This window comes from Tachypleus tridentatus, chromosome 6, assembly GCF_004210375.1.
Source record: "Tachypleus tridentatus isolate NWPU-2018 chromosome 6, ASM421037v1, whole genome shotgun sequence".
Lineage (NCBI taxonomy): Eukaryota > Metazoa > Arthropoda > Merostomata > Xiphosura > Limulidae > Tachypleus > Tachypleus tridentatus.
Genome location: NC_134830.1, coordinates 3,536,328 through 3,824,685, shown reverse-complemented (window position 1 = coordinate 3,824,685; position 288,358 = coordinate 3,536,328). Strand labels below are relative to the sequence as shown.

Here is a 288,358-nt window from a genome sequence, read left to right as displayed (position 1 = left end):
CGTTATTCTAATTAAATGAATGTTCTAGATCTTTTATCTACTTTGGTATGGCTGTAAATGTTACCTTAGATTAACAAATATGAAAGTAATTCTTACTTCTCTCTTGTATTAAAGACAATATTAGTAATACCCAAACCTGTTTGTTTTAAAAACCAGTAGAACAAGTAATGAAGGGAAACTTGCAACAAAGATAAAGCTATGTATTTACTTGTAGAATACAAAAGTTAATCAGATGTAATAATTTTACAAACTATTATGGTTTCTGGTATTTGTATATGGCTCTTTTTATATGCATTGTAATATTATAACTTTTACAATGAATTGTAAGAGAAACCCAAATATGTATACAGTTTTTGACATTTAATAATTTTATTATAGTGTTATATTTCATGGAACTTGTGTTCCTAGTAAAGATAAGTAACTAAGATAGTGTGAGTGTATAAAATGTGTTCTTGACTTAGAAACTCTGTTAAAGTGCTCTTCATAATTTCAATTTATTTCAGTTTTGAGAACAAACTGTTAATATTATATAATATTTAAACATGGACAGAACAGTAGTATTGTTATCGCATTTTGTTAATCATCGAAGCTGGAAAGTTGATTTAGTAGACAACTGCCTAATACCATGCTGTGTAATTGATTAAATGTCAGTCATTTGAATGTAAAATTTAATTTTTGTACAAATTATATTACTACCTTTGTTGATGTTGAATGAAACTCATCAGTACAAAATAGGCAACCCTGGAGTATGAACACAAGTGTCAATATAGCAGAGGTTAGTGGGTTTTAAAACCAGGAAGGAAACAAAATCACAGAAGACAAACTTAAATACAGTTAAATAACCAGTGACTTAAATGAATGCCCATTTTAAGACAAAAAGTTTTATATATCATTTGAACAACAAGACTCAAACAACTGACAGTGTTTATAAGAAACATTTGATACACTGATTTTTTATAAATACTTTTCGTACAAATGTTTATATGAAAAACATAAGATGGCCTTACTGCTTCATTCCCCTCAAAGATTTAATAAACCTTATAAAAACATAATGGAATCCCCCAACCAGATGTAAAATGTAGTGAAAAAATGAATTACACCAAAACAAAAAAAGCCTTCACACCCACAGGCATTCTGAACTTTGTCCTGTTACCTGTGGAAAATGTTCTTCACTCATTCTTGAGCCAAAGATAACCATAACTGTGCTAGGCTCTCTTCTTTGCTTTCCATGTTTTTGCATCATAGTTGTAGACCAAAGTCAAATTATCTGTACATCAATTGTTTGGCTCTGCACTGTGTCAACTGATATATTACTTCCATTGTTCTCTGGTCAAAGCAGAGGTTTCATGCCAGGACAGGCCATGGTGGTTACAATGGTGGTCATCCCTCTGTGAGGGTTTAAACATCATAGAGAAACATTCTTCAGACTGACAGTGATGGTGTAACATTTGTCCACACATTAAAATGGTTACTAAAAACATTACTATAAACCATTATCATTAGGCCAGGACTAATATTGGTGAGGACCCATAGCTAGATAACTTCCAACAGAGATTTTATGGTCACGTGATGTTGGCGAGGACCTATAGTTAGATAACTTCTAACACTGTATGGACACATGATGTTGGTGAGGACTAGGATAACTTCCAACAGATTGTATGGTCATTTGATGTTGGTGAGGACCCATATTTAAATAACTTCCAACAGAGATTTTATGGTCATGTGATGTTGGTGAGGACCTATAGTTAGATAACTTCCAACAGATTGTATGGTCACATGATGTTGGTAAGGACCCATAGTTAGATAGCTTCCAACAAATTGTATGGTTGTATGCTGTTGATGAGGACTAGGATAACTACCAACAGAGATTGTATGATCATGTGATGTTTAAATCTCACTAAATTTAGTATACATTGTACATATTAAATCAATTCATTGTACTATAAATGGACTGTTATGGACACCAAGGACAAGTGGACCAATAAAAAGGGGTTTTGGATCACATTGATCTAAACTGTCCACTTGTATGTGAATTTGACAGAATTTTCTGTTAAAAAATGTTAAAAGGTAAAAGTAAACAACTCAAAATTCCATGTCACAAACACTGGTTTTTGTTTTATAGAACTCCAGATCTGTATTTTTGGAAACAAGTTTGAAATTTAAAAATCATAGAAAATCAAGATTATTTGCGTTAGTTAAATTTTATATAGAATATTGTCCTTAGGATCTTTTTGTGCACTAGTCTATTCATAATTAGTGTTAAAATTGTAGTATTCCAAAAATGTATAAAAAGTACAAACTTGGTGTTTCTACATCAAACCTCAGTGAATATTGTGTTTGTTTCCTTGAAGTTTCTTTGTTAGAAGTGTGCCTCATCAGTGTATATTTGCTGAGAGTAAGTTTGTGTACAGAGAATTGACAATGTGAAATTTGAATTTGCATGTATGTGTATGGAGAAGTTAAAAATGAAATTGGCCAGGATTGGAACCTGTGATTCAACTAACCAGCTAGATACTTTAACCAACTTAGTTACTGATGTTTGTCAAATGCCACAAATCTTAAATTTCATTTCAATATACATTGGTGTTAAATACTGCAAGATATGAGCATTGTAAAGAATGAATTCATTTCTTGTCATTTTGTTAACTTATTTCTTGATTGGATGTTGGAGTCTCAGGTGATAGAAAGTTTTAATTCTGTTACTTAGTTCTGTACGAGTTAATTTTATGTGTATGCTATCAGTTGGTTGGAATGAACTGAATCTATCTCATAACTTTCATTTCTAGTCAAGATTTGTACAGAGTAATTTGTGTATATGTATATACACTCAACATTGGTTCATTTTTAGCTCAATATTATTTTCTGTTATTAAAGTTTTGTGATATTTGTATCTTCACTGTTTGTTTATTGTTTGGGATATGTAGGATAGGATACTTTACATTAATATGTATGTCAGAATGATATTATAGTTAATGAGTATGATTGTGTAGCCGTCAATATAAGTTATTTTACTTTCAGATGTGACTTACAGTACCGTATTCCACTCATTTAATTTTTAATATCAAGCTCTTAGAGAATGTGTATAGATTTTTTTATGATTTTCTAATTTCACTCAATAAAGTGTCATTTGTATCTACTTGTAGACTTTCAAGAAACACTTGTCATTTGTAGTTAACTCGTGTAGGTGATTTTATGTAATTTGTAATTAATTCATGTACATGTCATTTGTGGATAACCATTGTAGGTAATTTTATTTCATTTATAGTTATAAAGATTATTTAATGAAATATAAAAGATTTTGTGCTGTACACAAAAAACATATATCTGTGAAAACAAATTATTGAATTTAATAATAATATATTCCAAATTGTTGTAAGAATCAAGTCTGTATTTGTCTGGATGAGTTTTGTTTTTTTATAATTAACAAAGAATTGTCTATTATTATTGCAGACTTCAGTATTAACATCTTAAAGGAGAGGTTAAAGTGGAAAAATAATTTATAGGTATCACCAAATACAGACAGGAAGAAATGATAATTTATGGACATGCATCTATTAACAGAAATATATTCTCAATAATTGTTATTGTTCTTTGAAATGTTAATATGTTTGAGAATTATTATGCAAATTGTTCAGTTTTCTGAAATGGTTTTCATTTAAATTGATGGAGACTTTATATTGATAGAGGCTGTATAACAAATTGTAAGTGAACTATGCTTGTTGAATGTGTTTCTTTGTTTTTGCAAAACTGTGTAGGTGTTTTTAATATTAAAGAATGGTTTTATTATTTTGCCACGTGTTAAAACTGAGCTCCAAACTGGTCATCTAAATTGTTGCTCACCATCAAAAATCTTGTGTGTCCATTAAAGATGCACTGACTGACCAACATGTAGGATCCCCACTCACATTTTTAGAACACTATGCTTATTTGTATATAGAAAAAAGGATAAACGTGTTAAATTAATGTTTGAGACATATTAATGGGGATATTTTGTTTTGTTCTGCTTTGTCTGCAACACAACTAATAACATTTGCTTATCCAATTCATGTGGCCATCAAAATGGTGCTCAAGTATCATGATTAAACACCTTCCAAAAATATGGTTCCCCTGGTGGACAAGTAATAAGGTTATAGACTTACCACTTTAAAATTCAAGGTTCATTTCCCTGTGGTGGATACTGCAGGTAGTTCAATAGACATTGCTCTAACAAAAACAATTTAAAATTGCCATTCTGAATTATTACTGTTATTGTGCTTGTCTTGGCTTATTTTTGTCCCCTCCAGTGAAAAGTGGTAAGTTTATGGTTTTATACCACTAAAACCTGGGGTTTGATTCTATACTGTAAACTTGGTGCAAAGCTCGGTGTGGTTTTGCTCTAAAAACAAATTCGAGAACACGCGACATAAGAGTTTATAAACAGTGTCAATCAAAAGGAAATATGTTTACAATAAGGAAGAAAATTCAGTAGTCTGTAACAAGAGTGAATCTGTACTTCAGTTGCCAGCAGTGAAGAGTGACCACCAAATTTTAGATTACTTCCATGAAGAGTGACCACCAAATTTTGGATTACTTCCATTTCTTTTGTCAAATCCACACAAGTTTTTGAAATCCAATGAGAAAATCTGTATCCAAAGATAAAATACTTGACCAGTGTCTGCTTTAGTGTTTGCACTAAACTAAACTTGATATGTGATGCTCCCTTTAACTGGGTGGTTGATGAACAACCAAAAATCACAAGATATCTGAAAACATCAAGATATACACACTCCCTGAAGTTCAGTAGCTTACAGTTGAAGAAGATCAACATTGAGGTACACTTTCACCAGTTGACCCAACAAAATGTGAAAAGGGTCATTTTGTTGGACTTCATCTTGTATTGGAGAAAGAAGGTTGACTAAAATTTCAAATTGACATCATCTCTACACCAAAATTAGGAAGATTTTAGTAAAAGCCTGTTGTACAAAGACAAAGTATATGTTACAAAAGTGTTTGTAACATTTATAATTTCAGTGAGTTTACAATATCAGTCTGTCTCAAGACTCTGACAAGATGTAGTGCAAGGCAATGTCCATGAGAAAAGGAAAATATTTGCTCACTGTGCAAACTGTGTTTATGTATTCTGTAGAACCTGCAAAATGCATATATACAGTTTGTATGTTTTCAGTATCTCTGTATTTATCATAGTATTTACCATGAACTGTTACACAACTAAATCAACATTGTAGGGTAAAATGAATAGTTGACAACTCTGATATCAAATACATAATACCATACCACCTTAACAGTGATGATGTGAAAGGTCATGGCATCCATACTTTGACCCACAACCATGCACATGGGGCTCATGTTGCATTCCTTTTCCATTGGTTTATAATTATGTAGAATATACATTATTCTTTTATTGGACATTATTTGTAGGTGTGAAATGATTGAAATGGAGCCAAAATTGGACCTAGGCCTAATGAATACTCGACTATTATCCTACGATATACTTTTATTAACCAAAATTCACTGAACAAACATGGTTGTCACAATACATACAAATTCCAACATGTATCACTTTCTTTTACAATCAGACAAAATTATAGTAGTATAATCTATTCACTAATAACTTTTTATAGTTTAATGATTGATCTTTAATTTACTCTTTTGGAAACTGATTTAAACAAGTATTGGCTCATCATTTGTAAACGTGTATGTAGTATGTATCTAAATATATCATTAAATGGCTAATTCTTATATTAACTGGTCTGTAATTTTGATCAAGATACAAGTTATTGACAAATATCAGATGCTTACTTGCCACCCTAGCAGTAAATATGGTGAAAACCTAATGCTACAAAATCACCTAATATGTGCCAGAGATCACACAGACCCCCTAGTCTTTGCTATCTTCAACCCTGGAATAGCTAATTTACTTTAAATGTGGTCAGGATTCAAATATCTCCCACCTGTATACCCATTAAAAAGATGTCACTGTAACTATATATTTCATTTTAACAAATGGTCAAAATTATAACAGTCATGTAATATGGCCTGATGAATTGTACCACTCTTTCTGTACAGATGGTAGAAGAAATAACAGTTCAAGGGGGTGAAGAGTTCCCTTACAAAAATATTTTGTTTTGTTTAGAGGGGTTAATAAGACCTAGAATATATCTTTAGGATAAACTTTAATGTTGTAATCTGCAAAATAAAACTCTTCCTACATCATGTTAATCAATTACTGTCCACACTTCACAAATGTATTACAACCATCTGGTATCTGATGCTATACACATTACAGTCTGTTACCACTTAGTTGGCATGTTGTGAACCTTGAAATTCTAATAATGCAGTTTTGAGTAATAGTATTACAAAAACTTAATGTTTAGAGACAACAAAAGATCTATTGGCCCATCTTGGCTATCACATCCTCTAAACTGTTGCAAATTAAAAAAAAAAACTTGAAGCCAACCCTTATCATTCATATACAGTTGCCCAAAAGTAGATATACAGTTGATAATTGACAGTTTATTTAACAGCACTTTACACATGATAGAATTATGGGAGAATAATCCCAATAGTCTCAGCACGTTCTGATTTCCAATAAAATTTCAGCACCCACTTCCATTGGTCATTAGTCAAGTTTCAAACTATTATCCTCTTATCACTTAAAAACAATTCAATAGTTTCAACATATACAAAACTACTTGTGGGCCACTTTGTAGTTCTCAAGTTTTGTCTTAAACTTACTTAAATTTATTGACTCCACAACAACCAACCACCCTGTTAGAAAAATAAAACTTATCTTACTATGACATGCACCTTGCTAGAATTTATATATGTCTCCTAATTCTGCTGTTCTATCCATACCGTTCTTTCCATACCATTCTTTCCATACCGTTCTATCCATACTGTTCTTTCCATACCGTTCTATCCATACTGTTCTTGCCATACCGTTCTATCCATACTGTTCTACTCATACTGTTCTTGCCATACCGTTCTACTCATACTGTTCTTGCCATACCGTTCTACTCATACTGTTCTTGCCATACCGTTCTACTCATACTGTTCTTGCCATACCATTCTATCCATACTGTTCTTGCCATACCATTCTACTCATACTGTTCTTGCCATACCGTTCTACTCATACTGTTCTTGCCATACCGTTCTATCCATACTGTTCTTGCCATACCGTTCTATCCATACTGTTCTACCCATACCGTTCTATCCATACTGTTCTTGCCATACCATTCTATCCATACTGTTCTTCATATCTCAGATGATATTCTAGTAACTCTTCTGTGAACTCCTTTTTTTTTCCAAGAGTTCAATGTCTTTCCTCAGACAAGGACCCCAGGACTGAACATTCAATGTCTTTCCTCAGACAAGGACCCCAAGACTGAACAAAACATTCCAAGTGTGGCCAAACCTGTGACCTGTACAATGAAATTATAACCTTTTTAAAATCCCATTTGCCCTACCACTAGCAACAGCATACTGTTTAGATGGCTTTAGATACTGACCGACTATTATACAGATACCTTTGTTTCATGACATTTTTATGGTTAATCCCATCTAAATTATACTTATAATTCAAATTATGATAAACCACATGCAGTTTCTTGAACTTGTTATAATTAAAACCCATCTGCCATTTTTTTGCCCAACTTGCTAAATGATGTAAATCCTTTTATAAATCAACAGCATTCTCTTCACAGCAACACCCAAGATCTCTATAGGTTTGGTTTGAATTCTATATTAAGTTACATGAAGGTTCTCAGCTCTAGCCATCACTAATCTAGTAATAAAAGAGTAAAAGGAAGGCAGATACTCATCATCATTCACAGCCAAAGCTTTGGCAACTTTTTATCATCAAATAGTGGGATTCACCATTCCATAATAATGACTACAGCTGAAGTGGCAAGTCTTTAATACAATCAACAAGTTTAATTCACTGACCATTCATGTCACTGATGCAAATAAAAAAGATAACGATAACTATTAGAACATTGAATCATAAAGATATGTGTCAGATAATAACTATTAGAACATTGAATCATAAAGATATGTGTCAGATAATAACTATTAGAACATTGAATCACAAAGATATGTCAGATAATAACTATTAGAACATTGAATCACAAAGATATGTGTCAGATAATAACTATTAGAACATTGAATCACAAAGATATGTGTCAGATAATAACTATTAGAACATTGAATCACAAAGATATGTGTCAGATAAGAACTATTAGAACATTGAATCACAAAGATATGTGTCAGATAATAACTATTAGAACATTGAATCACAAATATATAAGTGTCGGATAATAACTATTAGAACATTGAATCACAAATATATAAGTGTCGGATAATAACTATTAGAACATTGAATCACAAAGATATGTGTCAGATAATAACTAGAACATTGAATCACAAAGATATGTCAGATAATAACTATTAGAACATTGAATCACAAAGATATGTGTCAGATAATAACTATTAGAACATTGAATCACAAAGATATGTGTCAGATAATAACTATTAGAACATTGAATCACAAAGATATGTGTCAGATAATAACTATTAGAACATTGAATCACAAAGATATGTGTCAGATAATAACTATTAGAACATTGAATCACAAAGATATGTGTCAGATAATAACTATTAGAACATTGAATCACAAAGATATGTGTCAGATAATAACTATTAGAACATTGAATCACAAAGATATGTGTCAGATAATAACTATTAGAACATTGAATCACAAAGATATGTCAGATAATAACTATTAGAACATTGAATCACAAAGATATGTCAGATAATAACTATTAGAACATTGAATCACAAAGATATGTGTCAGATAATAACTATTAGAACATTGAATCACAAAGATATGTGTCAGATAATAACTATTAGAACATTGAATCACAAATATATAAGTGTCAGACAACTAGTTGAACATTACATCACAAATATATAAGTATCAGATAATAACAATTTCCTTGAATTGTTCAAGATTCCTCAAATATCCTGACGAATTTTCACTTATTACTAAAATATCAAAACTCTGCAATACCATTTCTCATATATATATAAAAAATAAAATATTCATGCCAACCAAATAACATATAAATAAATCCAATTTGTTTCATACAGACAAGTCAAAATAATTTAATAACAAGGATAATTATGTTATAATGGCAGGTAATGATTGATGTATACATAACATGGACAACTGAACTGACATAGGTGGTTTCAATACTAAGAAAACTGTTAAAAGAAGAAATTAAAAACTACACAAACTGAGTTATTTGAAATTATAAAAAATTTATCTTCTTTGGTAAGTCACTGTCAGTTTGGTATTCTTTTTGGTACAAATAGGAACAATTTGAAACCCAGAAGTTGGCATTCTGTAAAAGAAGTAAAACAATAAACTTTGCCTTCTTTTTTTTATATATACACTGTAAAAGCCACTTGAATGAAAATGTGTTCAACTACTAAAATGCTGATTCACTCCACAAACTGGTAGCTTTATAAGTAGGGATATCCCATCTGTCAGTCAGAACCCAAACTGATTCAGTGAACCCTCATGGAAAAGGATTAAAAAAAATTCAAATAGAAGTATCATGGTAGAGTATATAGTACTATTCAATACCTTACAATTATATTTAGTTATACTATCCAATATTTTTGTAGTTTTATTTAATATGTTTTTCGTAAGTGTGGAGGTTCGAAGATTAATTAGTAGAAATATTAGTGGGTGGCTTCATTATATTCCTTCTTTAATGTATTTAAGGGTAGCTATAGACAGTGAAATACAATAGATGCTGATACGTTGTGAGTGTAAACACTCAGATTCAACCCTTATTTAATATTTTTTATGATTTTCCATGGAAGCTGACTAAAATGACATTTATATTTGGATTTTACTGATAGATGGGTTATCCCTAATGCCAGTGGGTGCTTTTACTGCAGGTATTATCATTATGACAATAAATTATCAACCTGGACAGATAATGGAAATGAGAAATTTAATTGATTATTGTTTTATAGTGCTGATTTAGTCATCTATTAATAATTAATATAATCAGTAGATTGTTAATTATATATATACATTTATATATATAATTTATATATATATTAATTTATATATGCAACAATGTAAATATCTAGAGAATAATGTAATTCATTCACTTTTATTATAATATATAAGTTATTATATAAATGCATGCATATGTATGGAATTTAGTAGACAACAGGCATTAATAACTATAACACACACCTCCGAATTTAAGCCAATAAAAGTTTCACTTTGTGGAAAGGACAAAATGTTCCAGGAATTGTTTTTGTTTTTTTTAATAAGTTGGATAAAAAAGGTCTTACTTACATCAAATTATTATTTTGCTTTCCACAATTAACATTTTTATTGTTATGTATGTTGACGAAACATCTTCCTTGTTTTTCTCTAAAAGCACCAAAAGTTTCAGGGAAATAGTCAATTTGTTAGAGTAAGAAATAAACTTCCAAGCTCATATTACAACTCAGATCTTTGTATTTGTTGAGAATACTGTCTTAATTTGGGTTCTTGTTGTTTCCTAAAAATGTGTTCATCTGAAGTCATATTCCTAATCTGAACCCAAACAAAATCATTCATTCAGTTCCATTTCTGAAAGAGCTGAAAATTACCTATATAGGTTCTTGAAGCTGTCGCCTTCTTTGTCTAAGGCCTTTACAAACTGCTCCATCAAGCCCAGTTTTATATGAAGTGGAGGTTAAAGTTCCTTCTTCGTGTCATCCAAACTTTCATGTTGAATGTTTACCAATCCAGGTATCAGACTGACTCTGTGCAACCATTGCTTTTATATTCAGTGATGATTTCGTGTTCTACTGTTCCATTTACATAACAAACATGGTAACTTTGTGTAACTTGGTTCTTGACCCAACAACATATAAAGGCTGGGTTTATTTTGTTTTGAATTTCGAGCAAAAGGCTATCTGTGCTAGCCATCCCTAACTTAGCAGTTTAAAACTAGAGGGAAGGCAGCTAGTCATCACCATCCACTGCCAACTCTTGAGCTACTCTTTTACCAAAGAATATTGGGATTGACTATTACATTATAATGCTCCATGGCTGAAAGGGCAAGCATGTTTGGTGTGATGGGGATTTGAACCTGCAACCTTCAGATTACGAGCCAAGTGCCTTAACCACCTGGCCATGCTGGGACTTTTAAGTCTCCACAAGGTAACCAACCTTTGTATTGACCTGATTAAGAATAAGGTTGAGATTTCCTTGAAGTGAACCGAATCAGTAATAGGAACAGATGTATATATGTTAAAGAACAAATTTTAGGCTTATTATGGAAGAATCAATGAAAAATCACATGGTTCATAAGTTATAGTTCATAGCATTGGTATAAATTAAACATTATTGTTGCAATAAACCAGTGAACATTCTTGAAAAAGGTGTGGTATAAATACTTTTTTTAGTTTTTTGTACAGTAATATGATGTCCCTGGAGAAAGTAAGTTCTTAACCCTACTTCTGACCAAAATAATATCTGATAAATACTTTGAAAGATCCAGATCTCTGACTAACTCATTAAGTTCACCTTATGTGGAAAGTTGTGGTTCACCAAACGTTTGAGATTGAAAACAATTTTTTTCGTCATTTCTATTGACTTCAGAATCAGATGAAACTGTACCAAGAGTCTTCAGTGGAGTACGTACATCACGTCTAATGGCAATAGCTCATATGGCAGACTGAATATTTCGAGAAATGTTTAATTTAGAATGTCCATAAAAAAGTGGTTTTTCAATGAACAGTTATGACTCATTTGTGTCTCTTACTGAGGTTTGTTTCTCATAAATTACATTAAATAAAGAAAAACACACTACCTGGAAGGATGATTCCAGATCTATAATAAAAACCATGGGGGAAAGGCTGATTAAAATAAGAACAAACTCTTTTCTCCATCACTTATATATTTCACACAAAACATCATATGTACTTTTACATAAGTGAATCATTATCATTGAAATTGTGTCACATTTCGTTACACTTACAGTATTGAGAACCACTGGCTATAGATTTGTTTAGACCAATTACAATTTGAGAATCTTATAGATTGTTCCAGAACCCACAAGAAATGCATCACTAGTTAATTAATAAACTCTTAACAGACTGCATGAAGTCTCATTTCTGGATAGTATTTTTGTTTGTGCGTACACTGACATTATTTTATTTTAAAAAATTATTTACTTCTCGTCATGGCAATAAGAGGTTGTGTAAGTGACCTAGACATATTGTGTTGTGTTTGTGCTAAATTAATTCTAAAGAAACAATGGCAAAAGATCACAAAATTTGCCAAGAAAGTTTATTACACATGTTTTGGAATGAAAATTGGGGAACAAAACAAATCATGGGCTCTCAACTTGATGTGCCTCATTTGTGTGTAAGAGGTGAGACAGTGAACTATGGCTCTTTGCCTTTTGAAACTCCTACGGTCTGGTGTCAACGTAGAAACTATGGAGATGACCAGTATTTTGGTTTATGTAACATGGCAAGCCGATATAAAAAGGAAACTTCTTATTCAAACCTTCATAACACCATTACTTATTGATGTGATGCACCTACTCCACTGGAGAAAAACCTTCATAACACCATTACTTATTGATGTGATGTACCTACTCCACTGGAGACTCTTGATACAGAGTCATCTAATTCTGAGTCAGATGACAACAGAATTGTTTAAAATCTGAAATGTCACCTGAACTACAACTTTTCATATAAGATGAAATTTGGGTCTTCCAAAGGATTCCTCAGAGATTTTGACATCCAGAATGGCTGATTACTGATGGTTATTGAACTCCAGATGCAATACGTCTTTTTGTTTACAATTTCACACAAAGCTTTAAGAGGTCTCTATGTACTAGTGTCCGTAATTTAGCAGTTAAAGACTAAAATTAAAGCAGCTAGTCATAACCTCCCACAGTCACCTCTTGTGTTACTCTTTTACCAACAAATAGTGGAATTGACCATCCCATAATGGTATCCGCATGGCTGAAAGAGTGTACACGTTTGATGTGATGGGGATTCAAATCAGCAACCCACATGTTGCGAGTTCAGCACTGTAATAATCTGACCATGCCAAGACTCTCAGATTTCACAAAAGAATGAGGATAAATGAGGATGCATGTTTGTCTCACATCAGTGATCTTCCATTTTCTTCCGTTTGTTCGTATTTTTGTTGACAAACATAATAAAAAATGTTCATTGTGGTAAACAAAATAATAATTTGATCTAAGTAAGAGTTTTGTTTCCTTTCAATTTGTAAAAATATCCTTATACAATAGAAAAATTGGATATTATTTAAATATATATAAAGATGAATTTATTAGCAAAATAGGAAAAACTATTTGTACCCTTGCACTTAATAGATGCCACAAATCTTCAGAAAAATAGCAAATATTTATTAAAGCAGTTTCACCTTGTTAATGATGTAACATTTTATCAAAACATTAAATGTTTATTTCCGTTTGTGGGTTTATTGAATACCCAATACATTATTACTCTTGGGGAAAACTGACAAACACAATCTGTTAACTTTCTTGTTCTAGAGCAATGCTGGCTGTCATAAACAACTTCATGTAACACATTTCAACATATATTTGGGGATATTTGGTTTTTACTGTATTAATAACATTTTATTGCATCTCTGGTTGACATTCTAAAAGATCGTAAAGGTTCCACCCATTTGCCAGTTCAATGAAAGGATGCTGTGTGAAAAAAATAATAAAAAACATCTGTTTAATGAAAGTGATTATTCTACATCATACACATTATGTTAAATTAGTCTCTGTAAACAGTAATGTGTAAAAATGTTAGGACAAGGGAATACTCTGTCATTCTTTACATTTTATGAGTCCAAGTTTGAAATATTTCATTCAAAATGTGTGTTGTATGTCAGGCAGAAGAAAGGTGAAAACTACTTATCTCACCACACAGCAACTACTATGAAGCGTGGGAGAGTTAGTGTGATAGTTTGGGGTGTGTTTATGGTGAGATGACGGGAAATATTTCAAAATACATTGAACAATAGACCAGCACAAGTATTGATCCATCACAGAGTATCCAGTGGTTTACATATTCGTAACTGATTCTACTACCAAGAAGATAATGACCTCAAAACCCCATCCAACCTCTGCAGAAATTACGTAGCTAAGAAATAAGCTGCTAGAGTCATTCAAATAACACAGAGCCCCTATCTCAACCTAACTGAGCAGGTCTGGGATATGACAGATTAAAAACTTTACAAATCAAAAGTTACTTCCAAAGACACTTTATGGCAGTGTATGAAGGCCACATGGAGCAAACTCCCATAGGATACTTTGATTAAATATCTTGTAACAATACATGAAAGACTGTGGAACACACAAAATATTAAGTGTTTACTAAACTCAAGCATCTCCACTGAGTTTGTTCTACTAAATATAAAGATTAATATACCTGAGGTTTCACTTTTCATTGTTCTCTTCATGGAACCTGAAATCTAATTTTTTAAGTTTATTCTAACACTTTTCTACAGTACTGTAATATAAGTTTAATATTTTTAAAGGTATCACATTCTAAAGACATGCTGACAACTGAAGATTAAGTAATTCCACATGTTAAACTACAACTCTTTAACATGATTTTGTAAACAAGTTGAAATCAAGTGTTCAGTAAATTATACAAATATTCTAGAAGAACATATAACAAACATCTAAAAAAGTACTCCAAACCATGGTATGATGTTGTATCTTTATCATATTGATATTTATATAGATTTGTATGAATGGTCTTTCTTTATAAGGATTTACATAACCCTCTAACATGACTCTTATTATAATTTTTGTTAATTCCCTGACACCTCAGATATGTCATTTCTTTCTCTTTCAGAGCTTGGAATTAGGGCTTAACCTGGACTAAATTTTTCTGTAGCCAGGCTATTAGCCAAATGATTTTTTTGGTAGCCAATTTTAGCCAGAGTTTTAGCCAAATAGGTTTGATCCTTATCCAACCCTCCAGCCAGTCACATACGATAAGACAGTCAAAGAATAAATGACAACCAAGTTCTTATCATACATTTTATTTCAATGAATTTATCATTCATCAAATTTATTATAAAACAACAGTTACAAAGTCCAATGTTTTTCACACACAAATCATTACAATAATGACATGGAAGACGAGTCACTAAATTAAAAGTAACATACTGCTAAACAGGGGTCTCTCTAGACTTGCAAACCAGGGAGAAATTTTGCTCTAATTTTACAAAATTATGGAAAAGTTTACAGTCAATAGCATTCTTTTCTTCTATAATATAATCTGTATAAGATTACTTTTCCTTGAGCTTACGAAGGGTGAGGTTTGGTCTGTTTTGGGAGACCACTTCTCCCAAGTCTCTCTAGTGAGAGCCCTGCTTAATAAAATATATATCATCACAAAACTAAACTTGACAAGTTTCAGTAACATTCATGCTGAAAATCTGAACACAAATTCATGACAAAATAAAAAATATATCCATACCTTGAAGCATGTCATTTTGTTGTGCCTCATTTACAGTTATAACTGGTGCCTTTGTTTCAATAATTACATTAGAATACATCTGTTCTTTTTTGTACTCCAGATCTTAAAGACACGTTTAAAATCAAAATTTCCAGTGTTTGGACCATCTGTTGACAGACACATGATATTTTCCAGGTTTCTAGTTCTCATTGAATTCCTCAGACACGTTTTTATCAAATTCTGCTTACTAAAACCTCTCACAATCAGCTGTTGAAACTGGAGCTACCAGCAGTCTCTCTGCCAGTTCTACACTTGCAGGAAAGGACTCTCTGTATTTTACTGTAGAAACTTTTAATGTCTGTTACAGACTTGCTTCCACTATCAAAAGTAGATCTAGCAAATTTTGAAAATGATTTCAATTCTTGTTTTGTTCCCTCATGGTCAAAGATTGACAAATAATCATTGATGGTGTCAATGTCTGTGTCTTTGAGCAGTGGGTTGAAGAAATTTGTGAGGGAAGTCAAAATATCTGCATCATCATTACCTGAAAACCTGTCATTCAGACTTCTTATCATATTTTCTGTGAACTTATCACAGATGTTTTCTGCCTCAGACATTTGAACTGCACTGTCTCTTATGGTATGCCCACCAAACTGAAAAGTGTACAGTCCATCTGAATCTAACTGAGGCTCAGCTGTCACCTCGTTCAGAAATTTTGACAGCATTTCACCAGATTTCAGTGATGTTGAGAAAACCCACTTGTAGAGAAATATTTTACATAGAAGAGCGAACAACGTTTCAAAGGTCGAAACGTTGTTCGCTCTTCTATGTAAAATATTTTCTCAACCCAAACGAGCCGTTTTGCATATATATTTTACCAGATTTGTTTTGTTTCATATCCTCCAGACACTCAATAGTTGAAGCAAGCAGTGGGTGAACTTCAGAGAAATTAAGATTTTTCCTCTGAAATGTTTTTGACAAAATGGCTTCAAACAATCAGCCAAGTAATGTGACACATACAGAAATTTGAATGAAGTGATGGGTTTATACAAGCTAAGAGCTTTACCAGAGGTCTCTTCCATGAATACAGACACAAGGCTGGAGTAGTTGGAAAGCAGTGCATCTACTGCACCTTCAGAACTTAACCACCTGGTGTGAAAGATCTTTTCTTCTACATTGATGATGTTCTGCACTGCAGTCAAAGTTGATAATGCTCTGCACTGCAGTCAAAGTTGCCATATTTTTTGGTGAGTACCTAACAAACTTAAAGATGGAATTCATAATATCCTGGTACTTGACAAGATATGGTATGCTGTCAGCTCCTGTGGCACAACTCAAAGCTAGTGTGTGTGCGATACAGTGTGTGGCTAGGACACCTGGTACAAATTGATTTAGTCTAGTAACTACCCCAGACTTTGACCCAACCATCACAGCAGCACCATCAGTGCTGACACTACATAACTTTTTCACTTCAATACCCTTCTCTGATAACATACTAATGACTTTTGTAAAAATGTTCTCAGCATTAGCTTTGTAAAGTTCACAGATTCCAAGGAAATAGGTCTGTGGTGTCACTATACCGAACTGATCCATCTCTGGTACACGGATGTAGCTGACAAGGTTCTGCTTTACTGAAATGTCTGTACTTTCATCAGTCATGATGCTGAATTTTCCATTTTTGGGTAGTTTGTTTTTTAAATTTTCTCTCAACACTATTGCTATACAATCTTGGAAGTCACTAATACTAGTGTTGTGTTCATAAGTAGTATGTTGGTCTACTACCAGATGCTGGAGCTGTGTTGGAATTAAAACAAAAAGAATAAATACATAAATAAATAATTTGTGGGAGTAGTAACTCCAGAACATGAATACACAAATCAGTAACAAATTTCATCAAGAACAATGGAGAAATTCCACTTGTAAAACATTAGCTGATAATCCTTCACCAATTTAAGAACATAAAAACTGTATTATATACATAATAAATAATTTGTGAGATTAGTAATTGTGGAACATGAATACGTAAATCAGTAACTATAACAAATTTTTCATTAAGAACAACAAATAAAATCCACTTGTAACAAGAACAGAAAAACTGTATTGTATACGTAATAACTTACCTGCATCATACGTAGTTTGTTTAGATCTGGAATTAGGGAACTTGGTAGGTCATGCTTTGCTGCAAAGTAAACATTGTGCACTGCAGCTATGATGACAGTCTCACTTTTGTTTGTGGCTGAGACTGTGGCCTTAGTTATCACTGTAGACAGCTTGGACGCCTTCATTGCATCTCTGTGGTCTGAAATACATGATAATAAAATAAATTACCTCATGCATCACAACATCTTTTTAATGTAATAACACTGCTAAAGTATTAGGAAATAAATTGACATGGGCATATTTTTTTTATTATATTTAATAATTTTATAAGTTTAACTATCCAAATAAGTCTCAACATTTACTCAGTCAATAAATACCTTTTGTTTTCTGATGTTTGGTTAGGTTGTCTTTTTTCATCACTGCACAACCAGTTGTGAAAGTGTTTGAGTCCTGTACTTTAATGCACAATGTGCAAAACATTTGCTTTGTAGAGGCTTCATATTTGAACCAGTTAAATTCATTCAACCATATTTCTTGGAATGATCGTGAACTGTCAGTTTCAGATTTGGATTTTTTTGATGGAGGCATTAGACAATTTTCACTGTCTAAGGAGCATTTGGCCTGCGAAGAAGCCATTCTGAGATCTGATGAATTTGCTGCATATTGGCTCAATTTATAGAGAATCTTTCCACTAATTAACATTTAGTTTTTTACAAGTGCGTGTTTATTATGGTACTAATCCAGTAACTGCTTTTAATTAAACTTACCGGCCAAGCCATGCGCCATTAGATAATGTAATTACACGTGTGAAAGCCATCACAATCTTCATGGTCGTCCTTTAATTATTGCGCCGCTAATCAACCACATATAAATGAGTTATTCGTGTCAAGCCGTTAGGTCCCTGTTGATTGAACAATTTTTCACATGTTTGTCGACCATGACTTTGCATGAATGCAGACGAGTTATTGATCTGGTTACCGCAAACTTGCATTAAAAAAAACGTTGATGTAGTGAACCAGTCTAGCATTTTGTAAACAAACAGTGTTTTGCTGGTATATTCCCCAATTACAATTTTTCTTCACCAAAAAACAAAAATAATAGGCATTAGAGAATATGGCGAGCGACAGCGTGAACCCTGTTGGAAGGCTCAGTCATATAACATGATTGATTAATTGGTAACGTTCTGGTATAACTTCCTCTTCAAGAGTTACATGGTACATTTCATTCCTAGCACCACTAACTGACAATTGGTTTTTGATACAGTAGATCTAAAATCCCTCACGATATACTTATTTTATAAATATTAGATATTTGAGATTATGAAGCTACACACTGTTGTAATGGCTAGTGGAAAAATTTGTGGAAATACAACAAACAGACAAGTAACTCTTACTAGGGAAAAACAAATTGTACTTTATTAAATATATCATATAATGGTTATTAATATTTTTATAGAATGGAACAGTTGTTTTCTATAACTAGTGTACAATGTACACCATGTTTATGTATGAATAAGGACAAGGGTAAATACAAACAATGTCACAATTTTTTGTCATTAAATATAAATAGAGAACTCGCTCTTAGATAAACCACACAAAATATTATAAAAACCAGGTGTGTTTTTTAATGAATAATAAACACATTAAAATTCAAAGTATCTGAATATAAGATCCAACAACATTTTGAGTTTTATTATCTCAAAAATTATATCACAGGAACATTGCTATGAAGTACAACCACTTTCACCAGTTAGAGATCAACTGAAGTGAAGGTAAATGGATGGACTTAAATATAATAATAAGTTTTACAAAGTAAAAATATTCACCTTAAAGTTGGTCAATTTTTCAATTGTGGGGAATTATGGATATTACAAAATAAACAAATATGAAACTGTGAGTAATTTATTCCACATCTTTAAGAGTTCAGAGGCAGTGTAGCTTTTAGTTATGTCCACTTCTAAACATTTATTCAAAAAATCTTATAAAACTGGGGATAGGTTATATTTATTTTCAATGTATGGCTTCCCATTTGTTAGTATTAAGTTATATATCTGAAAAGTAGTGTTAACTTGATGACTAAATCAATAACTTAACAACAGAAAATAATTCTGATAATAAAAATATTTAAGTATACATAATGAAAAATTATAACCAATACTGTTAGTTACATTAGCATTACAGAGACAGAATATGCCTTGCTTATAAAACACAAAAATACTATCTGCTTCATGGACTATTACAGAAACAGAATAAACCTTACTTATAAAACACAAAAATACTATCTCCTTCATGGACTATTACAGAATCCTCATTACTTGACAACCATGACATCACCATGTACAACTTTTTGGATAATTCCTCCCTAATAATATCTAAATAGCTCCAAAAGTATATCACAATGGGTGAATTACCTAAACTGTTACTGTTTTATTACAGTGGCTTCAGAAGATGATTGTAATACTATGGCCAAAAACACTAAAATATAACAAGTTACAAAACAACAACAACATGCACATTCAATAATTACTTGTTAATGGTTGTTCATACTTGTTATAATCATTATATTCAATACAACTATATGTATGAATAATGTGCAAAGACTTCTTTTTGTCCTTATTACATCTATTCCCTGTAGTAGGTGAAAGACAGTCTGTACAAAACATACAGTTGTGTTTTATAGTACAAAAGTGTAGCTTTTAAGAATTTGGGTATTGTGAAACAATGGTAATTTGGTAATTAACTTTATTAGAGAAACATTTATGTTTAACTAAAGCAAACCATTAATGCACTCAAATTATTTAAAGATCATGAAACTGTTAATGAAATACTTCAATTTTATTCACTGGAAGGTTCTCTTAGATCTATTAAAATAAAATTTTATATTGTCATTCTACCAAAGTCTTTAATTTTCTATCTGATTCAACCTCAGGTTCATACATTTTCTCTGTTATTATTTCTGGAGCCATCCATTGAAGAGTGCCAACCACTAATGTTTGTTTATTTTGTTCTTGGGATAATTTGGCACATAACCCAAAATCAGCTGTGTGATGGAGAAAACTGAAAATAAAGTTTTCATGTGAGAGAAAATGAAAACAGAAAGAAGTTGTACAGAATATCTAGTTAGCCTTACAAAATCAACTTAAGGTGTATTAATAATTGTTACAGGTTTGTAGTCATTTCATCAGGTTTAACATAGCTAACAAAAGTTAAAGATTTTTGAAACTACTTTAACCTTATCCAGCTAAGTGTATTATATCCTTTTTTATAAGGGCACATGACAACATCAAGTTCAAATTATTTTTGTTCCATCTTCTTTTGTCAAATCAACTATATATCAAAACTGTTTTAAATGTTAGACTTGATAACAAAATAAAATTATATTGTCATTTGTTTCAAATAAGTTAATAAAAAATATTCAATTGGTTAACTATAATTTCAATTTATTCTGGTCCTATTGATAATATTGATTGTAAAATAGAAATATTTAAACATCCGAATATACAAATGAAACTTGTCAACATACAAATCTACTTAGTTCCAGAACAAATAGTTTGAAATAAAATATTTATTTTTGAAATTACTAGTGTTAAGAAATGTAAAATATAATTAAATAACAAAAAATCATGAGTTAAACATGGAAAATTAACAAAATATTTAAAACCAACTGGCTTAAAACTGATTATAAAAACAAGTGTTGGTGTTGTTTTCACATTGTTCTTAGTTTCTCCATTGTGGCTTAGAATCAAAAGTGTGTGAGAAACAGTATTTCAAATCTATCTTTTGTATCCTACAAATCAGAGCCAAACAAGCTTTTCATTCAATATTAGAACTCATCAGTTTGGTTAGATGGTGAGACACAAAAGTTTCTATGAAACACTATTTATACATGTGGTATAAAACATTAAATATTTCAATATAAATAGTGTAAATACTGAAATATTGTACAAGTTAAAAGTTATTATAAAACAAGTTAACTGTAGACGTATTTCATTGTTTATATTCCTCTTAACTTGTCTATTGTGGTTCAAGATTACAGGTGTATAAAAGATAAAAAAAAGTAAACACATCTGTAGTTGATTTATTTTATAATAATAAAAACTTGAAATATTAAACTTCAGACAAACAGGTTTTAAAAAACAATGTTTTAGTTTTTGTTTGCTATTTGTATATTACTGGCAATAGTACTTTGAGACAAATGTTACTTTCCATTAATATATACATATAATTTATAATAAGGTCTTCACATAAGACTGCTTTTTTGATAAATAAACTATCAGATTAATATTAGTTTCAAACTGACAAATAGTAACTCAAACTCTTGTTTTAATTAAACTAATGTGTTGTCAGTAGGTCAAGTAATCTATGATAAAAAGTGTTAGAAACAAGTTAAAGTACTTAGGACTACACATGTTCACAAAGTCATTATATGTCTAAAAACTGACCTAGTTTTATACTGCAGTCCCTTCCAAGTAAAATGTTACCACTTTCAATGTCTCTGTGAATTATGTTATTAATATGTAGAAACTCTATTCCTTTGAGAACCTACATGAAATATGAATTTGTTTTAAATATATTAAAATATCAGTATAATTTTAATGTGTTTGTTGTATTCAATACTTTATATATAATGATATTTGGATACAACAAAACAAACATGAAATAGAACAAAAAAATATTAAAGCGTGTTTATACTGTTAACTACCACAAGTACACGGCTTTGATTGGGTTATTAGGTTAATATATTAGTTATTTCACCATCTGCTGTCATGAGTAAATAGTAGACTTTGCAGGTTGAGACAAACAACTTTGAGTTACTGCTCCTTGGCAATTTTAAACCTAAATCATTTCTGAATTAAAGTATTTTTTATATATTTCATTTGTACTTTCAATACATGTACTAACAATAACATTATACTATACTTTTGTTACTAATCAACATGACATAACAGGAGTGGTTGTAAAACACTATTATTATAACCCATTGTTAATCCTATACATTATATGTTTTTGTATAAACGAGAGTATCCATTTTGTGTGTCACACCAACAATAGCCAATTTTTCATTGGCGACAGGTGGGGGTGATCTCTCATTGGATTGAAATGTGGATATTTGCCGAGATACTGGTTGTTACATGGATCAACCATCTTCTATTGAATTTGAACCACTACATCAAGAACATGTGAAATCTATCCAGTCTGACAAATATCTCAATAACTTTCTGACACCCATATTTTGCAATTTCTTCCTGTGTCCCCATCAGTGGAACCAGCTAGGCCTCGTATGGTCTTTTTGTACATGATTCTATGGAACCAGCTAGGCCTTGTATGGCCTTTCTGTACATGATTCTATGGTTTGTGATATTTTATCCCTCTCCCAATTTCCCACGATCTCTGTTCTTCTGTTTTGCTCAATATTTCTTCTTCTCCTTATTTAGTCTTCTCACCTTCCCAGTAAGAGAGTTCTGGTGGAACATTTTGCTTTCCAATTGGTTGAGGATGCCAGCATGTCGCACTTGACATGGTCTATCATCAATTTGCTTTAAGATACCATCAAGCTGATTGTTCTCAACATTTGAGAAGTATTATGTTAATATGGTGGCACTATGTAATTTTCTGCTGCGTTTAAACCATGCCCAGTTTCACATCTTTCTTCTACTCTTTTTGTCTGCCATCTAACATGTTCTCTAGGCTATGTGTTGAAGTTTTGAGAGTTTATTGAGGGACAGCCTCTCCCTTACTATTTTCACAATGGCTCATTCATCATCCTTTTTATCTTGCCTTACACACTTCGTTCCTTTGCTGTTGATATCTTCTGGGTCTCCATGTGGTCTTGTCCCAGGTTTGTTTAACAACACTTCTCTCAAAGAATTAAGTATTGCATCCTTTCTTTATTGGTATGTATAAACCATGTTACTGATACTTTGCAATCATGTATGGAATCCTTTACTATTTCTTTACTGATAGATTGTTTGTTGCAGTCTAAGCCACGGCAAACTCCTATTCCATTTTCCTGTCCTAGTCATTCTCAAACCTAACCTGTTCCTTCTTCTTGGGGTTCTATATTGCATTATTTTCTTTGAGGATCAATGTGTTTATCAGGTTCTATCAGATGGACTTTTACTACAATTTTTTCCTTGCCTTCTTTATCACAGGTCCCCATTTCCTTCTCCCTCTCTCAGGATCCTGTTACCAGTCAACACCAGTCAAAAGTAGTTCAAGCTTATCATAACAGGCCATCAGACATGTGACTTATGTTTCTCTCAGTTTGTATTACAGGCTTTTTATGGTCACCCCCCCCAAAAAAAAAAACTGTAGACTGACAGTTAGTTACTCATAAAAATTTCCCAATTCAGTAGATTTCGTAATCTCCTTTGTCTTACTATGGACTTTTTCTTTGCCTTCAGGTGAGTTTTTTTGCAGATTATGGATGGCCAAGTTGGGTGTCACGAATGTTAATTTACATATCCTGATAGTTCTGCAGTTATGATCATATCTTTGGTATATCCATCAATGGGAAGGTAACTCCTACTTTTAACCCATGTGCCTTTCTTCCATTTCTTACCTTTATCCTATGTCTGTTCTGGAAAATCTTACATGTCCTGTATGTGCTTTTCAATGTTATATTGTCTACATGGTTTCCAACTATGGTGTTCATTCCTGCCTCTTTACCACTCGAAAACCATCCTCCGTTCATAATATTTCTCCTTCAACCCACTCCAATTAGGTTTAGGATCTTGATTTGATTGGCTTATTCCTCTCTTTTTGTCTTCCCATATTTTGTTTAGAATGTAATCTCATTAAACTTGACACCTTATCTTCTCTCTGGCATCACATCTTTATCATTCACTGGAAGAATTTCTTGAATTGACCATTAGGGCTACACCTAATACATTCATATTTCATCATTTCCATAGTATTCTTCTTTGAGTTATCATCTTCCTCGTGTAGCCACTCTTCAAATTTCTGCATGACTTTGGTAAGTTATATCATATTCTTCTTTATTTTTTTTTTCAAGGATCTTTTTCCATTTTGATGGTAATTACCCATTGTTTGGATCCCACTTTGTGGCAAATTGTGCATGACCATGTACACTTTAACTTTTGAATTCTGCACTTGTTAACCATCTTGATTTGCTTGTTATATTCCATGGCTACGCATTGTATACTGTATTGAAGGGGTATTTAACAAGATCATTTGAAGGTTTTCCTGAAGGTGGAATTTCTTTATAAATATACTCGTACTGGACTATACCACTTATGGACTACATGGATAAAGAAGAAAGATATATCTACCCATTCTTGCTATCCTTTGTATTAAATAAATCGGTATGGTCTGTTTTTAAAATAGGGTTTTGTGGTCACCCATTGTACTGTTTCAAGTGTTTTCGTGTCTCCAGACTCTCTATGAGGTTTAATACTCTTTCTGTTTTAGTGGAGTCTGTGGACCGTTAATACTCTCCAGTTCTATATTGCTTGTGTAAGTACTGTAAGGGCAACATCCTTAATTATATAATAAAATCCATTCAGTGTAGAGTGGGGTTGTCGTGTTGTGCTGGTGTAGACGACATGAAATCCTCCACATTAAATCACACAAAAACAAGAGTAAGACGTCATATTGTAGTTCATCTCTTAAATTGGGATCAATTATCCTACCCTTATGTAGATATCAATTGCCACAGTTTGAATACTGAATTGAGAGTGGAATCAATGAGCATAAATCTTGACACACAAATTATAAATGTCTGTCTTCCTCCCTCGATTATACTCCATCTGTGTTGGGGTTCACGATGGAGATACTTGGGATTGTTACAGTTCTTTCCCTTCTGCTCTCCCTAGAAGTATCTTATTCCAAAAATTTTAGTGCACCTGCATAGGTTCTGGTCACTTTCACTGCTTAGGAATTTGATACTATACCTTTCTCAGATGGGTGAATAGTATATGCTATCTCACACCAGTTCTTCGGATCTGACTCTCTTGTCTCCAGGTGCATCCTTTGGATGTTTCTTTTTTACTCTAGCACTAGTCTGTCCACCAATCAAATGTACAAAAGGTACTTACCTCCTTTCACACATTTCATACTCATTTAAATTGATGTTTCTAATTTTAGACAAAGCTCCAAGTGTCAGTCTGGTAGAATTGGATAGAGGAAGTCTGATGCATAACGATGATGTGTGAAATTCTCAATGGTGGAAAGGTTCGCATAATAATGTACTTTAAAGACACATATAGGGGGCAGCACTGAATGAAAATAGTTATTTGTGTGAAAGGAGGAAGTGCCTATTGGAATTACATTTTCAGTACAGAAGAGTAGAACTTTAATAACATTATTACAGTATGTGGGATACAGAAGGAAAATATATATGCTGGTTAACCAACCTATAGAATGGTATTCCTGATGTACTGAAAATATGATTTAAATTATAAAATATAGAAACGTTCAATATTACGACATCTTACCCTTTTCTGAATTATCAAAGAAACAAAAAACGTAGAGTAACAAGTGGTCAATCTGATTCACCTCACACAAATGTAAGTATTTCATTTTACACCAACAAAAGTTTGTATTCAAAAATAACTGTTTTAATCACGGCAAAAATAGTTGCATACTTCAGAAAGTGTTGAAAAATTGAAACTAAATAATTGTACATTTTCATTTAAAGGGGAAGTTAGACAAATTATTAAGAACAAAATAACAGTATAGAACAACATTGTTGCCATGTCAATGTTTAAAGTACATATGATCACATACAAGGTTTATTCATCAAAATAATCCATACTGTTATTAATATTGGTATGCTTTAAAGCAAACCTTTACTACAATGGATTAATTCATGTGTGTAAGCTAACCTTGATTGTAACAGCAGAATACACTTCCAAATGGTAATTAATGTAATTTGAAGGAGCGATGCTTACTTGAATGAATATAATCTATCATTTATTTTTAATCAGTATATTAGAATCGTGTTCATATAATAACAAACATTAAATTGTCAATTTTGTAATTACACCATGATAAACTAAGCATACAGTTTTTAACCTTATAGAAATATAATATTAGAAACATCTGATAATCTATTATGATTTTAAAAGGTAGAATAATTTTATTAGTAGCATGGTATAATATGTTCATGTACTAGCACATTACTCAGCTCACATAGTTTATATGTGGTTGTAGAAATTATTGTATTAAATGTAGCATTACTTATAAAACTGTAAACTTTGTGTGAAATACAATAAATATTAACTTAGAAGTTTTTTACATCAAATACAATCTGAATTATTTTGTTTATAAATGTTGGATATAAGATAACATCATTAGTAACTAATATATAAAACAATGCACATTTAAAAAAATATACAACATCTTTTGTGGTAAAAAATAAAAATTGTAAATAGATAAAACTACTAAAGAAGTTGAAAAGTGGTCACTCTTTATTAACACTCTTGAAATTGAATTTGTAATTTTTTTCTATGAACCACACGTCTTTCTAGATAATAAAAATCTAAATATTAAAGAATGTTTAAGAACTGTTGTTACTTTAGTTCCTACCTCATGAACAATTGTTTGTAAAACTTTTCTATTTTTATTTGATATATGATTTTGTCTCATTATTATGTATAATTTTAGTAAATAATCAAATGTATGTGTAGGTAATAATGGAATATATGGAAGGTGGCTGTTTGACTGACATTGTCAACAAAACTTGTCTCTGTGAAAATGAAATATCAGGGACTCCGGCTCTTCACCGGGGCTTTCCGCTCTCATCCAGTCCAGATCTTATACACAGTCTCATGAACATCCGCTACACTTCTGCTGTTTGCAACTGTTTTTACTATATGCCTCAAACCTTCAATCCTTACCACAGCATCCCACTTGGGATTGTGTTTTCCTTCCCCGGTGGGCCATGCTTTATCGTAATAGATGATCTGCAATTGTTCCTTTTAGCTTTCACATCCACGTGCATTTGGATGAAATGGGTCTGTCCTTGCCTAACATTGCTGTATCCACTGGCAACCCATCCCACCATGGCTTATTACAATTTCCAAATGTGACCCTTCTGTCAGTCATCTGAGAAAAGCAGATACTTTCGATTGGAAGTATTATTTGTTATTTGCTGAACATCTTTCAATTCCTATTTATATGGATGGTTCTAAATCAGTAGACTCTGTAGGCTCTGCCATGGTTTGTTGTGGTCCAGTGGTTGCATACAGAATTTCCTCTAAGATTCTGTGTTCACTGCTGAACTGTATGCCATTTCTCTTGCCCTGGATCACATAGAAGTTATGCAGTACATGAATTGTACTGTTTATACTGACTCGCTTAGTTCCATACTAACCCTAGAATTGCTTCACGTTAATTCACACCCTGTTCTCGCCGATATTCAAAACCAACTGGCCCATTTCTCTTTAACATCTACTACTATCCAGTTTTTCTGGATATCAGGCCACATTGGTATTTGAGGGAAAGGGCTCGCTGACACTGCAGCTAAATCTGTCTCCTCTGGCTCAATCACTGATGTTTCTCTTCCATACATATACTATGGTCCTGTATTCAAGGCTCGGCTGCGTGCCAGTTGGTAGTCAACTTGGAGTGAGCAACACAAAAACAAGCTTTTCCAAATAAAACTCTCTATTGAACTTTGGCCGTCTTGCTTCCATAAGGATTGGAAAGAGGAAGTTGTCCTAACTAGACTACGCATTGATCAGTTTTTAACTCATCCTTTACTTTTATCTGGGACTGATGCACCAGTGTGTTATCTGTGTAACACTTAGGTCATAATAAGCCACATTTTACTGTCTTGCTGTTGTTATTAATCTCAACAACAGTACCATTTTAAACATGTTCTGTCCCAAGCTTTATCCGTAACGTTAAACAGTGTTATTGGTGTTGGTGACACTGTCCACCTTGGTGATGTTTTTAGTTTTTTAAAGGCTATTAATCTTTTTTATGCCTTTTAAGTTTTTAAGTTATAAATTAGACCTTTTTTAATGTGATTCCCTTTTAAGAATTAAAGTATGTCTAGTTCTATTTCAAATTAGAAAATAGCCACGACATCAACTACCTTGAAACTGGGACTGGAAAACATCACGTGTCTAATGCTGATGTTTGAACTTACCTGTTAGTTATCCTGGTGAGTTATGATAATTACAGTTATGTTACAGAAAGTTCTTTACAACTTGTAATAGTGTAGTTTTTATCTTACCACTGAAGACTAGATCTGATTTAATGTTATTTATGTTTTTAAATCAAATATTCAACTTTGTTTTACCTTAATTTACTTTTATGAACTTTAATAATTTTACTTTAATTTTAACTTTTTACCAGATGTTTGGTGCAGATAGCCTAGTTCCTTAGCACCATAAAACACCAAACCAAGCACCCAACTAACCAATTGAATATTTTTTATTAGTTTATGTACAAGAAATGACAATACAATTTATTTTAAGGCAAATTATAAGTCTGACATTTAAAATATAGTTTTCATATAAATGTGATTTGACAAAAAAGATTGAACAAAAATAATTTGAACTTAATGTTGTCATGTGCCCCTATAAAAAAGGATATAATTACCCAACTGGATAAGGTTAAAGTGGTTTTAATTATTTTTTTTTCCTAGCTACAGCAGCTTAATTAGATAGAGAGTAGGACTCTTCCTTCCAGTTATTTTTCACATAAGACTGTAGAATTCGTCCATCTATTTACATCTCACTCAGAGTGCAGGACACTTCATTCTAGCTACTTCTTACTTAGACTGTAGAGCATTTATTTCTCACTCAGAATGTAGAATTCTTCCTTCCAGCTACTTCTTACTAACAGTGTAAAACTCTTCCTTCCAGTTAATTCCTACTGATAGTGTAGAAATCCATCCTTCCAGTTACTTCTTAATAATAGTGTAGAAATCAGTCCTTCTAGTTACTTCTTAATGATAGTGTAGAACTCTTCCTTCCAGTTACTTCTTACTGATACTGTAGAACTCTTCCTTCCACCTACTTCTTACTGATAGTGTAGAAATCTTCTTTCTAGTTGCTTCATACTGATAGTGTAGAACTCTTCCATCTAGTTACTTCATACTGATAGTGTAGAATTCTTCCTTCTAGTTACTTCACACTGATAGTGTAGAAATCTTCTTTCTAGTTGCTTCATACTGATAGTATAGAATTCTTCCTTCTAGTTACTTGATAGTGATAGTGTAGGACTCTTCCTTCTAGTAATTTCTTATTTAGAGTGTAGGTCTCTTCCTTCTAGTTACTTCTTACTGATAGTGTAGAACTCTTCTTTCCAGTTACTTCATACTGATAGTGTAGAACTCTTCCTTCCAGTTACTTCATACGGATAGTGTGGAACTCTTCCTTCTAGTTACTTCACACTAATAGTGCAGAAATCTTCCCTCTAGTTACTTCTTACTGATAGTGTAGAACTCTTCCTTCTAGTTACTTCATACTGATAGTGTAAAATTCTTCCTTCCAGTTACTTCTTAATGATAGTGTAGAACTCTTCCTTCTCGCTACTTCTTATTGATAGTGTAGGACTCTTCCTTCTAGTTACTTCATACTTATAGTGTAGAATTCTTCCTTCTAGTTACTTCATACTGATAGTGTAGGACTCTTCCTTCCAGTTACTTCTTATTTAGAGTGTAGAACTCTTCCTTCTAGTTACTTCTTACTGATAGTGTAGAACTCTTCCTTCTAGTTACTTCACACTAATAGTGTAGAACTCTTCCTTCTAGTTACTTCTTACTGATAGTGTAGAACTCTTCCTTCTTGTTACTTCATACTTATAGTGTAGAATTCTTCCTTCTAGTTACTTCATACTGATAGTGTAGGACTCTTCCCTCCAGTTACTTCTTACTGATAGTGTTGGTCTCTTCCTTCTAGTTACTTCATACTGATTGTATGGAACTCTTCTTTCTAGTTACTTCACACTAATAGTGCAGAAATCTTCCCTCTAGTTACTTCTTACTGATAATGTAGAACTCTTCCTTCCAGTTACTTCTTACTGATAGTGTAGAACTCTTCCTTTTAGTTACTTCTTACTGATAGTGTGGAACTCTTCTTTCTAGTTACTTCACACTAATATTGCAGAAATCTTCCCTCTAGTTACTTCTTACTGATAGTCAAGAACTCTTCCTTCCAGTTACTTCTTACTGATAGTGTAGAACCATTCCTTCTAGTTACTTCATACTGAGAGTGAAGAACTCTTCCTTCTAGTTACTTCACACTAATAGTGCAGAAATCTTCCCTCTAGTTACTTCTTACTGATAGTGTAGAACTCTTCCTTCTTGTTACTTCATACTGATAGTGTAGTATTCTTCCTTCTAGTTACTTCATACTGATAGTGTAGGACTCTTCCTTCTAGTTACTTCTTACTGATAGTATAGACTCCTTCCTTATAGTTGCTTCATACTGATAGTGTAGGACTCTTCCTTGTAGTATCTTCTTATTTAAAGTGTAGGGCTCTTCCTTCTAGTAACTTCTTATTTAGAGTGTAGGACTCTTCCTTCTAGTAACTTCTTATTTAGAGTGTAGGACTTTTCCTTGTAGTATCTTCTTATTTAAAGTGTAGGACTCTTCCTTCTAATAACTTCTTATTTAGAGTGTAGGACTCTTCCTTCAAGTAACTTCTTATTTAGAGTGTAGAACTCTTCCTTCCAGTTACTTCTTATTGATAGTGTAGGACTCTTCCTTCCAGTTACTTCTTATTGATAGTGTAGAACTCTTCCTTCTAGTTACTTCTTACTGATAGTGTAGAACTCTTCCTTCTAGTTACTTCTTACTGATAGTGTAGAACCATTCCTTCTAGTTACTTCACACTAATAGTGTAGAACTCTTTCTTCTAGTTACTTCTTACTGATAGTGTAGAACCATTCCTTCTAGTTAGTTCACACTAATAGTGTAGAACTCTTTCTTCTAGTTACTTCTTACTGATAGTGTAGAATTCTTCCTTGCAGTTACTTCTTAATGATAGTGTAGAACTCTTCCTTGTAGTATCTTCTTATTTAAAGTGTAGGGCTCTTCCTTCTAGTAACTTCTTATTTAGAGTGTAGGACTCTTCCTTCTAGTAACTTCTTATTTAGAGTGTAGGACTTTTCCTTGTAGTATCTTCTTATTTAAAGTGTAGGACTCTTCCTTCTAATAACTTCTTATTTAGAGTGTAGGACTCTTCCTTCAAGTAACTTCTTATTTAGAGTGTAGAACTCTTCCTTCCAGTTACTTCTTATTGATAGTGTAGGGCTCTTCCTTCCAGTTACTTCTTATTTAGAGTGTAGGTCTCTTCCTTCTAGTTACTTCATACTGATAGTGTAGAACTCTTTCTTCTAGTTACTTCTTACTGATAGTGTAGAACTCTTCCTTCTAGTTAGTTCACACTAATAGTGTAGGTCTCTTCCTTCTAGTTACTTCATACTGATAGTGTAGAACTCTTCCTTCTAGTTACTTCTTACTGATAGTGTAGAACTCTTCCTTCTAGTTACTTCACACTAATAGTGTAGAACTCTTTCTTCTAGTTACTTCTTACTGATAGTGTAGAATTCTTCCTTGCAGTTACTTCTTACTGATAGTGTAGAACCATTCCTTCTAGTTACTTCACACTAATAGTGTAGAACTCTTTCTTCTAGTTACTTCTTACTGATAGTGTAGAATTCTTCCTTGCAGTTACTTCTTAATGATAGTGTAGAACTCTTCCTTCCAGTTACTTCTTACTGCTAGTGTAAAACTCTTCCTTCGAGCTACTTCTTATTGATAGTGTAGTACTCTTCCTTCCAGTTACTTCTTACTGATAGTGTAGAACTCTTCCTTCGAGCTACTTCTTATTGATAGTGTAGTACTCTTCCTTCCAGTTACTTCTTATTGATAGTGTAGGACTCTTCCTTCCAGTTACTTCTTATTTAGAGTGTAGGTCTCTTCCTTCTAGTTACTACATACTGATAGTGTAGAACTCTTCCTTCTAGTTACTTCACACTAATAGTGCAGAAATCTTCCCTCTAGTTACTTGTTACTGATAGTGTAGAACTCTTCCTTCTAGTTACTTCTTACTGATAGTATAGACTCCTTCCTTCTAGTTGCTTCATACTGATAGTGTAGGACTCTTCCTTCTAGTAACTTCTTATTTAGAGTGTAGGACTTTTCCTTGTAGTATCTTCTTATTTAAAGTGTAGGGCTCTTCCTTCTAGTTACTTCTTACTGATAGTATAGACTCCTTCCTTCTAGTTGCTTCATACTGATAGTGTAGGACTCTTCCTTCTAGTAACTTCTTATTTAGAGTGTAGAACCCTTCCTTCTAGTTACTTCACACTAATAGTGTAGAACTCTTTCTTCTAGTTACTTCTTAATGATAGTGTAGAACTCTTCCTTCCAGTTACTTCTTACTGATAGTGTAGAACTCTTCCTTCGAGCTACTTCTTATTGATAGTGTAGTACTCTTCCTTCCAGTTACTTCTTATTTAGAGTGTAGGTCTCTTCCTTCTAGTTACTACATACTGATAGTGTAGAACTCTTCCTTCTAGTTACTTCACACTAATAGTGCAGAAATCTTCCCTCTAGTTACTTGTTACTGATAGTGTAGAACTCTTCCTTCTAGTTACTTCTTACTGATAGTATAGACTCCTTCCTTCTAGTTGCTTCATACTGATAGTGTAGGACTCTTCCTTCTAGTAACTTCTTATTTAGAGTGTAGGACTCTTCCTTCTAGTAACTTCTTATTTAGAGTGTAGGACTTTTCCTTGTAGCATCTTCTTATTTAAAGTGTAGGGCTCTTCCTTCTAGTAACTTCTTATTTAGAGTGTAGGACTCTTCCTTCTAGTAACTTCTTATTTAGAGTGTAGGACTTTTCCTTGTAGTATCTTCTTATTTAAAGTGTAGGACTCTTCCTTCTAGTTACTTCTTACTGATAGTATAGACTCCTTCCTTCTAGTTGCTTCATACTGATAGTGTAGGACTCTTCCTTCTAGTAACTTCTTATTTAGAGTGTAGGACTCTTCCTTGTAGTAGCTTCTTATTTAAAGCGTAGGGCTCTTCCTTCTAGTAACTTCTTATTTAGAGTGTAGGACTCTTCCTTCTAGGAACTTCTTATTTAGAGTGTAGGACTGTTCCTTGTAGTATCTTCTTATTTAAAGTGTAGGACTCTTCCTTCTAGTAACTTCTTATTTAGAGTGTAGAACTCTTCCTTCCTCTAACTTCTTATTTAGAGTGTAGAACTCTTCCTTCCAGTTACTTCTTATTGATAGTGTAGGACTCTTCCTTCCAGTTACTTCTTATTGATAGTGTAGAACTCTTCCTTCTAGTTACTTCTTACTGATAGTGTAGAACTCTTCCTTCTAGTTACTTCTTACTGATAGTGTAGAACTCTTCCTTCTAGTTACTTCTTACTGATAGTGTAGAACCATTCCTTCTAGTTACTTCACACTAATAGTGTAGAACTCTTTCTTCTAGTTACTTCTTACTGATAGTGTAGAATTCTTCCTTCTAGTTACTTCTTACTGATAGTGTAGAACTCTTCCTTCTAGTTACTTCTTACTGATAGTGTAGAACCATTCCTTCTAGTTACTTCACACTAATAGTGTAGAACTCTTTCTTCTAGTTACTTCTTACTGATAGTGTAGAACCATTCCTTCTAGTTAGTTCACACTAATAGTGTAGAACTCTTTCTTCTAGTTACTTCTTACTGATAGTGTAGAATTCTTCCTTGCAGTTACTTCTTAATGATAGTGTAGAACTCTTCCTTGTAGTATCTTCTTATTTAAAGTGTAGGGCTCTTCCTTCTAGTAACTTCTTATTTAGAGTGTAGGACTCTTCCTTCTAGTAACTTCTTATTTAGAGTGTAGGACTTTTCCTTGTAGTATCTTCTTATTTAAAGTGTAGGACTCTTCCTTCTAATAACTTCTTATTTAGAGTGTAGGACTCTTCCTTCAAGTAACTTCTTATTTAGAGTGTAGAACTCTTCCTTCCAGTTACTTCTTATTGATAGTGTAGGACTCTTCCTTCCAGTTACTTCTTATTTAGAGTGTAGGTCTCTTCCTTCTAGTTACTTCATACTGATAGTGTAGAACTCTTTCTTCTAGTTACTTCTTACTGATAGTGTAGAACTCTTCCTTCTAGTTAGTTCACACTAATAGTGTAGGTCTCTTCCTTCTAGTTACTTCATACTGATAGTGTAGAACTCTTCCTTCTAGTTACTTCTTACTGATAGTGTAGAACTCTTCCTTCTAGTTACTTCACACTAATAGTGTAGAACTCTTTCTTCTAGTTACTTCTTACTGATAGTGTAGAATTCTTCCTTGCAGTTACTTCTTACTGATAGTGTAGAACCATTCCTTCTAGTTACTTCACACTAATAGTGTAGAACTCTTTCTTCTAGTTACTTCTTACTGATAGTGTAGAATTCTTCCTTGCAGTTACTTCTTAATGATAGTGTAGAACTCTTCCTTCCAGTTACTTCTTACTGCTAGTGTAAAACTCTTCCTTCGAGCTACTTCTTATTGATAGTGTAGTACTCTTCCTTCCAGTTACTTCTTACTGATAGTGTAGAACTCTTCCTTCGAGCTACTTCTTATTGATAGTGTAGTACTCTTCCTTCCAGTTACTTCTTATTGATAGTGTAGGACTCTTCCTTCCAGTTACTTCTTATTTAGAGTGTAGGTCTCTTCCTTCTAGTTACTACATACTGATAGTGTAGAACTCTTCCTTCTAGTTACTTCACACTAATAGTGCAGAAATCTTCCCTCTAGTTACTTGTTACTGATAGTGTAGAACTCTTCCTTCTAGTTACTTCTTACTGATAGTATAGACTCCTTCCTTCTAGTTGCTTCATACTGATAGTGTAGGACTCTTCCTTCTAGTAACTTCTTATTTAGAGTGTAGGACTTTTCCTTGTAGTATCTTCTTATTTAAAGTGTAGGGCTCTTCCTTCTAGTTACTTCTTACTGATAGTATAGACTCCTTCCTTCTAGTTGCTTCATACTGATAGTGTAGGACTCTTCCTTCTAGTAACTTCTTATTTAGAGTGTAGAACCCTTCCTTCTAGTTACTTCACACTAATAGTGTAGAACTCTTTCTTCTAGTTACTTCTTAATGATAGTGTAGAACTCTTCCTTCCAGTTACTTCTTACTGATAGTGTAGAACTCTTCCTTCGAGCTACTTCTTATTGATAGTGTAGTACTCTTCCTTCCAGTTACTTCTTATTTAGAGTGTAGGTCTCTTCCTTCTAGTTACTACATACTGATAGTGTAGAACTCTTCCTTCTAGTTACTTCACACTAATAGTGCAGAAATCTTCCCTCTAGTTACTTGTTACTGATAGTGTAGAACTCTTCCTTCTAGTTACTTCTTACTGATAGTATAGACTCCTTCCTTCTAGTTGCTTCATACTGATAGTGTAGGACTCTTCCTTCTAGTAACTTCTTATTTAGAGTGTAGGACTCTTCCTTCTAGTAACTTCTTATTTAGAGTGTAGGACTTTTCCTTGTAGCATCTTCTTATTTAAAGTGTAGGGCTCTTCCTTCTAGTAACTTCTTATTTAGAGTGTAGGACTCTTCCTTCTAGTAACTTCTTATTTAGAGTGTAGGACTTTTCCTTGTAGTATCTTCTTATTTAAAGTGTAGGACTCTTCCTTCTAGTTACTTCTTACTGATAGTATAGACTCCTTCCTTCTAGTTGCTTCATACTGATAGTGTAGGACTCTTCCTTCTAGTAACTTCTTATTTAGAGTGTAGGACTCTTCCTTGTAGTAGCTTCTTATTTAAAGCGTAGGGCTCTTCCTTCTAGTAACTTCTTATTTAGAGTGTAGGACTCTTCCTTCTAGGAACTTCTTATTTAGAGTGTAGGACTGTTCCTTGTAGTATCTTCTTATTTAAAGTGTAGGACTCTTCCTTCTAGTAACTTCTTATTTAGAGTGTAGAACTCTTCCTTCCTCTAACTTCTTATTTAGAGTGTAGGACTCTTCCTTCCAGTTACTTCTTACTTTGATGTTAAGACTCTTCTTTCTACTTTTTCTAACTGAAATTGTAGGGCTCTTTGTTCTTGTTATTTCTCACTTAAAATGTCGGACTCATCCGTCCAGGTACTTCTTATTTAGAGTGTAGGACTCATCCGTCCAGGTACGTCTTATTTAGAGTGTAGGACTCATCCATCCAGGTACTTTTTATTTAGAGTGTAGGACTCGTCCGTCCAGTTACTTTTTATTTATAGTGTAGGACTCATCCGTCCAGGTACTTCTTATTTATAGTGTAGGACTCATCCGTCCAGGTACTTCTTATTTAGAGTGTAGGACTCGTCCGTCCAGTTACTTTTTATTTATAGTGTAGGACTCATCCGTCCAGGTACTTCTTATTTAGAGTGTAGGACTCATCCGTCCAGGTACTTCTTATTTAGAGTGTAGGACTCATCCCTCTAGGTACTTCTTATTTAGAGTGTAGGACTCATCCGTCCAGGTACTTCTTATTTAGAGTGTAGGACTCGTCCGTCCAGTTACTTTTTATTTATAGTGTAGGACTCATCCGTCCAGGTACTTCTTATTTAGAGTGTAGGACTCATCCGTCCAGGTACTTCTTATTTAGAGTGTAGGACTCATCCGTCCAGGTACTTCTTATTTAGAGTGTAGGACTCATCCGTCCAGGTACGTCTTATTTAGAGTGTAGGACTCATCCATCCAGGTACTTTTTATTTAGAGTGTAGGACTCGTCCGTCCAGTTACTTTTTATTTATAGTGTAGGACTCATCCGTCCAGGTACTTCTTATTTATAGTGTAGGACTCATCCGTCCAGGTACTTCTTATTTAGAGTGTAGGACTCGTCCGTCCAGTTACTTTTTATTTATAGTGTAGGACTCATCCGTCCAGGTACTTCTTATTTAGAGTGTAGGACTCATCCGTCCAGGTACTTCTTATTTAGAGTGTAGGACTCGTCCGTCCAGGTACTTCTTATTTAGAGTGTAGGACTCATCCGTCTAGGTACTTCTTATTTAGAGTGTAGGACTCATCCGTCCGGGTACTTCTTATTTAGAGTGTAGGACTCATCCGTCCGGGTACTTCTTATTTAGAGTGTAGGACTCATCCGTCTAGGTACTTCTTATTTAGAGTGTAGGACTCATCCGTCCAGGTACTTCTTATTTAGAGTGTAGGACTCATCCGTCCAGGTACTTCTTATTTAGAGTGTAGGACTCATCCGTCCAGGTACTTCTTATTTAGAGTGTAGGACTCATCCGTCCAGGTACTTTTTATTTATAGTGTAGGAATCTTTCTTCCCGTTGCTTCTCATTCAGAGTGGAGTACTCTTCCTTCTAATTACTTGTCACTCAGAGTTTAGGACACTTCCTTCCAGTTACTTCTCACTCAGATTGCAAGAATCTACTTTTTAGTTACTTCTCACTCTTAATGTAAGTCTCTTCCTACCAGTTACTTCTTAGTTACAGTGTATGGATCTTCCTTCCAATTTTTTTTATTTTTTTTTTCAGAATGTAGGGCTCTTCCTTGCAATTACTTCTCACTGATAGTGTCGGGTTCTTCCTTCTAGTAACTTCTTGCATAGAGTATTGGACACTTGAGTCCAATTAATTCCACATATATTTCACAGTGAAATACTTCTAATATGAGATAATGAAGCAATTGTTTTACTTATAAAAGTGTAAAAACTTATTTTGTGAAATCATATGATTTACCCGAAATCTGTATATTTCTTGTTCATAACTGAGATGAGAAAGTGAAGTGTGCCCCAATTAGTAAAATTGTAGCGGATTGGGAAAATATCACTAGCTTGATGGCTTTTGACAAATGTTTTATAATGGAATTTGATCTATTAAGTGTTAAATAAATTGAAGCTAACAGTACTTAAATACCACAAAGTAGAGAAACGTTTCGAGTGGTAGCGATTTTTCCATCCGCTGAGAGTAGACCAAAATTATACGAAAACACAAAACAACTCCATTTGCTATGGAACTTGTTTATAATGTCTTTGATGGTTTTCTGTGGAACTGGTTTCTAAGGTTTTACTCTTTGCAAGACAATGTGTCTACAATATCAGATAGATAATTGTTGTTATGAGAAAATAAATTGTTGCACTTTTCATTTAAATGTTTTGATACAAGTTTAGAAAAACGACCTTACATTCCAGATAAATATAAGATAATATATTTTTTAAACTATGTTTCGCCTTTGCGGCTTCTTTACGGTTAATATACATAATTGATGTTAAAATATTCGTTAAATTATAAAACTGTTTGTAATGATCGATTTCTCGAGTCTTCCGTGACGTGCGTTTAACAATGTGTAAAATATTGTTGTTGTTCTAACTAATTACGTAGCTATACAAACACGTCACATATATTACTTTAATAATTTATATACAATAAAGATTACCTGTTTCTTTTGACGATTCATTGAGACTAAAACAGATATAAAATCTTTTACACCAAATGCCACATCGTTGGTATTTGTTTTTAAGGATTCCAAACTGAACGTCGAAGCTAACAAATCGCGTTCATTTTACTCTTATTTTAAAATAGTTTGGTACATAGTTCAGTACCGGTTGTTAGCTTATAATTTCATAGACTTATCGCTGAGGCATTTTAAATAATCCAAAAATGGAGGCTATTTTAATAAAATAATAAAAAGTAATTCATGAGCAAACTGAAAGGTAATAAATATTTTCCTTTAGACTAAAACGTTAGTATTTGGTATGTAAGTGTTTGTCTCTGTTACAATAAAAATAAGTTTTTGTTTGTTTCGAAAATGTACCTTCACCTACTATCTATATGCGCATGCGTACAAACCAACGTGAGAATACTTTATTATACATTTTAGACAGCCATGTGCTAAAAACACTTAGAAGTGGAACTGCATATTACGGTGTCTAGGAGTATGTTACAAATCCTCTGTTTCAAAAAGTATTATCGCAGTGAAGAGACTAATTTTACCGTAAATGTTTAAAGAATATTTGCTGTTATATATATTTATGTTTTACTGTTATCAATTGGCGTACATTTGATGTAGCAAAATATTGTTATATTTGAAATTTATTACTATCCTAATTAATTTTATTTCGTATTCTTAAAAGTATATTAGTTTATATTTATAAATGATCTTTTTAAAGTGTGAAGGCATCGGGTTATCCTGAAGATGATGACTTTAGAAAGTCGAAACGTTGTTCTCTACTTTATTAGTAAAAATTTTAATACCCATACTAGCTGTTCTTAGATACATTATTAGAAATATCAGTTTTCTCTATCCGATTCACTCAGACAAGGTCATGTAATATTACGACAAGCGGTGAATCATAGTAGTAAGTAACATTTACACCCTAATATACCTTAAGGAGTTCATGTTATATTACGTGAATCGCTAATTCAAGTAACTGGTTAACATTTGTACTTTAATAAATACTGAGATTTAAAGTCTCTAGTAACGCCATATAGTTTGAGAACCTAAACACACACTCATGCTTCTTGTTAAATAAATTGGTAGTTTTCAATTAGGCCTACTTTGGTCATTTTTAAATACGCCCACAAGGTACATTTTTTTATCGTGAGAATACTGAACTTATCACATAGCTTGAAGTGTATCTGAAGGTGATATAATGATAATGGATAATTATTAACCAATTAGAGTGACGATTTTAGTATTGGCCAACAATTATGATAAGGTAAGACGACTGTAGGCATGTCTTGTACAAAAATTAAAACTATCTAACGTGTATGTGTGTAAATACATATATATTACTTTGTTATAACTCAAAAACAAATTAAACAAAAACGATGCATCAACTGGAAAGATCCCAGGTTACAAGCTACAATGTGGGATTACAAAATGTACCCTATGTTTTGGAGGTGACTCCAAAACAGGAACCACATTGCGGTGGGGATACACCGTCTACCAGTATTAACCTCAATTCGCCAGTCTCACATAAGAACTAAATAGTAGCATTAGATATAGAATTAGAAATAAAAACTAGGAAAGCGAGATGTGGGTGTTCAAGCCCGCAACGCCCCACATCTGTATCACCTTTTACTGCCTGCAGACAGTTGTGAGAAGGTGACCCTTCTCCCCAGTAAAGAATTAATTGAAATAAAAAATAAGGTACTACTATTTGGGGGTAAGTAAGATGAAAACTCACCTCTTGTTGTTAGCTTTTCAGCCCACAATATGGTAGAAAGGCACAACCAAATACAGTATTTCTGAATCTATAAGTGAAAGCCTTTTACTTTTTCAAACACACGACGATAATAAGTCACGTTTCGGTTCGTTATACTGGACTTTTAGGTCATTGAGGAGCTGGACAGAGTCAGATACATTTTTAACTACTTCCTTCTAATTAGGACTCTTTCTCCTCTCTTAAAAAGTTGCGGGGTCTTATCTACCATTGGCTTAAAAAGTGTAGCACATAAGTCGTGAGATATTAAGATGCTGATACAAAAAATATCGCAGTTGTTTATTTTATAAGTTTTTAAAATTTTAAAACGTGGAATTAATTTAAATGTAAAATTGCTCATGAATAGATTACTTGTTCTAATAAGTTTATCATCAAGTGCTGTTGTTCCACGATGCTTCTTTCCCTTTTATCTTCTCTCTCTGCACCTTCTCTGTGATTAAACACATCACTATCTATACTTTGAGTGGTCCACGAACGTTCTTATCTTTTGTTTACACTTAAAACTCATTATTTTATTAATGTTGATAAAACTGACAACAAAATTCACATGCGGAAGAACACACTAGGGAGGTGTTATACACAATGCCCTTAACAACATCAGATTTCACAGTGCTAAAAATAGTCGCCAAGACGTATCATTTCACAATAACATCAATTTTTACAAAATCTTTCGCATCTCATGCTAATCAGCATAGCTTGAGATGTCATTCAAATAGTCCTCAAATAATGTATATTGTTACAAAACACATACGTATGGGATAAATGTACCCTCATTTCTTTCATCTTTAGGTCTAGTACAATGACTCGCATGAAAATCAGTCTCTTAACTCCACAACAGAGTATGGTATGTATCACACAATATGTATCATACAACCCGCAACAAGTGGTGATCGTATGAAATAATTCTTAATGTTACAACAGTCTCTGGTATGTGATATACAATTCACTCCAACTAGTTGTCACATACAATATTTCTATAGGTTACAACAATATGTGGTAACTGTGCTGCCTCTGCTGGTGGAATTTTGAAGTATTCATCGTATATTATAAAATATTAACTGTATTAAAATGTATTTTTCATCTATTTCGCTATTTGTGGATCTTTTTTCAATTTTTCTGTAAACTCACCATAAAATAAATGAAGCTACAATTTTATTTTTAAACATAAATCGAATCACCGACGTCAAACTCGAAGTAATTGGTATTAATTACACCATTATGGAACCCGCCAACGACTTCCTGAGCAGCATTACAATTTGAAACGGTGACTTGGATGTAGTCATTATGGTAAGTCCATTTTTTTTTCATATAAACATATGTATTTAGACTTGAGTGGGACCCGTTTTAACACAGGTCGTAGTTTGCTAGTAATTCAGTCTTTTGCTAGTCCTATAATTATACGTTTGTTACATAAAATTTGCTTCACTAAATGGCCCGGCATGGCCAAGCGTGTTAAGGCGTTCGACTCGTAATCCGAGAGTCGCGGGTTCGAATCCCGGTGGCACCAAACATTCTCCCCCTTTCAGCCGTGGGGGCGTTATAATGTACGGTCAATCCCACTATTCTTTGGTAAAAGAGTAGCCCAAGAGTTGGCGGTGGTTGGTGCTGACTAGCTGCCTTCTCTCTAGTCTTACACTGCTAAATTAGGGACGGCTAGCGCAGATAGCCCTTTGAAACAGCGAGACGTGATCTAGGCGAGTTACCAATGTTGTATATTATAATAAATATTTTTTTACGTCAGGATCTCAGTAAACCTTATAAATGTATTGAGTAAAGAAGATATTGACGACATTACGTAAGAATATATTCATACGTAATAAGTAAAGAACCTACATGTAACTAAGAATATATTAACGTGTTAAGTATAGCAACTATATGAAACGTTATGTATGAAATAAAGAGCTACATTTAACTCTGAAGGAGAAGTAACTGGTAGGAAGAGCCCTACACGTGGGGTCAGAATTTTTATCTCTGTAGTTTCCAAACTATTTAACATCACTTGTAATTTACATGTTAAACTTGTGATATACATAGGTTATTAGCATTTTAATGGTTGATATCCAGATCCTTACACGATAATGAAAAAAAAACAAAAAAACGCTAATTTTGTAATTAAGGGATAATTGGTTCAATAATGTCACGTGCAGATTACTCGTAATGTTACACAAGCACTGTTTGAGCAAGCCGTCCTTCATTTGGAATTGGTGGGCTGAACAAAAGGCAGTTTGTGAACAACACCCCCTAAAAACTTAGAATACTCTTATCAAATGGAGGTGTTTTACAATTACTCTTATAACGCACCCAGTCCCAAAATGCTGAGCATGACTGTTTGCAGCATCGAGACGTACTTATACACTTACAGCACGCTAACCAGTAAGCTAGGCCTTGCACCGTGTTGTTTTAAGCAGGCAGTTAGAAACCTCTGATACAGAATATGTGGGAGGGGTAGAATATTATATAAAAAAGTGGTCTTACGTTTACGTGGCTGAAAACAAAATATTACACAGTTGATCTTTCTGTCCATTTCGATTTCAATCTAAAATAAACCGAATCAAGAACACCTAGGTGTGAAAAAGATGCAGATATAAGATTTTCCCACCATCATGTCCCGAGTTGAACAAAAATACATAGCCTATCTAACTAATGAAAAAATATTTTCAGAAAAAATCATAAAGATGTGAAATATAAATTAACGGTTAACTTGGTAGATATACTTACAGCATTTAAGTCGCACGTTGAATCTTTTCCTGGTCGTACCTCATTGTTTTAAACACCAAAGGTGGTTTTGATTAGATACAAGTTTGTCAATACACTTCAATCATAGCAAGAAAGTTACTCTATAGTAATGAACATTAGCTTTAGGATCATAATCCTATCACTCGGAACAGTCCTACACTTTACAGAACCAACCACGTTATTTAAAATATATGGCAATAGTTTTCCTTTAAAACAGGGTTAGATTCTTTTAGAGTAACGTCATGGAATTTAGATTAAAGGTTTTTTGTCATCACGTTTGTTCAATTGGTATAGACTCGCCAACCATTATTAATGTTAATTGCTTAAGCTAATATCACGTCACTAAATGTTCTTTAATTGGGGAACTTATTAAATGACATTTGACTGTCATGTACTTTTAAGGAAGCTAGTAATGAAGATGAACAATTCATGTGTAGAGTTTGTTGGATGGAGGAATATTGATAGGTAATAAATAAGTATAGACTGTTGGTAATTGTAGCAGGATTTCATGAGGATATTGAACCTTTACATGTAAGAAACACGTCAGTTAACAAGTAGTTAGAGTACTAATATAGTAAAAACTGGTGTGTTTAGTTATAACGGTCACATTCTGTTGAGCAACAAGTTAACTCTTGGTTGCTGCAGATGAGGAAGGAAAATAAAATGGTCAGAGACAGATATGGATAAGGATTCACTAATAAAGTCTAGATAGGGTAGTCTGGTGTAGATAGTGAGAAAAAGACTGATATTATGTTACCAAGGAACACAGGTGGATATAACTGACAGAGCAGGAGGTATAACAAAGGGGACTAACAGAGATTCAGTTTGTGTGGTGCATGTTGGGGATAATGATGTAGATAAAGGGTCACAGAAACTTAAATACAAAAAGGGTTAATAAAGGTGTTTAAAAATGAAAAACTAACTTAATTTTGAGGAACATTTTCCAGAATTAACTACAAAGAGAATTAACTACAAAGATATAAAGTGGAAAGGCTTCTAGAAGGTATTTGTTACAGACCACCAAATGATACTGATCAAACTTTACAATAAGATTAAGGTTTCAATTGTTAATGAAGTCACAATTATGGGTGGTTTTAATTTCAGACATACTGCCTAGGACATGTTATGAGTCAAACCATGGAAGAAGGTTTTAGAAACTATTCAGGAGTGCTCTCCACCAATTAATTAGTCAAGGAACATACTAGAACTAGAAACAGTATGGTTTTAGATTTATCATTAACTTTAAGTATAGACATGAGAATGGGTAAAGTGAGCATTGTTGTAACAGAAATGTTTTGTTGCACATAGATAAGGAATAATGAAAATTAAGAAGGTTAAACAGATGCTTTTAAACTCAAACTTTAGAATTTCATTGAATAGCCAACAAGGAAACTGTTGTTTCACAAATATTGTCATATTGTGTGGACAGGTTAGGTTACTTAAATTATTGTATAGTTGTAGATTTGGTGTATCTGGATTTTCAGGAAGTATATAACAAAGTACCACAAAAGGTTTGTAAAGAAAAATCTATAGGAATGGGGATAAGTCAGAAGACGGGCTAAATGGAAGAAAGCAGATAGCTGTTACATATGGAGTTCAGTGGAACTGGGTTAGCATCACAAGTGGGGCACCTCTGGGTTTAGTTTTAGGCTCTTTGCTCTGTTTTTAATTACATTGACATAAATAAACGAACAGTCAATACTTAAGAAGGATAGCTGTGACGAGGAGCCTGCTGCTTTACAATAAGGATTTGGATCATTTAGTGAATTGGGCAAATACATTTCAGTTATGATACATAGAAGTGGGTTATCATAATTTGGATAGTAATAACCTTAAGTGTCAAAATAAGAAGGATCTTTGTAATGGTTGATCAGTCTCTTACACCATCCAAGTAGTGTGGTGTTAACAGGAGTAGGACAAAAGGTCTCAGCTTTTATCTACTGAAATACTTAACATACTGGTTAGGCCACATTTGAAATATGTTCATTCTTAGACTCCTTACCTTTGGAAAGGTATGAAGTTGGAGAAACTTACTAAAATGATGACCAACATTACAAATCTACAGTTATTACACAGAGGTCTTAAACATGTAGGAGTAACATTAAAACATGCTCTTAGGCCATATGAATTAGACAGATAACAGGTTTGCTGAGTTTTTTTTTATTGAAACAATTAACACTAATACACAAGCATGGAATGTCCACATATTGATAAAGAATAGTGAAATCAAGTTATAAGTTATACAAGTTAAAAACAATATCCAAAGAAACTATAATGCTGTATTAATATTTTGACAACTCAAAACCAAGTTTAAGCATGCCTAGAACAAAACACTTTACCAAATTTAATATTTGGGTTTGTGGAGATTTTGTTAAACTAAGTTTTGATAAATCCAAAGTTTAAGAATCAAAAGAAACACCAAGACAGGTTACATGTTTAAGATGCCAAATTTAAAATATTTGAATGCAAGTATTAATTTAATTATTAACAAACTATTATGTATAAATAACCTGTAATAAACAGACTGGCTACAACAGGGTAATGCCTCTAGAAACTTAATAACAAGCAAATACTATAAAATGTGACCAGTGTATCAAGAGTAAAATACACTTTGTTAGCAAGTAATAGTGCTATAACAATAGAGGCAAGTGGAGCTGCAAGTTAAGATAACTGGTTTTAACAAGGAAAGTGATACAAAAAGGTCACAATAATCCAACGATGTCAGCATGATGGAATAAATCACAGTCAATGCACACTTAGTGTCAGGTGAGCTGAAAAAAGAAGTTACCAAAACATTTAATAATAATTAAAAAAAAAGTTAAATATTAACCAGCTCACTGAAAATTTAAACTACACATCTTGAAAGAAGTTTTTATACATAAAAGTTTAAGATGTATTTATCCTAGCAGCATGACAAGAGTACTGTATGTTGCTTTCAGAATCTAGTCTGATGTCAGCTGCTGACGGGTGTCATGTTCAGTAATACAGTTACCTTGTTAACTAAATACATTTGGCAAAATATGTATTTAGATTTATACAAGTCTTAATATGAAAAGATTAGTCATGTAGTTATATTCTACAAGATAACATTTAAGGGTTGCACTCCAGGGTTTTTGTCGGCAACATGAAAAGAATTATTCCAACAAATAGTTAAAATAAGTTTACTTGAATATTTCTAGCAACTAAAAGTTTTCACTTCAAAAGGTAACCATAGGCCACTCTACAAAGCAGCAGATTGTGTTAAATCTCTGTGATAATTTTAAATTCAAAGTTAAGCTTATAAAAAGAAATTACATTTAAAATGACAATGTTTGATCATAATTACAGAACCCACTCCTACTGGCAGTGGTTGTTTAACTGTTAAGTGGTGTAATTAAACATACCTAGTTGGCAGCAGCTGCCAGGGCCACAACATTAAATCTCACATTCTCAGGATCCCTCTCTATAAACTTCTTACACACAGCAGCTGCATCCTACAAGTTAGAGGATATTCAACTATTAGGTAAATCTCAAAACTTTAAATAGTACATAATATTACAACCAAGAACAGACAAGTTTACTCACACCTGTAAGTGAGAATCTTCACCTTAGACCCAGGAAATTATCCAACAACCATCAGCTGGTTTGAAAAGTTCATATTTTACAAGTCTGTAAGTAAGCAACTAGAAAGTAAAGTTTAACTAAAGTTAATTTGTAGGCTTACAATTTTAAATAAAACAAATAGATGTACATTTAAGGACATCTTACTATTATTGTATAAAATAACAAATTTAAACACCTGACACATACAGCAAACATTAATTGTCAAGTAGATCTGAGACTGAGAACATAAGGGTTAGTCTTACAGACGTTAAACATGCTTTAGTAAAAGGTAACAACATCCTGTACAGTTTAATGTAAGAAACAAGTTAGTCTCAAAGTAAGGAAGCCCTGGAATCATTACTTATGTAAGTATACAAACAAGTTGTTGGTACAGAAAGCTAGTTGTAGCTCACAGATCAAAAAAAATGGATGCATTAGATATTTTCCTTGAAGGTGGATAAGTGAAATTTAAAAGTTCATTAATTAGGCTTAAACATATTACATTTAAGTGATAAGTTATTATTGTATAGTTAATTTAAAACAGAAGAAATATTAATTTAAAACAATTACTAATTAACTGGTCAGATTTTTGTGGTTTTTAGTGCTAAAAACCCTTTCCTACATACAGGACCAGTAAGGAACTAAGCCTACCTTTAATAGAGTATCCTTTGAAGTTGGACCATGGTTAATTGGAAAGGCTTTACGACCATCTAAAAGGTGGATGGTAAGAGAAACATTATTTCAAAAGATAAACTAGTTTTAGTTGTTTATGAAAATAAAAGATTAACTACTGTAACATGTTAATTTTAAAAAAAGGTTCCATTTTAAATACACCAAAATTAAAGATCTAGAACTTGGTGTCCATATTAACTAGTTTATTTAATACTTAATGAAGTATATTCATCTATGTACCGACATAGGGAGACATTTATGAGCGATATGTTTTGTATATCCAGTTGTATTTACAGTAACAACTAAGGTTAAGGAACTTTTAATAATTCCAAGTGAATATTTATCAGATCAAAGCACACAGTCTATAAAATTACCAGATTTGATGACATTAACAAAAGTAACTGGTAAACAATTCTGCAAATAGAAACAAATAAACTTAAGTGAGCTGAACAAAAGTTTATTTACTGCCATTCACGTAAAGATCAGTTGGTTTAGCATTTACTCAAAGAATGAACAAATTAAAGTATAGAAGAAAACTTACCCAGTTCATACAGGTTACCATCAACTTCTACAAAAGCTACAAAGTGTAGGTTCACTTCATCATCACTACTGGGTGTCTGTAAATAACAGTAGATATTTAAACTAGAAATACACCCACACCTGAACATTAGCAGTGTTTATAGTTAAACAAAGACTTAAAAACAATTCTAGTTAAATAGTTAACTGGGTTAGGTTTATTTTAAAAAACAGTACCTAATAACAAATTCACTAAAATACAACAGGAAAAGTGAAACTGAGTTAAAACATTAAGTATTCCAGATGCAAGAAATGAAAACCATCCAATATTAAGTCTTGGACAATAGTGTAGGCACACTAGACTTCAGTTACAACTACAGTAGCATATCTGGTATTTGGGTAAACTATGGACATCCTAGTTATAGGATGTTTCACTGACTACCTTCTATAATTCTTTAAGCACACTAGATTAGGTCAAGTTAACTTGTCAGGAAAATTGTTATAATTTACCCACATTAACCATTATCAAGTCTTCCTTCAATAACATTAAGATTGGAAGGAGATAAGGCCAGAAAAATGAGTAGAAACCAGTTTTGTTCTAGTGTCAAACTTTGTTCCCTTTAATTATCACAGTGGACAGAAATCTAGGAACACATTAATACAGAGAAATGGACACTTCAGAATATCCACAAAAACTAGGTAAGCAAATGAATGACTTTCAAACAAGTTAAATTATAATTACTGTCAAGGTTCTGTGAAGTTGAGATCAGTTAGTAACTGAATAAAAACATTCTAGTTAACTTGCATGTTACAAGCTATGCAACATTACTATACATACAAATAAATGCAAGACCCTGAACACAAACAATACACATTAATGACCAAAACTGAAACCAAATAGGATGGATCTTGTTATTTGTTCATGTAGTTTAGAAAACAAATTATGTTAGAACAGTGTCAAGACTTAAGTTCTAGCTATCTATTCAGTTTACTTAGTTCATGTAATATTTGGAGCAGGAACTAATTACTACAGATGTAGTAATACTCCAAAACCAAACCTTTGGAGAATTTACATGGAAAATTAGTTCTTAATTAAACACATGAAGTTGTGCAAAGTTTGGATACTATAGCACTCTGTTGGGTTTCACAAGTTGGAGATTTCTTATAGTCATGTATAAGAGAATTAATTGCAGGACTATAGTAGTACATTTTGGATAGCAGATGTTGTGACAAAGACAGCTTTCTGATCAGAAAGTGTATATTTAAACATGCACACTTTAATACTGAAAGTGTTCAAATATAAGAAAGGTTTAGTTTAAATACACTTAGATTAACAAGACCCAACATCAGCTCATGATCTGATTATCAAATCAAGGTCAACATAATTCAAACCTATTTAAGAATCACAAAGCTATACATCTCACTTAAGATAGTTTTAGACATAAGAAGTTTACTTAAGTCCAGATTTGCAATCATGACATGATGTTAGTTTAAATATCTAGAATTTGTACCAAGTTGAGGTTGCTCATTTAACAGTAATTCATACTTGTTACTGCCAATAATATGGGTATTCAAAGAAATTCAGGAGAAGAAAACAAAAAACTTACTCACCTGACTCTGTCCTTCTTGTGCACTCCTTTCATGAGTTGCAGAGATGTCCTAGAAAAAAAGATATAATATCTGGAAAACAGAGTTAGATTTTCTAATAAACTATATACCATCAAGTTTCCACAACCATATGGAATGTTTGTCTAAGACTAAATAAAAATTAAAGAATTATAATGGCAAACTAGTTTCAACTACACAGTTACATTGACAAAAATAGAACTGCCAAGTATACAAACCACTTCCACAGTTCTTACCTCTTCCTTTTCTAGGCACTTCCCACGTTCTTCAGGTGACAGATCTTTGGTTGCATTCAGGAACTTAGCCAGAGTGGAACTGTCCTCTATCAGAGAGATTTACTGTAAGAAACTTCACTAGAAAATGAATCAAGACAACTCGATATAGGTAGTAACACTCACTAATAAAAGCAAAGGAACAATTTTGTTTTAATCAGGTTTGTGGTAACCAGTCAAACTTTAATTCTCTGTATATCAGAGAGGACATTTGATTATATCTTTACTATATGGGTTTGTTGTAGCAAGTAATGTATTACTAAAAATTCACACTATATATTTCTAGTCAAATAGTTCCTAGACTTACATTAGGATTATGTTAGATATTTTATAAATGTAGGGTGACCTTTCATACCAGATAACCAAGCACAAACTACAATATGTACAAGTGTTGCCAAGCCAACAGCTACTTTAACATTCCACTTTATCTTTTGACCTGCTGACCATTGGGATGCACGTAAAAATATAAACCATAGCTTACAACACAACATTTCTTCAACTCTAACATATTCATGGGTTTCTGATGCACATGCAACTATTGAGACAAATTTAGAGTTATTGGACAAGCAGCATCTTGGCAACACCAAGTTTGTTTTGAACATGTTCATTAAACATTGTATGGTGGTGGACAGTAAGGGTTAGCCACTACTGAAATTTTGTACACATTTATAGTTAAGGGTAGGGTCACCTTGGAACTATAGATCTGTATTACCAAGTATGAACCCACTCACTAGTGACCAGTGGTACCACTACACTGAACAGAAAACTGCTTAAACATCTCACCCAGTTTGATGGATCCAGTGTTATTAGCCACAGCATGTAGGAGAGCCACAGTTCCACATGCATTCTTGATAGTCTGGTGCAAGAAATACACCTGGTCACTTACAGACTGACCAGAAGCTCTGATGGTGTCCTCTTCTTCCTTTACTAGCTTGTCATGCTGATGAGAAACAGTAACTTGTATGTTATGAATATCACTGACAAACTAAAATATACAAAACCCAATTTACCAAGTAAATAAAACTATTGCAGGTTAAAGGCTACACTTCCCATATACAATTCTTAAAATGAATTGATTCATGTTTAAGAATGTTACACTAGAAATACTCCAAATTTAAATAAACTGTCAAATGCTTCTCATGTAAGAAAGTCTTATTAAAACTATATTAATACAGAAAACAAGTCACCTCCTGTCCCAAAGGATAAAGTAATAACACAGCAAGTACTGGACTAGGAATCATAGCCAATAGGTCATCATCTAACCCAAATACATCAACTACTGACCAGTCTTTTGGCACTCCCAGCTTGTAAATAAACTGAAACAAATAACACATTTAATGATGCACGGGGTTTCTGAAACTTAAAGTGAAAGATAGTACAGTCTAACTTAGATTAAAAACTTAGAACAAATACAATACATAACTATCACTCATTTGTTTGATACAAAGTTACCCACTAGTAACCTTACAAAACTCTTAAGGTTGATTGAATTAAGTTACTCAGAAAAGTATTAAAAAGTTAATTTATGATGAAAAACCTACTTAAAGTAGTGATGTATTCAAGACAGCTTGTATGGGTACTGAAACTTTAAAATAATGTAGAAAACAGTTCACCTTTCTTAGATTGTTTATCTGAAGAAAACCTAAAGAATTTTAATAAAGTTTTAAAACACCAATACCAGTCATCTTGAAATACATTAAAAGAAAAATGTATCTCAAAATTAACTAAAAACAGAATCATTCAGGCCATAACATCTGTTGGTGGGTACAAACTTAAGTCTACACTTAGAGGTAGCAGTTTGAGAGAGTAATTTCCAGCTACATTAAGAAAAACAAAGTTTAAGACTGCTTTAGCATTGCAAAATTTCAAATGTTGCCTCTCTTTACTTGTTTCTAAAACTTCCTAGCATCATAAAATAAAACATTTTAATAATAATAATAATGAAACGTTGAGAAGAGAAATCTAATTTGTACTAGACTAATGAAGAAATAATTTAAATATTAATATATATATATATATATATATATATATATATATATATAGAGTTAGGCTAAATTTCGCAAGGATAAAAAACATTTTGACGAAAGGAATAACTTGGAAGTAAGAGTTATTCGTAAGAAAGGAGTCGATATTGAATCGATAACAACTGAACAATGCAACGTTCAAAAGAGATGTCGTAACCAAATGAACGACACGATGTCACTTCATACAGTTTTTCCTGGAACTCAAGCCGACAACTGCGGGTAACAAGAGACTGCCGCTCAAACTCATAACTTGGATTGTGAATAAACTAGTTTGGGACAATATTCTGGATAACTGCTTACCTTATTCATTACCTGAAAAATAATAAAATAAACTTTCAAAGTCAGATTTACAAACATAAAAAAAAAACAAAATTGATTAAATATTACGATAACACAACAGTGCTACTACGTCTAACTAACAGTAAGTTAAACAAATCCTACGCTAAACTTAGACACTACTGGAGTAACATATAATAGGCTTAAATTATACCTAACTTAAAAAAATATTTTTCGCAGTTAAAAACTGACTAACTTACTCTGTTGTAATTAACTTTGTTATTCATAATACTTACATCAGGATTTGATTCCAGAGGTAACCACTTTGTAGACATCTTGACTAGTAAATTTTCCAACTAAATATTCACAAAGAGAACAGAACAACATTTGGCGCCGGTTTGTAGCTTTTATACAAAAACTTCCAGCGTACTCTGGGGAGAAACCATTCTTCTTAGGGTGGGGTAAACTTGCCAGATTAAATTCTCCCAAGTAATTAAAATAATAAAAAGTAAAACAGAAATACGTTTGTAAGTAATCACGACAAATAATCACAATAAATTTTATTGTTAAGGTAATATCTGCAACTTTCTCTGACAAATAATTTCAATACACATTAAAACATTTAAATTAAACAGTCGATTTTATTTTAATAATGAGCAGGTTAGTTCGAAATATTAACAATAATTAGTCATATGTAGTGTTAAAATGTTTAATAATCTTCACTAAAGAGCTCTGATACTGAATAACAGGCCTTGGTAGCAGTGGATGTAACAGTTGCGGCACAATTCGGCCAGAAGATTTAACTCAGAGTTGTCTGTTAAGGTCTAATAATTTAAAGTTTCACTTAAGTCGAGCCACGAAGAAAATTTTTCCGTGAAATCTTTTAAAAAAAATTAAACTAAACAATGCACAGAACCAAAATTTGTATCCAACTTTAATACAAAAGGAAGAAATGCACGAGGTGTAAAAAAAAAACCTCTAATATTTTGTTTCACCAGTTCACATTGCTTTCCCACCCTCTAAGTCAAGTTAAACGTACAATAAAATATATGAATAAATCCCACAAATAAAGTTAAAATAGGAGGTCCAAGTCACAAGTTACCAAAACAAAATTCGAGAAATTCAGAGTTTCTTGCGATCTAAATATATACTGGGACAAGTGTGACAAATACTTATGGTCGTTATGGGTGGATGCCCCACGAGCTGAAACGATTTATTGACTTTTTCTTTCTAAGACTCCTGTTGGTGATGTAAGATAATACACAACATGGTACAGTTACTACTGGTTTAAAAATAAGGACACTCATTCTAAAAGGGCGCTGTGACACTTGTTTTCCGTGAGTAACTTTCTAAGTGGTAATCGTGCTCTTTAATAGAGGTAGCAGCAATTTTTCTCTGGAACCCGGACAATTCTATAGGAAACGAATTTTATTATATACCTAACACTCATTTCCAGTACTCTACTTTTAACTGTATTTCTCTATATTCTATACCACGTTTATGGCCAGGTGGGTTAAGGCGTTCTACTCGTAATCCGAGGGTCGCGGGTTCAAATACCCGTCGCACTAAACATGCTCGCCATTTCAGCCGTGGGGGCGTTATAATGTGATGGTCAATCCCACTATTTGTTGGTAAAAGAGCAGCCCAAGAATTGGCGGTGGGTGGTGATGACTAGCTGCCTTCCCTCTAGTCTTACACTGCTAAATTAGGGAGGGCTAGCACAGATAGCCCTCGAGTAGCTTTGCGCGAAATTCAGAAACAAACTATTATATACTTGAATAATCAGTGATGTTCTTTGTGAACCTGACGATAACCGAAGAAGGTCGAAACGTTGTTCGCTCCTCTACGTAATATATTTTCTCAACCCAAACAAGCCGTTTTTACACATATATATACATTTGAATGTTTATAACTCCTCCACGTGCAAAGAGGTAATCATGTTCTCCACAAATACATAAAGTGGATTAGACACCTGACCGCAAGGGAATATATCTTGTTTTATAGAGATTAACCAAGAATGCTTTGGTGTCGAACCAACCACCATGGGTGTGAAGCTATATATTGTTTTACCAATGGTGACCAGCCATAATAGTAAATTAGAATTTACTGTTTTTGTATCAGTTGATTTGAAGATTTATTGGTGTTTACTGATTCTGACAAAAGAGATTTTAGTTGAATAGTTAAATGCAGGTAATTTCTGCCAGGAATTATTTTATTTCACAAAGTTTGTAACATTCTATTGAGTTTTACTGCTCACAGGTGGTAGCACATTATTGAATCACGACTGCCGACAAATACTTTAAGAAAGTAGTCCGTGCAAGTTTCAACAGTAATGTCACAGACACTTGAAGCAATGTGTTGAAATCTACTAATGTATGTGGTGCGGAAGTCATATATGCACGTGTTTGTGATAACGTGCGAGCTTGCAAAATACATATAATTTTACATAACGTCACTTTCAGGTTGTGTCCAACACAAAATGAATTAATCGTTGAGAACACTTGTTAACCATAGTTAAACTTTTGAAAGAGAGTACGAGAACCTGATTAGCGCTACTTAGAATTGTGAAGTTAACTATGGCTATTGAACTTTATATAAAAAATAGATGACGTTTTGGTTAACTTAGTGTGAATGTAAGAATGTTTCAATTTTTCATAATTAAACACTCAGCAGGAATCGGACTTTACAGAAAGGCATGATAGTAATGGTTAGACTCGCTCCACGCCAGTAGGGAAACACATTTTGATCTGTGTTTCGTAAATATTGGCTGCTAACATCATAATAAGGTCCAACTGCAATGTACGTTATTGAATCAAAATACCTGTGAAAAAAGTAAATCGGAAACAGTTTCACTAAACATAGCAAACATAGCTTTGTATGCTCAATGTTTTGTTTGATTATGTGAAACACTTTTTGATTTGACAGATGGAAGTACTTCCAAAGCACATAGTTTTCGAACTTATTTTTAGCGTTTTTCATTAAGAGTCAATTAGAGTACATGAAGATATAGTACTGGAAGTAAGATGTAATACTTTCACGAGAGATGTGGTTATTCTCCTCTGTACTGAGCTTGAAAGAAACTTGTGTAAAAGAAGTAGGTAACTATTCATGTGTGTTTAATCTAAGTAGGTCAGTTTCTTTCTTACTGGGCCCAGGTTCACGTTTTATAAAACAATTAGAATAGTAAAGGTAATAGGATGTAATGATCGGTTTAGATACAGCTCAGAACACAAGGATACCTGCACTGAATGTGTAGTAAGGATCGTATTCTACAGTCACACGAGCCTTTAGATCTGAAACTTGACCAAAGTTTTGTGACCAGTAAGTGTTCTTTCAAACTAAACCTGCGTCTTCAGTCCACACTTTTCCTATTTAAGATCAAGCTCTTCAACATTCTGGTTATGTTTTTGCGACGTGTTAGTATTCTCATTGTTGCAGAAAATATACTCAAATCACTTATAAACAATAAGAGAGGATATGGCGAGTAATTTCTGTTTAATTTTGTGGGTGTTTCTGGCATTAACTACTACAGTTGGGTCTTACTTTCATGTTGTTAGAATTATGGATGAAAACATTAGTGGATGATGCATCCCACATGCAGGCTTTGAATGTTCCAACTATTGGATTAGTCCTTCAACCTTGAAAACATCACCAAGTGCTATCTGCCATCTCAACATCAGTAGTTCTTACAACTGAACTCACAACATCCAGTGTGCCATTCATCTGGTCAGTTCCGATATGATGAAATTTAGGTGTAAGTAAGACGTAATGAATCGTCGGGAAAATACATGCCAGATGTTGTGTAAAAGAACAACCATCATGGTATATGAATCCACCTGCAGTAGGACCACTACATTACTTATCCCAGCACATAGCTTTACAATTAAACAAAAGATCATTCAAGAGACCCAGCTCTTTTTATCACAACTACAGAAGCAACCTACCAGGTGACATTAACCATTGTCCCAACACTAGCAAAAGCACCACTAGCTGATACCATGATTCTTCGGTGTCCATCCAGATTTTGACTTATGTAAGAATGGAAGAATAACACTTCTTATTCCACGAACGACAGGAAGTCAGGTGGCTGGAGGCCCGTCCATTCTATAACGACAGGAAGTCAGGTGGCTGGAGGCCCGTCCATTCTATAACTTTAAGGAAGACCGTATACTAAAACCTGAAGATCTATGTGTCATTGTATGAAGAACTCCCATCATTCTATAACTTTAAGGAAGACCATATACTAAAACCTAAAGAGCTATGTGTCATTGTTTGAAGAACTCCCATCATTGGTGCACTTCACAACTTTTCCTTTGTAAGTTCTCAGTCAATGCTTGGCTGAGGTACTACTAATGTCATAAGTGTAGGATAACAAATATTCTCAGGGAATCCAGCACTTCGAAGGCTAATCAGCACCTGAAGTAGGGTAATAAGTTACTTGTGTAAATGTATTGCACAAATTCAGCTTTCATTAGTTGCTATGATCATCATTGTAGGATACTCACTACTAAACAATGGTACACGGTTTTAACACTGTCTTACCTGACAGCTTCAACCAGTGAAAATCATCTAAATGTGGCTTTTCAGGCTTTATCAGCTAGTTATTAGTGCTGTTGGTCAGAGATAGGGCTTTAATCTACTGTTTTAAGTGCGCCAGACATCATACAGTCATTGCTGTTTTAGGATGATCAGTGTCAGGAACCTTTGCAGCACCAATTAAAGTTACTTATTTCCTCAGATATGACTGTTCCTCTGGTGGCAAAATCTCCCACTTGAGTGAAAGAACATCTACTTAAAGAATATGTCAGCTCTTCAGTAAAGGCATTTCTTTAAACTCTTTCAACTCAAAAGATTAACAAAGAACCAACATACTTATCATAATTATTATCAAAACAGAAAATTCTACAAAAATCTTGTGGCCATAATATAAAACTTATATTTCCTATCAATACTATGGTATTTTTAGGTGACACCGATTTTTGTCAGAGTATTAAATAAGTGAACTTTATAATGGAAAGATCGATTAGGAAAGCTGTGAAATAAATAACAATGTAGCTTATGACTGAGTTTTAAGCTAAGAAAACAAAGAGATTGAACACGTGATTTGAAACGTAAAATAGTCAAACACACACACACTGTATATGTTTACAGACACACTGTTACTTCCTACCGAATCTGTGAATAAATAAACATTTGTTGTCTCGAAATACAATTTTCTGCTGACCACGCCACGTTAAAAAGTAATGTGTCAATCCAACACTTTTTGCTTAATAGTAACATTGGATTTACACGTGGTAATTAGTGTTAACCACGCCACTGATCATTCTCATACAACATAATTAAAGTTTTAACTACTGGATATGATTTACTTGGCTAGTGAGGGACCTTAATTTCGTTAACTTACTTGTAGAATATGTTAAATTGCAGCAATACATTCCCATTTTCAGACCAGGTATTATCTACAAAATAATAACAAAGGAACAAAAACAACTCAGTGATGTCGAGAAAACCCACTTGTAGAGAAAAATATTTATTTAAAAACGGCTCGTTTAGGTTGAGAAAATTTTTTTCGTGGAGGAGCAAACAACGTTTCGACCTTCTTCGGTCATCGTCAGGTTGTTTGTTTTCTTATAGTAAAGCCACATTAGGCTATCTGCCGAGCCCACCGAGGGGAATCGAACCCTGATTTTAGCGTTGTAAATCCGGAGACTTACCGCTGTACCAGCGTAGGGCAGGTTAACAACGAAAGAAAGAGGCAACTGACCGGAAGCTGACCACATGTTTAAAAGTGGTTGTGTAACTGACTGTCGGAATGTAGAAAACGGTGTTAGATGTTTGAATATATAATTTTATATTATTTATTTTATTATATTATTTTTAATACATGTACAAAGGTGTTCCTTTGTATTGCTTTATTTTGGGCTTAAGTTGTTGTATAAGTAAGGGTTCTTTAATTTTGGGTTTTGTTTGTTTCTTTATTTAGTATTTGAGTGTTTTCTATGGTTATGTTGTGTTTGTATCCCCAAGTTCGGAACAGGTATTATCTACAAAAGAATAACAAAGGAACACAAACAACTCAATGTTTCTCTGGATCAGCGTTCATTAAAAAAACACAAATTGCACAGAATTAAGCTGACTTAAAATTTATTATTTTTACATTAATCTAAACACTCGACTCGTAATCCGAGATTAGAGGGTTCGAATCCCCGTCATACCAAACATATTCGCTCTTTCAGCCGTGGGGGTGTTTAAATGTGACGGTCAATCACGCTAATTGACGATAAAAGACTAACCAAAGAGTGGCAGTGGGTGGTAATGACTAGCTGCCTTCCCTCTAGTCTCACACTGTAAAATTAGGGAAGGCTAGCGCAGATAGCTCTCGGGTAGCTTTGCGCTAATTCAAAACAAACCAGACCATACAGTGATCTAAAAAGGTGGATAATACCTGCATAATACACGACTACTTTTTAACAAAGTTTACTCTTTGTATAATTTTCAAGCTTATATTATTTATAAGTTATCTTCCTTAGTATTAAAACTACCATTTCACACAAAGATATTTTTATTTCAATTATATATTATATTCAGAATTCTTCTATTTATGAAATACTGTTAGCTGAATGTTATTATTTTAAGTTAATTAGATTAAATATACTAGCGTTCTAAATCAACATACATTTTCGTTTGTCCGTTTTTTCCGTGAATAATTTGTTTTTTGTTGTTTTTTTGCATTTATTTTAAAAGTTTGATCTTATTTATTGAATTTATTGGTCTTTGTTTTATTTCGACAGCAAAATCAAATTAATGTGTATCATAGTTTTATCTACATTTTCTTAAGGTTATTAAATGAGTCAAGTAAAAACACAGGTTTAGTTTATTGTAAAAAACTGTTTAATAGATATCCACTGATGGAAATGTTTCTCCAGTGTTTAAACTCACTATAATTTGGAACTGCAATACAATACTAATCACATCATAAACGTTTGTTTTTTTATCCTTTATTTAAGTGGAATGCTCCTTTTCATATGCCACATACGTGTGTGTATTTCTTTTAGCAAATCCACAAAGGCTATCTACGCAGCCCACCGAGGGGAATCGAACCCCTGATTGTAACGTTGTAAATCCGGAGACATACCGCTGTACTAGCGTGGGGCATGCCACATACAGACTAATTTATTCTGCAAAAAGTACGCTTAAGATCTATTTATACATTGTTTCTGGGGGTGAGTAGAATGCCTCATTTCGCAAAGCATAACTGCTATTCTTATAACTAATGTTATTTGGTAGCATAATCAGAGTGGCGATACAGTTTCCAATAAGAATAGTGTAAAACAACATTTCATATTTTTGTACCTGAGACAGCACGATGAACTCTGGTATTGATGGGAGAGCTTCGCTGGCAATGATACAACAAATTAGGCTTTTGAACTGTTTTCTGAAGGTTATATCAAAAAACGACCTCAAATTGTTTCCTCTTTAATCCAACTATTTATAACAAATTACAAAATATGTCACGAGGCGCTTTAAGTTTCTTATGCATTGAATTTCAACTAACAGTTTTAAATACGCAAACACATTACACATTAGTCGTACTATTTAAAGTTTGGCAGCGTGATTAGGGGTGGTCTTGTGGTTAGGATGTGTTATTGTTAATCGATTTCAGTTGAGGTCACATTATAATAATAAATACGCTACATGGCCAAAAGTATGTGGACACCTGACCATCACACCCATATGTGTTTCTTGGACACCTCATTCCAAAACCATGGGCATTAATATGGAGTTGGTTCCCCTTTGCTGCTATAACAGCCTTCTGGGAAGACTTTTCACTAGATGTTGGGACATGGTTTCGGGGATTCGCTACTATTCAGCCACAAGAATGTCAGCGACATCGTGCACAGATGTCGGGCGAGAAGACCTGCCTCGCAGTCGGCGTTCCAGTTCATCTCAAAGGTGTTTGATGAAGTTGAGATTAGGGCTCTGTGCAGGCCAGTCACGTTCTTCCACACCAGTCTCGGCAATCCATGTCTTTACGGACTTTGCTTTGTGCACAAGGGCATTGTCATGCTGAAACAAAAAAGGGCATTTCCCAAACTGTTGCCACAAGCTAGAAAAACACAATTCCCTGGAATGTCATTGCATGCTGTAGAATTAAGATTTCCCTTCCCCGAAACTAAAGAGTCTAGCCCAAACAATGAACACAGCCCCAGACCATTATTCCTCCTCCACAAAACTTTACAGTTGGCACTATGCATTGAGACAGTCAGCGTTCTGCTAGCATCCGCCAAACCCAGAATTTTCCATCAGAATAACAGATAACGAAGCGTGATTCATCATTCCAGATAACGCGTTTCCACTGCTCCAGAGTCCAATGGCGGTGTGCTTTACACCACTCCAGCCAACATTTGATGATCTTGTGTGTGGCTGTTCGACCATGTGAAACCCATTTCATGAAGCTCCTGACGAACAGTTCTTGTGCTGACGTTGCTCTCAGAGGATGTTTGGAACTCGGTAGTGAGTACTGCAACTGTAAACAGACGATTATTACGCTCTACGCGCTTCTGCACTCGGCGGTTCCGTTCTGTGAGTTTGTGTGGCCTACCGCTTCGTGGCTGAGCTGCTGTTGCTCCTAAACGTTTCCACTTTACAATAACAGCACTTTCAGTTGACCGGGGCAGCTCTGGCAGGGCAGAAATTTGAACTGATTTTGGGAAGGTGGCGTCCTACGACAGTGCCAGTATGATGAATTCTACTGCCAGTGTTTGTCTATAGAGATTTCATGGTTGTATGCTTGAGATTATGTATTTCTTAACAATGGGAATGGCTGAAATAGCCGAATCCACTAATTAGAAAGGGTGTCCACATACTTTTGGCCATTTAGTGTATCAAGAACTGGGTAAAGCTCTTGACTACTTTATCTGACCATATTTTATTTCTCGTCAAAATACAAAGTAACATTAGAAACGGCTAAACTTGCATATTAGGGATTCCTGTTTTATTACTCTACCCCATTTGCCCATAAGATGCCGTTTATTTGGAAAACTCCAGTTCATCCACTTTATAATTAAGCCTAATTGAGCAAAAAATGAAATTTATACATCCTGATAGAAATTAGAAGAAAGAGACAAGCAGTGGAATTTTACTTTGTATTAAAATCAACCTTGTAAAAATATTTTCATAAACTTAAAATAAGACAAAATATTTATGATGTGGTATTTTCAGGTAAAACTCATTTTCCAATAATAACAAATAGGTACTGCACTAACAACAACACATTCAGTAAAGAAAGAGGGCCTGTTGTGTATTTGGCAGACAACTATCAATAAATAAACAAACCTTCTTATTTTAATGAGAAATATAATGTTTAGTGCGCATATTTTTGCACACGGAATCACAGACGATCCTACTGAAGTAAGTTTAGATCCACAGTTTTCTTTTCCTCAGGATTATCCTCTGTGAACAGTCACTCCACGAGTTTGCATCTTTCCTAAACTTGAGCTGCAGTGAATGATGAACTCCTGCTCAAAGTGAATCTTTCCTAAACTTGAGCTGCAGTGAATGATTAACTCCTGCTCAAAGTGAATCTTTCCTAAACTTGAGCTGCAGTGAATGATGAACTCCTGCTCAAAGTGAATCTTTCCTGAACTTGAGCTGCAGTGAATGATGAACTCCTGCTCAAAGTGAATCTTTCCTAAACTTGAGCTGCAGTGAATGATGAACTCCTGCTCAAAGTGAATCTTTCCTAAACTGCAGTGAATGATAAACTCCTGCTCAAAGTGAATCTTTCCTAAACTTGAGCTGCAGTTAAGGATGAACTTCTGTTCAAAGTGAATCTTTCCTAAACTTGAGCTGCAGTGAATGATAAACTCCTGCTCAAAGTGAATCTTTCCTAAACTTGAGCCGCAGTGAATGATAAACTCATGATCATAGTGAATCTTTCCTAAACTTGAGCTGCAGTGAATGATGAACTCCTGCTCAAAGTGATTCTTTCCTAAACTTGAGCTGCAGTGAATGAACTCCTGCTCAAAGTGAATCTTTCCTAAACTTGAGCTGCAGTGAATGATGAATTCCTGCTCAAAGTGAATCTTTCCTAACCTTGAGCTGCAGTGAATGATGAACTCCTGCTCAAAGTGAATCTTTCCTAAACTTGAGCTGCAGTGAATGAACTCCTGCTCAAAGTGAATCTTTCCTAAACTTGAGCTGCAGTGAATGATAAACTCATGCTCATAGTGAATATTTCCTAAACTTGAGCTGCAGTGAATGATAAACTCATGATCATAGTGAATCTTTCCTAAACTTGAGCTGCAGTGAATGATGAACTCCTGCTCAAAGTGAATCTTTTCTAAACTTGAGCTGCAGTGAATGATGAACTCCTGCTCAAAGTGAATCTTTCCTAAACCTGAGTTGCAGTGAATGATAAACTCCTGCTCAAAGTGAATCTTTCCTAAACTTGAGCTGCAGTGAATGATGAACTCCTGCTCAAAGTGAATCTTTTCTAAACTTGAGCTGCAGTGAATGATGAACTCCTGCTCAAAGTGAATCTTTCCTAAACTTGAGCTGCAGTGAATGATAAACTCCTGCTCAAAGTGAATCTTTCCTAAACTTGAGCTGCAGTGAATGATGAACTCCTGCTCAAAGTGAATCTTTTCTAAACTTGAGCTGCAGTGAATGATGAACTCCTGCTCAAAGTGAATCTTTCCTAAACTTGAGCTGCAGTGAATGATGAACTCCTGCTCAAAGTGAATCTTTCCTAAACTTGAGCTGCAGTGAATGATGAACTCCTGCTCAAAGTGAATCTTTCCTAAACTTGAGCTGCAGTGAATGATAAACTCCTGCTCAAAGTGAATCTTTCCTAAACTTGAGCTGCAGTGAATGATGAACTCCTGCTCAAAGTGAATCTTTCCTAAACTTGAGCTGCAGTGAATGATGAACTCCTGCTCAAAGTGAATCTTTCCTAAACTTGAGCTGCAGTGAATGATAAACTCCTGCTCAAAGTGAATCTTTCCTAAACTTGAGCTGCAGTGAATGATGAACTCCTGCTCAAAGTGAATCTTTTCTAAACTTGAGCTGCAGTGAATGATGAACTCCTGCTCAAAGTGAATCTTTTCTAAACTTGAGCTGCAGTGAATGATGAACTCCTGCTCAAAGTGAATCTTTCCTAAACTTGAGCTGCAGTGAATGATAAACTCCTGCTCAAAGTGAATCTTTCCTAAACTTGAGCTGCAGTGAATGATGAACTCCTGCTCAAAGTGAATCTTTCCTAAACTTGAGCTGCAGTGAATGATGAACTCCTGCTCAAAGTGAATCTTTCCTAAACTTGAGCTGCAGTGAATGATGAACTCCTGCTCAAAGTGAATCTTTCCTAAACTTGAGCTGCAGTGAATGATAAACTCCTGCTCAAAGTGAATCTTTCCTAAACTTGAGCTGCAGTGAATGATGAACTCCTGCTCAAAGTGAATCTTTCCTAAACTTGAGCTGCAGTGAATGATGAACTCCTGCTCAAAGTGAATCTTTCCTAAACCTGAGTTGCAGTGAATGATGAACTCCTGCTCAAAGTGAATCTTTTCTAAACTTGAGCTGCAGTGATGAACTCCTGCTCAAAGTGAATCTTTCCTAAACTTGAGCTGCAGTGAATGATGAACTCCTGCTCAAAGTGAATCTTTCCTAAACTTGAGCTGCAGTGAATGATAAACTCCTGCTCAAAGTGAATCTTTCCTAAACTTGAGCTGCAGTGAATGATGAACTCCTGCTCAAAGTGAATCTTTTCTAAACTTGAGCTGCAGTGAACGATGAACTCCTGCTCAAAGTGAATCTTTCCTAAACTTGAGCTGCAGTGAATGATGAACTCCTGCTCAAAGTGAATCTTTTCTAAACTTGAGCTGCAGTGAATGATGAACTCCTGCTCAAAGTGAATCTTTCCTAAACCTGAGTTGCAGTGAATGATAAACTCCTGCTCAAAGTGAATCTTTTCTAAACTTGAGCTGCAGTGAATGATGAACTCCTGCTCAAAGTGAATCTTTCCTAAACCTGAGTTGCAGTGAATGATAAACTCCTGCTCAAAGTGAATCTTTCCTAAACTTGAGCTGCAGTGAATGATGAACTCCTGCTCAAAGTGAATCTTTCCTAAACCTGAGCTGCAGTGAATGATGAACTCCTGCTCAAAGTGAATCTTTTCTAAACTTGAGCTGCAGTGAATGATGAACTCCTGCTCAAAGTGAATCTTTCCTAAACCTGAGTTGCAGTGAATGATAAACTCCTGCTCAAAGTGAATCTTTCCTAAACTTGAGCTGCAGTGAATGATGAACTCCTGCTCAAAGTGAATCTTTTCTAAACTTGAGCTGCAGTGAATGATGAACTCCTGCTCAAAGTGAATCTTTTCTAAACTTGAGCTGCAGTGAATGATGAACTCCTGCTCAAAGTGAATCTTTCCTAAACCTGAGTTGCAGTGAATGATGAACTCCTGCTCAAAGTGAATCTTTCCTAAACTTGAGCTGCAGTGAATGATGAACTCCTGCTCAAAGTGAATCTTTCCTAAACCTGAGTTGCAGTGAATGATAAACTCCTGTTCAAAGTGAATCTTTCCTAAACTTGAGTTGCAGTGAATAATAAACTCCTGCTCAAAGTGAATCTTTCCTAAACTTGAGCTGCAGTAAATGATGAACTCCTGTTCAAACTGAATCTTTCCTAAACTTGAGCTGCTGAAACTTGTTCAAACTGCTAAACTTGAGCTGCAAATGATGAACTCCTGTTCAAAGCCATTCTGGAAATTTTGTTGACAAAATTCTTCCATTTTTTTTTCTCGTCCCGGAAACAGTACTAATCCACGTAATGAATATATAAACTTGTACAAATAATTAAGTGGGAGCTTTGCATTTGCCATCTGGTGAATAAAGAAGACACTATAAAAATGCGACTATAGACGCAAATGGCACAAAGCAGTATAGTCGAATTTGGCACCTAAAGAGTTAGCTAAGCTATAATGGTCAAACATATGCACAATCTGTTCATTTCTTAGCTGGGAGACACAGAATATTTACATAGCTCTGTAAATACAGAAACATTAGCGCAGATATACAAGTTTGGCTCCTTTGACATAACTGTTTAATTTATGTAATAGCCGAGCTCGAGGTTTGCCTGTTTATTGTTGGCTTTCTAACTATAGTAAAAAACACGTTGTCAAGCGTTATCCAGTGGTTGGCTTGAATACTAAATGTTTATGCAATCGAGTTTTTACAAAACGTGTTTTCGGCTACGGGTTAAATTATATCTTTTAAATTTATTTTATACGTGTGTACACCTATTTGGCTTAAACGGCTAACGAAGAATATAATATATCAACCATTTTCTGTTCATGCTAAGTCTAAGTTAATCATTCAAACTCCCAAATATACTCTTGAAAACAAGAAACGCAAAAGGGATATTTTTGTTATTTTAAAGAGAAATATATGTAATAACGTTACAAGCTCAGAGTATGTGATGTTACACGTGTTAAGACACTGATTGTCAGACCAAAATGGCAATAAAAGTTGTGCACTTTGAATACGGAGGAAAACATCGGATTTTCGCCAAAACGCATGCGTGTCCAATAAATTTGTTTGAGAGATCTGCATGTTCTGCAAGTGCAAAATCCCCATAAAAGTGACGGGTTCTCGGTTTTCATAGCTCAGTGTTAAGCCACCGACACGCAATACAGTTACGCCAAGACTGACTGAAGCACAACGCAAGAACGCCATTGGTCGCTTGGAAGCAGGCGAATCTCGATCAGATGTTGCCAGAGCTGTGAATGTCCACCCAAGCACCATCACAAGGCTATGGAATCGTCACCAACAACATGGATCAACTCGTGACCATCCACGATCTGGCAGACCTCGTGTGACCACGCCCGCACAAGATCGCAACATCCGGTTACGTCACCTTCGGGATAGGACCACCACTGCGACGTCTACTGCCTCAACCATACCAGGGCTGCGTAGGATTTCCGATCAGACCGTACGCAACCGTCTACGAGATTCGTAGGCCCCATGTGCAACCCATCATGGTGAACGTCAACGACGTTTTTCAACATGACAACGCTTGTCCTCACACAGCCCGACTCATCACTGTCTTCTTGAGACACCACAACATCAATGTTCTTCCCTGGCCCTCCAGATCACCAAATTTAAACCCCATCGAACATCTTTGGGACGAGTTGGACCAACGTCTGCGATGGCAACAACCTCAACCGCAGACTCTACCTCAGCTTGCAGCAACTTTGTAGGCTGAGTGGACAGCCATTCCACAGGATGTGATTCGTCATCTCATCGCTTCCATGGGCAGGAGATACCAAGCAGTTATTGATGCTCATGGGGGGCACATTCGTTATTGACGGTAAACTTCAACTAGTGAGCGTGCACTTCACCTTTGCAGACTTTGAATGTTCAGCAGTGAATGTGCAAAGTTTCACACATGTCATACAGAACTACCCGGAATAAACTTGTTAACAATTTGTTTCATATTTTGCCTTTTGCGTTTCTTTTTTGAAGAGTATATATATTTGCGAAATGTTAAACAAGTAGGTATATATCACAAAAATCGACTAACCTAAATATATTTTTAATTACTGATTCAGTCGCTAGATGCCACATTAAATCAGAATAAATTGCACTATATTTTACTGTTTGGTTTGTTCTTTGATAATAATTTCTTGGAGTGTACAGCATTTCAATCTCTTTACTGAGGCCTAGGGTAGCCAAGAGAACTAACCGTTATCACCTTCACACAAATACAGTCGAGATAACTAAAACCTCATACAACTTTTAGTCTGTTGAGAATGTCATTATCTAGTTTTTATAACGTAGACATTTAATGGTATTATTTTTGTCAAAGGTTTGTTTAAATGTTATTTCACTGTTATTCAGTTGAACTATTCAAATGTCCAGGTTCATTAAAATCTTAAGACATTATTCGCTTCAACAAGATAGTGATATGTAACGTATGGACTCGAAAGTAGGTGAATTAGAAACTTTTAGGTGCTATGACAAGACTTGAAAACGTAACCAATAGTAAATTAGTCAGCGCCAGGAGAAATAATTATAATAAAACATGAAAATAATTGTGTTAAATTTAAAGATTGGGAACTGAATAGTCGACTCATTTACCACGTTTGGTTTAATTACTTTGATCAGAAATTTCATTCAGAGATATCCCTAATTTTCAAGGACAGAAGGCAGTAAACAACAGTCAACACTTATACAACTGAATAACGGGATTCGACCGTCACCATGGGCCCAAAGTTCGAAACATACTTTAGTGTTCTTGATCCACGATCTGCGAAAACTTTACCTTCATAACTGGAAAACGCTAACCACTAAACTATGCTCAGTCAAATTTAGTAAAGGAACACTAAATAGTTGTTAATTTATGGGAATCTATTACATAACCAAAGCCTTTAAGTTGTGCATATTTGCCTTAATACATATACAGGTCTAAACTAAGGAAAAAGAATTGGTGGCTAAATATCCTGTGTCTGTTTGTTTGTTTTGAATTTCGCGCAAAGCTACTCGAGGGCTATCTGTGCTAGCTGACCCTAATTAGGAGTGTAAGACTAGAGAGAAGGCAGCTAGTCATCACCACCCACCGCTAACTCTTGGACTAATCTTTTTCCAACGAATAGTAGGATTGACCGAACATTATAACGCCCCCACGGCTGAAAGGGGCGAGCATGTTTGGCGCTACGGGGAATCCTGTGTCATCTGTACTTAGTATATCTTTAACCTTAACCGGTGTATGTGACAGAAAGACTGCCATACATCTGTCGTCGAGAAGCTGGTAAGACTCCAAGAAATTATCAGATAATGTGTACCTGTACATCTATCAACGTGGTATCGATTTTATTTTTTCCTTTTAAATAATAATAACACTTGCTATTGTCTGATTTAGATCTTCTAAGGTCAAACTCCATAAACATGCAAAGGGTACATTTATGTTTAAAACTGTTTTTTGAAACTTTAATTTGAATGTTTAATTTTTTATTGTCTACACCTTTCCGATTTACATAGTACATATACGATACGTATTAATAAAATATTCAAATGGCCTCCGATATTTTCACAGGGTAGGCCCACCAAACCTCATTGGATAACACAATCAACAACATTCCTGGAGTCCTCCACTTATAAATTATATGTCTGTCAGTATATATTTAAATTCTTCTGTGTGTATAAAACCAATCATGACATTAATTTACTATAAGTATGCTCTTCAAACAAATTTATTGAAGATCAGTAGATAATGAATGGAATTTGTGCTCTTCACAAAAAACAATGAAGCATCAGCTATTACTACTACTTTACATAACTAATGAGGTACGTACACCATGACACTTAACATCAGTGTGGATTTCAGATTCACATAACTAATGAGGTACGTACACCATGACACTTAACATCAGTGTGGATTTCAGATTCACATAACTAATGAGGTACGTACACCATGACACTTAACATCAGTGTGGATTTCAGATTCACATAACTAACGAGGTGCGTACACCATGACACTTCACATCAGTGTGGATTTCAGATTCACATAACTAATAAGGTGCGTACACCATGACACTTAACATCAGTGTGGATTTCAGATTCACATAACGAATGAGGTACGTACACCATGACACTTAACATCAGTGTGGATTTCAGATTCACATAACTAATGAGGTACGTACACCATGACACTTAACATCAGTGTGGATTTCAGATTCACATAACTAACGAGGTGCGTACACCATGACACTTAACATCAGTGTGGATTTCAGATTCACATAACTAATGAGGTGCGTACACCATGACACTTAACATCAGTGTGGATTTCAGATTCACATAACTAATGAGGTGCGTACACCATGACACTTAACATCAGTGTGGATTTCAGATTCACATAACTAATGAGGTGCGTACACCATGACACTTAACATCAGTGTGGATTTCAGATTCACATAACTAATGAGGTGCGTACACCATGACACTTAACATCAGTGTGGATTTCAGATTCACATAACTAATGAGGTGCGTACACCATGACACTTAACATCAGTGTGGATTTCAGATTCACATAACTAATGAGGTGCGTACACCATGACACTTAACATCAGTGTGGATTTCAGATTCACATAACTAATGAGGTGCGTACACCATGACACTTAACATCAGTGTGGATTTCAGATTCACATAACGAATGAGGTACGTACACCATGACACTTAACATCAGTGTGGATTTCAGATTCACATAACTAATGAGGTGCGTACACCATGACACTTAACATCAGTGTGGATTTCAGATTCACATAACTAATGAGGTGCGTACACCATGACACTTAACATCAGTGTGGATTTCAGAAAATTAAAAGAATATTAATTCTCCAAGATTTAAATTGTATTTTATTATACGTACATTACTGCCAAATAAATCATCTCATATCGACCACTTGAAAACAGTGAAATGTATTTTATTATATCTACATTACTGAAAAATAAATCATCTCGTATCGACCACTTGAAAACAGTGAAATGTATTTTATTATATGTACATTACTGACAAATAAATCATCTCGTATCGACCACTTGAAAACAGTGAAATGTTTTGTTCTTCAATCAATTCAGGACAAAAACAAAAACTATACTCAATGTTAAATTTTATCAGCAAAAATTCTGCATTGAAAACCCACCACAACAAAGATTTGTTTTCAGTATATTAATGAAATACTGACTACAGAATTTTACTTTCACTATAACATTCCTGTAACCCATACAAACACAGTTTAAATTAGAAAAGTGTTTTCATGTTAAAAATGAAAGTTTTTTATACCATCAACCTGCTAGGTTTAGGATGCCATTACATTCATTACATTGTCAGTTACGTTTTGGAAAGTGCATAGATTATTACAATAGATCACAGCTTTTTATATCTCTCTATATATAATATATATTTTTATATATATTATATAATTATAATAAAACATGAAAATAATTGTGTTAAATTTAAAGATTGGGAACTGAATAGTGGACTCATTTACCACTAGTAAATGTATATATACATCCAGAGTAAAGAAAATTCCTCGATATTAAAATATATTTTTATTATTTCATATTTTCATCAGTAGAATGTAAATTGTGCACAAACAGAACTTCTGGTGTATATAAACGAAATTATTTAGAAATGTAATTGGAAAAACAAATAAATATAGGTTAGACTAAAGACTAGACATTTATGGTGAATGTAAACTACAACTGTTTATATCATTGTATGACTTTCAGTCTTTTAATCTAGATTAACAATCGGACTTCAGTCTTTATGATTCAATTGAACTAATACCTCAGTTTGAAGCGTGTCTTTTGGTAAGAATATACAACCATGTCTGAAGACATCACGTTTCTCATGTGAAAAAATACAGAAGCAATAACAAGTATGAAAGTGAATTATGTCACAAACGTTGCCTGAGTGACCTTTGTAAAGAAGGACAATAAAAATAAACAAGTTTCATCTAAAGTAAGGACTGTAAACCCATAACTAGAAGATTCAAAAATCTAGTGTTAACATTAGGTGTAAATTACTACTTGTTTGCCAAAACTACATATTTAAAAGGTAAATTACTACTTGTAATTAGTGTCACATGGCCAAAACAATGATACTTATAATTAGTGTCAAGTGGCCAAAACAATGACACTTATAATTAGTGTGGCCAAAACAATGATACTTATAATTAGTGGCCAAAACAATGACACTTATAATTAGTGTCAAGTGGCCAAAACAATGACACTTATAATTAGTGTCACATGGCCAAAACAATGACACTTATAATTAGTGTCACATGCCAAAACAATGATACTTATAATCAGTGTCACATGGCCAAAACAAAACAATGACACAATGACCATATAATTATTGTTTTCTTTTCAGTGAGTTACAAATTTCTTCATATTTTGAGACTTTAAAACATCATTATTAGTTTTGTTTTTATGTTCTTAACATAATGCTAAATTTAAGAAAGTCTTATCACCAAGACAATAGCATGTACTGAACAGTAGTTTCCAACCTTGGTCAACAGGGACATTTCAGCTGACCAGCAAGACAGTTAAATGAATATGTTTTAAAAGCACAGCTAGCTACTGAAGAATGTTTTTTTTTACACTGTAGCTTTAAAATTATTAAAACATTAATTACTACTGTATGAGTTAGTGTGGCAACAGAAACCACTGCCCTCACACACTGTTCTGCTTTGTACATAATAACCGCTACTACAGTACACATACAAGGAAACAAAACTTGGATTAACTTCTTATATAAAGTATCAGTTTACATAGGACTTTTATCTTCAGATTATGTAATAATAAACTGAAATAAAACAACAAAAATTGTTTGATGAATAACCTCAGTAAACACATTTCATATGAACACTGTTCACAACCACAGTATGTTATTATATGCACACAGAACATATACAGAACACGCACATCTTTTTAAAATAACATCATAAATAAAACACAAAATCGTATATTTTAATAACACACCACAACACTGCTTCATCACACCAAGTCGTGGAGTTAAAATGATATGCTGAGGACGACAACAGTTATATTGTACAACAGATTTTCTCAAGAATGTGTTCAAAAGGGACAATAAAAAACAAACTCTGACGGTGTGAATCACGTTAATCTTCTCCGGTGTGCAGAAAACGTCCAATGTCTTCAATCTTTGTCAAGTTTTCACTCTTCACTTTGTCTTTGCACATGGGACAACATTCTTCAGTACCTAATAGTCTAGTGGAGTAAATTATACTAGGATATGTTTCTTAATTCATTACTTACCTAATAATGCACCAAACTTAAGTCAATATCATTTAATAACAAAATACCACTATAAAAATCTGTATGATCACTGTTTTCACACTTCTGAGACTGTTAATAGCCTCCTAATGTATATAATATATTTACACACAACTCTCCTGTGACTGCTGATACCCTCCTATTTCATATAATATTTTCACACACAACCTTCTCTTGACTGCTGATACCCTCCTAGTTCATATAATATATTTATATACAGTGATGTTGAGAAAACCCACTCATAGAGAAATATATATGTAAATACGGCTTGTTTGGGTTGAGAAAATATTTTACATAGAAGAGCGAACAACGTTTCGACCTTCTTTGGTCATTGTCAGGTTCACAAAGAAAGAGGTAACTGACTGGAAGCTGACCACATGTTTGAAAGGGGTTGTGCAACTGAGTGTCGGAACGTAAAGGGTGGTGTTAGATGTTTGAATATATAATTTTGTCTTATTATATTAATATAGGTATAAAGGCGTTCCTTTATATTGGTTTATTTTGGGTTTAAGTTGTTGTATAAGTAAGGCTTCTTTAATTTTGCGTTTGTTTATGTTTGTTTCTTTATTTAGTATTTGAGTGTTTTCTATGGTTATGTTGTGTTTATTTGACTTGCAGTGTTCAAAACGTGTGAAGGTGACTTTTATGTTCTTTGAATCTGTTTCCATTTTCTACTTGTTTCTCCAATATAGAAGTCGTGGCAGTTATCACATTGTATTTTATAAATAATGTTGGTGTGGTGTTTGTCAGTGTAGTTTTTACATAGTATATACCTCAGTTTTGTGCCTGGTTTTTGAATAAATATGGTATGAACTGGAATGTCATATTTTGTTACTAGTTTTTGCCAAATGTTGGTTATTTGTCTGCTGATGTCAGGAATATATGGTATACAGCAGTATATGGTTTTGTGATTTTTTTTATTTGTGAGATATATTTACTTTTGTTGGTTGATTTTGCTTTATGTTTAGGTGTGTGCGTATAATCTTTTCTACGGTTTGTGGAGGAAACTTATTGATGTTGATGAAGTATTGTTTTATTTTGTCTAATTCATCGTTAATTTTATCTGGTGAGCATAGTTTTATGGCTGTGTTTATTTGGTTTCTTAGTATGCTGAGTTTTTGTTTTGTTTCATGTGCTGAGTCCCAAGGAATGTATAGTCCAGTACGGGTGATTTTTCGGTGGATTTCTGTATTGAATTGTATGTCGGTTCTTGTAATTTTGAGGTTAAGAAATGATATTTGATTGCTTTTATCCTGTTCACATGTGAAGTTAATGTTGGGATGTATAGAGTTAATGTGATTGAAAAAATTAAGTGTGTGTTCTGTAGATGTGAATCCCGCAACCGTGTCATCTACATATCTGTACCAGTATAGTGGTGGATGTAATGCTGTGTTAATTGCTTTGTTCTCAACTTACTTCTGCTAATTGGATGAAAATTAGGTTTTCACCTGTGTGTTGTGTTGTTTGTAGTATTTTCCAAATTGGCTGAGGGAAATTGAATTAAAGCTGGTATAAACGTAGACTATAACTCAACTTAGAAGTAATTAATTTTAGAGGGTCAATCACAGAAAGGTACAGAAAAAAAACAGAATCACTTAGTTAACATGGGAACCAGTTCTTCACACTATTTTTGCTCTGTACCTCAGTCAGAAATGATCAGAATTTGGTGGAACTTGGCCAACATATAAAGAATATTATTTCTAACTGTTATACAACCTCCACAAAAAATAGTGAATGCTTGTAAATAAATTTGTTTTTATAAAAATACAAGTTAAATATGCTATACATTATCTTATTAGTTTAGGTATTAACTGAATACAGTGTTTGAGTTGGTGAATTGATTTTGTTATAATTAACACTGATGGACTTATAAATAATGTTTACAGCAATTGGTCATCATCAAATAATTTATGTGAATCATGAGTACTGACCAACTTTCACAAGACATACTTACTTAACAAATTCTGAGTATAATCCAGGAAACTGACACTGTGGACAGGCTGTCAAATCCTCTTTCAGAATATGTCGACCCTGAATAAAAGCAAGGTTTAAAAATTTATTGATATACCAGTTTTATCTATTGATATACCAGTTTTATCTATTGATATTCCAGTTTTATCTATTGATATTCCAGTTTTATCTATTGATATACCAGTTTTATCTACTGATATTCCAGTTTTATCTATTGATATACCAGTTTTATCTACTGATATACTAGTTTTACACCCACAAGTCAGAATGTTGTAAAAATCAAATAGCTTACTAATATTCAGTATGAACATGCTACATTAAACAACCAAATCGTAAGTGAAACACTTCTTATGTTTGATTACACAGGGTGGGTCAAAATTATAATTCCTAAAAGTTAGGATATGTTATTGTTGTTTATAAGATATGTTTTACATAATTAAATTATCAATTATACACAAGTCAATAATGGACTTACGTCGAATTTTATTTTCATATAAAACAACTTAACTTCTACTCACAAACTAAAATTACAACCTTTTACAAACAAGTGTAATTTGCCAAAATTGAGTTTAAAGTTTGTCAATTACCCCAAGTTCACTAATAAAGCACTTACCAAACACTTTACAACCGATAGAGCAGTACTTACCAAACACTTTACAACCTTTAGAGCAGAACTTACCAAACAATTTTGAACCTTTAGAGCAGAACTTACCAAACAATTTAACCTATAGAGCAGAAACTACCAAAGAATTTTGAACCTTTAGACCAGAACTTACCAAACAATTTCACCTTTAGAGCAGTACTTACCAAACAATTTCTATGAAGTGTGATATTTTATATTAAAAATACAAATACACTGTTACCCTGTGGAGAACAGTAAAAATAATCATGGTAAGTGTGTTATTTTATGGCAAGTGATACAAGTAAAGTTTACTTCTGGCATTTCAGTAAGACAACAAGTGCAAACTTACAACAACCATTTAAAAAAGAATGTTGTTATGACAGCCTGGACAAGTAAGGTGTGGTTCTTGTATTTCTGGTAGATAACAAGGGCAAATAGGTACACAGAAAGGAATGTTGTTATGACAGCCTGGACAAGTAAGGTGTGGTTCTTGTATTTCTGGTAGATAATAAGGGCAAATAGGTACACAGAAAGGAATGTTGTTATGACAGCCTGGACAAGTAAGGTGTGGTTCTTGTATTTCTAGTAGATAATAAGGGGAAATAGGTACACAGAAAAGAATGTTGTTATGACAGCCTGGACAAGTAAGGTGTGGTTCTTGTATTTCTAGTAGATAATAAGGGCAAATAGGTACACAGAAAAGAATGTTGTTATGACAGCCTGAACAAGTAAGCTCTGTTTCTGGTTTTTGTGAAGTATAACAAAGACAAACTTACTGTAATCACACAGAAAGGAATGTTGTTACGACAGTCTGGACAAGTAAAGTGTGGTTCTTGTATTTCTGGTAGATAATAAGGGCAAATAGGTACACAGAAAGGAATCTTGTTATGACAGCCTGGAGAAGTAAGGTGTGGTTCTTGTATTTCTGGAAGATAATAAGGGGAAATAGGTACACAGAAAGGAATGTTGTTTCGACAGCCTGGACAAGTAAAGTGTGGTTCTTGTATTTCTGGTAGATAATAAGGGGAAATAGGTACACAGAAAGAAATGTTGTTTCGACAGCCTGGACAAGTAAAGTGTGGTTCTTGTATTTCTGGTAGATAATAAGGGCAAATAGGTAAACAGAAAGGAATCTTGTTATGACAGCCTGGACAAGTAAGGTGTGGTTCTTGTATTTCTGGTAGATAATAAGGGCAAATAGGTACACAGAAAAGAATGTTATTATGATAGCCTGGACAAGTAAGGTGTGGTTCTTGTATTTCTGGTAGATAATAAGGGGAAATAGGTACACAGAAAGAAATGTTGTTACGACAGTCTGGACAAGTAAAGTGTGGTTCTTGTATTTCTGGTAGATAATAAGGGCAAATAGGTACACAGAAAGGAATGTTGTTATGACAGCCTGGACAAGTAAGGTGTGGTTCTTGTATTTCTGGAAGATAATAAGGGCAAATAGGTACACAGAAAAGAATGTTGTTATGATAGCCTGGACAAGTAAGGTGTGGTTCTTGTATTTCTGGTAGATAATAAGGGGAAATAGGTACACAGAAAAGAATGTTGTTACGACAGTCTGGACAGGTAAGCTCTGTTTCTGGTTTTTGTGAAGTATAACAAAGACAAACTTACTGTAATCACACAGAAAGGAATGTTGTTACGACAGTCTGGACAAGTAAAGTGTGGTTCTTGTATTTCTGGTAGATAATAAGGGCAAATAGGTAAACAGAAAGGAATCTTGTTATGACAGCCTGGACAAGTAAGGTGTGGTTCTTGTATTTCTGGTAGATAATAAGGGCAAATAGGTACACAGAAAAGAATGTTATTATGATAGCCTGGACAAGTAAGGTGTGGTTCTTGTATTTCTGGTAGATAATAAGGGGAAATAGGTACACAGAAAGAAATGTTGTTACGACAGTCTGGACAAGTAAAGTGTGGTTCTTGTATTTCTGGTAGATAATAAGGGCAAATAGGTACACAGAAAGGAATGTTGTTATGACAGCCTGGACAAGTAAGGTGTGGTTCTTGTATTTCTGGAAGATAATAAGGGCAAATAGGTACACAGAAAAGAATGTTGTTATGATAGCCTGGACAAGTAAGGTGTGGTTCTTGTATTTCTGGTAGATAATAAGGGGAAATAGGTACACAGAAAAGAATGTTGTTACGACAGTCTGGACAGGTAAGCTCTGTTTCTGGTTTTTGTGAAGTATAACAAAGACAAACTTACTGTAATCACACAGAAAGGAATGTTGTTACGACAGTCTGGACAAGTAAAGTGTGGTTCTTGTATTTCTGGTAGATAATAAGGGCAAATAGGTACACAGAAAGGAATCTTGTTATGACAGCCTGGACAAGTAAGGTGTGGTTCTTGTATTTCTGGTAGATAATAAGGGGAAATAGGTACACAGAAAGAAATGTTGTTTCGACAGCCTGGACAAGTAAAGTGTGGTTCTTGTATTTCTGGTAGATAATAAGGGCAAATAGGTAAACAGAAAGGAATGTTGTTACGACAGTCTGGACAAGTAAGGTGTGGTTCTTGTATTTCTGGTAGATAATAAGGGCAAATAGGTACACAGAAAGGAATGTTGTTATGACAGCCTGGACAAGTAAGGTGTGGTTCTTGTATTTCTGGAAGATAATAAGGGGAAATAGGTACACAGAAAGGAATGTTGTTTCGACAGCCTGGACAAGTAAAGTGTGGTTCTTGTATTTCTGGTAGATAATAAGGGCAAATAGGTACACAGAAAGGAATGTTGTTATGACAGCCTAAACAAGTAAGGTGTGGTTCTTGTATTTCTGGTAGATAATAAGGGCAAATAGGTACACAGAAAAGAATGTTGTTATGATAGCCTGGACAAGTAAGGTGTGGTTCTTGTATTTCTGGTAGATAATAAGGGGAAATAGGTAAACAGAAAGGAATGTTGTTACGACAGTCTGGACAAGTAAGGTGTGGTTCTTGTATTTCTGGTAGATAATAAGGGCAAATAGGTACACAGAAAGGAATGTTGTTATGACAGCCTGGACAAGTAAGGTGTGGTTCTTGTATTTCTGGAAGATAATAAGGGCAAATAGGTACACAGAAAAGAATGTTGTTATGATAGCCTGGACAAGTAAGGTGTGGTTCTTGTATTTCTGGTAGATAATAAGGGGAAATAGGTACACAGAAAGGAATGTTGTTTCGACAGCCTGGACAAGTAAAGTGTGGTTCTTGTATTTCTGGTAGATAATAAGGGCAAATAGGTACACAGAAAGGAATGTTGTTATGACAGCCTGGACAAGTAAGGTGTGGTTCTTGTATTTCTGGTGGATAATAAGGGCAAATAGGTACACAGAAAAGAATGTTGTTATGATAGCCTGGACAAGTAAGGTGTGGTTCTTGTATTTCTGGTAGATAATAAGGGGAAATAGGTACACAGAAAAGAATGTTGTTATGACAGCCTGAACAAGTAAGGTGTGGTTCTTGTATTTCTGGTAGATAATAAGGGCAAATAGGTAAACAGAAAAGAATGTTGTTATGATAGCCTGGACAAGTAAGGTGTGGTTCTTGTATTTCTGGTAGATAATAAGGGGAAATAGGTACACAGAAAAGAATGTTGTTATGACAGCCTAGACAAGTAAGGTGTGGTTCTTGTATTTCTGGTAGATAATAAGGGCAAATAGGTACACAGAAAGGAATGTTGTTATGACAGCCTGGACAAGTAAGGTGTGGTTCTGGTTTTTGTGAAGTATAACAAAGACAAACTTACTGTAATCACACAGAAAGGAATGTTGTTACGACAGTCTGGACAAGTAAGGTCTGGTTCTGGTTTTTGTGAAGTATAACAAAGACAAACTTACTGTAATCACACAGAAAGGAATGTTGTTACGACAGTCTGGACAGGTAAGGTCTGGTTCTGGTTTTTGTGAAGTATAACAAAGACAAACTTACTGTAATCACACAGAAAGGAATGTTGTTACGACAGTCTGGACAGGTAAGCTCTGTTTCTGGTATTTCTGATCCACAATATGGACACGGACTGTTAGGTTCTTCTTCTTCTATTTTTTGGGGTTTTCTAAAATTCAGAAAATATCTTAATCATACTTGTTTCTTAACCAACAATCATGTCCAGATACTCACTTCTGTCCTGTGTATTCAGTTAGAACCCTTCTTTGAACTATTTCAGGAAGTACACACAAAATATTGTCCAGTTATCTAACTGCTTAACTTAAGAGGTACACCCATCACTTGTTATTTCTTTTTACAAAACTGATGATTGTTCAACAAAATATAATTACTGGAAACAAAAAGATGTTAATTAACCACTTAACAGGATTCTATGTGTTTTTCTCAATGTAAAGAGGATTCTATGTGTTTTTCTCAATGTATTTTTATGAAAATAAATTAAAAGTGTGTGAACATTTATCATACTATATTAAAATGTACAAATAATACCTCAGAATTATACAAATAATTTAAATGTGTCACATACCTTCGCCCTTTAAATACAGGAATACACATCTTACAATATTTTATAACATTTGAGAGCTAAATTCAGAATTTAATCAAAGAACTTATGACAATAAAATGTCGCCTCAGGGTGTAGTTTGTAATTACAATTATTATAGAAGTCTTTTATTTTAGAAGGAAATATCAAGCAGTATTTCAATCTTAACTTCTCCATGTCACATGATGTGTCTACGTTTCAAATTCTCCTTATGTTTAGTTTTTATAGCTTCTTCACCACTTATGTGGTGAACAATAGTTTAGCGGTTTGATTGTATACAGTGATAAGAACAGATGACGCTCAGAACATTAAAATCTTTTAAACTCATTTAGAGCTTAATTAGAATGACAGTTTGATTTTGTACATTCCATTTTACTTAAATATGCATTATTTATATTTTAAATGTTTACTGGTTTTGTGGGTGGGGTGGACATAAGTTACACAATGGGCTATCCATTCTATACCTAACCATGGGCATCAAAACCTAGTTTCTAGTATTACAACATTCTATACCTAACCATGGGCATCAAAACCTAGTTTCTTGCATTAAAACATTCTATACCTAACCATGGTCATCAAAACCCAGTTTCTAGCATTACAACATTCTATACCTAACCATGGTCATCAAAACCTAGTTTCTAGCATTACAACATTCTATACCTAACCATGGTCATCAAAACCTAGTTTCTAGCATTACAACATTCTATACCTAACCATGGTCATCAAATCCTAGTTTCTAGCATTACAACATTCTATACCTAACCATGGTCATCAAAACCTGGTTTCTAGCATTACAACATTCTATACCTAACCATGGTCATCAAAACCTAGTTTCTAGCATTACAACATTCTATACCTAACCATGGTCATCAAATCCTAGTTTCTAGCATTACAACATTCTATACCTAACCATGGTCATCAAAACCTAGTTTCTAGCATTACAACATTCTATACCTAACCATGGTCATCAAAACCTAGTTTCTAGCATTACAACATTCTATATCTAACCATGGTCATCAAAACCCAGTTTCTAGCATTACAACATTCTATACCTAACCATGGGCATCAAAACCCAGTTTCTAGCATTACAACATTCTATACCTAACCATGGTCATCAAAACCCAGTTTCTAGCATAAAAAGTCTGCAGCCATACCATTTCAACACTGGGATAGGAAGATATGATAAAGCTTAGGTAACGATCATGTATAGAAACACAGCAAGGGGGTCTAGTGACATTTACTAATGTGTTCCCACGTGGCATGTTGTATAACACAGTTAAATGAACACTACATTATACAATTAAAAATAAATTATATATGTTAAGATAAACAGTCAATAGCTCAAAATGTGACAAAAATTGAATACTGACAGAAAATGAAAACATGCCCATTGTATCTTATAATTTTCAAAATTCCATTTCACTGTGTATTGATGAAACAGATACAGTTAGGGTTAGAGAAGAAAAAATATATGATTTGAAACTTCTAAAAGTAACCTAGAAGGTTCTACAGGGTAAGCAAACAAAATAAGTACCATCTAAAATAAAGTATTTTTATTTTTAATGTAAAGAAATCATTTTGAAAATTAACACAAAATTTTATGATAAATTCTTTATTAGAAATTTTGATTTTTCATGTAGAACAGACTAACAATGTTTACTAAAAGATAACATTCCCTGAATTCAGAGTTCTGGTATGTAAACAAATCATGAAAAATGATCAACTCAGAGAAAGAGATGTTCAACTATTTCTATACTGAAACACAAACTATGTAGGCATACCTTACAATAGCTTCAACTCAGAGACAGAGATGTTCAACTATTTCTATACTGAAACACAAACTATGTAAACATACCTTACAATAGCTTCAACTCAGAGACAGAGATGTTCAACTATTTCTATACTGAAACACAAACTATGTAAACATACCTTACAATAGCTTCAACTCAGAGAAAGAGATGTTCAACTATTTCTATACTGAAACACAAACTATGTAAACATACCTTACAATAGCTTCAATTTTCTTCTTGTATTTCTGGTCTATTTCATTTCTGTACTCTGGCCTCATAAGCATAGCAGCAAAACCAAATGAAGATTTTTTCAACCCTGCTCGATGGCATTCTATGACCGTTGATGTTAATATTGGAACAACATCTACAATAAATTATAGTAAAATATATAGAACACTATGACAGCCAATGTTAATACATGAGCAACATCCACAATAAATTATAGTTAAATATATGGCACAACACAACTTTACTGATTCATTCATACCAGATAACAGTTCAACACAACTTTACTGATTCATTCGTACCAGATAGCAGTTCAACAACACAACTTTACTGATTCATTCGTACCAGATAACAGTTCAACAACACAACTTTACTGATTCATTCGTACCAGATAACAGTTCAACACAACTTTACTACTGATTCATTCGTACCAGATAACAGTTCAACAACACAACTTTACTGATTCATTCGTACCAGATAGCAGTTCAACAACACAACTTTACTGATTCATTCGTACCAGATAGCAGTTCAACAACACTACTTTACTGATTCATTCGTACCAGATAACAGTTCAACAACACAACTTTACTGATTCATTCGTACCAGATAACAGTTCAACACAACTTTACTACTGATTCATTCGTACCAGATAACAGTTCAACAACACAACTTTACTGATTCATTCGTACCAGATAACAGTTCAACAACACTACTGATTCATTCATACTAGATAACAGTTCAACAACACAACTTTACTGATTCATTCATACCAGATAGCAGTTCAACAACACAACTTTACTGATTCATTCGTACCAGATAACAGTTCAACAACACAACTTTACTGATTCATTCGTACCAGATAACAGTTCAACAACACAACTTTACTGATTCATTCGTACCAGATAGCAGTTCAACAACACAACTTTACTGATTCATTCGTACCAGATAGCAGTTCAACAACACAACTTTACTGATTCATTCATACCAGATAGCAGTTCAACAACACAACTTTACTGATTCATTCGTACCAGATAGCAGTTCAACAACACAACTTTACTGATTCATTCGTACCAGATAGCAGTTCAACAACACAACTTTACTGATTCATTCGTACCAGATAGCAGTTCAACAACACAACTTTACTGATTCATTCATACCAGATAACAGTTCAACAACACTACTGATTCATTCATACTAGATAACAGTTCAACAACACAACTTTACTGATTCATTCATACTAGATAACAGTTCAACAACACAACTTTACTGATTCATTCGTACCAGATAACAGTTCAACAACACAACTTGACTGATTCATTCATACCAGACAACAGTTCAACAACATAACTAATCCACACTCTTCTGGCAATCAATTAAATATTTAATATTTAATTTAAATATTTCATATATTATAGAAGGATCTTATTTATCTATAGTTTATATAAATCATTATTCAGCACAGTTCAAACAAAGTTTTTCAATTATAGGTTTGTATTTTAAACTCTATTCTAATAAGAAATTCTATTGAACCATCAAACAAACCGAATAACTAAAAGTCTTCACAATATTTGTTTGTAAGAACAGCTTTTCTCTGACAACATTACATGAAAACACATCATACATGTTTTATGTCTACTGGATGGTTTTAACTTACGAGAAGGGAACTTGCTGATGTTGTTGGCCACTCGTATCAGCATTCTCGCACCTTTCATGTGATCCCCACGTTTGACGTGTATCTAAGAGATTCTGGTTATTTACTTTCAGATCTAAACATTCCACACTAAGCTACAGCAAACATAAGCCTATTATTTAACACTTTGTAATTAGTTTAGTAAAAATAATTAGTATTTTACAGAAGAACAAAACATGTACATGGATACTGTGAGCATGTTTTTAAAATTACACTAAAATTAAACTGTTTTAGGGTTGGGCTCATGAGTGATGTTTTTTGTATTTGACTTCATGGTCAACAACAACTGAAGATAAGCTACTTAAGAATAATGCATTCCATTATGTTTAAAATGATCGATATTTTGAAGGATTAGTACTAAATATACTGATGTTCATTACCATAAACTAATTAACACAAGTGATAAACATGTTTGACTAAGTCAGAATCTATTCATATGAGCTTGCTTAATATGTTAAAGAGACCAATATTTCAAGGACTTGCAATTATTTCAAAAATTTAACACAGTGTATATAGGATATGAATTCTAAACAAATTAACAACTGAAGGCACTGTTAGTAAGGTGGTTAGTAATAACTTGTACCTTCACCAAAATGTAGCTGTGTAAGATGGTGAGATTAGTGTACATTTCTGTCGGAATCTTTATCTTCTGTCTCTTTAGCTCTTGGTACATGCTGAACAACACATCATGGGCATTTCTGTAGTTCCCTACAAGATATTATACACTGATGAAAAGAGTTATACAAACACCTTGCTGATGTCCCAGTATAAATGTTGGTTCAACCACAAATGAGTGTATGTATCATAAGATATATACTATCAACATCTTAATTTTACAAAATCAGGTGTAAGTGCAAATGTGTTAGCTATGAATTAACATCTCAAAATTAATTGTACCCTGTTAAACAGTACATCCTTTAACACTTAATTACAAACATAAGGTTTATTTACATTAGAGTAACTGTTCCTAATGTACAGGTGGAGAGGATTACTAGCATGTTTAAATATCATTATTACATGAACATTATACATAAAACATACATGTAAATAAGAGAATGCAGTGGCATAAAACTTAAAACAATCATCACTGTCCCTTTAACTAAATATAAATTAGTTCAAATGAATATATTACTTTTATTTAAAGGTGCTTCAAAAACATATTTGTTTTATTTACAAATGTTTTAAAAACTGTTATGATGTGTGTTTTATTTAGAGACATATCAAAAACCGTTATAGTGTCTGTTATATTTAGAGACATATCAAAAACCGTTATACTGTCTGTTTTATTTAGACATATCAAAACCCGTTATACTGTCTGTTTTATTTAGAGACATATCAAAAACTGTTATACTGTCTGTTTTATTTAAAGACTTATCAAAAACTGTAATACTGTCTGTTTTATTTAGAGACATATCAAAAACCGTTATACTGTCTGTTATATTTAGAGACATATCAAAAACCGTTATACTGTCTGTTTTACTTAGACATATCAAAACCCGTTATACTGTCTGTTTTATTTAGAGACATATCAAAACCCGTTATACTGTCTGTTTTATTTAGAGACATATCAAAAACTGTTATACTGTCTGTTTTATTTAAAGACTTATCAAAAACTGTAATACTGTCTGTTTTATTTAGAGACATATTAAAAACCGTTAAACTGTTTGCTTTATTTAGAGACATATCAAAAACTGTTATACTGTCTGTTTTATTTAAAGACTTATCAAAAACTGTAATACTGTCTGTTTTATTTAGAGACATATCAAAAATCGTTATACTGTCTGTTTTATTTAGAGACATATCAAAAACTGTTATACTGTCTGTTATATTTAGAGACATATCAAAAACTGTTATACTGTCTGTTTTATTTAGAGACATATCAAAAACTGTTATACTGTCTATTTTATTTAGAGACATATCAAAACCTGTTATACTGTCTGTTTTATTTAGAGACATATCAAAAACTGTTATACTGTCTATTTTATTTAAAAACATATCAAAAACTGTTATACTGTCTGTTTTATTTAGAGACATATCAAAAACTGTTATACTGTCTATTTTATTTAGAGACATCAAAAACTGTTATACTGTCTGTTTTACTTAAAGACATATCAAAAACTGTTATACTGTCTGTTTTATTTAGAGACATATCAAAACCTGTTATACTGTCTGTTTTATTTATAGTTGTTTCAAAAACTGTTAAACTGTCTCTAGGTTGGTTGTTTGGTTAGGGGTTTTATGTCACAAAGTAACTAGACTATTTGTGCCAACATTCAGTAAAAAGTTAAAATTAAAGTAAAATTCTTAAAAGTAAATTAAGGTAAAACAAAACAAAGTTGAATATTTGAAATAAAAACATAAATAACATTAAATCAGATCTAGTCTTCAGTGGTAAGATAAAAACTACAGAAATACAAGTCATAAAGGACTTTCTGTAACGTAACTGTAATTATTATAACTCGTCAGGAAGACTAACAAGTAAGTACAAAAACCACCGTCAGTCACCTGAAGTTGACCTTTCCAGTCCTGGTGACGAGTTACGTAACATTACTGGCAGTGGTGATAGTGCCAGAGTTCATGTATGGAGCAGGCACAGTGGTGATGGTGCCAGAGGAAGACAGATTTAGCTGCAGTGTCAATGAGCTCGTTCCTGTGAATATCAACATAGCCTGGTATTCAGAAAACTGGATAAAAGTAAGTGTTAAAGAAAAATGGGCCAGTCGGTTTTGAATATCGGCGAAAACAGGGTGTGAAGCTATGTGAAGCAATTCTAGGGCCAGTATAGAAGTAAGTAAGTCAGTATAAATAGTGCAGTTGGAGTACTGCTTAGCTTCTATGTGATCCAGGAAAGAGAAATGGCATACAGTTCAGCAGTGAATACAGAAACTGAAGAGGGGATTCTGCACACAACCATCACACCACAACAAACCATAGCAGAGCGCCTCCATTTCTCTTTATATAGATGGTTCAGAAGACGTTCAGCAAATAGCAGACAGTATTTCCAATCAGGAGTGTCTGCTTTTCTCAGGTGACTTAAAGATAGGTCACATTTGGGGACTGTAATAAGCCATGGTGGGATAGGCTGACCAGTAGATACAGCAATGTTATCCAAGGAGAGACCCAATTCATCCAACTGTGCCTGGATACCAAGGTCAAAAGAAGTAATGGCAGATCTTCTGTTCTGAAAAAGCGTAGCCCACCGAGGAAGAAAAACACAACCCCTTGTGGGATGCTTTGGTAAGGAATGAAGTTTTGAAACATATAGTAAAGACAGTTGCAAACGACAGAGGTGCAAAGAAGGTTCATGAAACTCTATGTATAAGCTCTGAACTGGGGAGGTGCAGAAAGCCACAGTGCAGAGCAAAGGTCCTTGATGATGAATGGGGTCCTGCATCTTTAAGGACGAGGTCCTGGCAGAGCCATAGACCAGTGATCCAATAAGATCGAATGAGAGAACAATGTATCTTTTAGCATAGAACATTGATCTGTTCCCCAAGTGGTGGAGGAGATGACACAGAGGATGTTCAGTGCTCTTGTACATTTGACCTGTAGCTGCTTGATGTGTGGTATAAAGGTCAGCTTATGGTCAAAGATAAGCCCCAAGAACTTTCTCTTAGGGAAAATGGGTAGCACAACTTTACCAACACGGAGTTCAGAATCGGGATGAATACCCTGTTGGAGGCAAAAGTGCAAACAAATGGTTTTAGAGAGAGAAGGTAAAGCCATTTGCTGTGGTCTATTTTAGTAAACAATTGAGGGCAGCCTGTAGTTCCCTCTCAATATACCTCATGTTTGACAACTGACATGAGATGTGAAAGTCGTCGACATAGAGCCCAATTGCAACAGTAAGAGGGAGTTGTTTAGTGATGGCATTAATCTTTATATTGAAAAGAGTGACACTAAAAACACAGCCATGAGGTACTCCAAGTTCCTATAAAAAAGAATGGGAAAGTGTCGAACCCACACAAACTTGGAATTGCCTGTCCATTAAAAATTTTTTATAAAAATGGGCAAATACCCACGTAACCCATATAAATGGAGGTCTCGCAAAATGCCATACCTCCATGTTGTATCATAAGCCTCCTCAATGTCAAAGAATAGTGATACAAAATGTTGTCGTTTTAGAAAGGCTTCTCTGATGGATGTTTCCAGTTGAATCAGGTGGTTCATGGCGGAGTGCAGTAGCAGAACCTACAATGAATGGGCAAGAGGAGGTTGTTTCATTTGAGGAATCAAATAAGACGAGCATTAACCATCCTCTCTATGGGGTTACAGACAGCTCGTCAAAGCAATTGGATGGTAGTTTGAAGGAATCTTGGGATCCTTCCCAGACTAGGAGAAAGGTTGGACAATAGCCTGGTGCCAGGCATCAGGAAAAACATTCTCCTGCCAGATCCAGTTAAAAACAATCAGAAGAATAGTAAAAGAAGAAGGAGATAGATGACACAGAATTTCATAGTGTACATTACTAGGTCTGACCAATGTATTGCCAGACTGATGAAAGGCCAGTTTGAGTTCCACCAGTGTAAGAGGACAATTATAGTCACAGAGACTATCAGCTCGAAAAGAAAGTAGTAATTGCTCTGCCCAAGTTTTGATGGCTGAAAAGATGGAGGATGAAGCAGAAGTGCTAGATACCTGGCAAAAGCTTTCACCTAGAGTATTGGAGATGCTCTGTGTATCAGCTAATTCTTGGCCATCAGAGTGCAAGATTGAGAGGGGCACAGAATTATATTGCCCACTGACCTTTTGAATCTTGTCCTACATGACTTTGGAATTGGTGGTAGAAGATATGTTTGTTGTGAACTTAATCCAAGAGTCCTTCTGGCTTTGACGTATTACCCACTAAGCATGTGCAGGCATGCTGGAAAATGATGTGGTGCGAGAGTGTAGGATACCTATAAAAGGTACCCCAGGCTCATTTTTGAGTCTTTCGTGCCATGTGACAGGCAGGATTCCACCACGGATGAGGATATCATGAAAAAATGTGTCCAGGTTTTAGGAATACACTGAGCAGCTGCCTGTATAACACAATCAGTTGCTGCTGCCACACAGTCATCTATTGATGGCTTACAGATGATGGCAGGATCAAGTTCTGCAAGAGCAGTGAAAGAGGGCTAGTTTGCTTGATCCAGCTTCCACAGGTCACACGGGTCAGGTGGCACTGACCATGGCCAGTCTCTCTCAAAAGTATAGGAAAATGATCACTGCCTCATGGATTATTGTCAGCTCTCTATGAAAAGTGTGAGAATAATGAAGTAAATAATCAATAGCAGTAAAGGACTGACTAGATGCATGAAAATAAGTAGAAGAACCAGTGTTGAAAAGAGAAAGGTTGTGATCAGAGAGCATATGCTCTACGGAGCAATCCCACCCATCAATATCAGCACTTCCCCAGAGAGGATGATGTCCATTAAAGTCCCCCAGGATTAAAAATGGAGACAGCAACTGTTCAATGAGAACATCAAAGTCTGATTGATCATAGGTCTCTCCAGACAATAGGTAGAGAGAACAAACAGTGATGGTATGACCCAAGGAAAGACAGATGGCTATGGCCTCCAAGGGTGTGTTGAGTTGCAAAGAAAGGGTGGGTACATGCTGATCAACCAACAGTGCCACCCCTCCATGCACTTGTTCATCACACAGCCTGTCATTTCTGTATAAAGAAAACTGCTAAAAGGTGACTGTATTGGCAGGTTTCAGAAATGTTTCCTGTAAGGAAAGACAAACAGGATAGTGGGAAGCAATCAGTGTTTTGATGACATCCAGATTAGAACGTAAACCTCAACAGTTCCATTGTATCAAGGTGGCCATTTTTATTTACATGTAGGCGAAATGGGTGGAGAACCCTTCTGTTTACAACCACGTCTTTTTTCCTTACTGTCCTTATTTGAGGGAGGTCTACTGACCTCCATGGATCCTACCCTGTGTTGATTGGGCAGGTCTTTGTTGTTGAAAGGAGATTCCAGTGACTGAGGACGTGAATGAATGATTGTTTTGCATCTTGGGGTGGGAGAAGAAAATGTGTCTGAGGAAATACCTGTACCTGGAACCAAAGGAAGTGGATCTTTGGGTTTGTTGGAATGTATGTAAGCGACAGAGAAGGGTGTTGAAGTTCATTCATGGAGGTTAAAAGACTGTTCATTTGTTATGAGAAAGATTCTTTTGGAGGCACAGAGATATCTGTCTGCACTTCCACTGTAGTAGTGGAATGAAGTGCAGCAGCATACATCCGAGATGAAGTGGTGGACAGCAACTTTTGAGTCTCAGGATAAGTAATGTTATGAATTGTTTTCAAACACTGGACCTCTTTTACTTCCAAACATTTAGGGCAAGAACGAAAGTAGGATGGGTGAGAGCCATTGCAACTGCCGTAATGAGAGTCAATTTCACACTCATAGGCATCATGGTCCTTGCAACTGAAATGAGCACATGTCAAGGAACCACAACATGATGTCTTTGAGTGACCGAAACGCTAACACTGGAAACATCTGAAAGGGTTTGGAATGTATGGTTGTACCTCACAATGAAGATAATCTGTCTTGATGGTGGCAGGTGGACATGGTGATGTAAATGTCAGAATGAGAACATTGGTCGGTATCACAATTCCATCTTTGTGGGTGGAGATACACCTCACTGCAAAAACTCCTTGGGTGGAGAAACCAGGGAGAATCTCTGAATCAGGAATGTTCTTCAAATTCCTTTCAACAATAACTCCTCATGATGAATTCAAAGTAGCATGAGGCATAACCTCAATAGTATATCCCCAATCGCCTTTGAATGCAAGAGTAATTCATTATGTTGAGATGTGGATGTTTCCACCAATATGTCACCAGAGTGAAGCATCTTTACTGACTTTGGAGAGCCAGTAAGTCCTTCTAGTCCCTTCTGAATAAAAAAGGGAGACATTCTGTCCTAACGGTTTGTTTGAAAGAGAATGTAGTATACAAAAATGAGGTACAGGTGTTACAGATGTTGAAGATTGCTGCTCAGAATCTTCAAGATGTGGTCATTTACCTCTGGACAGTTTCTCACTATTTTATTTAAGTTTTTATTTGGGGGATCTATAATAAAGAAAGAATTTTTCTGTGCCCACTGACCACACCAATCATGGAGCCCTGTGAGGGGATGCACTACAATGCCAAACAAGGACACTGTAGTAACGCCAGAGTTTGGTGAGCACTATACCCAAACACCGACATCAGATGCAATGTCCACAATACCCATTGAGAACATCCAACACTGATACTTGTTTGACCCTAGCCCAAGTGGACCAGCCAATTGGCCCCTGGGGGCCACCCCAAAGTTTCCTGTGTATAGGAATCCAAGGCCAAAGTGGTGTGATAGGGTTGGACCCCTCAACTACTAGGATTCTCTCCTCCCCTTCATGGGCAACTACGCATGGCAAACATGTGGGTGGATGTTTAAATCTCAGAGGAAGTAAACTGAAAGAATATAACTTTCCATAGGAAGCCACCTCATCACATACAGAAATCCACACGGAGGGGTATAACTGCCTGTTTTATTTAGAGATGTTTCAAAAACTCCTTTACTATCTGTTATAATTGACAACTCTTAAATCAAGAGTTATTTATATATAAAAACACTAACATCAAATATATCCTATTTAACAAACCACAAGAGTCTTAACTCACCAGCATTCTGTTCTTCTCTAGCAATGACAGTGGCAGTTTTTGCAGCTTCCTTGAACTGTCGAAGAGCCATGTAGAGTCTGAATAGGTACTTAAAGTCCTAAAATATTTTAATTTAACATCTCATCAAAAACTAATTTGTGTAATCTTTTTATTCAGTTGTGAATTATGTACAAAAATACATTCAAAACAACTTAACATAGCTTAGGACATTCACATGACAATCAGGACACCCAATTCAATATATACTTTTGTACTTATAAAGACTAGAGTACTAGTGTAGTCTTTTTATTCAGTTGTGAATTATGTACATAAATACATTCAAGACAATTTAACATAACTTAGAACATTCACATGACTATCAGGACATCCAATTCAATATATACTTTTGTACTTATAAAGACTAGAGTACTAGTGTAGTCTTTTTATTCAGTTGTGGATTATCTACATAAATACATTCAAGACAATTTAACATAACTTAGAACATTCACATGACGATCAGGACATCCAATTCAATATATACTTGATGTTAGATTAAAAACAAAATCCCAACAGCATCTCTTCAAGTTCATTCAGCTTAGGAACATTAGGTTAGTTTTATATACATACATTAAGTTGATAATTAAAGCCACATCATTAAAGTACACATAAAAATAAATAAATACTGTAAAGAAAAGTAATAATAAATAAATAATATGGAAACACTAGCTTGAAGTTTAAACTATTGTTGTTAATAAATAATATGGAAACACTAGCTTGTTGTTTAAACTATTGTTGTTAATAAATAATATGGAAACACTAGCTTGAAGTTTACACTATTGTTGTTAATAAATAATATGGAAACACTAGCTTGAAGTTTAAACTATTGTTGTTAATAAATAATATGGAAACACTAGCTTGAAGTTTAAACTATTGTTGTTAATAAATAATATGGAAACACTAGCTTGTTGTTTAAACTATTGTTGTTAATAAATAATATGGAAACACTAGCTTGTTGTTTAAACTATTGTTGTTAATAAATAGTATGGAAACAGTAGCTTGTTGTTTAAACTATTGTTGTTAATAAATAGTATGGAAACACTAGCTTGTTGTTTAAACTATTGTTGTTAATAAATAATATGGACACACTAGCTTGTTGTTTAAACTATTGTTGTTAATAAATAATATGGAAACACTAGCTTGTTGTTTAAACTATTGTTGTTAATAAATAATATGGAAACACTAGCTTGTTGTTTAAACTATTGTTGTTAATAAATAATATGGAAACACTAGCTTGTTGTTTAAACTATTGTTGTTAATAAATAATATGGAAACACTAGCTTGTTGTTTAAACTATTGTTGTTAATAAATAATATGGAAACACTAGCTTGTTGTTTAAACTATTGTTGTTAATAAATAATATGGAAACACTAGCTTGTTGTTTAAACTATTGTTGTTAATAAATAATATGGAAACACTAGCTTGTTGTTTAAACTATTGTTGTTAATAAATAATATGGAAACACTAGCTTGTTGTTTAAACTATTGTTGTTAATAAATAATATGGAAACACTAGCTTGTTGTTTAAACTATTGTTGTTAATAAATAATATGGAAACACTAGCTTGTTGTTTAAACTATTGTTGTTAATAAATAATATGGAAACAGTAGCTTGTTGTTTAAACTATTGTTGTTAATAAATAATATGGAAACACTAGCTTGTTGTTTAAACTATTGTTGTTAATAAATAATATGGAAACACTAGCTTGTTGTTTAAACTATTGTTGTTAATAAATAATATGGAAACACTAGCTTGTTGTTTAAACTATTGTTGTTAATAAATAATATGGAAACACTAGCTTGTTGTTTAAACTATTGTTGTAATAATAATATATATAACTAGCTTGTTGTTTAAACTATTGTTGTTAATAAATAATATGGAAACACTAGCTTGTTGTTTAAACTATTGTTGTTAATAAATAATATGGAAACACTAGCTTGTTGTTTAAACTATTGTTGTTAATAAATAATATGGAAACACTAGCTTGTTGTTTAAACTATTGTTGTTAATAAATAATATGGAAACACTAGCTTGTTGTTTAAACTATTGTTGTTAATAAATAATATGGAAACACTAGCTTGTTGTTTAAACTATTGTTGTTAATAAATAATATGGAAACACTAGCTTGTTGTTTAAACTATTGTTGTTAATAAATAATATGGAAACACTAGCTTGTTGTTTAAACTATTGTTGTTAATAAATAATATGGAAACACTAGCTTGTTGTTTAAACTATTGTTGTTAATAAATAATATGGAAACACTAGCTTGTTGTTTAAACTATTGTTGTTAATAAATAATATGGAAACACTAGCTTGTTGTTTAAACTATTGTTGCTAATAAATAATATGGAAACACTAGCTTGTTGTTTAAACTATTGTTGTTAATAAATAATATGGAAACACTAGCTTGTTGTTTAAACTATTGTTGTTAATAAATAATATGGAAACACTAGCTTGTTGTTTAAACTATTGTTGTTAATAAATAATATGGAAACACTAGCTTGTTGTTTAAACTATTGTTGTTAATAAATAATATGAAAACACTAGCTTGTTGTTTAAACTATTGTTGTTAATAAATAATATGGAAACACTAGCTTGATGTTTAAACTATTGTTGTTAATAAATAATATGGAAACACTAGCTTGTTGTTTAAACTATTGTTGTTAATAAATAATATGGAAACACTAGCTTGTTGTTTAAACTATTGTTGTTAATAAATAATATGGAAACACTAGCTTGTTGTTTAAACTATTGTTGTTAATAAATAATATGGAAACACTAGCTTGTTGTTTAAACTATTGTTGTTAATAAATAATATGGAAACACTAGCTTGTTGTTTAAACTATTGTTGTTAATAAATAATATGGAAACACTAGCTTGTTGTTTAAACTATTGTTGTTAATAAATAATATGGAAACACTAGCTTGTTGTTTAAACTATTGTTGTTAATAAATAATATGGAAACACTAGCTTGTTGTTTAAACTATTGTTGTTAATAAATAATATGGAAACACTAGCTTGTTTAAACTTGTTTAAACTATTGTTGTTGTTTAGATGCTGGTTTGAAATGCTGGTTTGGAACAATGTATTCATGTTCTTATTTCTTCTCTATTGTGTGTTTTGACCAAAGAAAACTTATTTCAGTGAAAATAAAAAAAATATTTTCTTACTTTTACTTAAGCATGAATTAAAGTATTATTTTTGTATTGGTTTTTATAAATTGTTAAGCCCTATTTTACAGCTTTTACTTCGAACAAGTTTTTATAAGATTTTTATATAAAAAAATTAAGTTTTATCTAAGTTGAAGTCACAAAAACTAGCTTCAAAGACAAGTTGTATTTTGTTTCCAGTTTGTAGTGCATGAATGCATATCATTTCTACACATATTAACAAGGTAAGACTATGTAATTAAAACAAACGTTACTTTAGGAACTCCGTCTGTCTCTCCCATAAGGTACTCAATAACCTGACGAGTCACTTGTTCATCATTTGCTGCTCCAACGGCTTGAATAGCTATCTGAATGGCCTGACTGCTGTCACTTCCACTCACTTTGAGAAGATGTTTCACAGCCTAATGAGTGAAAGTTGTTTTACATAACAAACAGGTTTGAGACTTTAGGTAATATCTACTGTTATATTTTCAACCAGTTTTCCTTTCTAATTTACCACAACAACACTCTTCAAACATCAAGTACCTCTAATTACCTCTATACAAACACACATTCACAAAAACAGATTTTTGAAAGAAAAACAAAATACAATCTTGAAACTAGCATATAAGCTTTAAATAAAAAATATCCTAGGACTTGAAATTGGAAGAAAAGAATTTCAAATAATAAGTCTAAAGACCATATTAAAAATTATTAAATAAAAAATCATCTCCTCACAAACAGGAAATTATGTGCAATTTTGAAAGAAGCTGAAAAAGAAAACATTAAGAAAAGTGTAGTGTTTGTTAAAAGTCTCTCACTCCTGAGTCAGTCCAAGGGACTGACTTTATAACCATTTTGTGGTTGTTATGGTTTTGATTCAGTAAGTATATCTTCATGAAATTTTACAGATTATTAATATATATTACATGAATTTTTACACACAAATATCAGATTTCTTTCGTGTTTGGAATGCTAACTATGCAATATGCAAAGTAATTTTTATTTTAAGATTAAAAATACTTTTATGCATTAGGAAATTGTCAAATTTCACATGAATAATCTTTATAATCTCCATTTCAGAAAAAGTTTATAATTTATCTGTTATTTTCCTTAGTGTAACTCTGTGAGGGTTGATTTGACTGACCTCATAACCACCATAAAAAATTAAGAAATATTTTATATAAATTATGATTTTCTCATATTAGAATTACCATAACTTAATTATAACATGAAAACACATGTTTACACTAAATAACTTAAATCTCATAACTTTATACATTTATGTGTTTATTATTTTTATTGTATTGATTTTTGAGCCACTGCTGACTATCATTACAATGACGTAACACACGTGCACTCACATCACTGTACTCAAGAATGTAAAACTGGTCTTTACTTAAAGTGACCTGTCTTGGCTGCATTTTAGTAATATTTTGTGAAATACGTTCACACTTCAGTTATAACACATTTTATTTGCATTTAGATTATAGATATTTATCAATAAGTTATTAAAATTATTTTTCTTAAAACATATAACAGTAAATAAAGAAGTAAAGCAAACAATTATATCTCTTTTTTAGTTACAATCTTTGTACTTGTTTGCTGCTTGTCAAAGGTTCCTAAGCCTATTCAAATTTTGCATGTGAAGAATGTAAAAAAAAATAATTTTTTTTAGGTTTTATATATACATTTGAAATAACCTAATAATCATAAATTACTATACTGATACCACAGAATTACACTATAATTTATCAGAGCCGTATGTGGATCTACAGAAATATATTTCTCAGCATAATGAATCTAGCATGTAAAGAAATAAGTTCCCATGTAAATACTTTACACAAGCTGAGAAACCCAATAAGGGTTATTCTGAGAATTTCCAAAATTGGAAGAGCCAGGAAGGTCCACCTTGGTTGATTCAATAAATATATTATCTCAGACAATAGAAAAGATGGGAAATTGTCCACAACAGCAATTTGAGTATCTAATTTGTAAGAAACTATAGATCTTGTATTTTGACATTACAAACATCTAATCTGAACCAAAATAACATTCAACAAACCTTGTGACACACAAAGAAATTTATGTTTAGGATTGTTTTTAATATTTACTTATAACTTAAGAAATTAAACAATATATACTATAAAGATGTTAATTACAATTTACAAGGTGATACAAAGCTTACTGACAAACATCCAGTACTTCAAGAACATTTGAAATGGGAGTTTACAAATTCAATGATATGGTCTTTGACCTGTGAATACAGGAAGAACCATCTGGTTAGACTACACATATCAGCTTCATTATATGATCAGTCCTAAAGTTAAATATTCACAGGCTTGGCAGTAAGTCTATAGGTTTACAATGTTAAAAATTAGGTTTTAATACCTGTAGTGGTTAGAGCACAATGAAATGTGTAAATACGCTTAACAACAACAAGACCAAAACTTAGAATTAAATGTACACAACTGAAAGAGTATAGAAACATTTATAACACAAATATGAGGTTGTGAAGACTAAAGACACATTTATAACATGAATATGAGGTCGTAAAGACTAAAGACACATTTATAACACAAATATGAGGTTGTGAAGACTAAAGACACATTTATAACATGAATATGAGGTTGTGAAGACTAAAGACACATTTATAACATGAATATGAGGTTGTGAAGACTAGAGACAAAAATTATAACACAAATATGAGGTTGTAAAGACTAAATAAATATTTATAACACAAATATGAGGTTGTAAAGACTACAGAAATATTTATAACACAAATATGAGGTTTTATAGACTACAGAAATATTTATAACACAAATATGAGGTTTTATAGACTACAGAAATATTTATAACACAAATATGAGGTTTTAAAGACTACAGAAATATTTATAACACAAATATGAGGTTGTAAAGACTACAGAAATATTTATAACACAAATATGAGGTTTTATAGACTACAGAAATATTTATAACACAAATATGAGGTTTTATAGACTACAGAAATATTTATAACACAAATATGAGGTTGTAAAGACTACAGAAATATTTATAACACAAATATGAGGTTTTATAGACTACAGAAATATTTATAACACAAATATGAGGTTTTATAGACTACAGAAATATTTATAACACAAATATGAGGTTTTATAGACTACAGAAATATTTATAACACAAATATGAGGTTTTATAGACTACAGAAATATTTATAACACAAATATGAGGTTTTATAGACTACAGAAATATTTATAACACAAATATGAGGTTTTATAGACTACAGAAATATTTATAACACAAATATGAGGTTTTATAGACTACAGAAATATTTATAACACAAATATGAGGTTTTATAGACTACAGAAATATTTATAACATGAATATGATGTTGTTAAGACTACAGAAATATTTATAACACAAATATGAGGTTGTAAAGACTACAGAAATATTTATAACACAAATATGAGGTTTTATAGACTACAGAAATATTTATAACACAAATATGAGGTTTTATAGACTACAGAAATATTTATAACACAAATATGAGGTTTTAAAGACTACAGAAATATTTATAACACAAATATGAGGTTGTAAAGACTACAGAAATATTTATAACACAAATATGAGGTTTTATAGACTACAGAAATATTTATAACGTGAATATGATGTTGTTAAGACAACAGAAATATTTATAACACAAATATGAGGTTTTAAAGACTACAGAAATATTTATAACACAAATATGAGGTTGTAAAGACTACAGAAATATTTATAACACAAATATGAGGTTTTATAGACTACAGAAATATTTACAATGTGAATATGATGTTGTTAAGACTACAGAAATATTTATAACACAAATATGAGGTTGTAAAGACTAAAGACACATTTATAACACAAATATGAAGTTGTGAAGACTAAAGACACATTTATAACACAAATATGAGGTTGTAAAGACTAAATAAATGTTTATAACACAAATATGAGGTTGTAAAGACTACAGACATATTTATAACACAAATATGAGGTTTTATAGACTACAGAAATATTTATAACACAAATATGAGGTTGTAAAGACTACAGAAATATTTATAACACAAATATGAGGTTTTATAGACTACAGAAATATTTATAACACAAATATGAGATTTTATAGACTACAGAAATATTTATAACATGAATATGATGTTGTTGAGACTACAGAAATATTTATAACACAAATATGAGGTTGTAAAGACTACAGAAATATTTATAACACAAATATGAGGTTTTATAGACTACAGAAATATTTATAACACAAATATGAGGTTTTATAGACTACAGAAATATTTATAACACAAATATGAGGTTTTAAAGACTACAGAAATATTTATAACACAAATATGAGGTTGTAAAGACTACAGAAATATTTATAACACAAATATGAGGTTTTATAGACTACAGAAATATTTATAACGTGAATATGATGTTGTTAAGACTACAGAAATATTTATAACACAAATATGAGGTTTTAAAGACTACAGAAATATTTATAACACAAATATGAGGTTGTAAAGACTACAGAAATATTTATAACACAAATATGAGGTTTTATAGACTACAGAAATATTTATAACATGAATATGATGTTGTTAAGACTACAGAAATATTTATAACACAAATATGAGGTTGTAAAGACTAAAGACACATTTATAACACAAATATGAAGTTGTGAAGACTAAAGACACATTTATAACACAAATATGAGGTTGTAAAGACTAAATAAATATTTATAACACAAATATGAGGTTGTAAAGACTACAGACATATTTATAACACAAATATGAGGTTTTAAAGACTACAGAAATATTTATAACACAAATATGAGGTTTTATAGACTACAGAAATATTTATAACACAAATATGAGGTTTTAAAGACTAGAGAAATATTTATAACACAAATATGAGGTTTTATAGACTACAGAAATATTTATAACACAAATTTGAGGTTTTATAGACTACAGAAATATTTATAACACAAATATGAGGTTTTAAAGACTACAGAAATATTTATAACACAAATATGAGGTTTTATAGACTACAGAAATATTTATAACACAAATATGAGGTTTTATAGACTACAGAAATATTTATAACACAAATATGAGGTTGTAAAGACTACAGAAATATTTATAACACAAATATGAGGTTGTAAAGACTACAGAAATATTTATAACGTAAATATGATGTTGTTAAGACTACAGAAATATTTATAACACAAATATGAGGTTTTAAAGACTACAGAAATATTTATAACACAAATATGAGGTTGTAAAGACTACAGAAATATTTATAACGTGAATATGATGTTGTTAAGACTACAGAAATATTTATAACACAAATATGAAGTTTTAAAGACTACAGAAATATTTATAACACAAATATGAGGTTGTAAAGACTACAGACATATTTATAACACAAATATGAGGTTTTATAGACTACAGACATATTTATAACACAAATATGAGGTTTTATAGACTACAGAAATATTTATAACACAAATATGAGGTTTTAAAGACTACAGAAATATTTATAACACAAATATGAGGTTGTAAAGACTACAGAAATATTTATAACACAAATATGAGGTTTTATAGACTACAGAAATATTTATAACGTGAATATGATGTTGTTAAGACTACAGAAATATTTATAACACAAATATGAGGTTTTAAAGACTACAGAAATATTTATAACACAAATATGAGGTTGTAAAGACTACAGAAATATTTATAACACAAATATGAGGTTTTATAGACTACAGAAATATTTATAACGTGAATATGATGTTGTTAAGACTACAGAAATATTTATAACACAAATATGAGGTTGTAAAGACTAAAGACACATTTATAACACAAATATGAAGTTGTGAAGACTAAAGACACATTTATAACACAAATATGAGGTTGTAAAGACTAAATAAATATTTATAACACAAATATGAGGTTGTAAAGACTACAGAAATATTTATAACACAAATATGAGGTTTTATAGACTACAGAAATATTTATAACACAAATATGAGGTTTTAAAGACTACAGAAATATTTATAACACAAATATGAGGTTTTATAGACTACAGAAATATTTATAACACAAATATGAGGTTTTATAGACTACAGAAATATTTATAACACAAATATGAGGTTTTAAAGACTACAGAAATATTTATAACACAAATATGAGGTTTTATAGACTACAGAAATATTTATAACACAAATATGAGGTTTTATAGACTACAGAAATATTTATAACACAAATATGAGGTTGTAAAGACTACAGAAATATTTATAACACAAATATGAGGTTGTAAAGACTACAGAAATATTTATAACACAAATATGAGGTTGTAAAGACTACAGAAATATTTATAACGTAAATATGATGTTGTTAAGACTACAGAAATATTTATAACACAAATATGAGGTTTTAAAGACTACAGAAATATTTATAACACAAATATGAGGTTGTAAAGACTACAGAAATATTTATAACGTGAATATGATGTTGTTAAGACTACAGAAATATTTATAACACAAATATGAAGTTTTAAAGACTACAGAAATATTTATAACACAAATATGAGGTTGTAAAGACTACAGACATATTTATAACACAAATATGAGGTTTTATAGACTACAGAAATATTTATAACACAAATATGAGGTTTTATAGACTACAGAAATATTTATAACACAAATATGAGGTTGTAAAGACTACAGAAATATTTATAACATAAATATGAGGTTTTAAAGACTACAGAAATATTTATAACACAAATATGAGGTTGTAAAGACTACAGAAATATTTATAACACAAATATGAGGTTGTAAAGACTACAGAAATATTTATAACACAAATATGAGGTTGTAAAGACTACAGAAATATTTATAACACAAATATGAGGTTTTAAAGACTACAGAAATATTTATAACACAAATATGAGGTTGTAAAGACTACAGAAATATTTATAACGTGAATATGATGTTGTTAAGACTACAGAAATATTTATAACACAAATATGAAGTTTTAAAGACTACAGAAATATTTATAACACAAATATGAGGTTGTAAAGACTACAGACATATTTATAACACAAATATGAGGTTTTATAGACTACAGACATATTTATAACACAAATATGAGGTTTTATAGACTACAGACATATTTATAACACAAATATGAGGTTTTATAGACTACAGAAATATTTATAACATGAATATGAGATTGTAAAGACTAAAGAAATATGTATAACACAAATATGATGTTGGAAGTGAATTTCTTTAGACAATTAAGACCTGCATTCTTTAGATAGTCATGAACATTGAAAACATGTTTATTTCCACACAAAATCTCACTTTTCTGTGTTGACCTGCCAAGTGTAAAAACTTTCCTGCCATCAGATGGTTTTTTTCATGATCGTAGTATGTAGCAATACTTTGGTAATCTTCTTGAGAGGCATCTTCTCCAACAACATCAACATAAATATCCATTTTACCAGTTGATTGGGCCAGCTGGAAGGCTTCTTCATGACATTTTGATAACACCAAAAACTGAATAGCTGAAGTCGTATCATTTAGACGTTGGAAGAATCTGACAATGTGGTAACATGAAATAACTTTATTTATAAATGATATAACATTCTTTGTAGAACCAAATTAACTTAAATAAATAACAATATATTGTTTAATAAAAGACATAAAATCCATGAAGAAATGGGAGAAAAATGGTGGTAACAAATCTATTTGAGCAGCTAAGACCAATTCATGAGCTATTTTTCTCGTCAAACACCATCAACGTAAAAGCACACATTAATCAGTGATGACGAGAAAACCCACTTGTAAAGAAAAATATGTATGTAGAAACGGCTGGTTTGGGTTGAGAAAATTGTTATGTAGAGGAGCAAACAACGTTTCGACCTTCTTCGATCATCGTCAGGTTCAAAAAGAAGGTTTAAACATTGTTCGTTCCTCTACATAAAAATTTTCTCAACCCAAACCAGCCATTTTTACATATATGAAAGCACACATTACTTGTGCTAATGTTTTCAAAACGAAACAGAAGGTACAAGTGGTCTACAGGAAACTACTCAATGTCTGAACGTACTGACTAACCCCTAGGGAATATGCCTACTGTCATTTAACAATATACTCACAATGACAGCCTCAAAGGGAAATTACTTTAAAATAAAAATTGAGTAACATTCATCTTCTGTACTAAAGTATCTTGAAATTAAACATTTTTATTATCATAAAAAGCAAGTTAGATTAAAAACAGTACATATCTTCTTTGATAGACCGTTTAGGCATTCATAATGAAACTTTGTAGAATGGATGACAACTTCCTGTTGTGGAGACACAAGTATAGAGGATGACGTTTTGAAAGTCTTCCGCCTTTCGTCTTCAAGGACTTTTCACTTGTGCAACAGGCAGTTGCTGTCCATTCTACAAAGTCTCATCAGTGCATATCTTCACCATGTGCTTCACATCTGTCAGTGAGGTAAAGGTTAGGATATGATTTCTGGGTAACTATATTTTAGCAAATCACAAAAAAAACATCTACTGTCTTCTGAAAAGATGTTGAAAACTAAAAGAATGGCAAGTTTTCAATAATATGTTTAAAAAAGTTTAGTTTTCAAAAAATGAACAAATATGATTTACATTCATGCTTACATATTGACCATGCCTATCTTACCTGTTAAACATGCCTATCTTACATACTGACCATGCCTATCTCACATGTTAAACATGCCTATCTTACATATTGATCATGTCTATCTTACCTGTTAAACATGCCTATCTTACATATTGACCATGTCTATCTTACCTGTTAAACATGCCTATCTTACCTATAGACCATGCCTAGCTTACATATTGACCATGCCTATCTTACCTAATGATCATGCCTATTTCACCTACTGACCAAGCCTATCTTACCTATTGACTATACCTATTTCACCTACTCGCCATGCTTATTGACCATGCATATTTCACCTACTCACCATGCCTATCTAACTAGTGACGACACTTACCTAGCAACCATCTTTGCTCCTTCTACTGATTTTGTGTCTTTTACAAGTCTTACAGCTTCCTCTGGTTTGTTCAAGTGCTCAAGTTGTATTCTAAAAACATTAAAAAATCTTATACAAATCAATGAAATATTAATACTTATCTTAATAATTTATACAATATTTTCATTCTAAATTATCCAAAAATAATGCATTATTCAACAAATCTTATACAAATCAATGAAATATTAATACTTATCTTAATAATTTACACAAAATTTTCATTCTAAATTATCCAAAAATAACGCATTATTCAACAAATCTTATACAAATCAATGAAATATTAATACTTATCTTAATAATTTATACAAAATTTTCATTCTAAATTATCCAAAAATAACGCATTATTCAACAAATCTTATACAAATCAATGAAATATTAATACTTATCTTAATAATTTACACAAAATTTTCATTCTAAATTATCCAAAAATAACACATTATTCAACAAATAAAACATGATCTAATGTAAATTGCACACAGATAAAACTCATCTCTCTCCAAATGTTTTGAATATATTTTATACATGTAATGTTCACATGTATTCATTCACAATCTGTCCACCATGGGGAATTTAACCTCAGATTTTAGAATTTTAAGAAAGGTGAACTTAATACTGACCAACTGGAAAACAAAATATGAATGCTTCATTCATCTTAATACTGACCAACTGAAAACAAGAAAACAAGATATGAATGCTTCATTCATCTTAATACTGACCAACTGTAAAACTGTGACATTAGTTATATACTTCCTTCAACTTAATACTGACCAACTGTAAAACTGTGACATTAGTTATATACTTCCTTCAACTTAATACTGACCAACTATAAAACTATGACATTAGAGTTGTATACTTCCTTCAACTTAATACTGACCAACTATAAAACTATGACATTAGAGGAATATGCTTCCTTCAACTTAATATTGACCAACTGTAAAACTATGACATTAGTTATATATCCTTCAACTTAATACTGACCAACTGTAAAGCTATGACATTAGTTATATATCCTTCAACTTAATACTGACCAACTCTGAAACTATGACATTAGTTATATATCCTTCAACTTAATACTGACCAACTGTGAAACTATGACATTAGTTATATATCCTTCAACTTAATACTGACCAAATGTGAAACTATGACATAAGAGATATATATTTCTTTCAACCTTTACTGGACACACGTGTAAATGTTGAGAAGCATATTCTACAAGTTTTTACCTTATGACATTTTCATAATCTCTAGCATCTTCATATGCTTTTGCTGCCTCATGATAAGAGCCATCAGCTTCCTTTGCCTTTGCGTACTGAGCATGGATCTTTGGGGAAACTACATTTGGCAGTAATTCTCCAACTTTGTTCCTGAAATATTCCAGTTATTTACACATGGAACTTTGTTAAACTAGTGTGGTTTATGAAACAGAAAGCTACACCAACTCACAGGTTTCAAGTTTTTATGAAGTGATTGTTAAACAAATACTTCCATCAATGAAAAATTAATTTATATTTGGAGAATGTAACCACATAATTGGTGTAACAAAATTGCTTATGTGCAGCAATTACATCAGTTGAATTTCATGTAAACTAATATCCAAGTCCAAATTACAATTAAATCAATTAATCAACATTAGAAGTCCAGATTATTACTGTTTTTTGTTATTTTAGCAATGGAGTAAACTGATTGTTACAAAATATTCAGTTAATTCCATAAGATCACAGATGTATCAAAGTGCAGATGTCACTACTGTTTTACAAAGTTACACTAAATATTCAGTTAACTCCACAGATCACAGATGTATCAAAGTGCAGATGTCACTATTGTTTTACAAAGTTACACTAAATATTCAGTTAATTCCATAAGATCACAGATGTATCAAAGTGCAGATGTCACTACTGTTTTACAAAGTTACACTAAATATTCAGTTAACTCCATAAGATCACAGATGTATCAAAGTGCAGATGTCACTACTGTTTTACAAAGTTACACTAAATATTCAGTTAACTCCATAAGATCACAGATGTGTCAAAGTGCAGATGTCACTACTGTTTTACAAAGTTACACTAAATATTCAGTTAACTCCATAAGATCACAGATGTGTCAAAGTGCAGATGTCACTACTGTTTTACAAAGTTACACTAAATATTCAGTTAACTCCATAAGATCACAGATGTATCAAAGTGCAGATGTCACTACTGTTTTACAAAGTTACACTAAATATTCAGTTAACTCCATAAGATCACAGATGTATCAAAGTGCAGATGTCACTACTGTTTTACAAAGTTACACTAAATATTCAGTTAACTTCACAGATCACAGATGTATCAAAGTGCAGATGTTACTGCTGTTTTACAAAGTTACACTAAATATTCAGTTAGCTCCATAAGATCACAGATATATCAAAGTGCAGATGTCACTACTGTTTTACAAAGTTACACTAAATATTCAGTTAACTCCATAAGATCACAGATGTATCAAAGTGCAGATGTCATTACTGTTTTACAAAGTTACACTAAATATTCAGTTAACTCCACAGATCACAGATGTATCAAAGTGCAGATGTCACTACTGTTTTACAAAGTTACACTAAATATTCAGTTAACTCCACAGATCACAGATGATCTTAAAACTTCACTTAAAACCTCGTAGCTAACACACAAATGAAGATATCTGCAATCGGGAAATGACGTTGTAATCAGCTGATCTGTGTGAACCTAGCGACACCAAGCAGATTCCCCTAAAACCAACTGGAGCCATGCAATTCAAACAGTCTGCGTATGTCACAATATCCAAAGTAGATACTGACAGTCTAGTCAAATAAACAGTGTACATCTTGTAGCAACACTCAGAGCCATCTAGGGGCCAGCCACGTGACACAATCAGTTAGATAGGTAAGTACACAAAAAGTTACTGTTTTAGATATTTTTAAATTGCTATACCAGGAATGTTAGCAACCTATTTACTATATTATTAGCATATATCCTGATTAATACTTTGAATGGTAGATCTTTCACTTAGGAATTCAACAGGATGGTTTTCCAGCATGTGAATTATTTGGAAACCTCGACAATTCCTAACATCATATTTTACTTAAAAATCATTTTAAAATTTCTAAATTCAGTACTGTGACTTTTAGTGTACAAATACAAAAGCTTGAAAAGCAAGACTTCATATACTAACACTAAATTTCTTGTTTTATATGCATAATTATTTACTTATTCCCATAAAAGTAACTAAATTATAAAAATCAGAAAATTATTAGGTTAGATACAACTCATTCAGCATGATTGTTAAGGGTCAATATCAGGAACGTGGGCGAGTAACGTTAGATACAACTCATTCAGCATGAGTGTTAAGGGTGAATATCGGGAACGTGGGCGAGTAACGTTACATACAAGTCATTCAGCATGAGTGTTAAGGGTAAATATCAGGAACGTGGGCGAGTAACTTGATCCTCTGTTTACATTAAGTGCCAGTGTAATACATTTCTGTGTATTCTGAGAGTGTCCAAGCACAACTATAAAGAAATAAAACTTCTGTTAACTGTAAACCAATACAGTGTGTAATTGTCTCTTGTAATGTGTGGTCATTGTAGAAAGAAAAAAAAAAAGACAGTTGAAAATTAATTATTTTTAAATTTTTTATGTAATGGTTATAATGAGAGTTGTCAAACTGACTGAGGTGAATCTAGTTGGTGTTAAAGTAGAGCAAGTAACTGATAAATCATAGTTTTATTGAAAGAAAGCTTCTGCAGAAATTTATTTTGTAAAGGAAATATAAAAACTGTGAGATGGAGAGAAGTGTTTTTAGTCTTAGCATGAGTATTGGACTGACTCAGTCAAGACATTGTAAATGCATAGACAAATCTTTAGTAAAAATACTTAATTTTAAAATGTAACTGCTTTTGCACAAAAAATTATAATTTATATTAAAAACTTGCAAAATTCCTGAAGATACACATCAAAATGATAAAAGTTGTAGTTTTATGGTTACAAGACTTAATAATACCAAACACAGACCATATCTGATGTTAGAAGCTTAAACAGATTGTCACAAAAATAATCAAATTCATATTTTTCAGTTGTTTCTATTTTTTATTATTTCAATTATCTAAATAATTAAAATAGTATTATTATATTATATTTGTTGTTAAGCCTAAATCTACATAATATACTCTCTTTATTCTGCCCAGTTTTAGCCCAAGTTGTATTTTACTTCAAGTTTATTTTGTTTTCTTGAGGAAACTGTCTAGCAGCATCTGCCACCATTTTATTTTCATATTTCACTGTTGATTATAGTGAAGACAAGTGTTTCTGCCTGAGACCAGAGTTTTTGTACTCTGGTGATTAAGATTGGTAATGTCAAACTCTGGCAGTACAAAAAGAAATATACTGTATACAGTAGGTCAGTACACATTATACTGACATATAGAAATATACTGTATACAGTAGGTCAGTATACATTATACTGACATATAGAAATATACTGTATACAGTAGGTCAGTACACATTATACTGACATATAGAAATATACTGTATACAGTAGGTCAGTATACATTATACTGACATATAGAAATATACTGTATACAGTAGGTCAGTACACATTATACTGACATATAGAAATATATTGTATACAGTAGGTCAGTACACATTATACTGACATATAGAAATATACTGTATACAGTAGGTCAGTACACATTATACTGACATATAGAAATATACTGTATACAGTAAGTCAGTACACATTATACTGACATATAGAAATATACTGTATACAGTAGGTCAGTATACATTATACTGACACATAGAAATATACTGTATACAGTAGGTCAGTACACATTATACTGACATATAGAAATATACTGTATACAGTAGGTCAGTACACATTATACTGACATATAGAAATATACTGTATACAGTAGGTCAGTACACATTATACTGACATATAGAAATATACTGTATACAATAGGTCAGTACACATTATACTGACATATAGAAATATACTGTATACAGTAGGTCAGTACACATTATACTGACATATAGAAATATACTGTATACAGTAAGTCAGTATACATTATACTGACATATACAAATATACCGTATACAGTAGGTCAGTATACATTATACTGACATATAGAAATATACTGTATACAGTCAGTACACATTATACTGACATATAGAAATATACTGTATACAGTAGGTCAGTACACATTATACTGACATATAGAAATATACTGTATACAGTAGGTCAGTACACATTATACTGACATATAGAAATATACTGTATACAGTAGGTCAGTACACATTATACTGACATATAGAAATATACTGTATACAGTAGGTCAGTATACATTATACTGACATATAGAAATATACTGTATACAGTAGGTCAGTATACATTATACTGACATATAGAAATATACTGTATACAGTAGGTCAGTATACATTATACTGACATATAGAAATATACTGTATACAGTAGGTCAGTATACATTATACTGACATATAGAAATATACTGTATACAGTAGGTCAGTACACATTATACTGACATATAGAAATATACTGTATACAGTAGGTCAGTATACATTATACTAATATATAGAAATATACTGTATACAGTAGGTCAGTACAGATTATACTGACATATAGAAATATACTGTATACAGTAGGTCAGTATACATTATAGAGACATATAGAAATATACTGTATACAGTAGGTCAGTATGCATTATACTGACATACAGAAATATACTGTATATTTAATATACACAAATAAGATGTCTAAAGGTATGAAACATATCTCATTAAATAGGTTCAACTTAAGTCACTCTTACTTCATCTTACCATGTTTCTTATAACATTTAATTTACAATCTACATCAACCAAGTGAAACTTTTAACATTTCTTGAATCTTATAATGAACTATTAGCACTATGGTAAATAACAAATGATTTAACATGAATTTTCATCACTTTAACTTTTACACAACATAATGCAGTAGAACTACTGCTAAAACTTTGTATCAACACAGGAAGGTAAATGGTAAACTTACCAGTTTTTAAGCCTGATGTACAACGATGCAGCCTTATCGTAGTAATTACCTATTTCATACAACATGGCTGCTTCAGCATATTGCTGTATTTAAAAAAGATGTTAAGTGACAAGAAAAGATGTTAAGTGACAAGAAATTTCCAGATTTTAACACACATATATAGTGAGGACTAAAAGAAACAATAAGAAATTTCTAGATGTTTAACACACATATATAGTGAGGACTAAAAAAAACAATAAGAAAATTCCAGATGTTTAACATACATATATAGTGAGGACTAAAAGAAACAATAAGAAATTTCCAGATGTTTAACACACATATATAGTGAGGACTAAAAGAAACAATAAGAAATTTCTAGATGTTTAACACACATATATAGTGAGGACTAAAAGAAACAATAAGAAAATTCCAGATGTTTAACATACATATATAGTGAGGACTAAAAGAAACAATAAGAAATTTCCAGATGTTTAACACACATATATAGTGAGGACTAAAAGAAACAATACAACATCGAATGGATTACTTTACAAATTACACCATGAATGTTACATCAAATATACGTCTGGTGTCAATTGTTCCTGTTGATAAAATGAAAAATTACTGAATGATTCAGTTTATACTTTTTATTATTATTAAATATATTTCTATACCAAACAAATTACATCAAATTTTCCTTTGTAAAGTTTAGTACATGTCTTCAAAATTACATTTAATTTAACAAAACATGCTAACTTGTTAGTTGACAAATAATTATATTATGTAATCACGTCTTGGGAACTAAAATACAAGTTACTTTTAACTTACTAAAATATTTACTGCTTTATTTTAGATTTATATGTAGTGGTAAATATTATTTACAAAGGTAAATGCAGAAATAATATGTTAAAACCAGAAATTTGATCCATACAGTGACTAACTCATTACAAGACTGGTTTCTGAAATTATCTAAACTACGAACCTTCATCGACTCAAGAATTTCAGCACATTCTTTCTTCAGTGTCCTGCTTTCTGACTTTTGAGCTATCTGAACACCCCTTAACAATAAACAGAAAGGAATCAATAAATAATAATATAAATTACATTCTTGACACATCTTTTGCTTGTTAACTGTGTACATAGAGAGACATCTTTGTTGTATAATCAACCATCAGAACAAATCCATAACCAAATGCATTTTGGAATTTAATTTTTGATGGAAATCACTGAGGCATGAACATAACAAGATACAAATGAGTTGAAACAATAATAACAAAATAGTGTTATGTTATACAAGTTGAAACAATAATAACAAAATAATGTTATGTTATACAAGTTGAAACAATAATAACGAAATAGTGTTATGTTATACAAGTTGAAACAACAATAACAAAATAGTGTTATGTTATACAAGTTGAAACAACAATAACAAAATAGTGTTATGTTATACAAGTTGAAACAATAATAATAAAATAGTGTTATGTTATACAAGTTGAAACAATAATAACAAATAGTGTTATGTTATACAAGTTGAAACAACAATAACAAAATAGTGTTATGTTATACAAGTTGAAACAACAATAACAAAATAGTGTTATGTTATACAAGTTGAAACAATAATAACAAAATAGTATTATGTTGTACAAGTTGAAACAATAATAACAAAATAGTGTTATGTTATACAAGTTGAAACAACAATAACAAAATAGTGTTATGTTATACAAGTTGAAACAACAATAACAAAATAGTATTATGTTGTACAAGTTGAAACAATCATAACAAAATAGTGTTATGTTTTTCAAGTTGAAACAACAATAACAAAATAGTGTTATGTTATACAAGTTGAAACAACAATAACAAAATAGTATTATGTTGTACAAGTTGAAACAATCATAACAAAATAGTGTTATGTTTTTCAAGTTGAAACAACAATAACAAAATAGTGTTATGTTATACAAGTTGAAACAATAATAACAAAATAGTGTTATGTTGAACAAGTTGAAACAATAATAACAAAATAGTGTTATGTTATACAAGTTGAAACAACAATAACAAAATAGTATTATGTTATACAAGTTGAAATAATAATAACAAAATAGTGTTATGTTATACAAGTTGAAACAACAATAACAAAATAGTGTTATGTTATACAAGTTGAAACAATAATAACAAAATAGTGTTATGGTGTACAAGTTGAAACAATAATAACAAAATAGTGTTATGTTTTTCAAGTTGAAACAACAATAACAAAATAGTGTTATGTTGTACAAGTTGAAAGAACAATAACAAAATAGTGTTATGTTATACAAGTTGAAACAACAATAACAAAATAGTGTTATGTTATACAAGTTGAAACAATAATAACAAAATAGTGTTCACACCATCTGAAATTAATTACTTCCAAAATAGAAGTTTATATAAATGTTAAATAGAATTCTTATACTACAAAAATCTAATAATATATTTAATAAGAAATGTTATTTATAAGTCCAACCAAACTGAAAAACATGTTTACAGAGGAAGGCAACATGATTATATTAGTTTTTTCTCAAGACACACTGTACAGAACAATGTGGAATTCATGAAGAAATTTGACACAGTTTTGTAAGATATTAAATGTTTGTAATCATGACCTTATTGAAATTTGACATGGTTTTACTAACCTTCTGAGGTCACTGCACCTAAGGGACATCCTGGCTATACCAGCATTACAAGTTTCATCATGGTCATGAAACTAGAAGAAAACATTAATGCACAAAATGTTTAATTTCTTTAGTCCTACTAAAAATGTATTTCATATTAACTGTGGTTATCTTGTTGTTGTTTTTAATTAAGCACAAAGCTACACATTGGGCTATCTGTGCTGTGCCCACCACTGGTATCCAAACCTAGTTTTCAGCATTGTAAGTCAGTGGACATGCCGCTGAGTCACTGGGGGGCAGCTGTGGTTATTTACCTTAACACTTACTAATTTTTGTATTTTAAAATAGTTTGAGATTTTTTTTTCATTACATCAAGGTACTGATAAAAATGTTATCTAAGTTGTTTTCTCCTACATGACTGTTATGAATTAAAGATATAACAACAGATACGTAAACAATGATTTAAAAGCATAAGGAAAAGTTTTATGAATGGTGGGACAATCTTCAGTCAAATTCTTTAGTATATTTCTATATCATTATAATTTTCTTCCAACAAGTATTTTAACAGTAGTTCTACTTTGTCATACCTAAAATATTATAAATTCTAATTAATCTTAAGTTATTTCAAGGAGTACACATTTACACACACACTGAAAATTGGATTAATCTTAGGAATCATCAAACATTAACATTTATACAACGTCTAAGGTCAATGTATCAAATGAAAATTAAATTACACATACTTATCAAGTTATGGTTTTGATAATGTCCATGGTATAGCCATAATATCTATATTTATTATTAACTATTTACTGTATGAATTTTAACTTTAGTTCTCAATCTTATTTGACATTCACTTACATTCAGTCACTGTCACTAATTCTGAACTACTGACTAGAGTGTGAAGGTAACTAGTTGACAGCACCTCCTGCCAAGGTTTTTTGTTGTTGTTAACTACTGGTTAGAGTAAGAAGGTAACCATCTGACAGCACCTGCTGCCAAAGTTTTTTTTTTTTGTTAACTACTGGTTAGAGTGGGAAGGTAACTAGCTGACAGCACCTGCTGCCAAAGTTTTTTTTTGTTAACTACTGGTTAGAGTGGGAAGGTAACTAGCTGATAGCACCTGCTGCCAAAGTTTTTTTTTTTGTTAACTACTGGTTAGAGTGGGAAGGTAATTAGCTGACAGCACCTGCTGCCAAAGTTTTTTTTTGTTAACTACTGGTTAGAGTGGGAAGGTAACTAGCTGATAGCACCTGCTGCCAAAGTTTTTTTTTGTTAACTACTGGGTAGCTGACAGCACCTGCTGCCAAAGTTTTTTTTGTTAACTACTGGTTAGAGTGGGAAGGTAACTAGCTGATAGCACCTGCTGCCAAAGTTTTTTTTTTTGTTAACTACTGGTTAGGTAATTAGCTGACAGCACCTGGAAGTTTTTTTTTTGTTAACTACTGGTTAGAGTGGGAAGGTAATTAGCTGACAGCACCTGCTGCCAAAGTTTTTTTTTTTGTTAACTACTGGTTAGAGTGGGAAGGTAACTAGTTGACAGAACCTATTACTAAAGGTTTTTTTGTCATTACTGTTTATAGGGAAAGCAGTTGGTTAGCAACACCTTCAGTTAAATTTCTTTTTTAATTCTAGGTCCAGGGTTTGAGAAACACTGTACTAATTGATAAATGGAGTCATTAGTTAGCAAGCATCACCAAGTGCTCAGATATATCTTAATACACAAAATATAATTCAATCCAACTGTTGGTCCACATTATATATAACACCTACTTTGTTTTCTTACAGTTATCAGATTATTAAGTACATCCACGTTGGTTTTGTTTGAATTCAAGATATTTATTGTTTAAATAATTACAAAACATATTCAGTAAAAACATTTAAAACATCTACTAAAAATATCACCACTCACGTTTACATCAGATTACTGTACGTACACCCATGTGACTGAGACATTTTACTAAAAAAAACAATTAGATCATACAGAATCTTACCTGTTCATCATTTGTCAGACCCTTTTCAAAATGGTTCAGTGCATTTGAATAGTCTCCTCTAAAGAGATAAGAAAAACATGTATGAAAAAGAAGGGATTAGAACTCACTGGCATCATTATGAACATATAATACTGTGAATATAATGAAAAGATAACAAACATCTGCATCAATCTGACCACAAATGTTGAAGTTCATACTGTTGGCATGTGACTGAAATAGGATTCTTCAACAAGTAAATCCAAACTCCACCAATCAGTAAGTGCCATAAAACCTGACCAGGACCATCCTTTAAAAAATAAACCTGACCAGGACCATCCTTTAAAAAATAAACCTGACCAGGACCATTCTTTACAAAATAAACCTGACCAGGACCATCCAATCATGAGAGATACTTTAACTTTTTAATGAAATATCTTCAAATATTTATTGAAAGATAATACAGAAGACGTAATAACTCTCAATATTTATTTCCCTCACAGATACGCTTTCTTCAAAAAGTATTCAAGACATGCTTTGACTGCTTACAAGTCATGTCTTTAGTAAATATCCACAACCAGCCACAGAATATAAAATCACATTCTATGGCATTCATCTTTCGGAACAATTACAAAATCTGAGTTTCAGTTTACCATTAATTTTCAGTAGAATAAACGCCAGTGATTTCATACAGTTAAATCTGTCTGAGATCGGAGTCTGTTATCAATAAGTTAATAATATTTACCATATGAACTATATTAACTTTTTACATTTCATATTGTTACTTTAACTTGGTGGTTTCTCATACAGACAACTGTTTTGAACATATTGATTCAACTGTTTATACATGGTTGATGGAATTATTAAAACAGTGTGTGGAAAGCATCTGGGGGAACCCATGGCCCTCAGGCACAACACCACTGTCTAACATTACAGTTTATATATTTCTGTAAGAGTTAATCTAGACACTTTTGAAACTTTAAAGAAATTATATAAACCTTTCTGGGCCTTTTATGAGGTTACATAATGTTAAGTTGTAGAAGATTTCTTCTCATCAAACAACCAAAAAGATGTAATCTCAGATTCAGAATTTGTTTGATATACATTTTATGAAAGTAATATAATCAAACTGCTAATCCTTATCTACATTTAATATCACAAAGTGTAATTGTTATTTGTGATCAAGAAATGTTTAAATATAGGATCTGTGCAAATGGAAACATGTGGTGTTTGTACATGTGGTACTTATTTATAACACAAAGTTTGACAACAGTGACCATTTTAGGTTAACAGTATTAAAATATGTGGTTTTTGTACATGTTGGTACTTATTTATAACACACAGTTTGACAACAGTGAACATTTGAGGTTAATGGTATTAAAATATGTGGTCTCTGTACATGTTGGTACTTAGTTATAACACACAGTTTGACAACAGTGAACATTTGAGGTTAATGGTATTAAAATACATGGTCTCTGTACATGTTGGTACTTATTTATAACACAAAGTTTGACAACAGTGACCATTTTAGGTTAACAGTATTAAAATATGTGGTTTTTGTACATGTTGGTACTTATTTATAACACACAGTTTGACAACAGTGAACATTTGAGGTTAATGGTATTAAAATATGTGGTCTCTGTACATGTTGGTACTTAGTTATAACACACAGTTTGACAACATTTAACCATTAAAGTAAATGGTATTAAAATAGGTGGTCTTTGTAAATGTTGGTACTTATTTATAACACACAGTTTGACAACAGTGAACCTTTGAGGTTAATGGTATTAAAAAAGGTGTATAATAATATGTTAACCTCACTCTAACTGGAGCCAATACCAGGACCCTTCATGCCAAAGATGATATGATAAATACAGTAGTGGTTGAGACACTATTTATAGTAATAAACCAACTGAAAACAACCACTTCAGTTAAACTAGTTAGTGAACAGCACTTTTCATCTATATAACAACACATGACATTATGGTAAGGATTTTCTGACACAGTATTATTTTTAAAAATTAACTTATTAATTACTTCAAACAACAGTGTAGCCACGGAGCTACTCTATATGCAGATATATCAAGTACTGGTTTTTATTTTATTATAATAATTTGTGTAGCTTATTTGTTTTATCTTTAGCTCTCTTGCTAAAAGATCTGAGTGACCCAAAAGTAACCAGTACTTTATAACTTTCAAAATGTTATCTTCACAGAATTTTGCAAGCTTTGAGTAAACAATACAAGTCTTATTAAACAAATAAATTCATTTCTTAAGTATTTTTATTAAAGATCTGTTTGTGAGAATATGGAGTTCAAGTGTGAATTACTCCAAGTGCAAAGTGACTTTTACAATGATAAGAAAATAACTTTTTCAGTTGAAAATTTTATAATCTCACTTATGTGATCTCTAACCTCTAATACCAATTAAGTAAATATGAAACATTGCTTTTTTTTTCAGTTAAAACTCTATAGTTTATCTGCTGTTTTCTCTACCCTAACTCTACAGATATTTCATTGATTTGAACATGCTCACATAAAAATATAAAGTACTCTTTTTCTTCTTTATAATGACTGTAACTTTCAACACAAAACTACATCTGTTTATACTTAATGTTATTACTCCTTTGAACTGTACATAGCTAATAATCCCACCACACAAGTTAAAAATCACTACCTAACTCAAGTTACTATGTTGAATGATGTAACACAACAGCTGCTTGTGAGCATATCTTGTAAAGAATTACTATTATTTTTTTACACTCTTATCTAACTTAAAAAGTTTCCAATTTTCACACTGTAGTTACTATTAAAGAAAAAATTCACATGAAAAACAAGAAATTACTTACCTGGGTCGTCTTGTGTTTTTGTTGTTGTCTGTCAATGAAATTTAAGCCTATGTTTATATTTATGGTACAAGTATAATAAATAATTCTTATTTATTTTATTTGCAACCAACAACACAGAATAATAACAAACACAAAGCAATGTCCTGTAACTATCATAATTTAAACACTGTCCTGTAACTATCATAATTCAAACAATGCCCTGTCACTATCATAATTCAAACACTGTCCTGTAACTATCATAATTCAAACACTGTCCTGTAACTATCATTATTCAAACAATGTCCTGTAACTATCATAATTCAAACAATGTCCTGTCACTCTCATAATTCAAACAATGTCCTGTAACTATCATAATTCAAACAATGCCCTGTCACTATCATAATTCAAACAATGCCCTGTCACTATCATAATTCAAACAATGTCCTGTCACTATCATAATTCAAACAATGTCCTGTCGCTATCATAATTCAAACAATGTCCTGTCGCTATCATAATTCAAACAATGTCCTGTCGCTATCATAATTCAAACAATGCCCTGTCAGTATCATAATTCAAACAATGCCCTGTCACTATCATAATTCAAACAATGCCCTGTCACTATCATAATTCAAACAATGTCCTGTCACTATCATAATTCAAACAATGCCCTGTCGCTATCATAATTCAAACAATGTCCTGTCACTATCATAATTCAAACAATGTCCTGTCACTATCATAATTCAAACAATGCCCTGTCACTATCATAATTCAAACAATGCCCTGTCACTATCATAATTCAAACAATGTCCTGTAACTATCATAATTCAAACAATGTCCTGTAACTATCATAATTCAAACAATGTCCTGTCACTCTCATAATTCAAACAATGTCCTGTAACTATCATAATTCAAACAATGCCCTGTAACTATCATAATTCAAACAATGCCCTGTCACTATCATAATTCAAACAATGTCCTGTCACTATCATAATTCAAACAATGTCCTGTCGCTATCATAATTCAAACAATGCCCTGTCAGTATCATAATTCAAACAATGCCCTGTCACTATCATAATTCAAACAATGCCCTGTCACTATCATAATTCAAACAATGCCCTGTCACTATCATAATTCAAACAATGCCCTGTCACTATCATAATTCAAACAATGTCCTGTCACTATCATAATTCAAACAATGCCCTGTCCCTATCATAATTCAAACAATGCCCTGTCCCTATCATAATTCAAACAATGTCCTGTCACTATCATAATTCAAACAATGTCCTGTCACTATCATAATTCAAACAATGCCCTGTCACTATCATAATTCAAACAATGTCCTGTAACTATCATAATTCAAACAATGTCCTGTAACTATCATAATTCAAACAATGTCCTGTAACTACCATAATTCAAACAATGTCCTGTAACTATCATAATTCAAACAATGTCCTGTAACTATCATAATTCAAACAATGTCCTGTAACTACCATAATTCAAACAATGTCCTGTAACTATCATAATTCAAACAATGTCCTGTAACTACCATAATTCAAACAATGTCCTGTAACTATCATAATTCAAACAATGTCCTGTAACTACCATAATTCAAACAATGTCCTGTAACTATCATAATTCAAACAATGTCCTGTAACTACCATAATTCAAACAATGTCCTGTAACTATCATAATTCATCTTGCTTTCTAACTACTGCATAAAAGCCTTTAAAAAACTGCATAAAAGCCTTTAAAAATGTAGCCCAGTTTGTTAATCTAAACACAACAAGATTGAAGTCAAAACAGTCAATACTCTGTATAGAAAACAAAACAATATATAATTTTATAGAACAAAACTCTGGCTTGTTATTCACTTACCCATAGCAAGAGGGTTAACATGAAAGAACAATATTAACATAAATAAACAAAAAACAAACATTAAGTTTGTTCAAAATGATTAAACCACAGGTTTTCTGAAAGGTATGAAAGACCTACTGACACAAACTAGTAAGATAATTTAGAAGGCATATTAAGTAAAAAGTTGAACAAAGCTAAATTCATTATGTGTTATGTTGACAAATTCTCTGAATATCACAAACTATATTTTCAATTTTACCTTCAGTGAAAAGAAATTTACAATATCACAATTACATAGTTCGTTCACTGCATGATAAATAACATATTATTCACACCCCTAACTTAATTTAGGCTAGTGAAAAACCCAATGAATATCGGTTGCTTCTCGGATTTTTCTCAAGAGAAACAAATCCCTCACTGAATTCCAGAAAGTGAAACATCCATGTAACACAGACATATCTACTTTGTGTGTCATAACGATATAACACAATCAAGTAAGTTTTAACCTGATGTAAGAACAAACTCAACCATTGTAATTTGATTCATTTGTGTATGTAGTGAAACCATGTACACATTCAATGACAAAACTTACATTACAGTTGTCTTCTCTGTGATTTTTTCCATTGTTTTACATTTTTGAATCACTTTGATCAGAAAATATAATAATTTGTTTTAACTAATAACTTTTTAAATGTCTTTGTGCCTTTCATTTTTCCACAATTGTCAATCATCGACATCCCAAAACATCCAGAGGACCTCCAACAAAACAATGTTACAATGCAGCTAACCACATTCATTTGCATATCCAAATGAACTACTTTCTCTTCAGAATTTTCCGGTTATGATCGTGATTTATTGCTATGAAGTCATTCACAAAATCTTTCAAAGGGTAGAAGCACATGAAAATTTAAAATTCATATTTCTGTTTTTGTTTTTCAGAAACTAATATTCAGCCAAATGAGTATTTTGCATCTGTGAGAAACAAATTAGTGTAAATACACAAAACACACATCCTAAAAACCACAATGATTATTACTGGTAGACCTTTAACTGAGCAGTCAAAATAATTGTATTGTGAAAATTGTACTCTTCTGGATTATTAGTAAGTACAGGTTTTTACAATTAATTGAAAATCTAGTTGGTGATATATATGAATCACTCAGCCGGAGGCCTCTAGCTTCAGATACACTTCAAAGTTTTTCTTGTCAAAATATAAAATCTTATGTTGAATTTTGGTCCTATCATCATTGTCACACATTAAAAGACATCATTTCAAAATTCAAGTGTTACGTTAAAAGTATGATTTTGTTTCTAAACATTTCTTAGAATACACAGTTTACCTATTTACAGAGTTCTGACCTGGTAAATTTACATTGTTTTTACCTTTGTCTCCTTACAAAAACAATAATCAAGTCTGTTCATGTGCTTTTATATAGATGCAACTACACCAGAAGACTCATATAATTATGATGTAAGAGACTTTTGTCTGACCTTTAGAAAGTATTTGAATATTAGGTACAATTTAGTCTGTATCTTGTTTGTGATCATGTGTGATACATGGTGCTTAACACCTACAGAGTTAATATCTTTGTTTAAAAATAACTGATTTTTTCATAATTTCATATAAGAAAATAAAAAATTCCTGTCCTACGTGAACTCTAGTTGTTGGGCATATTCTCTGGAAATGAATGGAATCTGTTCAGGTGCTAACTTTCTAGCAAGATGCAAAGCTTGGTCCCAATGAAGAAGGTCACGTCTCATTTCAAGAGCAGTGGCAGGTTTGGTTGATTGTAAATACAAGTCCTGAGCTAGGTTAAAATCTCCCTTAAACATAGCAAGATGTCCTCCTATCAAGTTTCGATCTTCAATGTCCTTAAGAAAAGAAAAACACAAGAGAGTATGAGAAATTGTACTTAAACATCTAAATATCTATATCTATGTATCTGTGTCTAAATATCTATATCTATATATCTGTCTATATATCTATATCTATATATCTGTCTATATATCTATATCTATATACCTGTGTCTAAATATCTATATCAATATATCTCTATCTAAATATCTATGTCTATATACCTGTGTCTAAATATCTATATTATATACCTGTGTCTAAATATCTATATTATATACCTGTGTCTAAATATCTATATCTATATACCTGTATCTAAATATCTATGTCTATATATCTGTGTCTAAATATCTATGTCTATATATCTGTGTCTAAATATCTATACCTATATATCTGTGTCTAAATATCTATACCGATATATCTGTCTAAATATCTATATATCTATGTCTAAATATATATCTATCTCTAAATATCCATATCTATATACCTAAGTCTATATATCATATATATATATCTATCTCTAAATATATATCTATCTCTAAATATCCATATCTATATACCTAAGTCTATATATCAATATATATATCTATGTCTAAATATCTATATCTGCATACCTATATATCTCTGTCTATATATGAATATCTACATACCTGTGTCTAAGTATGAATATCTACATACCTGTGTATAAGTATGAATATCTACATATATCTGTCTAAATATCTATATATCTATGTCTAAATATATATCTATCTCTAAATATCCATATCTATATACCTAAGTCTATATATCAGTATATATATCTATGTCTAAATATCTATATCTGCATACCTATATATCTATATCTATTTATGAATATCTACATATCTGTGTCTAAATATGAATATCTACATATCTGTGTCTAAATATCTACATATCTGTGTCTAAATATCTATATATCTGTGTCTAAATATCTATATATCTGTGTCTAAATATCTATATATCTGTGTCTAAATATCTATATCTATATTTATATATCTATATCTATATATCTGTGTCTATATATCTATATCTATACCTATGTATCAGTGTCTAAATATCTATATCTATACAAGAAAGTGTCCCATTTTAAAGTTTTACCTTCAGAATCCTTTAAAAAAAATTAATTATAAAATAACATTTAAACACTTTAAGATATGTTACAAGTGTAAAGATGACAAGTAGTTAAGTAATGTCAACCATTAAGTGTAAAGATGACAAGTAGTTAAGTAATGTCAACCATTAAGTGTAAAGATGACAAACAGTTAAGTGATGTCAACCTTTAAGTGTAAAGATGACAAGTAGTTAAGTAATGTCAACCTTTAAGTGTAAAGATGACCAGTAGTTAAGTAATGTCAACCATTAAGTGTAAAGATGACAAGTAGTTAAGTAATGTCAACCTTTAAGTGTAAAGATGACAAGTAGTTAAGTAATGTCAACCTTTAAGTGTAAAGATGACAAGTAGTTAAGTAATGTCAACCTTTAAGTGTAAAGATGACCAGTAGTTAAGTAATGTCAACCTTTAAGTGTAAAGATGACAAGTAGTTAAGTAATGTCAACCTTTAAGTGTAAAGATGACAAGTAGTTAAGTAATGTCAACCTTTAAGTGTAAAGATGACCAGTAGTTAAGTAATGTCAACCATTAAGTGTAAAGATGACAAGTAGTTAAGTAATGTCAACCTTTAGGTGTAAGATGACAAGTAGTTAAGTAATGACAACCTTTAAGTGTAAGATGACAAGTAGTTAAGTGATGTCAACCTTTAAGTGTAAAGATGACAAGTAGTTAAGTAATGTCAACCTTTAAGTGTAAAGATGACCAGTAGTTAAGTAATGTCAACCATTAAGTGTAAAGATGACAAGTAGTTAAGTAATGTCAACCTTTAAGTGTAAAGATGACAAGTAGTTAAGTAATGTCAACCTTTAAGTGTAAAGATGACAAGTAGTTAAGTAATGTCAACCTTTAAGTGTAAAGATGACCAGTAGTTAAGTAATGTCAACCATTAAGTGTAAAGATGACAAGTAGTTAAGTAATGTCAACCTTTAGGTGTAAGATGACAAGTAGTTAAGTAATGACAACCTTTAAGTGTAAGATGACAAGTAGTTAAGTAATGTCAACCTTTAAGTGTAAAGATGACAAGTAGTTAAGTAATGTCAACCTTTAAGTGTAAAGATGACAAGTAGTTAAGTAATGTCAACCTTTAAGTGTAAAGATGACAAGTAGTTAAGTAATGTCAACCTTTAAGTGTAAAGATGACAAGTAGTTAAGTAATGTCAACCTTTAAGTGTAAAGATGACAAGTAGTTAAGTAATGTAAACCATTAAGTGTAAAGATGACAAGTAGTTAAGTAATGTCAACCTTTAAGTGTAAAGATGACAAGTAGTTAAGTAATGTAAACCTTTAAGTGTAAAGATGACAAGTAGTTAAGTAATGTCAATAATTTCTTAATATGTAGCATTTTTATGAGTCATCTTTGCACCTAATGGTTGACATTATTTAAAATTTAGTTGTAAAGATGACTCATAAAAATGCTGCACATTATTTGAAACATGTCCTCACTAATATTTTATTGAAATTATTATCAATTTTTGGCAGTAGAAGAGAACAGTCCATTTTTTTTGAGAGAACAGACGTGATGTTGTACAACAAAAACACACATGAGATCAGAATATTCTTTTGTGGTTTTATACTTTTTCAGTAAGAAGGTACAATAACGTTTGAAAACACATTTCAACTATTCATAGTACTGACAATGAGTGTTTTCATGTACATGTGAACTCACATTTCACAAGTTTATACACTGTACACAGTAATAAAATGTTTTACAATTCTTTTAAATAGAGAATTGAGAAGAACTTCAGCAACCCAAGGAAACGTTTAACCTGAAAATGTTTTGTTGAGTACTATATATGGAAAAGTACACAAATCTAGACTTACTTTTACACTCTGTAAGGACCACACCATGCCAACGTCCCCGATGTGACGATATACTCTCATAGCTAAGGAGGAAGTAATAGTGTATTTATTAAAGATTCATGGAATTTGATGTGTTCATATTTTACTGTTTCAATCAATGAAATGCAAACATTCCCAACACACCTTATAAAGACAGATAACACATTACAACTACTGTAAAACACAAACAGTGACTGGTTTCATATTCATTTATCTTTAAATTGTCAACCTTTATTATTATAATTTAAAATAGTATTTGGAATTTTTGATTTCTAAAAGAACAAACCTACTTACCTTCGTACATGAAATATTAATATATAGATAAATTTCATTGAGATAGGAGAAAACGTACCGAGTTCAAGCTCCAAGTTATACAGAGCAGAGTTGGCCAGAGAGAGCCAGTCTTCTTTTTTATTAACTATTTGACAAATTCCCCAGGATTCTCTGAATCTTAAAGAAATACACATCAAAAAAGTTAAGAACCATGCTATGTATTTAAACCTTATTCACTTCTGTTATGATACAATTTACAAATAAGATTCAGCATATAAATTTCTCTACTGTGGTTTTCACTCACTTTTTGTGTACAACTCTATAATGTTTTTCATATCAAATAACAATTCAGAAAAATAAACAAAAAGACAACAGCATTAAGATAATTTGAACTTTAATGAAAACTGGAAAAACAAATATAAATTCTGTTAACTCTAAACATAAATGCACGTACCGTTCAAAGAGTTTTTCCAACTAAACTGAAGAGATAAAATCCCTTTTTATCAGTTCTGGGAACGTTTTATGATTTACAAGAACATTGCAGTAACTACACATTATTAATCTACAACTAGTTCAGAAGCAGCTTTGTTCTGATTCTTATATTTGTTAAATGTTTTTGTGCTCTGACTACATGCAATGTTATCTAATATAAGCATTTTTGATAGTGTGTGGGTTTTTTTGTACAAAGGTTATCTGTTATGTCCTTCATAAGGAATAGAATCCCTGACTTTTGTGTTATAAAAAACTTTTGTTGGTAACAATTTAATTTTAAAGGTTGAGTTGCTTACATGAGCTTAACAGTAAACATTTGACTCCCAAAACTCTGATACCTTAAAAAAAAGTTTGACATTAACTGAATAAAGAAGAGTATATATTTCACAAGGTGCACCTAATACTTTCACACAACACAGGATGTTTCTACTGTATCAAGAATAGCATAAACCACAATGTGTACCTAATACTTTCACACAACACAGGATGTTTCTATTGTATCAAGAATAGTATAAACTACAATGTGTACCTAATACTTTCACACAACACAGGATGTTTCTACTGTATCAAGAATAGCATAAACCACGATGTGCACCTAATACTTTCACACAACACAGGATGTTTCTACTGTATCAAGAATAGCATAAACCACGATGTGCACCTAATACTTTCACACAGCACAGGATGTTTCTACTGTATCAAGAATAGCATAAACCACGATGTGCACCTAATACTTTCACACAACACAGGATGTTTCTACTGTATCAAATATAGCATAAACCACGATGTGCACCTAATACTTTCACACAACACAGGATGTTTCTACTGTATCAAATATAGCATAAACCACGATGTGCACCTAATACTTTCACACAACACAGGATGTTTCTACTGTATCAAGAATAGCATAAACCACATGTGTACCTAATACTTTCACACAACACAGGATGTTTCTACTGTATCAAATATAGCATAAACCACATGTGTACCTAACACTTTCACACAACACAGGATGTTTCTACTGTATCAAGAATAGCATAAACCACATGTGTACCTAATACTTCACACAACACAGGATGTATCTACTGTATCAAGAATAGCATAAACCACATGTGTACCTAATACTTTCACACAACACAGGATGTTTCTACTGTATCAAGAATAGCATAAACCACATGTGTACCTAATACTTTCACACAACACAGGATGTTTCTACTGTATCAAGAATAGCATAAACCACATGTGTACCTAATACTTTCACACAACACAGGATGTTTCTACTGTATCAAATATAGCATAAACCACATGTGTACCTAATATTTTCACACAACACAGGATGTTTCTACTGTATCAAGAATAGCATAAACCACATGTGTACCTAATACTTTCACACAACACAGGATGTTTCTACTGTATCAAGAATAGCATAAACCACATGTGTACCTAATACTTTCACACAACACAGGATGTTTCTACTGTATCAAGAATAGCATAAACCACATGTGTACCTAATACTTTCACACAACACAGGATGTTTCTACTGTATCAAGAATAGCATAAACCACATGTGTACCTAATACTTTCACACAACACAGGATGTTTCTACTGTATCAAGATTAGCATAAACCACATGTGTACCTAATACTTTCACACAACACAGGATGTTTCTACTGTATCAAGAATAGCATAAACCACGATGTGCACCTAATACTTTCACACAGCACAGGATGTTTCTACTGTATCAAGAATAGCATAAACCACGATGTGCACCTAATACTTTCACACAACACAGGATGTTTCTACTGTATCAAGAATTGCATAAACCACGATGTGCACCTAATACTTTCACACAACACAGGATGTTTCTACTGTATCAAATATAGCATAAACCACAATGTGCACCTAATACTTTCACACAACACATGATGTTTCTACTGTATCAAATATAGCATAAGCCACGATGTGCACCTAATACTTTCACACAACACAGGATGTTTCTACTGTATCAAGAATAGCATAAACCACATGTGTACCTAATACTTTCACACAACACAGGATGTTTCTACTGTATCAAATATAGCATAAACCACATGTGTACCTAATACTTTCACACAACACAGGATGTTTCTACTGTATCAAGAATAGCATAAACCACATGTGTACCTAATACTTTCACACAACACAGGATGTTTCTACTGTACCAAATATAGCATAAACCACATGTGTACCTAATATTTTCACACAACACAGGATGTTTCTACTGTATCAAGAATAGCATAAACCACATGTGTACCTAATACTTTCACACAACACAGGATGTTTCTACTGTACCAAATATAGCATAAACCACATGTGTACCTAATACTTTCACACAACACAGGATGTTTCTACTGTATCAAATATAGCATAAACCACATGTGTACCTAATACTTTCACACAACACAGGATGTTTCTACTGTATCAAGAATATCATAAACCACATGTGTATCTAATACCTTCACACAACACAGGATGTTTCTACTGTACCAAATATAGCATAAACCACATGTGTACCTAATACTTTCACACAACACAGAATGTTTCTACTGTATCAAGAATAGCATAAACCACATGTGTACCTAATACTTTCACACAACACAGGATGTTTCTACTGTATCAAGAATAGCATAAACCACATGTGTACCTAATACTTTCACACAACACAGGATGTTTCTACTGTACCAAATATAGCATAAACCACATGTGCACCTAATACTTTCACACAACACAGGATGTTTCTACTGTATCAAGAATAGCATAAACCACATGTGTACCTAATACTTTCACACAACACAGGATGTTTCTACTGTATCAAGATTAGCATAAACCACATGTGTACCTAATACTTTCACACAACACAGGATGTTTCTACTGTATCAAGATTAGCATAAACCACATGTGTGCCTAATACTTTCACACAACATAGGATGTTTCTGTGTGTGTGTATATATCAGAACGACTGGTATGGATATTAACACTTTTACTGATAAGGAAAGAACAACATTTTGACCTTCCTAGGTTATCTTCAGGTTAAGAAAGAATTTGAATATGACTGTTGATGGACATGTGTCTTAGAGGTAGGAGTATAAAGAGATACGTGATTGTAGGTGGCGTTAGGTTATTAATTAGTATAGGTATAAAGGTGTTCCTTTATATTGGTTTAATTTTGATTTTAGTTGTTATATAAGTAGGGCTTCTTTGATTTTGCATTTGTTTATATTTGTTTCCATACTTAATATTTGGGTGATTTCTATGGTTTTGTTGTGTTTATTTGATCTGCAGTGTTCAAAACTGTGTGAAGGTGTTTACTGTGTTCTTTGAATCTAGTTTCCATTTTTCTGCTTGTTCCTCTAATATAAAAGTCGTGGCAGTTGTTGCATTGTATTTTATAAATTATGTTCGTGTTGTGTTTGTCAGTGTAGTTTTTACATAGTATGGAGAGGTGCCAACTATTTCAAATGACTGAGCGTAATGATTGCAGACAGAGCCCTTTATCATTTGCAGCTACTAGGCCTGACCAATGTCTCTGAGCTGTTTATTATTATTATTATTTATTACTGCTATAGATTGCTCATTTATGACTGTGCTTTGTGTATTTAATAAATAAATGTAAAAAAATTATTTTGAAATTATGTCTTTTATTTAGTTCAGAGTAATAAACATACTGGTAAAACAACAATGAACATGCACAAACGGTAAGCAGAAAAAGCCTTTGTGTAAGGACTAGTTTATATCATGTTTATAACACCTATTGTAATAGTTTTGCAGCTGTTGCAGCCTTTGCTTTCATGAGAATGTCTCTGGATGGTTGGGAGTTACAACAACATTGTCCATTTGACTGCATACACATCTTGTGTGTTATAATACTGCTCAAAACTGAGATGCTCAAGTTTGGTCTGAACTTGCTTTTGTTTTTAGTGACTAAACTAAATATCCTTTCACTGTCAGCATTAGAATGGAAGATTGTAAGAATTCCAAGCATAACCCTACACAGAAAGTCATACTTCTGGTTACCATTTCCATCCTTAACTGTAGACAGCTGAACCCAAAACTTGTCAACATTCAACCAAAGGACAGTTTCTGAGAAAGTATCAATTTGGTAGTTCAGATATTGCCCTTCCAACTTGTCAATAGTGTCGTGCTCACGTGTATTGACAAGGACATGATACCTGTCTGTGAAGAACTGTAGAGAAGAGAAATCAGAAGTCCATCATTTAGAGGGAAATGTTTCATCATGTAATTTGTAGCTGCAATATAGTATTTATTGACACTGGTGTAGAAGCTGACCAGGTCCAGGTCCTTTTCATATTTAACAATGTATTCCTTGGCAGCATTTCCAATAGAAACTGTCTCATCAGATTTGTGTAAGGATTCATTGTTGTAGTCAAGTTCAGTGATGTTGCCTTCAAGATATTCTGGCTTGATGTATCTGACAAGTATATTTTTAACTTGTGTAATCAGAGTTCTATGCATAATGTGTATGCAAGGTTCTTCGCTTTGCAATATCAAATTGGTTTGCTCAAATAGAGGAATTGCAGACTGAAGTAAAAGACAAAATAACAAGTTCATTTTGTTGTCCAAGAAAACTGTTAACTTATCTAACTTGCTCTGCACATAACTTTTATTGGTTACTTCCTTGCTAGCTTTCGTTTTCTTCTCTTTTTTCATTGATTGTCTCTTCTTTAGTTCAAGGTCAGACTGCCTAAACATATATTGAGTTATATCAAATGTTTCTTTGTCTGCTTTTGGAGACTGTTGTCTTGTGTCACTCTGTGGCTGATAGGGTGTCTTGACTGTGTCCCTGTGTACCTGAGAGGATGTCTTGACTGTATCCCTGTATGGCTGGGAGGGTGTCTTAACTGTGTCCCTGTGTGGCTGAGAGGATATATTGACTGTTAAAGTCTTGCTGCCTGACTGAGCTGCACGTTTACATCCTTTTGAATCTAGTTTTACCTTTTCACAGTGAAAATACTTCTTTAATGGCTTCCACATGTCCAATATTCTGTTGAGGCACACCCCAAGTGATAGCCATCTTGTGTTAACAAGTTGTTGAATTTTTCTTGTTTCTTTGTCATACAATTATTGAACCTCTTTGTAATGCTGTTTTCTGTTAGCACTTTTGTCTAGAAAATAGTAGATATCTATCAATATATCAGAAACTGGGCAGGGCAGTTCTCTGGAAGCTTTCTGGACAGCAATATTCATGAGGTTACAGGTACAGCCCATGAAGTAAATGCTAGGCTGTCGTCTTGAGATGTGTTCCGTCACACCTTTACCTATACCAGACATAACTGAGGCACTGTCTGAAGAAAAACTAAGACAGTTTTCCAATGGAATTTTCCTCTTTGTCAGTTCGTGGTCCAGAAGCTTGAAAATATTCTCTCCCATTGAAGCTTCTTTCCATTCCACCATTGTCAAAAGAGAACAAACAATTTTTCCAAGCAAAGGGTTAAGATATCGTACAACCACTGGATACAGTTTTGAGTCATCCATGCCTGTGGATCCCTCTGTGGCTAAACTGTAAACACTGTTAGTAAGTATGCTTGAAATAATTTTGTCATCTTCACAACCCAACATTTGTACAATGGTTGTAGTTTTCGTTCTAGCACAGCTGAATTTTTTCGCTATATCAGAGTCTGGGAACATTTTTCTCAATAGATGTCCTGCATGATCAGCTACAGCTAGAGATAAATTATGAGCAGTGACGAATTGCATGAACATCACTTCTGCATTTATGGTTTCATATTCTCAATTCTTACTCATAAATGTCGTTATATGCATCGTTTTTGCCTTTACCTCACTCAGCCTTTTGTTGGTGAGATGCTGATTTTGTATATCTGGAACAATCGTTTATCCTGCCATGTGCCACAGAAAAATCGAAGTGACAAACTGTACAAAACATATGACTGTCACTGACTTTTGGTGCAATAACCAGATATTTTGCACTATACTCTTTCCTAAATTTTTGATTCACAGTTAGTCCTTTTAGATTTGCCGGAAACAAGACAATTTGGTGAATGAAGCCTCTTTTTTCCATCTTGTGAACGATGGCATTGGTGTTTCTATGCTGCTTAGAAAACGAGAAATACCCATCTTCGAGAGTGCTGATTGGCTGACAAGCACTGATGACGTAACTATGGATTACCTCACGTACCCAGTATGAAGCACCGCACTTAAACTATTCATAGATGTTGGATATACAAATATTTTTTATTATTTAAAACACAAATATGAATATTGCAAGTAGCCATATGGACTATGTTTTTTATTCATTATCAAAATTTACTTGTATCTCATTAGAAATTTTCTTTTCACCCCTTTCAAGCCCTGGGGGAACAATTTATCACTTTATTGTGTAGGTCTATATAATATATAATAATTTGGGAGTTGCAACAAGTCATAATATTTGTATGTATGAGCAAATAGTCGTAATGTATACACCAAAATCATAATGATTACGCTCAAATCGTAATGGTTGGCACCTCTGTGTATGGACTTCAGTTTTGTATCTGGTGTCTGAATAAATTTAGTGTTCACTGGTATGTTGTGTTTTGTTTTTTTCCAAATGTTGGTTATTTTTTCACATATGTCGGGAATATATGGTATGCATGTGTTTATACTCTTGCCCCTAAGACATGTGTCTACCAACTGCCACTTGAAAACTCTCTCTTAACATGAAGATGACCTAGGAAAGTCGAAACATACTTATCAATAAAAGTGCTAATACCCATACCAGCCATTCTGAGATGTATTTTTATTTCAAGTGGGTTTCTCATCACCAAGTAAACAAAATGTTTCTACTGATTCAAGGAGAGTACAAATCACAATGTGTACCAAATACTTTCATATAACATAGGATCACAGGATGTTTACACTGAAAGACCATATAAAAAATAATAAAACCTAAGTAGCTTACCTCCGTAGCTTTAAAGTCTTTTGTAAAGTTTCTTTAAGCTATTGAAGTAAAAAATACACACATCTGAATAGAGAAGACATTTAAAGAACATTAACTATTTGTAGTTTCATGACAGTATGATTTAAACTGAATGTATATTTTGACTAAATAAATACAGTGAATACATTACCATATTTAAAATGATCTTATAGTTACATCTTTCAAGAGAAAGGCTTAACATAGATTAATTACTTCTGGTACATAATGTTTTAACATAATATCAGTTAGTTTCTTATTACTACTGAAGATTTCCATCATCTATGGTTAAATTTCAGAGATACATTACCCTCAGAATATACTAAAAACTGGCCTCATTGCTCTAAGCTAATTTAAAACAAAGCAGACACAAACAAATGTTACTTAAGAATCCTGTGAAAGTCTAAGGCCTAAGAAAACATGCATCAGTAGCATAAAAACCATCATTTACTAAACAAAATTGATTTCTCACATCAGGTTAGAAGAATGTGACCCTCACAGAACTTATCATTTTTATAATCCTTGTTACTCAAATCACATTAATTTTCATGTAACATGTCCACCACAATCATTTAACTCACTCATTTCTGCTAGCGAGTGCTAGAGACTCTAACATATTAAACAACAAAAGGGCCACAACTACATGTGGGCATATACATAAACAGTTCCTTAGAGCTGTACACAGTTTGAAGTTGACTGATCTGAGGTATCTACAGTGGGTTGTTTTGATTACCATTATATATACAAAATGGCAAGGTTGAGCAGACATTACAATATGAGAGTATTTTACTGGAATCTGATCATGAGGAGAACAATGTGTAGTGAGCTAAGTGAGTCTGAATCTGATAGTGAAAGAAGTCTGATATGTAAATATTCAAACTCATTGTTGATCCAGACACTGACACTAGAATACCAGCATCAGTTGATTAATAGCAGACTGTTCATGATACATGTGTTAGTCCAACTGATGTTTCTTTACCATGTAGCCTTCCATAGTTGTAGACTTGTCATTCAAATAGAAATTTTAAAACTTTTTGTTACAGATGATGTGAGTATGATGGTAATTACAAAAAATCGGCCTGCAAGTCGGTTCCTGAAACTGAGCTATCTAATGTCTAAAACCAGAACATATTGGTAGTCTGAGGAAGCTGAGAAAAGAGATAATTCATTGTCAATCTTTTCATCATAAAAGAGCCATTGACAGAAGATTACTGTCCAAATACCACGTAATTGTTGTGAACTGTTGCTAAAGTTGAGGCACTCTAGCAGTAATAAAGGTGTTAAAACATCAGGATGAATATTATGACTTCTATGACGTAACTCCTCAAGTAACTAAACAAAAACAGATGTTATTACCTCTACTGACGTATAGTCTTTGATCTTTTCATCCAGTTGATGGGTAGCTAATCTGAATGACGTAATCTTACCACTCTGTGTTTGACATGTCACTTCACCATTGTAGAGAAGAAGGGGGAACTGACCTGGAGGTAGTTTAGTTTTCCCTACAAGTTCCACCTGAGGACCTGCATGTGTAAATGCACAATTTATTAATACATAATTAAATCTGTTAACATACAGTGCTTCAAAAAGAAATTACAAGGCACTGATGCAAAGGTTATAGTGATTATAACATATTGCAACATTCTTTAGTGAAATCAAATCTAAAATAAATAGTAAAGCACAATGCCATGTGATATAACATGTTAAACCCACATTTTACAGAACACAAGTTTCTAGATAAAAATGTTTTCACTCTTTCATGTCCTCAACAGTCAAACTGTTTCTTATGACAAAATTACACCCAACAGTCAAACTGTTTCCCATGACAGAATTACACCCAACAGTAAAACTGTTTCTCATGACAGAGTTACACCCAACAGTCAAACTGTTTCTCATGACAGAATTACACCCAACAGTACAACTGTTTCTCATGACAGAATTACACCCAACAGTACAACTGTTTCTCATGACAGAATTACACCCAACAGTACAACTGTTTCTCATGACAGAATTACACCCAACAGTACAACTGTTTCTCATGACAGAATTACACCCAACAGTACAACTGTTTCTCATGACAGAATTACACCCAACAGTACAACTGTTTCTCATGACAGAATTACACCCAACAGTACAACTGTTTCTCATGACAGAATTACACCCAACAGTACAACTGTTTCTCATGACAGAATTACACCCAACAGTACAACTGTTTCTCATGACAGAATTACACCCAACAGTACAACTGTTTCTCATGTCAGAATTACACCCAACAGTACAACTGTTTCTCATGACAGAGTTACACTCAACAAACTGTTTCTCATGACAGAGTTACACCTAACAGTCAAACTGTTTCTCATGACAGAATTACACCCAACAGTACAACTGTTTCTCATGACAGAATTACACCCAATAGTACAACTGTTTCTCATGACAGAATTACACCCAACAGTCAAACTGTTTCTCATGACAGAATTACACCCAACAGTCAAACTGTTTCTCATGACAGAATTACACCCAATAGTCAAACTGTTTCTCATGACAGAATTATACCCAACAGTCAAACTGTTTCTCATGACAGAATTACACCCAACTTCCAACTGTTTCTCATGAAAGAATTACACCCAACTTCCAACTGTTTCTCATGACAGAATTACATCCAACTTCAAACTGTTTCTCATGACAGAATTACACCCAACTTCCAACTGTTTCTCATGACAGAATTACACCCAACTTCCAACTGTTTCTCATGACAGAATCACACCCAACTTCAAACTGCTTTATTGAACAAGATGTTAGAAAGACATTTGGATTAAATTGACTTTCAGCAGTGTCAAAGGTCACAAAATAAAATAAAATGAATTAAGAAAAGTTGCTCTTTATCATACATAACTTACCTTCTATTGTTTCTCTTGCATAAACAAAAGTAAAAATCTGGTTGTCATCATAAGCCACAAAACATCCCTGAAAGAAAAATCATAAATAATGTTCACAAAACAAAAAGGTTACACAACAAAAATTATAAAGACAACAAAATCTCACCCTTTCTTTATAATATCCTCAAAAAGAACTAAATATGGCACCAGGAAAAACAGAACATACATGATATAAGTTTGGTGATTGATTTCCAAATTTTATTACTTAAACAGGCTTCATACAACTTTGGTGATTCATTTCCAAATTTTTTATGAACAATTTTATTACTCAAACAGGGTTCACACAACTTTGGTGACTCATTTCCAAATTTTAATACTTAAACAGGGTTCATACAACTTTGGTGATTCATTTCCAAATTTTATTACTTAAACAGGCTTCATACAACTTTGGTGATTCATTTCCAAATTTTATTACTTAAACAGGCTTCATACAACTTTGGTGATTCAGATTTCCAAATTTTATTACTTAAACAGGCTTCATACAACTTTGGTGATTCATTTCCAAATTTTATTACTTAAACAGGCTTCATACAACTTTGGTGATTCATTTCCAAATTTTATTACTTAAACAGGGTTCATACAACTTTGGTGATTCAGATTTCCAAATTTTATTACTTAAACAGGGTTAATAAAACTTTGGTGATTCAGATTTTCAAACCTTTTCATAGTTCTCAAAACTGATTTTCAAAATATAACATGAAATAAGTCATATAATCAACATCAAATGTTTATTTTGTACATGTTAGGTAAAATTATAAACATGCAAATGTTTAATTCTAAACACATTTGCTGATTTCCAGAAACTATTTGATTTTGTCAAATGAACTATATTACCTTGTTTTTCAACATTGCCAGCACGAAAATCAGCAGACTCAATTATAGACACTATTAACTTTTTAAGGTATTTGAAATTTAGCCTTTGGTTTTGCAATATCCACAAGGTTCAGTTTGGATTTTAAGATATTTGATATTTAGCCTTTGGTTTTGCAATATCCACAAGGTTAAGTTTGGATTTTAAGATATTTGATATTTAACCTTTGGTTTTGTAATATCCACAAGGTTAAGTTTGGATTTTAAGATATTTGAAATTTAGCCTTTGATTTTGCAATATCCATAAGGTTAAGTTTGGATTTTAAGATATTTGATATTTAACCTTTGGTTTTGTAATATCCACAAGGTTAAGTTTGGATTTTAAGATATTTGAAATTTAGCCTTTGATTTTGTAATATCCACAAGGTTAAGTTTGGATTTTAAGATATTTGATATTTAGCCTTTGGTTTTGCAATATCCACAAGGTTAAGTTTGGATATTAAGATATTTGATATTAAATCTTTGGTTTTGTAATATCCACAAGGTTAAGTTTGGATTTTAAGATATTTGAAATTTAGCCTTTGATTTTGCAATATCCACAAGGTTAAGTTTGGATTTTAAGATATTTGATATTTAGCCTTTGGTTTTGCAATATCCACAAGGTTAAGTTTGGATTTTAAGATATTTGAAATTTAGCCTTTGATTTTGCAATATCCACAAGGTTAAGTTTGGATTTTAAGATATTTGATATTTAGCCTTTGGTTTTGCAATATCCACAAGGTTAAGTTTGGATTTTAAGATATTTGAAATTTAGCCTTTGATTTTGCAATATCCACAAGGTTAAGTTTGGATTTAAAAATATTTGATATTTAGCCTTTGGTTTTGCAATATCCACAAGGTTAAGTTTGGATTTTAAGATATTTGAAATTTAGCCTTTGATTTTGCAATATCCACAAGGTTAAGTTTGGATTTTAAGATATTTGATATTTAGCCTTTGGGTTTGCAATATCCACAAGGTTAAGTTTGGATTTTAAGATATTTGAAATTTAGCCTATGATTTTTCAATATCCACAAGGTTAAGTTTGGATTTTAAGATATTTGAAATTTAGCCTTTGATTTTGCAATATCCACAACGTTAAGTTTGGATTTTAAGATATTTGATATTTAGCCTTTGGTTTTGCAATATCCACAAGGTTAAGTTTACTTTTCAGTGTCTTTTCATTCAATTTAGCTGTCCCCTTCTATTGTTCAAATGTTGGTTACATTTCTATCTATCATTCTGAGTGGCCGTGAGCAGTTCCTTCAACAAAGGAACTTCCAGAATGCCTCTAGCTGACTGAACGTGACTGAAAAAGGGAACATCTTCTATGTTTTTAAGTATTAACATTTCAACATAATAAAAAGTATCAAAATGAGTTTGACAACATGCTCTGAGCACTCGCATTCTGTCTTTTGGTACAAAAAGCAGTTAAGCCTATCAGTTTTGAAGTCAAAATCCATGAAGGTGCAGGAATGTGGCTTTATAAACTCAGATAAGTTGTATTACTGCTTTGAAACATTTCAAACTGAAAAGAGTGCACATCAGACTGGAAACAAGCCATAACCATCATGTTTGTAAATGAAGAAACAGCCAACACTACGAGTCAATGAGTATTTCAATATGCACTTCACTAACAATTTCTCAGTTAAACAGATCAAAACAGACAAACACTCATTGGGAAACACAATATTGGAATTGCCTTGTCTACGGCAATCTATACTTCCATATTTTCTATTGTACAATAAACAATACCGAAATGCTTAGCTGATTTCTGATTTGATATTTTTATTAACACTTTTCTATAATTTAAATATAGTTTCAGCTTAGGATAGCACATCATGTTTTATATCCCTTCTAAGCTTTCTGGTCATAGACTCAAGATCACAACTGACTAAAGGCAGAACAGGATGGTCAGTCTAATATTGTGTCAGAAATGGAAAGAGATCTTCAGATATTGAAACATAAAATGATAACTTTACCACAGACAGGATAATCCATGTTACAGATTTCACAGTATTAAATACTTCATATTTTGGTATTGTATAGACAAGATATCCTATGTTACAGATTTCACAGTATTAAATACTTCATGTTTTGGTATTGTATAGACAGGATAACCCATGTTACAGATTTCACAGTATTAAATACTTCATGTTTTGGTATTGTATAGACAGGATAACCCATGTTGCAGATTTCACAGTATTAAATACTTCATGTTTTCATATTGTATAGACAGGATATCCTATGCTACAGATTTCACAGTATTAAATACTTCATGTTTTCGTATTGTATAGAAAGGATATCCTATGTTACGAATTTCACAGTATTAAATACTTGATGTTTTGGTATTGTATAAGAGTTTGATCTGGCTTAAATGGTTTTGCTGGCTGATTGGAAATTTGGAACAATTTCAATTGTCCTTTGTGCAACACATGCATTCTCTACCCATCACAGTCTTCTACTCTGGCTAGAGAATCTTTTAAAAGGTTGAACACTGATCTAAATATTGCTTTAAAGTCTGAATCAGACCCATTAAAGCCAGTACGAAGGGCCCCATAAACTTGTAAAAATAATAAAACCCAATATTGATTAACGATTACTTCAAATTTTAAGTTTTTAATCCTGGAACATCCATTTCTATTTGTAAAAGATAGCTAACATTATGTTCTTTCATCAGTTGTAAGAAATGGATTAACAATTACCAGCTTGTGAGAGGATGAGAAACGGATTAACAATTATCAGCTTGTGAGTGGATGAAAAATGGATTAACAATTATCAGCTTGCGAGTGGACAAAAAATGGATTAACAATTATCAGCTTAAAAAATGACTTGCGAGTGGACAAAAATGTATTAACAATTATCAACTTGCGAGTGGACGAAAAATGTATTAACAATTATCAACTTGCGAGTGGACGAGAAACGGATTAACAATTATCACTTTGTGAGTGGATAAGACACAGAATAACAATTATCTGCATGTGAGTGGATAAGACAGATTAACAATTATCTGCTTGTGAGTGGATGAGAAATGGATTAACAAATATCTGCTTGTGAGTGTATGAGAAATGGATTAACAATTATCTGCTTGTGAGTGAATGAGAAACAGATTAACAATTATCACCTTGTGTGTGGATAAGAAACAGATTAACAATTATCACCTTGTGTGTGTATGAAAAATGGATTAACAATTATTACCATGTGTGTGAATGACAAACATATTAACAATTATCTGCTTGTGAGTGGATGAGAAATGGATTAACAATTATCAGCTTGTGAGGGGATGAGAAACAGATTAACAATTATCTGCTTGTGAGTGTATGAGAAATGGATTAACAATTATCTGCTTGTGAGTGTATGAGAAATGGATTAACAATTATCAGCTTGTGAGTGTATGAGAAACAAATTAACAATTATCTGCTTGTGAGTAAATGAGAAATGGATTAACATTATCAAATTGTGAGTGTATGAGAAATGGATTAACAATTATCTGCTTGTGAGTGAATGAGAAACAGATTAACAATTATTATCATGTGTTTGAATGACAAACAGATTAACAATTATCAGCTTGTGAGTGTATGAGAAACAGATTAACAATTATCTGCTTGTGAGTGTATGAGAAATGGATTGACAATTATCACCTTGTGTGTGTATGAGAAATGGATTAACAATTGTCAGCTTGTCAGTGAATGAAAAATGGATTAACAATTGTCAGCTTGTCAGTGAATGAAAAATGGATTAACAATTATTACCATGTGTGTGAATGACAAACATATTAACAATTATCTGCTTGTGAGTGGATGAGAAATGGATTAACAATTATCAGCTTGTGAGTGGATGAGAAACAGATTAACAATTATCACTTTGTGAGTGGATGAGAAACAGATTAACAATTATCTGCTTGTGAGTGTATGAGAAATGGATTAACAATTATCTGCTTGTGAGTAAATGAGAAATGGATTAACAATTATCTGCTTGTGAGTGAATGAGAAACAGATTAACAATTATCTGCTTGTGAGTGAATGAGAAACAGATTAACAATTATCACCTTATGTGTGAATGAGGAACAGATTAACAATTATCACCTTGTGTGTGTGAATGACAATCAGGTTAACAATTATCTGCTCGTGAGTGGATGAGAAATGGATTAACAAATATTTGCTTGTGAGTGTATGAGAAATGGATTAACAATTATCACCTTGTGTGTGGATAAGAAACAGATTAACAATTATCACCTTGTGTGTGAATAAGAAACAGATTAACAATTATTATCATGTGTGTGAATGACAAACAGATTAACAATTATCAGCTTGTGAGTGTACGAGAAATGGATTAACAATTATCAGCTTGTGAGTGGATGAGAAACAGATTAACAATTATCTGCTTTTGAGTGTATGAGAAATGGATTAACAATTATCTGCTTGTGAGTGAATGAGAAACAGATTGACAATTATCACCTTGTGTGCGAGTGAGAAACAGATTAACAATTATTATCATGTGTTTGAATGACAAACAGATTAACAATTATCTGCTTGTGAGTGGATGAGAAATGGATTAACAATTATTACCATGTGTGTGAATGAGAAACAGATTAATTATTACCATGTGTTATGTTTTATAAAGTCTGTATCCTTGTTTTATAAAGTTAGTTTGTATCTTTGTTTTATAAAGTTAGTTTGTATCTTTGTTTTATGAAGTCTGTATCCTTGTTTTATGAGGTTTGTATATTTGTTTTATAAAGTTAGTTTGTATCTTTGTTTTATGAAGTCTGTATCCTTTTTTTATGAGGTTTGTATATTTGTCTTCTAAAGTCTGTATATATATTTTATAAAGTCTGTATATCTGTTTTATTAAACATGTATATATGTTTCATAAAGTCTGTATATTTGTTCTATAAATGTCTGTATATATATGTTTCATAAAGTCTGTACATTTGTTCTATAAATGTCTATATTTATTTTGTAAAGTCTTATACTTTCCAAGCTTTTGATAGAATTTAACTGATAATACTAAAATTTGAATTTTAATCTATAATTTCATACCACACTTATTGACATAAATTCATAAAATAGGAGTTCAAAAAATTTGGAATGTGAGTCAACAAATGTTATGACATGGCCTTTGACCTATATAAATAGAGTTAAAGGTGAAAATGCAATAAAGATTTTGATATATAGTATCTAAATGTTTTATACATTACTCTGTGTTACTAAAAATGATAGAATGTTATTGCAACTGATAAGGTTGATGATCTAACAGTTTTCAATATTCTGTGTTGGATATAATAAAAATCAACTCATAAACACAACAAAATAATTAATTAACTGATTAATTACATGTGCTTATTCTGATTTCTATTTCTAGTTGACAGTCTTGTGATAACCACATTACAAGTTAAGATAATTACTTTTGAATAGCAAAGACTTGCTTGCACACATATTTGTGTGTATTTAAATTAATACAGATAGATTGAAATAAGTTTATATGAAGACAGCAATGGAAAACATTAACTAAACCATACATGCATGTTCTGGCAAAAATAAATGTTTACCTTCTTATCTTAGTGATATAAGTAAAACACTATAAACATTTGTGACAATAACAAGAACAATTAGGTAAATATTATGACTGATTCATACACATACCAAGTGATTATTTAAAGTCTGTATTTAAATTAATAGCATTCTCAACTCACTTTGTCCAGTGGCCAGAAATCCCATAGAATACCCTTAACTGATGTAGGAAACCCAACTATCTGTGCTGTGTGGTCATTAACCTGTCAAGTAAAATATGGCAATACATAATAATAAAGTATAAAAATGTGAAATAATTCACCTCATGAAGTTTTAAAATGCTAACATTTTATAATTGATAAAGAACTAGCACCAGAGTACACACACACATAAATAAAATAAAACTGTGTTTATGAAACTGTACCATTCCTTATTTTATAAAGTTATACCTTAACCTTCAACTTTGTAAACCAATGAATACAGAGTGAGTGAAACTCACACAAAACTAAATGTAGGTTTAGTACATGGTTGATCAAATCTAAATATGCACTTCAAAAAAAGAAATGCAAAAGGCAAAATTTGAGACATATTGTTAACAAGTTTATTCCGGGTAGTTCTGTATGACGTGTGAAACTTTGCACATTCACTGCTGAACATCCAAAGTCTGCAAAGGCAAAGTCCACGTTCACTAGGTGAAGTTTAACGTCACTCAACGTCAATAATGAGTATGCCCCCCGTGAGCATCAATAACTGTTTGGCATCTCCTGCCCATGGAAGCGATGAGTTGATGAATCACATCCTGTGAAATGGCTGTCCATTCAGCCTGCAAAGCTGCTGCAAGCTAAGGTAGAGTCTGCGGTTGAGGTTGTCGCAGATGTCGGTCCAACTCGTCCCAAAGATGTTCGATGGGGTTTAAATCTGGTGATCTGGAAGGCCAGGGAAGAACGTTGATGTTGTGGTGTCTCAAGAAGACAGTGGTGAGTCGGGCTGTGTGAGGACAGGCGTTGTCATTTTGAAAAACGTCATTGACGTTCACTATGATGAGTTGCACATGGGGCCTAAGAATCTCATCGACGTATCGTTGAGCCGTAAGATTCCCTCGAATGTGCAAAAGGTCTGTTCTGGCATTGTAGGCGATGGCAGCCCACATCATGGTGCTGCCACCACCAAATCTGTCAACATCCTGCACACAGTTTGCTGCAAAACGTTCACCTCGGCGACAGTAAACACGGGTCATTCCATCCTGCCTACGAAGCATAAAACGTGATTCATCGCTGAACCAAACATGCCTCCATCGTTGATGAAGCCATACCCGATGTGCCCAAGTCCACTGCAGCCATGCTTGAAGATGTTGCTGGGTGAGGATGACGCCTCTGACTGGATGTCGAGGTCGGATTCCTGCATCTCGTAGACGGTTGCGTACGATCTGATCGGAAATCCTAAGCAGCCCTGGTATGGTTGAGGCAGTAGACGTCACAGTGGTGGTCCTATCCCGAAGGGGACGTAACTGGATGTTGCGATCTTGTGCGAGCGTGGTAGCCCGAGGTCTGCCAGATCGTGGACGGTCATGAGTTGATCCATGCTGTTGGTGATGATTCCATAGCCTTGTGATGGTGCTTGGGTGGACATTCACAGCTCTGGCAACATCTGATCGAGATTTGCCTGCTTCCAAGCGACCAATGGCGTTGTGCTTCAGTCAGTCTTGGCGTAACTGTATTGCGTGTCGGTGGCTTAACAGTGAGCTATGGAAACCGAGAACCCGTCACTTTTATAGGGATCATGCACATGTTGCACTTGCAGAACATGCAGATCTCTCAAACAAATTTATTGGACACGCATGCATTTTGGCGAAAAATCCGATGTTTTCCTCAGTTTTCAAAGTGCACAACTTTTATTGTCATTTTGGTCTGACAATCAGTGCCTTAACACGTGTAACATCACATACTCTGAGCTTGTAATGTTATTACATATATTTCTCTTTAAAATAACAAAAATATCCCTTTTGCGTTTCTTGTTTTGAAGAGTATATTATGAAAAATCAGCTCTGGGATAACTTTGTAAATGTTTCACAATTTACTTTTATTTTGTGTTTAATAAAATACCAAAAAATATGAGAAAAACATTCCACTAAATTACAACCACACTTCTACAAGAATCTAATAACTATTTCATGTAAGTTCCTCAAAAGAAAAAAAGAAAAATACAAGTTTGATCAAATGTATATAAACACTTTTAAAACAAACTATACTAATACTGAAATGTAGAAACATCTACTTACAGGATTGTAAATAAAACCATCTGTCTTATCATCCACTACTACCAAGCGAGTACCAGATGGATCTGGATATAGATGTCTAATCCCAGCCAAGTGGCGATACTCATTTACTAACTGCCAATCTTCCAGAAGAAATGACTCAATAGAACCTTTCTGAATTAAATAGTTTAGAATAATGAAATTATATTAAAAATAAGACAGTGCATCACCAGTAACAAAACTTTGCCTCAATGATTCCAAGTATTACTACTGTTAACCACATGATTTTTTTCTGGTATCCTACAATTTAAGCCAAGTTCAATGATGGTCTATGATTTAATACGTCATTCTATGTAAAGCACTGCACTACTGTATTAAAAACACACTACGTAAAGCACTGCACTACTGTAATAAAAACACAATACGTAAAGCATTGCTCTACTGTATTAAAAACACATTATGTAAAGCACTGCACTACTGTATTAAAAACACACTACGTAAAGCACTGCACTACTGTATTAAAAACACACTATGTAAAGCACTGCACTACTGTATTAAAAACACACTACATAAAGCACTGCACTACTGTATTAAAAACACACTACGTAAAGCACTGAACTACTGTATTAAAAACACACTACGTAAAGCACTGAACTACTGTGTTAAAAACACACTACGTAAAGGACTGAACTACTGTGTTAAAAACACACTACGTAAAGCACTGAACTACTGTATTAAAAACACACTCACGAAAGCACTGCACTACTGTATTAAAAAACACACTCACGAAAGCACTGCACTACTGTGTTAAAAAACACACTCACGTAAAGCACTGAACTACTGTGTTAAAAACACACTACGAAAAGCACTGAACTACTGTATTAAAAACACACTACGTAAAGCACTGAACTACTGTATTAAAAACACACTACGTAAAGCACTGCACTACTGTATTAAAAACACACTATGTAAAGCACTGCACTACTGTATTAAAAACACACAACGTAAAGCACTGCACTACTGTATTAAAAACACACTACGTAAAGCACTGAACTACTGTATTAAAAACACACTACGTGAAAGCACTGCACTACTGTATTAAAAAACACACCACGTGAAAGCACTGAACTACTGTATTAAAAAACACACTACGTTAAAAGCACTGAACTACTGTATTAAAAACACACTCACTCGAAAGCACTGAACTACTGTATTAAAAACACACTACGTAAAGCACTGCACTACTGTAATAAAAACACAATATGTAAAGCATTGCTCTACTGTATTAAAAAACACATTATGTAAAGCACTGCACTACTGTATTAAAACACGCACTCGTAAAGCACTGCACTACTGTATTAAAAAACACACTCACGAAAAGCACTGCACTACTGTATCAAAAACACACGACGTAAAGCACTGCACTACTGTATTAAAAACACACGACGTAAAGCACTGCACTACTGTATTAAAAACACGCGACGTAAAGCACTGCTCTAGTGTATTAAAAACACACTACGTAAAGCACTGCACTACTGTATTAAAAAAACACTACGTAAAGCACTGCACTACTGTATTAAAAACACACTACCTAAAGCACTGCTCTACTGTATTAAAAACACACTACATAAAGCACTGAACTACTGTATTAAAACACACTACGTAAAGCACTGCACTACTGTTTTAAAAACACACTACGTAAAGCACTGCACTACTGTATTAAAAACACACTACGTAAAGCACTGCACTACTGTATTAAAAACACACTCACGTTAAAGCACTGCAGTACTGTATTAAAAACACACTACGTAAAGCACTGCACTACTGTATTAAAACACACTACGTAAAGCACTGCACTACTGTATTAAAACACACTATGTAAAGCACTGCACTACTGTATTAAAAACACGCGACGTAAAGCACTGCTCTAGTGTATTAAAAACACACTACGTAAAGCACTGCACTACTGTATTAAAAAAACACTACGTAAAGCACTGCACTACTGTATTAAAAACACACTACCTAAAGCACTGCTCTACTGTATTAAAAACACACTACATAAAGCACTGAACTACTGTATTAAAACACACTACGTAAAGCACTGCACTACTGTTTTAAAAACACACTACGTAAAGCACTGCACTACTGTATTAAAAACACACTACGTAAAGCACTGCACTACTGTATTAAAAACACACTACGTAAAGCACTGCAGTACTGTATTAAAAACACACTACGTAAAGCACTGCACTACTGTATTAAAACACACTATGTAAAGCACTGCACTACTGTATTAAAACACACTACGTAAAGCACTGCACTACTGTATTAAAAACACACTACGTAAAGCACTGAACTACTGTATTAAAAACACACTACGTAAAGCACTGAACTACTGTATTAAAAACGCACTACATAAAGCACTGCTCTACTGTATTAAAAACACACTACGTAAAGCACTGAACTACTGTATTAAAAACACACTACGTAAAGCACTGAACTACTGTATTAAAAACACACTACATAAAGCACTGCTCTACTGTATTAAAAACACACTACACGTAAAGCACTGCTCTACTGTATTAAAAACACACTACGTAAAGCACTGAACTACTGTATTAAAAACACACTACATAAAGCACTGTACTACTGTATTAAAAACACACTACATAAAGCACTGCACTACTGTATTAAAAACACACTATGTAAAGTTCTGAACTACTGTATTAAAAACACACTACGTAAAGCACTGCACTACTGTATTAAAACACACTATGTAAAGCACTGCACTACTGTATTAAAAACACACCAAGAAAATAGTCACTTGTTAGTGAAATTTCCAATAATTAAGTGGTGAAACTTCACATATAACACGGAGTTCTAGTAGCACTACTTTATTCACATATAACATGGAGTTCTAGTAGCACTACTTTATTCACATATAACATGGAGTTCTAGTAGCACTACTTTATTCACACATAACACGGAGTTCTGGTAGCACTACTTTATTCACACATAACATGGAGTTCTAGTAGCACTACTTTATTCACATATAACATGGAGTTCTAGTAGCACTACTTTCTTCACACATAACATGGAGTTCTAGTAGCACTACTTTATTCACACATAACATGGAGTTCTAGTAGCACTACTTTATTCACACATAACACGGAGTTCTAGTAGCACTACTTTATTCACACATAACACGGAGTTCTGGTAGCATTACTTTATTCACACATAACATGGAGTTCTAGTAGCACTACTTTATTCACACACAACATGGAGTTCTAGTAGCACTATTTATTCACATATAACATGGAGTTCTAGTAGTACTACTTCCAAAGTAAATGTTAATTTTTTTTGTACTATTATATATACATACACACAATAGCAAGACCACAGGTCTGTGACCCACACTTACATAGCCATGACAATGTAAGTTTAATTTCTTTAAGTGAAAAATGGTAATCAGTAGGCCTATTTTTTCATACCAGTTACAAGTTGGTGTGATCAGCAGTACAGAAAGAGTTATGTGACACACAGACACCGAATATTATTATATAGATATTAAATCACATAAAAAACACCCTACACTTTGCAGTTTCTCATTCAAACTGAAAGAACCCCAACAGATGGACATAAAACAACAACACTCTGATTAATAAAAATACCTGGAGAAGAACAATGAGTATAATTAGCAACATAAATATGAACAAATAAAAAAATACATCATTGTTATAACCTACTGCTTGACTGAACTAACAAGAAATACATCATTGTTATAACCTACTGCTTGACTGAACTAACAAGAAATATATCATTGTTGTCACCTACTGCTTGACTGAACTAACAAGAAATAATTCATTGTTGTTACCTACTGCTTCACTGAACTAACAAGAAATACTTCATTGTTGTTACCTACTGCTTCACTGAACTAACAAATACTTCATTGTTGTTACCTACTGCTTCACTGAACTAACAAGAAATACTTCATTGTTATAACCTACTGCTTCACTGAACTAACAAGAAATACATCATTGTTACTACCTACTGCTTCACTGAACTAACAAGAAATACTTCATTGTTGTTACCTACTGCTTCACTGAACTAACAGGAAATACATCATTGTTGTTACCTACTGCTTCACTGAATTAACAAGAAATACTTCATTGTTATAACCTACTGCTTCACTGAACTAACAAGAAATACTTCATTGTTATAACCTACTGCTTCACTGAACTAACAAGAAATACATCATTGTTATAACCTACTGCTTCACAGAACTAACAAGAAATACTTCATTGTTATAACCTACTGCTTCACTGAACTAACAAGAAATACATCATTGTTATAACCTACTGCTTCACTGAACTAACAAGAAATACTTCATTGTTATAACCTACTGCTTCACTGAACTAACAAGAAATACTTCATTGTTATAACCTACTGCTTCACTGAACTAACAAGAAATACTTCATTGTTAATATCTACTGCTTCACTGAACTAACAAGAAATACTTCATTGATATAACCTACTGCTTCACTGAACTAACAAGAAATACTTCATTGTTATAACCTACTGCTTCACTGAACTAACAAGAAATACTTCATTGTTATAACCTACTGCTTCACTGAACTAACAAGAAATACTTCATTGTTAATATCTACTGCTTCACTGAACTAACAAGTAATAATTCATTGTTATAACCTACTGCTTCACTGAACTAACAAGAAATACTTCATTGTTATAACCTACTGCTTCACTGAACTAACAAGTAATAATTCATTGTTATAACCTACTGCTTCACTGAACTAACAAGAAATACATCAGCTAGCCAATAATAACTGTAGGCATAGCTGAGTTTCTGTAGGTCTTTCCATCTTCTTGATGTTTATTTACAAAATGGAGAAAAGCACTGTCATATGTGTGTGTGTGGATTTTTACCTATTGTTTTTTTTTTATTTTAATTTAGTTTGAATTTTGTCCTAAGCTACATGAGAGTTATCTGTGCTAGCCATTCCAAAGTAAGTTGTGAAAAACTAGATAAAAAGCAGCTGGTAATAACCTCCCACAACCAACGCTTGGGCTATTTAGTAATGAATAGTGGGATTGACTGTAACATTACATGAGCCCACATCTGAAAGGGAAAGCATGCTTGTTGAGATGGGAATTGTGAGTGAAGTGCCATGACACTCCAGCCATGTCAAATCCAAAAATTTATCAAACCATATTAAATACACCATTTAACCTAGTATAAAAAATTTTCCAAACATGGTGGCATCTCTTCCTACAAAATCCACCTTCAATTTATAGTGATGGACAGTGTCTCTAGTTTGATGAATGCTCTGGTACAGTGTATGTGAGAATTAATGAACCAATGGTAGAGCATCAGAATATAACAGGTGGGTTTTTTGGGTTATCCTATTGTTAAATAGTTTTAAACAAACTTATATAACAATGTAGATAAATCCAACTCTTATCACAGGAAGAAACTAAAACTGTGATAACAGTCATACTTTCAAGCTCTGGTTAAGAAGTTAGTACATAGAATCATATACAAAAGTTATAATGGTTTTCAAATGAGACCCAAAACGCAAGTGCTTTCGAATAGTTCATTATTCTTCTTCAGGAGAATAAAGGTTTATGTTTAATGAAATATAACAGACATGGATGTTGACATCACATAAACCAGATGGTAAATATAAGTTAGCCTTGAGAATCAGTCAATCATAACCTAGAGTTATTGGTATCAGGTTTAGTTTGTGCCAAACAAGTGTGTACATAAAAGATTTAAGTGTGATAACAGTTATAAGACATGTTGTCCAGTCTTTACAAAGTAATAGTACAAAGTGATGGGAAAAGGAAATAATAATGTGATAAATATATACATGAAAAAATAGTCATACTCTGTGAGTAATACTAATAATGTGACAAATATATACATGAAATAATAGTAATACTCTGTGAGTAATACTAAAAATGTGACAAATATATACATGAAATAATAGTAATACTTTGTGAGTAATACTAATAATGTGACAAATATATACATGAAATAATAGTAATACTATGTGAGTAATACTAATAATGTGACAAATATATACATGAAATAACAGTAATAGTCTGTGAGTAATACTAATAACGTGACAAATATATACATGAAATAATAGTAATACTCTGTGAGTAATACTAATAATGTGACAAATATATAAATGAAATAATAGTAATACTGTGTGAGTAATACTAATAATGTGACAAATATATACATGAAATAATAGTAATACTCTGTGAGTAATACTAATAATGTGACAAATATATACATGAAATAATAGTAATACATTGTGAGTAATACTAGTAATGTGACAAATATATACATGAAATAATAGTAATACTTTGTGAGTAATACTAGTAATGTGACAAATATATACATGAAATAATAGTAATACTGTGTGAGTAATACTAATAATGTGACAAATATATACATGAAATAATAGTAATACTCTGTGAGTAATACTAATAATGTGACAAATATATACATGAAATAATAGTAATACTCTGTGAGTAATACTAATAATGTGAAGTAAGTTTAGTTTTAAAAACCTTTTTTATAGACTTCTGATGGTGAACAATCCCGGGATCGAGATTGATACCATTTGGTGTTACAGTATTTAACATTTGGTGTTACAGTATTTAACATTTGGTGTTACAGTATTTAACAGTGCTGTCCAATAAAACTGTATCTGTATTTCATCACATATGGTATGATAATGAAAGTAATTTTATACATACATAAAAAGTGTGAATTATAAATATTTAATGAGAAGTTACACACGATATTAAAGGAACTAAAATGGTACAAAATTTAATATTCCGATATAGTTTCTCCAGACTGTAATGCCATTACTTTAGATATAGAGTCATAAATATCTTAAAACTGATCATATAACTAAAACAACAGGTAAGAGAGTTGGTAGCTCAAATTCACTCTTTAGGCCTAACTATCTCATAGCTCACTGATAAAAAAATATAATCAAACTTCTTGTTTTCTAAAGCATCTTGAAATGAATGTTATTTTCATATAAATCATGCAGAACTTTGAGTATGGATGTAAATAAAAAATAATTTTAATTTAAACTCAGATAAAATATGCTTGTATTACTTACGTCTGTACCATATATCAGAAATTCGTTCGTCATTGCATGACAAGTAATATTCAAGTTTGTTCGATCACCATCAGGAAACAAGCGAGCTTCTCTCTCTTCTGATTCTCCATGTTCACCTTCAATCTGTTAATACATAGTTGACAAAACTACACATGCAGGACATTCATTTTTAAATATACAGACTCTTTGATGAACATGACATAATTATCCTTTGAAATGTTTGTACACAGAGTTTAAACACACATACAGTTTTATTTGTTGCCTCACAGTACACTATTGGTTGACTTTAAACAGGAAAGTGTTTTACAACAAATTCATAACGACAACTTACAGAAAGGTTGGTTAACAAAAGACAATCATGTGCAACATGATTATGGTAAGATTTTCTTTACAATTCTGTTTTTGGTTCCCAAGATTTTCTTATTTCTGCAAAGAGAACAGGTTTTCTAACTGTTATTATGGACAGAATTAAGTGTTAGGCCTGTCTCTTAAATCACGTGTGCTTTTCTAGGATAAGTACTTTGGGATCCTGTGTATCACATCGTACAGAGTGTCTGCTTAGAAGAGTGTTTCAATATCCATTTTAATGACTCTGTCAAACACTCTGCATTAAAAAAAATCATACTACAAAAATAAGCACCTGACCATCGACACATTACAATAAAAATCCAATCTAGAGCTCCATAAACTTAATTTTGAGGTTTCGAAAAGAACGTTATTGATTAGTCTTACTAGGTCCTCACTCTACAAGGAATACTAGGTCCTTACTCTTCAAGGAATACTAGGTCCTCACTCTTCAAGGAATAACACAAGGACTACTGCTTTTATCATAATAATACACCATTCTTTATGGTAACAACTAAAGATAAATAACACTATGTAACAAAATTTTTACTTTTTCTTGTTTCTAGGTAGAAAGTGTTATTTCCCAATTGCTTAGGCCTAATTTAAATGGAAAAAAAACAAACTATTTTTCTCTTCAAACTTTGCTTTTGTGACCTGGGTAATAAAATTTTCAAGTTTACCCATTTTCCAAAACATTCCAGGTAGATTCAGTAATAAGCAGCTGATGGAGAATTTTCTTAAACTTATAAGAAATTTTCAAGAACTTTATAGAATGTTGTAGAAGAGGAAATAGATCCAGATTACAGATGGTGAGAGAAACTACCACAACCAAAGAGACATCAATAACTTGATCAGAGATCTTGGTCTAACAACGTTGAAGATCCAGATTACAAATGGTGAGAGAAACTACCACAACCAAAGAGACATCAATAACTTGATCAGAGATCTTGGTCTAACAACGTTGAAGATCCAAATTACAGAGGTGAGAGAAACTACCACAACCAAAGAGACATCAATAACTTGATCAGAGATCTTGGTCTAACAACGTTGAAGATCCAGATTACAAATGGTGAGAGAAACTACCACAACCAAAGAGACATCAATAACTTGATCAGAGATCTTGGTCTAACAACATTGAAGATCCAAATTACAGAGGTGAGAGAAACTACCACAACCAAAGAGACATCAATAACTTGATCAGAGATCTTGGTCTAACAAAGTCGAATGTCGAGCTTTTGACATCCAGGCTCAAGGAGTGGGATTTGCGAGATGAAAGTGTGCAAGTCACAAGTCAGAGGAAATGTCATCAACATTTTTCAAGCATCACTCATCAAGATGGGCTCTGCTTCTGTCATAATGTATGTGGTCTATGCAAGGCAACTGGAATTGCCTGTAACCCAAACGAGTGGCATCTCTTCATTGATAGGTCATCTAGAAGCCTCAAAGCTGTGCTGCTCCATAATGGGAATAAGTATCTGTCTCTTCCCCTGGCTCATTTGATGCACCTCAAAGAGGAATACAACAGCATCAAGATCTTGATAGAAACCTTGAAGTATGATGTGTATGGCTGGGAGATTATCAGATACTTCAAAATGGTGACATTCCTAATAGGTCTCCAAGGAGGCTTTACCAAGTTTCCCTGTTATCTTTGCCTTTGGGACAGCAAGAACTACAGCGCACTACAATAGAAAGCACTGGCCACAACTGACCGACCCTGTGGGAAGGCACAATGTCAAGTGTGAGCCACTAGTTAGTGGACCTCCAGAAGGTGTTGTTCCCACCATTGCACATAAAATTGGGTCTTATGAAACAATTTGTCACAGCTCTTGATAAGGAGTCTGCAGCCTTCAAGTACCTTCGAGGCTTCTTCCCTTAGCTGTCCGAAGCAAAGGTCAAAGCTTGTGTCTTCGTTGGACCACAAATAAAGAAGATCCTGGAGTGCAAAGAATTACTAAAGAAGCTCAGTAAGAAGGGAAAAAAAAGGTTGGAGCAGCTTTGTTGTAGTGGTTCAGAGCTTCTTGGGTAAACACAAAGCCAAAAATTATGTGGAACTGGTTGAGGATCTGGTGAAGAACTACGGTAAAATGGGCTGCAGGATGTCCCTGAAAGTCCATATCCTTAATGCTCATCTTGATAAATTCAAGGAGGACAAGGGAGCATACTCAGAGGAGCAAGGCGAGCACTTCCACCAAGATATACAAGATTTGAATGCTGCTACTAAGGAACATGTAACAAAAACATGATGGGAGACTATATTTGGGGTCTGATACATGAAAGTGATTTACATTACAGTCGCAAATCTTGAAAAACTACTCACTTCTAAACATTTTTGTATAACTTTAGTATAAATACATGTAAATCTTGATTCATATGTTATTTTATTCAGACTTTATGTAAATGCAGATGTACAAATTTGCCTGTTTTTACATAGAAAATAGGTTAAATTCTAAATTTCATTATCCAGGTCTCAAAAGCAAAGTTTGAAGGGAATAATGGCCATTTTCTGTACTTTTACAACATAAGCAATTAAGAAATAACACATACTATCCAGGAACAAAATTTGTGTTACATAGTGTTATATTTGAATTATTCTTTGGCTGCCCATAAGCCTTATCATGATATCATGTGAAAAATCCTGGGACAACTTGGAATGTTGAACAAGGAAAAGGGGTGACAGATTAAATATTGTTTAAATAAACACATGCTAGTCCAATCAATACAAAGTTTCAGAGGGTTTTGAGAAATATTGCTTTTGCAAAAGAGACAAAAATTGTTTTTAAAGTGATAAAATGAATTCTGATGTCATTTCACAAAAAGTATTTCCAAACATTTTAAAAGTAAATAATTATTTATCACAGAATAAACTATCTTAAAAACTGTATTTTTCTTCATAATTATTCATCACAGAATGAACTATCTTAAAAGCTGTGTTTTTCCTCATAATTATTAATCACAGAATGAAGTATCTTACTACATGAAGCTGTATCTTTCCTTCCAGTAAAGCTGCTGCATAATCAGCATTAAGTTGGATGTTCTGAACTGAACCAAGGTATTCCCTATCTCGAACAGGGAAGGGTCCTGTCAGTAAATAAAATAGTCATAAGTTAAACACTACACACAATATCAATATTTTGTTAACAGAATTACTGATTTTGACAGTTTTGGTTTGATACCAATACTACACTAATACAGTTAACACTGTGTAACATTTTGGGACAGGACCTACTGGTCCATTTTCCCTTAGTAAATCCATGCTGGCTATCCAATAAGATTCTAATCTTTGTTGAATTACTTTGAATAACATCCTTCAACAGACTTTCCAAAACTTTTCCCACAACTGATGTAAGACTAATGTGTCTATAATTAGTGGGACAATTTTTTTTATGATTTCTGTTGAAAATAGGAGTTACAGTAGCTAACTTTCAATCATCTGGTACCTGCCCACTATTCAAAGACTGACAAAAAATAGTAGTAAGTAACTTAGGTATCCAATCTTTAATCTCCAAGGGTTTTGATGAAAATTTTACAAAGAAAAATTCAAGTTCTATTCGAAATCTAGAACAGTTGATAAAAATAGAGGAAAAAACAGAATTCAGTAACCATAATCAACAGTACTAGTCTTTCTTTGTCATTCATCAAGGGTCCTACTTCACATTCTAAAATTTTTGTTTACCCTTAATGTATTTAAATAAATCCTTACTGTTAATTCAGCCAGTATTTCCTGTTTCACCAACTATCTTGACATTCTACATTATCTTCTAAGCCTCTTACAGTACCAGTCAATTTAAAGTTCTTAAATGTATGTTGCTTTTTAAGTTTTATTTTTTAAACTCTTTTTAAGCCAGCATGGTTTTTACTTGAAGCTACCCTTTCCTTTCTATGATATGTTTGTTTACCTTGAATATTTAAAAACTTAACTTTAAAAGTTTTCCACATCTGATCAATATCTCCATATAACTTGGCTGCCAGTTCACATAACAGATAATTCTTGTTGCATCTCCTCAAAATTTGTTTTAAAATTTATAACCAAACTATCATTATTCCTTATCTCCACATGCAACAAAACATTGAAACTAATACAGCAATGAACACTTGTACCCAGATGTTCCTAATTTCTTCCCACTCTGTCATTTCCATATTTAAAGTTAACAATAAATCTAAACTATCAGTTTCTAGTAGGTTCCTTGTCTAATAATAATAAATAATTAATTGGTGAAGAAATCCATCCTGAACAGTTTCCACAAACCATTCTCTCTCACTGTTTGATATTTCTCAGTCTATGTGCCTGAAATTAAAACCACCCATAATTATGACTTCACTAAGAGTTGAAATCTTAACCTTACTGTAAAGTTTCTCAGCAATTTCATCAGTATCATTTGGTGGTCTGTAACAAATACCTTCTAGAAACCTTTCCACTTTATATCTCTGTAGTTAATTCTGGAAAATATTCCTCAAAATGAAATATATTTTTTCATTTTAAATACCTTTATTAACCCTTTATATTTATTAATCAGTTGCTGTGACCTACCTTTATCTACATCATTATCCCCAACATGCACCATGAAAACCACATCTCTGTTAGCCCCCTTTGTTAAAACCTCCTGCTCTGTCAGTTATATCCTCCTGTGTCCCGTGATATCAAAATTTGATTATTTTCTTCTTATTTACCCTACAAACTATTTTATGTACATGTCTTGTCACAGAATCACTTATAACCTCCATGTTACACATTGTTAATGTTTTATTTGATATCAATACTGTGTAACTACAAATACACATTGTCAAAGTTTTGAGTATTAACTATATAGTTCAAGTACTCTATCTCTCAAACACTGTGTTTAATATTATTTATTGTAGGTCCAGATAATGAGATGTTATTTTAATTATGGATTATAAGTTGTGTTGAGTTAATAAAGAATGTTAACACATGATTCTGACAGTAGCTACAACAACACCTTCTTCAACCTTCTATATACTAAACATAGTTAAGTTGTGTTGAGTTAATAAAGAATGTTAACACATGATTCTGACAGTAGCTACAACAACACCTTCTTCAACCTTCTATATACTAAACATAGTTAAGTTGTGTTGAGTTAATAAAGAATGTTAACACATGATTCTGACAGTAGCTACAACAACACCTTCTTCAACCTTCTATATACTAAACATAGTTAAGTTGTGTTGAGTTAATAAAGAATGTTAACACATGATTCTGACAGTAGCTACAACAACACCTTCTTCAACCTTCTATATACTAAACATAGTTAAGTTGTGTTGAGTTAATAAAGAATGTTAACACATGATTCTGACAGTAGCTACAACAACACCTTCTTCAACCTTCTATATACTAAACATAGTTAAGTTGTGTTGAGTTAATAAAGAATGTTAACACATGATTCTGACAGTAGCTACAACAACACCTTCTTCAACCTTCTATATACTAAACATAGTTAAGTTGTGTTGAGTTAATAAAGAATGTTAACACATGATTCTGACAGTAGCTACAACAACACCTTCTTCAACCTTCTATATACTAAACATAGTTAAGTTGTGTTGAGTTAATAAAGAATGTTAACACATGATTCTGACAGTAGCTACAACAACACCTTCTTCAACCTTCTATATACTAAACATAGTTAAGTTGTGTTGAGTTAATAAAGAATGTTAACACATGATTCTGACAGTAGCTACAACAACACCTTCTTCAACCTTCTATATACTAAACATAGTTAAGTTGTGTTGAGTTAATAAAGAATGTTAACACATGATTCTGACAGTAGCTACAACAACACCTTCTTCAACCTTCTATATACTAAACATAGTTAAGTTGTGTTGAGTTAATAAAGAATGTTAACACATGATTCTGACAGTAGCTACAACAACACCTTCTTCAACCTTCTATATACTAAACATAGTTAAGTTGTGTTGAGTTAATAAAGAATGTTAACACATGATTCTGACAGTAGCTACAACAACACCTTCTTCAACCTTCTATATACTAAACATAGTTAAGTTGTGTTGAGTTAATAAAGAATGTTAACACATGATTCTGACAGTAGCTACAACAACACCTTCTTCAACCTTCTATATACTAAACATAGTTTCAGTGACACATACACACACTTGCAATGGGAAGCAAACTGAAGATATGTAAACCATAACAGTGTCATGATCAAACAGGCTATAAATCATGATAATAACTGACATCTGATCACCATTAACCAAGTATGTAAAAAATGTATTTTAAAAATACATCTAGTTGTTGCTAGCAATATAAAAATATTCTAAAAATACAACAAGCAAGTAATAACCCATTACATATGTCCAAAAAAATGCATCTTTTTGTTAAAAACATAAAAATATATTCTAAAAATATGTATAGATTGTAAAGACAAGTAATCAAAATATGCCTAGCTGGTAACAGTGTACAAACAAGAAATCATAGTATACCTAGCTGGTAACAGTGTACAAACAAGAAATCATAATATACCTAGCTGGCAACAGTGTACAAACAAGAAATCATAATATACCTAGCTGGCAACAGTGTACAAACAAGTAATCAAAATATACCTAGCTGGTAACAGTGTACAAACAAGAAATCAAAATATGACTAGCTAGTGACAATTTACAAACAAGTAATCAAAATATGACTAGCTGGTAATAATACAAGATCCTCAGTTATGAAAAGCTAACCCATCTAGGTGTAGGACAATGTTTTGAAATATTATGTCCTAGAACAGGCTGACTGGTAGATATAAATTACATAACTGTACAATTCATGTCCCAGAACAGGCTGACTGGTAGATATAAATTACATAACTGTACAATTCATGTCCCAGAACAGGCTGACTGGTAGATATAAATTACATAACTGTACAATTCATGTCCCAGAACAGGCTGACTGGTAGATATAAATTACATAACTGTACAATTCATGTCCCAGAACAGGCTGACTTGTAGATATAAATTACATAATTGTACAATTCATGTCCCAGAACAGGCTGACTGGTAGATATAAGTTACATAACTGTACAATTCATGTCCCAGAACAGGCTGACTGGTAGATATAAATTACATAACTGTACAATTCATGTCCCAGAACAGGCTGACTGGTAGATATAAATTACATAACTGTACAATTCATGTCCCAGAACAGGCTGATTGGTAGATATAAATTACATAACTGTACAATTCATGTCCCAGAACAGGCTGACTGGTAGATATAAATTACATAACTGTACAATTCATGTCCCAGAACAGGCTGACTGGTAGATATAAATTACATAACTGTACAATTCATGTCCCAGAACAGGCTGACTGGTAGATATAAATTACATAACTGTACAATTCATGTCCCAGAACAGGCTGATTGGTAGATATAAATTACATAACTGTACAATTCATGTCCCAGAACAGGCTGACTGGTAGATATAAATTACATAACTGTACAATTCATGTCCCAGAACAGGCTGACTGGTAGATATAAATTACATAACTGTACAATTCATGTCCCAGAACAGGCTGATTGGTAGATATAAATTACATAACTGTACAATTCATGTCCCAGAACAGGCTGATTGGTAGATATAAATTACATAACTGTACAATTCATGTCCCAGAACAGGCTGACTGGTAGATATAAATTACATAACTGTACAATTCATGTCCCAGAACAGGCTGACTGGTAGATATAAATTACATAACTGTACAATTCATGTCCCAGAACAGGCTGACTGGTAGATATAAATTACATAACTGTACAATTCATGTCCCAGAACAGGCTGACTGGTAGATATAAATTACATAACTGTACAATTCATGTCCCAGAACAGGCTGACTGGTAGATATAAATTACATAACTGTACAATTCATGTCCCAGAACAGGCTGATTGGTAGATATAAATTACATAACTGTACAATTCATGTCCCAGAACAGGCTGACTGGTAGATATAAATTACATAACTGTACAATTCATGTCCCAGAACAGGCTGACTGGTAGATATAAATTACATAACTGTACAATTCATGTCCCAGAACAGGCTGACTGGTAGATATAAATTACATAACTGTACAATTCATGTCCCAGAACAGGCTGACTGGTAGATATAAATTACATAACTGTACAATTCATGTCCCAGAACAGGCTGACTGGTAGATATAAATTACATAACTGTACAATTCATGTCCCAGAACAGGCTGACTGGTAGATATAAATTACATAACTGTACAATTCATGTCCCAGAACAGGCTGACTGGTAGATATAAATTACATAACTGTACAATTCATGTCCCAGAACAGGCTGACTGGTAGATATAAATTACATAACTGTACAATTCATGTCCCAGAACAGGCTGACTGGTAGATATAAATTACATAACTGTACAATTCATGTCCCAGAACAGGCTGACTGGTAGATATAAATTACATAACTGTACAATTCATGTCCCAGAACAGGCTGATTGGTAGATATAAATTACATAACTGTACAATTCATGTCCCAGAACAGGCTGACTGGTAGATATAAATTACATAACTGTACAATTCATGTCCCAGAACAGGCTGACTGGTAGATATAAATTACATAACTGTACAATTCATGTCCCAGAACAGGCTGATTGGTAGATATAAATTACATAACTGTACAATTCATGTCCCAGAACAGGCTGACTGGTAGATATAAATTACATAACTGTACAATTCATGTCCCAGAACAGGCTGACTGGTAGATATAAATTACATAACTGTACAATTCATGTCCCAGAACAGGCTGATTGGTAGATATAAATTACATAACTGTACAATTCATGTCCCAGAACAGGCTGATTGGTAGATATAAATTACATAACTGTACAATTCATGTCCCAGAACAGGCTGACTGGTAGATATAAATTACATAACTGTACAATTCATGTCCCAGAACAGGCTGACTGGTAGATATAAATTACATAACTGTACAATTCATGTCCCAGAACAGGCTGACTGGTAGATATAAATTACATAACTGTACAATTCATGTCCCAGAACAGGCTGACTGGTAGATATAAATTACATAACTGTACAATTCATGTCCCAGAACAGGCTGACTGGTAGATATAAATTACATAACTGTACAATTCATGTCCCAGAACAGGCTGACTGGTAGATATAAATTACATAACTGTACAATTCATGTCCCAGAACAGGCTGACATAACTGGTAGATATAAATTACATAACTGTACAATTCATGTCCCAGAACAGGCTGACTGGTAGATATAAATTACATAACTGTACAATTCATGTCCCAGAACAGGCTGACTGGTAGATATAAATTACATAACTGTACAATTCATGTCCCAGAACAGGCTGACTGGTAGATATAAATTACATAACTGTACAATTCATGTCCCAGAACAGGCTGACTGGTAGATATAAATTACATAACTGTACAATTCATGTCCCAGAACAGGCTGACTGGTAGATATAAATTACATAACTGTACAATTCATGTCCCAGAACAGGCTGATTGGTAGATATAAATTACATAACTGTACAATTCATGTCCCAGAACAGGCTGATTGGTAGATATAAATTACATAACTGTACAATTCATGTCCCAGAACAGGCTGACTGGTAGATATAAATTACATAACTGTACAATTCATGTCCCAGAACAGGCTGACTGGTAGATATAAATTACATAACTGTACAATTCATGTCCCAGAACAGGCTGACTGGTAGATATAAATTACATAACTGTACAATTCATGTCCCAGAACAGGCTGATTGGTAGATATAAATTACATAACTGTACAATTCATGTCCCAGAACAGGTGACTGGTAGATATAAATTACATAACTGTACAATTCATGTCCCAGAACAGGCTGACTGGTAGATATAAATTACATAACTGTACAATTCATGTCCCAGAACAGGCTGACTGGTAGATATAAATTACATAACTGTACAATTCATGTCCCAGAACAGGCTGACTGGTAGATATAAATTACATAACTGTACAATTCATGTCCCAGAACAGGCTGACTGGTAGATATAAATTACATAACTGTACAATTCATGTCCCAGAACAGGCTGATTGGTAGATATAAATTACATAACTGTACAATTCATGTCCCAGAACAGGTGACTGGTAGATATAAATTACATAACTGTACAATTCATGTCCCAGAACAGGCTGACTGGTAGATATAAATTACATAACTGTACAATTCAGAATTTGTTTTTCATATTTGAAATCCATGAAGTATGAAAAAACATACAGCTGTATATACAAGGGGTGGACGAACCCCCCCAGATGTTATTAATTTGTTATATCTTTTATTAAATAACATAAACATATGTTTTTAGAACACACCCGATGAGATCTGTTCGAATTTGATTTGAACTCCTAGTTTCAGCTCTGGCTTAAATAAATATCTGAACTTTTCATGATTTCAGTTACATTTTCTCATAAAAACGTACTGTGTACCAGCTGTAGTTTCTTAGACCTTCTTATTACAATTAGCTTATAAAATGATCAAACATGTTTCTCTGTAACAATCGAACGTAAAAATGAAACTCAAAATAACACCAACCACTTTCATAAGTTAATATTTAGTGGACATCCTCTTGGATTTCAGTACTGCTTCATATTGACCTGGTATGTTTTTAATGAGTGTCTACAGATATTCCTGAGTGATTGACTGTCATCCTTCTTTGAGTAGTTCTAAAAGTTCATCTTCAGTGTTTGGCTTATGGTCTTTCGTTAATTGGTTTAACTCAGCTCATAAATTTTCAATCAGATTAATTCAGGTGATTGACCTGGCCATTTTATAACATCAAATTTCTTATTTCTTAGTTATATTTTAATACAGGTGATTGACCTAGCCATTCTATAACATAAAATTTCTTATTTCTTAGTTATATTTTAATACAGGTGATTGACCTGGCCATTCTGTAACGTCAAATTTCTTATTTCTTTGTTATATTTTAATACAGGTGATTGACCTGGCCATTCTGTAACATCAAATTTCTTATTTCTTAGTTATATTTTAATACAGGTGATTGACCTGGCCATTCTATAACATCAAATTTCTTATTTCTTAGTTAGATTTTAATACAGGTGATTGACCTGGCCATTCTATAACATCAAATTTCTTATTTCTTTGTTATATTTTAATACAGGTGATTGACCTGGCCATTCTGTAACATCAAATTTCTTATTTCTTAGTTATATTTTAATACAGGTGATTGACCTGGCCATTCTGTAACATCAAATTTCTTATTTCTTAGTTATATTTTAATACAGGTGATTGACCTGGCCATTCTATAACATAAAATTTCTTATTTCTTTGTTATATTTTAATACAGGTGATTGACCTGGCCATTCTGTAACATCAAATTTCTTATTTCTTTGTTATATTTTAATATAGGTGATTGACCTGGCCATTCTATAACATCAAATTTCTTATTTCTTTGTTATATTTTAATACAGGTGATTGACCTGGCCATTCCATAACATCAAATTTCTTATTTCTTAGTTATATTTTAATACAGGTGATTGACCTGGCCATTTTATAACATCAAATTTCTTATTTCTTAGTTATATTTTAATACAGGTGATTGACCTGGCCATTCTGTAACATCAAATTTCTTATTTTTGAGTTATATTTTAATACAGGTGATTGACCTGGCCATTCCATAACATCAAATTTCTTATTTCTTAGTTATATTTTAATACAGGTGATTGACCTGGCCATTCTATAACATCAAATTTTTTATTTCTTAGTTATATTTTAATACAGGTGATTGACCTGGCCATTCTATAACATCAAATTTCTTATTTCTAAGTTATATTTTAATACAGGTGATTGACCTGGCCATTCTGTAACATCAAATTTCTTATTTCTTAGTTATATTTTAATACAGGTGATTGACCTGGCCATTCTGTAACATCAAATTTCTTATTTCTTAGTTATATTTTAATACAGGTGATTGACCTGGCCATTCTATAACATCAAATTTCTTATTTCTTAGTTATATTTTAATACAGGTGACTGACCTGGCCATTCTATAACAGCAAATTTCTTAGTTATATTTTAATACAGGTGATTGACCTGGCCATTCTATAACATCAAATTTCTTATTTATATTTTAATACGGGTGATTGACCTGGCCATTCTGTAACATCAAATTTCTTATTTCTTAGTTATATTTTAATACAGGTGATTGACCTGGCCATTCTATAACATCAAATTTCTTATTTCTTTGTTATATTTTATAATAATTCCACAACTACAGAAAAACTTGTCCGATCATTTTGTAAGCTAATTGTAATAAGAAGACATAAGAACCTACAGCAGGTGTTCACTTGTTATGAGAAAATGTAGCTAAAATAAAAACTTCAGGTATTTAATATATATATTAAGCCAGAGTTAAAATTAGGATTTGAGATCAAATTCAAAGAGATCTCATGGAGTATGTTCTAAAAACATAGTTTTATTTTCTTTCAGTATCATTTGTTCACTTCCAATTAATATGATTTGCTTTATCTGATCAAGGTAAGCAGCATCTACAAACACCACAGTCTCCTTTCTAATGTTTATGTTCATGGCAACGAATATCAACTCATGTATGTGTGTATATATATTATCAATCAGAAGAATAACATGCTTCAGCTTGTTACAGATTGTATTACTGGATAATGGTTAAGTAATCTGGAGCTTCCACTCCTGTCTTTTAGTTCTCTCATTTGTTGTCCCTAAAGTTGGGTCAGTATTTTGAGATTGGGGATCATACAAAACAGGTAATAAAATATGTCAAGCTACTAATAATATAAAATATCAGGTAACCAACATATCACAAGCTAATAATTATATAAAAAACAGGTAATCACAATATATTTCTAGCTGGTAATAATATAAAAAACAGGTAATCACAATATATTTCTAGCTGGTAGTAATATAAAAAACAGGTAATCACAATATAATTCAAGCTAATAATAATATAAAAAAACAAGTAATCAAAACATCCCTAGCTGGTAATAATATAAAAAAACAGGTAATCAAAATATCTCAATCTAATAATAACAATACAAAAAACAGGTAATCAAAATATCTCAATCTAATATTGACAATACAAAAAACAGGTTATGAAAATATCTCAATCTAATAATAACAATACAAAAAACAGGTTATCAAAATATCTCAATCTAATAATAACAATACAAAAAACAGGTTATCAAAATATCTCAATCTAATAATAACAATACAAAAAACAGGTAATCAAAATATCTTAATCTAATAATAACAATACAGAAAACAGGTTATCAAAATATCTCTGTGTGGTAACACAAATAATCAAATATGCTTAGTTTATAACAATGTAAAAACAAGTATACTAAAAGCTGGTATTTTAAAAATAACATTTGGATTAATTCACTTTAATAATTTATAATACCTGTTTCTCCTAATCCATAAAACCAGGCTCTGTTGTTCATTCCAACAGCAAGATGGTAAGGTCCAAGTGCAAGAAATCCTGGCTCCACTTCTACTCTAAGACTCACAGGGATTTCCTATGATATACAAAAACACCAAAACTTGTATGCTATCTTTATTTTTCTGATGTTGGGCTAACTTAACATTTTAATAAGTAGGTCAACCTGGATTGTCTTCCTAACAACCATAACACTGTTTAGATGGTGTTGAAATAATTTAGAAACATTTCCAGATGGAAATGTCTCATACCAATCTCTCCTTATATCAACAGGTCACTCATTTCTATACCAATGTTTAGGGCTAACTTAACATTTTAATAAGTAGGTCAACCTGGATTGTCTTCCTAACAACCATAACACTGTTCAGATGGTGTTGAAATAATTGAGAAACATTTCCAGATGGAAATGTCTCATACCAATCTCTCCTTATATCAACAGGTCGCTCATTTCTATACCAATGTTTAACCAAAGCAACAACACGTTGGACATTTGTGTTTATAAATTTAACAACTCATAAAAATCAAGTATGAAATGGACACTTTGTTTACCATAAACATTTCTTAATCTAATTTTAATTTACATAGAGAGAATAACCACCATGAGACACAGCTGTATCATTATATAATACTCCTACCATCACTGATCTGAAAGTAAGATTTTAATCACAAGCTGAATGGAAGGAAATATTATGAAGAAAACATTATCTCAGCTTTCAGATGGTGTATTAAGTTTAGATATTGGAAAATGAAAAAAATTAGTTGATTGTATTTTACACTGTTTCATACAATAAACTCAAAATGTTCACTATCTACAAACATTTGGCGAGAAATAAACAATAAATATGTGTTAATATGACATGCTGCAGCTAAGTGTCATACTTGGGCAAGCTCCACCTATGCAGTCGGTAAGTTTCAAATTTCTACTCTTCAAATACAAATTACGATTTGGGGGAGGGGTATGAATATTCGAATGAATCCACTTGCTGTTTTAATTTTTTTAGCTAAGTCAGTGTTAATAAACATTATATTAAAACAACATAATGATTCTTTTATATTAAAACAACATAATGATTCTTTCTTTGTGCAGAACAGAAGTAAATTCTGCAATTTGTATTTTCCTTCAAGTTATTAATTTTATTTTTTTCTCAAACAGATCATACAGTTTTGTTTTAAAAAAATTCAACAATGTCATTAACCCTAAGAAACAGCTACACAATGTACATCATTCAAACTTATTTCATATCTTTGGTTTTTTTCTGGAATATGTACAAATTAAAAGGAAGTTCTATTCATCTTATGCTGGATTTCCCTTCTACAGATTCATTTGATTTTTACAAAAAATATCATTCCTAAAAACAACCACATGTCATTCATTCAAGTTGCTATAATTATAGTAAGTGCAACTACATTTTACTGTAAAACTTTCACTATTTTGTTTACCATCAGTTATGGTAAAAGCAAATACTTTTTACTGTAAAACTTTCAGTATTTTGTTTACCATCAATTATAGTAAAACTTTCAGTGTTTTGTTTACCATCAATGACTGTGAACACAAATACTTTTTACTGTAAAACTTTCAGTATTTCGTTTGCCATCAATTAGGGTAAATACAAATACTTTTTACTGTAAAACTTTCAGTATTTTGTTTACCATCAATTAGGGTAAATACAAATACTTTTTACTGTAAAACTTTCAGTATTTTGTTTACCATCAATTATAGTAAAACTTTCAGTGTTTTGTTTACCATCAATGACTGTGAACACAAATACTTTTTACTGTAAAACTTTCAGTATTTTGTTTGCCATCAATTAGGGTAAATACAAATACTTTTTACTGTAAAACTTTCAGTATTTTGTTTACCATCAATTAAGGTAAATACAAATACTTTTTACTGTAAAACTTTCAGTATTTTGTTTATCATCATTACAGTAAATACAAATACACTGTAAATATTTTGTTTACCATCAATTACAGTAAATACAAATACCTTTTACTGTAAAACTTTCAGTATTTTGTTTATCATAAATTACAGTAAATACAAATACTTTTTGCTGTAAAACTTTCAGTATTTTGTTTACCATCAATTAAGGTAAATACAAATACTTTTTACTGTAAAATTTCTAATACTTTCTTTCTTGAATGGAGAAGACTCAGCAGCTAAACTTTCATTTCTAATCCATCTTAGCTTCTGATACAAATAACACAAAATAACAAAAAAATACTGTAACTGATGGTAAACAAAATACTAACTCAAAAGTTTACATTTTCAAAATAAGGAAAGTTTCTGCCTGAAGTAAGGAAACTTACGTTGACAATATCAAAACAAAGCAACAACATATCACAGTCTTCTCACCTGTTCAACAATATTGGTTATTGACACTTCTAACAATGAAGTTAAGTAGGCGAGTCGAGTACCATAACTATCACCAAGAACTGGTAATTTTGTAAGATAGACGTGAACACTTCCTCCAGATCCTGATACTGCCAAAAGCTGTCCATCATCTGTCCAATCCAACCACTCAAGACCTCTTTCTTCATCAACAGTTATTACAGACTGGACTTCTTTTAAATCATTCAAATCATGAATTTTAATTCTAAAAGTTGAAAAAAAAACAATCCAATCCATAAAAACTGAATTGCCCCAGTAGTATATAATAATTGAATATCTGTAACTTTATTTGATTGTCCAACAGGCACTTGCTGTCCATCACACAAAGTTTCATCATGAATACTCTGCCCAAACAATCTCTCAGAGAATGTTTATGTTTGCTTACTATACAATAACCATAATATTTTAATTTTCAAACAAGTCAACTACAGAATGTGTCAATTACATTTATTTTACGTCATATCAGCCAATACCAATTAAATATAATCTTAGACTATTAGCTGGTATAATTGTACAAAAAATTACAACAGAAGAAATTAGAAACCTTTACAACTTTAACTAAAATATTTTATAACAATTACATTTTAGTTGAAAACTAAGCATTTAAATAAAACACAAACTTTTATACCAGAAACCACATTTCTCTACTTGGTAAACAATCTAAAAACTGTTATTTTCTTGACAAACAACATGATTTACTGTATAAAATTATTAATTAATGTACACAACTGTTAATGTTAACACCATTAGGAAGCTCTAGTCATGATTTACTGTATAAGATAATTAATTAATCTATATAATGTTAACACCATCATACAGTAATAATTATGATTTTCTGTATGAGGTAATTAATTAATCTACATAATAATCAGTGATGTCGAGAAACCCACTTGTTGAGAAATTTATATGCAAAAACGGCTCGTTTGGGTTGAGAAAATATTTTACGTAGAAGGTCAAAACGTTGTTTGCTCTTCTATGTAAAATATTTTCTCAACCCAAATGAGCCGTTTTTGCATATAAAGAATCTACATAATGTTAACAACATTAGGAAGCTCTAGTCATGATTTAGTTTATAAGGTAATTAATTAATCTACATAATGTTAACAACATTAGGAAGCTCTAGTCATGATTTACTGTATAAGGTAATTAATTAATCTACATAATGTTAACAACATTAGAAAGCTCTAGTCATGATTTACTGTATAAGGTAATTAATTAATCTACATAATGTTAACACCATTAGGAAGCTCTAGTCATGATTTACTGTATAAGGTAATTAATTAATCTACATAATGTTAACACCATTAGGAAGCTCTAGTCATGATTTACTGTATAAGGTAATTAATTAATCTACATAATGTTAACAACATTATACAGTTCTAATTGTGATTTACTGTACAAGGTAATTAATTAATTATATAATTTTAATACCATTAGACAGTTCTAATTAGGATTTACTGTATAAGGTTATTATTTAATCTAATTTTAATACCGTTAGACAGTTGTTATCACGATTACTTATAACAAAGTAATATATCTTTAAAACAGTTAGGAATGCTTTACATCGAGCATGTGATTAATAAAATGTGAGTTTCTTTTCTTTTATGAACATAAAAATGATTGACCACCAAGTAACTCACGTGTTCTCTCCACACGAAGCTACTGTATTCTGAGGTAAACATGCAGACATATGAACCAGTCTTTCCTTGTGGCACTTCATCTGAAGCAGTTCCTATGAAACAATCATCTAACTTCAAACAAAACATCCTTACTTATTGCCTATTTCTTTTTGTTGTTAAACTTTCATGTTACACTAAAATAATTTATCTTTGTGATCATAAAATAATATCATAAGTTACTTTAATGGTTTTTAACTTTGAGCTTTACTTCCAAGAAGAAGTACCACATAATAACACATCATCATAAACTGAGAAAAAAGTAGTCCACTACCTAAAGACTTCATAGTGAGAGAGCTATTACTAGCTTATCACACTCTTACAACTTAAGTGAGTTGGTTATTTTATAAGTTGAAGGTTTGTGATAAACTAGTGAGTTGGTTATTCTATAAGTTGTAAGTCTGTGATAAACTAGTGAGTTGGTTATTCCTTAAGTTGTAGGTTTGTGATAAACTAGTGAGTTGGTTATTCTATAAGTTGTAAGTTTGTGATAAGCTAGTGAGTTGGTTGTTCCTTAAGTTGTAGGTTTGTGATAAATTAGTGAGTTGGTTATTCTATAAGTTGTAAGTTTGTGATAAGCTAGTGAGTTGGTTGTTCCTTAAGTTGTAGGTTTGTGATAAATTAGTGAGTTGGTTATTCTATAAGTTGTAGGTTTGTGATAAGCTAGTGAGTTGGTTATTCCTTAAGTTGCAGGTTTGTGATAAGCTAGTGAGTTGGTTATTCCTTAAGTTGTAAGTTTGTGATAAACTAGTGAGTTGGTTATTCCTTAAGTTGTAGGTTTGTGATAAACTAGTGAGTTGGTTATTCCTTAAGTTGTAAGCTTGTGATAAATTAGTGAGTTGGTTATTCCTTAAGTTGTAGGTTTGTGATAAATTAGTGAGTTGGTTATTCCTTAAGTTGTAGGTTTGTGATAAGCTAGTGAGTTGGTTATTCCTTACGTTGTAGGTTTGTGATAAACTAATGAGTTGGTTATTCCTTAAGTTGTAAGTTTGTGATAAATTAGTGAGTTGGTTATTCCTTAAGTTGTAGGTTTGTGATAAATTAGTGAGTTGGTTATTCCTTAAGTTGTAGGTTTGTGATAAGCTAGTGAGTTGGTTATTCCTTACATTGTAGGTTTGTGATAAACTAGTGAGTTGGTTATTCCTTAAGTTGTAAGTTTGTGATAAACTAGTGAGTTGGTTATTCTATAAGTTGTAGGTTTGTGATAAGCAGGTGAGTTGGTTATTCTATAAGTTGTAGGTTTGTGATAAGCTAGTGAGTTGGTTATTTCTTAAGTTGTAGGTTTATTTTATCTTTCACTAACAATCTACAACATTGGTATAAACAAAACTTTAGAAAAAGAAGTGAATCTTAACCTATTTTTCAACAATGAATTCCTTCTGAAGAAATTGTGTATATTCCCATATATATAGATATACGAGGTCTGTTAAAAAAATAGGCGGACTGTTTGAATTGCGCGGCTCCAGTTGGTTCCAGGGGAATCCGCTTGGTGTCGCTAGGTTCGCACAGATCAGCTGATTACGATGCCATTTCCCGATTGCAGATATCTTCATTTGTGTATTAGCTACGTGAAGCTAAGTGAAGTGCAATTTTTTCGTTTGGAGGATTTCAGAATGAATGACCTGAAGGAGCAACGACTTGCTGTGAAATTTTGTGTTAAGCTTGGAAAATCTGCGACTGAAACTTTTGCTATGCTTAACACGGCTTACGGTGATGTTGCTATGAAGCGTACGGCATGTTTCAAGTGGCATGAATGTTTTAAGGATGGTCGACAGTCCATTGAAGATAGACGTCCTTCCACGTCAACTGACGACCCACACGTCGACAAATTCAACACCCTGGTGCGGGCAAATCGACGTCTGACTGTCAGGAAGCTTGCTGAAGAGTGTGGGATATCAGTTGGATCTTGTTACGAGATTTTGACCGAAAAATTGAAGATGCACCGCATTGCTGCGAAATTTGTGCCACGCAGAACTCATGAGTTTTTGGCCAAACACTCGATCACTGTTCTTCCCCACCCCCCGTATTCACCTGACCTTGCTCCTTGCAATTTTTTCTTGTTCCCCAAACTCAAAAGACCCTTGAAAGGAAGAAGATTTGAGACGATTCCCGAGATTAAGGCAAATGCGATGAAGAAGCTGGAGGACATTACAAAAGAAGCGTACCAGGACTGTTTCAACAAGTGGAAACAGCGTTGGGATAAGTGTGTGCATTGGGGAGGAGAGTACTTTGAAGGGGTCCCAGACCTGTAACTTCTAAATGAAGTACATTTTGTTTAATGATGTCAGTTCGAGTATTTTTTGAACAGCCCTCGTATAACCTACATAAATATGTAATATGTAAGTAAATAACCTTCACAAATATGTAATGTATATGTATATACATAAATAACCTACAGAAATATGTAATATATTCAATACCACAAACCCGATAACATTAAAAGTTACCAGAAACAAAAAGTGTTTGTGATTGTGTATTTTTTCTAGAATACACACATCAAACTATCTGGTGTGTCCACCTAGGGAAAATGTACCTGACTTGAGCACTATAATTCTACAAACTTACTGCTGTCCAATGTGGACAAAAAGTGTTTACTTGTAAGTCATATGAAAGATTGCATCTTTCATATTCCATTTGATACCATTGAAAATTTTCTACAAAAAATATACAGAAGAAATTCATGAAGATACATTACAAAAATCAAAACAGCTATAAGCCATATAAGTTAAGTCTAAATATTTCATAATACATTATTAAAAATAACCAAATACATGTAAAAATTTCTAAGGAAGTTACAGTGCAAGATCATACAAAAACCTTTAGAATCAAAACTTTTTCACATCAGTTAATTATATGGTATGTGACAGAAAATTACACAATGCTAGCAGATAAACTCAAGATACTAGAAAGTGTAAATGTTTTTAGATTCATCTACTTTCTAACTCTTTTGTGCTTGGTCAACTGCAAGTGAGTGCACTGACTGCAAGTCTTGTAAAATAAAAATAGGATGTTTTTGGATTGCATAAAGTATTGGCCTTAAAACAATAGTAGTCCGTAAGTTAGTCATAAAGCAAACTAAGAAGTCACTGACGAAACTTGGAAGTATGGTAGTAATACAAGCTTATGCCTATTGAAGGATACATACTGTATTTGTTGAATGAAGTTCCTCAAGTGTTGTTACATCAGCAATGGTTAGATCTTACCAACTACAATGTACTAAGTTCACTTTACAAAACACACAACTACACTCATTAGCCCTGATGCAGAAGTTTGATTTAGTTTAATAATTCTCGATATGTTGGAAAGTAAACTTAAAGGTTAATAAAAAGTAGGGTTATACATTAAATCAGAATGGTAGGAATATTTGATTTAAAGTTATGTAATAACGTTGTCAAAAATTGAGGAGAGAGACTTAACCATAAGTAGTATATTTCTCCACACTTTAAGTAACATTTCATGAACTATACACATCAAAAAACCTAGAAAACATAACAAAAAGAACAACACATGAAACTTAGAGGAATGAACATAAAGAAAAATTCTTCAGTAACCAGTAAAACAACTACATTTGATAGCACTGAATATTGAACAGCATGTTACTATCATATTTCAGTTTTATTTTTGAAACTTAATATTCAGTGATCAGATGTTGAACAGATATTTGAGTTGTTTCCTCTTCCATTCTATAAATACAACAATTTTCTTAATCTTACCTGACCTATCTCTTTAAGATGAGTAGATATCACCACAAGTCTTACCTGACCTATCTCTTTAAGATGAGTAGATATCACCACAAGTCTTACCTGACCTATCTCTTTAAGATGAGTAGATATCACCACAAGTCTTACCTGACCTATCTCTTTAAGATGAGTAGATATCACCACAAAATATCCATGAGAGAATCCTAACAGAATGTATCCATCTCCATACCTACAAATAAATATATTTATACCTTATCATAAAAAATACATATTTATTGTCTCTGTCTTCTGTTTAGTGTAATATTACCATAACATCGTGTATTTTATGTTCAAACATCATACAGGGAGCTGAATTGCCAACTACAAGGACCGTTTTCTTATCTCCTCCATTGATGTGTAACACTTTATTATTTTTCTTATACGTAATAAGAGAGTAATCACCTTCCTAATCCACAGACAACAGAAGGGAGTAAAGATGTAGGATCACCTTCCTACTTCTGACCATAGACAACAGAAGGGAGTAAAGATGTAGATCACCTTCCCACTTCTGACCACAGACAGCAGAAGGGAGTAAAGATGTGGATCACCTTCCTACTTCTGACCACAGACAACAGAAGTTAGCAAAGATGTAGGATCACCTTCCCACTTCTGCCAACAGACAACAGAAAGTGGTAAAGATGTAGGATCACCTTCCCACTTCTGCCCACAGACAACAGAAGGTGGTAAAGATGTAGGATCACCTTCCCACTTCTGCCCACAGACAACAGAAGGTGGTAAAGATGTAAGATCACCTTCCCACTTCTGCCCACAGACAACAGAAGGTGGTAAAGATGTAGGATCACCTTCCCACTTCTGCCCACAGACAACAGAAGGTGGTAAAGATGTAGGATCACCTTCCCATTTCTGGCCACAGACAACAGAAGGTGTTAAAGATGTGGGTCATTGTGAGCTTGAGCATCCCATAATTCCTTTTCTTTCATTTTTTTAAGTATTGTGAGGCCAGAAAAAATTAGAACTAAATAGAGAAGATACTCCCAAAATAATTTGGGTCTTACTTCAGCTAATACCATAAAATCATGGCACATTACTTGATAACCTATCTTATGGTTCAACACATTACATAATGGTCCACCTTATGGTTCTGGATGTTTGTTTTGTAGCTGTTTCTCAAGCAAATTAAATCTATCTAGCTTTATTCCATGTAAGGTATTGATATGTTGTGAGTAAAAACTTTGTTATTACAAGTGGAATTCAGGTCAGTACTGAACAAATCTGAACATTTTATTTTTTAGGATTTCAGCTTTTGATAAGTAAATTTCAATAAGACAAGGGGAATAAAAATATTTTTCAGAAATCAGATGCAAATGGAACAGTATATGTGGTTATCATCACAGTTGTAATACAGTTTAAACCTAGTTGAAAGTGAAGCCATTATGTGGCAATAAGTAAAAACCAACACTACCTTGAGATAGGAAACCTTGAAACATTAACTAGTTAACTTAAACTTTTTGTTAAGCCACAGAAACAGTGAAAACAAATGTGTTGTGTGAATGTGATATAAATACTGATGTTACACCAAGCATATGCTATAATAAACAAGGACTAGAAAAGATAGTAATTTGTTTCAATTAAGCAATGAATCATTAAAAAACAACTGAACAATCTATTATTTCTCTAAATTATAAACTTAACAGCCATTCATAAGTAGAAAATAATTTTTATGAATATCATTATCCAAACAGCATGACAGAAAGCTAGGTTTTGTCTTTAGTTACACACAAAGTTACATACATATTACAATAGCATTTCAAATACAGAAGAAATTTGATACTTGCAACACTTTACTAACTAGACAGAATTAATAAAAAATAAACTAAAAACGCAGCTTTCTGGTCTATAATATCGAACCTTAAGACTTGTAACACTTTACTAACTAGACAGAATTAATTCAAAATAAACTAAAAACACAGCTTTCTGCTACATAATATTGAACCTTAAGACTTGTAACACTTTACTAACTAGACAGAATTAATAAAAAATAAACTAAAAACGCAGCTTTCTGGTCCATAATATTGAACCTTAAGACTTGCAACACTTTACTAACTAGACAGAATTAATTCAAAATAAACTAAAAACACAGCTTTCTGCTACATAATATTGAACCTTAAGACTTGTAACACTTTACTAACTAGACAGAATTAATTCAAAATAAACTAAAAACACAGCTTTCTGCTACATAATATTGAACCTCAAGACTTGTAACACTTTACTAACTAGACAGAATTAATTCAAAATAAACTAAAAACACAGCTTTCTGCTACATAATATTGAACTTTAATTTTTATTTGCAACTTAAGGTTTTACTTATTTTAATAAACGTACAAATATACCTCAATCATCACTGATGTCATAGTTTATACACAAGCCCTGTTGAAAAATGTCTGTAGTCTATCAAAATTTAACACTTTCTTAAAGCCCACATAAAATTCTTATTTCAAAAACAGTGATGTATCATTTTTTAAATTCACTAATTAATCTAGTGTTAATATTCATAAAAACAGAGGAAATCCTCAGAAAATTACCATTTGTACTCAATGATGGCTCCATATTTCTCCTGGAATGCTAAAACGATAGGATTTTCTGCATCATTGATATTCAACAAAAACAACGTTTTCTTCTGAAGAACAAGGCTTACCTGCCAGAGAAGAGATCAAAAGCCATTATTTGTAACAACCTGATTATCTTTTAAAAACCTGAAAATACCAATATATATACCGGAGATCATTTCATGTTTTTTCTTGTCATCTAACCTCCACTCGTGGAATCCATGCTTAAATTTCTATTTATATTTATTGGAACATTACTAAGGTTATTTGCTGCCATCTGTCATTTTGAATTTGTGATCATAGGGCAGGCAGACAGCCATCAGCAGCCTGCAGCCCATACTAAGTGATTGTGATCATAGGGCAGGCAGACAGCCATCAGCAGCCTGCAGCCCATACTAAGTGATTGTGATCATAGGGCAGGCAGACAGCCATCAGCAGCCTACAGCCCATTCTAAGTGACTGATGTTTACTCTTATAATGCAACCTCAGCATAAAGTAAGTGAAATAATGTGTAACATCACACAGATTTGAAACCAACTTGCCAGGTTCAAATTCAAGAGCTCTAAAACAGCTCAATCCATGCTTAAATCTGGTACAGGAAGTTCATTCTTTGAGGTTATCTGTTCCGTATCTCCAAATACACATAACTTCATCCACAGATAACATACAGAATTTGAAAACCTTTGTTTCAATTTAATAGTCACAATTTAAAAGTGTAAAATACAAACTGACTGGATTCAATTACATTTTCTTTATCATTCTTGAGCACTTTATCCTACAAACCAGCAGAGTATGTTTGCACAGGCAAACATTCGTAATGACACAACTAAGATCTAATTGGAGCAAGACCTGACAATACACCAACCAAGTTACTGACAACTTACATACAGTAATGCTCATTATTACCTCAATTTGCACACACAAAGTTTAATTAAACTATCAAAACAAAGTCCAATTTTTCTATTTCAAAAATTCCAAAAGCATCACAGTATTATTTTTTCTAATATTTCAAATTATATCTGTTCAAACACAAGTGGTCTAATTTTTGACAATGTTGCAAATATAAAAAATATTGTCCTTAATACAGTTTTAATTGTAATATAAATGTAAGACTTTCTATTATTAACACTTTAAGAGTTATTCTACAGTCTACCATATTCGCTATAGTTTTATTTCATATCAGCTATACTCTGGTGAGTCAAAATTTATCAGTAACAGTATCTGTATGATTCTTTTGAACGACAGAACAACTTAAAAACCAGTTACTTAAACCTTAGTTTTTTAAGAATGTTTTTAACAGAAAAGATACAATAAAAGGTGTTCAGCATTTACAGAGTAATATAAATATTACGAAACTCACAGTGTTATCTCCCGAAGTTCTGTCATCTTGCTTCATGGAGGAAAACTGAACTAATGAAGCTTCAGCTTTTAAGCTGCTCTCACACACAGTATCTCCATCTTGGTTGCTAACTGTCAAAACCTTATCATCTCCAACAAGGGCTAGGTAATTCTGTTGGCTCCAGGCCCCATAAGTAATACGCTTAGTATGCTTACCGAGAATTGGAACTTTTCTAAGTATAAAAAAAAACCTTCTTCAAAATTATGGATGACACAAAGTTGGTTCTATACATGAAACAAATTTTAATTCTATTTAGTACAGCAAATTACATATGTTGAAACAAAAGTTAATTCTTAGTCTCTGTTTAGTTGTTCACTTCAATTGATCATTTCGTGAAAAATACAAAGGATATTCAGAAAAGCAAAGAAATAACAGTAATGAATAATTCTTTGAAAAAGTACATATATGTATCAGTAGATCTATTGATAACATGAACCAGTTACATGTTACTAACATTCATAGAAAAGTATATATATGAACCAGTTACATGTTACTAACATTCATAGGAAAGTATATATATGAACCAGTTACGAGGGCTGTTCAAAAAATACGCGGAACTGATGTCATAAAACAAAATGTACTTTATTTAGAAGTTACAGGTTTGAAACCCCTTCAAAGTACTCTCCTCCCCAATGCACACACTTATCCCAACGCTGTTTCCATTTGTTGAAACAGTCCTGGTACGCTTCTTTTGTAATGTCCTCCAGCTCCTTCGTCGTATTTGCCTTAATCTCGGGAATCTTCTCAAATCTTCTTCCTTTCAAGGGTCTTTTGAGTTTGGGGAACAAGAAAAAATCGTAAGGAGCAAGGTCAGGTGAGTAGGGGGGTGGGGAAGAACAGTGATCGAGTGTTTGGCCAAAAACACACGAGTTCTGAGACACAAATTTCGCAGCAACACAGTGCATCTTCAATTTTTCGATCAAAATTTTGTAACAAGATCCAACTGATATCCTACACTCTTCAGCAAGCTCCCTGACAGTCAGACGTCGATTTGCCCGTACCAGGGTGTTGATTTTGTCGACGTGTGGGTCATCAGTTGACATGGAAGGACGTCCAGGATGCTCATCATCTCTTCAATGGACTGTCAACCATCCTTAAAATGTTCATGCGACTTGAAACTTGCCATACGCTTCATAGCAACATCACCGTAAGCCGTGTTAAGCAAAGCAAAAATTTCAGATGCAGATTTTCCAAGTTTAACACAAAATGTCACAGCAAGTTGTTGCTCCTTCAGGTCATTCATTCTGAAATCCGCCAAACGAAAAAATTGCACTTCACTTAAAACCGCGTAGCTAATACACAAACAAAGATATCTGCAATCGAGAAATGGCGTCGTAATCAGCTGATCTGTGCGAACCTAGCGACACCAAGCGGATTCCCCTGGAACCAATTGGAGCCTCGCAATTCAAACAGTCCGCGTATTTTTTTAACAGATCTCGTACACATTACCAACATTCATAGGAAAGTATATATATATGAACCAGTTATATGTTACCAACATTCATAGGAAAGTATATATATATATGAACCAGTTATATGTTACCAACATTCATAGGAAAGTATATATATATATGAACCAGTTATATGTTACCAACATTCATAGGAAAGTATATATATATATATGAACCAGTTATATGTTACCAACATTCATAGGAAAGTATATATATATATGAACCAGTTATATGTTACCAACATTCATAGGAAAGTATATATATATGAACCAGTTATATGTTACCAACATTCATAGGAAAGTATATATATATGAACCAGTTATATGTTACCAACATTCATAGGAAAGTATATATATATGAACCAGTTATATGTTACCAACATTCATAGGAAAGTATATATATATGAACCAGTTATATGTTACCAACATTCATAGGAAAGTATATATATATGAACCAGTTATATGTTACCAACATTCATAGGAAAGTATATATATGAACCAGTTATATGTTACCAACATTCATAGGAAAGTATATATATGAACTAATTATATGTTACCAAAATTCATAGGAAAGTATATATATGAACCAGTTATATGTTACCAACATTCATAGGAAAGTATATATATATGAACCAGTTATATGTTACCAACATTCATAGGAAAGTATATATATATGAACCAGTTATATGTTACCAACATTCATAGGAAAGTATATATATGAACTAATTATATGTTACCAAAATTCATAGGAAAGTATATATATGAACCAGTTATATGTTACCAACATTCATAGGAAAGTTCATATATATGAACCAGTTATATGTTACCAACATTCATAGGAAAGTACATATATGAACCAGTTATATGTTACCAACATTCATAGGAAAGTATATATATGAACCAGTTACATGTTACCAACATTCATAGGAAAGTATATATATATATGAACCAGTTACATGTTACCAACATTCATAGGAAAGTATATATATATATGAACCAGTTACATGTTACCAACATTCATAGGAAAGTATATATATATGAACCAGTTATATGTTACCAACATTCATAGGAAAGTATATATATATGAACCAGTTATATGTTACCAACATTCATAGGAAAGTATATATATGAACCAGTTATATGTTACCAACATTCATAGGAAAGTATATATATGAACCAGTTATGTTACCAACATTCATAGAAAAGTATATATATGAACTAATTATATGTTACCAACATTCATAGGAAAGTATATATATGAACCAGTTATATGTTACCAACATTCATAGGAAAGTACATATATGAACCAGTTATATGTTACCAACATTCATAGAAAAGTACATATATGAATTAGTTATATGTTACCAACATTCATAGAAAAGTACATATATGAACCAGTTATGTGTTACCAACATTCATAGAAGAAAAATGTAGTTATGTTATACATGATCATCTTGTGACACTTTAGATTTTAAAAATATCTGAATAAACATGAGTTTATTACATACAGTACATACAGTCTGTGTACTTTCAATTGATACTAGCATATTCAGAACAAAGACAGTATCAATATTTATATTGACAACCAGTAAAACATTAATCGTACAATTGTATTTCCCATCAACCTTTTAAGATATTTCATTTACACACATTGTTTATATATATTTTCACATTAAGAGAAACATTTTTAGGTCACACATCACTTGTCAACAAAAATATGAAATGTTATGTTATTTAATAATTAAACCCAGTGTACATGAATAATTTGATTCTTATGTTCTTACAGTCTTTGTTTTATTAAACCCAGTGGACATGAATAATTTGATTCTTATGTTCTTACAGTCTTTGTTTTATTAAACCCAGTGGACATGAATAATTTGATTCTTATGTTCTTACAGTCTTTGTTTTATTAAAGCCAGTGGACATGAATAATTTGATTCTTACGTTCTTACAGTCTTTGTTTTATTAAAGCCAGTGGACATGAATAATTTGATTCTTATGTTCTTACAGTCTTTGTTTTATTAAACCCAGTGGACATGAATAATTTGATTCTTATGTTCTTACAGTCTTTGTTATATTAAACCCAGTGGACATGAATAATTTGATTCTTATGTTCTTACAGTCTTTGTTTTATTAAACCCAGTGGACATGAATAATTTGATTCTTATGTTCTTACAGTCTTTGTTTTATTAAACCCAGTGGACATGAATAATTTGATTCTTATGTTCTTACAGTCTTTGTTTTATTAAAGCCAGTGGACATGAATAATTTGATTCTTATGTTCTTACAGTCTTTGTTTTGTTTATACTGCTACTGATATATCTCACAAGAAGAAAAAAAAACAACCTTGTTAAACCTATTACCTTACAAATCACACAGGTACACATGATAGTGTCTCAAAATGGTTAGAAATTGTGTGTGTTTTCCAAATGTTTTCATATTCTTATTAGCCTACTTCAAGGGTTACTACATTTCTATATCAGAGTGAAGTCACATTGCTGAGATAATGTTGAACATAATTACAGGTAAATGTTTTTGGTTCATATATGTAACAGGTAATCTCAGATCAATACATTATTTCATCAAAATGGTTCCCACAAGGCTAATATTTGTCTGTATGTCTTTACTGACTAATAAATATTATTGAATGATATTATGAATTATAGATGCTATATTAAATACTGCACATACAAAATAATAAATGTAGAATAAAACAAAGTTCTGAAATATACCTTGAGGTTCTGTGGTTATAAATCAGAAGGTTTCCTTTAGAAGTTCCTATTGCAAGTATGGGAGAGTTTTTTGACCATAAGAGCACAGTGAGGACATCTCTAGAAAGCAGAACAAAAGTAAGTAAGCTCTAACATTTTTACTCATCATATAAATATATTACCTTTCTACTCTAGAAACCAATAAATCATAAAATATCTTGTACAGTCATACTTCATTTCCACAGCATCTTAGATAAGCATCAATTACCTTAGTGGACCATAAGAATGAGATTCAGAACTGTGCCATGTGGGACTTGTATGTTGTAGATATCAACCACTACAAGACACCTGGGTTGGCTGTGCCATGTGGGACTTGTATGTTGTAGATATCAACCACTACAAGACACCTGGGTTGGCTGTGCCATGTGGGACTTGTATGTTGTAGATATCAACCACTACAAGACACCTGGGTTGGCTGTGCCATGTGGGTCTTGTATGTTGTAGATATCAACCACTACAAGACACCTGGGTTGGCTGTGCCATGTGGGTCTTGTATGTTGTAAATATCAACCACTACAAGACACCTGGGTTGGCTGTGCCATGTGGGACTTGTATGTTGTAAATATCAACCACTACAAGACACCTGGGTTGGCTGTGCCATGTGGGACCTGTATGTTGTAGATATCAACCACTACAAGACACCTGACTTGGCTGTGCCATGTGGGACTTGTATGTTGTAGATATCAACAACTACAAGACAGCTGGGTTGGCTGTGCCATGTGGGACCTGTATGTTGTAGATATCAACCACTACAAGACACCCTGTGCCATGTGGGACTTGTATGTTGTAGATATCAACCACTACAAGACACCTGGGTTGGCTGTGCCATGTGGGACCTGTATGTTGTAGATATCAACCACTACAAGACACCTGGGTTGGCTGTGCCATGTGGGACTTGTATGTTGTAGATATCAACCACTACAAGACACCTGGGTTGGCTGTGCCATGTGGGACTTGTATGTTGTAGATATCAACCACTACAAGACACCTGGGTTGGCTGTGCCATGTGGGACTTGTATGTTGTAAATATCAACCACTACAAGACACCTGGGTTGGCTGTGCCATGTGGGACTTGTATGTTGTAAATATCAACCACTACAAGACACCTGGGTTGGCTGTGCCATGTGGGACCTGTATGTTGTAGATATCAACCACTACAAGACACCTGAGTTGGCTGTGCCATGTGGGACTTGTATGTTGTAGATATCAACAACGACAAGACACCTGGGTTGGCTGTGCCATGTGGGTCTTGTATGTTGTAGATATCAACCACTACAAGACACCTGGGCTGGCTTTAAGTTTAATCATAAAGACTAAATGATGTCCAACATACAGATACACATAAAGACCAGATGATGTCCAACATACAGATACACATAAAGACTAGATGATGTCCAACATACAGATACACATAAAGACTAGATGATGCACATCATATTTAAAATAATTAGTAACATTCCACTTTTAATAATATTATTCTTACAACAATATATGTACTGAAACATCTTAAATTCAATCCGTTTTAAGTGATGAGTACATGAGCTAAATATAATGTACGTTTTGACTATTTAAAATAATTAGTAACATTCCACTTTTAATAATATTATTCTTACAACAATATTTGTACTGAAACATCTTAAATTCAATCCGTTTTAAGTGATGAGTACATGAGCTAAATATAATGTAAGTTTTGACTATTTAAAATAATTAGTAACATTCCACTTTTAATAATATTATTCTTACAACAATATATGTACTGAAACATCTTAAATTCAATCCGTTTTAAGTGATGAGTACATGAGCTAAATATAATGTAAGTTTTGACTATTTAAAATAATTAGTAACATTCCACTTTTAATAATATTATTCTTACAACAATATATGTACTGAAACATCTTAAATTCAATCCGTTTTAAGTGATGAGTACATGAGCTAAATATAATGTAAGTTTTGACTATTTAAAATAATTAGTAACATTCCACTTTTAATAATATTATTCTTACAACAATATATGTACTGAAACATCTTAAATTCAATCCGTTTTAAGTGATGAGTACATGAGCTAAATATAATGTAAGTTTTGACTATTTAAAAGAATTAGTAACATTCCACTTTTAATAATATTATTCTTACAACAATATATGTACTGAAACATCTTAAACTATTAGTAGAAAACCTTGTTTTCAGTGCACATTTTCTATTTACTGCTACATATTTTTAAATAAAGTTAAATAAATGCAAGTATTATAAACTTTCAAATGTAATCTAACAAAATATAGTGAAGGTAATCATTAAACATTAGATTAGCTCAAACACAGATGAGATCAAATTATGTTATGTTAGCTCTATGGGAAACAAATCATGTTATGTTAGCTGCATGTGAAACAGATCACAATTTATGTTACTTCTACTGGAGGGAGATCACATATTATGTTAGCTATATGGGAAACAAACCACATGTTACATAAACTTTGTTGGAGAGAAATCACGTTACGTTAGCTCTATGGGAAACAGCTAATGAGATCACACTATGATTCATTGTTTTTGATGTAAGGGTTACTGCTCCAGTAGAAAATATACCTACAAATTAAAAGAAAACAGAAGTTAAAAAGTTAACAGATGAAAGTGTTAAGATATGCAACTCTGGTCAATACTGTAGTCAATGTAAAGAACAATATTTCACTATACATGAGTTATTTCTCTATAGCTAGTATTCAGATAGGGAACATAAAAGTTCTATAGTTTTATTAAACAAAAAACAACTGTGATATTCATTTAGGGGACATGAAAAATTATGTAAAATAAATATGAAAATTTTGAGATATAAAATAAATACAGAGTTACAGTACATATAGTCTCAAGTTTGTTCAAAAGAACCAACTTTGTTCTTAAACGGTCAAAAAAACATTTTTAGAAATGACGATAACATCAAAAGAAACATAATAAAATTACTCAAATCTGGGGATATCTCTCATTAAGTTCCTCAAATCTGGGGGTATCTCTCATTAAGTTATTCAAATCTGGGGGTATATTTCATTAAGTTACTCAAATCTGGGGGTATATCTCATTAAGTTACTCAAATCTGGGGGTATATCTCATTAAGTTACTCAAATCTGGGGGTATCTATCATTAAGTTTACTGTCTGCCCAGGTACAACTTGTTTGTTGATGAAAATAAGCCACAAAACTGTAAAACTTACATTCACTTGAGTCTTGTTTGGTTTCAAGAGATGTAAAATTCAGCTGTTAAAATGTTTTATTTTACAGTTTTCACTGAAGCTAACAAAATTGTAAATATACCACCTGAAACCTAGGATTATTTTCTTTCTCATATTTGTTGTAGAGTTATCTTCCTTGTGTACTAATACCACACTCTATTCCTTGTTAAACACAAAGCTACACAATGGACGACCTGTGCTACCTTCGCTACAAGTTCAGAAACCCAGTTTTTAGTATCATAAGCTTTCAGACTTACCATCGAGCCACTAAGGGGTTACACTAGATTGTAAGCATAACCTATTTATATTAGTTTCAACACTAGACAATTTTCTATTGGATCATTTCGTTATGACATGGTTAACCATATGACATCATCAGACCTACTGTAGTGTTTGCCTAAAAACCGTCTTTCTATTCAGTAGGTACATAGGTTATGTACATCTATACTATGTAGTGGTTTTTATTGTATTATTAACCATAAATTTACCCACAAAATATGAAATTCATCTGTGAATATCTCATAGTTATTGTGTTGTTTGTTTGAAGTGTCTGAGTTTTGGATATGGTGAATTTTATAAGTTATTAATACAAGGTAAGAGGTGACAATATACTAACAACTGAGCTTTAAAGGGTCAGAGGTGACAACATACTTACAATTAGGCTTTATAGTATGAAAGATGACAATATACTTACAAGTGGGCTTTAAAGTGTCAAATGTGACAACCTACTTATAGATGGGCTTTAAAGGGTTAATCTAACATTCACGTAGGTACCCTTAGTTACATTGGAGAGCAACAGATATTTAAACAAGTATGTCAAAGTGGTATTATAAACACTCTACACATATATCTGCTTATTGGAGAGCTACAGATATTTAAACAAGAATGTCAAAGTGGTATTATAAACACTCTACACATATATCTGCTTATTGGAGAGCTACAGATATTTAAACAAGTATGGCAAGGTGGTATTATTAATACCTACACATATATCTACTTGTTGGAGAGCAACAGATATTTAAACAAGTATGGCAAGGTGGTATTATTAATACCTACACATATATCTACTTATTGGAGAGCTACAGCTATTTAAACAAGTATGTCAAGATGGTATTATTAATACTCTACACATATATCTGCATATTGGAGAGCTACAGATATTTAAACAAGTAGGTCAAACTGGTGTTATTAATACTCTAAACATATATCTGCATATTGGAGATCAACTGAAATATGAAGAGATCATATAGATTGACTTAAGCTTTCATTGTATCAAGTTGTTCTACCTGAACAAACTGTTTTAACAAGACCAAGCACTGTCCTTTCTATTATCACAAATTATATCTGTTAAAATATATATTCTAAACTAAGGATAACATACATTCTAATCTCTATAAAACAGGTTGGGTTTGAAATTCACTATCAGCAGGTAACTCAACTACAAGGAAGTTATTGTAACATCATTCTTTCTTATCATGTGGTGAATATAATTGATTGTCAGGTCTACATAATGACAACAAATTTGTTTTATTGATTCATTAATGTTTTTATAAGATTAAGTACTAACATAACCTTTATATGCAAAAACGGCTCGTTTGGGTTGAGAAAATATTTTTACATAGAAGAGCCGTTTTTGCATATAAATTTCTCAACAAGTGGGTTTCTCGACATCACTGACTAACATAACCTGTAGGCCACATATACAGCCATGCTACCTGTACCGTAATAATGTAAAAATAACCTGTAGGCCACATATACAGCCATGCTACCTGTACCACAGTAATGTAAAAATAATCTATAGGCCACATATACAGCCATGCTACCTGTACCATAATAATGCAAAAATAATCTGTAGGCCACATATACAGCCATGCTACCTGTACCATAATAATGCAAAAATAATCTGTAGGCCACATAAACAGCCATGCTACCTGTACCACAATAATGTAAAAATAACCTGTAGGCCACATATACAGCCATGCTACATGTACCACAGTAATGTAAAAATAACCTGTAGGCCACATATACAACTATGCTACCTGTACCATAATAATGTAAAAATAACCTGTAGGCCACATATCCAGCCATGCTACCTGTACCATAGTAATGTAAAAATAACCTGTAGGATACATATACAGCCATTCTACATGTACCACAGTAATGTAAAAATAACCTATAGGCCACATATACAGCCATGCTACCTGTACCATAGTAATGTAAAAATAACCTGTAGGCCACATATACAGCCATGCTACCTGTACCATAATAATGTAAAAATAACCTGTAGGCCACATATACAGCCATTCTACATGTACCACAGTAATGTAAAAATAACCTGTAGGCCACATATACAGCCATGCTACCTGTACTACAGTAATGTAAAAATAACCTGTAGGCCACATACACAACCATGCTACCTGTACCATAATAATGTAAAAATAACCTGTAGGCCACATATACAGCCATTCTACCTGTACCATAGTAATGTAAAAATAACCTGTAGGCCACATATACAGCCATTCTACATGTACCACAGTAATGTAAAAATAACCTGTAAGCCACATATACAGCCATGCTACATGTACCACACTAATGTAAAAAGTTACTTGTTAAACTTCACAGATCATTGATCAAGCAACTGAAAACAAAACAATAATTGATTTGCTGATAGCTGAAACAAAAGCATTCTAACTCATGCTCTCTACCAGGCAGAAAACCTGTATGTTTTATTGCTTCTATATCCTGAATGTAATTTGGAGTGAAACTTTATGGGCCTACATTATTTAACTATTTGATATTACCACCATGCACCCTCTAGCTTACATGTAAGTTAGTAAATTAAGAATATAAGTTATCCCATGATTATAAATTGCTATAGTGGTGATAAATACTGACCTCAGTCCTGTGTCAATCTGTGTTACTTTGTGTGTGGTTGAATCCCACGGGATAAGTAGAGGAGACTGCTGACTGATAAATACTGACCTCAGTCCTGTGTCAATCTGTGTTACTTTGTGTGTGGTTGAATCCCACAGGTTAAGTAGAGGAGACTGCTGACTGATAAATACTTACCTCAGTCCTGTGTCAATCTGGGTTACTTTGTGTGTGGTTGAATCTCACAGGATAAGTAGAGGAGTCTGCTGACTGATAAATACTTACCTCAGTCCTGTGTCAACCTGTGTTACTTTGTGTGTGGTTGAATCCCACAAGATAAGTAGAGGAGACTGCTGACTGATAAATACTGATCTCAGTCCTGTGTCAATCTGTGTTACTTTGTGTGTGGTTGAATCCCACAGGATAAGTAGAGGAGACTGCTGACTGATAAATACTAACCTCAGTCATGTGTCAATCTGTGTGTGGTTTAATCCCACAAGATAAGTAGAGGAGACTGCTGACTGATAAATACTAACCTCAGTCCTGTGTCAATCTGTGTTACTTTGTGTGTGGTTGAATCCCACAGGATAAGTAGAGGAGTCTGCTGACTGATAAATACTAACCTCAGTCCTGTGTCAATCTGTGTTACTTTGTGTGTGGTTGAATCCCACAGGATAAGTAGAGGAGACTGCTGACTGATAAATACTGACCTCAGCCCTGTGTCAATCTGTGTTACTTTGTGTGTGGTCGAATCCCACAAGATAAGTAGAGGAGACTGCTGACTGATAAATACTAACCTCAGTCCTGTGTCAATCTGTGTTACTTTGTGTGTGGTTGAATCCCACAGGATAAGTAGAGGAGACTGCTGACTGATAAATACTGACCTCAGTCATGTGTCAATCTGTGTTACTTTGTGTGTGGTTGAATCCCACAGGATAAGTAGAGGAGACTGCTGACTGATAAATACTTACCTCAGTCATGTGTCAATCTGTGTTACTTTGTGTGTGGTTGAATCCCACAGGATAAGTAGAGGAGACTGCTGACTGATAAATACTGACCTCAGTCCTGTGTCAATCTGTGTTTCTTTGTGTGTGGTTGAATCCCACAGAATAAGTAGAGGAGACTGCTGACTGATAAATACTTACCTCAGTCCTGTGTCAATCTGTGTTACTTTGTGTGTGGTTGAATCCCACAGGATAAGTAGAGGAGACTGCTGACTGATAAATACTGACCTCAGCCCTGTGTCAATCTGTGTTACTTTGTGTGTGGTCGAATCCCACAAGATAAGTAGAGGAGACTGCTGACTGATAAATACTAACCTCAGTCCTGTGTCAATCTGTGTTACTTTGTGTGTGGTTGAATCCCACAGGATAAGTAGAGGAGACTGCTGACTGATAAATACTGACCTCAGTCATGTGTCAATCTGTGTTACTTTGTGTGTGGTTGAATCCCACAGGATAAGTAGAGGAGACTGCTGACTGATAAATACTTACCTCAGTCATGTGTCAATCTGTGTTACTTTGTGTGTGGTTGAATCCCACAGGATAAGTAGAGGAGACTGCTGACTGATAAATACTGACCTCAGTCCTGTGTCAATCTGTGTTTCTTTGTGTGTGGTTGAATCCCACAGAATAAGTAGAGGAGACTGCTGACTGATAAATACTTACCTCAGTCCTGTGTCAATCTGTGTTACTTTGTGTGTGGTTGAATCCCACAGGATAAGTAGAGGAGACTGCTGACTGATAAATACTGACCTCAGTCCTGTGTCAATCTGTGTTACTTTGTGTGTGGTTTAATCCCACAAGATAAGTAGAGAGACTGCTGACTGATAAATACTAACCTCAGTCCTGTGTCAATCTGTGTTACTTTGTGTGTGGTTGAATCCCACAGGATAAGTAGAGGAGACTGCTGACTGATAACTGCAAGTATGTCTCCATCTTTGTCCCAGTCCATTCCAGAGCACATTCTATAATATAAAAATGTTTTTATGTAATGTTACTCTAATATACTCCCTCAAGTATGGTATGATATATTCTTTAAGATATTACTTTTGTGATATCCAGTGTAGATGAAAAATGACAATATACTAATCCAGTGACAAAGTTGTAAAACATCTTATAACCCTACTTTGAGGCATTATACTAATTAAAAACACATTTTTGAAAATTTTTCACTGTAGCAATATTTACCCTACAGAAAAAGTTTACAGTCACCACTATAACATGGTGGACGTTTATATTACAGAGGTAAGAAATCGTTAAAATGATCTAAAGTTCTTCACTGATGGCTATTTTACCATACTTTTGTGTAGTTTGATTTTAGAATCAGGTCAGATTTTGATGAAAATTATCAAATACATGTAATGAAATTAAATCATTGTCATTCTAACTCTTACATTTGAAATAAATTCAACTTTTGGAAAAAGACAATATACTGGTAGTACTGACAACAGTCACTAGAGGGTTTTATTTGTACCCTTAAAACAGCTAAGGAAGGCAATTCATGAGAGATAGAACATCATTCATGATAGAGAGAACATCGTTCGTGAGGGACAGAACATCATTCATGATAGAGAGAACATCGTTCGTGAGAGATAGAACATCATTCATGAGAGAGAGAACATCATTCATGAGAGATAGATCATCATTCATGAGAGATAGAACATCATTCATGAGAGATAGATCATCATTCGTGAGAGAGAGAACATCATTCATTAGAGAGAACATCATTCATGAGGGATAGAACATTAATGCGAGATAGATCATCTATTTGGAATATGCAAAACAATAAAATTATTCTGATACCAATGTATCAAGAAACAAAATTGGTCTATTTGTTCATACTGCTCTTCTACAAACATTATAAGCCCAGCTTGAGTTAAATTTAAAGTTTTCACATTTTACAGGAAAAGATTTAAAAAGAATAGTAATATCCTAATGTGCTGAAGCTACAGAGATTGGTTTCAATTGGTTGATCCTATGTGTTTCTCAAGTGAGAAGAACTTCTTACTGAAGCCTTCTTTATTTCAAACTGCCTAAAATATCTTTGAAACAACACACTGCAGTTCTATCCAATGGAATTCTGATATCTTATCCTGGTAAAAGTTAAGGAAACCTATAGCACCAAACTTGTCTAATATAAAAATAACTGATCAAAATAAGATTTCTGATCATTACCAATTTGAGTATTGCAAATATCTAAGTCCCATGTGAGAATAATTAGTTAACTGTTTAGAAAATTTTTCTAATTACCAAAGTTCTAAATGCGATAGCTCACAGCAACATAGCTTTCTAATGAAAGTTAATGTGTAACATGCTCTCACCCTGCCAACGTGATGTGATCTCTCCTGTCTCCATGACGATCCAAAATATTCACTGTGTGATCATACCTAGAATGTAATTTTGGTATATTTGTAATCAGTACAAAAAATTTATTTCAAATTATTTAACTTTTAAATCCACCTTCTTTGGAAACTTGGGCTTTAAAAAATATTCTACAAAAACTATTAGATATTTGTACATCCTGAACATAATAATTTCTGTACCAGATCTAAACATGTGGTTTTAATTCCAACCTTTAGTACAATTAGGTCATGAGGGAAACTTTCAATTTTGTACTTTTCTCTGGAATGTGTAAGTAGAAAGGAGACTGATTTATGTGTTCAAACCTGCTAGTTTTCCTATGGATTGTTTGTCTGAGAGGTGAAATGAAAAGTTGAAAAGACAAACTAATATATTAAGTATAACAGAAAAAATGTCATACCTCAATGTTTCTAACAGAGAAATATACGTGGAGTTAAAACATTTTAATATTGTTACTGTTATATATGTAATTACATCACTAAACATCCAACCACGGGTAGAAACTCTTTGATAAAGTACTGCAAAAATACATATATATGGATATGTAACACAAGCATCAAGAATGAAAACATTGTGAAATAAGGAAAACACAAACAAGGCTCCACATGTGAAAATGCTGCCAACTGTTTTACTATGCTCATTATTTCAGCTATTAATTTGAATAATTACTTTAGCATTAAAATAGAAAATTTGTTTTGAACACTGAAACCAGGGGAAAAAAATATTGTTTTTTGTTAACTTCAGAAACATGTGAAAAGGCCAAGTGTTGGCAAGTGATACGTAATATATGGGAAAATGTGTTTTGTAATTCAAAAGTACTTTAACCTTTAACTAAGTGTTTAGCTGTTATAATGCTAATCATTTAGTCACAATAACATTTCATATGTAAATTATATTCTGTTAGTGGTCAGAAGTAGTAACTTCTACAATTGTTTCTGAAGATCAAACGTATTATCTTTCATTTTGAGGTCAGTATGAACCATTACTGTTTTTTAATATATCTGAATAAGTAATTGTTAAGAGTTATGTTCTGCTAGAAGTGTGGTGATCCAGAAAAATCCTGGAATAGTAGCTTCTTTATTGTTTACTTAATATGGAAAAATGGAACCTTCTAAATATGTTTTTTAACCATTATCAAGATAAAAAAATCAATTTCTGATGAAAGTTGCCTAGTGATTGCTCTTATGAAGCGGTTTTTATTATAACTACAATATTAAAAAGAAAGCCTTATTTAATGGCATATTACAAATATTATTAACGTACCATATAAGTGATAGTTGCTAAAATCAGAAACAGACATCACTCTTAATATACAAGGTAATCCAAAATTATTCTATCACATAACATAATAGCTAAAGAATTACAACCATGCATTTTTCAACACCTTGTAGTCCTAATCAAACAGTTTTTATTGTCATATTGTGTTTTTTCACCCCAGTAAGTACTGTTATCCCATACAATGGCAACCATACAAGAAAAGGCTTAATTCATTGTTTGGCTAGCAGAGACAAAGTCATTGACTGTAATGCAGCATAATTATAGAAATCAGTACCAGAAAGAAGTATGGGGGTATGTTAAGGATATCAACTATTACATGTCTATAGCAAACATCACAGACCTAAAGACCAGAATAACAGTTGTCATCACCATTATAACTGTGGATACACTGAAGCAAATGTGGAATGAAATTTAATATTGGCCAGATGGGCTGAGAGCCAGTGATATTAGACTTGTACAAGTCTATTAACATGTCAATAAAAAATCAGGTTGGGCTATAAAATGTGGAAAATGCTTGGTTGTATTTGTTTAGTTGTTTAAGTACTAAATTTTAAAATAAGAGAGATAATTTTATATATAGTTATAAATGCATATAGACTTTTCTCAGTAACATAATTCCATAGCATACATCTAGTGGTGTAATCCTACATTAAGTCTCTTAAGACTTACCCAGTAGTCACTAGGAAATTTCCTCCCGATTTCTGCCAAGTGAAATACACTGGTCCTGGGCCATGTGTTCTTTCTGGTACAGTAAACACCCGCTGGCATAAAGAAAAGTTATGAAATGTACTTAACTTGTCATGAATCAAATAACTCATGATACACTGGTTAGCAACATTTTAGATTACACAGGACTGAATATGGTTCAACATGAAAATAACCAGTCAGTGTTTAATAACAAACTAGGTTGAATGCAAGTGTAATATAACTGGTACTATAATTTCAGAGATTCATGTATCAAGAGCATCACAGATGACATCCCATCATGTACAAAACAGTTATATATACATATCTTAAGCCTTCATGTTGGGTGTTGTAATGAAGAGATTTATATCATTTAAAACTAATTCACATGGGGGGTAAAGGTTAGAGTGAACAGGTCAGTAATCATCTACAGAGTGTCTTCAGTATGCTGGTTTGTACTTGATGCCAATGTTATCAGATATTTATTTTATAACAGTAACTTAGCAACAGTTTGAAATAGAGAACAGTAAAAAACAGTCACAATACATATGTATAGATATTAAAAACATTATATGCATTTTGGTGGTTCTAGAGGTTATGTAATATGCAAACTGTACAATAGAAAATGATTTATCAGAATGACATTTTCAATCCAGAGACATCTTTTTATTTATGTAAACAACAAATTTATATATTTCACTAAAATTTTACCACATTTTACATACGCAGTTGGAATTATAGTCCATATTTCTTCTCCAATACGGTTATTGGTTCTTTGGACAAATCTAAGCTCATTCAGTTAAACAGTAAGTTAGAAACAAAGCTAAATCATCATGTTCTACACAATATTAAACTACTTCAAACATCAACATTCATGTCTTAAATGAAATGTGGCATGCCAGGGAAATAAAACACCAACATAATTTTAAGTTTGTGTTTTGCAGTATTTGAACATAATTATTTTGTTTCACTGATATTAGCCTTTAACTACAATTCTCGTTATGAGATTTTATGATAAATTTATCTTCCTTTGGTTCTATGGTGGATAATGATTCAGGCCCTAGTGAAATGTCATACAAATAAAACCTTAAAAATATGTATATGTAATTAGAAGTACACTATAGATATTTTGGTATGCCACACGGTTTACTGTGAAAAAAAGGAAAGAAAGAAACATAACATGCAACCTACATCTCGGCATGGTCCATCTTGGCTTTCCAAGTTTTTAAACTAAACTATTAATACATAAAAAATGATGACACATCAATTCTCTTTACAATCTTAAACACCTCAATGAAACCCCTAACTCTTCTTTTTTTCAAGACAAAATAATTTTAAGGATCTTAACCTCTCCTCATATGACACCCCTCCACCCCAGACATCATTCTTGTAACCCTCCTCTGAAACCTTTGAAGCAATTCAGTAACTTTCCTAAAGGAGCCCAAGACTGAACGTAATATTCCAAATGTGGCCTAACCAGTGATCTATACAATTAAATTACAACCTATTTAGACTTGTATTCAATATTTTTGTAAATACAATCTAAAATCCTATTTGCCCTGCTACTAGCAACAGTACACTGTTTGGATGCTTTTAGAGACTAGAAATTTGAAATTTTAATTAGAATTATAACCTTAGCAATATAGCACCCATTTACGGTAATTAAAGTTGAGGCTTTAAAAGTTATTAATTGAAAGTCACTTCGCTGAAATAACACGGCAAATTTAATGTCTCGTTTCATAATTTTAGTTTAAACTTGGAAATTATAGCCTTGCTACAAATATGTTATTAGTGGAACGGCTGACATTTACTCCCTAAGCCTTACGTAGCAACGGTCAGAAAATTTAGTTTATTTTCATTGTTTACTTACCTTCATAACAATATTTAATGTTCACAGTTTATTGAAAATAAAACTGCTGTTTTGGTGAAATGGTCCAAAACGTTTCTAAAGTGAAAATAACCCGGCTTTATATTCTTAAATGTTTATATCTGTACCGCTGAAACGAAACTCAAAGTTGCGTGTTTCGTTTCAAACCATTGGTATGTCACTCGTATGCGCAATACGATAATGTACACAGTGCGTTACACGAGTTTGTTTATATTTATTCGCCTAGGCAGAGCTTGACAAGTGGCTGTCTTCACTGTTTCCACTTCATGTATCGAGCCTAGATTTTTAGCGATATACATCACTGTGCAAAAGTGTTAGAACAAAAGAATATTTTGCCATTCTTTTGATTTTATGGGACTAATTATTCTGTGCCATTTCCGTGTAAATATTAAGACTATGGTAATGTTACACTGACTCCTGCTAAAAACTGAATAAACCAAGTTGACAATAATCATCATTGTTTATAATTCTCATATGCGTGTAGCAAGTGAATACCGTAAATGTTCTGCTTGAATGAACATATCGTTCAAACTTAGAGTCTGAAATAACTATTCTGGTTTGTTTGTAATTAAGCACAAAGTTACACAATATGCTACGTGCTTTGCTAACAACGAGTACCGAAAACCGGTTTCTAGTGTTGTAAGTTCGCAGAGGATAAATATTATGATACCCCATGCAGTGTCGGCCTGGTGCTTCACTCACAACTTGAGGGTCGAGGATTCGAGTCTCTGTTCCATCAAACATACACGCCCTTTTAGCCGTGGGTCGTTATTATGTACGGTAAATCCAACAATTTGTTGATAAAAGAGTAACCCAAGAGTTGACGGTGGATGGTGATAATTTGCTGCCTTCTAGTCTCACACTGCTAAATTAAGGACGACTAGGGTAGATAATCCTTCTGTAACTCTGCGGGATAATCAAAACACACAAATAAACCCATGTATTGTCTTAACTATATAGAAAGATACTAGCAAGGAGCTAGCACATTATACTGATATATCCTAGAATAAATTAATTTAATATCACTCCACAAATAAAACTTGAAACAAAGAGTGTTTAACACTACTTATTAAGTTTCGTTGTTATACCACTGGTCAAAAAACGCAGATAATTGTCAATAGAGTAGAGTTTACATGATCTGGTTAGACTCTCGACAAACTGCTGTAGGCTTGAAATGTTCCACAAACACTGTCTAGTACATTCTAGATCAGGGGTGGACAACTTATTTTTCAAAGTGGACACAACTGTAGCTAATCAAAACAACGTTTGCCACACTATTAAAAAAAAATCAAAAGATGTTAGTTTAATCAAAATAATTGAATTTCAACTAACCTTCAATGTAAAAATAGATGTGGGTTTCATCAACATGTTTCATGAATTTTGGCTTCATATCTATGCTCAGTGAGCATCTTAACTCTGCCTCTAAATTTATGTCAGTTAGCTGAGATCTGTACCTAGCCTTAAGAAAACCTAGCGTAGAAAATGTTGACTCACACACCTATGTGGATCCAAACATGGAAGATAATTTTGAAGTTGCTATTTTTAAATTTGGAAGACTTTCATTTATCTAAATAGTCAGCCACATCTCTCCGATAAAACATTTTTGTTTGTTTAGCTTTTATGTGTTCTACACTTTGCAGAACAAAGCATCTCGTCTTTAAATCCACACTTATCCAAAGACAAAAAAGATGTAATTTCCTTACTGAAATTTCATAAGTCAAAGTGAAATGGATCATGTAAAAATTCAAATATCAATTTCAAATTTTTAAATTCTGAAAACGTGATCATCTTTAGCATCAGAGAAATCACAACCCCTTTCAAACATGTGGTCAGCTTCCGGTCAGTTACCTCTTTCTTTGTGAACCTGACGATACCGAAGAAGGTCGAAACGTTGTTCGCTCTTCTATGTAAAATATTTTCTCAACCCAAACGAGCCGTTTTTGCATATACATAGTCCTTATTGTTTTCTAGAAAACTATTCAACTTTGCAAAATGTGTCAAGTCATTCTTCTGTAATTGTTCCACAAGGAGGTTTAGCTTTAACTGAAATTCATGAATAGACTGTGATTTTTCGCTTATTATTTTACCTCTTCACTGAAGCTTCGTATTCAAATTATTCAAGTGAGCCATCATGTCACACAGAACGTGCAAATCACAGTCATGACAAAGTTTCAATTTCAGGTAAATTTTGAATCTTTTCAACAAGATACTTTTTTTATTTGAGGAAATAAGGAAGTGAATCATTCTAAGACTTTTCCTCTACTTAACCATCTTACATTTACAAAATCAGTAAGATCATAAAAAGTACAGTCACTGCTTTTCTTTAAAGACTCAACAAACTGACGATGGATGACAGAGCTTCCACTTCTAATATAATTCACAATTATATCAACAACAATGTCCATCAGATTTTTAACTTCATCACTTTTAGACATCTGAACACATAAATTTTCCTGATACAAAATACAATAGAAAGATGACAACGTGGACTTAACATTATTTTCAATTAAATGCTGTTTCAAAAGAGAAACAAATCCTAATTTTACCTAAGTCATGATGAGAGCGCCATCTGTTGTGACAGAAACCAGTTTTATGAAATCCAGACTGAATGTTTTTGACATTTCAAGAAATGTTTCATAGATGTTTTTTCCACATGTTCGATCTCGTAATCCACAAAGGTCAAGCATTTCTTCCCTCACTTGAGGATCTGAAGTTACATATCGAACCCAAAATATCAACTGATCAGTGTTACTGACAACTATTGAATCATCTAGTGCTAAAGAAAAATACAAACAGTCTTTTAGTTATTCAAGCAACAGATTTTCTGTCTTTCACTAACTCTACTATTCTGCAGACAATTGTTCTTTGATTAAATTTCAAATTATATGCCTTTTGAAGAATATTATGTTTTATTTTTGAATCATAATCCTCCAACAGAGTTTCAATGACCACAATCAATATTTCTTTTACTAGTTCAGCATCAGAAAATGATTTCTTTTGTTGAGCTAGTATCCAGGCTATTTTATAGCTAGTTAACATAACTAGTTCTATTAATGATAAACATATTTGTAGCCCTCCCATGTGATTGTGTTTCAGACAGCTAATTTTATTCATACGATTTTTGCTATTAACTGGAATTTTTACATCAAATACGTTATGAAAATTGTTAAAGTGTTGCTTAAGGTTGTATACTTTACTGAACACTTTGTTATACACTGACTTATTATTTACTTTAATCAATGTAAGTTTCAACTTCCAACTTTCATAACATTCTTGTTTCACCAGTGATGACGAGAAACCCACTTGTTGAGAAATTTATATGCAAAAACGGCTCGTTTGGGCTGAGAAAACACTTTACATAGAAGAGCGAACAACGTTTCGACCTTCTTCGGTCATCGTCAGGTGAACCCGTCCCTAATTTAGCAGTGTAAGACTAGAGGGAAGGCAGCTAGTCATCACCACCCACCGCCAACTCTTGGACTACTCTTTTACCAACGAATAGTGGGATTGACCGTCACATTATAACGCCCCCACGGCTGAAAGGGCGAGCATGTTTAGCGAGACGGGAATGCGAACCCGAGACCCTCGGATTACGAGTCGCACGCCTCAACACGCCAAAAGAATATGTCAATTCCTGTCAGACATCAGCCATAGCAAATGAGAAGCCCATGTTTAGATTTTATAAGCAAAGGTCTATGATAAGGATCATTACACAGATATAGTAGGAGAACTGCACATAAAATAGGTGAAATAAAGCTTAGTAAGTGCTGGTTCGAGAACAGCAAGAAAGGCAGAAATAATCCTTAGTATCTCTCATGTCACGTGCTGTTCAGATGATGCCACGGCTGCTGTTCTGCATGTCTTTCAGTTAAATGTCTACAAAGTTTATGCCAATTTTGATCACAGCAACAGTAAGCTACTTTACCTTCCTACATGGATTATGGAAAAATCTGAAATTTAATTATCAGACTGAAGTGTTAGAGCTGAAACATGGTTGTGGAATATATAAGGTAACTCCAAGAAGGCAGATTTAATTATCAGACTGGAATGATCGAGCTGAAACATGGTTATGGAATATATAAGGTTACTCCAAGAAGGCAGATTTAAATATCAGACTGAAGTGTTAGAGCTGAAACATGGTTATGGAATATATAAGGTTACTCCAAGAAGGCAGATTTAATTAGCAGACTGGAGTGTTAGAGCTGAAACATGGTTGTGGAATATATAAGGTTACTCCAAAAAGGCAGATTTAATTATCAGACTGGAGTGTTATAGCTGAAACATGGTTGTGGAATACATAAGGTTACTCCAAGAAGGCAGATTTAATTATCAGACTGGAGTGTTAGAGCTGAAACATGGTTGTGGAATATATAAGGTTACTCCAAAAAGGCAGATTTAATTATCAGACTGGAGTGTTATAGCTGAAACATGGTTGTGGAATACATAAGGTAACTCCAAGAAGGCAGATTTAATTATCAGACTGGAGTGTTAGAACTGAAACATGGTTGTGGAATATATAAGGTTACTCCAAGAAGGCAACTTTGAATTAAATGATGAGATCGATTCAGATGAAAGGAGGCAACGAGGCTTACTGATAACCCTAGCTCTAAAGTTTTGGATGGTTGCTGAATCAGAAATACTAAGATCAGGGAAACAATTTGAATCTCGCTTGTTGTAAGCAAAGATTGATAATTTACGTCAGCAGGAAGAAACTTCCAATGTTCAAAGATCCTTTGCTAAGAGTATCACAGCTTTGTAATTAATAACGGAGGAATTCCGCAATCTATTCAAAGAAAACAAAGCAGATGTGTTTGTCTTGGACACAAAAAGATATTATGAAAGTTATCCAGCAGCTGAGACAGTCAAGCATAAAATCCACATTCTTAAACAACTGAAACAATGTCCTAGACCGATAGCTTATTCTATTAAAGTGACGAATTTGCTTTTGCTTTCATCTTATCACATGTCACAACAAAAGACCTGATCAAATATTTATGCCCAAGGAATAACTGTAGGCTGTACATCAAACACACAGCCAGAGATGATAACTAGGCTTATCTGTCATTATCCTCAGTGGGCAAACTCATATATGGACAAACGTTAGTGTTGCTATCGAGTCTAGCTAAAGATCACATTTCTGATCAACCACTTGCAGATGCCAAAGTATTGGATGATATAACTGTGGTAAACATTCCACTGGGCAAAGCGAAACATTTGAGGAATATACAACATTGGTCTGCCTTTAACATGTTATAAAACAAAATATAAATGTCAGAAAGCTTAATGTTGCTTGGGACATGCAGCCTAAAGTAAAGTACGAGAGAAGCCTAAGGACAATCTGTTCATAGAAAACCGTATTAAACACAGCTGTGCTAAGCAATTGGCACAGTTTTCTACAAGTAGACGAGAACAAAGCTGAGCTGTTTGTTTTAGGCAGAGAATTTAGCTAATAATGACCTGCAGGAATTGTTTTCAGTTTGATAAGCACAGACTCATTCTATGCAATCATGATGAGACAAATCTTTCATGTAGCCAGTAAAGGACAGAGTAAAATAGTCCACTGATGTTGTAGTCTTTGTGGACACCTTTTGGAATTGGTAAAATAATCTTCACAGAGGATTGCTAATCATCTTGGTATAAGCACCTGCAAGGTCTTTTTTCATGGATTGCAAAACTATGTCACTTTTCTCTGTATGAGAAAAACTAAACTTGAAAGAAAAGACATTTCCTCTTGTGTCCGCAGTATTTGAAAATTTCTCAGAAACATCAGAAAACACTCTGTAGGAGGAACTTTTGTTGATAGAATGGTTCATGGTAACAATGTATACAAACAATCGTCCAATTAATAATGCGAACCAAGAACACTAAGCACTCCTTGTCAAAAGGAAGATATCTCCCCAATGTAGACTACTCTTTAACAGTGTGAATAAAAGAGCAGTTTTCGAAGTTGATTATGTAAATGAAGCAATCGAAGTGCCTGAACAGTATTCACCAACTGAAACAAAACAAAGTTGGGCTTCTCTGTGGACAACCGAGCCAGAAATTGCTCACTCATGCAAAGAGATAATCTTCGTTACTGCAAGAAGCCATCTAGGAGTCTTTGTTATTGAGCTACTTTTCCCTGCATCTCACTGTATTTCTATGTCAGAAGTTACAGCCAAGAGTGATGTTTGGAAAGTTCATGATGGTTGGAATAAACAATGTATTTTTCTATATTTGTGTAAGAATAAACAATGTATTTTTCTATATTTGTGTAAATTATACATATATTTGCATGAAACTCGTACTTCTCATAGTATACGTTAAAATAATATTTTAGTTCTTGTTAGAGCCTCAAGCAAAACTGTTACTTTTGTCCGTACGTTTGAGTAAAGATGTCTGACATTCTCATGCACATTTTACATGTATTAATCTTAATGCACGTGCTACATAACAGATATAGCTGGTTATTACGAGAATTTTGCATGTGGATAGTTAAACATGCTTCAATAACATGTGGAAAAGATGAGATTTTATTAACCTGTGATTCAACTGGACACGCAATCCTATGTGAATTGTACAGTTTTAGGCATTGAGATATATTGTAGTGAGATATTATTAGATGTTCTTGTTTGCTTTCACTCTAAACTAAGTGCTCTGATCAGACTCTATGATAAGAAAAATCTTATATACATTAATAATAAAGATTTACATGAAATTGAGTGTTGATGGTAGCCATGCTGGAATTCAATATGACGGTGATTTGGTAGATGATCTGATAAGGATATTAGGTTTACATGAATTTCCATATGATAATCTATATTTATGTCAAATTACAGATACTGAGATGGCATTTCTATGTGCATTTGATAGATATAATGGAGTAATGCTGGCTTTCGATGGTGGCCATATTGGATTTGGAGAGGGATGCTATTTCGTGTTGAAATACGAGTGAAAGCAAACAAGAACATCTAATAATACCTCACTACATTATATCTCACGTATCAATACTGGATCAAAAATCTATCTCAAAAATTGAATCACGTTTCTCTGAATTTAAAAATTTGAAAGTGATATTTGAATTTTTGCACGATCCATTTCAATTTGACATAGCAAATGTCAGTAAGAAAATTACATCTTTTTTTTTGTCTTTGGATAAGTGTGGATTTAAAGAGATATGGCCCACTATTCTGATAAATGAGTGTTTTCAAATTTAGAGATAGCAATTTCAAAATTATCTTCCATGTTTGGATCCACATAGGTGTGTGAGTCAACATTTTCTACGCTAGATTTTCTTAAGGCTAGATACAAATCTCAGCTTACTGACATAAATTTAGAGGCAGAGTTAAGATGCTCACTGAGCATAGATATTAAACCAAATTTCACGAAACTTGTTGATGAAAACCCCCATCTATTCTTACATTGAAGGTTAGTTAAAATTCAATTATTTTGATTAAACTAACATCTTTTGATTTTTTTTTAATAGTGTGGCAAACGTTGTTTTGATTAGCTACAGTTGTGTCCACTTTGAAAAATAAGTTGTCCACCCCTGATCTAGAATGTACTAGACAGTGTTTGTGGAACATTTCAAGTCTACAGCAGTTTGTCGAGAGTCTAACCAGATCATGTAAACTCTACTCTATTGACAATTATCTGCGTTTTTTGACCAGTGGTATAACAACGAAACTTAATAAGTAGTGTTAAACACTCTTTGTTTCAAGTTTTATTTGTGGAGTGATATTAAATTAATTTATTCTAGGATATATCAGTATCATATGCTAGCTCCTTGCTAGTATCTTTCTATATAGTTAAGACAATACATGGGTTTATTTGTGTATTTTGATTATCTCGCAGAGTTACAGAAGGATTATCTACCCTAGTCGTCCTTAATTTAGCAGTGTGAGACTAGAAGGCAGCTAATTATCACCATCCGCCGTCAACTCTTGGGTTACTCTTTTATCAACAAATTGTTGGATTTACCGTACATAATAAGGATCCACGGCTGTAAGGGCGTGTATGTTTGATGGAACGGGTATTCGAACCCTTGACCCTCAGATTACGAGTTTCAGTAACTTTTATTTCATCTTTCGCTGCTTTATTTTTGTCCACACTTTTTCAGCCAAGTTAGTTTTCCATAGTTATCACGTTCCTTGTATAGTTTTATATATCACATAAAGAAATCTTACAAAATATGCTAGCTATTTGCCAGGAACAAAGGCAATTACATAGAGGGAAGTGTTTGTATTAGTTTTAAGTTTGATGCAAAGATTAGGCAAAATTTGTTTGAAAATTTGTACACGATGGTTTTATAACTTGTGGATTTCACATCCGATTTTTATGACTCTAAGAGTATAAAATGTTAATTTTAATAATACTCTAAAGTACAGTATAAAATGTTAATTTTAGTAATACTCTAAAGTACAGTATAAAATGTTAATTTTAATAATACTCGATTTGTTTGTTTGTTTGGAATTTCGCACAAAGCTACTCGAGGGCTATCTGTGCTAGCCGTCCCTAATTTAGCAGTGTAAGACTAGAGGGAAGGCAGCTAGTCATCACCACCCACCGCCAACTCTTGGGCTACTCTTTTACCAACGAATAGTGGGATTGACCGTCACATTATACACCCCCACGGCTGGGAGGGCGAGCATATTTAGCGCGACGCGGGCGCGAACCCGCGACCCTCGGATTACGAGTCGCACGCCTTACGCGCTAGGCCATGCCAGGCCGATAATACTCGAACCCTTGTAAAGTACAGTATAAAATGTTAATTTTAATAATACTCTAAAATACAATATAAATTTCATTACGATCGAATCAGACGACTTTTCTCCAGACGAGTGCAAAAATTTACGAAACTTTTGTAAAATTGTTCACTTATTTTTACCCATTTCTCCTGGGATATTTAAGCTAGTATAATAAAAATATATGTCAGCTGTGTCCAAATTTGAAATCGATTTAAAGAGAAGTTTGTTGTTTTTTCACTGATGTAAAAAAGAAGAACAAAACAAAAGACTGTAAGGCTAAGTTTGATCTTTTGTGAAACGATTAGGGTTAAGGAAATGTGTTTGAATTGTTGTAAATAATGTACAGAAGCCTGGGAGATGTACCGTACCGTGATCACGAGATGGTTGAAGGTTTTATTCTTGTTAATAACACACAGTGTGTCATGTGGTTTTGTTTTTTGGCCACACATACTGTGTGTCTTGATACACAGACATATCCAAACAACAAGTAAGAGCAAGAATCAATAAAAACATGGTTGTAAATGCTTATATATGAGGAGCATTATCACGAAGCAGTACTTTTCTGGTCGGCTGTGCTTAATGCATTTGTGCTTAATGTGTACAAACAGCAGCAATATAAAACGAATATATTTATCACCAAGAAACCTTTATTATCACAAACAACGAATGCCAAACTGGTAAGGTGCAACAGACGTCAGCTCATGTCCCAGTTTACCGAGTTCTTCAACACTGGTCAGAGTTCGACTATCTTCAATTGTACCATCTAAAGAAAATTATAAAAACTATATCTTGATGGGTCGATGGTTGACCACCCTGAAAAGTATTTGTTCTGATACAAAGAAGAAAGTAAAACGTATACGATGCTTATATCTCAGTCCGTGAATTAATATAAAAGGAAGTATGCCATATGATCTAACGAATTGGGTTTCACACATACAATAGAGTAAAAATATTGATACAATTAAACTGACAATAAACGTTGCTGGAAGTGGTGTACTGGTGTTGGGCACGTTCTTGTGAAAAAAGCTGGGTTGTTTAACTTCCTTAAAATTTTAAATAACATCCAGAAAGCACATAACTATTGTCGCCAATCGTGTCAACTCAGTATTACAGCTTTCCCACGCTGATAAACAAATGGTGTTTCTAAGGCAATAATGAAACAATACTTCTGCTAACAACATTCAAAATTCATTTGAAAAACACAATAATAATTTGAGTCATTTTTTATAAAAAGCACAATCACTAGAGGTAACCCTGATTGAGTATGCTTGGGCTTAACTTGAATGTCAGTAATAATAATAAATAGGATTGGTCACTTTTATTGTTCCGTGATCACGAGCAAACAACACACACAATTTTACACGCTACTTTTATGCGTATTGCTAACACAGAAACTGAAATACCTTGTTACTTTTATAAACATGCTTGTTGCGTATCTTTTTTGTTTGTTTGGGAATTTCGCACAAAGCTACTCGAGGGCTATCTGTGCTAGCCGTCCCTAATTTAGCAGTGTAAGACTAGAGGGAAGGCAGCTAGTCATCACCACCCACCGCCAACTCTTGGGCTACTCTTTTACCAACGAATAGGGGGATTGACCGTCACATTATACATCCTCACGGCTGGGAGGGCGAGCATGTTTAGCGTGACGCGGGCGCGAACCCGCGACCCTCGGATTACGAGTCGCACGCCTTACGCGCTAGGCCATGCAGGGCCTTGTTGCGTATCATTTCATGCACTATTATTTTTCTCCGTCGCATCAAACATGCTCGCTCTTTCAGCCGTGGGGGCGTTATAATGTATGGTAAATCCAACTGTTTGTTGGTGAAAGAGAAGCCCAAGAGTTGGCGGTGGGTGGTGATGACTAGCTGCTTTCTCTCTAGTTCTACACTGCTAAAATAGGGCCGGCTAGCGCAGATAGCCCTCGTGTAGCTTTGCGTGAAATTCAAAAAACAAAGAAACAAAACAAGCTATTATTTTTATATATACAATTAACGTATAAATTTGACATATAATTATTTTTATGGATATTCCGAGTGAACAAGGTCTGAGAAGTAATTAACATTTAGAAATTTACTTAATATTCAGTTTAAGAAAGTAGAAACAATAAATTATCAATAAAACATATAAAGTCAATATGTTGACTAATTAGTAAGTCAAACTAAACTTGTTTTGTTGGGCTGTTTACTTCTTTTAAGTGGAAAGTTGCACAGTAGGTTCATTGTGCTGTGCCCAATTTAGACATTTAAATTATAAGTCTCAAGTTTACCAATATCAATATTTACTAATTATATAAAAAAACAAGATTTCTAATCACATATATTTATAAAGTTATTTTTCAGTATTTTAATTTGATATTAACCTGAAATAAAGATGACAATAAACCTTAAGATGGTTTGAAATTACTACTTTCTGTAACAAGTATAGGAATAATTAAACTAGGGTAAGTTTACTTGTGGTATGCGATCTCTTATGTACTACACAAAATCAACCATGTTCTGAAAGGTTTACAAACACTCTGGTTACTCACTCTGTTTTCAACAGCAATGTTGAACTCTTGTCTCTTGGCGCCTCGGTTTTGATTTTCCTTTCGAGCATCATCAAACAATTTTTCGATGTCTTTTCTCAGTTTTTCGGATGCAATAGGCACGACAGTCGAGGACTGCGCATTAAAATACATCGTGGATACACTGTGGAAGACGAAATAAATCAAAACTAATACGAAAACACTGGCACTTGAGTTCCATAAACAGTATTGTAAGTGTTGTTGCATAACCAAACAGAAACTTTCTGTTCAGAACATTTCACACATTTTAATAAATAGTTTTTTTAAGTACAAGAAGTTATAGATAATGACAAAAATCAATTTAAAATTAATATATATACATGTATTTATAAATCGTATTTTCAATATAATTTATGCGACACATAAAACGAGCTCTGCTGAGTGATAATAGATGATTGAAATACTATCTTAAAGCTGACAGAAGAATGGGCAAGAATATATAAAAATACCTAACATAGCATTCTTAAAATGGTTGGTATGAAACTTAAACTAAAATACAGTACAGAACAACGTTTAGACCTAACTAGGCCATCATCAAGTTAACAAAGTTTGTAATTGGCCGATGCCTCAGGAACGAGAGTGTAAACAGGTACGACATTATAGGTGGCGCTTCTGTTTAGATGTCATGCATTAATTATTATAGGTATATAGATATTCTTTGTGTTGGTTCAATTTTGGTTTGAGTTCTTGTATAAATGTTTGTTTATATTTGTTTCCCTTACTTAGTATGTTAGTGTTTACTATTGTTATGTTGTGTTCATTTGATTTACAGTTTTCAAAAACACCTTCGCAAGGACCACCTTTCTACCTGTATTATAATATCTAACATTTAACTGAAACGCCCCCTACAATCTCGTACCTATTTATACTATCGTCCCGGAGACATGTACCCAACAACTGTCAGTTACAAACCCTCTTTGTTAACCTGAAGATAACCTAAAAAGGTACAAACGTTGTTCTGTACTTTATTTTAAGTCAAGTGTTAATAGCCATCTTGAGAAAACCATATCATACCAGCTGTCTTGAGAAAACCACATCATACCAGCTGTCTTGAGAAAACCAAACTATACCAGCTGTCTTGAGAAAACCAAACCATACCAGCTGTCTTGAGAAAACCAAACTATACCAGCTGTCTTGAGAAAACCAAACCATACCAGCTGTCTTGAGAAAACCAAACCATACCAGCTGTCTTGAGAAAACCAAACCATACCAGCTGTCTTGAGAAAACATTTTTAGTTCAAGTTGGTTTCTCGTCAAAGTTATTCACTGTCTTTGAACGTTTCCTTTTTTGAGTAAAAGTACGTAATTAGGCAATATTCAAGTGTTCTTACAATGAATAAACAAAAGCTTAATAGAAATGTGGAAGATATACGAAACAAGACTGGAAGTTAAAGCATATAGTTCTGAAACTATTAACGTTAAGGGTGTCACAAGAAACTACTACGTCATAAAGAAACACTAACATATAGTATTTTATGGTATTATGTAAATTATAGAAACGTTATCCAGATTTTAGTACACCTTTAATATAACATTTGCAATTGTTTCTTTCATTTCTTTTCTTATGTTAGAAGAAACAAATACAAAATAACATACATTTATGGTTGCTTTATAAGATTCCCATAACTGAAGGTAACACATTATGTCTAGCCTTCAAGAAAAAATATTAGCGACATGAACACACATAAACAATAGACTTGAACAATAAAACTAATACATAGTAAAACGACAGACTTGAACAATAAAACTAATACATCGGAAAACAATAGATTTGAACAATTAAGCTAACATATAGTAACACAATAGACTTAAACAAATACATCGGAATATATATGCAAAAAAGGCTCGTTTGGGTTGAGAAAATATTTTACATAGAAGGTCGAAACGTTGTTCGCTCTTCTCTATATATGTCTCTACAAGTGGGTTTTCTCGACATCACTAAATACATCGGAAAACCACAAAGTTGAATGGTTAAACAAACACATGGTAAAACAATAGACTTGAACAATTAAACTAACACACGGTAAAACAATAGACTTGAACAATTAAACTAACACACGGTAAAACAATAGACTTGAACAATTAAACTAACACACGGTAAAACAATAGACTTGAACAATTAAACTAAACACATGGTAAACAATAGACTTGAACAATTAAACTAAACACATGGTAAACAATAGACTTGAACAATTAAACTAAACACATGGTAAAACAATAGACTTGAACAATTAAACTAAACACATGGTAAAACAATAGACTTGAACAATTAAACTAAACACATGGTAAAACAATAGACTTGAACAATTAAACTAAACACATGGTAAAACAATAGACTTGAACAATTAAACTAAACACATGGTAAAACAATAGACTTGAACAATTAAACTAAACTCATGGTAAAACAATAGACTTGAACAATTAAACTAAACTCATGGTAAAACAATAGACTTGAACAATTAAACTAAACTCATGGTAAAACAATAGACTTGAACAATTAAACTAAACTCATGGTAAAACAATAGACTTGAACAATTAAACTAATACATAATAAAACAATAGACTTGAACAATTAAACTAAACACATGGTAAAACAATAGACTTGAACAATTAAACTAAACACATGGTAAAACAATAGACTTGAACAATTAAACTAAACACATGGTAAAACAATAGACTTGAACAATTAAACTAAACACATGGTAAAACAATAGACTTGAACAATTAAACTAAACTCATGGTAAAACAATAGACTTGAACAATTAAACTAAACTCATGGTAAAACAATAGACTTGAACAATTAAACTAAACTCATGGTAAAACAATAGACTTGAACAATTAAACTAAACTCATGGTAAAACAATAGACTTGAACAATTAAACTAATACATAATAAAACAATAGACTTGAACAATTAAAATAGTACATAATAAAACAATAGACTTGAACAATTAATCTAGTACATAATAAAACAATAGATTCGAGCAGTTAAACCAATACACAGTAGAGCCATTGACTTGAACAATTGAACTAGCACATAGCAGAACAATAGACTTGAACAATTAAACTGGTGCATAATAAAACAATAGACTCGAACAATTAAACTAATACCTAGTAAAACAATAGACTTGAACAATTACACTAATACCTAGTAAAACAATAGACTTGAACAATTAAACTAATACCTAGTAAAACTATGTACCTGTTGAATTAAACTAATACATAATAAAGCAATAGACTTGTCCAATTAAACAGCTACACAGTAAAAAATAGGTTTAAATAGTTAAATAAAAAAGAAGAACAGTAAAAGTTAACAGTGAAAACAATGAAACAGTATAAAAAACACACATAATCAAGCACAAATAATCTAAACCCAGGTTTGAACCCCAGTCTTCTGTTATAGTTAAACATAACCCTTACCATCAACTTCTTTCAGTTCATCATAGATGAACAGACAGCCACTGAACTCTGACAGTTATGGTGTCTTTCTTGTGTTGCTTCCTGATTGGTATTATTCAGTAATTAGCTATTCTGCCTACTGATGTCGGATGTTTTCTGTGGTCGTTTTTCACTTGAAACACTTTATTATTAAATAGAAATAAGGAACATCAGAAATGTAACATAGTCTTATAAACGTTACAGAGAAAACTATGGATGCAGTGTTCGTATAGATTATTTCCTACCTGTTATACCCTTATCGATTACCATTAATCATGACGTAAAGAAAGCAGACAAATCAGACGAAGTTACATAGGTGTTTGGTAAATTGTGCTGTGACGTAATAAGTTGAAGCCAATCATGTTTTTCATTCACCAAAACAGATTGAGGAACATTCGCTGTGTAACGGGGGTTATTGCTTTCCTCAGTTGTTTTTTCTTTTTAAATAACTACATCGCTTCTAGTTGTTCCCCAGTGGGACATCAGTAATTCTTCGGATATACAACGTTAAAATCAGGAGTTGATTGACAACAGAAAGGCTGATGTGACTTTGCTGTAAAAAAAAACAGAGACACTCGTTCATCACCTCTAAATTAGGAAGGATAAGTTTATGTTGGAATCGAAAACAGATTTGTACGAAATTTAACAACCACTTATAATCCACCTACAGCTTAAATAGCGGGTAATATTTTATGATACTGCACAGATTAAAACCTGGGTCGCCAGATACAAACTCTATTGCTGAACCCCGTCCCTCGTAAGATTTCCAAAAAAAACGTTTTGCTGTTTATTTTTTGTGAAAGATTTTATTTATTTAGACAATTTAACCAACTTCGTTTTATAAACATTAATTTCGTTTGCACCTCGTTGTATTAATTTATGTCTGAGACGACGTTGTTAGCTTTAAAATATTGGATGATACAAAGGACAAAGTAGGTTTGTTTGTTTGAATTTCGCACAAAGCTACTCGAGGGCTATCTGTGCTAGCCGTCCCTAATTTAGTAGTGTAAGACTAGAGGGAAGGCAGCTAATCATCACCACCCACCGCCAACTCTTGGGCTATTCTTTTACCAACGAAAAGTGGGATTGACCGTCACATTATAGCACCCCCACGCCTGGGAGGGCGAGCATGTTTAGCGCGACGCGGGCGCGAACCCTCGGATTACGAGTCGCACGCCTTACGCGCTTGGCCATACCAGGCCTCAGCTGAGGAAGCATTATTAGTTGGTTCTAAGAACTGCCAAACAAATCCAGAATTAGCTCATTAACTGTAGTAGTTTCAAACTAAACTGTTTGGTGAAGGACTAATTTGAAGTACAAGAGAACAAATGACGTTTCAGAATCACTTGAGTTAATGTAATTGATTATGTTCGGTATGCAATTAATTATATCTATTGTACACTATCAAGTTCGTTCCGTGTAAAACCATGAAAATTGATAAACGTTATGTCATATAAAAACTATAAAGTTTAGTTGTTTTAGGTATAATAAACAATGGATTTAGTTAGTGTAGGAAGTCGGAATGATAGAAGTCTAATATATATTTATTTAACTGATTATGTTCATTCTTTAATAGATCTGTAAAATGTACGTCATACTGTTGTCAATAAAACCTCCAAGACAGTACGGGTTGTTTACAAATAGATCGAAATATGTAAAAATCGAAATGCGTGAAGACACCAAGAAACTCGGCCTAGCAGTCGCAATGAGTTTGTGTATATTTTGATTTGATTTCAGTTATAAATTATTTTACAATATACATTCTCTGAACTGGCCGCAAGGAAAATTAGTGCTTGTATAAAACAACTTATTTAGAACAAAAGAAGTGACACATTGTGAAACCATAGTTTTGATCGGTAACAATCAAACCCTGAATCGTTGACTCGTAATACGACGGTCGCGGGTTCGGATTCCTATTGTACCAAACATGCTCGCCCTATCAGTCGGAGGAGTGTTATAATGTTACAGTCAATTTTTGTTGGCAAAAGAGTAGCCCAAGAGTTGGCGGTGGGTGATGATAACTATCTGCACTCTCTCTAGTCTAATACGTAGGTTAATACATATAGACCTCGCGTAGCTTTGCGCAAAATTAAAAAACAAATTAACAATCAATCGTATGGTAAATAAATTACAAAGGACAAGTAGACATATTATATTTATTATAAGCGATGTATAGTTGATAATATAATTGAACATAATGACTTTTCCGAAAGGTGTCGCAACTAGAATACGTTTTGCAAGTTTGTTCGTTGTTATTGATGAAACGAAACTGCTTACAAAATCCTCTACAAGAAAATATTCATCATACTATGATATATGCACAATCTGACTGATTTACTAACGATTTCTAAAACTTTCATTCGTGTACTCAACGGTTAAGATTTCGTGTTTTCCTAACTTTTCAAAAAATCCGTTTTGTTTTTAATTTTTAACTTAAATGAAATTTCGTGTTTTAATTTTACTTTTCACACAAATAAATTCTCGTGTTTTTTAATTTTTTCTGTTTCGTTTTTATATAACATACAAACAAAGGGCTGCATTTCCTGCAGTGTGTTGAAAACTTTGGATTCCAGGTAGTTCTATTTTCCTTCTTACTTTTGTTGAACATGATATTAATTGTATTTAACTTACTATAAGATCACAAATTTCTAATTTACCAGTTACGTGCTGACGAAACCTTCCTACTTTTTGAATTTAGTTCCACTCTACGTACAAAGATGGCGCGTGTTAGTTCTTTGACGTATCTCTGAAAACAAAGTTCCATTCAACCAGGAAAATATTATTCCCTATGACGGAAACATGATTTTTATGAATTATCTTATGAAACTTCATAATACTCTACCACCTGTTTGTTACACAAACAAAAATTAAAATATAAGGTACTTGGAACAGCCCTTGTCAGATAATAATTATTCGTATTCCTGTAATTTATTATATAATAGCTGAGTATCTGACCCCTGTAAATTCACGATTAAGGAAAAGTTATCTTACAACATGAAAACTTGCTTTCCTTATTTGTAACTTTAAACAAAAGCTCATGACAATCGAGAAATGTGTATGTATGTTCAACAAACATCCATACAAGTTATAGTGAAAATCCGTCCACACCCTGCGAAGTAGTTACATGGACATACAATATACAGTACTGTTATATTTATATATATACTGATGGCCAAAGTATTAAGGCCAATAAACATAAAGAAAAAAATATGCATTTTGCACTGTTAGATTCAACCACTTATTTGAGTGGAACTTTGAAAGATAAAAATAAGAAAAGGGAAAATAAAACTAAAAAACGTTTTTAGCATTTAAAAGGGAAAATGTGAACACTATGAAATTAGCCTAAATACTAGCTGATCAAAAGTTTAAGACCATACCAAAAAGAAGTCATAAACAGAGTAGGAAGTGCCCAACAAGAGGTCTCAGTAGTGAGTTGCACGGCCGTCATTGCGAATAACTTTAAACATTCGCTTTGGCATGGTTGATATAAGCGATTGTAGAAGGATGGCTGGAATGTTGTTCCAAGTGGTGAAGATGGCTTCACGAAGATCGTGCACTATTTGGAATTGACATTCATTTCTATAGACGTCCCTTGCCATCCACCCCCAAACATTTTCAGTGGGGTTCAGTTCGGGTGAACAAGCTGAATGGTCTAAAAGAATCACGTTAATTGCCATAAAAAAAGTCCTTTGTCCTGCGGGCATTGTGGATTGCAGCGTTGTCCTGCTGAAAGATCCAGTCATTTCCACACAAGCGAGGGCTTTCAGTCAATAAGGATGCTCTCTCCAACATGCCAATATAACCAGCCGTTGTTTGACGCCCCTGTATAACCTGAAGCTCCATTGTTCCATGGAAGGAGAAAGCACCCCAGATCATGATGGAACCTGGAACCTTCTCCACTGTGTCGTGTAGAAAATGTCTCCGGTGAGATATCCTTATCGTGCCAGTAATGTTTGAAGCCATCTGGACCATCCAGGTTAAATTTTTTCTCATCAGAGATCAAGACCTTTGTCTACTTTTCTACGTCCCATGTTTGATGCTTCTCAGCAAAGTTTAACCGAGCTGTTTCGTGGTGTAGAAAGAGGCGTGGCCTTTGAAGACATTTACGGTTTTTAAAGCCTTTTTCTCGTAGATGCCGTCTTATTGTTCTTTAGCTGCATTCTGCATCCGTAAGTGCCTTCATCTGGTTCGACGATCGACTGGTGTCTTGCCGGACAACCCGTCGAATCCTCCTGTTTAACGCCGGCGAAATTTTCTTGGGCCGACCACTTGAAATTCTCGTTCCGTATCCCTCAGGATCTTTTAAGAAATTTGCAACAGCAGTTCTACTACGTCCAATCTCACCAGCGATGGCACGTTGAGAGAAATCTTTCTTTTGCAGCTCGACAATTCTGCCACGTTCAAACTATGTCAACTTTTTAGCCTTTGCCATGTTTTTACCCAATGTAACACAGGAAAAGTCAGTGGGAGATGTTGACAACGCTAATGCTTGAACTCAAATGACTAAATTTCGTTTAATGTTTACCAATTAACGCTTGGTTTCAGTATGGTCTTAAACTTTTGACCAGCTAGTATTTAGGCTAATTTCATAGTGTTCACATTTTCCCTATTAAATAGTAAAAAGTTTTTTATTTTTATTTTCCCTTTTCTTATTTTCATGTTTCTAAGCTCTACTCAAATAAGTGGTTGTTAGTCTAACAACACAAAATGTATATTTTTTCGTTATGTTCATTGGCCTTAAGATTTTGGCCACCAGTGTATATAAAAGTAGTTACATGGATATACAATATACAGAGATATAATAGTACTGTATATCGTATGTCCATGTAACTACTTACTTATATATATAAATATAATAGTACTGTCTGTTGTGTGTCCTTGTAACTATTTATCTATAAAAACATAATAGTACTGTATATTATATGTCCATGTAACTATTTATATATGTATATATATATATATATGTGTGTAGTTACATGAACATACGATATACAGTACTATTATATTTATAAAAATAAATAGTTACATGGACATATAATATACAGTACTATTATGTTTTTATAGATAAATAGTTACAAGGACACACAACAGACAGTACTATTATATTTATATAGATATATTGTTACATGGAAATACAACAGACAGTACTATTCTATTCATATAGATTGTTACATGGACATACAATAGACAGTACTAATATATTTATATAGATAATTAGTTACATGGATACACAACACTATTATATTTGTTATGATAAGTTACATGGACATACAACAGACAGCGCTATTATATTTATATAGATAAGTAATTACATGAACAAACAATAGACTATGTACTTGTTAAGATTGTTTATATGACGTCTTTATCTATTGACATATTGATATGTCGTGTTAGTTTTACAGCACTTACAAAAGGTTTCTCTTATTGTAATCGACTTTGGTCTCGAAGACAAAACATTGACAGTAAGATATGGAACAAGTTGAAGTTTCAGAAGCAACAGTTGCTAGACAATCTTTTTTATTTAAAATGAAACTTATAATTAGAGCACCTGAGAAAACACGATAGTTTATACAATGGATAAAATAGCAGAAACAAAATCAGATAAAGAATTTCTTTAAGATATTCACATAAAGCTAAACAAAGGTTACCTTCGCTAGACGTCCTTAATTTTGAACTTATAGACTAAACTAAAGCAACTGGCCAACGCCACCTACTGGTAGTTCTTAGGTCACTCTAACCGAATAGTAGGGTGACAGTGACGATCATCGAAGTATCTACATTAGGATTTAATGTCCAGGAAAATTAACCATTAGTTGTGCTTCGTTCTTCCTGTCCACCAGAAAACTGAATTATATATTTTTATAATTTATAATTATATAATTTTCCGAGATATCGATGTGGTTATTAAGGTTAATAATTTTACCGGAATTAATTAAATATCCTAGTCCTGAAATTAATGTAAACCTGTAATTGTTATCATTTCTTACTTTCCGTAACGTACTGAAATATATTCATCTACAAAGTAAGGACGAAAAGCCATCGATCTGACCGTTTGCCAAGCCCATATCGTGGCAATTGAGACAACAAACAACATGCAATTTACACGTACGACGGCGCTTTCTACTGTGACAAACAAGTTTGTCTCTTTAAAATTCTTTCAGCCATACTTGTAGGTATATGAAAAAATATTTTTGTATATGTATATTAAACGACAGATGCTCTACTTTTGACACATAATTAGATTTAGGGTTAGGTTCGTAGAGATTGTGATGAATATAAAATCAGAAAGTGTCCACGTGCGCTCCACGTTTGGTATTGTTGACGCACAAAAGTTGTAATAATTGGCTGAAATCATCCTTTACGTTTGATAGGTTGTCATATTGAAATATATCTTTCAGAATCAGTTTTTTTTTATGCTTCTGTCTCTAAAGATTTATCAATAAGAACGTTTGAACATAACTGTAAATATACAGAGGTGTAATCGAGCAATAATAGAAGGAGATGACTAAATATACAGACATTATATACTGGAAACATGATAATAGAAGGAGATGACTAAATATACAGACATTATATACTGGAAACATGATAATAGAAGGAGATGACTAAATATACAGACATTACATACTGGAAACATGATAATAGAAGGAGATGACTAAATATACAGACATTACATACTGGAAACATGATAATAGAAGGAGATGACTAAATATACAGACATTACATACTGGAAACATGATAATAGAAGGAGATGACTAAATATACAGACATTACATACTGGAAACATGATAATAGAAGGAGATGACTAAATATACAGACATTACATACTGGAAACATGATAATAGAAGGAGATGACTAAATATACAGACATTACATACTGGAAACATGATAATAGAAGGAGATGACTAAATATACAGACATTACATACTGGAAACATGATAATAGAAGGAGATGACTAAATATACAGACATTATATACTGGAAACATGATAATAGAAGGAGATGACTAAATATACAGACATTACATACTGGAAACATGATAATAGAAGGAGATGACTAAATATACAGACATTACATACTGGAAACATGATAATAGAAGGAGATGACTAAATATACAGACATTACATACTGGAAACATGATAATAGAAGGAGATGACTAAATATACAGACATTATATACTGGAAACATGATAATAGAAGGAGATGACTAAATATACAGACATTATATACTGGAAACATGATAATAGAAGGAGATGACTAAATATACAGACATTACATACTGGAAACATGATAATAGAAGGAGATGACTAAATATACAGACATTACATTACACTGGAAACATGATAATAGAAGGAGATGACTAAATATACAGACATTACATACTGGAAACATGATAATAGAAGGAGATGACTAAATATACAGACATTACATACTGGAAACATGATAATAGAAGGAGATGACTAAATATACAGACATTATATACTGGAAACATGATAATAGAAGGAGATGACTAAATATACAGACATATACAGACATTATATACTGGAAACATGATAATAGAAGGAGATGACTAAATATACAGACATTATATATACTGGAAACATGATAATAGAAGGAGATGACTAAATATACAGACATTACATACTGGAAACATGATAATAGAAGGAGATGACTAAATATACAGACATTACATACTGGAAACATGATAATAGAAGGAGATGACTAAATATACAGACATTACATACTGGAAACATGATAATAGAAGGAGATGACTAAATATACAGACATTACATACTGGAAACATGATAATAGAAGGAGATGACTAAATATACAGACATTACATACTGGAAACATGATAATAGAAGGAGATGACTAAATATACAGACATTACATACTGGAAACATGATAATAGAAGGAGATGACTAAATATACAGATAATGGAAACATGATAATAGAAGGAGATGACTAAATATACAGACATTACATACTGGAAACATGATAATAGAAGGAGATGACTAAATATACAGACATTACATACTGGAAACATGATAATAGAAGGAGATGACTAAATATACAGACATTATATACTGGAAACATGATAATAGAAGGAGATGACTAAATATACAGACATTATATACTGGAAACATGATAATAGAAGGAGATGACTAAATATACAGACATTACATACTGGAAACATGATAATAGAAGGAGATGACTAAATATACAGACATTACATACTGGAAACATGATAATAGAAGGAGATGACTAAATATACAGACATTATATACTGGAAACATGATAATAGAAGGAGATGACTAAATATACAGACATTATACTGGAAACATGATAATAGAAGGAGATGACTAAATATACAGACATTACATGACATGATAAAGATGACTAAATATACAGACATTACATACTGGAAACATGATAATAGAAGGAGATGACTAAATATACAGACATTACATACTGGAAACATGATAATAGAAGGAGATGACTAAATATACAGACATTACATACTGGAAACATGATAATAGAAGGAGATGACTAAATATACAGACATTATATACTGGAAACTGGACTAAAAACAGACATTATAATAGAAGGAGATGACTAAATATACAGACAATACTGGAAACATGATAATAGAAGGAGATGACTAAATATACATTACATACTGGAAACATGATAATAGAAGGAGATGACTAAATATACAGACATTACATACTGGAAACATGATAATAGAAGGAGATGACTAAATATACAGACATTACATACTGGAAACATGATAATAGAAGGAGATGACTAAATATACAGACATTACATACTGGAAACATGATAATAGAAGGAGATGACTAAATATACAGACATACATACTGGAAACATGATAATAGAAGGAGATGACTAAATATACAGACATTACATATGGAAACATGAGAAGGAGATGACTAAATATACAGACATTACATACTGGAAACATGATAATAGAAGGAGATGACTAAATATACAGACATTACATACTGGAAACATGATAATAGAAGGAGATGACTAAATATACAGACATTACATACTGGAAACATGATAATAGAAGGAGATGACTAAATATACAGACATTACATACTGGAAACATGATAATAGAAGGAGATGACTAAATATACAGACATTACATACTGGAAACATGATAATAGAAGGAGATGACTAAATATACAGACATTACATACTGGAAACATGACTAAATATACAGACATTACATACTGGAAACATGATAATAGAAGGAGATGACTAAATATACAGACATTACATACTGGAAACATGATAATAGAAGGAGATGACTAAATATACAGACATTACATACTGGAAACATGATAATAGAAGGAGATGACTAAATATACAGACATTACATACTGGAAACATGATAATAGAAGGAGATGACTAAATATACAGACATTACATACTGGAAACATGATAATAGAAGGAGATGACTAAATATACAGACATTACATACTGGAAACATGATAATAGAAGGAGATGACTAAATATACAGACATTACATACTGGAAACATGATAATAGAAGGAGATGACTAAATATACAGACATTACATACTGGAAACATGATAATAGAAGGAGATGACTAAATATACAGACATTACATACTGGAAACATGATAATAGAAGGAGATGACTAAATATACAGACATTACATACTGGAAACATGATAATAGAAGGAGATGACTAAATATACAGACATTACATACTGGAAACATGATAATAGAAGGAGATGACTAAATATACAGACATTACATACTGGAAACATGATAATAGAAGGAGATGACTAAATATACAGACATTACATACTGGAAACATGATAATAGAAGGAGATGACTAAATATGATGGAAACAATAGAAGGAGATGACTAAATATACAGACATTACATACTGGAAACATGATAATAGAAGGAGATGACTAAATATACAGACATTACATACTGGAAACATGATAATAGAAGGAGATGACTAAATATACAGACATTACATACTGGAAACATGATAATAGAAGGAGATGACTAAATATACAGACATTACATACTGGAAACATGATAATAGAAGGAGATGACTAAATATACAGACATTACATACTGGAAACATGATAATAGAAGAGAGATACAGACTAAATATGGAAACATGATAATAGAAGGAGATGACATATACAGACATTATATACTGGAAACATGATAATAGAAGGAGATGACTAAATATACAGACATTATATACTGGAAACATGATAATAGAAGGAGATGACTAAATATACAGACATTACATACTGGAAACATGATAATAGAAGGAGATGACTAAATATACAGACATTACATACTGGAAACATGATAATAGAAGGAGATGACTAAATATACAGACATTACATACTGGAAACATGATAATAGAAGGAGATGACTAAATATACAGACATTACATACTGGAAACATGATAATAGAAGGAGATGACTAAATATACAGACATTACATACTGGAAACATGATAATAGAAGGAGATGACTAAATATACAGACATTACATACTGGAAACATGATAATAGAAGGAGATGACTAAATATACAGACATTACATACTGGAAACATGATAATAGAAGGAGATGACTAAATATACAGACATTATATACTGGAAACATGATAATAGAAGGAGATGACTAAATATACAGACATTACATACTGGAAACATGATAATAGAAGGAGATGACTAAATATACAGACATTACATACTGGAAACATGATAATAGAAGGAGATGACTAAATATACAGACATTACATACTGGAAACATGATAATAGAAGGAGATGACTAAATATACAGACATTACATACTGGAAACATGATAATAGAAGGAGATGACTAAATATACAGACATTACATACTGGAAACATGATAATAGAAGGAGATGACTAAATATACATGACATATACAGACATTACATACTGGAAACATGATAATAGAAGGAGATGACTAAATATACAGACATTACATACTGGAAACATGATAATAGAAGGAGATGACTAAATATACAGACATTACATACTGGAAACATGATAATAGAAGGAGATGACTAAATATACAGACATTATATACTGGAAACATGATAATAGAAGGAGATGACTAAATATACAGACATTACATACTGGAAACATGATAATAGAAGGAGATGACTAAATATACAGACATTACATACTGGAAACATGATAATAGAAGGAGATGACTAAATATACAGACATTACATACTGGAAACATGATAATAGAAGGAGATGACTAAATATACAGACATTACATACTGGAAACATGATAATAGAAGGAGATGACTAAATATACAGACATTACATACTGGAAACATGATAATAGAAGGAGATGACTAAATATACAGACATTACATACTGGAAACATGATAATAGAAGGAGATGACTAAATATACAGACATTACATACTGGAAACATGATAATAGAAGGAGATGACTAAATATACAGACATTACATACTGGAAACATGATAATAGAAGGAGATGACTAAATATACAGACATTACATACTGGAAACATGATAATAGAAGGAGATGACTAAATATACAGACATTACATACTGGAAACATGATAATAGAAGGAGATGACTAAATATACAGACATATACATACTGGAAACATGATAATAGAAGGAGATGACTAAATATACAGACATTACATACTGGAAACATGATAATAGAAGGAGATGACTAAATATACAGACATTACATACTGGAAACATGATAATAGAAGGAGATGACTAAATATACAGACATTACATACTGGAAACATGATAATAGAAGGAGATGACTAAATATACAGACATACACTGGAAACATGATAATAGAAGGAGATGACTAAATATACAGACATTACATACTGGAAACATGATAATAGAAGGAGATGACTAAATATACAGACATTACATACTGGAAACATGATAATAGAAGGAGATGACTAAATATACAGACATACAGACATTATATACTGGAAACATGATAATAGAAGGAGATGACTAAATATACAGACATTACATACTGGAAACATGATAATAGAAGGAGATGACTAAATATACAGACATTACATACTGGAAACATGATAATAGAAGGAGATGACTAAATATACAGACATTACATACTGGAAACATGATAATAGAAGGAGATGACTAAATATACAGACATTACATACTGGAAACATGATAATAGAAGGAGATGACTAAATATACAGACATTACATACTGGAAACATGGAGAACTAAATATGACATTAATACTGGAAAATGGAGATGACTAAATATACAGACATTACATACTGGAAACATGATAATAGAAGGAGATGACTAAATATACAGACATTACATACTGGAAACATGATAATAGAAGGAGATGACTAAATATACAGACATTACATACTGGAAACATGATAATAGAAGGAGATGACTAAATATACAGACATTACATACTGGAAACATGATAATAGAAGGAGATGACTAAATATACAGACATTACATACTGGAAACATGATAATAGAAGGAGATGACTAAATATACAGACATTACATACTGGAAACATGATAATAGAAGGAGATGACTAAATATACAGACATTACATACTGGAAACATGATAATAGAAGGAGATGACTAAATATACAGACATTATATACTGGAAACATGATAATAGAAGGAGATGACTAAATATACAGACATTACATACTGGAAACATGATAATAGAAGGAGATGACTAAATATACAGACATTACATACTGGAAACATGATAATAGAAGGAGATGACTAAATATACAGACATTAATACTGGAAACATGATAATAGAAGGAGATGACTAAATATACAGACATTACATACTGGAAACATGATAATAGAAGGAGATGACTAAATATACAGACATTATATACTGGAAACATGATAATAGAAGGAGATGACTAAATATACAGACATTATATACTGGAAACATGATAATAGAAGGAGATGACTAAATATACAGACATTATATACTGGAAACATGATAATAGAAGGAGATGACTAAATATACAGACATTACATACTGGAAACATGATAATAGAAGGAGATGACTAAATATACAGACATTATATACTGGAAACATGATAATAGAAGGAGATGACTAAATATACAGACATTACATACTGGAAACATGATAATAGAAGGAGATGACTAAATATACAGACATTATATACTGGAAACATGATAATAGAAGGAGATGACTAAATATACAGACATTACATACTGGAAACATGATAATAGAAGGAGATGACTAAATATACAGACATTACATACTGGAAACATGATAATAGAAGGAGATGACTAAATATACAGACATTATATACTGGAAACATGATAATAGAAGGAGATGACTAAATATACAGACATTATATACTGGAAACATGATAATAGAAGGAGATGACTAAATATACAGACATTACATACTGGAAACATGATAATAGAAGGAGATGACTAAATATACAGACATTACATACTGGAAACATGATAATAGAAGGAGATGACTAAATATACAGACATTACATACTGGAAACATGATAATAGAAGGAGATGACTAAATATACAGACATTACATACTGGAAACATGATAATAGAAGGAGATGACTAAATATACAGACATAATACTACAGACATTACATACTGGAAACATGATAATAGAAGGATGACTAAATATACAGACATTACATACTGGAAACATGATAATAGAAGGAGATGACTAAATATACAGACATTACATACTGGAAACATGATAATAGAAGGAGATGACTAAATATACAGACATTACATACTGGAAACATGATAATAGAAGGAGATGACTAAATATACAGACATTACATACTGGAAACATGATAATAGAAGGAGATGACTAAATATACAGACATTACATACTGGAAACATGATAATAGAAGGAGATGACTAAATATACAGACATTACATACTGGAAACATGATAATAGAAGGAGATGACTAAATATACAGACATTACATACTGGAAACATGATAATAGAAGGAGATGACTAAATATACAGACATTACATACTGGAAACATGATAATAGAAGGAGATGACTAAATATACAGACATTACATACTGGAAACATGATAATAGAAGGAGATGACTAAATATACAGACATTACATACTGGAAACATGATAATAGAAGGAGATGACTAAATATACAGACATTACATACTGGAAACATGATAATAGAAGGAGATGACTAAATATACAGACATTATATACTGGAAACATGATAATAGAAGGAGATGACTAAATATACAGACATTACATACTGGAAACATGATAATAGAAGGAGATGACTAAATATACAGACATTACATACTGGAAACATGATAATAGAAGGAGATGACTAAATATACAGACATTATATACTGGAAACATGATAATAGAAGGAGATGACTAAATATACAGACATTATATACTGGAAACATGATAATAGAAGGAGATGACTAAATATACAGACATATACATACTGGAAACATGATAATAGAAGGAGATGACTAAATATACAGACATTATATACTGGAAACATGATAATAGAAGGAGATGACTAAATATACAGACATTACATACTGGAAACATGATAATAGAAGGAGATGACTAAATATACAGACATTACATACTGGAAACATGATAATAGAAGGAGATGACTAAATATACAGACATTACATACTGGAAACATGATAATAGAAGGAGATGACTAAATATACAGACATTACATACTGGAAACATGATAATAGAAGGAGATGACTAAATATACAGACATTATATACTGGAAACATGATAATAGAAGGAGATGACTAAATATACAGACATTACATACTGGAAACATGATAATAGAAGGAGATGACTAAATATACAGACATTACATACTGGAAACATGATAATAGAAGGAGATGACTAAATATACAGACATTATATACTGGAAACATGATAATAGAAGGAGATGACTAAATATACAGACATTACATACTGGAAACATGATAATAGAAGGAGATGACTAAATATACAGACATTACATACTGGAAACATGATAATAGAAGGAGACTACATGGAAACATGATAATAGAAGGAGATGACAGAAATATACAGACATTATATACTGGAAACATGATAATAGAAGGAGATGACTAAATATACAGACATTACATACTGGAAACATGATAATAGAAGGAGATGACTAAATATACAGACATTACATACTGGAAACATGATAATAGAAGGAGATGACTAAATATACAGACATTATATACTGGAAACATGATAATAGAAGGAGATGACTAAATATACAGACATTATATACTGGAAACATGATAATAGAAGGAGATGACTAAATATACAGACATTACATACCTGGAAACATGATAATAGAAGGAGATGACTAAATATACAGACATTACATACTGGAAACATGATAATAGAAGGAGATGACTAAATATACAGACATTACATACTGGAAACATGATAATAGAAGGAGATGACTAAATATACAGACATTACATACTGGAAACATGATAATAGAAGGAGATGACTAAATATACAGACATGATAATAGAAGGAGAGACATACTGGAAACATGATAATAGAAGGAGATGACTAAATATACAGACATTACAGACATACTGGAAACATGATAATAGAAGGAGATGACTAAATATACAGACATTACATACTGGAAACATGATAATAGAAGGAGATGACTAAATATACAGACATTACATACTGGAAACATGATAATAGAAGGAGATGACTAAATATACAGACATTACATACTGGAAACATGATAATAGAAGGAGATGACTAAATATACAGACATTATATACTGGAAACATGATAATAGAAGGAGATGACTAAATATACAGACATTACATACTGGAAACATGATAATAGAAGGAGATGACTAAATATACAGACATTACATACTGGAAACATGATAATAGAAGGAGATGACTAAATATACAGACATTACATACTGGAAACATGATAATAGAAGGAGATGACTAAATATACAGACATTACATACTGGAAACATGATAATAGAAGGAGATGACTAAATATACAGACATTACATACTGGAAACATGATAATAGAAGGAGATGACTAAATATACAGACATTACATACTGGAAACATGATAATAGAAGGAGATGACTAAATATACAGACATTACATACTGGAAACATGATAATAGAAGGAGATGACTAAATATACAGACATTACATACTGGAAACATGATAATAGAAGGAGATGACTAAATATACAGACATTACATACTGGAAACATGATAATAGAAGGAGATGACTAAATATACAGACATTACATACTGGAAACATGATAATAGAAGGAGATGACTAAAATATACAGACATATACATACTGGAAACATGATAATAGAAGGAGATGACTAAATATACAGACATTACATACTGGAAACATGATAATAGAAGGAGATGACTAAATATACAGACATTACATACTGGAAACATGATAATAGAAGGAGATGACTAAATATACAGACATTACATACTGGAAACATGATAATAGAAGGAGATGACTAAATATACAGACATTACATACTGGAAACATGATAATAGAAGGAGATGACTAAATATACAGACATTACATACTGGAAACATGATAATAGAAGGAGATGACTAAATATACAGACATTACATGGAAACATGATAATAGAAGGAGATGACTAAATATACAGACATTACATACTGGAAACATGATAATAGAAGGAGATGACTAAATATACAGACATTACATACTGGAAACATGATAATAGAAGGAGATGACTAAATATACAGACATACTGGAAACATGATAATAGAAGGAGATGACTAAATATACAGACATTACATACTGGAAACATGATAATAGAAGGAGATGACTAAATATACAGACATTACACTGGAAACATGATAATAGAAGGAGATGACTAAATATACAGACATTACATACTGGAAACATGATAATAGAAGGAGATGACTAAATATACAGACATTACATACTGGAAACATGATAATAGAAGGAGATGACTAAATATACAGACATTACATACTGGAAACATGATAATAGAAGGAGATGACTAAATATACAGACATTACATACTGGAAACATGATAATAGAAGGAGATGACTAAATATACAGACATTACATACTGGAAACATGATAATAGAAGGAGATGACTAAATATACAGACATTACATACTGGAAACATGATAATAGAAGGAGATGACTAAATATACAGACATTACATACTGGAAACATGATAATAGAAGGAGATGACTAAATATACAGACATTATATACTGGAAACATGATAATAGAAGGAGATGACTAAATATACAGACATTAATACTGGAAACATGATAATAGAAGGAGATGACTAAATATACAGACATTACATACTGGAAACATGATAATAGAAGGAGATGACTAAATATACAGACATTACATACTGGAAACATGATAATAGAAGGAGATGACTAAATATACAGACATTACATACTGGAAACATGATAATAGAAGGAGATGACTGGAAACAATATACAGACATTACATACTGGAAACATGATAATAGAAGGAGATGACTAAATATACAGACATTACATACTGGAAACATGATAATAGAAGGAGATGACTAAATATACAGACATTATATACTGGAAACATGATAATAGAAGGAGATGACTAAATATACAGAAACATGATAATAGAAGGAGATGACTAAATATACAGACATTATACATACTGGAAACATGATAATAGAAGGAGATGACTAAATATACAGACATTATATACTGGAAACATGATAATAGAAGGAGATGACTAAATATACAGACATTACATACTGGAAACATGATAATAGAAGGAGATGACTAAATATACAGACATTACATACTGGAAACATGATAATAGAAGGAGATGACTAAATATACAGACATTACATACTGGAAACATGATAATAGAAGGAGATGACTAAATATACAGACATTACATACTGGAAACATGATAATAGAAGGAGATGACTAAATATACAGACATATACATACTGGAAACATGATAATAGAAGGAGATGACTAAATATACAGACATTATATACTGGAAACATGATAATAGAAGGAGATGACTAAATATACAGACATTAGACTGGAAACATGATAATAGAAGGAGATGACTAAATATACAGACATTATATACTGGAAACATGATAATAGAAGGAGATGACTAAATATACAGACATTACATACTGGAAACATGATAATAGAAGGAGATGACTAAATATACAGACATTACATACTGGAAACATGATAATAGAAGGAGATGACTAAATATACAGACATTACATACTGGAAACATGATAATAGAAGGAGATGACTAAATATACAGACATTATACTGGAAACATGATAATAGAAGGAGATGACTAAATATACAGACATTACATACTGGAAACATGATAATAGAAGGAGATGACTAAATATACAGACATTACATACTGGAAACATGATAATAGAAGGAGATGACTAAATATACAGACATTACATACTGGAAACATGATAATAGAAGGAGATGACTAAATATACAGACATTACATACTGGAAACATGATAATAGAAGGAGATGACTAAATATACAGACATTACATACTGGAAACATGATAATAGAAGGAGATGACTAAATATACAGACATTACATACTGGAAACATGATAATAGAAGGAGATGACTAAATATACAGACATTACATACTGGAAACATGATAATAGAAGGAGATGACTAAATATACAGACATTACATACTGGAAACATGATAATAGAAGGAGATGACTAAATATACAGACATTACATACTGGAAACATGATAATAGAAGGAGATGACTAAATATACAGACATTACATACTGGAAACATGATAATAGAAGGAGATGACTAAATATACAGACATTACATACTGGAAACATGATAATAGAAGGAGATGACTAAATATACAGACATTACATACTGGAAACATGATAATAGAAGGAGATGACTAAATATACAGACATTACATACTGGAAACATGATAATAGAAGGAGATGACTAAATATACAGACATTACATACTGGAAACATGATAATAGAAGGAGATGACTAAATATACAGACATTACATACTGGAAACATGATAATAGAAGGAGATGACTAAATATACAGACATTACATACTGGAAACATGATAATAGAAGGAGATGACTAAATATACAGACATTACATACTGGAAACATGATAATAGAAGGAGATGACTAAATATACAGACATTACATACTGGAAACATGATAATAGAAGGAGATGACTAAATATACAGACATTAATATGATAATAGGAGATGACTAAATATACAGACATTACATACTGGAAACATGATAATAGAAGGAGATGACTAAATATACAGACATTACATACTGGAAACATGATAATAGAAGGAGATGACTAAATATACAGACATTACATACTGGAAACATGATAATAGAAGGAGATGACTAAATATACAGACATTACATACTGGAAACATGATAATAGAAGGAGATGACTAAATATACAGACATTACATACTGGAAACATGATAATAGAAGGAGATGACTAAATATACAGACATTACATACTGGAAACATGATAATAGAAGGAGATGACTAAATATACAGACATTACATACTGGAAACATGATAATAGAAGGAGATGACTAAATATACAGACATTACATACTGGAAACAATAGAAGGAGATGACTAAATATACAGACATTATATACTGGAAACATGATAATAGAAGGAGATGACTAAATATACAGACATTACATACTGGAAACATGATAATAGAAGGAGATGACTAAATATACAGACATTATATACTGGAAACATGATAATAGAAGGAGATGACTAAATATACAGACATTACATACTGGAAACATGATAATAGAAGGAGATGACTAAATATACAGACATTACATACTGGAAACATGATAATAGAAGGAGATGACTAAATATACAGACATTATACTGGAAACTGGAAACATGATAATAGAAGGAGATGACTAAATATACAGACATTATATACTGGAAACATGATAATAGAAGGAGATGACTAAATATACAGACATTACATACTGGAAACATGATAATAGAAGGATATGACTAAATATACAGACATTACATACTGGAAACATGATAATAGAAGGAGATGACTAAATATACAGACATTATATACTGGAAACATGATAATAGAAGGAGATGACTAAATATATAGACATTACATACTGGAAACATGATAATAGAAGGAGATGACTAAATATACAGACATTACATACTGGAAACATGATAATAGAAGGAGATGACTAAATATACAGACATTACATACTGGAAACATGATAATAGAAGGATATGACTAAATATACAGACATTACATACTGGAAACATGATAATAGAAGGAGATGACTAAATATACAGACATTACATACTGGAAACATGATAATAGAAGGAGATGACTAAATATACAGACATTATATACTGGAAACATGATAATAGAAGGAGATGACTAAATATACAGACATTACATACTGGAAACATGATAATAGAAGGAGATGACTAAATATACAGACATTACATACTGGAAACATGATAATAGAAGGAGATGACTAAATATACAGACATTACATACTGGAAAAATGATAATAGAAGGAGATGACTAAATATACAGACATTACATACTGGAAACATGATAATAGAAGGAGATGACTAAATATACAGACATTACATACTGGAAACATGATAATAGAAGGAGATGACTAAATATACAGACATTATATACTGGAAACATGATAATAGAAGGAGATGACTAAATATACAGACATTACATACTGGAAATATGATACCCATTATTTATACTATTAAGGATCATGTATATAATTAATTTTTGAACAAATGTACGTAAAACACTTATTTAGATATAATTCTGAGAACAAAAATTATCCGTTCTGTCCTGGGACTCCAGTTTGATTTAATACACTTTAAAACTGAAAACAAACTATTAGAAATAATAATGTAAACAATGTATCGCTTTGGTTTGTCTTATCACTCCAACCTCTGGATCTGAAAACTACAATCATATGGTCTGGGGACTTCAACCACTGGACCTGAAAACTACAATCATTTGGTCTAGGGACTTCAACCTTTGGACCTGGAAACTACAATCATTTGGTCTAGGGACTTCAACCATTGGACCTGAAAACTACAATCATTTGGTCTAGGGACTTCAACCTTTGGACCTGAAAACTACAATCATTTGGTTTTGGGACTTCAACCTTTGGACCTGAACACTACAATCATTTGGTCTAGGGCCTCAACCTTTGATCCTGAAAACTATAATCATTTGGTCTGGGGACTTCAACCACTGGACCTGAAAACTACAATCATTTGGTCTGGGGACTTCAACCACTGGACCTGAAAACTATAATCATTTGGTCTGGGGACTTCAACCACTGGACCTGAAAACTACAATCATTTGGTCTAGGGACTTCAACCTTTGAACCTGAAAACTATAATCATTTGGTCTGGGGACTTCAACCACTGGACCTGAAAACTACAATCATTTGGTCTGGGGACTTTAACCACTGGACCTGAAAACTATAATCATTTGGTCTGGGGACTTCAACCTCTGGACCTGAAAACTATAATTATTTGGTCTGGGGACTTCAACCTCTGGACCTGAAAACTATAATTATTTGGTCTGGGGACTTCAACCTCTGGACCTGAAAACTACAATCATTTGGTCTAGGGACTTCAACCTTTGGACCTGAAAACTATAATCATTTGGTCTAGGGACTTCAACCTTTGGACCTGAAAAGTACAATCATTTGGTCTAGGGACTTCAACCTTTGGACCTGAAAACTATAATCATTTGGTCTGGGACTTCAACCACTGGACCTGAAAACTACAATCATTTGGTCTGGGACTTCAACCACTGGACCTGAAAACTATAATCATTTGGTCTGGGGACTTCAACCACTGGACCTGAAAACTACAATCATTTGGTCTAGGGACTTCAACCTTTGGACCTGAAAACTACAATCATTTGGTCTAGGCACTCAACCTTTGGACCTGAAAACTATAATCATTTGGTCTGGGACTTCAACCACTGGACCTGAAAACTACAATCATTTGGTCTAGGGACTTCAACCACTGGACCTGAAAACTATAATCATTTGGTCTGGGGACTTCAACCACTGGACCTGAAAACTACAATCATTTGGTCTGGGGACTTCAACCTCTGGACCTGAAAACTATAATTATTTGGTCTGGGGACTTCAACCACTGGACCTGAAAACTATAATCATTTGGTCTGGGACTTCAACCTCTGGACCTGAAAACTATAATCATTTGGTCTGGGACTTCAACCTCTGGACCTGAAAACTATAATTATTTGGTCTGGGGACTTCAACCTCTGGACCTGAAAACTATAATAATTTGGTCTGGGGACTTCAACCTCTGGACCTGAAAACTGTAATTATTTGGTCTGGGGAGTTCAACCTCTGGACCTGAAAACTATACTCATTTGGTCTGGGGACTTCAACCTCTGGACCTGAAAACTATAATTATTTGGTCTGGGGACTTCAAGCTCTGGACCTGAAAACTATAATTACTTGGTCTGGGGACTTCAACCTATGGACCTGAAAACTATAATCATTTGGTCTGGGGACTTTAACCTCTGGACCTGAAAACTATAATTATTTGGTCTGGGGACTTCAACCTCTGGACCTGAAAACTATAATCATTTGGTCTGGGGACTTCAACTTCTGGACCTGAAAAATATAATTATTTGGTGTGGGGATTTCAACCTCTGGACCTGAAAACTATAATCATTTGACTTGAATGATTTGAAAACTTTTAGTATAATCTAGAATAGTACCTTTAGTTAAGTTAGATGAAGACGTTAAGTATAAGCTAGAATAGTACTTTTAGTAATTTGTTAAATTACGTTATTGTACAGTTTGTTCATGTCACGAACATTTAGTATAATTTTATTTACTATTCTATCTTCACTTGTTTAATTGTTAAATTACGTTATTGTACAGTTTGTTCATGTCACGAACATTTAGTATAATTTTATTTACTATTCTATCTTCACTTGTTTAATTGTTAAATTACGTTATTGTACAGTTTGTTCATTTTACGAACATTTAGTATAATTTTATTTACTATTCTATCTCCACTTGTTTAATTGTTAAATTACGTTACTGTACAGTTTGTTCATGTTACGAACATTTAGTATAATTTTATTTACTATTCTATCTTCACTTGTTTAATTGTTAAATTACGTTATTGTACAGTTTGTTCATGTCACGAACATTTAGTATAATTTTATTTACTATTCTATCTTCACTTGTTTATTTGTTAAATTACGTTATTGTACAGTTTGTTCATGTCACGAACATTTAGTATAATTTTATTTACTGTTCTTTCTTCACATGTTTAATTGTTAAATCACGTTATTGTACAGTTTGTTCACGTTACGAACATTTAGTATAATTTTATTTATTATTCTATCTCCACTTGTTTAATTGTTAAATTACGTTATTGTACAGTTTGTTCATGTCACGAACATTTAGTATAATTTTATTTACTATTCTATCTTCACTTGTTTAATTGTTAAATTACGTTATTGTACAGTTTGTTCATTTTACGAACATTTAGTATAATTTTATTTACTATTCTATCTCCACTTGTTTAATTGTTAAATTACGTTACTGTACAGTTTGTTCATGTTACGAACATTTAGTATAATTTTATTTACTATTCTATCTTCACTTGTTTAATTGTTAAATTACGTTATTGTACAGTTTGTTCATGTCACGAACATTTAGTATAATTTTATTTACTATTCTATCTTCACTTGTTTATTTGTTAAATTACGTTATTGTACAGTTTGTTCATGTCACGAACATTTAGTATAATTTTATTTACTGTTCTTTCTTCACATGTTTAATTGTTAAATCACGTTATTGTACAGTTTGTTCACGTTACGAACATTTAGTATAATTTTATTTATTATTCTATCTTCACTTGTTAAATTACGTTATTGTACAGTTTGTTCATGTCACGAACATTTAGTATAATTTTATTTACTATTCTTTCTTCACTTGTTTAATTGTTAAATTACGTTATTGTACAGTTTGTTCATGTCACGAACATTTAGTATAATTTTATTTATTATTCTATCTTCACTTGTTTAATTGTTAAATTACGTTATTGTACAGTTTGTTCATGTCACGAACATTTAGTATAATTTTATTTACTATTCTTTTTTCACTTGTTTAATTGTTAAATTACGTTATTGTACAGTGTGTTCATGTCACGAATATTTAGTATAATTTTATTTATTATTCTATCTTCACTTGTTTAATTGTTAAATTACGTTATTGTACAGTTTGTTTATGTCACGAACATTTAGTATAATTTTATTTACTATTCTATATTCACTTGTTTAATTGTTAAATTACGTTATTGTACAGTTTGTTCACGTTACGAACATTTAGTATAATTTTATTTATTATTCTATCTTCACTTGTTAAATTACGTTATTGTACAGTTTGTTCATGTCACGAACATTTAGTATAATTTTATTTACTATTCTTTCTTCACTTGTTTAATTGTTAAATTACGTTATTGTACAGTTTGTTCATGTCACGAACATTTAGTATAATTTTATTTACTATTCTTTCTTCACTTGTTTAATTTTTAAATTACGTTATTGTACAGTTTTTTCATGTTACGAACATTTAGTATAATTTTATTTATTATTCTGTCTTCACTTGTTTAATTGTTAAATTACGTTATTGTACAGTTTGTTCATGTCACGAACATTTAGTATAATTTTATTTATTATTCTATCTTCACTTGTTTAATTGTTAAATTACGTTATTGTACAATTAGTTCACGTTACGAACATTTAGTATATTTTGTTAACTATTTTATTTTCACTTATTTAACTGTTAAACAGTCTGGAGAACTCCAGATAACATTGTGCTTGAGTCAACAGTTTAATCTGTAAATTATAATTTCTTTTTAACCTGTTTCAATTATTCAGTGATGTCGAGAAACCCACTTGTTGAGAAATTTATATGCAAAAACGGCTCGTTTGGGTTGAGAAAATATTTTACATAGAAGAGCGAACAACGTTTCGACCTTCTTCGGTCATCGTGAGGTTCACAAAGAAAGAAAGAGGTAACTGACCGGAAGCTGACCACATGTTTGTAAAGGGTTGTGTAACTGAATGTCGGAATGTAGAGGGCGGTGTTAGATGTTTTGAATATATAATTTTATTTATTTATTATATTAATATAGGTATAAAGGCGTTCCTTTATATTGGTTTATTTTGGGTTTAAGTTGTTGTACTATTTTATGGTACATATGGTACAGTTTTGAAATGGTACATACTAATCTGGGGTGGACTGAAATGATGTATCATACAAAACCCTTGGGTTTACTTAGATACGAACTTCGGTTTGTTTGTTTTAAGAGGTTTTTTATCATTGCAGTAAATATTAACACTTCTACGTTGAATTAATTTTCACCTTGTGTCCATCTCAGACACAATGGGTTGATTATGGTTTGAAGATACAGTAATAGCTGGTTGATTGTTCATCTTAGGTTGTACGAGGTTACGTATTAGGAGTGCTTCCATTTTTTTAGCGTACATTTATCTTTCTAGTGGTCTAATCCCAGACATGGGTCCGCTATAAGTTTGCTGGTTTAGTCTTACTTATGGGTCCTTTATAAATTTGTCGGTTTAGTCTTATTTATGGATTCTCTATAAGTTTGTTGGTTTACTTACTACTTCGGCCAGAAAAAGTTTGTGGTAGGTCCTCCTGTTTAACCATTAAATTATTTATTATCAGTCAGTAACGTTTTATACAACAAGATAAAACACGTGAACAAGTCCTCCTGTTTAACCATTAAATTATTTATTATCAGTCAGTAACGTTTTATACAACAAGATAAAACACGTGAACAAGTCCTCCTGTTTAACCATTAAATTATTTATTATCAGTCAGTAACGTTTTGCATAACAAGATAAAACACGTGAACAAGTCCTCCTGTTTAACCATTAAATTATTTATTATCAGTCAGTAACGTTTTACACAACAAGATAAAACACGTGAACAAGTCATCCTGTTTAACCATTAAATTATTTATTATCAGTCAGTAACGTTTTACACAACAAGATAAAACACGTGAACAAGTCCTCCTGTTTAACCATTAAATTATTTATTATCAGTCAGTAACGTTTTACATAACAAGATAAAACACGTGAACAAGTCCTCCTGTTTAACCATTAAATTATTTACTATCAGTCAGTAACGTTTTACATAACAAGATAAAACACGTGAACAAGTCCTCCTGTTTAACCATTAAATTATTTATTATCAGTCAGTAACGTTTTACATAACAAGATAAAACACGTGAACAAGTCCTCCTGTTTAACCATTAAATTATTTTTTATCAGTCATTAACGTTTTACACAACAAGATAAAACACGTGAACAAGTCCTCCTGTTTAACCATTAAATTATTTATTATCAGTCAGTAACGTTTTACACAACAAGATAAAACACGTGAACAAGTCCTCCTGTTTAACCATTAAATTATTTATTATCAGTCAGTAACGTTTTACATAACAAATAAAACACGTGAACAAGTCCTCCTGTTTAACCATTAAATTATTTATTATCAGTCAGTAACGTTTTACATAACAAGATAAAACACGTGAACAAGTCATCCTGTTTAACCATTAAATTATTTATTATCAGTCAGTAACGTTTTACACAACAAGATAAAACACGTGAACAAGTCCTCCTGTTTAACCATTAAATTATTTATTATCAGTCAGTAACGTTTTACACAACAAGATAAAACACGTGAACAAGTCCTCCTGTTTAACCATTAAATTATTTATTATCAGTCAGTAACGTTTTATACAACAAGATAAAACACGTGAACAAGTCCTCCTGTTTAACCATTAAATTATTTATTATCAGTCAGTAACGTTTTACATAACAAGATAAAACACGTGAACAAGTCCTCATGTTTAACCATTAAATTATTTATTATCAGTCAGTAACGTTTTACATAACAAGATAAAACACGTGAACAAGTCCTCCTGTTTAACCATTAAATTATTTATTATCAGTCAGTAACGTTTTACACAACAAGATAAAACACGTGAACAAGTCCTCCTGTTTAACCATTAAATTATTTATTATCAGTCAGTAACGTTTTACACAACAAGATAAAACACGTGAACAAGTCCTTTTGTTTAACCATTAAATTATTTATTATCAGTCAGTAACGTTTTACATAACAAGATAAAACACGTGAACAAGTCCTCCTGTTTAACCATTAAATTATTTATTATCAGTCAGTAACGTTTTACATAACAAGATAAAACACGTGAACAAGTCCTCCTGTTTAACCATTAAATTATTTATTATCAGTCAGTAACGTTTTACACAACAAGATAAAACACGTGAACAAGTCCTCCTGTTTAACCATTAAATTATTTATTATCAGTCAGTAGCGTTTTATACAACAAGATAAAACACGTGAACAAGTCCTCCTGTTTAACCATTAAATTATTTATTATCAGTCAGTAACGTTTTATACAACAAGATAAAACACGTGAACAAGTCCTCCTGTTTAACCATTAAATTATTTATTATCAGTCAGTAACGTTTTACCTAACAAGATAAAACACGTGAACAAGTCATCCTGTTTAACCATTAAATTATTTATTATCAGTCAGTAACGTTTAACACAACAAGATAAAACACGTGAACAAGTCCTCCTGTTTAACCATTAAATTATTTATTATCAGTCAGTAACGTTTAACACAACAAGATAAAACACGTGAACAAGTCCTCCTGTTTAACCATTAAATTATTTATTATCAGTCAGTAACGTTTTACACAACAAGATAAAACACGTGAACAAGTCCTCCTGTTTAACCATTAAATTATTTATTATCAGTCAGTAACGTTTTACATAACAAGATAAAACACGTGAACAAGTCCTCATGTTTAACCATTAAATTATTTATTATCAGTCAGTAACGTTTTATACAACAAGATAAAACACGTGAACAAGTCCTCCTGTTTAACCATTAAATTATTTATTATCAGTCAGTAACGTTTTACATAACAAGATAAAACACGTGAACAAGTCCTCCTGTTTAACCATTAAATTATTTATTATCAGTCAGTAACGTTTTACATAACAAGATAAAACACGTGAACAAGTCCTCCTGTTTAACCATTAAATTATTTATTATCAGTCAGTAACGTTTTACATAACAAGATAAAACACGTGAACAAGTCCTCCTGTTTAACCATTAAATTATTTATTATCAGTCAGTAACGTTTTACATAACAAGATAAAACACGTGAACAAGTCCTCCTGTTTAACCATTAAATTATTTATTATCAGTCAGTAACGTTTTACACAACAAGATAAAACACGTGAACAAGTCCTCCTGTTTAACCATTAAATTATTTATTATCAGTCAGTAACGTTTTACACAACAAGATAAAACACGTGAACAAGTCCTCCTGTTTAACCATTAAATTATTTATTATCAGTCAGTAACGTTTTACACAACAAGATAAAACACGTGAACAAGTCCTCCTGTTTAACCATTAAATTATTTATTATCAGTCAGTAACGTTTTATACAACAAGATAAAACACGTGAACAAGTCCTCCTGTTTAACCATTAAATTATTTATTATCAGTCAGTAACGTTTTACACAACAAGATGAAACACGTGAACAAAAGACCAACTTTTAACACGAGTGTTTTTACTTTAATTAAAAAAAAAGATTATTCCCTTTCAGTAAACACGTGCTCCTCGGTATTCATAACGCCAAAATTCAGGTTCGATCGTTGTGGTAAGCGCAGCACAGATATTCAGTCAGTTGGGCTTAAACAGTGATGTAAGAATCTAGCTTTTCGTGTGTGGATAGAAACAAGTAATATTGTTAGTAACTTTCGTACATTTACTTGATTCAATGTACACATCGCAATAACTCAGTACTAGATTTATTAAACACTTTTATATAGATGAGTGTGTTAAAAACCAAACATTTACAAGATTTAGAGTGCTGAATACAAGAAAATTTAAACAGAAGTCGAATTACAAACCTTTCCTCCGACACAGTAAGGACAACAGAGATGTCGTTTAACAGGAAGTTAGATTAATCTCATACAGGATGCACGAGACAAAGGCCACGTGTTTCGGAGTTCCCGATTGTGAATAGGACAGTAGATATGTTATAAGTGTGATTATGAAATCCCATCATTTGTTGAGAGTAGCTCAAGAGTTGGCGGCAGGTGTTGTTGCAGGCTTTCCTACTGGGTATAGGTTTAAGATTGAGAACGCTACACATATAATCCTGAATTAACTGTTCACAAAATTCCAAAACCCGTTAACACGACATAAAAGAGACACCTTATCTGAAGTCAAAATGGCGTCTTCAACACACCACATTTTTAGCATCGTAAACTTGTGAACTTGTCGCTAGGGGAAGGGAGACAAAGTATGGGAATTTATATATTTTAAATACGAATGTAAATCCTTATTTTGTTTTGAAAAAATAACAATATTGAGCTTACTGTTTATGTTGGAAATACCATGAACCACATAATAAGAATACCATGAACCACACAATAAGAATACCATGAACCACACTATAAGAATACCATAAACCACACTATAAGAATACCATGAACCATACAATAAGAATACCATGAACCACACAATAAGAATAACATGAACCACACAATAAGACTACCATGAACCACACAATAAGAATACCATGAACCACACTATAAGAATTCCATGAACCACACAATAAGAAAACCATGAACCGCACTATAAGAATACCATGAACCACACAATAAGAATACCATGAACCACACAATAAGAATACCATGAACCACACTATAAGAATACTATTGAAAGGATCAGATTCTTCTCGAAAGTTAAAGTGGACAACTGTCTCCTATTGAAAGGATCAGATTCTTCTCGAAAGTTAAAGTGGACAACTGTCTCCTATTGAATGGATCAAATTCTCCTAGAAAGATAAAGTGGACAACTGTCTCCTATTGAAAGGATTAGATTCTTCTAGAAAGTTAAAGTAGACAACTGTCTCCTATTGAAAGGATCAGATTCTCCTTGAAAGTTGAAGTGGACAACTGTCTCCTATTGAAAGGATCAGATTCTTCTAGAATGTCAAAGTGGACAACTGTCTCCTATTGAAAGGATCAGATTCTTCTCGAAAGTTAAAGTGGACAACTGTCTCCTATTGAAAGGATCAGATTCTCCTTGAAAGTTGAAGTGGACAACTGTCTCCTATTTAAAGGATCAGATTCTTCTAGAAATTTAAAATGGACAACTGTCTCCTATTGAAAGGATCAGATTCTCCTAGAAAGTTAAAGTGGACAACTGTCTCCTATTGAAAGGATTAGATTCTTCTAGAAAGTTAAAGTGGACAACTGTCTCCTATTGAAAGGATCAGATTCTTCTAGAAAGTTAAAGTGAACAACTGTCTCCAATTCAAAGGATCAGATTCTTCTAGAAAGTTAAAGTGGACAACTGTCTCCTATTGAATGTTGACAACTGTCTCCTATTGAAAGGATCAGATTCTTCTCGAAAGTTTAAGTGGACAACTGGCTCCTATTGAAAGGATCAAATTCTCCTAGAAAGTTAAAGTGGACAACTACCTCCTATTGAAAGGATCAGATTCTTCTACAAAGTTAAAGTAAAAAACTGTTTCCTATTGAAAGGATCAGATTTTCCTAGAAAGTTGAAGTGGACAACTGTCTCCTATTGAAAAAAATCAGATTATTTTAGAAAGTTAAAGTGGACAACTGTCTCCTATTGAAAAAATCAGATTCTTCTAGAAAGTTAAAGTAAACAACTGTCTCCAATTCAAAGGATCAGATTCTCCTAGAAAGTTAAAGTGGACAACTGTCTCCTATTGAAAGGATTAGATTCTTCTAGAAAGTTAAAGTGGACAACTGTCTCCTATTGAAAGGATCAGATTCTTCTAGAAAGTAAAAGTGGACAACTGTCTCCTCTTGAATGTTGACAACTGTCTCCTATTGAAAGTATCATATTCTTCTAGAAATTTCAAGTGGACAACTGTCTCCTATTGAAAGGATTAGATATTTTTCCTGAAAGTAAAATTGGACAACTGTCTCCTATTGAAAGGATGTTTATAATTCTACCAGACTATATAATATTCTTCTAGCATGTTTATAATTCTACCAGACTGTATAATATTCTTCTAGCATGTTTATAATTCTACCAGACTATATAATATTCTTCTAGCATGTTTATAATTCTACCAGACTGTATAATATTCTTCTAGCATGTTTATAATTCTACCAGACTATATAATATTTTTTTCTCGACTTCGTATGAACAGTTATTGATTTTCCGACTCTTAAATTGAAAGAGTTGACACGGATGTCGTATCAGAAAATATTTAATACAACTGAATCTTGATCCAGTTTTTCATTCAGTTACAGAACTTATTGAATACAGATCCAGTTTGTCACTTAGTTACAGAACTTACTGAATACAGATCCAGTTTGTCGATTAGTTTCAAATTTACTGAATACAGATCCAGTTTGTAGCTTAGTTTCAAAACTTACTGAATACAGATCCACTTTGACGCTAAGTTTCAGAACTTACTGAGTACAGATCCAGTTTGTCACTTAGTTACATAACTACTTTATTACTTGTATATAAAAACTTTTACAGTTTAATACTCAAGGTTTTACAACAACATCCTTTTCGGTAAACAGATTTTATGTTTATGTTAAGTTTTGGCTTGATATCAGGAACTCTAATATTAAGGACAAGTCAAGTGACAAGGACGGTGAAATGGAAAGTATTACTAATATTAAGGACAAGTCAAGTGACAAGCACGGTGAAATGGAAAGTATTACTAATATTAAGTACAAGTCAAGTGACAAGCACGGTAAAATGGAAAGTATTACTAATATTAAGGACAAGTCAAGTGACAAGCACAGTGAAATGGAAAGTATTACTAATATTACGGACAAGTCAAGTGACAAGCACGGTGAAATGGAAAGTATTACTAATATTAAGGACAAGTCAAGTGACAAGCACGGTGAAATGGAAAGTATTACTAATATTAAGGATGTCAAGTGACAAGCACGGTGAAATGGAAAGTATTACTAATATTAGGACAAGTCAAGTGACAAGCACGGTGAAATGGAAAGTATTACTAATATTACGGACGTCAAGTGACAAGCACGGTGAAATGGAAAGTATTACTAATATTACGGACAAGTCAAGTGACGCTAACGCTGAAATGGAAAGCATTACTAATATTAAGGACGTCAAGACGACGCTAACGGTGAAATGGAAAGTATTACTAATATTAAGGACAAGTCAAGCGACAAGCAACGGTGAAATGGAAAATATTACTAATATTAAGAACAAGTCAAGTGACAAGCACGGTGAAATGGAAAGCATTACTAATATTAAGGACAAGTCAAGTGACAAGCACGGTGAAATGGAAAGTATTACTAATATTAGGACGTCGGCGACGCTAACGGTGAAATGGAAAGTATTACTAATATTACGGACAAGTCAAGACAAGCTAACGGTGAAATGGAAAATATTACTAATATTAAGAACGTCAAGTGACGACGGTGAAATGGAAAGTATTACCATCATTGCTGACACGTCAAGCGACAAGCACGGTGAAATGGAAAGTATTACTAATATTACGGACAAGTCAAGCGACAAGCACGGTGAAATGGAAAGTATTACTAATATTACGGACAAGTCAAGTGACAAGCACGGTGAAATGGAAAGTATTACTAATATTACGACGTCAAGTGACGCTAACGGTGAAATGGAAAGTATTACTAATATTAAGGACACGTCAAGTGACAAGCACGGTGAAATGGAAAATATTACTAATATTAAGAACAAGTCAAGTGACAAGCACGGTGAAATGGAAAGTATTACTAATATTAAGGACAAGTCAAGTGACAAGCACGGTGAAATGGAAAGTATTACTAATATTACGGACGTCAAGTGACGCTAACGCTGAAATGGAAAGTATTACTAATATTAAGGACGTCGGCGACGCAAGCACGGTGAAATGGAAAGTATTACTAATATTAAGGACGTCAAGCGACAAGCACGGTGAAATGGAAAATATTACTAATATTAAGAACAAGTCCAGTGACGACGCACGGTGAAATGGAAAGTATTACTAATATTAGGACAAGTCAAGTGACAAGCACGGTGAAATGGAAAATATTACTAATATTAAGAACAAGTCAAGTGACAAGCACGGTGAAATGGAAAGTATTACTAATATTAAGGACGTCAAGTGACAAGCACGGTGAAATGGAAAGTATTACTAATATTACGGACGTCAAGTGACGCTAACGGTAAAATGGAAAGTATTACTAATATTATGGACAAGTCAAGTGACAAGCACGGTGAAATGGAAAGTATTACTAATATTACGGACAAGTCAAGAGAAGCACGCTGAAATGGAAAGTATTACTAATATTAAGGACGTCAAGCGACGCTAACGGTGAAATGGAAAGTATTACTAATATTGGATGTCAAGTGACAAGCACGGTGAAATGGAAAGTATTACTAATATTAAGGACGTCAAGCGACAAGCAACGGTGAAATGGAAAGTATTACTAATATTAAGGACGTCAAGTGACAAGCACGGTGAAATGAAAAGCATTACTAATATTAAGGCACAAGTCAAGCGACAAGCACGGTAAAAATGGAAAGTATTACTAATATTATGGACAAGTCAAGTGGCGCTAACGGTGAAATGGAAAGCATTACTAATATTACGACAAGTCAAGTGAGAAGCACGCTGAAATGGAAAGTATTACTAATATTAAGGACAAGTCAAGTGACAAGCACGGTGAAATGGAAAGTATTACTAATATTAAGGATAAGTCAAGTGACGCTACGGTGAAATGGAAAGTATTACTAATATTAAGAACGTCAAGCGACAAGCACGGTGAAATGGAAAGTATTACTAATATTAAGAACAAGTCAAGTGACGCTAACGGTGAAATGGAAAGTATTACTAATATTACGGACGTCAAGTGACAAGCTAACGCCGAAATGGAAAGTATTACTAATATTACGACGTCGGGCGACGCTAACGGTGAAATGGAAAGTATTACTAATATTAAGGATAAGTCAGTGACAAGCACGGTGAAATGGAAAGTATTACTAATATTAAGAACAAGTCAAGTGACAAGCACGGTGAAATGGAAAGTATTACTAATATTAAGAACAAGTCAAGGACAAGCACGGTGAAATGGAAAGTATTACTAATATTACGGACAAGTCAAGTGACAAGCACGCTGAAATGGAAAGTATTACTAATATTAAGGACAAGTCAAGTGACAAGCACGGTGAAATGGAAAGTATTACTAATATTAAGGATAAGTCAAGTGACAAGCATGGTGAAATGGAAAGTATTACTAATATTAAGAACAAGTCAAGTGACAAGCACGGTGAAATGGAAAGTATTACTAATATTAAGAACAAGTCAAGTGACAAGCACGGTGAAATGGAAAGTATTAGTTTTGGTATCATTTGGGGCACTGCACGTGGTTATTGTGACGTCACTGAATACTGACGCTCAACATTCATTCCAGACACAAAATATTCAAATTATGAAGATGTTTTCAGATACCCCTCAGTGGTAGAGTTGTGTGTCTGAAGACACACACCTCTGTAAACCGGCTTTCGTTACTTATAGCGGAGAAAGCACAGTTAGAACATTGCGTAGCTTTGTGCTTAACTTACAAACGAACAATGTTTTGCAGATCAGGGATAAAGATTTTCTATAATAGAATTATTTTGTATGCCTTATGACATTGTCAAAACAGAAAACAAATCAAGTTGTACCCCAGCTATGATAAACATAGTGGGATATTGTAAGTACCATCCGAAAAAATGACCACAACAAGTTGTACCCTAGCCATCATAAACATAGTGTAATATTGTAAGGACCATCCGGAAAAATGACCACAACAAGTTGTACCCTAGCCATCATAAACATAGTGTGATATTGTAAGTACCATCCGAAAAAATGACCACAACAAGTTGTACCCTAGCCATCATAAACATAGTGTGATATTGTAAGTACCATCCGGAAAAATGACCACAACAAGTTGTACCCTAGCCATCATAAACATAGTGTGATATTGTAAGGACCATCCGGAAAATGACCACAACAAGTTGTACCCTAGCCATCATAATTATAGTGTGATATTGTAAGGACCATCCGGAAAAATGACCACAACAAGTTGTATCCTAGCCATCATAAACATAGTGTGATATTGTAAGGACTATCCGGAAAAATTACCGCAACAAGTTGTATTCTAGCCATCATAAGCATAGTGTGATATTGTAAGGACCATTCGGAAAAGTTACCACAACAAGTTGTACCCTAGCCGTCATAAACATAGTGTGATATTGTTTAACTGTTGAGGATCTACGAACATAGAATTCTGGAAAAGTCATCAATGCGCCTGAGGAAACAATATCTAATATAATCAAGAATGTTTTCCATTTGAAAAAGTGATGTGTATCTATTGAACCATGGCATACCCAAGCACCTGAAGAGCTGAGAGTGTACTTATGTTTTTCTTTCTCTTATTCTAACTTGAGAGAACAGTCACCTTCTCACAATTGTCTGCAGGCAGTAAAGGGTGATATGGATGTGGGACGTTGTGTATTTGAGCACCCACATCTCGCTGTCCTAATTTCTAATTTTCTTGTGTGAGACTGGCGAATGGAGGTTAAGACTAATAGATGGTATATCCACATTACAATGTGGGTCCTACTTCTACAGTCACCTCCAAAACCAAGGATACATTTTATAATTCCACGTTGTAGCTTGTACCCTAGGATCCTTTTTAAAATATGCAGTGTATTTTATTTCATGTTAATGTATTTTGTTTATGGCTTGAAAATTTATGGTTATAACAAATATATATATATATAAAACACTTTCTTACTGAGCGTAAGGATATACATTATATATATAAAACACTTTCTCACTGAGCGTAAGGATACACTTTATGTATATAAAACACTTTCTCACTGAGCGTAAGGATATACTTTACATATATAAAACACTTTCTCACTGAGCGTAGGGATATACTTTACATATATAAAACACTTTCTCACTGAGCGTAGGGATATACTTTATATATATAAAACACTTTCTCACTGAGCGTAAGGATATACTTTATATATATAAAACACTTTCTCACTAAGCGTAAGGATATACTTTATATTTATAAAACACTTTCTCACTGAGCGTAGGGATATACTATCTGGAAAATGAAGAATAAAAGGCAACTCGTTGTTTCCCTATTGCTAAGCTCAAATGATTTTATCCCGTGGCCGCTAATGTTAGCGTTGCAACAACTCAATATAAGTGCTGAACTACTAGGCAGAAGTAAACACTGAGAACAACAGCCATTGACAGGTAGTGTGTGTTTGTGTTTTTCTTTTAGCAAAGCCACAAAGGCTATCTGCTCAGCCCACAGAGGGGAATCGAACCCCTAATTTTAGCGTTGTAAATCCGGAGACATACCGCTGTACTAGCGGGGGTCGACAGGTAGTAAAAAGTTATTCCTACATCAAGCAATCAAAGTGGTAGAGAAAAGAAAACATTAAACAAATTACTCATTAACTTGCGGTGACAGCAACTTGAACTAGCATAGTAGGTCCGTAGTCTCATAATGGACGTGTAATTATTACCTCGATCCTTATCTAGTCCTCAGAAGTGCAGATACAGATGTTAATCGCTCTAACGAACCAACAAGACAAACCATAACTTGTAATTAATGAGCAGCACTATAACAGATCAGTCGGGAAGCCTGTACTTTGTAACATCATAAAATATCCTTCAGATTCATGAAGTATTCAGTAAATAAATAAATTTCAGTGAATACTTAAAATACACATCTGTAAAATAAACAGTACGTTTGTAACAAATATGTTGTGTCCATTGTTATTGTCTCTATCCACGTTAGATACTATCCTACTATAGTGTTTGTATCCGTTGTTGTTGTCTCTCTCTATCCACGTTAGATACTATCCTACTATAGTGTTTGTATCCGTTGTTGTTGTCTCTCTCTATCCACGTTAGATACTATCTTACTGTAGTGTTTGTGTCAATTGTTGTTGTCTCTCTCTATCCACGTTAGATACTATCCTACTGTAGTTTTTGTGTCCGTTGTTGTTGTCTCTCTCTATCCACGTTAGATACTATCCTACTGTTTGTGTTTGGGTCCATTGTTGTTGTCTCTCTTTGTCCACGTTAGATACTATCTTACTGTAGTGTTTATGTCCATTGTTGTTGTCTCTCTCTATCCACGTTAGATACTATCCTACTGTAGTGTTTGTGTCCGTTGTTGTTGTCTCTCTCTATCCACGTTAGATACTATCTTACTGTAGTGTTTGTGTCCATTGTTGTTGTCTCTATCCACGTTAGATACTATCCTACTGTAGTGTTTGTATCCGTTGTTGTTGTCTCTATCCACGTTAGATACTATCCTACTGTAGTGTTTGTATCCGTTGTTGTTGTCTCTCTCTATCCACGTTAGATACTATCCTACTGTAGTGTTTGTGTCCACTGTCGTTGTCTCTCTATCCACGTTAGATACTATCCTACTGTAGTGTTTTTGTCCATTGCCGTTGTCTCTCTCTATCCACGTTAGATACTATCTTACTGTAGTGTTTGTGTCCATTGTTGTTGTCTCTCTCTATCCCCTGTTAGATACTATCCTACTGTAGTGTTTTTGTCCATTGTTGTTGTCTCTCTCTATCCACGTTAGATACTATCTTTCTGTAGTGTTTGTGTCCATTGTTGTTGTCTCTCTATCCACGTTAGATACTGTCCTACTGTAGTGTTTTTGTCCATTGTTGTTGTTTCTCTCTATCCACGTTAGATACTATCCTACTGTAGTGTTTGTGTCCATTGTTGTTGTCTCTCTCTATCCACGTTAGATACTATCCTACTTTAGTGTTACACTTGTTACATTCTTAAGACGCTCATGGTTTAAATTATTCATTAAACAGCCGTGTACGTCACTAGACAATCAAGGCAAGTTAAAGGTTTGAAAACTATTTTTGGTATTACTGCTATTATCTTCAGAGGACGCGCTTAAACGATTTTTCAAACCATTAAATTGAAAATATCACAACAGCTAGAATTATCATAAAATTTGTCGAATTTCAGAATTCTAGGAATGACAGTATCTTACCTTCATATGAATGTGACATGCGAAATCAGATCTGATAATACTGTTATTGGATTTTCCTATTGAGTAGCATTCGCTCCAATGAGATACATCGGAGTAGATATAGATTGTTATCATTATTTAGTTCCCAAAAACTGATAACCAGACATACAAACCACTTGAATTTAAATACTTACTAATAATATCTGTCAATACATTAATGTAGGATATGCTAGCTTTGACAAAACTACTCTTTCTGTTGTTTCTGGAAAGCTTTGACAAAACTACTCTTTCTGTTGTTTCTGGAAAGCTTTGACAAAACGACTCTTTCTGTTGTTTCTGGAAAGCTTTGACAAAACGACTCTTCTTGTTGTTTCTGGAAAGCTTTGACAAAAGGACTCTTTCTGTGGTTTCTGGAAAGCTTTGACAAAACTACTCTTTATGTTGTATCTGGAAAGCTTTGACAAAACTACTCTTTCCGTTGTTTCTGGAAAGCTTTGACAAAACAACTCTTTCTGTTGTTTCTGGAAAGCTTTGACAAAACAACTCTTTCTGTTGTTTCTGGAAAGCTTTGACAAAACTACTCCTTCTGTGGTTTCTGGAAAGCTTTGACAAAACGACTCTTTCTGTGGTTTCTGAAAAGCTTTGACAAAACTACTCTTTATATTTTATCTGGAAAGCTTTGACAAAACTACTCTTTCCGTTGTTTCTGGAAAGCTTTGACAAAACTACTCCTTCTGTTGTTTCTGGAAAGCTTTGACAAAACGACTCTTTCTGTGGTTTCTGAAAAGCTTTGACAAAACTACCTTTATATTTTATCTGGAAAGCTTTGACAAAACTACTCTTTCCGTTGTTTCTGGAAAGCTTTGACAAAACAACTCTTTCTGTTGTTTCTGGAAAGCTTTTACAAAACGACTCTTTCTGTGGTTTCTGGTAAGCTTTGGCAAAACTGCTCTTTATGTTGTATCTGGAAAGCTTTGACAAAACTACTCTTTCTGTTGTTTCTGGAAAACTTTGACAAAACGACTCTTTCTGTTGTTTCTGGAAAGCTTTGACAAAACGACTCTTTCTGTTGTTTCTGGAAAGCTTTGACAAAAGGACTCTTTCTGTGGTTTCTGGAAAGCTTTGACAAAACTACTCTTTATGTTGTATCTGGAAAGCTTTGACAAACTACTCCTTCTGTGGTTTCTGGAAAGCTTTGACAAAACGACTCTTTCTGTGGTTTCTGAAAGCTTTGACAAAACTACTCTTTATGTTGTATCTGGAAAGCTTTGACAAAACTACTCTTTATGCTGTTTCTGGAAAGCTTTGACAAAACAACTCTTTCTGTTGTTTCTGGAAAGCTTTGACAAAACGACTATTTCTGTGGTTTCTGAAAAGCTTTGACAAAACTACTCTTTATATTTTATCTGGAAAGCTTTGACAAAACTACTCTTTCCGTTGTTTCTGGAAAGCTTTGACAAAACAACTCTTTCTGTGGTTTCTGAAAAGCTTTGACAAAACTACTCTTTATATTTTATCTGGAAAGCTTTGACAAAACTACTCTTTCCGTTGTTTCTGGAAAGCTTTGACAAAACAACTCTTTCTGTTGTTTCTGGAAAGCTTTTACAAAACGACTCTTTCTGTGGTTTCTGGTAAGCTTTGACAAAACTGCTCTTTATGTTGTATCTGGAAAGCTTTGACAAAACTACTCTTTCTGTTGTTTCTGGAAAACTTTGACAAAACGACTCTTTCTGTTGTTTCTGGAAAGCTTTGACAAAACGACTCTTCTTGTTGTTTCTGGAAAGCTTTGACAAAAGGACTCTTTCTGTGGTTTCTGGAAAGCTTTGACAAAACTACTCTTTATGTTGTATCTGGAAAGCTTTGACAAAACTACTCCTTCTGTGGTTTCTGGAAAGCTTTGACAAAACGACTCTTTCTGTGGTTTCTGGAAAGCTTTGACAAAACTACTCTTTATGTTGTATCTGGAAAGCTTTGACAAAACTACTCTTTATGCTGTTTCTGGAAAGCTTTGACAAAACAACTCTTTCTGTTGTTTCTGGAAAGCTTTGACAAAACGACTCTTTCTGTGGTTTCTGGAAAGCTTTGACAAAACTACTCTTTCTGTGGTTTCTGGAAAGCTTTGACAAAACGACTCTTTCTGTTGTTTCTGGAAAGCTTTGACAAAACGACTCTTTCTGTGGTTTCTGGAAAGCTTTGACAAAACGACTCTTTCTGTTGTTTCTGGAAAGCTTTGACAAAACGACTCTTTCTGTTTTTTCTGGAAAGCTTTGACAAAACGACTCTATCTGTTGTTTCTGGAAAGCTTTGACAAAACTACTCCTTCTGTTGTTTCTGGAAAGCTTTGACACAACGACTCCTACTGTTGTTTCTGGAAAGCTTAGACAAAACTACTCTTTCTGATGTTTCTGGAAAGCTTTGACAAAACGACTCTTTCTGTTGTTTCTGGAAAGCTTTGACAAAACGACTCTTTCTGTCGTTTCTGAAAAGCTTTGACAAAACTACTCTTTCTGATGTTTCTGGAAAGCTTTGACAAAACTACTCCTCCTGTTGTTTCTGGAAAGCTTTGACTAAACTACTCCTTCTGTTGTTGTTTTATTATACTCTCATTATTCTCTAGGATGTTGGAATGTTTTATTCTACTCTCATCTTCACTCTAGGATGTTGGAATGTTTTATTATACTCTCATCTTTACTATAGGATGTTGGAATGTTTTATTATACTCTCATCTTTACTTTAGGATGTTGGAATGTTTAATTATCCTCTCATCTTTACTCTAGGATGTTGGAATGTTTCATTATACCCTCATCTTTACTCTAGGATGTTTTATTATACTCTCATTATTCTCTAGGATGTTGAAATGTTTGATTCTACTCTCATATTCACTCTGGGATGTCGGAATGTTTAATTATACTCTCATCTTCACTCTAGGATGTTGGAATGTTTTATTCTACTCTCATCTTTACTTTAGGATGTTGGAATGTTTAATTATCCTCTCATCTTTACTCTAGGATGTTGGAATGTTTTATTATTTTCTCATCTATACTATAGGATGTTGGAATGTTTTTTATACTCTCATCTTTACTATAGGATGTTGGAATGTTTTTATACTCTCATCTTTACTATAGGATGTTGGAATGTTTGATTATACTCACATCTTTACAATAGAATGTTGGAATGTTTGATTCTACACTCATCTTCACTCTAGGAGGTTAAAATGTTTTATTTTACACTCATCTTTACTCTAGTATGTTGAAATGTTTTATTTTACTCTCATCTTTGCTATAGGATGTTGGAATGTTTGATTCTACTCACATCTTTACTATAGGATGTTGGAATGTTTGATTGTACTCACATCTTTACTACAGGATGTTGGAATGTTTGATTCTACTCACATCTTTACTATAGGATGTTGGAATGTTTGATTGTACTCACATCTTTACTACAGGATGTTGGAATGTTTGATTCTACTCACATCTTTACTATTGGATGTTGGAATGTTTGATTCTACTCACATCTTCACTATAGGATGTTGGAATGTTTGATTGTACTCACATCTTTACTATACGATGTTGGAATGTTTGATTCTACTCACATCTTTACTATGGAATGTTGGAATGTTTGATTCTACTCACATCTTTACTGTAGGATGTTGGAATGTTTGATTCTACTCATATCTTTACTATAGGATGTTGGAATGTTTGATTCTACTCACATCTTCACTATAGGATGTTGGAATGTTTGATTCTACTCACATCTTCACTATAGGATGTTGGAATGTTTGATTCTACTCACATCTTTACTATGGAATGTTGGAATGTTTTACTCTACTCACATCTTTACTGTAGGATGTTGGAATGTTTGATTCTACTCACATCTTTACTATAGGATGTTGGAATGTTTGATTCTACTCACATCTTTACTATGGAATGTTGGAATGTTTGATTGTACTCACATCTTTACTATAGTATGTTGGAATGTTTTTATTCTACTCACATCTTTACTATAGGATGTTGGAATGTTTGATTGTACTCACATTTTTACTATGGAATGTTGGAATGTTTTATTCTAATCACATCTTTACTATAGGATGTTGGAATGTTTTTATTCTACTCTCATCTTTACTCTAGGATGTTGGAATGTTTTATTATTTTCTCATCTATACTATAGGATGTTGGAATGTTTTACTCTACTCTCATCTACATTACAGGATGATGGAATGTTTCATTATACACTCATCTTTACTCTAGGATGTTTTATTATACTCTCATTATTCTCTAGGATGTTGAAATGTTTGATTCTACTCTCATATTCACTCTGGGATGTCGGAATGTTTAATTATACTCTCATCTTCACTCTAGGATGTTGGAATGTTTTATTCTACTCTCATCTTTACTTTAGGATGCTGAAATGTTTAATTATCCTCTCATCTTTACTCTAGGATGTGGAATGTTTTATTATTTTCTCATCTATACTATAGGATGTTTGAATGTTTTTTATACTCTCATCTTTACTATAGGATGTTGGAATGTTTTTTATACTCTCATCTTTACTATAGGATGTTGGAATGTTTGATTATACTCACATCTTTACAATAGAATGTTGGAATGTTTGATTCTACACTCATCTTTACTCTAGGATATTGGAATGTTTTATTCTACTCTCATCTTCACTCTAGGAGGTTAAAATGTTTTATTTTACTCTCATCTTTACTCTAGGATGTTGAAATGTTTTATTTTACTCTCATCTTTGCTATAGGATGTTGGAATGTTTGATTCTACTCACATCTTTACTATAGGATGTTGGAATGTTTGATTGTACTCACATCTTTACTACAGGATGTTGGAATGTTTGATTCTACTCACATCTTTACTATAGGATGTTGGAATGTTTGATTGTACTCACATCTTTACTACAGGATGTTGGAATGTTTGATTCTACTCACATCTTTACTATTGGATGTTGGAATGTTTGATTCTACTCACATCTTCACTATAGGATGTTGGAATGTTTGATTGAACTCACATCTTTACTATACGATGTTGGAATGTTTGATTCTACTCACATCTTTACTATGGAATGTTGGAATGTTTTATTCTACTCACATCTTTACTTTAGGATGTTGGAATGTTTGATTCTACTCACATCTTTACTATAGGATGTTGGAATGTTTGATTCTACTCACATCTTCACTATAGGATGTTGGAATGTTTGATTCTACTCTCATCTTTGCTATAGGATGTTGGAATGTTTGATTGTACTCACATCTTTACTACAGGATGTTGGAATGTTTGATTCTACTCACATCTTTACTATGGAATGTTGGAATGTTTGATTGTACTCACATCTTTACTATAGGATGTTAGAATGTTTTTATTCTACTCACATCTTTACTATAGGATGTTGGAATGTTTGATTGTACTCACATTTTTACTATGGAATGTTGGAATGTTTTATTCTACTCACATCTTTACTATAGAATGTTGGAATGTTTGATTCTACTGACATTTTTACTATAAAATGTTGGAATGTTTGATTCTACTCACATCTTTACTATGGAATGTTGGAATGTTTTATTCTACTCACATCTTTACTGTAGGATGTTGGAATGTTTGATTCTACTCACATCTTTACTATAGGATGTTGGAATGTTTGATTCTACTCACATCTTTACTATGGAATGTTGGAATGTTTGATTGTACTCACATCTTGACTATAGTATGTTGGAATGTTTTTATTCTACTCACATCTTTACTATAGGATGTTGGAATGTTTGATTGTACTCACATTTTTACTATGGAATGTTGAAATGTTTTATTCTACTCACATCTTTACTATAGAATGTTGGAATGTTTGATTCTACTGACATTTTTACTATAGGATGTTAGAATGTTTGTTTCTACTCACATCTTTACTATTGGATGTTGGAATGTTTGATTGTACTCACATCTTTACTACAGGATGTTGGAATGTTTGATTCTACTCACATCTTTACTATTGGATGTTGGAATGTTTGATTCTACTCACATCTTCACTATAGGATGTTGGAATGTTTGATTGTACTCACATCTTTACTATGGAATGTTGGAATGTTTTATTCTACTCACATCTTTACTGTAGGATGTTGGAATGTTTGATTCTACTCACATCTTTACTATGGAATGTTGGAATGTTTTATTCTACTCACATCTTTACTGTAGGATGTTGGAATGTTTGATTCTACTCACATCTTTACTATAGGATGTTGGAATGTTTGATTCTACTCACATCTTTACTATGGAATGTTGGAATGTTTGATTGTACTCACATCTTTACTATAGGATGTTGGAATGTTTTTATTCTACTCACATCTTTACTATAGGATGTTGGAATGTTTGATTGTACTCACATTTTTACTATGGAATGTTGAAATGTTTTATTCTACTCACATCTTTACTATAGAATGTTGGAATGTTTGAGTCTACTGACATTTTTACTATAGGATGTTGGAATGTTTGTTTCTACTCACATCTTTACTATAGGATGTTGGAATGTTTGATTCTACTCACATCTTTACTATAGGAAGTTGGAATGTTTTATTCTACTCACATATTTTCTATAGGAAGTGGGAATGTTTGATTCTATTCACATCTTTACTATAGGATGTTGGAATGTTTGATTCTACTCACATCTTTACTATAGGATGTTGGAATGTTTGATTCTACTCACATCTTTACTATAGAATGTTGGGATTTTTTATTCTACTCACATCTTTACTGTAGAATGTTGGAATGTTTGATTCTACTCTCATATTCACTCTGGGATGTCGGAATGTTTAATTATACTCTCATCTTCACTCTAGGATGTTGGAATGTTTTATTCTACTCTCATCTTTACTTTAGGATGCTGGAATGTTTAATTATCCTCTCATCTTTACTCTAGGATGTTGGAATGTTTTATTATTTTCTCATCTATACTATAGGATGTTTGAATGTTTTTTATACTCTCATCTTTACTATAGGATGTTGGAATGTTTTTTATACTCTCATCTTTACTATAGGATGTTGGAATGTTTGATTATACTCACATCTTTACAATAGAATGTTGGAATGTTTGATTCTACACTCATCTTTACTCTAGGATATTGGAATGTTTTATTCTACTCTCATCTTCACTCTAGGAGGTTAAAATGTTTTATTTTACTCTCATCTTTACTCTAGGATGTTGAAATGTTTTATTTTACTCTCATCTTTGCTATAGGATGTTGGAATGTTTGATTCTACTCACATCTTTACTATGGAATGTTGGAATGTTTTATTCTACTCACATCTTTACTGTAGGATGTTGGAATGTTTGATTCTACTCACATCTTTACTATGGAATGTTGGAATGTTTTATTCTACTCACATCTTTACTGTAGGATGTTGGAATGTTTGATTCTACTCACATCTTTACTATAGGATGTTGGAATGTTTGATTCTACTCACATCTTTACTATGGAATGTTGGAATGTTTGATTGTACTCACATCTTTACTATAGGATGTTGGAATGTTTTTATTCTACTCACATCTTTACTATAGGATGTTGGAATGTTTGATTGTACTCACATTTTTACTATGGAATGTTGAAATGTTTGATTCTACTCACATCTTTACTATAGGATGTTGGAATGTTTGATTCTACTCACATCTTTACTATAGAATGTTGGGATTTTTTATTCTACTCACATCTTTACTGTAGAATGTTGGAATGTTTGATTCTACTCACATCTTTACTATAGGATGTTGGAATGTTTGATTCCACTCACATCTTTACTATAGGATGTTGGAATGTTTGATTCTATTCACATCTTTACTATAGGATGTTGGAATGTTTGATTCTACTCACATCTTTACTATAGGATGTTGGAATGTTTGATTCTACTCACATCTTTACTATAGAATGTTGGGATTTTTTATTCTACTCACATCTTTACTGTAGAATGTTGGAATGTTTGATTGTACTCACATCTTTACTATGGAATGTTGGAATGTTTGATTCTACTCACATCTTTACTATAGGATGTTGGAATGTTTTATTCAACTCACCTCTTTACTATGGAATGTTGGGATGTTTTATTCTGCTCACATCTTTACTATGGAATGTTGGAATGTTTTATTCTACTCGCATCTTTACTATAGGATGTTGGAATGTTTTATTCTACACACATCTTTACACACGGATGTTGGAATGTTTGATTTTACTCACATCTTTACTATAGGATGTTGGAATAAACGATATTACTTATATCAGTGTCAGTCACCTCTTATTGTAACTCATAACAGTTTTCTAATGTGAACATGGACAAACGAAATGTTTTTGTTGTGAACTGAATGTTTGAACTGAGTTTCGCCAACTGTAGAAACACAACTAAAGTTCGTTATGAGAAACGAACATCACAGAAGTTTCAACATAAATGTTAAATTAATTGTGAAATAATTTGATTTTAGGCAGGAAAGAAACATTTGTCATTAAATAAAAACAAACAAACTTTTGAATAATTTTGGGCGATTCTAGCGACACTTATTTCTTCCACTAGACTCTTATCTGGCCAAAAAATATAACTCTTACACAAATTAAGATTTATTTGGAAAATAGAAGTCGAACAAACAGACACCTGTCTTTCGCGAAATAATCGAGAAACTCGAAAAAGAGCAAACACGTAGTATTTCATGATACTGTGTTCTTAATATGACACTAGTTCGAAGTAAACAATACTTTCTGTGAAATACAATATAAATTGTTTATTGTCGTAGTGTTTCCATAACAACCGTGTTGGCTGGAAAATATCTGCAGTAATGATATTTATCGTTATATATTATCAGTGGAATCTAATTAATTAACAGTAATGATATTTATCGTTAGACCACGTCTATATTATCAGTGAAGTCTAATTAATTAATAATAATGATATTTATCGTTAGACCACGTCTATATTATCAGTGGAGTCTATTTAATTAACAATAATGATATTTATCGTTAGACCACGTCTATATTATCAGTGGAGTCTAATTAATTAACAGTAATGATATTTATCGTTAGACCACGTCTATATTATCAGTAGAGTCTAATTAATTAACAATAATGATATTTATCGTTAGACCACGTCTATATTATCAGTGAAGTCTAATTAATTAACAATAATGATATTTATCGTTAGACCACGTCTATATTATCAGTGAAGTCTAATTAATTAACAATAATGATATTTATCGTTAGACCACGTCTATATTATCAGTGGAGTCTAATTAATTAACAATAATGACATTTATCGTTAGACCACGTCTATATTATCAGTGGAGTCTAATTAAGTAACAATAATGACATTTATCGTTAGACCACGTCTATATTATCAGTGGAGTCTAATTAATTAACAATAATGACATTTATCGTTAGACCACGTCTGTATTATCAGTGGAGTCTAATTAATTAACAATAATGATATTTATCGTTAGACCACGTCTATATTATCAGTGGAGTCTAATTAATTAACAATAATGATATTTATCGTTAGACCACGTCTATATTATCAGTGGAGTCTAATTAATTAACAATATTGATATTTATCGTTAGACCACGTCTATATTATCAGTGGAGTCAAATTAATTAACAATAATGGTATTTATCGTCAGACCACGTCTATATTATCAGTGGAGCCTAATTAATTAACAATAATGATATTTATCGTTAGACCACGTCTATATCATCAGTGGAGCCTAATTAATTAACAATAATGATATTTATCGTTAGACCACGTCTATATTATCAGTAGAGTCTAATTAATTAACAATAATGATATTTATCGTTAGACCACGTCTATATTATCAGTGAAGTCTAATTAATTAACAATAATGATATTTATCGTTAGACCACGTCTATATTATCAGTGAAGTCTAATTAATTAACAATAATGATATTTATCGTTAGACCACGTCTATATTATCAGTGGAGTCTAATTAATTAACAATAATGACATTTATCGTTAGACCACGTCTATATTATCAGTGGAGTCTAATTAATTAACAATAATGACATTTATCGTTGTGACCACGTCTATATTATCAGTGGAGTCTAATTAATTAACAATAATGATATTTATCGTTAGACCACGTCTATATTATCAGTGAAGTCTAATTAATTAACAATAATGATATTTTTCGTTAGACCACGTCTATATTATCAGTGGAGTCTAATTAATTAACAATAATGATATTTATCGTCAGACCACGTCTATATTAAGAGTGGAGTCAAATTAATTAACAAAAACGATATTTATCGTTAGACCACGTCTATATTATCAGTGGAGTCTAATTAATTAACAATAATGACATTTATCGTTAGACCACGTCTATATTATCAGTGGAGTCTAATTAATTAACAATAATGATATTTATCGTTAGACCACGTCTATATTATCAGTAGAGTCTAATTAATTAACAATAATGATATTTATCGTTAGACCACGTCTATATTATCAGTGGAGTCTAATTAATTAACAATATTGATATTTATCGTTAGACCACGTCTATATCATCAGTGGAGCCTAATTAATTAACAATAATGATATTTATCGTTAGACCACGTCTATATTATCAGTAGAGTCTAATTAATTAACAATAATGATATTTATCGTTAGACCACGTCTATATTATCAGTGAAGTCTAATTAATTAACAATAATGATATTTATCGTTAGACCACGTCTATATTATCAGTGAAGTCTAATTAATTAACAATAATGATATTTATCGTTAGACCACGTCTATATTATCAGTGGAGTCTAATTAATTAACAATAATGACATTTATCGTTAGACCACGTCTATATTATCAGTGGAGTCTAATTAAGTAACAATAATGACATTTATCGTTAGACCACGTCTATATTATCAGTGGAGTCTAATTAATTAACAATAATGATATTTATCGTCAGACCACGTCTATATTAAGAGTGGAGTCAAATTAATTAACAAAAACGATATTTATCGTTAGACCACGTCTATATTATCAGTGGTCTAATTAATTAACAATAATGACATTTATCGTTAGACCACGTCTATATTATCAGTGGAGTCTAATTAATTAACAATAATGATATTTATCGTTAGACCACGTCTATATTATCAGTAGAGTCTAATTAATTAACAATAATGATATTTATCGTTAGACCACGTCTATATTATCAGTGGAGTCAAATTAATTAACAATAATGATATTTATCTTTCGACCACGTCTATATTATCAGTGAAGTCTAATTAATAAAAAATAATGATATTTATCGTTATATATTATCAGTGGAGTCTAATTAATTAACAGTAATGATATTTATCGTTAGACCACGTCTATATTATCAGTGAAGTCTAATTAATTAATAATAATGATATTTATCGTTAGACCACGTCTATATTATCAGTGGAGTCTATTTAATTAACAATAATGATATTTATCGTTAGACCACGTCTATATTATCAGTGGAGTCTAATTAATTAACAGTAATGATATTTATCGTTAGACCACGTCTATATTATCAGTGGAGTCTAATTAATTAACAATAATGATATTTATCGTTAGACCACGTCTATATTATCAGTGGAGTCTAATTAATTAACAATAATGACATTTATCGTTAGACCACGTCTGTATTATCAGTGGAGTTTAATTAATAAACAATAATGATATTTATCGTTAGACCACGTCTATATTATCAGTGGAGTCTAATTAATTAACAATAATGACATTTATCGTTAGACCACGTCTATATTATCAGTGGAGTCTAATTAATTAACAATAATGACATTTATCGTTAGACCACGTCTATATTATCAGTGGAGTCTAATTAATTAACAATAATGACATTTATCGTTAGACCACGTCTGTATTATCAGTGGAGTCTAATTAATTAACAATAATGATATTTATCGTTAGACCACGTCTATATTATCAGTGGAGTCTAATTAATTAACAATAATGATATTTATCGTTAGACCACGTCTATATTATCAGTGGAGTCTAATTAATTAACAATATTGATATTTATCGTTAGACCACGTCTATATTATCAGTGGAGTCAAATTAATTAACAATAATGATATTTATCGTTAGACCACGTCTATATTATCAGTGAAGTCTAATTAATTAACAATAATGATATTTATCGTTAGACCACGTCTATATTATCAGTGAAGTCTAATTAATTAACAATAATGATATTTATCGTTAGACCACGTCTATATTATCAGTGGAGTCTAATTAATTAACAATAATGACATTTATCGTTAGACCACGTCTATATTATCAGTGGAGTCTAATTAAGTAACAATAATGACATTTATCGTTAGACCACGTCTATATTATCAGTGGAGTCTAATTAATTAACAATAATGATATTTATCGTTAGACCACGTCTATATTATCAGTGAAGTCTAATTAATTAACAATAATGATATTTTTCGTTAGACCACGTCTATATTATCAGTGGAGTCTAATTAATTAACAATAATGATATTTATCGTCAGACCACGTCTATATTAAGAGTGGAGTCAAATTAATTAACAAAAACGATATTTATCGTTAGACCACGTCTATATTATCAGTGGAGTCTAATTAATTAACAATAATGACATTTATCGTTAGACCACGTCTATATTATCAGAGGAGTCTAATTAATTAACAATAATGATATTTATCGTTAGACCACGTCTATATTATCAGTAGAGTCTAATTAATTAACAATAATGATATTTATCGTTAGACCACGTCTATATTATCAGTGGAGTCAAATTAATTAACAATAATGATATTTATCTTTCGACTACGTCTATATTATCAGTGAAGTCTAATTAATAAAAAATAATGATATTTATCGTTATATATTATCAGTGGAGTCTAATTAATTAACAGTAATGATATTTATCGTTAGACCACGTCTATATTATCAGTGAAGTCTAATTAATTAATAATAATGATATTTATCGTTAGACCACGTCTATATTATCAGTGGAGTCTATTTAATTAACAATAATGATATTTATCGTTAGACCACGTCTATATTATCAGTAGAGTCAAATTAATTAACAATAATGATATTTATCTTTCGACCACGTCTATATTATCAGTGAAGTCTAATTAATAAAAAATAATGATATTTATCGTTATATATTATCAGTGGAGTCTAATTAATTAACAGTAATGATATTTATCGTTAGACCACGTCTATATATTATCAGTGAAGTCTAATTAATTAATAATAATGATATTTATCGTTAGACCACGTCTATATTATCAGTGGAGTCTATTTAATTAACAATAATGATATTTATCGTTAGACCACGTCTATATTATCAGTGGAGTCTAATTAATTAACAGTAATGATATTTATCGTTAGACCACGTCTATATTATCAGTGAAGTCTAATTAATTAACGACTGTTTGATAGTGAAAATGTTTAATTTATCAAACTGATTCATCCCACTGAAGAAGTGGAGAGTTTGTTTGTTTGTTTGTCGAATTTCACGGAAAGCTGCACGAGATCTATCTGCGTTCGCTGTTCCTAATTAATAGCAGTAATAGATCAACAGGAAGGTCAACACCACCCATCGCTAACTCTTTAGATACTTTTACCAAAGAAAAGATAGGTTCATCTTCACATTATAACGGCTTCCCCGCCAGTACAGCGGTGAGTATACGGATTTACAATCCTAAAATGAGAGGTACGATTCCCTTCTCTGGGCTCAGCTGATAGCCCACTGTGGTTTTGTTATAAGAAAAACGCGCGCACGAACACACACACATACACGTTATAACGCGCCTTCGGCTGAAATAGTTTTTCGATGACAGAATTCGAACCCCAAAATATATGTCATGTCAGGCCCCTGACATTTGTTCCGACTATAACACCTGTCACTCTGGAGAGAGAGAGAGGAAAAACTTCCTATTCCATGACTGTAACACTTGTCACACCAGAGAAACCTGTAACTATCTAATTGTAAAAGTTAACAAAATGAATTGTTTTATTTTCTAATAGAGAGAAGCAGTCGCGATTTCTTATTTTCTAATAGAGAAAAGCAGTCGCGTTTCCTTATTTTATAGAGAAAAGCAGTCGCGTTTCCTTATTTTCTAATAGAGAGAAGCAGTCGCGATTTCTTATTTTCTAATAGAGAAAAGCAGTCGCGTTTCCTTATTTTCTAATAGAGAGAAGCAGTCGCGTTTCCTTATTTTATAGAGAGAAGTAGTCGCGATTTCTTATTTTCTAATAGAGAAAAGCAGTCGCGTTTCCTTATTTTCTAATAGAGAGAAGCAGTCGCGTTTCCTTATTTTCTAATAGAGAGAAGCAGTCGCGTTTCCTTATTTTATAGAGAGAAGCAGTCGCGATTTCTTATTTTCTAATAGAGAGAAGCAGTCGCGTTTCCTTATTTTCTAATTGCATCATTTAACAACATAATTTCCTATTCACGCTGCAATCAGAATCTCCAAACTTCTGAAAACAACACTTTACACAACTGAAGGTTCACAGTTTGAACTATTCTAAACATTCATGTTAAATGATGTACGAAACATCACGCCTATTCAACCCAGTAAACATAGTTTATGTGGAGATTCTATCTGTATTTTAGCTAGCTTTTCATTCATCTAATAAATCAGAGATAAAACCTCACCCATAAAAATCAGTTTCAAATATTACCTATTAATGAGAGGTCACAGCCATGTACTTAATATTATTTTTAATGAGAGGTCACAGCCATGTACTTAATATTATTTTTAATGAGAGGTAACAGCTATATATTTATTATTACCTTTTAATGAGAGGTCACAGCCATGTACTTAATATTATTTTTAATGAGAGGTCACAGCCATGTACTTAATATTATTTTTAATGAGAGGTAACAGCTATATATTTATTATTACCTTTTAATGAGAGATCACAGCCATGTACTTAATATTACCTATTAATGAAAGGTCACTGCCATGTAGTTAATATTATTTTTAATGAGAGGTCACAGTCATGTACTTAATATTATTTTTAATGAGAGGTCACAGCCACTACTTAATATTATTTTTAATGAGAGGTCACAGTCATGTAGTTAATATTACCTATTAATGAGAGGTCAGAGCCATGTAGTTAATATTACCTATTAATGAGAGGTCAGAGCCATGTAGTTAATATTACCTATTAATGAGAGGTCACTGCCATGTAGTTAATATTACCTATTAATGAAAGGTCACTGCCATGTAGTTAATATTACCTATTAATGAGAGGTCACTGCCATGTAGTTAATATTATTTTTAATGAGAGGTTACTGCCATGTAGTTAATATTATTTGTAATGAGAGGTCAACCATGTGGTTAATATTAACTATTAATGAGAGGTCACAGCCATGTAGTTAATATTATTTTTAATGAGAGGTTACTGCCATGTATTTAATATTATTTTTAATGAGAGGTCAACCATGTAGTTAATATTACCTATTAATGAGAGGTCACTGCCATATAGTTAATATTATTTTTAATGAGAGGTCAGAGCCGTGTACTTAATATTACCTATTAATGAGAGGTCACTCCCCTGTAGTTAATATTATTTTTAATGAGAGGTCACTGCCACGTAGTTAATATTACCTTTAAATGAGAAGTCACAGCCATGTAGTTAATATTAATTTTAATGAGAGGTCACAGCCATGTAGTTAATATTATTTTTAGTGAGAGGTCACAACCATATAGTTAATATTATTTTTAATGAGAGGTCAGAGCCATGGACTTAATATTACCTATTAATGAGAGGTCACTTCTCTGTAGTTAATATTATTTTTAATGTGAGGTCACTGCCATGTAGCTAATATTACCTTTTAATGAGAGGTCACAGCTATGTATTTAATATTACCTTTTAATGAGAGGTCACAGCCATGTAGTTAATATTATTTTTAATTAGAGGTCACTACCATGTAGTTAATATTATTTTTAATGAGAGGTCACTGCCATGTAGTTAATATTATTTTTAATGAGAGGTCACTGCCATGTAGTTAATATTATTTTTAATGAGAGGTCACTGCCATGTAGTTAATATTATTTTTAGTGAGAGGTCACAACCATGTAGTTAATATCATTTTTAATGAGAGGTCACTGCCATGTAGTTAATATTATTTTTAATGAGAGGTTACTGCCATGTAGTTAATATTATTTGTAATGAGAGGTCAACCATGTGGTTAATATTAACTATTAATGAGAGGTCACAGCCATGTAGTTAATATTATTTTTAATGAGAGGTTACTGCCATGTATTTAATATTATTTTTAATGAGAGGTCAACCATGTAGTTAATATTACCTATTAATGAGAGGTCACTGCCATATAGTTAATATTATTTTTAATGAGAGGTCAGAGCCGTGTACTTAATATTACCTATTAATGAGAGGTCACTCCCCTGTAGTTAATATTATTTTTAATGAGAGGTCACTGCCATGTAGTTAATATTACCTTTAAATGAGAAGTCACAGCCATGTAGTTAATATTAATTTTAATGAGAGGTCACAGCCATGTAGTTAATATTATTTTTAGTGAGAGGTCACAACCATATAGTTAATATTGTTTTTAATGAGAGGTCAGAGCCATGGACTTAATATTACCTACTAATGAGAGGTCACTTCTCTGTAGTTAATATTATTTTTAATGTGAGGTCACTGCCATGTAGCTAATATTACCTTTTAATGAGAGGTCACAGCTATGTATTTAATATTACCTTTTAATGAGAGGTCACAGCCATGTAGTTAATATTATTTTTAATTAGAGGTCACTACCATGTAGTTAATATTATTTTTAATGAGAGGTCACTGCCATGTAGTTAATATTATTTTTAATGAGAGGTCACTGCCATGTAGTTAATATTATTTTTAATGAGAGGTCACTGCCATGTAGTTAATATTATTTTTAGTGAGAGGTCACAACCATGTAGTTAATATCATTTTTAATGAGAGGTCACTGCCATGTAGTTAATATTATTTTTAATGAGAGGTTACTGCCATGTAGTTAATATTATTTGTAATGAGAGGTCAACCATGTGGTTAATATTAACTATTAATGAGAGGTCACAGCCATGTAGTTAATATTATTTTTAATGAGAGGTTACTGCCATGTATTTAATATTATTTTTAATGAGAGGTCAACCATGTAGTTAATATTACCTATTAATGAGAGGTCACTGCCATATAGTTAATATTATTTTTAATGAGAGGTCAGAGCCGTGTACTTAATATTACCTATTAATGAGAGGTCACTGCCCTGTAGTTAATATTATTTTTAATGAGAGGTCACTGCCATGTAGTTAATATTACCTTTAAATGAGAAGTCACAGCCATGTAGTTAATATTAATTTTAATGAGAAGTCACAGCCATGTAGTTAATATTAATTTTAATGAGAGGTCACAGCCATGTAGTTAATATTATTTTTAATGAGAGGTCACTGCCATGTAGTTAATATTATTTTTAATGAGAGGTCACTGCCATGTAGTTAATATTATTTTTAATGAGAGGTCACTGCCATGTAGTTAATATTATTTTTAGTGAGAGGTCACAACCATGTAGTTAATATTATTTTTAATGAGAGGTCACTGCCATGTAGTTAATATTATTTTTATTGAGAGGTCACAATCATGTAGTTAATATTATTTTTAGTGAGAGGTCACAACCATGTAGTTAATATTATTTTTAATGAGAGGTCACTGCCATGTAGTTAATATTATTTTTATTGAGAGGTCACAATCATGTAGTTAATATTATTTTTAGTGAGAGGTCACAACCATGTAGTTAATATTATTTTTAATGAGAGGTTATGATCGTCTCGTACGAAGTAAAACAGTTAATAAGAATCTGTTAAACACCTTAAAAATAAAAAAAAACTAAGTGGAAAGAAAGACAACAGTCATTTTAAGATATGTTTGTTTTTGTTTGAATTTCGCGTAAAGCTACACGGGAGCTAGTTGTCCCTAATTTAGCAGTGTATGTCTATGGGAAAAGCAGCTATTCATCGCCACCCACCGCCAACTCTTGGGCTACTTACTCTTTTACCAGCGAAAGGTGGGATTGACCATCACACTATAACGCCCCCACGGCTGAAAGGGTGAGCATGTTTGGTGTAACTGGGATTCAATCCTGCGACCCTCGGATTACAAGTTGAGTGCCTTAACCACCTGGCCATGCCGACCCTTTTATAAAAGGACAAATCCTGTAAAGCCCTAATGTAAAAGTTAAACATGAAACAATTTGGAAGCTTCGTTCTCTCAATCCTTTGTTGGTAACCGTTTCGCTGGTTGTTATAACGTCACACAGAACGATGAGTGACAGAAATACTTAATATGTTTTCTTGTCACCTCGTGTTGGGAAAGAAATGACTAGTTTGAAGATATATACAAAGATTGAACAGTTCTGGTTGAAAGACGTCTATTAGCACAGAAAAGCCTTGTTTGAACATAATTTAATACCACAGGAAGGTTCTTGTTAAAAAACATTTAGTTATACAGGAAAGTTCTAGTTAAAAGACATTTAGTACCACAGGAAGGCTCTGATTAAAAGACATTTAGTACCACAGGAAGGTTCTGATTAAAAGACATTTAGTACCACAGGAAGGTTCTGGTTAAAAGACATTTAGTACTACAGGAAGGTTCTGGTTAAAAGACATTTAGTACCACAGGAAGGTTCTGATTAAAAGACATTTAGTACCACAGGAAGGTTCTGGTTAAAAGACATTTAGTACCACAGGAAGGTTCTGGTTAAAAGACATTTAGTACCACAGGAAGGCCTTGGTTTAAAGACATTTTAGCTGACTGTCTAAGAACCATGGTGAATAACCCTAAATTCATTACCGTTGTTTCTAGGTACATTTTTAAGTAATTTTCATTTTGCAGGTAATTACGTTAATTTTGACGGTTAAAGTATTGTTTCGAATTTCGCTGTTGATGGGTTAAGTTCGGGTTTTAGAGATCAGCGTTGATCTGTTCATTTGTGGTTTACTAAAAACGTTACTGATGGGGTAAGATGTGGTTTTAGAATCCTTTGATCTAAATTGATTAAGGTGTGGTTTCATAGATCGTTGCTGATGGATTAAGGTGTGGTTTTGGAGTTGGTTAGTAATATCTGAAACAAGAACTATAATATTAAACGAAAGAGTTTTAGAGATACCACAGTAACAGTAAATCTTAAAACACCAACTACAGCATTTAATACACGTAATAAAGTTTTCTGATATATTGATTATATTTGATACTAGGCCTACTTTTCTTAATCCTTATTCTTTAGATACGTGAATGTACCTACATGTAAAATCTCCACCTTACAGGTTTTTCTGTATTTAATTTCACTATTTTTCTTTATAAACTGTTTTTTTCCATTCTGCAAAAAACTGTAGACCATATATTAATCAGAAGATGTGGTTGAAATGCATTATTACATTTTCATTCATTAGATATTTCATACTAAAGAAAGTAGGTTTAGATACAAACATTCAATGAAACTGGTTTATATAAAAGTGATACAGAATTTTACGTCAGAAATTTCGATCTCAAACAAGTATCAGATGAAAGCTTTTCTTAATGTCTCAAAAGCTTTAAAGAAAACAGCATCAAACAAACCGGCATATCTTCATGTGAATGTAAGTAGATTTGAAATGATGCTGTGGCTTCTAGTTACATTTGATTAAAGGGAATTTATTAACATAGCAAAATATATGCAACATGAACATTACTAAACATTGTGTTTAGATATTCTACATACATTAAAACAAACGTCTTTAGAACATGAACATTACTAAACATTGTGTTTAGATATTCTATATACATTGAAACAAACGTCTTTACAAAATGAACAGTAATAAACGTTATGTTCAGATATTCTACATACACTGTTTGATTGAAATAAACGACGTCTCTACAAAGTGAACAGTAATAAACTGTGTTTAGATATTCTACATACATTGTTTAATTGAAATAAACGTCTCTACAACATGAACAGTAATAAACTGTGTTTAGATATTCTACATACATTGTTTGTTTGATACAAACGACGTCTCTACAACATGAACAGTAATAAATGATGTATTTCGGTATTCTACATACATTGTTTGTTTGATACAAACAACGTCTCTACAACATGAACAGTAATAAACGATGTGTTTAGGTATTCTACATATATTGTTTGTTTGATACAAACAACGTCTCTACAACATGAACAGTAATAAACGATGTGTTTCGGTATTCTACATATATTGTTTGTTTGATACAAACAACGTCTCTACAACATGAACAGTAATAAACGATGTGTTTAGGTATTCTACATATATTGTTTGTTTGATACAAACAACGTCTCTACAACATGAACAGTAATAAACGATGTGTTTAGGTATTCTACATACATTGTTTGATTGATACAAACGACGTCTCTACAACATGAACAGTAATAAACTGTGTTTAGATATTCTACATACATTGTTTGATTGACGCAAACGACGTTTCTACAACATGAACAGTAATAAACGATGTGTATAGGTATTCTACATACATTGTTTGTTTGATACAAACAACGTCTCTACAACATGAACAGTAATAAACGATGTGTTTCGGTATTCTACATACATTGTTTGATTGATACAAACGACACCTATATAATACGAACATTTCAGGTAAATTATTATTATTTTATACAAATAGATAGATAGACAACACACAGGAAGTCAGAATGAAGAAACTCAATGAAACATACACACGACACGTACATCAAACACTGGTTTACTGGTCTTGGTAGAACTTTAACTGCTGTTACTGGATAATAAGGATGATATTTGTGGACGTTGTAAGACTAGTCTTGTACCTTGTAAGAGTTAGATAAGGAAAGGTCCTTCCATCTGTTACTTACTGATTGTCTTGTCGGTAGCTTTACATAAGGAACAAGATAAGATACGAGTTGTCTATATTATTAGGACTGTGATAACCACTATTAACTCGTGATGTTAAACACCTCCCTGTCACGAACTGGTTCTCTCTGATTTATTTACCAAGAACCTGTACCTTATCGACATTTTCAGGATGAAATTGAGATTATATAAACATATCACTGTTTGCCTTTGTTTCTATGAATACTGTGAACATTTCACCAACCTTTACCCACACCTTGAGAATTTAATAAAGATCTAAAGGCTACTGAATCTCACCCCTAGATGGCAGCACTAAAATGTTTCATGTCATCTGGGAACTTTGGGATCAGTGGAAATTTCTCGGGGACTTCTTAGACGTTTCAGGAGTCCGAATAGTAAGAGTGGATTTACTGGGATACTCATACATCTAAACTAGGGGTGTTTGGATCTTTAGATCTACAACCACCCTAGGTGCCACTATCAGAGAGCATAAGCAGCTTACTAACCCAAGACAAATGCTCTAAAAATTACTCACCCTGCTTTGTTCATTTCTTCGCTTCATGCTTGCTCACCTTGGTTCTTAGGATATACAATACTGTATTCACGCAGGGATTTCTTTTTCAATCACTGGTTATGCTTTTAACGTTAAGCCATTCACGAAGTCTTATATTTTGTGTGGGGATAAATAGAAAATAATGTTCTGTATATCCCAGATAATATTTGAACTGAAAGCTTTGTTTGTTATCAAATCATTTTAAACCGAAATTACTTCCATGGTTTTGATTAATAGAACGCCCTTCCTGTGTTTTCTCGGGCTTTTCTTGTTGTCTCCCATATCTAATTCTAGGCATTAGATCGACACATCCCCATCTTCAAGGATCATAAGACCTGTACAAGCCGATGATTCTGTTCTGACTGTCAAGTCCTATATTGTCCGTTGATTCTGTTCTGGCTGTCAAGTCCTATATTGGCCGTTGATTCTGTTCTGACTGTCAAGTCCTATATTGTCCGATAATTCTGTTCTGGCTGTCAAGTCCTATATTGGCCATTGATTCTGTTCTGACTGTCAAGTCCTATATTGTCCGTAGATTCTGTTCTGGCTGTAAAGTCCAATATTGGCCGTTGATTCTGATCTGGCTATCAAGTCCCACGTGGACTGTTGATTTTGTTCTGACTATCAAGTCCCATGTGGACTGTTGGTTCTGTTCTGGCTGTCAAGTCCCATGTGGACTGATGATTCTGTTCTGGCTGTAAAGTACCTTGTGGACTGTTGATTCTGTTCTGGTTGTCAAGAGCCATGTGGACTGTTGATTCTGTTCTGGCTATCAAGTTTCATGTGGACTGTTGATTCTGTTCTGACTATCAAGTCCGATGTGGACTGTTGATTCTGTTCTGGCTATCAAGTCCCATGTGGACTGTTGATTCTGTTCTGACTGTCAAGTCCCATGTGAATTGTTTATTCTGTTCTGACTGTCAAGTCCCATGTGGACTGTTGATTCTGTTCTAGCTGTCAAGTGCCATGTGGACTGTTTATTCTGTTCTGGCATTCAAGTCCCACGTGGACTGTTGATTCTGTTCTGACTGTCAAGTCCCATGTGGACTGTTGATTCTGTTCTGACTGTCAAGTCCCATGTAAACTGTTGATTCTGTTCTGACTGTCAAGTCCCATGTGGACTGTTGATTCTGTTCTGACTGTCAAGTACCATGTGGACTGTTGATTCTCTTGTGGCTGTAAAGTCCCATGTGGACTGTTGATTCTGTTCTGACTATCAAGTCCCATGTAGACTGTTGATTCTGTTCTGGCTGTCAAGTCCCATGTGGACTGTTGATTCTGTTCTGACTGTCAATTCCCATGTGGACTGTTGATTCTGTTCTGACTGTCAAGTCCCATGTGCACTGTTGATTCTGTTCTGACTATCAAGTCCCATGTGGACTGTTGATTCTGTTCTGGCTGTCAAGTCCCATGTGGACTGTTGATTCTGTTCTGACTGTCAATTCCCATGTGGACTGTTGATTCTGTTCTGACTGTCAAGTGCCATGTGTACTGTTGATTCTGTTCAGACTGTCACGTCCCATGTGGACTGTTGATTCTGTTCTGGCTGTAAAGTCCTATATTGGCCGTTGATTCTGTTCTGGCTGTCAAGTCCCATGTGGACTGTTGATTCTGTAATGGTTGTCAAGTCCCATGTGGACTCTTGATCCTGTTCTGGCTGTAAAGTCCCTTGTGGACTGTTGATGGTGTTCTGACTGTCAAGTCCCATGTGGACTGTTCATTTTTTTCTGACTGTCAAGTCCCATGTGGACTGTTGATTCTGTTCTGACTGTCAAGTCCCATGTGGACTGTTGATTCTGTTCTGACTGTCAAGTCCCATGTGGACTGTTGCTTCTGTTGTGACTGTCAAGTCCCATGTGGACTGTTGATTCTGTTTTTACTGTCAAGTCCCATGTTGACTGTTGATTCTGTTCTGACTGTCAAGTCCCATGTGGACTGTTGATTTTGTTCTGACTGTCAAGTCCAGTGTAAACTGTTGATTCTGTTCTAACTGTCAAGTCCCGTGTAAACTGTTCATTCTGTTCTGACTTCCTTAATTCTCTCCATGTCCTTTGCTTCTAGCTGTACCAACTTTTCTTTATTCCATGATCTTTTTTCTTCATGGCCTTCCACATTAGTCTCTCAGGCAAATTTAGAACATGAGCAGGATAAAAATGAAGACCTGCTGGCTGTGCTTCATCCCACGATTTGGGTTCAAACTTACTATCCTCACCTATAAACTAATCAAACTTACTAACCACACCTATAAACTAATCAAACTTACTATCCACACCTATAAACTAATCAAACTTATTATCCACACCTATAAACTAATCAAACTTATTATCCACACCTATAAACTAATCAAACTTACTATCCACACCTATAAACTAATCAAACTTATTATCCACACCTATAAACTAATCAAACTTATTATCCACACCTATAAACTAATCAAACTTATTATCCACACCTATAAACTAATCAAACTTATTATCCACATCTATAAACTAATCAAACTTACTATCCACACCTATAAACTAATCAAACTTATTATCACGCCTATAAACTAATCAAGGCTTATTATCCACATCTATAAACTAATCAAACTTACTATCCACATCTATAAACTAATCAGGCTTACTATCCACACCTATAAACTAATCAAACTTATTATCACACCTATAAATCTCAATCAAACTTATTATCACATCTATAAACTAATCAAACTTACTATCCACACTCTATAAAACTAATCAAACTTACTATCCACACCTATAAACTAATCAAACTTATTATCCACACCTATAAACTAATCAAACTTACTATTTACACCTATAAACTAATCAAACTTATTATCCACACCTATAAGCTAATCAAACATACTAACCACACCTATAAACTAATTAAACTTGCTATCCACATCTATAAACTAATCAAACTTACTATCCACGTCTATAAACTAATCAAATTTTCTATCCACAACTCAAAACTAATCAAACTTACTATCCACAACTATAAACTAATCAAACTTGCTATCCACATATGTAAACTAATCAAACTTACGATCCACACATATAAACTAATCAAACTTAGTATCCAAACCTATAAACAAATCAAACTTACTATCCACATTGATAAACTAATCAAACTTACTATCCACACCTATAAACTAATCAAACTTACTATCCACACCTATAAACTAATGAAACTTATTCTCCACACTTATAAACTAAACAAACTTACTATCCACACCTATAAACTGATCAAACTTACTATCCACATCTATAAACTAATCAAACTTACTATCCACATCTATAAACTAATCAAACTTACTATCCACACCTATGAACTAATCAGACTTACTATCCACAATTATAAACTAATCAAACTTACTATCCATACCTATAAAGTAATCAAACGTAATATCCATACATAAAAACTAATCAAACTTACTATCAACACCTATAAACTAATCAAACTTACTATCCACACCTATAAACTAATCAAACTTACTATCCACACCTATAAACTAATCAAACTTACTATCCACACCTATAAAGTAATGAAACTTACTAACCACACCTATAAACTAATGAAACTTACTAACCACACCTATAAACTAATCAAACTTACTATCCACACCTATAAACTAATCAAACTTACTATCCACACCTATAAACTAATCAAACTTATTCTCCACACTTATAAACTAATCAAACCTACTATCCACACCTATAAACTAATCAAACTTACTATCCACACCTATAAACTAATCAAACCTACTATACACACCTATAAAGTAATGAAATTTACTAACCACACCTATAAACTAATCAAACTTGCTATCCACATACATAAACTAATCAAACTTACTAATTTAGTGTTGTTGTTTGTATTTGTTATGAACTGTTCTCACTAATTTAGTGATGTTGTTTGTATTTGTTATGATGAACTGTTCTCACTAATTTAGTGTTGTTGTTTTTATTTGTTATGAAGAACTGTTCTTACTAATTTAGTGATGTTGTTTTTATTTGTTATGAAGAACTGTTCTTACTAATTTAGTGATGTTGTTTTTATTTGTTATGATGAACTGTTCTCACTAATTTAGTGATGTTGTTTTTATTTGTTATGAAGAACTGTTCTTACTAATTTAGTAATGTTGTTTTTATTTGTTATGATGAACTGTTCTCACTAATTTAGTAATGTTGTTTTTATTTGTTATGATGAACTGTTCTCACTAATTTAGTGATGTTGTTTTTATTTGTTATGATGAACTGTTCTCACTAATTTAGTGATGTTGTTTTTATTTGTTATGATGAACTGTTCTCACTAATTTAGTAATGTTGTTTTTCTTTGTTTTGGTTTACTGCCCTCACTAATTTAGTGTTGTTGTTTATATTTGTTATGATGAACTGTTCTCACTAATTTAGTGATGTTGTTTTTATTTGTTATGATGAACTGTTCTTACTAATTTAGTGATGTTGTTTTTATTTGTTTTGATGAACTGTTCTCACTAATTTAGTAATGTTGTTTATATTTGTTATGATGAACTGTTCTCACTAATTTAGTGATGTTGTTTTTATTTGTTATGATGAACTGTTCTCACTAATTTAGTGATGTTGTTTTTATTTGTTATGATGAACTGTTCTCACTAATTTAGTGATGTTGTTTTTATTTGTTATGATAAACTGTTCTTACTAATTTAGTGATGTTGTTTTTATTTGTTTTGGTTTACTGCCCTCACTAATTTAGTGTTGTTGTTTATATTTGTTATGATGAACTGTTCTCACTAATTTAGTGATGTTGTTTTTATTTGTTTTGGTTTACTGCCCTCACTAATTTAGTGATGTTGTTTTTATTTGTTATGATAAACTGTTCTTACTAATTTAGTGATGTTGTTTTTATTTGTTTTGGTTTACTGCCCTCACTAATTTAGTGTTGTTGTTTATATTTGTTATGATGAACTGTTCTCACTAATTTAGTGATATTGTTTTTATTTGTTTTGGTTTACTGCCCTCACTAATTTAGTGTTGTTGTTTATATTTGTTATGATGGACTGTTCTCACTAATTTAGTAATGTTGTTTTTGTTTGTTTTGATGAACTGTTCTCACTGATTTAGTGATGTTGTTTTTGTTTGTTTTGATGAACTGTTCTCACTGATTTAGTGATGTTGTTTTTATTTGTTTTGGTTTACTGCCCTCACTAATTTAGTGATGTTGTTTTTATTTGTTTTGGTTTACTGCCCTCACTAATTTAGTGATGTTGTTTTTATTTGTTATGATAAACTGTTCTTACTAATTTAGTGATGTTGTTTTTATTTGTTATGATGAACTGTTCTCACTAATTTAGTGTTGCTGTTTGTATTTGTTATGATGAACTGTTCTTACTAATTTAGTGATGTTGTTTTTATTTGTTTTGATGAACTGTTCTCACTAATTTAGTAATGTTGTTTATATTTGTTATGATGAACTGTACTCACTAATTTAGTGATGTTGTTTTTATTTGTTATGATGAACTGTTCTCACTAATTTAGTGATGTTGTTTTTATTTGTTATGATGAACTGTTCTCACTAATTTAGTGATGTTGTTTTTATTTGTTTTGGTTTACTGCCCTCACTAATTTAGTGATGTTGTTTTTATTTGTTATGATAAACTGTTCTTACTAATTTAGTGATGTTGTTTTTATTTCTTTTGGTTTACTGCCCTCACTAATTTAGTGTTGTTGTTTATATTTGTTATGATGAACTGTTCTCACTAATTTAGTGATATTGTTTTTATTTGTTTTGGTTTACTGCCCTCACTAATTTAGTGTTGTTGTTTATATTTGTTATGATGAACTGTTCTCACTAATTTAGTAATGTTGTTTTTGTTTGTTTTGATGAACTGTTCTCACTGATTTAGTGATGTTGTTTTTGTTTGTTTTGATGAACTGTTCTCACTGATTTAGTGATGTTGTTTTTATTTGTTTTGGTTTACTGCCCTCACTAATTTAGTGATGTTGTTTTTATTTGTTTTGGTTTACTGCCCTCACTAATTTAGTGATGTTGTTTTTATTTGTTATGATAAACTGTTCTTACTAATTTAGTGATGTTGTTTTTATTTGTTATGATGAACTGTTCTCACTAATTTAGTGTTGCTGTTTGTATTTGTTATGATGAACTGTTCTTACTAATTTAGTAATGTTGTTTTTATTTGTTTTGGTTTACTGCCCTCACTAATTTAGTGATGTTGTTTTTATTTGTTTTGATGAGCTGTTCTCACTAATTTAGTAATGTTGTTTTTATTTGTTATGATGAACTGTTCTTACTAATTTAGTGATGTTGTTTTTATTTGTTTTGATGAACTGTTCTCACTAATTTAGTAATGTTGTTTATATTTGTTATGATGAACTGTTCTCACTAATTTAGTGATGTTGTTTTTATTTGTTATGATGAACTGTTCTCACTAATTTAGTGATGTTGTTTTTATTTGTTATGATGAACTGTTCTCACTAATTTAGTGATGTTGTTTTTATTTGTTATGATAAACTGTTCTTACTAATTTAGTGATGTTGTTTTTATTTGTTTTGGTTTACTGCCCTCACTAATTTAGTGTTGTTGTTTATATTTGTTATGATGAACTGTTCTCACTAATTTAGTGATGTTGTTTTTATTTGTTTTGGTTTACTGCCCTCACTAATTTAGTGATGTTGTTTTTATTTGTTATGATAAACTGTTCTTACTAATTTAGTGATGTTGTTTTTTTATTTGTTTTGGTTTACTGCCCTCACTAATTTAGTGTTGTTGTTTATATTTGTTATGATGAACTGTTCTCACTAATTTAGTGATATTGTTTTTATTTGTTTTGGTTTACTGCCCTCACTAATTTAGTGTTGTTGTTTATATTTGTTATGATGAACTGTTCTCACTAATTTAGTAATGTTGTTTTTGTTTGTTTTGATGAACTGTTCTCACTAATTTAGTGATGTTGTTTTTATTTGTTTTGATGAACTGTTCTCACTAATTTAGTGATGTTGTTTTTATTTGTTTTGGTTTACTGCCCTCACTAATTTAGTGATGTTGTTTTTATTTGTTTTGGTTTACTGCCCTCACTAATTTAGTGATGTTGTTTTTATTTGTTATGATAAACTGTTCTTACTAATTTAGTGATGTTGTTTTTATTTGTTATGATGAACTGTTCTCACTAATTTAGTGTTGCTGTTTGTATTTGTTATGATGAACTGTTCTTACTAATTTAGTAATGTTGTTTTTATTTGTTTTGGTTTACTGCCCTCACTAATTTAGTGATGTTGTTTTTATTTGTTTTGATGAGCTGTTCTCACTAATTTAGTAATGTTGTTTTTATTTGTTATGATGAACTGTTCTCACTAATTTAGTGATGTTGTTTTTATTTGTTATGATGAACTGTTCTCACTAATTTAGTGATGTTGTTTTTATTTGTTATGATGAACTGTTCTTACTAATTTAGTAATGTTGTTTTTATTTGTTTTGGTTTACTGCCCTCACTAATTTAGTGTTGTTGTTTATATTTGTTATGATGAACTGTTCTCACTAATTTAGTGATGTTGTTTTTATTTGTTATGATGAACTGTTCTTACTAATTTAGTGATGTTGTTTTTATTTGTTTTGATGAACTGTTCTCACTAATTTAGTAATGTTGTTTATATTTGTTTTGGTTTACTGCCCTCACTAATTTAGTGATGTTGTTTTTATTTGTTTTGGTTTACTGCCCTCACTAATTTAGTGATGTTGTTTTTATTTGTTCTGATGAACTGTTCTCACTAATTTAGTAATGTTGTTTTTGTTTGTTTTGATGAACTGTTCTCACTGATTTAGTAATGTTGTTTATATTTGTTATGATGAACTGTTCTCACTAATTTAGTGATGTTGTTTTTATTTGTTTTGATGAACTGTTCTCACTAATTTAGTGATGTTGTTTTTATTTGTTTTGATGAACTGTTTTCACTGATTTAGTGATGTTGTTTTTATTTGTTTTGATGAACTGTTCTCACTAATTTAGTGATATTGTTTTTATTTGTTATGATTAACTGTTCTCACTGATTTAGTAATGTTGTTTTCATTTGTTATGATGAACTGTTCTCACTAATTTAGTGATGTTGTTTTTATTTGTTTTGGTTTACTGCCCTCACTAATTTAGTGTTGTTGTTTATATTTGTTATGATGAACTGTTCTCACTAATTTAGTGATGTTGTTTTTATTTGTTTTGGTTTACTGCCCTCACTAATTTAGTGATGTTGTTTTTATTTGTTATGATAAACTGTTCTTACTAATTTAGTGATGTTGTTTTTATTTGTTTTGGTTTACTGCCCTCACTAATTTAGTGTTGTTGTTTATATTTGTTATGATGAACTGTTCTCACTAATTTAGTGATGTTGTTTTTATTTGTTTTGGTTTACTGCCCTCACTAATTTAGTGTTGTTGTTTTTATTTGTTTTGATGAACTGTTCTCACTAATTTAGTGATGTCGTTTTTATTTGTTTTGGTTTACTGCCCTCACTAATTTAGTGTTGTTGTTTTTATTTGTTTTGATGAACTGTTCTCACTAATTTAGTAATGTTGTTTTTATTTGTTATGATGAACTGTTCTTACTAATTTAGTAATGTTGTTTTTATTTGTTATGATAAACTGTTCTTACTAATTTAGTGATGTTGTTTTTATTTGTTTTGGTTTACTGCCCTCACTAATTTAGTGTTGTTGTTTATATTTGTTATGATGAACTGTTCTCACTAATTTAGTGATGTCGTTTTTATTTGTTTTGGTTTACTGCCCTCACTAATTTAGTGTTGTTGTTTATATTTGTTCTGATGAACTGTTCTCACTAATTTAGTAATGTTGTTTTTGTTTGTTTTGATGAACTGTTCTCACTGATTTAGTAATGTTGTTTATATTTGTTATGATGAACTGTTCTTACTAATTTAGTGATGTTGTTTTTATTTGTTTTGGTTTACTGCCCTCACTAATTTAGTGTTGTTGTTTATATTTGTTATGATGAACTGTTCTCACTAATTTAGTAATGTTGTTTTTATTTGTTTTGATGAACTGTTCTCACTAATTTAGTAATGTTGTTTATATTTGTTATGATGAACTGTTCTCACTAATTTAGTGATGTTGTTTTTATTTGTTATGATGAACTGTTCTCACTAATTTAGTGATGTTGTTTTTATTTGTTATGATGAACTGTTCTCACTAATTTAGTGATGTTGTTTTTATTTGTTATGATGAACTGTTCTTACTAATTTAGTAATGTTGTTTTTATTTGTTTTGGTTTACTGCCCTCACTAATTTAGTGTTGTTGTTTATATTTGTTATGATGAACTGTTCTCACTAATTTAGTGATGTTGTTTTTATTTGTTATGATGAACTGTTCTCACTAATTTAGTGATGTTGTTTTTATTTGTTTTGATGAACTGTTCTCACTAATTTAGTAATGTTGTTTATATTTGTTATGATGAACTGTTCTCACTAATTTAGTGATGTTGTTTTTATTTGTTTTGGTTTACTGCCCTCACTAATTTAGTGATGTTGTTTTTATTTGTTTTGATGAACTGTTCTCACTAATTTAGTAATGTTGTTTATATTTGTTATGATGAACTGTTCTCACTAATTTAGTGATGTTGTTTTTTTATTTGTTATGATAAACTGTTCTTACTAATTTAGTGTTGCTGTTTTTTATTTGTTTTGATGAACTGTTCTCACTAATTTAGTAATGTTGTTTATATTTGTTATGATGAACTGTTCTCACTAATTTAGTGATGTTGTTTTTATTTGTTTTGGTTTACTGCCCTCACTAATTTAGTGATGTTGTTTTTATTTGTTTTGATGAACTGTTCTCACTAATTTAGTGATGTTGTTTTTATTTGTTTTGGTTTACTGCCCTCACTAATTTAGTGATGTTGTTTTTATTTGTTTTGATGAACTGTTCTCACTAATTTAGTAATGTTGTTTATATTTGTTATGATGAACTGTTCTCACTAATTTAGTGATGTTGTTTTTATTTGTTATGATAAACTGTTCTTACTAATTTAGTGTTGCTGTTTTTATTTGTTTTGATGAACTGTTCTCACTAATTTAGTAATGTTGTTTATATTTGTTATGATGAACTGTTCTCACTAATTTAGTGATGTTGTTTTTATTTGTTTTGGTTTACTGCCCTCACTAATTTAGTGATGTTGTTTTTATTTGTTTTGATGAACTGTTCTCACTAATTTAGTAATGTTGTTTATATTTGTTATGATGAACTGTTCTCACTAATTTAGTGATGTTGTTTTTATTTGTTATGATGAACTGTTGTCACTAATTTAGTAATGTTGTTTTTGTTTGTTATGGTGAACTGTTCTCAGTAATTTAGTGTTGCTGTTTTTATTTGTTTTGGTTTACTGCCCTCACTAATTTAGTGTTGTTGTTTATATTTGTTATGATGAACTGTTCTCACTAATTTAGTGATGTTGTTTTTATTTGTTTTGGTTTACTGCCCTCACTAATTTAGTGTTGTTGTTTATATTTGTTCTGATGAACTGTTCTCACTAATTTAGTAATGTTGTTTTTGTTTGTTTTGATGAACTGTTCTCACTGATTTAGTAATGTTGTTTATATTTGTTATGATGAACTGTTCTCACTAATTTAGTGATGTTGTTTTTATTTGTTATGATGAACTGTTGTCACTAATTTAGTAATGTTGTTTTTTTGTTTGTTATGGTGAACTGTTCTCAGTAATTTAGTGTTGCTGTTTTTATTTGTTTTGATGAACTGTTCTCACTAATTTAGTAATGTTGTTTTTATTTGTTATGATGAACTGTTCTCACTAATTTAGTAATGTTGTTTTTATTTGTTATGATGAACTGTACTCACTAATTTAGTGATGTTGTTTTTATTTGTTTTGATGAACTGTTCTCACTAATTTAGTGATGTTGTTTTTATTTGTTTTGATGAACTGTTTTCACTGATTTAGTGATGTTGTTTTTATTTGTTTTGATGAACTGTTCTCACTAATTTAGTAATGTTGTTTTTATTTGTTTTGGTTTACTGCCCTCACTAATTTAGTGTTGTTGTTTATATTTGTTATGATGAACTGTTCTCACTAATTTAGTAATGTTGTTTTTATTTGTTTTGATGAACTGTTCTCACTAATTTAGTAATGTTGTTTATATTTGTTATGATGAACTGTTCTCACTAATTTAGTGATGTTGTTTTTATTTGTTATGATGAACTGTTCTCACTAATTTAGTGATGTTGTTTTTATTTGTTATGATGAACTGTTCTCACTAATTTAGTGATGTTGTTTTTATTTGTTATGATGAACTGTTCTTACTAATTTAGTAATGTTGTTTTTATTTGTTTTGGTTTACTGCCCTCACTAATTTAGTGTTGTTGTTTATATTTGTTATGATGAACTGTTCTCACTAATTTAGTGATGTTGTTTTTATTTGTTATGATGAACTGTTCTTACTAATTTAGTGATGTTGTTTTTATTTGTTTTGATGAACTGTTCTCACTAATTTAGTAATGTTGTTTATATTTGTTATGATGAACTGTTCTCACTAATTTAGTGATGTTGTTTTTATTTGTTATGATAAACTGTTCTTACTAATTTAGTGTTGCTGTTTTTATTTGTTTTGATGAACTGTTCTCACTAATTTAGTAATGTTGTTTATATTTGTTATGATGAACTGTTCTCACTAATTTAGTGTTGCTGTTTTTATTTGTTTTGGTTTACTGTCCTCACTAATTTAGTGATGTTGTTTTTATTTGTTTTGATGAACTGTTCTTACTAATTTAGTAATGTTGTTTATATTTGTTATGATGAACTGTTCTCACTAATTTAGTGATGTTGTTTTTATTTGTTATGATGAACTGTTGTCACTAATTTAGTAATGTTGTTTTTGTTTGTTATGGTGAACTGTTCTCAGTAATTTAGTGTTGCTGTTTTTATTTGTTTTGATGAACTGTTCTCACTAATTTAGTAATGTTGTTTTTATTTGTTATGATGAACTGTTCTTACTAATTTAGTAATGTTGTTTTTATTTGTTATGATAAACTGTTCTTACTAACTTAGTGATGTTGTTTTTATTTGTTTTGGTTTACTGCCCTCACTAATTTAGTGTTGTTGTTTATATTTGTTATGATGAACTGTTCTCACTAATTTAGTGATGTTGTTTTTATTTGTTTTGGTTTACTGCCCTCACTAATTTAGTGTTGTTGTTTATATTTGTTCTGATGAACTGTTCTCACTAATTTAGTAATGTTGTTTTTGTTTGTTTTGATGAACTGTTCTCACTGATTTAGTAATGTTGTTTATATTTGTTATGATGAACTGTTCTCACTAATTTAGTGATGTTGTTTTTATTTGTTTTGATGAACTGTTCTCACTAATTTAGTGATGTTGTTTTTATTTGTTTTGATGAACTGTTTTCACTGATTTAGTGATGTTGTTTTTATTTGTTTTGATGAACTGTTCTCACTAATTTAGTGATATTGTTTTTATTTGTTATGATTAACTGTTCTCACTGATTTAGTAATGTTGTTTTCATTTGTTATGATGAACTGTTCTCACTAATTTAGTGATGTTGTTTTTATTTGTTTTGGTTTACTGCCCTCACTAATTTAGTGTTGTTGTTTATATTTGTTATGATGAACTGTTCTCACTAATTTAGTGATGTTGTTTTTATTTGTTTTGGTTTACTGCCCTCACTAATTTAGTGATGTTGTTTTTATTTGTTATGATAAACTGTTCTTACTAATTTAGTGATGTTGTTTTTATTTGTTTTGGTTTACTGCCCTCACTAATTTAGTGTTGTTGTTTATATTTGTTATGATGAACTGTTCTCACTAATTTAGTGATATTGTTTTTATTCGTTTTGGTTTACTGCCCTCACTAATTTAGTGTTGTTGTTTTTATTTGTTTTGATGAACTGTTCTCACTAATTTAGTAATGTTGTTTATATTTGTTATGATGAACTGTTCTCACTAATTTAGTAATGTTGTTTTTATTTGTTATGATGAACTGTTCTTACTAATTTAGTAATGTTGTTTTTATTTGTTATGATAAACTGTTCTTACTAATTTAGTGATGTTGTTTTTATTTGTTTTGGTTTACTGCCCTCACTAATTTAGTGTTGTTGTTTATATTTGTTATGATGAACTGTTCTCACTAATTTAGTGATGTCGTTTTTATTTGTTTTGGTTTACTGCCCTCACTAATTTAGTGTTGTTGTTTTTATTTGTTTTGATGAACTGTTCTCACTAATTTAGTAATGTTGTTTTTATTTGTTATGATGAACTGTTCTTACTAATTTAGTAATGTTGTTTTTATTTGTTATGATAAACTGTTCTTACTAATTTAGTGATGTTGTTTTTATTTGTTTTGGTTTACTGCCCTCACTAATTTAGTGTTGTTGTTTATATTTGTTATGATGAACTGTTCTCACTAATTTAGTGATGTCGTTTTTATTTGTTTTGGTTTACTGCCCTCACTAATTTAGTGTTGTTGTTTATATTTGTTCTGATGAACTGTTCTCACTAATTTAGTAATGTTGTTTTTGTTTGTTTTGATGAACTGTTCTCACTGATTTAGTAATGTTGTTTATATTTGTTATGATGAACTGTTCTCACTAATTTAGTGATGTTGTTTTTATTTGTTATGATGAACTGTTGTCACTAATTTAGTAATGTTGTTTTTGTTTGTTATGGTGAACTGTTCTCAGTAATTTAGTGTTGCTGTTTTTATTTGTTTTGATGAACTGTTCTCACTAATTTAGTAATGTTGTTTTTATTTGTTATGATGAACTGTTCTCACTAATTTAGTAATGTTGTTTTTATTTGTTATGATGAACTGTACTCACTAATTTAGTGATGTTGTTTTTATTTGTTTTGATGAACTGTTCTCACTAATTTAGTGATGTTGTTTTTATTTGTTTTGATGAACTGTTTTCACTGATTTAGTGATGTTGTTTTTATTTGTTTTGATGAACTGTTCTCACTAATTTAGTGATATTGTTTTTATTTGTTATGATTAACTGTTCTCACTGATTTAGTAATGTTGTTTTCATTTGTTATGATGAACTGTTCTCACTAATTTAGTGATGTTGTTTTTATTTGTTTTGGTTTACTGCCCTCATTAATTTAGTGTTGTTGTTTATATTTGTTATGATGAACTGTTCTCACTAATTTAGTGATGTTGTTTTTATTTGTTTTGGTTTATTGCCCTCACTAATTTAGTGATGTTGTTTTTATTTGTTATGATAAACTGTTCTTACTAATTTAGTGATGTTGTTTTTATTTGTTTTGGTTTACTGCCCTCACTAATTTAGTGTTGTTGTTTATATTTGTTATGATGAACTGTTCTCATTAATTTAGTGATATTGTTTTTATTTGTTTTGGTTTACTGCCCTCACTAATTTAGTGTTGTTGTTTATATTTGTTATGATGAACTGTTCTCACTAATTTAGTAATGTTGTTTTTGTTTGTTTTGATGAACTGTTCTCACTGATTTAGTGATGTTGTTTTTGTTTGTTTTGATGAACTGTTCTCACTGATTTAGTGATGTTGTTTTTATTTGTTTTGGTTTACTGCCCTCACTAATTTAGTGATGTTGTTTTTATTTGTTATGATAAACTGTTCTTACTAATTTAGTGATGTTGTTTTTATTTGTTTTGATGAACTGTTCTCACTAATTTAGTGTTGCTGTTTGTATTTGTTATGATGAACTGTTCTTACTAATTTAGTAATGTTGTTTTTATTTGTTTTGGTTTACTGCCCTCACTAATTTAGTGATGTTGTTTTTATTTGTTTTGATGAGCTGTTCTCACTAACTTAGTAATGTTGTTTATATTTGTTATGATGAACTGTTCTCACTAATTTAGTGATGTTGTTTTTATTTGTTATGATGAACTGTTCTCACTAATTTAGTGATGTTGTTTTTATTTGTTATGATGAACTGTTCTTACTAATTTAGTAATGTTGTTTTTATTTGTTTTGGTTTACTGCCCTCACTAATTTAGTGTTGTTGTTTATATTTGTTATGATGAACTGTTCTCACTAATTTAGTGATGTTGTTTTTATTTGTTATGATGAACTGTTCTTACTAATTTAGTGATGTTGTTTTTATTTGTTTTGATGAACTGTTCTCACTAATTTAGTAATGTTGTTTATATTTGTTATGATGAACTGTTCTCACTAATTTAGTGATGTTGTTTTTATTTGTTATGATAAACTGTTCTTACTAATTTAGTGTTGCTGTTTTTATTTGTTTTGATGAACTGTTCTCACTAATTTAGTAATGTTGTTTATATTTGTTATGATGAACTGTTCTCACTAATTTAGTGATGTTGTTTTTTTATTTGTTTTGGTTTACTGCCCTCACTAATTTAGTGATGTTGTTTTTATTTGTTTTGATGAACTGTTCTCACTAATTTAGTAATGTTGTTTATATTTGTTATGATGAACTGTTCTCACTAATTTAGTGATGTTGTTTTTATTTGTTATGATAAACTGTTCTTACTAATTTAGTGTTGCTGTTTTTATTTGTTTTGATGAACTGTTCTCACTAATTTAGTAATGTTGTTTATATTTGTTATGATGAACTGTTCTCACTAATTTAGTGATGTTGTTTTTATTTGTTTTGGTTTACTGCCCTCACTAATTTAGTGATGTTGTTTTTATTTGTTTTGATGAACTGTTCTCACTAATTTAGTAATGTTGTTTATATTTGTTATGATGAACTGTTCTCACTAATTTAGTGATGTTGTTTTTATTTGTTATGATAAACTGTTCTTACTAATTTAGTGTTGCTGTTTTTATTTGTTTTGATGAACTGTTCTCACTAATTTAGTAATGTTGTTTATATTTGTTATGATGAACTGTTCTCACTAATTTAGTGATGTTGTTTTTATTTGTTTTGGTTTACTGCCCTCACTAATTTAGTGATGTTGTTTTTATTTGTTTTGATGAACTGTTCTTACTAATTTAGTAATGTTGTTTATATTTGTTATGATGAACTGTTCTCACTAATTTAGTGATGTTGTTTTTATTTGTTATGATGAACTGTTGTTACTAATTTAGTAATGTTGTTTTTGTTTGTTATGGTGAACTGTTCTCAGTAATTTAGTGTTGCTGTTTTTATTTGTTTTGATGAACTGTTCTCACTAATTTAGTAATGTTGTTTTTATTTGTTATGATGAACTGTTCTTACTAATTTAGTAATGTTGTTTTTATTTGTTATGATAAACTGTTCTTACTAACTTAGTGATGTTGTTTTTATTTGTTTTGGTTTACTGCCCTCACTAATTTAGTGTTGTTGTTTATATTTGTTATGATGAACTGTTCTCACTAATTTAGTGATGTTGTTTTATTTGTTTTGGTTTACTGCCCTCACTAATTTAGTGTTGTTGTTTATATTTGTTCTGATGAACTGTTCTCACTAATTTAGTAATGTTGTTTTTGTTTGTTTTGATGAACTGTTCTCACTGATTTAGTAATGTTGTTTATATTTGTTATGATGAACTGTTCTCACTAATTTAGTGATGTTGTTTTTATTTGTTTTGATGAACTGTTCTCACTAATTTAGTGATGTTGTTTTTATTTGTTTTGATGAACTGTTTTCACTGATTTAGTGATGTTGTTTTTATTTGTTTTGATGAACTGTTCTCACTAATTTAGTGATGTTGTTTTATTTGTTATGATTAACTGTTCTCACTGATTTAGTAATGTTGTTTTCATTTGTTATGATGAACTGTTCTCACTAATTTAGTGATGTTGTTTTTATTTGTTTTGGTTTACTGCCCTCACTAATTTAGTGTTGTTGTTTATATTTGTTATGATGAACTGTTCTCACTAATTTAGTGATGTTGTTTTTATTTGTTTTGGTTTACTGCCCTCACTAATTTAGTGATGTTGTTTTTATTTGTTATGATAAACTGTTCTTACTAATTTAGTGATGTTGTTTTTATTTGTTTTGGTTTACTGCCCTCACTAATTTAGTGTTGTTGTTTATATTTGTTATGATGAACTGTTCTCACTAATTTAGTGATATTGTTTTTATTCGTTTTGGTTTACTGCCCTCACTAATTTAGTGTTGTTGTTTTTATTTGTTTTGATGAACTGTTCTCACTAATTTAGTAATGTTGTTTATATTTGTTATGATGAACTGTTCTCACTAATTTAGTAATGTTGTTTTTATTTGTTATGATGAACTGTTCTTACTAATTTAGTAATGTTGTTTTTATTTGTTATGATAAACTGTTCTTACTAATTTAGTGATGTTGTTTTTATTTGTTTTGGTTTACTGCCCTCACTAATTTAGTGTTGTTGTTTATATTTGTTATGATGAACTGTTCTCACTAATTTAGTGATGTCGTTTTTATTTGTTTTGGTTTACTGCCCTCACTAATTTAGTGTTGTTGTTTTTATTTGTTTTGATGAACTGTTCTCACTAATTTAGTAATGTTGTTTTTATTTGTTATGATGAACTGTTCTTACTAATTTAGTAATGTTGTTTTTATTTGTTATGATAAACTGTTCTTACTAATTTAGTGATGTTGTTTTTATTTGTTTTGGTTTACTGCCCTCACTAATTTAGTGTTGTTGTTTATATTTGTTATGATGAACTGTTCTCACTAATTTAGTGATGTCGTTTTTATTTGTTTTGGTTTACTGCCCTCACTAATTTAGTGTTGTTGTTTATATTTGTTCTGATGAACTGTTCTCACTAATTTAGTAATGTTGTTTTTGTTTGTTTTGATGAACTGTTCTCACTGATTTAGTAATGTTGTTTATATTTGTTATGATGAACTGTTCTCACTAATTTAGTGATGTTGTTTTTATTTGTTATGATGAACTGTTGTCACTAATTTAGTAATGTTGTTTTTTTGTTTGTTATGGTGAACTGTTCTCAGTAATTTAGTGTTGCTGTTTTTATTTGTTTTGATGAACTGTTCTCACTAATTTAGTAATGTTGTTTTTATTTGTTATGATGAACTGTTCTCACTAATTTAGTAATGTTGTTTTTATTTGTTATGATGAACTGTACTCACTAATTTAGTGATGTTGTTTTTATTTGTTTTGATGAACTGTTCTCACTAATTTAGTGATGTTGTTTTTATTTGTTTTGATGAACTGTTTTCACTGATTTAGTGATGTTGTTTTTATTTGTTTTGATGAACTGTTCTCACTAATTTAGTGATATTGTTTTTATTTGTTATGATTAACTGTTCTCACTGATTTAGTAATGTTGTTTTCATTTGTTATGATGAACTGTTCTCACTAATTTAGTGATGTTGTTTTTATTTGTTTTGGTTTACTGCCCTCATTAATTTAGTGTTGTTGTTTATATTTGTTATGATGAACTGTTCTCACTAATTTAGTGATGTTGTTTTTATTTGTTTTGGTTTATTGCCCTCACTAATTTAGTGATGTTGTTTTTATTTGTTATGATAAACTGTTCTTACTAATTTAGTGATGTTGTTTTTATTTGTTTTGGTTTACTGCCCTCACTAATTTAGTGTTGTTGTTTATATTTGTTATGATGAACTGTTCTCATTAATTTAGTGATATTGTTTTTATTTGTTTTGGTTTACTGCCCTCACTAATTTAGTGTTGTTGTTTATATTTGTTATGATGAACTGTTCTCACTAATTTAGTAATGTTGTTTTTGTTTGTTTTGATGAACTGTTCTCACTGATTTAGTGATGTTGTTTTTGTTTGTTTTGATGAACTGTTCTCACTGATTTAGTGATGTTGTTTTTATTTGTTTTGGTTTACTGCCCTCACTAGTTTAGTGATGTTGTTTTTATTTGTTTTGGTTTACTGCCCTCACTAATTTAGTGATGTTGTTTTTATTTGTTATGATAAACTGTTCTTACTTATTTAGTGATGTTGTTTTTATTTGTTTTGATGAACTGTTCTCACTAATTTAGTGTTGCTGTTTGTATTTGTTATGATGAACTGTTCTCACTAATTTAGTAATGTTGTTTTTATTTGTTTTGGTTTACTGCCCTCACTAATTTAGTGATGTTGTTTTTATTTGTTTTGATGAGCTGTTCTCACTAACTTAGTAATGTTGTTTATATTTGTTATGATGAACTGTTCTCACTAATTTAGTGATGTTGTTTTTATTTGTTATGATGAACTGTTCTCACTAATTTAGTGATGTTGTTTTTATTTGTTATGATGAACTGTTCTTACTAATTTAGTAATGTTGTTTTTATTTGTTTTGGTTTACTGCCCTCACTAATTTAGTGTTGTTGTTTATATTTGTTATGATGAACTGTTCTCACTAATTTAGTGATGTTGTTTTTATTTGTTATGATGAACTGTTCTTACTAATTTAGTGATGTTGTTTTTATTTGTTTTGATGAACTGTTCTCACTAATTTAGTAATGTTGTTTATATTTGTTATGATGAACTGTTCTCACTAATTTAGTGATGTTGTTTTTATTTGTTATGATAAACTGTTCTTACTAATTTAGTGTTGTTGTTTTTATTTGTTTTGATGAACTGTTCTCACTAATTTAGTAATGTTGTTTATATTTGTTATGATGAACTGTTCTCACTAATTTAGTGATGTTGTTTTTTATTTGTTTTGGTTTACTGCCCTCACTAATTTAGTGATGTTGTTTTTATTTGTTTTGATGAACTGTTCTCACTAATTTAGTAATGTTGTTTATATTTGTTATGATGAACTGTTCTCACTAATTTAGTGATGTTGTTTTTATTTGTTATGATAAACTGTTCTTACTAATTTAGTGTTGCTGTTTTTTATTTGTTTTGATGAACTGTTCTCACTAATTTAGTAATGTTGTTTATATTTGTTATGATGAACTGTTCTCACTAATTTAGTGATGTTGTTTTTATTTGTTTTGGTTTACTGCCCTCACTAATTTAGTGATGTTTTTTTTATTTGTTTTGATGAACTGTTCTCACTAATTTAGTAATGTTGTTTATATTTGTTATGATGAACTGTTCTCACTAATTTAGTGATGTTGTTTTTATTTGTTATGATGAACTGTTGTCACTAATTTAGTAATGTTGTTTTTGTTTGTTATGGTGAACTGTTCTCACTAATTTAGTGTTGCTGTTTTTATTTGTTTTGATGAACTGTTCTCACTAATTTAGTAATGTTGTTTTTATTTGTTATGATGAACTGTTCTTACTAATTTAGTAATGTTGTTTTTATTTGTTATGATAAACTGTTCTTACTAATTTAGTGATGTTGTTTTTATTTGTTTTGGTTTACTGCCCTCACTAATTTAGTGTTGTTGTTTATATTTGTTATGATGAACTGTTCTCACTAATTTAGTGATGTTGTTTTTATTTGTTTTGGTTTACTGCCCTCACTAATTTAGTGTTGTTGTTTATATTTGTTCTGATGAACTGTTCTCACTAATTTAGTAATGTTGTTTTTGTTTGTTTTGATGAACTGTTCTCACTGATTTAGTAATGTTGTTTATATTTGTTATGATGAACTGTTCTCACTAATTTAGTGATGTTGTTTTTATTTGTTATGATGAACTGTTGTCACTAATTTAGTGTTGTTGTTTATATTTGTTATGATGAACTGTTCTCACTAATTTAGTGATGTTGTTTTTATTTGTTTTGGTTTACTGCCCTCACTAATTTAGTGTTGTTGTTTATATTTGTTCTGATGAACTGTTCTCACTAATTTAGTAATGTTGTTTTTGTTTGTTTTGATGAACTGTTCTCACTGATTTAGTAATGTTGTTTATATTTGTTATGATGAACTGTTCTCACTAATTTAGTGATGTTGTTTTTATTTGTTATGATGAACTGTTGTCACTAATTTAGTAATGTTGTTTTTGTTTGTTATGGTGAACTGTTCTTAGTAATTTAGTGTTGCTGTTTTTATTTGTTTTGATGAACTGTTCTCACTAATTTAGTAATGTTGTTTTTATTTGTTATGATGAACTGTACTCACTAATTTAGTG

The 288,358-nt window shown here is 32.3% G+C and overlaps 3 protein-coding genes and 2 long non-coding RNA genes across 6 annotated transcripts in view; 1 reads left to right on the top strand and 4 right to left on the bottom strand.

The window, feature by feature from the left end:
* The window catches only part of LOC143251854 (uncharacterized), a 21,384-nt gene extending 17,595 nt beyond the window's left edge, over positions 1 to 3,789 (top strand). The window contains exon 2 of the long non-coding RNA XR_013028670.1: positions 3,451 to 3,789. This is a non-coding gene — a long non-coding RNA (uncharacterized LOC143251854). The remainder of the gene's footprint in view (positions 1 to 3,450) is intronic.
* A 12,882-nt stretch (positions 3,790 to 16,671) lies between these two features.
* On the bottom strand, positions 16,672 to 23,156 carry LOC143254558 (zinc finger protein 862-like). The gene is made up of 3 exons (XM_076509719.1): positions 23,081 to 23,156; positions 17,658 to 17,836; positions 16,672 to 17,331 (listed from the first exon to the last, which is right to left on the bottom strand). The coding sequence occupies exons 1-3, from the start codon at positions 23,154 to 23,156 to the stop codon at positions 16,672 to 16,674; spliced, it is 915 nt and encodes a 304-aa protein (XP_076365834.1).
* A 22,731-nt stretch (positions 23,157 to 45,887) lies between these two features.
* Uch (Ubiquitin carboxyl-terminal hydrolase) lies at positions 45,888 to 52,885 on the bottom strand. Its single transcript, XM_076503127.1, has 10 exons — positions 52,771 to 52,885; positions 52,499 to 52,510; positions 51,362 to 51,490; positions 50,958 to 51,114; positions 50,139 to 50,224; positions 49,888 to 49,935; positions 48,302 to 48,377; positions 47,740 to 47,798; positions 46,890 to 46,979; positions 45,888 to 46,277 (listed from the first exon to the last, which is right to left on the bottom strand). Exons 1-9 carry the CDS (start codon positions 52,807 to 52,809, stop codon positions 46,890 to 46,892), a joined length of 696 nt encoding a protein of 231 aa, XP_076359242.1. The 5' UTR covers positions 52,810 to 52,885; the 3' UTR covers positions 45,888 to 46,277.
* A 17,677-nt stretch (positions 52,886 to 70,562) lies between these two features.
* On the bottom strand, positions 70,563 to 192,947 carry LOC143251850 (WD repeat-containing protein 19-like). 2 transcript variants are annotated; one of them, XM_076503125.1, is made up of 36 exons: positions 192,742 to 192,947; positions 190,857 to 190,948; positions 188,870 to 188,935; positions 187,388 to 187,513; positions 179,421 to 179,519; positions 175,200 to 175,410; positions 173,816 to 173,928; positions 171,381 to 171,462; positions 167,497 to 167,588; positions 165,821 to 166,061; positions 163,432 to 163,546; positions 152,964 to 153,070; positions 149,648 to 149,770; positions 142,509 to 142,658; positions 140,413 to 140,493; positions 133,832 to 133,898; positions 132,291 to 132,457; positions 130,920 to 130,957; positions 123,552 to 123,649; positions 123,182 to 123,243; positions 120,031 to 120,251; positions 113,723 to 113,780; positions 111,750 to 111,820; positions 110,069 to 110,144; positions 109,108 to 109,190; positions 104,280 to 104,420; positions 103,018 to 103,107; positions 101,345 to 101,579; positions 94,218 to 94,364; positions 90,759 to 90,855; positions 83,687 to 83,811; positions 83,068 to 83,149; positions 81,402 to 81,552; positions 78,843 to 78,966; positions 74,285 to 74,361; positions 70,563 to 72,264 (listed from the first exon to the last, which is right to left on the bottom strand). In XM_076503125.1, exons 1-36 carry the CDS (start codon positions 192,745 to 192,747, stop codon positions 72,156 to 72,158), a joined length of 4,023 nt encoding a protein of 1,340 aa, XP_076359240.1. In that variant the 5' UTR covers positions 192,748 to 192,947; the 3' UTR covers positions 70,563 to 72,155. The 2 variants fall into 2 exon arrangements, with proteins under 2 accessions (XP_076359240.1, XP_076359241.1); XM_076503126.1 differs by lacking the exons at positions 171,381 to 171,462; positions 173,816 to 173,928; positions 175,200 to 175,410; ... (3 more) ...; positions 190,857 to 190,948; positions 192,742 to 192,947 and adding an exon at positions 171,246 to 171,279.
* A 9,058-nt stretch (positions 192,948 to 202,005) lies between these two features.
* On the bottom strand, positions 202,006 to 207,975 carry LOC143254472 (uncharacterized). The gene is made up of 3 exons (XR_013030211.1): positions 207,468 to 207,975; positions 204,013 to 204,172; positions 202,006 to 202,248 (listed from the first exon to the last, which is right to left on the bottom strand). It is a non-coding gene; the product is annotated as an uncharacterized LOC143254472 (long non-coding RNA).
* Between the last annotated feature and the right edge of the window lie 80,383 nt (positions 207,976 to 288,358).

What these genes read in the sequence shown, in the direction of transcription:
- LOC143254558 (XM_076509719.1), bottom strand. Translation starts at nt 23,156, where the DNA reads ATGTCAAGTGCGACATGCTGGCATCCTCAACCAATTGGAAAGCAAAAT. An exon ending in AGAACTCTCTTACTGGGAAG is followed by an intron (nt 17,837 to 23,080) that starts GTGAGAAGACTA and finishes CATGTATTTCAG; the next exon opens with ACCACAGAGATGCAATGAAG. An exon ending in ACAAACTACGTATGATGCAG is followed by an intron (nt 17,332 to 17,657) that starts GTAAGTTATTAC and finishes ATTCCAACACAG; the next exon opens with CTCCAGCATCTGGTAGTAGA.
- Uch (XM_076503127.1), bottom strand. Translation starts at nt 52,809, where the DNA reads ATGTCTACAAAGTGGTTACCTCTGGAATCAAATCCTGAT. An exon ending in TGGTAACCTGTATGAACTGG is followed by an intron (nt 47,799 to 48,301) that starts GTAAGTTTTCTT and finishes TCCACCTTTTAG; the next exon opens with ATGGTCGTAAAGCCTTTCCA. An exon ending in CAAAGGATACTCTATTAAAG is followed by an intron (nt 46,980 to 47,739) that starts GTAGGCTTAGTT and finishes TCTAACTTGTAG; the next exon opens with GATGCAGCTGCTGTGTGTAA.
- LOC143251850 (XM_076503125.1), bottom strand. An exon ending in TAACTTGGAGCTTGAACTCG is followed by an intron (nt 123,244 to 123,551) that starts GTACGTTTTCTC and finishes CTTCCTCCTTAG; the next exon opens with CTATGAGAGTATATCGTCAC. An exon ending in AGGTGCAGTGACCTCAGAAG is followed by an intron (nt 110,145 to 111,749) that starts GTTAGTAAAACC and finishes TTTATTGTTAAG; the next exon opens with GGGTGTTCAGATAGCTCAAA.